The sequence below is a fragment of the Pholcus phalangioides genome, unplaced genomic scaffold, assembly GCF_987345545.1.
Source record: "Pholcus phalangioides strain wild (caught in Gottingen) unplaced genomic scaffold, Ppha-v1.0 ptg000001l_1, whole genome shotgun sequence".
Lineage (NCBI taxonomy): Eukaryota > Metazoa > Arthropoda > Arachnida > Araneae > Pholcidae > Pholcus > Pholcus phalangioides.
Window position 1 is genome coordinate 5898397 of NW_028301594.1, and position 288358 is coordinate 6186754.

Genomic DNA, 288358 nt, shown 5'->3' on the forward strand with positions numbered 1-288358 from the left:
TCCATTGTGCATTCCGACGGACTTGGGCAATTTCAGCAGGACAATGAGACACCCCACTCGCCCAGAATTGCTACAAAATGACCCCAGGAACACTCTTCTGACTTTAGACACTTCCGCTGGCCACCTAAATCCCCCGACATGAACATTGTTGAACATATCTGGGATGCCTTGCAACGTGCTGTTCAGAAGATATCTCCACCCCCTCTTACTCCTACGGATTTATGGACAGCCCTGCAGGATTCATGGTGTCAATTACTTCCAGCACTACTTCAGGCATTAGTCGAGTCCATGCCACGTCGTGTTGCGGCACTTCTGCGGGCTCGCAGGGGGCCCTACACGATAATAGGCAAGTGTACCAGTTTTTTTGGCTCTTCAGTGTAGGAACTATGTAATTGAAATTTTTGAGAATTTTACAGGAAGGGCCTCAGAAAAATCAATTGGCCAGCGGGCCCATGATGCGCTTAAGACGGCCCTGCCCCACATCCCCCGTATCTACTCCCATGACTGCAGTTGAAGAATGACCAATTTACTTTTGCTCGAGAGCTAACATAAGGGTCCGCGAAGAAGGTTGCACTATTTTAGAAGAGACGGAATTCAAATAATAATAAAATCGGCGTGTGAAGAGACATTTGTCGATAAAGCCTAGGCTGTGTAGGGCATGAAGTTAAACTTAAAGAGACTTTGCAAGGACGAAGCAGCAGTTTTGTCAACTGGTGTCAAGTTATCAACCCATAGTTGCAAAAAACACCGATTGACATTAAAATATGCTAGAACTAACGCACGAATATCAAGGTAGAGTGGAACCTCTCGATAACGGACGCGTGTGAAACCAAATATTTTGTCCGCTAACCGGTAGTGTCCGTTGATAGGTAGTAAAATACATTCAGGCCAGTTAACGGAATTTGAAAAGCATCCGTCAACGGGGATCCACTAACGTCATTATGAGAAGTTCCAATGTATTTGTAGGATGAATAAACGCTCGAGGAATTGAGAACTAGAGGAGTTCCTTTTAGGGCTGGAAAATGTGCTTAAAGCCAGTCGTGTCCGAACTATTACGGTAAATGTGATAAATCGGGTTAATATACATAATAATCGGTTATTATGCATAATCGCCGAACATTTTGGTACGTTTGATACATTTCCCTGGATTTATCGCTTTTACCGGTGATTATGCATAGTTTATTCTAGCGTCGTTGGTAAATTTGATAAATTCCCCTAACTCAATCACTTTTACCAGATACATACTCATGCACACAAGCGACATTTTTGTTGCAGCATGGGAATTTTCTTGGACAAGATCAGATTGAGATTTTTGCGCAATTTTTATGGTCTGGTCGCATTTAAGGGGGCATCGAATTCTTCAATTTTGATGAACAGAATCTCACAGTGTTTAGCAAAGGACTAAAGTTTGATAATCCTCTGATCGATTAATTGGCCCGATTAATCAGACCAGCCCTGATGAGGATTAATAGTAAATAAAGTATATAAACACATCCGAAATTTTCTGGTTTCAAGGTTAAAAATCTCGTTCTCGATAAATCCGTAAAATGAGGGTGGTTTGTTCACAATCGTCGATTAATGATTCTTCCAATTTGGTAAGAAACCCCGGCAATATAGGCACACAATCAATATCCTCGGTTTAGCACGACCCCGTGGACAAACTTGACATTTTTTGATTATTAACGCCCTGTACTTATTTTTCGATATGAAAACTTTTATCAACAGAACACTGTTCGAATCAACAGACACTATTCGCAGACAGAACACGGTAACAGTACCACGTATTGAACAATGGCAGTACGGAAACTCTCTCTGTTACTCCGATCGAAATCCCCGTCAACAATGAGGAATGCACCTTATAAATACGACGATGGCACCAGTGTAGAACATCAGATCACCTTCATTCGTCTGCAGAAACTCACCTTGGTAAGTCGTCTAGTTGAGTCTGGACTCTTCCTTACTGGGGGTCTTCCCGAGAAACTTGACTGGTTTCCGTTGGCTGACTATATTCAGTTGATCGGATAACGATGTCGTGGAGTGGACAGAGGATATATAGCAGTTGAACCAGACTGGGAAACGGTGTCGTCTAGGAAACTGGGCTTTTAAATGCCGAGTTCTAGGACTACCATTTTCTGGTCCACACACGGACAGGAACACATTCCCATTTCAAATGAAAGCCACACCGAAAAAAAAAAAATCATTCAAAGTGGGATCGTGGAAAAATTCTCATTAGCGAACACAGAGTGGATTCAAGCCAGGAGGTGTGTTATACTCCATGAGGCAGCTTCTCTGATGGGGCGAGATGCCAGCCCAACACTAATGAGACCTGACGGTTTCTGGTTCAGAGTGTCCTTTTTCGAGTTTTAACGAATGAGGTCGGTCTATAGTGGTGTGGCTATAACACAAAAAGCAGTCTCACCTGCTTCTTTTATTATACGAGAGAACCCTTGACTAAGGGCAGGGCCGCGATTACCAGACACGTGTCTCAACGATTTCGGGGGCACCAAGAAATGTTTAGGACCCCCCTTTGCTCCGATGTCATATATTTTATGGGGGAGGAAAATCGACACCCAATAGTTCAGCATACAGAGGAATGCTGAGAAATATCCATGTAAGAAATTTTAAAAGCACAATTAAATGTAGACCACCTTCATATTAAATGTATATATTTTTTATTTAAACCTTCATTAAATAATCAACACATTAAATGTAGATTAAGACAAAAAATTGCGAAACAATATTCCCGAGACTAATGAAAATTTTAGAATTGATGAATTAAGAATAATTTAAAGAAATGATTCCAGCACACCAATGAAAATTCATTATTTCTTTATTTAATTTATTCATTAATTATTGAAATAGAACGGGAGGAGGTTGGCAAAATGTGTGTGGCCTTTAGGTGGCATGATCCGCCTTTGCGTACGTACCTAATTCTTCCCTACAATATTAAAGCCCAGCTGGCACAATGTTACTAATCATTTGATTATTTTTATCGCACCATAGTCATTTTTTGCTCACGAGGGCTAATTTTTTAGACCGTGACCTACAATTTATTGCCGATTCCGATCGGCAGGCTTGTTTTTATACTCCTCGAGAGGTTGGTGCGCTAACCTTTCGATGGGGGACTCCCTGCGGTAGCGATTCTTTCAGCGGTCATGTCACCGTTTCTGTTGTACTCTTGTCAGGAACATTTTCTGTCAAGGACTAACCGGGTATCGAAATCACGATACCTCTAAACAACCTTTGGTACTTTAGGCGAGTATCTTATCGACCTGGGCTACCGCGACCAATGTTACTATACGAATAGGATCTGAAACGACCTAGAATAGGTTACCCTGGGATAGGTGTTATGAAGCGTCAGTATTCTTAGTAGACTCTCACACATTCTCTCTCTCTCTGTTTACCAAATTGAGTTTTTAGTAAATTTATGGGGGTAAAAAAATATGATTTATCATAAGCCATGACCAAAATCGAATTTCATCCTAACCTGGGCCTAATTCTTTCTTGGTAAGTGGAGCATTTGCAAGGCTGGCACCAGGCATGAGGCGACGAGGCGGCATGATTACAGGGGTGGCATTTTTTATGACAGATTCATTATGACGGTGCAAATTTTTACACTCGAAATTTTTTCCACATCGAAATAATTTTGAAGAGAAAGCGTGAGTGGGTATACATAGGCACAAGTAAATACCATACTTTTCAGTGTTGAAATGCTCAATTCATCTCTTTGCTATTCAATGCTTAATTCATCTCAACACACCTCCTTTCTTGCACTTCCACTCTTTATTAATATATTTATTGTCATAAATCGTTGTGCCAGATCTTATCGTGGAGGCTCCTATTCAACTGGGGTCCCTGCACGGCCCCCACAAAGAGAGTGGGTCCAGCACTGCTCCTCTCGGGAACCCCAGATAATTCTCATCAGATGTGATTCTATTTTTGTTTTTCACACTACAAATTCATATTGGGAGGGGGCGTGAATAGTCTGATCTGGGAGCCTACCAAAGATCTCGGCCTAGGAACCCTACTGCAGGATGTGAGCGCGTGCCTGATTGAACCCATGGCTGTGACTCACGAAGTTGGATCCTTGTCAGCCTAGTGGGAGGCACATTTACGAATCGAGAGCTTTGATTGTAAAACTGTTTTTAAATTGCACTCCTCTGTTGCCATGAATGTTTATTTTAATTTGAATAATTTTGATTTTTTTTTAGTTGACTATTCTGTTTTCCATACTAATTTTTACTAGCATTTACCAGAATAGGTAATTTCTTGATTGACTCCTTGGTATTTTTTTTTTTTTTTTGTGTGTACTGTTATATGATAACAATACATTTGATTTCATTTGAGAAGAAAAAAAAACCCATCACCAGAAGAAAAGCACCCACACAAGAAGTCTGATATATGACTTTAACTGAAATAATGATGATGCTAACCATTGAATCATAGGGTGTTCATCAAGCGAGCACTATGGCCCCCTTAAAATGGTAGGGCTGGCAGTGCTCTAGCACAGGGGCCCCGGGAGAAAAATCTCATTGTTTTTTTTTACATTATAAATTCACTATATAGGAGGAATTACCAAAGATCTCAGTCTTGAGGGGGCTTAGGTCCAGGATGGAGGGAAGGAGGGGTGGCATGATGAGCACCTTGTTAAAAGGGAAAAAAACTTATCCTTACATGAAATGTGTTCTTTAACTTTTTTCTAGATAAGGGGGCACATTGCCTTTTATTTCACCTACACAGACCGTCAAACCGAAAGATACCCAGGCCACATGGCAATATCGGGCATATCATGGCAATATATATATTCGCCATATGGCAATATCGGCTCATTGTCCTCACGGACTGGATACCTCTGGCAATTTATTCATAAAAAAGCATACATTACAAAATACACATTACAATCATAACAATAATCATCAACCTACACAGACCCATTTATTTGCTCACAGAACTTCGATATCTGTGCGGAATGATAAAATAACATGTTGCCTTATACAATATAGGAATTTTCCCCCCGTGCAGCATACACCGAAGCATTCTCAGACTCTAAACGTATATATTTTGTAAAATTATTCACCATGAAAAAAATGGTGCCTTTCTTAGGCACTTTTGTCCATAATCAAAATAAACGGTTAAAAATAAAATTTCATCAGTAAAAATATGCCTTTTAGAAAATATTGAAAACAATTATATAGTATAGTATCATATTACATATGAGAAAGACGTTTGTGAAGTAGAACCCCTTCCTTCCGTCACTTATCAAATAAGACTTACAATTCTTCGATTGAAATTAGCAACTGGATTTTGTGTTATGTGCCGCACAAGAAAAACAATATAATATGATATTAGTTTTTATTTTTATAAATAATAATATTAGTTGAACTATCAAATTTGCTTCAAAATTTTAACACTTGTTCTTTGTGTGTGGTAAATTCACATTAGTAAAACACGCATAGTATTATCACTCCGAGCCTTTATTTTGCTTTTGATTCTAGAAAGCAGTAGATGCACTTTTGCGAGTTTTACTGACGTTTTCTTACCACACACAAATAACGACTGTTGAAATTACAAAGCAAAATTAATAATTTATTTGATATTATTGCTTATAACATATCAGTTAATATCGTATTGTTCTTGTTTTATGCGTTATACCAATCAAAATCCGGTAGCTTATTCTAATCTCAGAATTGTAAAAATTTTATTTGATAGGAGGCGGTAGGTGATCTAGTTCAGTGTTTCGCAACCGCCGGGCCCTGACATCAGTCAAACCGGGCCGTGACTGGTTCACCGTTTCGTTTTTACCCATTTATTTCCCTTTAGTCGTGTGTATGACTGAGCCTTCCACTCGCAAGAATAGAAATCAACCGGGCCGTGGGTTTCCAAAGGTTGAGAACCACTGATCTAGTTCATCAGTGTTTCTCAAACTTTTTCAGCCCATGCCCCTCTCTGGACAATATTTTCTTCTGGTGGCCTCCCGTCCTATACAGGGCAACCTTTTATTCTCCTTCCGGAGCAAGAAACTTTGTACTTATTGAATAGATTTTTTAAAGTAAATGTATAATGAACAAAAATTAACGTCAGTCTCCGGATCCCTTGGTTGGAAATCTCTTTGTGGCGATTTGTGGTGTATGCTGAGCAGAAAAAAAAAAATTCATATATTGTATAAGGCAACATGTTATTTTATCGTTTCGCACAAATATATCGGAATTCTGTGAGCAAAGAAACGGGCAGGTCTGTGTAGGTGAAATAAAAGGCAATATGCCCCTTATCTCGCCCCCTCGAGCAGGGCCATCTCAACATCACTGGGATCACAGGTAACGTAATGCTCTGGAACTGGAAGTATTAGCTCATATATTTAAGCATTTATTCTTGAAAACCATAGAGAAGTAGATCTATCTCAGTACCAGATCTCATCATTCAGGCCCAGGGTGTTTTTAACATCATCATAGCAAAGTGATTTTTCTGGACTTCCCTACTCGGCTAGAAGTAGTTGCCAACACATTTACATACTTTCGAAAATTGTAACTAGATCTCACTGTCGCGAGCGATGCCTCCCCTCCGGAGCAGGGGCTGCTTCTCGTTCGGCAAACGAGGCACGTGCCCAAGACAAACAAATTTTCAGGGTCCCGAAATTAGCTGCTTTATGTATCATAGGCACGGACTTTTATTCTACCAACGCCTCTGCCTCAAAGAACACAAAATATAAGGGGATCCAAAAATTTATACTTGCTCATTGCCCGAACTTATAAGAAACAAACCCCATCCGCCTTGATTGATCCTATGAGTTAAGATGGTACTGAGTAGGCACCCTGTGGATATGAGGTCCCATGGAGAGTGACTGGATTGGTACATGCATTAAGATGACCCTGGTTCTAAGGGCAGTTTTGCAAAAAAAAAAAGTGAAGTTCTCTCATGGCATCTTAAATCATCAACGTTAGCCCCCCCCCTCCGAAGATGGTCGTGACCAACTGTTGGATTGGGTTGGGAACCATTGTATCAATGTAATAGAGGTGAAGATAGAAAACTCTTTCAGATAGTCATATATCTTAAGGGCAGCGAAATATTATTCTGGCAGAACCCGCCCTGCTGATAAGTGGTTGATCTTAAGTGATATCACCGCATGATTTCTTCCATTATTTATCATACTCACATAAACTTCATTTGAAAATTATGCATAATCACCGGTAAAATTGAAAAATGTAGGAAAATCTGTCAAACCGACAAAATTGATGATTATGGGATAATAAAAAATTTGTCACATTTACCATAATATGTTAATTTTTTACTGATATACAGATTTTTAAAATTTTGTCATGACTTTCAAATCGCGTTGTTGTAAAAGGAAATGAAAGAAGAAATAACTCTCTCTCACACACATATGATGTTGAGTAACAGAATATCTCATTTATTCCAACTGTACAGAAAGTTATACTCGTATTTACAAATTGATTCACACAATCTTTTACACATCACAGTTACGTACAAAAACTACGTATCAATAACTCCTTTCAGCTCAACACACCTTTTTACTAACAATGTTATTTTAGTATTAATTCTTATATCAATAACTTCTCTCAAGCTCCTTTCAGTTGGGGGAGGGGGAAATTAACAGATTAAAATAATATAACAGTAACCGCCGTCATTATTATCATTTCATTATTGCCTGCTAAATTATATAATTTCCATATGGTTTCTCACGGAAATTTGATTGTTCTAGTATTATGATAAAACATCATATATGCATGACGCGAAATTTGTCATTATATATATATATTGGAAAATTTAACGCTACGTAAATGTATATATATGTCGAGTATATACTGTAACTATTATATCATAAGCTTTCAAGGTACGGAATTAAAATAGTGAATAATTATAAGATGATGAATATATGTACGTTGTGTATTTAGGAAATATTTTTAAACATGGAATACACATGGTTAGAATGTATTTTTCTCCTAAAATCAAGTATAAAGTATTGTTATATCGATCTAAGTATTTCTTCGTGGCATTATTATCGATCTTTTTGAGCAAGGAAACATTCCATATATATATATTATATATATAACTCTTTTTTTCTCACATTCATTGAAATTATGAATAATTTATACATAAGTAAATAGCATTTTTCGAATTTTGAGATACATATATATTTACAGGTTGTCCCGTAAGTTCTATATAATACAGCCTTCATCTCATCAACTGTTCATCGTAGAGGTATGGATTCCAGTTTAAAATGTGTTCTAAATGTGTTTAAGAATCACTCTGTACCAGTTTCGAGAGTGAAAATACAGTGTGTCGTGAAATAATAAACCTAAATTTTTGTACGGTTCCCCTGTCCTCAAATTAAAAAAGTTGTCTTGTCTCTTCTGAGGGCAATAAAAAAAATTTCCTGTTTCCACGTCCAATATTTGCTGAGATATTTGAATTCAAATATGGCGAAAAGTGGAAAGAACAGCGCAAACTAACGGACAACGCTTCTTTCCCATCATTTAAAGCTGTTCTTTCTAAACTTTTTCTTCCTATTTTTAATTCGAAATCAAAGCGAATAACTTAAAAGCATGGAATTTTTTTGTTGGCCTCAAGAAAGACAGACCAACAACTTTCTAATTGAAAATTAGAAAACGGGGGGGGGGCGTATAAAAATGTAGATTTATTTTTATTTTATGACACACTATATATTATATTTTCATTCTCGAAACTGGCACACAATGATTCTTGACAGGACCGTCATTTCAACTTTTTCCGGAGTTGGGGGCAAAGAACATGTACTCAATATATTTATATATATGCACCATTTCTCTATTGTGCATTTTCTGAAGCCGCCCCCCCCCCCAAATGACGAGATTGATTTCTTGAACACATTTTGAGCATTTTTAAAATTAAAACCATGCCTCTACGATGAACGGTTAATGACATGAAGACCGAATCAGGACTTACAGGATACCCTGTATAGAGAGAGCACTTTTTGAACGAAAAAACACAACCCTATATCGATGAAAATTGAGATAGATTTTCTTCTGTTGCTTTCGTCAAAAACTTCCGAAAACTCGCTAGATTTCATCGCAAATATTAATTTTTTTTCCCGCCATCAAAAATGACAATGATACTGCGAATAAACTACATGACTCGAACGCGCAATACATTGCAGTATATCATTATGCATGCGCAATATAACTATGCGTATGCTTTAGTAACGTAAGTACGTTTGTATATATACTGTATATATGCATAAGTATATATTATATATATATATATATTTGAAAAAGTTTAAAGGCAAATATGTATCTGAATGAAAAGCAGCAGGAGTGTTTGGCTTCGATAAATGAGCTACAGGATTTCGCAAATAAGGAATATACCAAGCGGCCAAAAGGGACGGGTGGTCGATCCGAGTTTAATGGTCTCTTCAAAGACGTGGGTTAAATTAGTGGTTCAATCAATGAGTTTACACTTTGAGTAAAAGTTTATTTTAAATAAATTGTGTAAAATATCGAAATAGCAGAAAGAAAGTCTAGAAAACAACTTCAAATCCGTGACTGTCTTTGTCGAGCCATATAAGTTCAAAAAAAACCAAAAAACACCAGGCATCAAAATAGGTGCTGAACCAGTGATTCTTAAACTTATTACGAGGCCGCTCCTCAAGTGGATTTTAAAATTTTTATATCCCCAGGGCTCCAAAGATATTCTTGCATATCTTCAATAACGTGGTCTTCACGTATTTCCAAGAGATACGCAAGATCTTTGTTAGTGTTAGTAGACATATACGCCGAACCGGGATTTATTATTCAAATAATATGAGAGTGGGATAAATATTTCATATCCTGGAATATTTTCTATCTAGCTTCCATAAGACTGCTTTCTTTCATTCCTGGTTAAAACTAATTCCCTGTGGATTGAAGGCTTCAGTTAATGATAATAGGTTTTGGCAGCGAAAGGTTACCGCAGTGTTCCAGTCGCAAATGTGATATAAGTCGAAGCTAGGTGAAGCTAATGATGATGCTAATTCCATTTATATAGGTTTTTGACATGATAGATAAAAAAAATCTGGATTTACCATGATGGCACATGATGGCAGTCACAGAAAATGATCCAAGTTCGAGTTCTCACTACTCGTACGCGTCACTAAAAAGTACTATCTGCCGTGAAACATTGTGTGTGTGTGTGGATCAGGATTTTATTATTTTTTCCCAAAAAATTACACATACGCGGAAAATATTTCTTAGTACCATAATTTTAGTATGTTTTAGTACCATATATATAGTTTAGTACCATAGCATGTTTAATACCATACCAGGTGCATACCATAAAAAATTTCCTACGTTAGAAAAAAAAAATATCTGAAATTTTCAGCGCGGGTAAAACAGCACTGCGTACTTTCTGTTGCTTTTCTTTCTGAAAAGGAAGGGAAATAAATATTTAAAAAATTTATTTGTAAAAATTTGTTTTTTCTAAAAAAATGTAAAGAAATGAATTTTTTCCCCCTAAAAAACGTGATGAAAAAAAACTTTTGATTCCCTTAAAGCTTCATTATTAGTGTATGAAATTTGTATATGCGATGATAGGATGAAATTTCTTTCCTCAAAACAGAGAAATATGCATGTACGGAAAACCCAGGACATATTACGGTACACCGAATTCGTATTTTTCAACAGTAATCGGTAAGTAGGACAAGATTGAGGTTCAATATACGTGAGCTCACGTGATATCAGAGATACAAAAATCAATTCATACAAGTTTATGACCATTTGCAGTGGTTTCACGAGTGGCATTTGAAATAACGGAAGATTTAGCAAGAGGACTTTCTAAAGAAAAGGAAAAAGCATTCATCATAGAGATAGAGAAGAGAGCCCCGGCCAACATCATTCATCGGATTTGACTCGCGATGATAAAGGACAGGTATTTAGAAGGAACTGCCCTTCTGATATGTATACGTTCACCGTTTCCTTATGTGTGTCAAGTTCTTTTCTCTAATGTGTTTTTGATGTCTGAAATACTTTGGAAACTCGAGGATGTGTCTGGTCTCAACCTCAGCCATCGTTTTCCAACTTAAAAAAATATTTTATGGATAAAGGGACATTTTTCTCTCTGGGACTAACTGATATTTTTAAAGATTCTTAGAAATTCATACTCAATGGTAATGGCTTTTTTTTTTAATAAATAAAACAGAAATATATGAATATAGCGGGAGAGTTGATATTTTTATTTTCTATTGATTGAAAGGGACTGAGGCGAATTGTATCAAGATTATTTCAATTTCAACATTGAAAGTTAACGTATAAGATATACAGTAGCTGATTTCATCCTCAGGGTTGATACCAGCTTAATAAAAGAGGGCATTGTATGTCATCGACAAGTATGACACCAAGAAGTCAAAGTTTGAATGTAAAGGAAGACTATTTTTGTTGCTCATCATCAAGACCGTGTATGGCCTTCGGGCTTGAAGTTTAATTTGATAACTTTTTAAAGCTATTATGAGAATAAAAAATTAGATTGTGTGACGTTTGATAGTTTGAAGCAAATTTTTTTTCCTCTTAAACTTCCTTAAAATCATTTTTTGAACCACTATATTACGTCACAGACTAAATATACCATGTGTATCACCTTATGACATAATATATATAGGATGTCCATAAACGAAAACTCCGAAAGATAATAATGCAGAACAAGAATTACCACCAGGAGTAGATAAAAAGTATCTAAAGAATTAAATATGTCTATGAAACCATTTGAATTTGAAAAAAATGAAAATCAAAATTTATGGCGTCTCATTTGCATTGGGCGTGGATGCTCACTCCGCAGAGGACAATCAGAACAACAACATTTGAAATTTACGTGTAACACGTGTACACATTAGCGGACTTTTTGCTTCCGAATTCGGAAAACGAATGCCAGCAGTTCTCGAACAAATAACGGGCATTTTTGAACAATCGTCTTTACGTCGGGGGTGCACAACACATATATAGAAATTTCCGGCACGCAAAAATTCATTAGAAATTCTTCCATGGAATGTTTATGCTTGCTTATTTACTGCTTGACCGCTTGCTCAGAAGTAGTGGTTCGAATGTCAACCTGATCATCGGATGCGATTTCCTTGGATTAATTTTTATGGGGTGATCTGGAGAAAATAGTGTATCAGATGCATTAAATAAATAGACTTAAGTTGTTTTTTTTTTGAGCTACCTTCGCTTTTCACTTTTCAGCGCCATCTTATGTAAACGTGCGATATATATTCATGCGAAGAAATCATAAATGTCTAAAAAAGATAATTTTTCCGAGTTACTGGATGTGACCCTATGAATTATGCTTCTGGTTTTTCTTGAAAACTGTATCGTAAAGGTGTAGTTCGTCGAACACTTTTATCTACTTCCATAGAGAATTCTTGTTCGGCAGAAATTATGGAGTTTACAGCAAGATATTTTAGTCATACAATCGGAAGAAACTTTGATATCATAATATTTCTGTTCATGAGTTTAACTGCAATAAACGTGTATATTGTCGTATTTAAGCAAGGTGGCAAAATATGGTATAGAAATTAATTTATAGATTTGCACGTGTAGAAAAATTTAGCTCACATCACGAAATGTCATTGACAGTTTGTTGCATTTTTGTAAAAGTACGACAATCAGGGCTGGACAAATCTCAAAAAATTTACACGCCCGGTCCGGAATGTAATTTGAAATAATAGATGCCCGGATCAGAATGCCCGGTATCACTGGATTTACTTGAAAAAAAAAATAATTAAAAACTAATTGATTTATTTGTGTGCATAAAACTCATGCGACTGAGAAACTGGGTCAAATCCTGATAAAAGCCGGGTCATAACGCGAATTCACTGATGAAAAAACCGGAACATCTCAAATATTTCTTTCAGAGAGCATTACAGTGCAGTACAGGATAGAGAGGTAATATATATAATAATATCAGGTAATTCTCTGCATTCCTTCTGTATTAGTCAGAAACAATAATTTTCAAACGCCTGGGCCTTGTATAATTCTGTTCAATGTTCTTCAACCTTTTTCTCATTGTAAAGCGCCGAAATTAAGTGAAAATTTTTATGAAACAGCATAAATGACAGAAATAATTTGCGAACCAGTGAAAAAAAAAATTGGAGTAAAATTTCCTAATCTTCTGACTTATTATACATGTTAAATACATTATGTATTTCACATTTTTATACTTTGCAATAATAAATACGAGAAACCGCTTTAAGATAGGACTTCTACTGTCACTTACTGAATGAAACGATATGCTATAATTCTGAAAATGAAATGGTTGTTGATTTCAAACCAATTTCCAGAAAGAAAGTGAACAACATGAGGGGGTACGAAACTATAATACTGCTATTTTTGTGCTGCATTCTGGTGTAAGTTTTAAGCGCCAAACTACAAGTTGATATGTTTTTTTGCGTTTACAGAAAGTGATATAGAAGCAAACATAAAAATATACTAACCAGAATTTTGGAGCATAAAATTTAAACCGGTGTGCAGCATAAAAACAAATAATATATAGTATTATAATATGTTTGCTTAGTTTACATGCTACATACCGGTTTAAAACCTTGAAAGAAAAAAAACTTCACTTGAAAAATTATAGCAGATAGTTTAGTTATTATTTGATAGGTGGCAGCAGAAATCATATTTTTGTGATGAATATTTTTTTCGATATTTTTGTATAAGAAATTTGCTCTTCTACACAAAAGTTGAAAAGAAATTTCGTACAAGAAAAAAATCTGTTTTCTACAATTTTAGAATCAATCGCAGAATTTTTATCCCTTTCGGACACTTTTTATGTAATATATAATATGTCCATATAACGTTTTTGGAAATTTTTTTACGATTTTATGCAAATTAAGGAGTTTTTCCTCTGCTTCCAGAATACGATCAGGGTATAGTATTTCACTGGAAAAGTGAGGTTTTCAGTTTTCCAAAACAGCCTAGTTGCAGTATGAGGTCCAATGACCACACCGGGCTACTAAATATTAGAACCATGAAAATGGATAAAAATATTACGTTGAGTACGTATTCGTCGCTGCCGAAGAAAGTGTTTTTGTTGAATTCTACACATGTGTGGGAGAACACTTGCATCATCGTCCACGAAAAAAATTAAAAAAATGGAAGTTGTATTCGGTTTTTTGGTTTTTTTTGTATACGCACGTCGGGTATGTGGTCGAAAAAAAAAACGCATGCCCGGTCGAAATTTTCATAAAGAGCAGCCATATCGGGCAATAGATTTGTCCAGCCCTGACGACAGTGTCATCTCACTCAAAATTAGTTCAGTCTCAAGAGGGGTGGGGGGTGCGTCTATCGGTTCTCAAGAATGAATACCATTGTTTAGTACAATTACAAAATCTGCCATTTCTCGGAGTTTCTTCCGTTTTTATAGAAGAGACCTTATCGCACAATTTAAAATATACATAAGCATAATGACTAAGTAGAATAGAAAAGTTCGAAGTGGGCCGAGCAATGGACAATTATTTCAGTCGATTACTCACTAATCTCTACCAGTTACGGATGGTTTTATGGATGGATGCGGATGGATGTGAAAATAAATTACGCCACTGCCCATAAGCTGGGTAATGAATAAAAAGGGATATTCAAATCTAGAATTAATGGAGCTACTGCTAAGAATAGTTTGAATAGTTTTTGTTTTTTTTTGCAAAGATAAGGCTAATGAACGTTTCGTATGTAGTTTAAAAAAAAAGAAAATTTGTAGGAGAGAAGAATAAAAAAACAAAAGAAAAGAAAAAAAACCCCAGAAGAATTGAAATACAGGCGTTGCAAAAAAGTCTATCTCACTATAACAAGTTGTACTTCTATTACCGTGGGCTCAGCAGAGGTTCACTCTCCGGTATAGCGATCACAACGCTGTCCTCCCTACTCTGGGCGAACGGTATGTAAGAGCCGTCCTCGGCGTCTCTGACGTCTTTCAGACGGTTGGCCCTGTGTTCAGCGAAGGATTTCACCGTCCCCGGAGTAGATGGAGGTGACTTGCGATGAGCGGCTTCGGATCTGACGTCGGGGAAAACGAACCTCTGCTCTGCTCTGGTAGCTGCTGCTGCTGTCCACGACGTCGCAGTCGTCCACGACTCGTCTGACTGCTGCTGATGCCGCGGCTGGCACTGCTGCGGCAGGATCGGCAAGCAGTCGTGGCTGAAACTTCTGCAAGGGGAAGACGTTGTAGATGTCCCCAGGCAATGGTCATCTTCGGTTATGGTGGGAAGACAGGGGCTGGAGGGCCATTCCGGTATGTGTTGTTCCGGAACGATTGGGTCTTCCGGCCCCCAGAAACTATGGTCAGTTGGGAAGTTCGGTGACGAAGGGGATCTGGGCCAAGGGTGCCTCCTAATAGGGTTCATTCTACTAACATCTTCTAAAGAACCGAATTTCGGGTCTACGTTTCTGTGAACGTCTCTAGTCACTCGTTTAGGCTGCTGCTGATAAGGCTTGTTTGAAGAGTTTCTACTAACAGAAATTGAACTGCTACTTTGCGCACCCGACAACCTGCTGCTGAAAGCGATGCCGCTCAGCGAGTCCGCAGTCGGTAAACTAGATTTCCTCGGATGCTGATGGGGCTTCAACTCACCGAAACTGTTCTGCCTACGGTATCTGTATGGTTTTCTACGTGCCATTGTTTTGGTGTTGTCTTGCGGTGCACGGGGCCGGGCGTCAGCCGAGGCCTGGCCGAGTGCCGCAGGATCAGAGCTTTCCCCTGGCGAAAGTTTCGTTCTGGGACACGTTGCTGTTGCGATGACAACAGCGTTTTTGGCCGAGCTGGCCGCGAGATGAAGCATCGACCTATGCTTCGATTTTGAGTTCCATTGGATAGGCAGACTGCCTTCGACGAGGCTGAACTTTCTTCGCCCTCCTTTCCTGTCCTGGTAGGCTGCGGGTAAAGTGGATTCATTTTCAGCGCTATCTGTCCTCCTACTAGTCGGACTAATCGAAGCCGGAGGATTTTTACCGAACACTGCCTGCCAAGACAGGACTTCTCCACTCGAGTGCCTTCTTTTCTGCTGCCTAATGTTCTTCTCGAATTGTTGCACGAGCATCTGAACTTCCCAGTCATTACCACCGGCAGCGGAGACATTGTTCGAAGAGATTTCAAACTCATCAGCCGGTGGTTGAATGATGCGGTTAGCTTCATTGACATCGTCATTGTCAACATGCTCACCATCATCATCTTCGATTTCTGGTTCATCATCGTCCGTCAAAGTTTCTTGGTGTTGCAGTGAATTCACAAGTAAATGCGTGTAGGGACCGGGTCTTATTTCTTCTTCTTCCATTCTATCCTCTTCTTCCTCCTCCTCCTCTTCTTCTTCTTCAGGAACTTCATGGACAGGGATTTTCTCGAGGTTCGAAGGTATTAAATCAGAAACTGGGAACTCTAGCTTCCAAAGTTCATCGGATTTGTAACCAGCAACGGCAACCTGCAAGATGCGAGGTGGTTAATAGATAAAACTATACAATGAAGGACCGAACGCGCACCCAGCTTCACATCTCGCAAGGAAAGAGTCCCAAGGTGATGTCTTCAAAAAAGTTTTGAAAAAAATTACCACTGATTTTACTCATTTAAATATGCGCAAAAATATAAAATATCCAGTGGAATTATTATAGGTCTCTCAAAAGCATCTGTACTTCCCAGTCATTACCACCGGCAGCGGAGACATTGTTCGAAGACATTTCAAATTCATCTGCCAGTGGTCGAATGATTGGCCGGAGGCCAAGAATGAATTCAAAACCCCCGCAACCCTACAGTGTTAGAGTGACGCCATTCAAACAACACATGATCAGGTACATCACTGACAAAGAAAGAGAAATAACTAGTTTCTCTATAGAACAGAGAAGTTGAAGAAAAGAAAGTGAAAATAAGTTTTTTTATAGATATCGCCAAGAATAGCAAGAGGTGATGTTGCCACAGATTGTTTTTTGTTTTCAAGTGTTTTTGGGGTGAGATGAACGTACTAAAATTTTTCATAATTTTTTTGTGGACGACACCTTGGGGCCCATTCCTTGCCAGAGAGATATCGAAGCGGATAAAACTATATGAGAAGTGGTAATTAATCAATTTCAATGATTGGAATAGATATGAGTGCAACAGATGTTTTCCTAACATAACTTCGTGTTCAAGCTAATAGTGATGGAAGAAGTACGAAATGAGTGTCCATACCTGCGATTTTTCATCATCTAGGGAATACGACTGCCTGCTACATTGTAGTTGCTTTCTTCTGGCTTTCAATTTCGACAAGTCTCCTTCGCAGCCACCGTAAGTCCAAGATTTTCTCTGCGGTTGCGATTGATGCATTTTCCTCAGTTTTTCGTCCTCTTCGTCTTCCAGAACATCGTTTTCGTCATCCATTGCCGACGTTGAGACAACATTTCTTCGTTGTTGGATGTCGGCCTGAAAACACAATGAGGACATTTTCTTTTGTTATACCATTCATAAAATACTTGGGAAGAAAAAAAAATTTTTTTTTTCTCTTTCAGACACAGTCATTTCAAAAAGAAAGAATAGAGTGCAAATAAGACTAGATGAATGTATGATTCACAGGTGAGTGTCAGAAGATACATTGGTGACTCGTTGTTAGAGAACTGGCATTAACACATTAAATAAGATCGTACAAGAAATTCACTGATCAAGGAGAGATAAGAAAGAAAATGGTTTCAAACCTTATATGGTATGTCCGTATCTCCTTCTTCACTTTCCGTACTCGATAATGAACTTAAATCAAAACTGGAGACTTCATCGAATGTGCTCGAAGTCCTGGTTACAGTACTGCCGCGTCTCTGTATGGGTATTAAAGAAAACGGCAAAAATGAAATTATTGTAATGTAAATGTGTGTTTTGGTAGGTCATTCTAGTTGCAATTAAGGAATAAATTTTTTTAAATATAAAAATTAGTTCGTATATAATGGTAAACTAGTATTAACGTGGTACTTTTTAAAGTATTATCTCAGCCCTCAACGCATATAGTAAAAATAAGAAATACCAATTCAAATATGTGTCGAATAATACAGTTGCAGGAATATTAATTCATTAAATCACGAAGAAAACCATAACGTGTTTCATACATTTGTTAGGGATCACTTTGTGTGGTGTAGTATACAAAAGCGTAATACAGTGAAAATTTTTACAGGCGTGAAACATGTAACTGAATTTTATTACTTAATCTATTAGTTATTATTTTAGTAGCAAATAAATACCAACGGTGGTAATAGCAACTTGGATTTGGAAATTATAACAAGAACGGCGTAAATATGGTGGGTGAACTATGATGATAGTCTGCCTCCCGATACAACGCTAACCCATATGAAGATTTTTTTATGATTTTCGCTTAGTCCACAGACTATCGTTATATCGAGAGATTTAATTTATTAGCTCTATAAAACCGAAAAACCGCACGTTCAAATTATAATAGCACTGCAATTCATTGTTTACAAACAAACTGTTCCATATCCTATACAGGCGGCACTTAGAAGTACCAGTCACAAATGTGCTTGGTATTTGAAACATAAGTATTTTTTTACAGAAGTGCTGATATAAACCAAAATTTGGATCAATAATTGGTAAGGGGAAAATATTTTGCATTTATCTCAACTCATTATTTCTTTAGTATTACGCCTCTGTGAAGTTGCAACAAAAAACTGCTTTTAATGGCGACCATGGAAGTGGACTTAAATTCATAAACTTTCATGATATTTAAAAAAACTAGTTGTATCACTCTTGTGCTGATGTCTGGTGATCGTAAAGTAGTTACGTGGCCTTTATTCTTCGAAATACAGTGAAATCTCGAGATAACGATACTCTATGGACGAAGAAAAAATGTCGTTATAGAGAAATTATCGTTATATCGAGAGGTAGCATGGGGGGGAGGGCTATTAGTTTTTTTAAATATGTCAATTAATAAAATAAGTTAGATGTTTCGTCCCTGTAAAAGTGTTTAGTATATTATACTTCTGTTCGATGCTTTAAAACACTGCTCACATTACAAAATGTTCCCTAACAAATGTATAAAACAAATTGTGGCTTTCGTTTTGTGGTTAATGTTAAAATAAATAAACATTCATTATCATATATTATTTAACATATTTGAAAATATTTACTTTTATTGCAAGCTTTTATACTGACAAAACTTTCAAGTACCAGGTTAATTAAATCAGTGGTTCTTAGCCGGGGGCCATATGGCCCCCTTGTGGTACTGGGATACTTCGGGGGGGCCACGGAAAAAAATGGAGAAGGGGGTCATGACAGGTGGTTTGGAGAGCTGAGAAGAAAAATTAAGGTGTGAAGAAATAAAGATTTTATATTAGTGACTAACACTTACAGTGAGAGAGAGAATCCAACAAAACCACCCATAAAACCAGGGCCTTCTTTAGGGCATGGACCCACCCAGGCCTCACCGCCTACATTTTGCCACAAGTTCCCTAGGATGGGGCTTTTCTCAAGTCCCCGGCTAAATTTTTCAGACCCCCCCTTCCCTATATGAAATTTATTGTATGAAAAACAAAAACAAAAAAAGATGAAAACCATATTAGGCCCCGGGCCGTAGCTCTGTCAGTCCCACTCTTGTGAGGGGCCTCATGCCCATAAGTGACCCTACCTTATGATATTTTGTATAGTACAATTAATTTTCAAAATAAATAGGAAATATGTAGGCTGTTTATTTCCAGCTAAAGCATAGTTTCCCAACCTTTTTTCTCCCATCGCCCCCCCAACGCAATCCAAAGGATCCTATGTTATACCCGTAGCTTCTACTGCCCCCCTGGAACATTCCACCGCCCCCCAGGTGTTCGTTAACCCAACGTAGGCGTTAACGCCTACGTTGGGTTTCACTGAGCTAAAGTATGGGACTACCATAGATCACTTTGCCTAAAGGAGGGGAGCCCCATGATATTGAGACGGTCCTGATAGAACTCGGACTAGCGGGGAGATCAATAAATTCTAGGCTACTGGTCTGGAGGCCAATTTTCTTTGCAAAATTTTCATTCAGTATAAATTCACTGAAAAAAATCATTTCAATATGTATAAAGTGTCTTGCTTCTAGATGAGAGTTGAAAACTCTGGGTACGACAGGGGAGCCACGAGAAAAAAATATGGCTCAAAGGGGGCTACGGGCAAAAAAAGGCTTAAGAAACACTGAATTAAATCATTGCGTAATAAATAATATTTTGAGAAAAATTATCATTTTTTTATTTTCAGGCCTTAATTAGAATTAAAATGAGCTACCAAAATGTTTTCCATGATAATTATTTTATTTTTCCATAATGTGGTAAATAAAGGATTAATAATAAAAAAAGAGTAACTATTCTTCCTCAAACCAGGACTATTCCATTGAAAAACGAATTATAATAAATTTAGGTAATAGTATTGGAAACGGGAAGCTTTCGCTCCTATCATTTCTCTGATTTTCTGTGATATACAGTGAAACCTCGATACAACAATATTATGTGGACCAAGGAAAAATATCGTTGTACTGTGATTATCGTTATTTCGGGCGGTAACGTTATCATCACGTGACATAAAGTTTATGCTGCTGTTAGCATATTTTCTAAATCGGCATTGCTAGTACCCCCACTAGATGCGTTTATGAGTATTTATTTGCCGCAAAAACTTTCGACTTTTTAGTTGGGAAACAAAATTCAATTATAGATGTATTGTCCTTGTAAAGGGGCTCATCGCACTACACTTTGGTGCATCGCCAAAAAAAAAAAAAAAAAAAAAAAAAATAGAGGCAGTGAAAACTTTATTAATACATTATTCTTATATTCACTTACAGAGGTCTAACAGTACGCATTCATTTGTAGCTTAGCTTTGGATCTTCGATGAAATTATTTCACGAAACGAATCGGGAAAAACAATAACCACAGTGTTATTAAAACAATCGATTAGAAACACATTAATGCCGATAAAGTTTCCTGGAAACGATTCCCACGTGTCTGCGGAAGCATCTTGTCGATATCCGAAGGTGTACACGATTGTAATATAAACGTTGGAAAGAAATCGCAGTTCTCCAAGGAACAGTTCAATTGGATTTGTAGCCATCGAAGTTGCCGGAAACTCTCAATTGGGAAATCACTTAATTTGTACAGATGTTCCTCGAAATACGAAGAATCTATTTACGTTGCCAATGAGGGGTACTTAAATAAAACAGATATTTCGAGGCTTTTGGGGGGGGGGTATTTTATGACCACTTACGTTACTCCAAAGATGAATGGAGCCAAATAAAAACGAAAAGAGAAGGTTCACAGTGGCCACCTCAACTTATTTCCTAGAGATGCATTATGCATGACACAGGCATCTCATCTCTAGCTTCTTTCCAGAAAACGTTTTGATATATCACGAAATGAGGAAAAATCTGCTGACTGGATCAGGAAAAAGAGGAAAAACTAGAGCTCTAATAACATTTGTTGTTTTCTTCAAAAGATAACTGTTATTTCATGGCTGTTCAGAGAAACTTCGAATTTATAGAAACAACTTTTATTTTAAACTTTGATTTCAAGCCGTTGAAGTTTAATGAAATTTCAGATCGGATATTCGGAATGTTGTGCAGCCGCGAGACAAATAAAAAACCTGGAAATTCTTTGATCGGTAACTTCCTCATTCCTAACGGTGGTGGTTGTGCGGATATAACGCCGGCAACAATCAACGAGAAATTCAATTTCAATGGTGGGTTTGTATTAACCTATAAAAATTTGTATGCGTGGATATAAGAGAGTTCGGTATTAAAGAAATAAATTTTTGATATAGTTGAATTTCTTGAGATGTTTGAAATTATCATGAATATCATGAGTGTATATATACATTATTGACTGTGTTCGGTGATTTGTTTTGAAATGATGGACGAAGTGTTTTGATGGAGCTCGTTAGCAGCAATTACCCTGGTAGATACTTAAAAAAAGGCTAAAATTTATGTGTAAAATGAGAAAGTAATATTCAAAGTTAAATATAGATGACGCTAAAACCAAAAAAAAAAAAAAAAAAAAAAATTATTCAGGCACGCCAAAATCGAAACTCGAACTGACTTCAAATGAAACAAAATTTGTCTACTGACCAGAATAAAAAATTAAAATTATATTACATCAAAGTTTTCTATAATTAAGATCAACTGTAATCAGTTTTATCTAAAAAATAATTTAAAACATAAATTTCTCCAATAAAAGAGTTAAACATATTTTTATAACATTCATTGATTCAAAAATTAATGTTCTATGTCGACATCAGAGGACGCTACTGCGTGCAATTTTTAAATAACAGGTGAATCACATTTTTGATAGCTCTTTCAGTTTCTTTATCGAATTGCGCATGGTTTTTACACATGATTGATGATTGTTGGATAACATGTTTTAGAAGTTTTAACATCCCCCCCCCCCCATTCCATCACCTACAATGAAGGCAATCAGACTGGGGGCGGCGGCAATCAACTTGTTTCGAGAACACGTTAACACTTCCATCTAGAGGGAAGTCTACCGAGCCCCTTAATATTTTGGGTTGAAAATTAAAAAAAAAAAACTTTTGCAATTCTCAATGCTAAAAACATCTAAGTTCTACAGAATATGAGTAACTTCCTGGCTCAGCGAATATGATTCGCCATATGGGGGTACCCCGGAAGTTCTACAAAATATGGCTTCTAAAATTCGCGAACATATAACACCAGTAAAATAGGAATTTACGGCAGGAAAAATTCAAAAAAAAGCGCATTCTTACAAAAAAAGTTTGAAAAAAAGCATTTATGACATTTTACCTCAACACTTCCGAGATCTTTTTATTAGTACTACATTTTCCTATGGAATATAGCGAAGTGACTGAAAGGCTGCTGATATGGAATTTTAATGTGGTGCAGCGGGAGAGCTGTTGTGTGACTGTACAAGGACTAATAGGAAACCCGGAAAGACAAGATTCGCCTTTACACACACATTAATCGTGCTTCTGATATTATATTCTTATATTCTGAAATTCTTTTCATCATAGGGATAGTATAAAAAAAACAGCAACTACTAAAATTGTTGAAAACTTCTAGTGAGCAGCATCTCTGTAGCTGCTGAAAGGGAACAAGTAAAGCTATAGAGTCTTCAAAATGCATCTGATCCAATGCACCGACGCTGTGAAACGTGTCAGCTCACGTACAGCTCACGGACAAGTCTCATAGAATCTTTTGCAACCTCATGCATTTCGGATAATAGAAGCCGTTATTTTGTGTCCTTATCACATTTTTCGTCCTCTATGTAAACCAGCACCTGAAGACGACATTTGTGACCCTACATTCCTAAATATCCTGATTATTTTTTTTTGTGCGAATTATGGGGACCAATTTCAGAATTAATAAAAGAATAATCGATAGAGAAGAATCTGAATTTTTGGGAAAGAAGATATTTCAAAATAAATATAAATTAAAGAAATGATTTCAGAGTATATAAAAGAGTACAATAATTTGTGGAACTCTGCGTAATAACCGGGAATACCACGGTGTGACTTGGTGGCCCACGGGCTTCACGAAAATTTTTAATTTGGGCCGCAATATCTGAAAGGTTGACGAACCCTTCCTTAAACCTTCTAAAACTTCGGTGATTAATTTCTGAAACACTGTGTAGAGTTAAAAACGAAAAAATTGTGATGAAGAGAGAGAGAGGGAGCGCTCTAAAGTATTTCTTACAGCTATTCTCGTACGAGATATTTCGCTCTTGTACGGCAAGAGGCTGATGCACACTGTGTTGTCGGGCTGAATATTCATCCCGAAAGTGAACATGTTCTTTCTTGAGTACAAGGGTGGTGTGACAAATATCCACTTACACATAATATTGAGAGAGCTAATATAGAAAAAAATATCACCAACCTGTGCATAAATGTTGGTCTTGAGGTGACGTATTATAGCGTCTTTTTCTTTGACTTCTTTCTCCAATGCTATCACCCGGTTTTGAAGTTCTTGCTGTTGCTCGACCTTTAGAATTTTGACAATGAAAATATGGAACTTTAATACTACAATAAAAAATGTGCCGTACTATACGGGCATACTATTTTATAATGGCATGTTTCTTTGATCGGTTGTTCCTTGAAATTTTGTTGCTATAACCGAAGCTGACGTTTAAAGACAGTCATTATGAAAAATATAATAAAATTCAATAAAATAAAACATATGAAATGAAATTTCCTTTATGATTAGTGTGACTACTGCCACTACTACACCACACATGCACGTCATTCATATTTCTCCATGACATTTCTAACGAATGAGTGGAATTTGGAATGAATGTGTATGTGTTATGAACCTACCGCGGAGTTTGTTTCTGTGTAATACATGTTATAGTGCTGCCATGTACTTTTAGAACCACGAGTGAAGTGAAATGATTGAATATTTGCACCGTTGTTGGCCTGTTCCTCTCTGTGGTAAGATTTTTCATCGGGGCGGGGGGGAAAAAAAAGTCTTGCAACACAGAGTAACATGCCTACAACGTTACAAATATTCGATCATTGCACTCTTCACTCATAATTCGCAAAAACAGGCACGGTTAGGGTGACTAGTTGATCAAGAAAAATATGGGAAACACAACAAATCACACACATAAACGTGGAACATCATCGCCATTCCTTACCAATTGCCTGCGAAGTTTCCAGCAATTACTTATATACTACTCTTGGTGAAGAAATAAAGTGGTACACAGCAAATCTGCAGTGTATTAAAATAGTATTCACGAAACCAGGGTGGTTCTGAGAACTTCGGATCCATGAGACGCACTTATTAGGGTTGCCAAAGGTATGCCAATCTTCATCCCGGATTAAAGTGAAGATCATAAATTAAAATAATCTTCTTTGTAGAAACAGAAGCAAACGGGAGATTTTTTTAATATAAAATAACGTAGGGAAGAGTGAAATTATAGGAGAATACGGAAATGTAGGCTACGTCATTTTTTGAGGATTGTATCAATGTAAATAAAATTTTTTTCATCATTAAATGATGTGAGCAATTCCTGAATGCGGTCAGTAATAATTCTGGGAATTTTTTGAGAAAATGCCACAGAAACCCAAGCAAAAGCAACGAAACATTTGAGGTTTTATCCGAGTTCATTGCGTTTTTATCAACGATATAAGCAAGATTCTTCATGAGCTCCAACGACTCCTGGTTGAGAACCATGTGAATCAGCCGGGACTACCAATTATTGACGTTATAGCCAAACTGGCGTTACAAACCGGGTCGTTGTAACCGAGTTCGAATATATATATATCAATAAAATTTATTTTCTGAAGGAAAACCCTATTACTAGTAATAATAATACGTAACCGCACATGCACCTCGTATACATTCCTCCGAGGAATTTCTAACGTATCGGTACATTCCGGAACAAGTTGTCTGAGTGTAAGTGTGGGCCTAACGTATGTTACCATGAGTCATATGTATGTTATCATTATCATCTAACACAGGAGTGACCACTGGTCAGCCGTTTTCGAAGACGTGCGCAATCAAGATTATTTTCGATACGCGTACCTCTCTACAAATTTTTGCACGCAGACCACACGTCGCAATGCAGATTCTGTATGTACGTTTATCGGTAGAAGGTCATCTTATCTACACCATATCGGGCATAGTCACCGGAACCCAAAGCCTCACGGTGCTTGCCCTCTCCCCCGATGATAAACTGAGGGCTTAGCCCCCACCCCCGACAGTTCATGGGCATACAAAGTACAGTAATTGTATTATAAAATGCATGCCCCCCATGGGGATTATCCTGAACCATATGATATCCAGAAACTATGATCCAAACATGAAAAACCGAATAGAAATGCATGGAATAAAAAGGCATCACATAATTATTTTTTTTAAGAGTGCCTACCGTACTAAATGCAGGTTTGGCAGCCTACAAGACAATCATTCATAAGAAAAGGATTGCATAAAAGTTAGAGAGAAATTCTCTGATTTTTTGCAAAAATGGAATAGAATTTCTTTCCTTTTTGAAAAGCGTTCGCGTGCTACTCCTGATACCATGGCGTGGCACGCGTGCTGTTGGTTGGCCACCCCTGATCTACCATGTTATCAAAGTTATACTTGCTTCGTGTTCTTTCTCGTGCTGCCATCTGTGTCCGCGTGAAGGTGGTAAATGCTTGAATTTTCATAATATGCAAGTATCATGTTGTAGGTCTCCCGGGTCTTTTGGACTATTTCAAATGAGAAATCGGCTCGCATTCTGTCCTTGAGATGAAAAACCCCGCAGAAAACCAAATTCGATCGACCAACACTGTGCCGCCAACGGGGTTCGAACCTAGATGCTTAAGGTACTACGTTGAAAACGTCATTTTGGAAGAAAATATGGATTTTCATTTTTTTATTTTTTATAAAAGCCCTATTTGTTGCGATTCCAAAACGGGCCTTATTTTGTTTATATGATGCTTAGAATCAAAGTTACGTTCAGTTTAGTGTTGCGTTTTTACATACAAGTAATACGCGAATAAAGACTTTAAACGTGTTTTACGAAGAATGCTATTTTTAACATTTTACTTGACTTTGTGACATGATTTGTAAAAATCTATTCATTGCATCATTACGAAATTTTAATGTGATATTTTGCTATACATTGTTGAGGTTATGAACCAAAATCTAAAGTCTATCAAATATATTTTTTGAATTACAGTGTTTTATAGACAAAATGTAGGATGAAATTTCAAACAAAATTCACACGTACTTAAACATATTTTGGTGTAACTTATGAACATATCATGCAATCCTTTAAATTTTGGTTCATAACCTGCAACGTTACTAGCTAAATGCACTGTGAAAATTACAAAGCATTTCATTGATAAAAGTTTTTGCAATCGTGTTTCAAATATCATATGAATTTTGCCTAAAATTTGACATAAAAACGACTTTTTCATAAAAAATATAATAGATAGACCAAAATTCGTCATTATTTTCAACATTTCGAGACACTTTCCATCAAAAAATGTATTTAAAGTTCACTCCAGAACCATTTTAAAGAAAAGTGACAAGAAAGGTAGTCGGATACCTTAAGATGAAAGTCCAGCAAGATACCGAGATGACCGCTCAGCTGCTGGAAAAACCTTACAAATCAGGCATTTAATGACTTCGAATGATTCAAAGCGCATTAAGACATGGTTCTTCTCAACACGCCCCTAAGCAGCCCCGCCCTCCGTACCTTCACCAGTTATCGAGAATAAAATGAATCGAAGTTAGTTGCACGCTCTCCCACCGGCATTAATTGATTCCGGCCGTAATTGGGGAATTTCGGCCGGCCATTATTACAAGGACGTTAGAGGAATATCGGGTGATCGAGGGAAATGGCATTAACAGGCACAAGGTGGACAAGCCGAGGAATTTGCGTGCGTGCGTGGTGGGCGGCGGCTCGAACTTCGGTCGTCGAAGGAGAACATTTTCAAATCCCTGCCGACGCGAGAGAAAATCAGTTTCACGCATTTCAAACACAAGCTTTCACAAATTAATTAAATGCATCTGTTACATTGCGGCCCTTGAACAAATCTGTTAGATGGAGGGTCCAACACGCACGAAGGGTTTATTTAATCAAAATTGCCGTAAAGTGAAGTTTAATTATTTCAAAACACGCGGTGATTGGATCGCGCTAACGCGAAACGAAGTTATCTACGCGCCATGCGGTTTCGGTGTCAACTGATGATGATGGTGGCGAAGATGATGTAAGGATATCAAATCTCTCGATATCGCACGAGAGAACAGGAAACATTAATTTGTTTGAATTCATGCAGCTGCAGCAGATTTTTCCCAGCTATGACTTTTTTGAACTACTTATACATTTTATTTTTGTGCCCCCAACTTCTCATCCAGAGCCTTCCACCGAAATCCAGCAGTAAAACTCTTCGTACTTGAAAAATTGTTTTTTTTTTCTGTAAATTTATCATGAACAAGAGTTTTATAAACAAAGTCGACCTCTGGGCTTTCCAACCGAATGACAACCTAATCCATACTCTCATCAGGACCTCTGGGCTAGAATCCAGAAAACTTCCCACTTATGGAAGCATTATGTAGGGCTGTCGCAACATCATTGGCTGCGAAGCGATGTTCTTTGGCCCCGTAATTAGCTGGAAGTTCTTACACGTTTATTCCTCAAAAATCATTGTATCAGAACTTACAATTCAGGCTCCCTATAGACATGAGACCCCGGGGCCATGCCTAGAGGAAACTCAAGTGTCAAGATTGTCCAGGTTCTATGGATTCAGAAAGTTTTCTTCTGAAGTTCTTTTCCCACATCCATGTTCCGTTAATCATGTGTTTGACCGGGCTTCCAAAGGTTGAGAACCACTGCCCTACATGGTCTTATAGGTTAATAACGATAACTTACAGGGGGAAAAATCAGTTTGGTTAAACCTTAGCTCCAGAATGAAAAAAAACAAAAATTCGGCGGAAGAAAAAAAATATATCATTATCAGAAGTCACAATAACTATAAACGAATCCCCCCCCCCCATGTTATGATATTGGTTTGTTACGTTCTTTGAAAAAGTGATAACAATACCCGAAAGGTAACATTATCAGTGGTTTTAATAAGTGTCGCGTTGACTGTAACATAAAAATCAACGCAAACTACGCATTTTACCCTTAATTTGGTATTTTGGCTAGTTAAAAATCCAGAATGATATTTCTTCCGGGACCTAATAATTAATAATGAGATTTCATTTTGAACTAGCAGAAATCGATCAGTACCTTAAACTTTTTCTATGACTATGAAATTGAATATCAATATCAATTGAAATGCTTTAGATGCATCAAATGAATTTACTAAAGACTGCAAAGGAGTGGTATTGTTATCACTTTTTCAAAAGGATGTGAAAAAGTGATAACAATACCGAATGATAACATTATCCATGATTATAATAAGCGACGTTGAATACAACATAATAATCAACGCAAACTACATTTTATCCTCAATTAACCATTTCAACTTGTTAAAAATCCACCCCTATTAATTAAATTGCTATGTTGATGCATTGTTTCAATTAAAAATAGGCTAACAGCATCAATTCACATCCATTTTTGTAAAAAAAGAAAATCTAATTTCAATACGTTTTCATCGTGGGGGAGGGGTGAACGAACCATAGACAGTAAATGATATTTTTACCAGAGCAATAGTTTTGAGGCTTTTTGACCATGTTGAAAGGTATGGGTTGACCGTGGGTTTCTTGATAAAAAAAATGGCAAACATGTGGTATTCGTGATAAGGTAGGATTGATTCGACCTCAATACGGGATCCGTCAAAGTATTGGACGGATATAATCCCGCGTGGGTGATCAGTCAAAAGAAAGAGACACATATAAGAAAGAAAAAATCAAAAATAAAAGAGAGTTGGGATTCGAATCCGCCACGACATCCTATTGCGATATTCACCGCATAATCGATCGCGTGGAATGTGTAGACTTTTATACATATCCATGGATCAAATGTTCTTTCATACTTATTCCAGATTCGACGATCGTTTCACGAAACTACTTTTTTTTTTTATGTTCGCGAAAATTTTTTTCCTCTCGTATTTTTTTGTTCAAAAATGTGTTTTAAAAGCGGGAAATTTGCATCTTCTGATCGACGACAAACTCGGATAAGACATATGGGATCGATGCCAACTGATGATATTTCTTCTTTTTTTTTTCAGTGAAGCTGTCTCATATATGTGGGTGTTATACTTACTAACACCTGCACGAATGTATATGCTTCGTCATAAAGCTATCAAATATAGCGAGATTGTTATAACCATATCCGAGACGGCACAATTTTTTTTTGTCGTTCTAATGAGGTGTCGTTACAATCCAGGTTGATGTTTCTTTGATATTTTTTGAAATCAGAAGAAATATTGTATATTAACCGATATGCAGGGTGAATAGCAAACAGAGTGTATAGCATTTTACTGGTGAACCGTTTATTCTAGAGTCATACTTCCAATTAGAAAAAGTTTTCAAATAATGTTTAGTCATTCATGGTGAAAGAGCCTGTATAGTTATTAAAATAGAAAACAATCACCTTTTTATACTGTCCCCGTGTACCCCCAAAACCTGATTAGGAAACATTAGGAAGTTGTTTCCCTGTCTCTCCCGATGTCAAAAAAATTCCATGTTTCTAAGTGCAATATTCACTGAGTTATTTGATTCGAAAAACGGGAAATTTTTGAAAGAAAGGCGTTAAATGCGGTTAAAACGGTTTTTCCGTGTGTATTTAGAGCTTTTTTTTTTTCCAAAAATTTCTTCAGTTTTTTGAATTCGAATATCTCAGTAAATATTGCACTCAGAAACATAGATTTTTTTTTGGTTGGCATCAGGAGAGACAGGGCAATAGGTTTCTAATTGGGTTTTGGAACACGCACGGACTGTGTAAAAAAGTTAGTTTTTTTATTTAAATAACTATACAACTCCTTGCAACATGAATGACATATCTGAGTACTAAACGTTATTTGAAAACTTTTTCTAATTGGAAGTATACCTCTAGGATTAATAGTTCGCCAGTAAAATGCCATGTTTGCTATGCACCCTGTATATATATTTCACTGTATCCTTTTATTTTATAATTAGGCGCAACTTATCCAAATAATAAATTATTTCGGAAATTATCGAGAAATTGATCTCTCGGATAAAAAAAAACACAATAGAATCTGATAAAATAGGACCAAAATTAATATAGCAATAAATCTTTTTAAAAAACAACATAAAAATGTAAATTTCTCCCAAAGAAGAAATAAATATATTCCTATAAAATAATCGATTTAAAAATTAATGATCTACGTCGACAGCAGAGGACGCTAGTGAAACATTTTTTTTTCTTTTGGCAGGCGAATCAACACACCAGACTAACCATAGCCCCTGCTCTGTCCTCATAGGGCAGGCATCTTCAATCAGTTGCTTGCGAGCACTATGGTGCTCCCTGAAATACAGAGTGCTCCAAGCTCGTGTCCGATTTCGTGCTCACGAGTACTTGAACACCGTCCCAAGTAAAATTTTGATTTGTACAAATTGCATTGAAGGATTGAAATCATCCTGATTTCATGCAATTGGAATGATAAACTTATCGTTAGGGTGCTTTTCTTGTGATCATAGGTACAGGCAGAGTGCTCACGACTAGAAAAAGGTTGAAGACCTCTGTCATAGGGGATTTAAGATAGGTACCCCCGCGAAGGGTGTGGGCCATGGTGAAAGAAGAACCTGACGATGCCCAGAAGGAGAATCAACACATTTTTGATATGACTGATCAACAATTCATTCAAATGTAATGAAATACCTTGCATGAAGTTTTTATTTCATTATGGATTAGGGTTGACCGTATTTAATCGAGAAAAATACGGGAAATTTCGATTAAAATACGTGATACATAATAAATTTGTCAAAAATTGTGAGGGTGAAATTGCCATAACCCTTGGTAAGAAATTCAATGCCACAGGAACTTCTGTAATGATTTAAAATGTATTTCTCGCAAAATAAATAAAAAAATATCGAGCGTTGCTAATATGTGAGACTAAAATAACTATATTTATCGTCATATTCATTTTAACCCAATTTATAAATTATGCAAATTACTTTCATCCACCATTCTACTAAATATCATGAACTAAAGTAAGCTTTACGCGATAAGCCTTCTTCAAATATTGCTTCATCTGGTAGTTTTTGAAGAATTTTTAATGAAATCTTGGCGAAGTATATAGTTTCTTCAAATTTTTTTTCGAGGAAACTAAACAATAACAGTTTTTTGAAACGGCATCTCATAAAATTCAACGTGATTCTAGAACGTTTTAAAGAACAGTTATTGTGCCTAATGTAGGCGGGATTTTCATTGGAATTTGGAGAGAATTTTAATCAAAAAAAGCAAACTGATGAATTTTTTGTTTATTTTTGAAATTTTTTAAATAAGGTAAAAAGCAATACTTGAAAAATAAGGAGAGGATATGATAGGAATATTATGAAGTCATATTTTCTATGTTTTTCAAGTAATATAAAGTGTTTAGAACTTCTAAAATTTTTGTCATTAAAATCCGAACCATAATCACTATACTGGTAAATCAATCATGGAAAGATAAAAAAAAAGTGTAGCTTATTTCAATTTCTTGAATCTAATTTCATTTAAAATGATATACAGATTGGGTAAAAAGTCCTGAGCAAATTTCAAAAATTAAGAAAAGAATCCACATAAAATTTTCGGTTTGCACCAAAATATTGTATTCATCAGTGCGTTAGAAGTGTTTTTTTATTTTTTGATGAACAATGGAAAAGTTCAAAACTTTACTCACAGATGACGCTGTATCGGGAAAGACGACATAAAATGTACATAATGCGATACAAACGGAGCATAATTAATGTCAATTACGATTTATGATATATAAAACTACCATATTTCAATATGAGCAACTTTTCTGGCTCGAGCTACACCTAAATGGGTAAAAGAATGATTATATTTATTTGACCCTTTATTGGTCCTTGTTGCTATGAAGCAACACCAGTCCCGGCGGAGACCAGGTGACTTTTCTTTCTGATTTCGCTACGACATAAAATCCAGAAAATATGTTTCCTCAACACCTGTTTCCTATAATTTTCAAATAGAGCCATGTATTTTGAGATCGTTTCGGCATTGATGCTTCTAAGAAACTCCTAAACATTCGATTTTTACTTGCGAGCTGTTCACGAAGTTTCTATAATTACCTGAAGAATGGTTCGAAGGTGCACATGTTTTTCATTTTTTGAAAGATAAGAGAGAACAATTTTTTGACCTTTGCATTTTGGAGGGAAATAACACATGTGGATGAGCCCTAAATGACATTTTTATACTATTCAAATGAATGTAAATCATATAAATACAGTGTTTCCCTTGAGTACATCCCATATTTTCTAAAAATATTTTTTGTCATGTAATAACATTCAAGGTACCTCACGCACACACATTTGCTAAACCCATCAAAATTTTTTTCATCTGGCTATTTGAATGCTTGTAAAATAAAAAGTTAAATAAATCATAATAAAAGTAATCTTCATAATCATTAATTATGCACTGCTTTTGCCACATTTTATGTGTAAATTGAGTTTATTGTGATTCACCCCTTCTGTGAGTACAATTTAAGTTCAATTTTGAACTTTCTTTTACTACTGCATTAATAAAAAAATTTTCGAAGCCTTTTTAAAAATTTTGGTGCAAATCGTACTTTTTTTTGTGGTTAATTGGTTGATTTTTTCATGAATTTTTTAAAATGCATCCAGGAACTTTCACCCATCAAGGAATTTCAAATATACCACCCTGTACTTTACGTAGAAACGGGGAGATAAAAAAAAAATGTTTAAATGGATTAATACGAAGGCTACAACGTTTCTAGGATTACGGATATAGCAAATTGATCTCATCCCAATTCTAAATGACATTCGAGAATACCCTTTAGACCGGATTTAGATCCAACGAAGCTTCTTTACTTACCACGTAAGATTTGAGTATCTGCTTGACGTTCTTCATGATCTTGAGCAGATAATCCTGGATGCCGTCATCGGAGAATATTGAGTCTTCATTGGCTTCCACGCCATCAGTTTTACTCTTTATTTGCTCAGAGGAAGAACTCTTGGTGATCGTCGAAGACCTTCGGTTAAACCTTGAACTTTGATGGTTATCCAAGTTGAATCTTCTTTTACCGGACTGTCTGGGACTCCATGTGTCAGAAGAGGTTGAGGTTGAATGGTGCACCTGATACAAATTGAAGCAAATTTAATTAATGGACAAATTTAATTAATTAAATTCCTAAAAAAATTACGATATATTACGTGTTTAAAAGGGGGTTGGTGTACGTAAATTTTCCAAAAAACACATTTTCCAATTTTTCAGCATTTAAATACTATGAAATTTTCTGCGTCTAGCTATGTTCAAGTTTTTGTTTTACCTGTACTAAAAACATTTTTAAAATATTTTAATATAAACTGCTGGCAGGCATTACACATGCTAATGCTATTCACTAAAGTGCGTTTTTTTTTCAAAATTACGTTTTTTGTTAGATAAGGAATATTTTTCAAACTACGCTCATTCAAATGTCGTGAAACTTTGTGTGGCTCTCAAGGCTATGGTGTTACATACTTTAACACGAGCTTTTAGAATTTTAATTGTTGGTCATTGTTTTGTTCGAATTTTAACTCCAACAACATGGAACTTTTCAAAAATTACAAAAATTTAACCATATTTTATGCGATAAAAATTTTTTAAAATAATTTTAATAAAAACTTCTCGCGTTAAAGTACGTAATACCACAGTGCTGAGATACACAAAGTTTCAAGACATTTGAATCAGTGTAGTTTGAAAAAATGTTCCTTATCTAACAAAAAACTTGATTTAAAAAAAAACGCATTTTAGTGAAAAACATCTGCATGTGTAATGCGTGCGAGCAGTTTATATTAAAAATATTTTTAGTACAGGTAAAACAAAAACTTGAACACATTAGACGCAGAAAATTCCATAGTATTTAAATGTTTAAAAATTGGAGAAAATGTGTTTTTTGGAAAATTTTTACGTGTATTAACCCCCTTAAGATATATTTTCAAAATAAAACAAAAAAAACTTATAAAAATATTTAAGCCGGATTTTCCTAGGAGTAGAACTTTTGCGCCGTGTGCAGCGTGAAAACGCTGATTGGTTAAAAAAACCCGAATTTCAGGTTTTTAACTAATCAGCGTTTCCACGCGCTGTAGTAACCTGCTCCCAGGGAAACTTAGCTTTACTCAAGATACCGCGTAATGAGAAATTTAGTCAATTTCTTTCAGCTTCAATCTGACAAACAAAAATAATCAGAGCACTTTCACCAATAAAAAAAAGGCCACATTTAATGCTAATATCAGAGAACAAACAAGAAATTGGGGCTAATTGAATTATTAGAGAGGTGTCTTCCAACACAATTTTTTATCGATCGCCGACCATTAAGAACTAACTCGGTATCATAATTAATTAATTTTTTTTTCTTATGGGCATTGCTTTAACTAAACGCACAGCGCATGGAAGTTGAGTGTGCAAACACGGCAGCTTGCTGAGTCATTGTAATTTTCTTGAGGATCATCACGTGATGTCCCTCTAGTGACCCTGAGTTAGATGGAGTGTGACGGCACTAAAAGGAAGAGAGGAAATTCGCCGGAATCGATCAATTAGAAACTGGTGGCCCCCGCCGTGAACAGGGTAATCGAATAACCAAGGATGCTTGAGTGATTGCTAACAAATCACTTGAGCATTAACAATTATTTGATGAGAGGAAACTTTCCTCCTTCTTCTAAGAATAAGATCCAATTTCCATAAATTGATGTTGTTAATTGGAAGTGGCCATTTCCCCTTTTTATCCATCGTGTACTACTATACATCTTCAAGAAAAAGGGCATTTTCGAAAAAACGAAATAATAGCCAAACAATGGTTGCAACAAGAATCGTTTTGCATTGCTACAAATTTTGTATAGATAATTCTCGGTTTGAATCTGATGGTGAGATTTTACGGGAATTTTTTAATTAATTTTTAAACGAAAACGTTCTTGACGTGATTTAAGAGATATTATATGAGTGGTACATTTGGGTAGAATGGAGTGCCAGATTTTCTCGGCCTTTAGGTATGGCCTCCAAATACAACAGTGATAAACAAATTCAAAATGACTCCATGATGCTATAGTGCCAGTGTCGTCGGTTGTCATCACCACCACAGCTGTGTTCTGTAGAACATTTATTTTTTCACTTCCAGAAATTTAATTAGGCAAGTGTTCAAAAGTGTTTATCAATTATTGGAAATGTGCCCAATAATTTGAAACTAAGCACATCACGAATGCTATATTTTACTGTTCTGTGCTCGATTTCAACTAGTGATTCTCTCCGGTTAGACCAGTGTTTTACAAATGGGGCGATGGAAGGGTCCGGGGGAAAGCGGTAGAAGCTTAGGGTCTAGTACAGCATCCTATGAGTTGACTTGAGTTGTGGGTGATGAGAAGAAAAACATTTTGAAAAAGGGGGAGATGGAACGAAAAGTTTGGGAAACTATGGGTTAGATGAACGCTTTTTTTTCACAAATGGTGTGTCGGGTAATACGAAATACCATAAATATTATTTGACTTGGGCTAGAATATTTCTTTTCAAGATGGAAAGTTTAGTAAGATAGCAGAGGAAATATCTGGAAATAATGAGTGTCATGTTCTCTAATGGATCCACTATGACTGTTTTTGAGGCAGAATAGGAACATTGCATTTGTGACTTTTGTAAACAGACTACGACACCACCACATCATCAACTACAAGAAACAAACGATGAAACTGTCATAGACTCATTATATTATAAATATTGTTTCTTTATCAATTCGAATTGATTTTCTTCATTTTGATTGATTTTCTTCCCTATCCCATATTACCCAACGAAAATATTTTTTTAAATGCCTTTTTTTCTTAGTCATAATAATTTATTTTTAAATACAATACACTTGTCATTGCAAAGACAAGAAACAAATTTTTTTTTATAGAAATACAGGTTTCAGGTTTCTACCATGTTTCAAATTGGAATAGTTGAAAAAAATAAAAGTGGTATTCCATATTACATCCAAATGCACTCTACATTTCTGTTATATACACACAAAATTAAAAATAATTGGATTTTTTTAAATTACATCCAGAAATTTTCTTCAAACTCCATCTAGAAAGCAAAATACAAGGTTTGTTAAATCATATCGATTCATTATTTCAAAATTTACTGGCAAAACCCTTGCCCGTTTTCATGTTGCGACACTCATGAATCCACCTCTGATAGTTATCTTCTTCGACTTTGAGCTTTGGCCTGCACTTATCTTGTTAGCTTTGGCCCGAGTTAGGTCCGACCGTCCATGTACGGTAACGTTCAGTGCACACGAGCTCTAAAGAAAGATTGAGATGTTCGTTTCCTCTGTAGTCTAGGGCGTTCACCCGGAAAGTGAAAGGACGACAGTTCGATTCGCCGCAAAGGCAGTTGAATTTTTTCTCTTTCCTAAATATATCTTCGCATCAGCCAGCAGTTAAAAACCTTTGTATAGTTATCTTCTTAGCAACATAACTAATACTGCAGTGAATATGTAATTAGATTTCCCCGGATTGATTATAGTCGTTATCCTGAAGCTATGGTCCCTTACATTCTGAAGCCAAAAAAAAATACTGAACACTGAAAGAAAATAAGTTGAAGCATCGTAGATATTTGGTGCCGAGAAGTTAAAAAAAGTTATAAGAACGAATTAAAGGGTTCGTTGAATCATTTTTGATTGAATGTTTTTGAATTTACTAGCAAAAATCTTGCCAGTTTTCACGCTGCGACACTGGTGGATCTGCCCCCCCTGATAATGAGCTTCTTAGCAATATGAAATATATTGCAGTGAAATCACTATCTAAGGTTTTACAGGGACGCGAGTATCGTCGTTTATTTATGGAAGACAATGATACATCGCTGTATATTTGATGATCCTAGGGCGTTCGAATAACAACTACTCATGGACAATAATTAGTATTAGTCGAAAACGCTAATAAATAGGGCATCATCAGGAAAAACATTAATATCTGTTCGAAGTAAAAAAAGTATTGATATAATGGGATCATTCTAATTTTCGTTTCAATTAAACAACGGTTCCGTATTGGTAATGCAGCATCAAAATCCTTTTGAAAGCCAGATAACTAAATTTATGCTGATATGGCATCAAATTGATAGAGACATGGTTTGTCAGATTGATGATCACCTGATATATTAAATGTCCAATGAATTTGGAGACAGCTTGGTGCTGGTTAAAATCTTTCTTGATCAAAAATGACAGTTTCACTTGAAGAAGAGAGATGTTACCGAGATGGCTACAATGATTAAGTGAAACTACCTAGTGGTTACTGCAAACAGTTACCTTCGAGAAATTTCTCGAAGTCGTATGGGGTTATCAGTGATGTGAAAATGGTCAAATTTACTTATTGTCATCATTACAGATTGTGTTTAATAATTGTTTTTTTAATTGCTTCGAATTTTTAACATGACTCATAAAATGTCTTTTTAAACGTTGATTTTTGCCAATTATGATGCACATTACTTTGAGCAATGGTTCTTAAATCTTAACCTATGGTATGCTGACCAGAAGTGATCCGCAGGCAGACTTGCTAAAAATATTCACCCGTTGTAATTGGTATTAGTTATACCTTTAAGGGCTAAAAATAATTATACCTACGTATTTGGGTTAGCCATACATCATCGACGACAATGCAGGAAACTGTGATGCTAAATACGCTACTAAATTTTTCGAAAAATTGAAATTTATTGCTTTAAATGCAATTTGCAAATGAATACTAAAATTGATGAAGGGTGTGAGAATGAAAGGCTGCTACAAATCGCAATAAAAAAAAACGTATTTCACGAAAAATATTCAAATGATCTGAAAATGTGACTGATATCATATACCTCACTGAGAAAAATACGGTAAGCTGGGATCTTAAATAATAATCCGTAAAATACGGGACATCGTCAATTGTCATTAAAAACGTTGTCACAAGTAGGATCAATCACCAATCGTAATTAAAAATTTCACAAAATTGAGGACAGAACGTTAAAATTACCTGACAAATCAAAGTAACGAAAAAATGATATGGGATCTAGTAAATGTCAGATGAATATGTATATTTTTGTCATAATTATCATAATATAATTTATATTAAGAAAACGCTGTGTGTGTATCCACGACTTTCGTAAATATATTCAAATTCAAATAAGTATCGTTGATAAAACGGGACATGTGTGAAAAATATCGAACAACGAAAATCAAAGGAATGTCCCGTAATACGGGACAAAAGAAGTCCGTAAAATTGTTTTAGACATTTTACTGGTCCTTGTTTTCAGAAATGTCAAGAAACACTGACTTAGAGTTATCGCGGCGCCCGACTTATTAGAATTTGAAATTCTCTATGACTTACCTCTGTTTGACATTCTATATTCTTGACGAAAGGGTCATCACTGCTCTCATCCAAGTCACCATCATCGTCACCGGAAGAAGCAGAACCATGTTCGTCAGAGTCTTCCCTCAGAGCCATCATTCGACTCAGTTTGCTTTTTCTGGCCACGTAACCTTCTTTGGTCTTTGAGAGTAGGAGCTCGGCCGTTGTTGAATCCTTTCTGACTCGACTCTTTGGTTCCGGGGAACCCTCGTCCTCGGGATCTGAGGGTTCTTTCTGTGCGGGGAGAAAAAAAAATACAAGAATAATACACTAATAGGTTTTCCTTTCACCAGACACGAGCATTTTGGAGAACTATCACTTCAACTTTCACTCTTCTACTTAAAAATCGTTACAGATATTACAGGGCTAGACAAATATAAAAAATACGTACCCGGAAAAACATTGCTTAGTTTTACCTTTTTGAATAAATTTCCCCCCACACATTCAAAGCGGATGTGCAGCTATTTATTGATGAAAATATGCAGATAATATAAAAAGTTAATAGCATTGCATTACATTAAAAAAATAAAATTATTCCTTTGTTTGATCAAATCTCAAAATTTTTAACAACACTAGAGAATTTCCTATACGGACCGATTTTGAATAATTTTTTCCCTGAGTTTTGATGAGTGATGGCCACCTAGTCTAAGGCTGGTATTACACTAGCATTGACAAATGCAAATAATGAGATGTTGTATCAGTTACACTGGAGCGAATACAATCCATGAGCTCATTGGTCGCATTTACAAGTTTTGTAAGACTTGCATGAAACTTTTTTAGTGTGGCCACACATAATTATCCTTTTCTCATGATATTTTCCCCACAAAACAAATGTGTTGCCATCTATTGATGAAAATACTGAAAAATTTAAATAAAGAAAAAAATGAGTATTTTTTAAATATTTTTTGCATTTCACATCTGTTTGAATTCTCAAAATTTCCCATAAACCATAAAAAAAAGTTTCCCCAATTTTTTGGATGTTTTACGTCATCGTCGGGAATGTGGTCGAAATGAATTCATGCCCGAGCGAAATTTTTATGTGGCCCGGGCATTTCGGACAATATATTTGTCCAGCCCTAGTACATAACCATTGCATCAGCAGGCAAATGAATTAAAAAAACAGAATCATTCAAAACTTACGTGATTTACTTTTTCATTTGTTTCAGTCGATTTATTGACTGTATTGGTGACTTCCGAAGTGACATTACTGTTGGTGTTGCTCGACGTCACTGTCACTGATGCAGTAGAAGGAGCAAGTGATACGATGCCAGTTGAAGCACTCGAATTTATTTCGAACGGAGAGTTCGAAACTGGAGAAGTTGGAGTTTTAGGCACATTTTGAAAGTTGCTATAGCCGGGTTCTTGTTGGTTGAGCTGCACGTCACCACGGTTTCGATCCGGTTCTCGCGAAGGAGCCGGAACTGCCGTGGTTGACATCGTCGGTTTCACCTCGGCTGGAGGTTTCACCACTGCCACGCGAACTTCATCACCATCGGCGCGACCCCTGCCAAACGCAGTAGTAACTTTAGGTTTCCTCTCTTCACTGTTCTCGGGAAGCTTTGGAATAGTCCTCGAAGTTCCAACGGAATCCAGAGGACTGGAATTTGTAGCACGCAAGTGACCATCCTTATGTCGTCCGAGACTGTCGGAGGAAAGGCTCTTGCTGCTTCCAGCTGGAATCATTGCAGAAGAGCAGGAGGAGGATGGCCCTTCTACCACGGTGGCTTTCTTGTCTTCCATTATTTTCATGAGAAGCACTTTTTTCAACAGAGGCAATTCGGTCGGAATGTCTGTGGATCTAGTTCTTGGTTTATCCTCGATAACACCGTCACCGTTGTTGTTAATAATACGATTACTAACTTGAGGATCTCGGGAGCTCGTCGCTGATTGACTGCTTGCCTTGGCTGTGCCGATGACCGAAGCAATCCTCGACGTCAAGGAAGAAGCTTTTTTCGATATTGCAAACTGAGGATTCTAGAAAGCCGAACAACAACTTTGAAAATAATCATGGAAATACAGTATTTTTTTCAAATTCAATTTAAAATTTAACTACAAAAATAATAAAAATTGCTTTTTAAATCCATCACACCGGATTAAGTATGTTTTTAGCATTTCGAGATAAAAGTAAAGATATTCTATCTCTTATATGCGGTCATGATATTCAACAAAATATACTTTGTTAATAAATAAACCGATGTTCTTTAACGTTTTCACGACTGCGAACCTTTGACCTTTGAAGACCGGGCACACACTGCTTCCCATCTATCTGGGAGAGATATTGAAGCGTTCCCGAAGGATGGGTGTATGCGGAAAGTTTTATTTAAAATAACGAAACATAGTCACCTCACACGAAGGCGACAAATAATAAATTACAAAAAAAAAAATCATAAATCTGAAATCATATAACAGATAAGTAAAAGCTAAACAATCAACGCCAATGGGCAATCAAAATAATCTATAGCGATAGTCTTTCAAGTATACATGTATTCAGAACCCGATTACCATCCATGAAATGGTTAGGGATATTCGGCAGGTCCTCCACAAGAGGTGGGTTCGCATATCTCGGATCAAAGCACATGTGGGTGAGTGGGGGAACGAAGAAGTAGACACAATAGCCAAAGCAGCGACAATCAGTGGCACACAATTAATTAAAATATTATTACCACCATCTACAGCAAAACAAAAGGCAAGAAAAGAAATAATCTATAGCAAACCCTATGCAATGATGCGGAAACCGGAAGAAGTGTCCTCAAAATAGTGCCAAAAGTTTCATACAAAGCAAAAAATTGGAGCAGTGGGTTTGTATTTTTCACAATCAATCACGGACCCTTTCCAAATTATCTTCATCGCTTCATAAACGAGGAACAGATCAATGCTTTTGTGGTGAAATCTGCACTCCCATCCACTGTTTAACAACATGCAAATTATCAGCACATCTAAAGCGCATGGATGCGCATGGATGCACTGCTGGAAATGACACACTCTGGTCAAAGAAATTTTTTTAAAACAAAAGTAGAGTGAATGAAGTAAAGGAAAAATAATTAGATGGATACAGAAGATAATGAAGAGAAAACGATCCCAACACAGATGCAATTTCAACCAATAGTAAAAGTACAGACTGCACCACCTTCGCTGTTCACAAAGAGAAAAGAAAGTGATCGTAACCATAAAGACTGACGGATGGCGCAATAACAGTGCAATGCCGTGGAAATCGAATGATTTAAATTGAAGATGAAACCGATTATGTGATTTTATATCGGATTCGTGATTGATCTCAATATGCGATTTAAGATTTTATATTCGAATTAGGATTCAATATGCGATATAGGATTACATCCAAGGATGATGTCACTCTCCGCTCTCCGAAGGTTTTTAGCAGCTGGCTGATGTGCAGATGAATTTAGGAAACAAAACAAAATTCAACTGCCCTTGCGTGAAAAGTCACCTTGGATAAGTCGCCATCTGGTGGCAGCGTCAGCAGTTAGGTGAGCTGGGCTGGAGTAAGGTCCGACCACCCATGTGCGGTCCCGTTCAGCGTACACGAGCTCTAAGGAAATATTGAAATTCGCTGCTTTTGTAGCCCAGTAAGCTCACTGGCAAGCGAGAGGACGTGGGGATTCGATTCCCAGTAAGTACAGTTGAATTTCCTATCGTTCTCTTCGCATCACCCAGCTGTTAAAATCCTTCGCGCACACAGTATTGCATGTTTAATTTATGGTTGCATACGTAGATCATGATCTTGCAACTTATTGATACTTAGATTATGATTTTATACTTGTAATGATTATTAGATCATGATCTTGCAACTAATTGATACTTAGATTATGATTTTATACTTGTAAAGATTGTGATTTTATACTTGTTATGTGATTATGATTTTATACTTGTAATGATTATGATTTTATACTTGTAATGATTATGATTTTATACTTGTAGTGATTATGATTTTATACTTGTAGTGATTATGATTTTATACTTGTTATGTGATTATGATTTTATACTTGTACTGATTATGATTTTATACTTGTTATGTGATTATGATTTTATACTTGTAGTGATTATGATTTTATACTTGCATGTGATTATGATTTTATACTTGTTATGTGATTATGATTTTATACTTGTAGTGATTATGATTTTATACTTGTAGTGATTACGATTTTATACTTGTAGTGATTATGATTTTATACTTGCATGTGATTATGATTTTATGCTTGTGATGATTATTATTTTATACTTGTAATGACTATGATTTTATACTTGTAATGACTATGATTTTATACTTGTAATGACTATGATTTTATACTTGTAATGACTATGATTTTATACTTGTAATGACTATGATTTTATACTTCTAATGATTATGATGCATTTCGTTCGTTTTTTTATAAATGAATTGCCAGAGGTACCCAGTCCGTGTGTGAGGACAATGAGCCGATATTTCCATATGACGATGAGGCCAGGGTATCTCTCGGTTTGACGGTCGGTACTCATATTATTTCTATTGACTCGAGAGGAGAGCTATAAATTCTAATCTTCCGAAAAAGTAAAGGCTATTATTGAGGATTAATAATTGATAAAATCTGAAGTGAAATGTATTTTACCACAGGCTTCGCGGAATCTTTCAGCCCAGGAATTTGTTGCCGGTTCTTATTGGTTGCGATCGATGGCGGTGATTGTAGTTGCGGATCCGAGTTGCTGGAATTGGCAGACGTTGCGATGACAGCCTGAGTTTGTTGTTGATGTTGCTCGCGGGCTCGCAACAGTTTCAGACGTTCCAAAAGCGGAAGACCTTCTCCTATTACTTCACGAGGGGTATCGGCATCCGAAGGGGATACACCAGTCGGCAGAGGCTTAATCGAGTTCGCTGCACATGAAAGGTAAATTAGTGAATTGATCGATTCGGATAACTAAATGTAACATTTAATGCCGATTCTAATTAACGATTATAACGCATTTCTGTTGAACATCGACAAGTCGGTAAATTAGATGCGAAAACTTACACGTGACGGCGGTGCAAGAGGCGACGTCTCCAGAATTTTCTCTCATCGACTTCTCTTGTTCGCCGAGTAAACGTATCCGTTGCAAAAGTGGTAGGGCTTTATTTAGTGGCGTACTGTCCTCACTGCTGTCGATAGACGCCGGTGGAGAAGTTGTACTGTCCACCCTGGACGTTAAAAGCTCCGAGTTACGTAATTGTGACCTCATGTTTGATATACGGCTTGTAATGCCTTCACGGGGGAAAAAAGAAAGACATTTTGAAAAACGTTTTGTCAGAAAATGATCTATTTTCAGAAATTTGAGGGAGTAAACTAATTTCATAAATAGATACTATAATGGTGCGTGTGTACAGGGTTGTCCGAAAGACGATTACCAACTCATACATGCGCTTCGTAAACATTCGTCTCGGGAATTTTTAACGAATTGATACGACTTCCTTACGTGTCGAATTGAGTGTTCTGAGTGTGATGCTGATGTATTTATGTTGTCTGAGTTATATACATTTATATATATTTCGTGTTTTAGTAGTGTTGCCATTTTTTTCCCTTTCTACCGTGCATCAACACATCACAATTCCTGTAATATCACCGTTCTAAGAACATTAGAACTGATCGAGTTTCCTCGGAGACCTTTTTCTCTAGAAAGAGAGTCATGTTATAATTCCGTCGTCATTTTGAGTACGGAAAAGAAATTCGGTTATGGCACATTGAGCGATGGAGGTATCTGCCAGTGGTCAGCGGTCCTTAAGTCTCCACCGTCGCCTTAGTGGTGGTCGGCTGAACATGGTTTCCTGCGGTTCCCAACTTCGAGCCGATCTCCCCGTTAAAAAGTCTCGACGCAGAGAGCAACAGGCCCACTACGGTATAATTATTCATTCGTCACACTTCACTCACTATGAGTTGAGAAAAAACTCATAGCTTAATAAAAACATTGATTGCAGATGGCAGGACTACACATAACAAGCATTGCACTGAAACAAATTTCTCTGAAGGTTTACTATACGCACATACACATTCCAACATCTAACAATTCGTTAGAAGTTCCGCAGAGGAATATGGACGAGGTGCATGCCTGGTTTAGTAGTAATAGTATTAATCCTTAAGTCGGATAAGGAATTACTTTTTTGTTAATTTCCGGAATTTAACTAGCGGATCTTATGCTCGGCTCTCTCTCTGCGCCCGTGTGGCGTGGTGGTAAGAGGCTCGTCTACCACCGTGAAGATTGCCGTCAGGTCCCCGGTTCGAGTCGTGGGAAGAATACGGATAAAAAGATATTTTCATGTTTTCCCTAACGAGCTTGAGGCGAGCACCGATAGATGTCACCTTCAAATCCAACCCAACTCGTTAATGGCACTAAATTGCGATATGGCCAGAGTTGGTGAACTGGTGATGCGCTAGGCTTAATTTCAATGGACAAGCATCTTATCCCTACGCCAACGTTTTCCATATTTCGAAGCGATAGAGAAAATGACATCACCCACCGCTTTGAAGGTCAGCAATGGAAAAAGCGGAAGTGATAGAAACGCATGCTTGCTGCATTTATCTTGGCATGTGTATCAACCTGTAAACTTCAAACAAAACTGTATTTCCAAAATAGTAACTAAATTTTGCCTGTAGACGGCACTGCAAGTTTTCAAAAATATTGCATTTATTGCTCCTTCCTTCCCTGTATTACAGTGGGGGAAGGGGGGCATATCTATCACGGCGTACGCATTCCTATCCCTCCGTGTGTTTTCGTAATTTACTTTTAAAGTTGTGCAGTCATTTTCTAAATATCGAATGACTTTCTTCAAGTGAGAAAGAACATTGTGCAACATATAACTTCATCAAAAAATAGCAGACTACAATAATATATACATATATATTATCTGCATATGGCAGACATATATCACGCGTTAATGTTCGCAGGCACTAACCATTTGCAAGCGAAAACTCACTCTTTATTCTAAAAAAATGAACATCATTTTCAGTAATGAATATTTCTCTTGGAGAAGATAGCATGAGTACATTTTACACGAAGAAAATCCAATTATACGAATCTTTAAAGTCACGCTCTAACGTCCACGGTTCAGACAACACTTTTTAGTTTTAAGAATAAAGATCCGAATGTTTAAGGAATAAGGAGAAAGGCAAAATCGATATCCATTAATATGCACGACACGAGAAGTGTCCTTTAGAAACGTCTCAACGTTTTGACATTAACTATAAGGGCACCGTAATCGCTTCCTTTCACAAATGTGGAAATGTTTCTTTTACATTTCTTAGGGAAGAACAAGACTTCTCACATTCATATAAGAAAAGTTCATAAAACCCAATTCTTTAAATGCATGATGTTATAAAAGCATCGAAATATCGGTGATTAAATGAAATTGGTTGCTTCATGACAAATAGTCGAATGTTAGAGCTGTATAATGATTAAAAAAATTGATTCAATCGATGTGAAAACACGAACAGAAATGTAAATTTTACGAACCTTTTTTAGGAGAGGATGACTCTGAATCACCTTTCAAGTTTATTTTCCTAAAAAACAAAGTCCATTGTAAGTTGGAGAAAGATTGATGTTAGGTTATATTTGCATAATAAACAGGGTGATTACTTAATCCCGTTGATCCTAGAGGCATATTTACAATTAGAAAATGTATCCAAATAACGTGTTGTTGTATAGTTATTAAAATAAATACAGTAAAAACTCGATAAAACGTCATCTCATGTTATCGAAAAATTATGACGGCTTAAGCGGAGTGACAACGTAACCAAAGTGCCGTCAGTTTAATGAGCAATGCTGTGAAAATCGTATAAATTAAAAATAATATAAAATTTTTAAAAAATAGGAATTAAATTTACAATATATTAATAAAATTTATAGATTGCAAAAGAAAAGGCATTTTTGCCTTTTTTGAGCTCTTATTACTTAACTTATTATGGTAAAATAAACTGGTACATTTTGATTTATACTAGTCTTTTTCCACAAAGATATTTTGTTTAAATTTGGAGCCCTAAATTAGTTTGGCCCATGTAGAAATCAGGTCTAGCTCGAACAGTCCCCAAACGTATCAAAAATTTGAGTCGGCAAATGGACTTTCCCAGCTAACTTTCGTTACTTGAACTGTTTCCTTTTGGTACATAAGGCTTTTATGGTGACTTTTAAGCATATGGCAATGCTATTTGTGCAAACGACGACTTAACCGCAGTGACGACTTATTAGAGTATTACCACGTTATTTAAACTTAACGAGGTTTTACTGTAATCAACTTTTTATCTGGTCATCCTGTCCTCAAAAACCCAATAAGAAAGTTGTTGCACTGTCTCTTCTGAGGCCAGCCAAAAAAAAAAAAAAAGTTAACTTTTCGAAGCACAATATTCACTGAGATATTTGAATTCAAAAATTGTAGGACATTTGGGAAAGAACGAAATAAATAAGGGGAAACAAGTGTTGTTCGTTAGTTTTTTCCTGCTCTTTGTCGATTTTCCTCCAAATTTTTAATTCAAATATCGCAGGCAGTGATTATTGAACTCAGAAAGGTGGAACTAAACAACCCCTTGCAACATTTCAAGTATCAACATGATTTTACATGCTATATAGATACATTTTTTAAGTACTGTATGTCTCTAGAATCAAAGGTTCGGCAGTCGAATGGCTTTATGACCAATTTGTGTATCTGAACAGGTAGTATAGTAATAACCAGGGCCAGGATGTTGATGACATTTACATTTTTTTTCAACTTTTGCATTTTTCTGATTTTTTTTCACCCGTTAGGACATTTTTTGGCATTCTCAAGATAGTTTTTTCACTTTTTATTTTTCTATTACATTTTTTCACAATGAAAAGGATTAAAAAAAGTTGCATGAATATTGATTGTATGAAAAAATATGATAGAATTTCTTGTAAAATGAAATAATAGTTGCTTCTTTTTGGCGTCCTAAATATCGGCATACATGAGATTTTCTCCGGGGGGGGGGGATGTTATTTTTGTTTACTTCAAAATGCCCTACTCCCCACGAGTACGCGACCTACGGTCAAATTCCTTACGGGTTCTCAATAGTGCATTTTTTGTGAAAAAACAAAAACGATAAGAAAATTGTCTCAGGCCCTCAGTCCAGAGCACAATCAGCCCCACCGTTGCGGGTTCCTAACCGATTCATGAATTATAATTGGTTTATCAAAAATCTAAACATAAAAAAAAATTCATATGATTTTGATTGTGTCAATACTTCTTCTGACTTTCGAACATAAACCGTTTTTCAAGAGAACTTTGTTTTATTATTTCGATGGAATTTTTTCCCAATTTTTAGGGCATTTTTAAAGTCGGTTTTCAAGATTTTTTAGGGCAACAACATCCGGGCCTTGCTTATAACATAGTAAATTATTTTCGTCACTAATAATAAATAACTGCAAGTAGGTTTCCGCTGTTGGAACGAGAATAGCTCAAATAATGATCGTGAATTTGACTTAACATCTTGTGTATATTGTTAATTTTAATTTGATAACTTATTTTCATGTTGTCGGGGCGACACAAAATCACCCCGTGGGCCAGTTGTTTGCTACCCCTGATATATACAGGGTATAAAATTAGGTTTATACATAAAAATAGAGTATCATAGATTGTATTTTTTTTAAAGAAAAAATATTTGTTTCAAAAGTCAAGAGTAGATAGCACTGCCATGAAATATATGAAGCAGATTGGGCAAATCAGGCTGCCGGCATCGAATGAAGAATGCATGTGAATACATGAAATTTATTGACCGCTTGATTCGTGTAAATCTGCATGGAACTTTATGCAATAGCGTCATCTATCGTTGACTTTTGGAACTGTTTTTCCTATTAAAAAGTCGAAACTCCGACAATATTTGTGCAAATTGCAATACCTATATCACCATTGGCTTCTTTTTATTCAATGCAAATTATATTTTAGAGAAAGAACTTTTAGATTAGAAAAAACTGAGACTTAAATTTTTATTTTTAATTTTACAAAATATTAAACACTTGTGATTTCCTTCCTATCTGGAATCATGCGAAATTAAAGTCATTTCAGACATTTCAGAAACTGGAGATAAGTCTATCTGCAAATGATTTTCGGCAGGCGATCAACTTGCTCCGGGGATTGTCCAAGATTTTTGAACAAGCTTTAAGGTGGAGATTATACTTCTATCTCGAGGATAACAGCTTTATCCGAGATGAACAACGTCTTTCGTAGCAGGCATTTTTGTGTAACACAACTGTTCCGTGTTATAGAATATATACAAGATGCTTTCATCCACAAGGACAATGTATCATGTTTTAATTCAGACATACAGTTAAGCACTCAACGCTCATTGCCATCAAGTTTCCCTCCCACTTTATACATATGGTTCATAGCTACCTCAGGAATAGGACATTTCAGATCCGTATCAAAAACGCCCTCTCTACTCGACGTCCATTTAAGGCATCTATTTGTCAAGGGTCAGTGATTAACTCAATACTCTTCAATATTTTTACTAACGATTTTCCGGTTCAATAAAGAGGAATCTTAGCTTCTTATGCTAAAGACTCAAAAATCCTTATAGCATCCAGGGATCCTCAGCAAGCTCTGAGGAACTTCAAAAATTTTCCGAAGAGTCGAGATCTGGTGTCGGCTACATGCAGTGGTCTTAAATGAGAGCAAATGTAACTTTACATGGTTTGCAAGAAGGCAACCCCCGCCGAACATCACTATCACAGTGGGGCAGACCATATATTACAACCCAAGTCTCAGACAAAATATCTTGGTATCATTATGGATAAAAAGCCCAGTTTCAAAGATCACATTTATGAAGCGAAAGTTCGAGCCGCTGAAGATGCAGGACTTCTAAACAGAGTCTGTTACGTTTTGCACTTAGCCTCGAAAACAAAACCATTATGTAAAAGTCAGTCATTAGACCAATTGTGTACTATGTAGCACCACAGCGAAACCCTGTCATAAAACAATTACAAGTGTCAGAAAATAAAATACTTCCGCGATATACCGGGGCGCAATGGTATATCAGAAATCGTGACAAAATGAAGGATTTGAACTTTGAAATCATATACGACTATTTAGTCAAACTATGTAGAGGATATTTCGATAGGGCAGAAACATCAGAATATCAGCACATAAGAGACATCTTGCCTTATCCTGCGGGAGAAATGTTGAGGTTTCTTCAACCTAAGAACAACTGGCTTTATATGGGTCAGTGAATTGGTTTAGTTTTTTAAAAAGTGTAAATAGAGAGAGTTCTTATTCTCTCTTCATTGATTGAAGGCATAGTGTTGTATATATACTGAACGCTACTATCCATATTTATCACATTTAATCTTGTATCAACATGTAAGCTTATATAATTTAATCACGCAATTCATTAGAATGGACATATATATATATATATATATTTATTTATTTATATGTACTCTGTTGTAACCATTAGGTGCAGAATTCCACACTTATTTGTCAATTACTTCCTCAGTTAATTGACAGTTATATTTTGTAATTGCATATGTGAAATGCGTTCTTGAATTTTGGTACTTCACCTCCTTCAGACATAGCTCTACAAATTCCAAATTTCTGTGATAAGTAAGCCACAACTTATCGAATTCATATTTTCTAATATGACCTCAATTAATTTGATATATACTTACTCTCTGAGTACAGCATAGGCTCTAAATTTCATTATCTTTTATTGACACGCCTCTTATACACGTACACACACTCAACTATCACATACAAACAGTTTCTTAACTTCACCTAGCTCGTACGGAACAGCATCGAACAGGGAAGCTTATGGGAGTCTTAAAGACTCGGTACGCCCTGAGAAAATGTATCTACCTCAGTCAGTCAGTCAGTATATTTGCAGCATATTGTAGCATTTTGTGGTGTAGTAGTATAGTATGCGTAAACTCATGCTTTGCACATACATGTACAAACTTGTCTCCACAACGCCTCAGAAAGGCTATTTGTGTCATCAGACAGCCTCATTGGTCTGAGAAACGACGAAGTAAATAAAATTATGTTCTTCTGCGTATTTTGTTAGGATATTCTTCAGTGAAATTGCTGCATATATTAACCTGTGAAATAATTACAGTTAGATTTTAAAGTAAAGACCTTGTCCATCCCGAAGAGAGTTAAATGGATACCATATCTATACACCTCGTTAAGAGGAGTATAGATATGGTACAATATAGAATGATATAATTATTATAATGACAAATATTTGCCACCTCGCGGTCGAGTGGTTAGGGAGCTAGCCTCTCACTGTGCAGGTCTGGATTCGAATCCCGGTTCGGGCATGGATGTTTATTAACATTAACAAATTCCTTGAACGGATCATGCTGATCCCTTGGGAGTATGTGAAGCTCACATTATAATAAAAAAAAATACCACTGTGTTTGAGTGCCTGATATCTCGTATATTTCACGTTTAAGCATGAACAGTTTTCTTTATTAAACGCAAGACAAAAAGGTTCCTGATTTAAAAATATTGGTAAAGGAGGCCTTGTTACAAGAGATATAAAATTTCTATTGGAATACATATACACAGCCTTTCGTTAAATAACACAAATTGAATGTCCACAGCAGGGAAAATTTTCGAGGCTTAGAGGGGAAAGTGGAAAAATAGGGGAAAAACAATAATATGATAACAAAAAAAATGACACGATTAGTTTTTTCAATTCACTGAAACATACCTTCGAATTAGCATCGATAAATGATCCGATTTTTTACAGCTCTTCATGGACTTTATATAGACTAACAACGATAAGATTTTCAAACATGAAGATGCATTGAGCCCGAGTCATTTGATTGATCTCAAAAGCATTGTATAAAATGCCGAAGATATTCCAGCACAAACGGGTTGTTGTCACCACAAAATTTATACAGGGTGATTAAAAATTCGTTTGCAATGAGAAGTGATGGAGAATGCATTTAAACAATCCGTTTTCATCATTCAATGCTTGGTCGTGGCGCAAGCAATGATTCTCCGGAGTCTAGATGGTATCATTGAATGCATAAAGCGCTGGTTTTTTGTCATTTATCATATTTTTACTATCGTGGATTGCAGAAAGAATGACTGGTTTCACGAATCAAGTGGATATGCATTTCATATATGTTGCTGTGGACGGATATATAAGCACAAAGACCATACCGGGAGTGCTTTCGGGCAAGATGCGTGCCAGATCGAGCTATTGCACCGATGTCTGTGTGCAAATGGCTTCTTGTGGCCCTCACATTCCTGGCACGTCTTGCATACGACTGACAAAGGAGCACGGTGCAATCGGCCAAAGATTTTCCGATCTGGCACATGTCTCGTCTGAAAAATGGTAACACGTCTGAAAAATGAAACGACGTATGAATGACTGAACCTTTGCACGTGTTGTGACCTTTGTATATTTGTATAAAACACTTCCAGAACAGTATTTGGACTTTCAGGGCATTCCCATCCACTGCATCATACATAGAATGCATGTCCGCCTTTTCCTGGTTCGCAAAACCAGCCATCCCTTCTGCATAATATCTTCTGTGTTTTATCACTTATTTTTCCAATGAGTTCTTTATCATCGTCAATTTTTTTCCAGCATGACCCAGGTCTTCTTAGACCATCTGCCTTCCTTGAGACAGAGCGGTGGGCCATGATCTGGTTAGGAGGAGGAGGAGGATCACCCTGGAAAAATATGATCGAAATAAATCTTCATTAATGCGCACATACGAACAACTACGAATCACTATCCAGATGGCATAGCTCATCTTTAACAGAATTGTTGAATATCCGCCCTCGTAGGGTTCCTGCATTACAAGGAAGTTCCACCCACTACTAGGTTCCGTGACTACAGGAATCTTGGTGGTTGTAACTTCACTGGGTAAACGTGGTTCGTGCAGGTTCTGCTTTAATGACTCCGATTAAATCCCGATGCCATTCGATTATGAAATCCCTTTTTGTTATAATAAAAGCAGCCCCAATGATAAATACACCATCAGGGATTCATTAATGTAATTTTACCTCATGAGATTGCTTAGCGATGGCTTTCTCTTTCTCGGAGAGTTTCGAGAATCCTCTGGAAGATTTCTGTCGACTTCTCGTCGACGTTGCAAAGGCTTCATCTCGACTTGTTCTTCTGTCGACGTAGCAAGGCACGTTTTCCCACTATATAATCATTAATATGAAAGTTAATTAAAAATATAATGTAGAGGGTGATTATATAATTGAAGTTGCGGTTTCAAATAACTGTGAAATAGGAACCATAGGTCAGAGTGACTCGAAAATTGGAAAGAATATTTTGTTTGGTGAAGGAAAAACAACTTAAAAATGTACCGAGATAGACAGCTTCGCAGTAGTCAAATATGGAAATATTTGGAAGATATGGAAAAAAAAAATCCAGCTAGGATAAACATTTTATAGACAGACGAAGATTTCTGTCTGCAAGGTGTTGACAGTACTCAAAATTGCAGAATATGGGCTGACAAGAATCTGTTCACAGCACAGACATTAACTCTTAATTTTGCATCACTGCGTGGTGTGGGTTTAGGCAGCGCGTTTTAGAGCATTTTCTTCCGAGAAGATGAGCCTTGTAGGCCTGTTCACTGACCAGCGAAATAAATCTCTTTTGGGCAACCACATTATTTCGGCAGCTCAATCATGTCATTGTGCGAATTGCACAATTTTTATTAAGTTGGAACACCAGTGAAGCAGCTGCTGGAGAATCATTTCGGTAGTGACAGGATGACAGAACACCTGGTTATCACGTTCACTTGACTTTAAACGTTGCGACTTTTGGCTTTCGGGGTTGTAGCTCAAGAATATTGTGTACGGTGATCGGATTCCGAACTTAGCTGACTCAAAAGTATTCATTACGCATCACATTCATAGCACTACCATCGATCTGAGGTTCAACATGCAGTTTACGCTTCCATCTCGTAGCAGAACACGGTGGACAACATATTCATCACTTCTTGCTTAAGTCAGAGTTTGTTTTATGACTTCATTTTCGTAATAGCTTCCCAGCTATTCTTTCGATTCCGCGAGTAAATTTCCCAGTGTTGGATGAATACAGCGCAATCCATCTCCGCACATTTTTTTCTATTTGTCAAAACAAAATTTCGTTGTCTCAGTGGTGTTCATGCGAATTTCTGTCATTTTGACCAGTGCTTCTTACTTTACACAGCATTATGAGATCGCAACTTTAATTATAATCATCCTTTACATCAAATATACAGAGTGATTCATGGGACAAACTTTAAAAAGTGATACAAGACAAGTAAATGAGCATTTTTTATTCCGGAATGTGCGTTCGATTTGCAATAGCAAAGGTGATAGAGGGCGTTTTTAGAGAGTGCTCAACAGCACTTCATCGAAAACAAATACATTTTTCCGACAGATTTGTAACGATATCTGCTATCTAACCATTCGAGAGTGCATATGCACCTTCGGATTCGATTGGAGTTTGTTGTTTATTGGCGCAAAGACCCTCAATGCCAATGCTTCATCGAACAATGATCAAGTGGTATAATGACTTAAGGTAGAATTGGTGTCACCCAAGATGCGTAATGGGAAGACCTACCACATTAAAATAACCTGTACCCTCGAGTTTTTGATTGTACTTATTGCAGCAAATCCGTCAGAAAAATATGATATTTGCTTTTGGTGAAGTGCTATTATGCAATTTTCTAAAAACACCCTCTACTTCCTTTGCTATTGCGATTTGACTGTACATTCTGTGACCAAAAATGCTTGATTAGGAGTCATATCACCTCTTAAAGTTTTCTCATGAATTTAGAATCACCCCGTATTGTAATAATATATCTTGATGAGATCTTGGGGATTCGGTATGTGACTTACGTTGGAGTTGATCTGCTCCTCAAGAGTTTTTTAATGTTTCTGACGTCGTACTTGAATTTACCGACGGCAGTCCTTGGCTTCTGAGCTCCAAGAACCCTTTTACCGAGTTCAGCGGTCACGCTAGCGGCTCCTCTTTTACTGCTACTGCTCAGGTTCTCTTCTTTAGGATTTTTGCTCATGTTAGCCGCTAATCGGGCTTCCATGAGTCGTTTTCTTCCCATTGTCTGCAGGATTTCCTAGAAAAAAATTTCATATCCATATCAAAAGGATAGAAGTAACGGTGATCGAAATTCCCATACGTTTCAATTCTAAGTTATTCGATTCACATACATGTTAGTCGGAAAGTGAATTTACCTCATATGGTTAAACGATGGGGAAACATTGAAATTCCGTTTTATATACCTGAGCTTCCGGGTAATCTTTCATCGCTGCCAGAATATCCTCTCTTGATAAGCTGAATAACTCGGAATATCCAACGGATCTAACATCAGCTGTGCGCCTGTGGATTCCAACATTTTTTGCTTATGATCAGGAAAATATCAAAAATAGGGGGTAGACACATAATAACTGTAGATGAGAGTAAAATAAATAAATATTATGTACATAGAATATTATATTTACCTATTGAAACCATCGAGATTCAAGATCCCGATTTCACCGAAAAAATCACCCGCTTTCATTTGCGTAAGAACTTTCCCACTTTCACTAAGGAGACATAAACATGCAATTTTCAAAGGGCACTGGTATGCATTTTACAATTGAAATCTTCATTGGCAATCATTCACTTTAGAAAAAAAAGTTATTACTTGTTGTTTTTATCATGAATTCATTCATCAAATGCGTGTTCTGTGTATATTTATCATAAAACAATTTCTGGGGGGGGGGGGGATCGTGCAAGCTTTCATTGTTTTCATTATTGTTTTATTATTTATATTAAGGTGATATCATTTGATAGAATCTTATTGCACGCAGTGAAGTCAAATTAATGTGAACACTTCGTATTTTTGACATCAACAACATGTAGCATTATAATAAGACAAGAGACACGAGCTAATTCGACGTAAATATATGATGAGATTTAAGAATTCTCAAAATGTATTAGTCGTTACTGTCACAGAGGTTAAAAACGGCATTTATCAGCTAAAAAAAGGAAGATGTTTTCCGCATTTCAGCAAATTATTACAGTATTGCCATTACGAACTCATGTGGCTCTGATATGTCGAAAATTGTAGGATGGAAAAAAATTCCGAGCATTTTTTCGGCTCCATTTCTTCAGATTTGAACTGAATCGAACATATTTTGATAAAATCGATTACCATCGTTTTCGGATGGACCTTCCAACACACACACCTATCAATACCTATTGCATGAAATTTAGACTGCTTAATTGGGAAGGGGTACCATAAATTCATAAAAATGCATTAATTTATTTGAATACAGTTCGCGAAAAAGTTATTCTCACGCAGGGGGAATTTTTTTTGTACATAAAAAAAATTTAGTTCAAACTTTCATCGATAGCATTGATTTCCATCGCATAAATTCTTTTCAATCTCTTCTGTGTGCGAAACGTTCGTAATGCTTTGGCCGGTGATTTGCGGCTGAGGTAAAACAACTTCATCATAGCACTTTATGAATCAACACCACAATAAAAACACTACATGTAAGCGCCAGTTACAAGGTAATTCAAAAATGAGCCGTTAATCGTATATACTGCATTTCATAGGATTCCGATTTGTATATTTCCTGTTTTTTGCTTCCGTGCAGCACCTTCTATCGACAAAAATTTGAAGGAAAACTTTCTGATAAAAAAAAAAATCGCTCCTTCGAGAGAATAAATTTTTTGTAAACCGTATTCAAACATACTAATGCCTTCATACATTTTGAAACCAATTATGAATTTATGGGACACCCTAGAATGTTACAACATTAATGTGATTCGATATTGCACATATCATTAGTATCTTAGAAATCTCAATTAGAAATCAACATCAATCAATATTTTTTTTATTAATACGTTACAACTGCGCAGTTCCATATGGTCCCTTCATTTATTATAATCACGTTTGACTGCGTATGAATTTTCTCATAACCAATGTTGCCATTTGGACTTCTTACCAATAAAAACAGTTGGGGCTCGGATTTCTATGACAATTCATATTTTTGGCATTTTTGAGCAATCAGTCACGTATGAGGAATTTAAAAAAAAGTATTTTTTTCATTTCTCACCAAAAAAAGATTGATCTGCAGGCATTTTCAGAAGAAAATACTGACAGATCAAATGACAAGATAAAAAAAGAAAAGAATTCTTCAAAACTAATATTCTGTAACGAATGTATTCCAATGAATTCCAGCATTTTTTGAAAAAAAAATTGTTTCACCGATAGTTTTAGATATAAATTTTTTTAAATTTTTATCTCTGAAATTTTCCACCTCCTCAAGTCTTCCCTCGTCCAAGTTCTAGCCCTGCCCAAATTTGAGTGCTCAGAGAGAAGCAAGTTAAGGAGGAAGTTATATATACTCCGGGAGTTCATTAAGAATATTTCCAGTACTGGTAATATTAATTTTTTAAAGAAAAATGTGTTAGAAATTTTAGCTCAAAAATGATTTAACGTGAAACAACATTGCCATGCAACTAAAGTGGGAGAGTTAATCCAGATTGCAGAAATAAAACCTCAACTTAATAACAATGTTTCTTCAGATATTGCTCTATTTGTTCCTGATTTTCAAAAGACACGTGTGCTGTGGTTTCTTCAAATACTTCTTAGAAAAAAAACTAATTACAGTAAAATTTTCTCTTTTCTTTCATTGAACATTTCAAAAATCCTTTCGTAATCTAATGAAAAATTCTTGAACGCTCTAAAAGAACAGTAATTGTGCATAAGATAAGTGTGGCTTTCATTTGAATCAGGTACTTTGTCAAATAAAAATCATTTGAATTTTTTTAAATACGTAAAATTGATCCATTTACTGTGTTTCGTTATACCGATAGGTCGCTGAAATAGTTATCAGCCACCTCGTTAGGCATTTTGCCTGTTGTGGCGTTGTATTTGTATTTGTATTTTTAATAATATAAGAAACATTAAATGGAAAAAGAATATATCAAAATAACGCGTAAAATTATAAGTTCGTATTTTCGTATTTTAAGGTCATATTATTTGGTTTTTCAGATCAATGATATTCAGGTCATAAAAATCCGAGTCCCAGTTATAATTAACTCAGTTGACGAATCTTTAATTCACTCAGGCAATAAAATGCAGGGGATACATTTTGAGAATACTTACATCTCGTCATTTCTAATAATTAGGCAACAAATGTAATCTAATTTTAAAATATTCTAAAATATTTATTTTATACGCTTAAACCACCCCGCACCACAGTGGTGGTCGGCTGAAGTTGGTTTTCTGTGGTTCCCAACTTCAAGGCGCAAATGCGAGCCGATCTCCCCGTTAAAAAGTCTCGCCACAGAGAGCAACAGTCCTACAACGGTAAATCATTCAACCATAACACTTCACTCATAGTTAGTAAAACTGGGGGCAGATGACAGCACTACACATAACAAGCATTACACAGAAACAAACTTTACGTCAGGTTGCACTACACGTACACGCACATTCCCGCATGTACCGATTCGTTGGGGGGTTCCGCGGGGGGGGGGGGTTCATGTGTGGTGTAGCAGTAGTAGGTAGGGGCTCGGGGATCCATGGTGTTCTTAAGTCAGCCACCTCGTTGGGCAATTTGCCTGTTGTGGCGTTGTATTTGTATTTGTATTTGTATTTGTAAACATCTAATTTTTTCCCTCTTGTTCAGTTAATGATGTTTAATGTGTTCAAAAGTGCTTGAAAATAGAAGTAAACTACTGAATTCGATTGATTAATGAAAATCTTTCCTTGAAATTTTTTTTCCCGATAAATTATTCTTTGATAGACTCCAATACTTTAATTTTTGTTCTTCCAGGTGTTTTTTTTTGTGCTATAATTTAGCAAATGAATATTATGGTGAAGAAGAAATATATATTATTATTTTCAGTTCAAATTTTGTAATTAAAGTTTATTGAATTTTTTAAATTTAGATAAATAATGCTAAGGGGGGAAGAAGGAAAATACCTGATAACCTCTAACACTCCATCAGCGATGATGAACATTTCTCTGGCGACTTCCCCTTTCCGACAGATCAGGTCCCCAGGCGTGAAAATATAGGCTTTCATTTTGAGCACCAGGTCATGTAGGAATTCGGGCTGACACTCTTGGAATATACTAACCTAAAATACAAATACAGAATTAAAGAGTAGAAATATTAATAATAAATCGTATCGTAAGTCACATATTTCTTCCACGTTTGTTAACCCTTTCCACGGTTTTATAAATTTTACCAATCCACATTATAACTGGCACAGTGCGGTAATAACTGGGGTGGCCATATGCACCATCTTTGCCGGGACAGTCTCGGTTTTTTCTGTTTCTTTGACAGTCCCGTTTTATTTTTGCAAAAATGTCACAGTTTTTCACGTATTTTCAACGAAGCCAACTTGACTGTTATTCTTTAAATCAACGATAAAATTACCTTCCCAATTCAGAAATCACATTACGACTAGTCACGACTACAACTAAGAATATTTATTTCACATATTTGTCGTATTATTTTTAATTCACTGCAAATTGAAAAGGCGCTTTATTTTTCTCAATTGGCGACTTTTCTGTGATTTTAGCACGATTTAGCAACTTTGCTTACTTTTGGCATCATTTTTGGCAATAATTGGCAATGTCCCGTATTTTATCGTATTTCGAAGCCCAATTTCACGTATTTTTCTCGATGAAATATGGTCAGTCTATTAATAACCAAACCCTCGGAAAAATGACATACCTTATGTGGTGGAGTTTCGCCAACGCTTGGCGTAAAAACGATTGCGTTCCGATCTCCCCGTTAAAAAGTCTCGCCACAGAGAGCAACAGGCCTACAAACAGTACAATCATTACACTTCACTCATTTCACTTCTGAAATATAGATGGTAGCACTGAAAAATCAGGCACAACACTAGATACGCACTCAGACTATTAGTTACGCACACTCACACTTCCGGCACAACTCACTAGGCATGACGATAGATCTGAGTTGTGTTCGGTTTGAAAGAAAGAAAAGAAAGTGGACATGAGAGACAGGTTGGGGGAGGAGGGGGATTAGAAAAAAAATATTCTTAGGAGAACAAGTTACACAAGGTATTTTTAGCTCATTATTGCCAAAAAAAGAGGGTTTCAGAAGGCAAGATATCTCCTTATTGCCGAAATAAAAAGCATGAGTTTAGGCGTGATATCTCGTAAATGCCATTGAGAAGGTTCAGTAGTAAAAAAACCATATGCAAAACAATCTCGCATACACACCTTTTTCAAAGTTTTCAAGTTGACGTGTAATGCCAGCTCAGTTTTCAACTTATCGGGTAAAATTCCCAAGGCCGAATTGATATCACCTCCACCTTGCATTCTCCCCCTGCAAAAAATAGAATTAACAAATATAAATTGTATTGATGTTTTTGCAGATAATTTCATTAAATTCTCCAACTCTAAACTAAATTATAATGGTGGACGATATCAGTGCGGTAGGAGCATAAAATAACGGCAGCTATTTGAGCCATCTCGTGACAGCTGTGTGAATCCACCTTTATATATCTTCATACTCTCATGTATCACATTGATGGAAGATAAGCATTCTGTAGAAGTAGAAGGCCCCCCTCACCAAGTGGCCATTAAAAAGAGAATTCACCGAACACATTCAGTTATTTCTTTCCTATAAAATGTGTGCGAGTTTTTATTGGCTTTAATAAATCTTCGCGGTGGGGTGAAGTTTCTATATATATACGTTAACTCTTAAATATACGTAATTTAAAGAGAAGGATAACTGTAAGCCATCTAAGGGCATTTTATCGGTTACTGAAAACGTTTGTTTTTAAGAGAAAGAATAAAAAAAAAATCGTTATTTTTATCGAAGTGAAAAATTGAGCTACATTGATACCGTAATTTTGCCCTTTCAAACATATTTTAATATGAAAATGCCCCGTTTTTTCTGTTCTTTCAACGAAGCTAAATTTAATTTATAATCTTTACTAAAATTGAGAACGAGGATACAATAACTTGCATAATTTAAAAATTATATTATAGTGCACAGGGGAATGTATAGATATAAATATTCATCGCACAAGTGCGCCATGATGTAATCTTATTTTCCGTGAGACTTGTAGCAATTTATTTACTGCCTAGGGCTCATTTATGAGCGATAATGGACAGTTTTGCTGACAAAAATTTTTGGTGAGAATCGGGGATTTCACGGGCTCATGAATCCGATATTTTTTAAGCATAAACATTTTTTTTATGGGCATTGTACAATATTTTATCATTTATACGTAGTTTTTATAGTTGCATTTTAATTAGTTTGCTGTATTTTAGAAGTATATGACATCCATATTTGTTATGGGCATTTTTTTTCTCAGCCGCCTCGTTGGGCATTTTACCTATTGTGACTTTGTATTTGTATTTCCCACATTTTTCTTAGTAAAATATAATCACCCCTATTCGTAATGAAATTTCAACTTCGGACATAGTACTTGATTGTATCTAATTATATTTTTTACTTTTGGAACGGCTTGAATACTTTATCCTCGATTTCAATGACACCTCGGCTTTTACGAAAAAAAAAATCTGCAGAATTTTCACTGCCATTATAACCGAGTTTGAGTGCACTGCTTTAAATAATACGTACCTCGACCAAGAGTAATCATACCATCTTTGTACTCTTCTTTGCATATTTCTTGGCACTTTGTGATGACGCATATAAAGCTTAGCTCCATCCTACCGATATAAATCGATATTTAATGTAGCATTTACACTCTCAAAACTAGCTATTTCACATTGATCTCAAACAGATAAGCAAATGTTCTTCAGAGATTCAACTCGGTATTAATGGATTCATTTTCGATGAAAGTGGTTTCAGTGAAATATAATTGACTTCATTAAAAATTCAAGTTCGCGTCAGTGCTTTCGTTGTTTTCGTACAACGCCATATTTATCAGAGAAATTATACAGATCCTATACATTAGTCTATAAATTGATAAAACAAAATGATCTTACCAATAATCTCTCGAATTCTAAGCGACTGGCATTTCTATTGGTGATCACATTCCCAACTTGACCTGTGATTTTCATAAAAATTACGATTCGTCTATTATTCAACTCACACATACATTTTCACGTTTCAATTAATTAAAGATACTTCCTGTACAACATTTTCATGTTTATAAACGTTCAAAAATGCTTATGAATGCAGTGAGGTTATCTTAGTTTCAAGTTTTACATGTTTGGGATACAATTCAAACGTCATACTTTACAGGTACCAAAACCAAATAAAACTCATTTTCAAAATTTTTCTTGCATTAGCTTCAAAAATATTCAATTTACGTTCACAATTAATAATTGAACAATCTTTATGCATATTTTAGCAAGTTTAAAATCATGGTATTAAATCATGATTCAAGACACAATTCATCAATACAAGAAAATTGCAAACTACATATTTGCTTGATATCATAATGAATTTGTTAGGCCTATTATATATAAAATTGTATCACAATGTTTCTTTCATCTTATATACGTCGCTAAATAATAATATTTTTAAATCATTAACTCCATTCCTGTTGTGACTCATTGCAGTAGTATCCCGGAGTTATACTTTGTAGGTACGGAACTAAGCACGTAAGTCGAATTCACTTAAGTCGGGTTTAATTTTGCATATAAATACATTGAATAGCAGTTGATTGGAACCAATATTTCTGAAAAAACATGTCTTTCGAAAAAAATCACTATCAAAATGAAAGGTTTTCATTCATATGTAACTAAAAATTCTCATCAATATTTTTGACTTAGTCCAAATAATTTACAAAGGGTAGTCATATGTAGTGCAGTATTTGGTGATAGTTCATACCCCACCGTCGCCACTGTGGTGGTCGGCTGAATTTGGTTCTCTGTGGTTCCCGACTTCAAATGCGATCCGTCTCACCGTTAAAAAGTTTCGCCACAGAGAGTAACAGGCCTTCGCGGCGTAATTATTCAGTCATTACACTCCACTCATAATTGGAAAAATTGATGGCAGCACTACGCATAACAAACATTACACAGAAACAAACTTCATGTCAGATTCACAACACGTACACGCACATTCCGGCATGTACCAATTCGTTAGAAATTCCGAAGAGGAATGCGTACGAGGTGCATATAGTAGTAGTATTTGGGATACTTTCTTCTAGCGAAAGAAATGAGCCTCTAAACTAAATAAAGCAGAGTGATTTTGATATTAGTTTTTTGTTTCTTTGTAAAGTCAAACTTCTGAGTCAAGTAAAATGTCGAAAATAATTCGAGTGGCAGCTCAGCAACCTGTGAATAAATTTTAAACATTTCGAAATGCGACAATTCTATAAAAATGTAAGGTATGTTTCCAAATGATTCTAAGATCCAAATTGATCTTAAAAAATCGCTGGCAAAGTTTATATCTTAAGCTGCTTTCCCGGTTCCTACTTTTAGCAGCATCGAAAATTAGCTCAGCTCCGCTACATCTGATTGAATCTCCCGACAATACATTTTTACTTAAAATGTCATCATAACAAAAATATTATAATCATGCATCGTAATAAAACATCATAATTAAAATATTGTTTCCATCTCAGCTATAATCCCATAACGCTTACAAAACGTAGCATTTTTTTTGCAGAAAATCACGTAACTTCGAAATAGCGTCAAACGGGGTATGACTATATTTTCAATATGTGGACGTATTATTTTTTTTCCCCTTTCTTTCTTTCACTATATTATTTTTAATAACCTATTTATGAGGAGAATTATGGTGTTTTTGGGGCAAACAAGCCAGCTTAGCTGCAAAATATTCCGTATCTGTATTTGATTAAACGAATACATTATCTTAGAAAATAATGCACGTATACTGATTTATACTGAAATAACTACGAATGTCTAACATGCGCAACATGAAATGAAGTGATTTTCACATTTGTATACTTCACCAAATTCGTTAATCTCACGTTGAATTGTTCAAAGGCAACACACCAAGAGCATTGGAAAATAAGAATGAACATGGCCAAAGAGATGAATGAAATCTTTTAACAGCATCAATAACGCCTGAATACAAATATATGAATGCGTCACATTCTATGTCGACGCCGAGACTTCCCGTGATAAGAAAGTTCGAGGAAATCAGTGAGAGTAAATAATTAATCAATTCCCAATCGAAGCGGAAAATCTTCCCAATCGAATAGGGAACTTCGCGCGGTAAGGTAGTACAGAGATTCGAAATCTATTTCGGTTTTGTCAAGATACACACAACATGTTGTCCACCAAATCATTATTTCGAAATGATAAGAGAATACGACGTGGCGAAAATTCATTCCTCCTTTTATGTGCGATTCGTCTCCTTTGGGAACAAATGGGATTTTCTCGGAAGTCAGACACATGCATTCATAGTATTCAGGTCTGTCTCAAAATGTTTACACAGTCTCCACAACCGTAGACTACAAAAACATACTTTCAATTACAAAAATTTTTTCAAATGGTTAGCAAACACTTAGAATCTTAAAATTTTTTCGAGAGGTCGTATAGATGAAAAATGAAGAGGATAATTTTTTATACAGTTTTTGTGTGTTAATACTTCCAATTGTTGGAATGTAGATCCTGCTCTGAAAAGTCATGTGTGCAAAAATCTTTCATATTTTTACATGCAATATTTATCGAGATATTGAATATACAGGGAGGATACTGTCGGCTCAATAATTACACACGTGATTGTTTGAGAAAACTAATGCAGTAAAGTTTTCCGTTTTTTAAGATATGATTAATATTTAATGAGTTATATAACGTTTTCAATTTTTGTGATGTGTCATTTTTGTAACGGACCGTTACGCGCCGAACACCGAAAGAAAGTAAATCTCTTCCCGAGTTATGGGGTTGCCGCGTTTAGAAAATGAACTGAAATATTCAATCCCGTTATAGAAGCCCAGTTGGATTATTTTCCTTCACGATTGAAGCATTTTCTCTTCATGAAGAGTAATGTTATGATCTTGTTATTATGTAACAAGTTCGCCAACCCTATTGGCAAATTTATCACCAGAACTGTAAAGTGTTAGCCGAATGCTATCAATTTGGAAAATTGTTTTCCCAAAACCAAGACATTTCTTGCCAAAAAATGTGGTAATTTTTTCTCCTTCACTATCAAGTCAAACTTTTTGAGGGAAGGTGCATACAGCGTACGCGTTTAGTGCGCGATCGTTTTTTTACGCTGTAGTTTCGTTCAGATTGCATTGTAATTAATGAAACAGGGCAATATTTTTCGAGTACAGTGAAACTTCTCTACAACGATATTCGATATAACGATAAATATATTTATAACAATATTTTTTGCACGTGTTGTTTAGAAATGTCTCTATTCTAATGTTAAAGTTCTGCCTCTCGATGTAACGATAATCGCTCTACAACGAAATTTTTTCTTCGTTATATTGAGGTTTCGCTGCAATTTTAAACTTTCATCGAAACTGTTACTCGTGAAATGCTTCAATGAAGAATTTGAAGATGGCAACACGACGAAGATGACTGGTGGAAACAGAATAATAACGCGATTAAAATCAAACCGAAAATTCAAATTACTTTATGAAGTGACATATTCAAAATAATTCGTGATTTCAGATTTTTTCTATTGATTATTCATCGAGTTACATTTGCATACCGATTTCTATTTGGTGTAACAAAGATTTTTCATTTCCTTGTGACTGCAATTGATTTTTATCGCGCTGAAATGTAAATAAATTTACGTTCCCTTTTTACAAGAAAGATTCTGTGTGCGACGTTCGAAAATTTTTTCAGCCTACATAATTCGCGGGCCATGTTCTGGTTAGGAGGAGGAGGAGGAGCCTACATGATTCGCGCAGAACCCTTAGTCCTCTTTTTTAGATAAAATTTCACTCGGCTGTGCGCAGGGGCGTAGCCAGAAATTTCGTTCGGGGGGGGGGACCACTTTCATTTCGGGGGGGGGGGGACCAAAGTGACAGAACAATGGATTTGGCCATCTTTTTCCCTTTTTTCGGTCATTTTCTCACATTTCGGAGGGGGGGACCAGACCCCCAAGTCCCCCCCCCTCGCTACGCCCCTGGCTGTGCGTATTTATAAGGGGGCGATCGCACAGGGCCCCTCTTAAGGACGGACCTCTTAGTATAGGCGCTTTAGGCTCTCACCGTTCTAGGGTCTACTAATTTTGCCGCCCCTTTGAGATGCTATTGCATTTCGTTTTTCAGTTTTTTCCAGAAAAACTATGCCCCCTCCTCCTCTATATAAAGTTCTCAATTTTCAAAATGAAAGACATATCTTTTACGGTTATATCTCTAAATAATGTTTTGAGCATTGTTTCATGCACTCACTTATAACATAAATGAGATGCCAGTAAAAATTTTTAACTGTATTTTTTAGACTTCATTAAGACATGTTGCAACTGTGATCAATTTCATTCATCAAGGTTATTATGTCAATCAGGTTAATTTTTTGCCGCAGAATTACAATCAACAGCCGTGACGGAACCATGGCCCCCTCACCCACATCTATGACAGGGCCCCTAGACTAGGATATTTATCGGGCATCCAAGCCAGAGTTTTCGCGGGCCCTTCTATAGTGAATTTATAGCATGAAAAAACAAAAGATGATAATTCTCTGGGGCCCCAGGGTACCCTGTAAACCCACCCTTATGGGGGGCATGGATGCATCATTTTTATTTTTGGGCATAGCGAGCACGTAAACATTTCAAAAGTGCACAAAAAGAGGAGGAAAAAAACTGGTTTTTGCTTTCTTTTGATTTCTCTCTAGTGTAGCAGGTTATTTTCATTTTCAAAAACACCCAAGTTATACAATTTATAACTTGGCAGGGTTATGAAGTGACGTTATCGATTTTTAAAGCGTTATAACTCCTTAATCATGGTGAGGTGTCAAAGTTAGGTAAAAAAAAACAAAAAAAAAACCGCGAAACTTTTCCCTATTAGTTTTTCATGAGGAATCGCGCGAGTAATTATTGGGCAGTCGATAGTATCCACTCTGTATAAAACTATTATGTTTTGGCAATTTATCATTGTGTTGGCAAGCTTTCATTTGCTCAAAAGTTGCCACTTTTAAGGACTGTACACGAATAGAACTCAACCATTTTATTTTTTCATTCATAATAAATAGCAATAACATTTTTTTACAACTAGTTTCACAATTATATTTCTCTACAACTATTTTGACAATTATAGAATTTTTACAACTTTGAATTTAATTGACGTTTCGTAGTATGTGAACCTACATCCCCAATCATTGGCGATAAATTCTGAAAAATTCGGTCAAATGACTTCGTCAATACTGCGTTTAAAAATATCAATTTTTTTAAATGACTTCTCATAGCCGCATTTATATTTCACTGGCTGGAAGTCTTATTGCACAGGGACTACATAAAGAGTTAATTTTTTCTATATTCTTATGTACACAACACCTTGGAAAAATTTAAGACATTTTGAGTAACAGCGTTTCATTTGAAAACTTTTTATAATTGAAAGTATGTTTCTATAGTCAACGGTTGCAGAAATATCTGCTCTGGAAAAAATTTGGGACAGCCTGTATACACGCAATCTGTCAAACAGTTACAAAGGCGGAAAAGACGTTCAAACCAAATGTCTAACAGCGACAAGACAAAACCCAGTCGCGTAACATTTGCGGAGACTGCGATTCTTTGAAGCAGAATCAACCGAGAAAAAAAAGCTATAAACTCAGTGTCTACGAAGAAATCTCAAGTGAACGAAGAACACACCAAAAAGTTCTCCATTTTAAACATTTTGAAAGTTTTTTTTTCCAATTCTCACAACACCGTTAACATTAGCTTTTAAGCCATTAACTGACGGCAATTAGTGTGTATAGTGGATCTAATTAGCTTTGATTAATTGACTCGCACATACGATCCCGAAACCTACGCAAATCTTTTAGAAGCGGTAGGTAAAAAAACAGCTTATATCCGTAATTTTTGTTCAACTAAGAACTTTGTTGTGTTAATGGATTATTTCATGTTAATGAGTATGGGATTTTATGGACTGGGGTGTCTCTCTTGGGAGTCCTTATCTCTCTCACTTTCCCTCTCTACTTTTTCAAATTCTGATAATGCCTAGGCTTACTGGTTACTGAAATGTGCACTGATTTCTCTCTCTATCCATGCCAATAGTGTTTTGTTTTTGTTTAAAAACAAAAAAGAATTCTGAAATACTTAATTTCTCTCATTGGGTTAGCAGCGAAAAACCATGAGAAAAAGACTATATTATTTATATTCCTTTTAGACCCCGAGTGTTTATTTTTTGAATTTTTAAGATTTTTCTTTAGCGTTGACATTAAAAAATGCTATAAAAACAAAATTTTAGCGAATATTTATTTATTTTTAATCGAATTTTATCGAAAATACAGACCTACGCAAACGTGTGGTGGTCTGGGTTTCAGCTTGTGAAATGTGACATGGTGATATAAGATATAATTATTCATAAGATAGGAGATCTGGGCGATTTCCTTCGCGGAAGATATATCTTCTCACACTGAAGTAAATAAAAATGCTTAAACAAATGTCACATTGACAGTTGATTGAACATTCGCCGTCAACGTGTAACGGAGAAATGTTTTTTTGGGTCGAAAGGCCATCTTGAGGTTGAGCTCTTTCACAACATTGCTGTCGGTGTGGTTCTCACCATCATCTCAGTTTTAATTTCTTGAGGTGATAGAAGACAATTTTCCTGCAATTTAATCATTCTGTAAAAATTCGATTTTATTCGAAATTCATTTCAAAAACTGATTTTTTTAATAAATTTAAAAATCTGTTTTGTCTATAATTTCAAAAATTGGGTTTTCAATCATTTAAAAATAAATTTTATCAATTATTTTAAAAATTGATTTTATCAAAACGTTGTCTACAACAGGGGTCTTCAACGACAAATAGGAACCCCCCCCCCGAAGCTATAGTTACAGTATTTATAGTAATTTCTGAAAAAAAAAGCTTGTGTGATGAAAAAACATGTTCCCGAATTCATGTGGAAGTATAATTTTTAAATTATTTTTCCAAAACATTTTGGAATCGATGAGAAAAATAATTTCAGAAATAATGAGAAATGAACTAACACTCAACTTCATAATTGGTGAAGAATAATTTCACACATAATTTATGAGAAATAATTTCACACATAATTTATGAGAAATAATTTCACACATAATTTATGAGAAATAATTTCAAACATAATTTAGGAGAAATAATTTCACACATAATTTATGAGAAATAATTTCAAACATAATTTAGGAGAAATAATTTCACACATAATCGATAAGAAAAATTTTTATAATTATTGAAAGTAACAATTTTTAATTATTGAGCTAAGTAATTTCAGAATTAGTGGAAAAAAAGATTATTTCACTGTTTATAAAAATTCATAACTAATGAAAAATATTTCCAGAATTAATGAAAAAAATAATTTCACAATTAATGAAAAAATAATAATTTCACAATTAATGAAAAAATAATAATTTCACAATTAATGAAAAAATAATAATTTCACAATTAATGAAAAAAAATATTTTCAGATTCAATAAAAACTCAGCTCTTAAGAGAGCTTTGAATCGATTAAAATATTTTATTGATTAACCAAAATTTAAATCGATATAATTCTATAATATTAATTGATGCTATGAAAAAAAATAGATTTATTTAATTTCATGAATTTTTCTGCCTGATGTAAATGAAAATATAGGAATAGATTTATTAGATGCCTGCTTTTGAATCTTGAGTTAATTAATCACTAATTCAAAATGGTATACAAAGCATCCTGTAAGTGCTAATGCGGCCTTTATCTCATCACACGTTCATCGTAGAGTATTGGTTTTAGTTAAAGCAATATGCTCAAAATGTGTTCGAGAATCACTCTGTACCAGTTTCGAGAGTGAAAATACAGTGTTTCAAAAAGAATCATCCGATTTCAAAAACTCATAACTATTCAGCTTTTAATCCGTTTTGATCGAATAATGTATGGGTAGAAAGAGGAAAATCTCGAGGTTTCACGCAGTTGCCGACAGGTAGCGCTAATGCTCTTTCTTCGGCCGCCACTTCAGTGTTTGTCAAGATGGCGACTGCACAACAGAAATCGTTTTGTGTTCTCAGCTTCGTGAAGTGCGAGTCCGTAAAAATTGTTCATCTTGCTTTTCGTTGACAATACCTTGGTGTTGAACTTTCTACCGCTCAGAGCATTAGGCATAAACAATTCCAAGACACGGGTTGTCTGGGTATAGGGAAATCCCCCGGCCGTCCCCTCATGTCAGACGAAAATGTGGAACGCATCCGACAGTTTCGCACGTAGTCCACAGAAATCCACTCGCAGTGGACGCAAACATGCTCGCAAAAGTTTGGGATGAATTTGACTACCGTATAGACATATGCCGTGCATTCCAAGGTGGACATATTGATCACCTTTAATTTCGGTTTATAAAAAAACTTTGATTAGCCATGTAATATAAAATTAGTCTTAAAGCGTCCGTGTTCAATATTTTCCGTAATATACGCATTTCAAATTGGGTGATTCTTTTTGAAACACCCTGTACAGTGTATCACAAAAAAAAAATAAATCTAAATTTTTGTATACGGTCTTCCTGTCCTCCAACTTCAAATCAGAAAGTTGTTACCCTGTCTCTGCAGACGACAACAAAAGCATTATGAATTTATTAATATGACTTAAGAACGTAAGAATTTAAGAACTTAATGACGTAAGCGGAGTGACTTGTTAAACGGAGTAAGCCATAGCTGTGCAAATTGGGACTTTCAAAAAGTGCCCCGGTAAGCGGAGTGACGCGTTAACCTGAGTGACGCGTTAACCGGATGACGCACTAACGAGGTTTGACTGTATTTACTTTGGTTACCGTGGTTCCCTATCAACGTGCTTTAGATATGCATTTGCCTTTATGGTTTGTCACTTATTTAATGCTGCCAGTATTATGTATAATAGTTCATTCCTTCGTAATGGTTTGTCCCTTTTTGTATTCTCCCGGTAATTGAAGAAAACCCGGACAGCGCCGGGTATTATAGCTAGTTATAGATAAATCGTCAATCTCTAAAACTTGAAAAAAAATCACCAGAAGGTGTTAACTCTTTCACTGGAGAAACGTCGAGAAGAATTTCAGTCCACTATAGTTTTTTAACAATAAAAAACAAATGCTATTTATATTTGCTATGGGCATTTATAAAGCAGGTATCAGTTCAGAGACTCAAGTGATTGGGATTCTTCAAAAAATCATGTCTAACAACATTCATTAGGCATCAATATCAAATTATCGAGAGATAGGACAGCTAACGAACAATTACGCTAACAACAACAACAACGATTCATCATGACACTGCAAACAAATGCGCCGTTCGCGTTCGAAGCCCGTTGTTTTAATTTATTTTATTCATTTATTTTGTTTGTCGCGATTCCAACATTCGGAACATCGAGAACCAATAAAAATCAAAAGAAAAAAAAAAACGAATTGTAATGGTGTCTGTATTGGAATTCGATGCTTCCTCTTAAACGAAGTGAAGTATGTGGACACCAGGTGGCTCTGGTTCTCGAGTGGGTTACTTGAATCAACAGGAAACCATCTAACAAGCTAGATGATGATAGAGAAGTAAAAAAAAAAGCTTCCGTGGGACAATTGTAAAGGGAGTGCTGTATCGAAAAAGGAGATTCCGGAAAAAAAAAAGGCTGGCATTATATCAAAGATTTTCAGGAAACGCTTCCAAGAGGAACCAATGAACGCACTCGCAACCAAAATTTGGTTGTGTGTACCTTTACTCAACTCTTACCTATACACAGTACAAAACTGATTGTGCGTCTGTTATTGTTACTGAACTACAAATAAACAGTGGGTGCAGTTACAGAGTAATTCAGAAAGGTCTCCTCAACTTTGAAATGATCACAATTTGGAAAAAGTAATAGAAAGATGAAACAAGTACACAGTTCAATGGGGAAGCTTGCGATTTCAAAACCGGTTTGTGAAATTGGTCACAACTTTGGCTAATAGATAGCGCCACAATTTTTTACACCAGAGGGGGTTCTCCAACGCTTGGCCCTCGAAGCTTCTTACAGTGACTCGCCGACTGCAGGCTTACATAACTGCACAATTCATAGAAATGCAGAAAAAAAAATGAGGGGTATTAATACGCCGTGAGACAACTGCTTCGACAAGGGGCTTCCAGCATCGTTTGGTAAGGGACAATTCCAGGTTTTGGTGTCGCAGGCAGGTTTTTCTAATAGGGTTGTTATCAATAAATATGGAATAGCTTAGCTTTGGGGGGTCGTGAATTCTTACACAGTTGACGCGTTAGAAAAGAAGTACGATAAACATATTGGAATAATTTGAGAAGCTTTAAACATGCTTAGATATGGTATTCCGGAATTGGTGACAAACAATATTTTTTTAAATTACTCTTCCAAAACATTTCAGAACTAACGAGGAAAAAAAATGGTTTTTATAGTTATTAAAAAAATATGTCAGAATTAATCAGAAAATAACCAGAATAATTCAAAGAAATAGTCTCAGAATTGATGAAATATTTTCCAGAATTTTATCGAACGAAATATTTTTCAGAATTAATGAAAAATATTTCCAGAATTATTTAAAGAAATAATTTCAGACTTGCAGAGGACTTTCATATGTAATGAAAAAGGGATTGAAAAAGTGAACTCTGATGGAAATTCAATGAAAAAATTCCAGAATTAATGAAAATTAATATCCGATGAAAAAATTCCAGAATTAATGAAAATTAATATCCGATGAAAAAATTCTAGAATTAATGAAAAGTAATATTCGATGAAAAAATTTCAGAATTAATGAAAATTAATATTCAATGAAAAAATTCTAGAATTAATGAAAATCAATATTCGATGAAAAAATTCCAGAATGAATGAAAATTAATATCCAATGAAAAAAATTCTAGAATTAATGAAAATTAATATTCGATGAAAAAATTCCAGAATGAATGAAAATTAATATCCAATGAAAAAAATTCTAGAATTAATGAAAATTAATATCCGATGAAAAAATTCCAGAATTAATGAAAATTATTATCCGATGAAAAAATTCCAGAATTAATGAAAATTAATATTCGATGAAAAAATTCCAGAATTAATGAAAATTAATATTCGATGAAAAAATTCCAGAATTAATGAAAATTAATATTCGATGAAAAAATTCCAGAATTAATGAAAATTAATATTCGATGAAAAAATTCCAGAATTAATGAAAATTAATATTCGATGAAAAAACAATTTCAGAATCAACGAAAATTCATATGTGATGATCAAGAATTCTGAAACAATTTCAGAATTTTTGTTTACGATAATTCATATTTTATGGAAAAATTTATTTCAGAATGCACAAAATTCTCTAATAATGTGCCCCCCATTTTACTCGGAGAGCTCTGACCCTCTTGATGCCGCTACCCGTCAAAAGATGCCTCTGTGTGATTCTAGATACTGCAGTATGACATTTATGGCCCTCGGGAGAAATTATCAAGAACCCTGCTTTTTAAAAAGAAAGTTATATTTTGTACTTCACAAACATGGGGGAAATCCCATTGCGATTGATTTGAAATGGTCGCATTGCCTAGCTAGAACATGAAAAAAAAAAGTGGAGTTTGCCCCTTTCAGACCCTGCATGCACAAATGTGATAGTTGTCTTTTCTCGCTGTAGACTTTTTTTGAATATGAAGAAGTTAAGCAATGACTTGAGCAAGTTTTTAGTTAGAAATATGGTGAATATGAACTTTGTGGGAGGTAAGCTTTCATCAGAGGGCAGCACTTTAGGGGGGGTTTCAAGATGACTTCCAAGAGAAAGTGCTTCCGGGAAAAGATGATTTATTCATAAAATTTGGAGATGAAATTCTGGAAAAAAAATTTCTATTTTCTATGTGAATAAGAATATACCCTGCATTATTGATTGAAAATTTTTTTTAACGAAATGAATTATTTTTTCGCAAAAAAAATTAAAAATTGGAAAAAAATAAAGATTTGCTTACATTTACGTTTTTAATGTATTTTTTGGGTATCAAAAATGCAAAAACATCTTGAAAATTCCAAAAACAAAAAAAAAATGAATGGTCGGGTCTGAAAGGGTTAAAGCCACTCTTCTCTGCAATGGATGCGTATGCCTCGCAGATGAAGCATTCAAGCTCATACAGTGCTCGAGGAATCTTGCGGCAAACGGTGAAATTCCAATGGTCCCACAGAAAATAAATATTGAAATGAAATGACTGGCACACCACCTGATAGTTAAATACAGATACAAAAAGGCCGCAACAGACAAAGTGCCCAACAAGGTGGCTGAAAAAAATATGCCCATGAAAAAATATGTTTGCCGAATACATATCTCTAAACTACATAAAAAATACAGCAACCCAATAATTATGATGAAATGAAAATACACTGCCTATATAAAAATTACGGTTGCCTCATTATATATGGATAGCTTCTCGATTTATCCCAATTTGTTTATCGTATTTCTTTTTAAACGTGTCAATTGTATTAGAATTGAAGACCCCTAAATACACCACCGGTGTGTAAAAAATTGTAATTAATTTTACACACACCGGTGTATTCCAAATTCCAAACCTGCCCATTAAACGTACTACTTGTTTCATCTTTCTAATCATCACCGTTTCGAAGTTATGCGATTTCAGAGTTAGGGAGTCCTTTCTGAAACACCGCGTACTTTTAAAAGATTGAATACCTATCAATATATTATGCTAAAGCAAGAAGAGACCACGAAGCAATGGTGAATAAACTGGATAAACGTGCATCAGATACGGTCGGAAAAAAGCTCAAATTGACTATAGACAAAAAAAAGGAAGCAATGAATCGTCGCGGTCAGACATGTAACTTGATCGATGTGACATGTTTTAAAAGGAGCAACCACATTATTGTAATTTCCAGGACATTCTCGACCAAGCTTCCGCAAACCGTTACCTTCAGCGAAATCGTACACGTTTTTTGCATACATTTGCAATTACAAGTATGTAAACATCTAACTTTTTTGGAAGAAATGGGCCCTAATCCACAGATCCGTGAATTCAATGCAGTAGATTTGAATTAGGATAGAATATAACTCTTCATTTCTCACTATCTGGCGATTTTTTTGTGATGGTTGTTAGCATATTTTCCCACTTTGAACGAAAAATTTTCGATCGCTTTTGCCAATACCCGATGTCCCGTATTTTTCCGTATTGAATATACGAATTACTTGGCTTTAATTTTGATAAAATATTTTCTCACATAATATATATTAATTTATTAGAAAATTGACTTTTGAAAATAATGAAATGTTCTTGAGACTCACCCACTATCGTTGCAAAAATGAAGACTCCTATTAAATAGCTGATGATTGTGAAAAGGTACCTGGAAAAAAAAGAAGAAATACATTTTCAAAAAAAGTTTCGAAATTTAGACCCCGACAGGAATACCTGATAAAAGAGAAATACATAAAAATGAAATTTGTTACAGCTAATGTACTACGAAAAGAAGTTTTCCTTGTGGAATCAAAGGTTTTCAAACTTTTTAAATCAGCGGTATCCTTGAGAAAAGATCACTACTTCGTAAAATCCATAGGCGTCCCTCTCAGAACATCCTGGGGTGTCGTTTCAAACCATTTGTGAATTGTGATTTTGTTCGATGATGGTATTTTCTCAAATATCGCAAACAAATTTTAAAAGCGTTTAACAATAAAGGTACCAACGCAACGAAATCACACAAGCAACTCATACCCATTCCTGAGAGAAATTTCTGTTGGATTGGTGCTTGCAGGAATGTGTTGTGATCCGAACTCAAAAGTGATTGTTGAGGGGAATGAGTATCATGATTTCGAGAAGTGCTGCCACCTGTCTTCCGAATTCGGAAGCAATGTTTTCTGCTTTCGTCGAAGAAATTTTAGTAAGTTTTTGCGACACTTCAATTTTTCACTTCACCGATCTCTCAGAGCTTGTAGCTTGCCATTAAATACGTATATCGTGTAGGTGTCACCTTATGGGTTTGTTTGTGCCAAAATCAAAGTGTCGCCAAAATCTGCAACCGCCAATTCCGAATTTTCGTCAACAGAATATTATTAGGGCAATTTTTAAACATATATATAATTCGAAAAAAAGTATTTCAGAGGTTAAACACTCAATTTAATCCCCAATAACAAAATACAAGGTTCCCCTTAAAAAGTCGCAAGTAGTCAAAAATTCATAAAAACGGAAGGAAATGGTACGTTTGATAGCAGCATGCGAAAAAGTTATTCTCACAAAGAGAGATTTTTTACGATACAGAAAAAAATGAGTTCAAATTGTTCTTAACAGGGAGAGCGGCAACAATTGTAAGTACTAAAAAATATCACTTTTTGCGGCGATTAAACACAATACCAAAGCGTTGGTAAACATGATAAATCGTACTAGATGATGTACAACACATGATAATTCATACATGTACTACGTATATTCGGGTACGATCGTAAAATTTGTTTTCATTATGTCGGGGTACGATCGTAAAATTTGTTTTCATTATATCAGGGTACGATCGTAAAATTTGTTTTCATTATGTCGGGGTACGATCGTAAAATTTGTTTTCATTATATCGGGCTCCGACTATATTCATCATACTTACTATATCCATTTGTAAATTTTTTTTCATATTCATGAAATTCACCATTTATACACTAGAATATTAAGCATAATCACAGAAAAAGGCGATAAATTTCAAGTATTTATCAAATTTACCAACAACACTTCTGGGTATTATGCGTATTCGCCGGTAAAAAGTGATAAATTTATTAAACTTACCAAGATGATTGGTGAGTACGCATAATAACCGGTTATTATGCATAACAACCGCAATTTATCTCATTAACCGCATGTTAGGTATTTATGGTGATGAAATATATTTCAAATTTTCCTAAAAATTTGATTTTTTGTTTTTCCTTAAAAACAAAATTTAATTAAAAATAATTCAATGCATAAATATCGATTTCTAGAACATTTATTCAAAACTCGAGCCAATATTTTTCTTAATAAATAGCTACAGTATAGTCTTATATAATTAAAATAAATAAATAAAATAAAACAGGGAATATACACGGAACCAAGTTGTTGTTTTAAAGATAAAAAAGCAAACTTTATTATATCTATATTTGTAAAAAAAATCAAATTAAGTTTCAAAACTAGATGATAACCAGGGAGTTCTCCCCTAATTTACTCCACGAAACGACTCGGTTACCTTAATTAAGAATGTTTGCTTAGGCGTGAGACTTAATTTTATTGGAAAACAATTTTTAACAGGGTTAAAGATATATATATGTATTAGAGGTATCGCGTAAATACTTCTCCAACACATCCTTTCGAGAAGACTGATTAATTAAAGCATCGGAAAAATTTATACGTCGTCCACTTTTTCTTGTTATTTCGAAAAAGTGATAGTGGGAAAGTGTAATAAATAAATAAAATGATTATCACCAAAAAAAGAGGTTCTTCTTTAAACTGAAATATCCTCATAAATATCGTTCCTACGTGTGAGGAATTTCAATTTTGTTTTGAAAATATCTAAGAAATTTAGTTTTTTTTAATTCAAAATATCACAACAACCCTGGGATAAAATTGCAAAGCATGGCTGTCTATCTGTCGCAGGAACTAGTTCTGGCTTGTAGCTTGGCTGGTGTATTTTTTGATCTTTGGCGACTTTCTTTCTGAATCTCACTTTGGCTGTTTCGGTGGGATGTGATTATTTACTCTTTTAACTTTTTGGATGCTACACAGTTTTTAATCTGGGATAAGATTGCAATGCTTAACTGTCTATCTGTCGCAGGAATTGGTTCCGGCTCGAGTCTTGGTTGGTGTATTTTTTTTGTACTTTGGCGACTTTTTCTCAGAATCTCATTTTAGGTGTTTTGGTGGGATGTGGTTTTTTGTTTCTTTTAACATTTTGGATGCAAAGCAGTTTTCAATCTGAACTGATAAATTTTATTCATTCTCATTTTTAACAACACTGAGATAAGATTGCAATGCTTGGCTGTTTCTCTGTCACAGGAATTAGTACTGTCTTGTAGCTTGGTTGGTGTATTTTTTGATCTTTGGCGACATTTTTTTCTGAATCACCCTTTGGGTGTTTCGGTGGGATGTGGTTTTTTTCCCCCCTTTTAAATTTTTGGATGCTACACAGTTTCCAATCTGAACTGATAAATTTTATTCAATCTCATTTCTAACCATTTGCTGCACAAATAGTCAGAGACATGCTTCTCTCTCGGTTCAAGTGAAAGTAATTTTCCCTTTTGTCAGTTTCAGTTTATGTAAGATAGATGGCAATAAAACCCAGACGTTGTTTTGATTCATAAAGTTGAGGAAACGGGATGAATACAGTGCAAGAGATCCAGTCAGATAGTAGGGAAATAATGGAAACAGAAACAAATTATACACGCCATTTAAAGAATTTCAACTGACAAAAGAACAGCAATAAATTGAAATCATTATAGGATGATGGAGCAGGCTACTAAGCTCATCATCTATGAATTATGGGAGCGGTTTAAGGGTTGAATGTAGATTCGCTATCTCTAGTACGGTTTTATACCCTCTGGACTAACTTGCTCCTCTTTCTTATGCTGTAAGAAATTCGTTCAAAAAAAAAATCTGACATTCGTATCTCACTTATAAATTGATAGGTCCTATGGTCCGGGGAGAATTGTTCTATCGCCAATACTAATAGAAGAAAGTAATGTGTATGCAAATCAAAATTTTAATTTTTGATGACTTTTCATTGCCAGCGAATTTTTATTCGTTCTCCATTTTGCACTCCAGAAAATTCAAGCATGGGTTTCAAAAGGTTAAATTATTTCGCGCTGAGGTTACGCAATTTTGTGAAAAAAATCTATCAAAACATAATAGAACACCGATATTAGTACTGAATGCGAGCCAATCCAGGGCCGCAACTAGGGGGGGGGGGTGAGCAGGTGGGTCTCGTGGCCCGGGCGCTGGACCAGAGGGAGCGCAAATTTTATTCTCAAACCTCTCCTTCAACATTACAAGGAGGCGCCAAAATGTGCACTTGCCCCGGGTGACCAAGCATCTAGTTGCGGCCTTAAGCCGATCTCCCCGTTAAAAAATCTCGCCGAAGAGAGCAACCGGCCTACAACATTGCAATTATTTATTCTTTACACTTCACTCACTATGAGTTGAGAAAAAAACTCATAGTTTAAAAAATTGATTGCAGATAGCAGCACTACACATAACAAGCATTACACAGAAACAAACTTCACGGAAGGTTCACTATACATACACACATATTCCAACATGTTCGTTAGAAGTTTTGCAGAGGAATAGAGACGAGGTGCATGTCTGGTTCAGTAGTAGTAGTATATTTACCTGGTTGAATTTTCTGTCCAGCGAACTGTGTGGTGATGAATTGCTGTTGGTGATCTTTCGGAAAAATCATTCCATACAATGCCAAACTCATTATAAATCTTCTTATTATTACATTGTTTCTAGCATTATATCTACAATGTTGAAATCATATTTTCCCTGGATCCCCGATCTCATAGAAAATACAATAACTGTGCTGATAATTCTTTACTATTAAACTTCTTAGGAACAACATATTGATATCTTCAATGCAGCATTTCCATAGTACACATATGACATAGTAACATCTCCCAATCTATTCAAATTAATGATTAATGTTAGAATCGAAATTAATGATCCATATCCCCAAGATGGTTAAGATACTTAGATGCTGGGCACGTCGATACGGAACGAGGAGGGAAGATAGAAAAAATTACCTCGAAAGAGAGGTAAAAAAAAAGAGGAGAGATAAGGCACCGAAGAAAAAACAAGGTAAAGGTATGCGGTCGACTATTACCGAGAAACTGAGAGTAATGATCCCTGATTCGATCCCCTATCGAAGAAACAGCAAAAAGAATATATGAGAGAGAATTTGCCACTGGGGAAAAAAAAGAGACGACGAATGATTTGATCAGAAAGAGGAGGATCACCGAATGCGCTCAAGTTTGTTCTAGTACTACCTGGATTGAGTATATTTCTACTTGATGGTTGGTATTACTGTGACACAGATATACTCAAGACGAAAACGGGTAAAGGTTACTGTCATATTTATCAAACTTTTTCTCCTCACCAAAATTATTTTACATTGAACAAATACTTTTTTTTTCCTGAATATATTATGCGCGTATTTCAGTTCTAATGTTGAGAGATCATGGGACTATAACAATTTTTGATCAAGGATTACGGATTACTGTTTTCCCTTCAGATCAACACAGTTACGCAATTAAAAGATGCAAACGTGAACTTATGATAATTTATATCATTTACTTTTCTTTTGGTTATATAGACACGTTGAGTCAAGATGAAATTTTTGAATTTCGCACACGGATTCACAGATAAAAAAAAAACTAGGATAGCGTGATTCACAGACTCTCCAAATTAGGGTAGCGTGATACGCAGATTCAAAATTAAGACTGTGATTCACACATTCAGAAGTAGGACAGCGTCAGTCACAGATCCAAAATAAGAAAATACGGTTGGCAGATTCAAAATAAGAAAATACGGTTGGCAGATCCAAAATAAGAAAATACGGTCGGCAGATCCAAAATAAGAAAATACGATTGGCAGATTCAAAATTAAGACATAGCGTTGCAAAATTACCCAAATAACTCAATATACACGAAAAAACTGAATAACGCTCCCCCCTCCCTTTTTCCTCCGGTTCGTAAATTATTCTTTCCATTTATGACTGTTCACGAAAATGTTCACTTTTACATGTTTTTTCCCCTACGCATTTTTTTATTTAATGTTTTGTTTATGGCACATTTCTCGTCGTACATTAAAATTTTTATTTTTTTATGTTGTATGTTTCTTTTTTTGATGTTTTTGATCGTGTCGTATTTTTCATAAGAATCTCTTCAACACAATCTTAACATTTTTTTCCGAATGGTGCTCAACCTTGGAATTGCCCCTCAACTCTTCAAAAACAGTTTTTATGAAAGTTATACACGTAAAAGAATTCCACTCGATTTCCATTATTCGATCAACAATTCTTTTTTTCTCTGAGGTATCCCATAATAAATACATTCACGTTATATTTCCCTGTCTATCTGAGCTGGAATCTTCACGTTGATCATATTTCTCGCAAATGTCTCCAAAAACTCTTCTTCCATCGTCGTAACCTGGAAACTCCAACCCGTCATGTCTGTCACCTGTGCTTCCGCACATTTATCCTTCCTGTTCTCTCCTATGCCTGTTAAACTTGGGATCGACCCCCCCAAACCAACATAGACAAATTAGAATCTATCCGAAATAAGTCCACACGCTTCATTTGTGACTGCTGGTTTTCCTCTGTTTTCATTTTGGAGCTGAAGCGTCAACTCAATATCCAACCGCTTATCTCTCTTTTAGACTTATCTCTCGATTATAACTTTTCTTTTCAAAATCCTCCATTGGTTTTTTAATATCGACACTTCCAACATTCTACTTAAACCCTCACATTTTTCTGTTGGACCGTCCGCAGCCAATCTCTGCTTCATCAGATTGTCATAAATTTAGTTTACCGACAATTTACCGACTGGGACAAATTCCCACCAAATATTGTAGATTGTACTACGATTGCCGAATTTTCTTGTAGCATCTATCATCATTTTTGCCATATTTAACCACCGCATCATTTTGTATAGGCTTCGGTCAAGCAATATTGATTGAATGAATGAATGAGTACAATAAATAAATAAATAAATTTTGTTTTACAATGTAAGTTTTCGATCATTAGTACAGACATCATAGACTCTGGATGGTAAATATGTTTTGCAAAAATTATTTTTAATTCTTTCTGTATGTGTAAAATATAAATTGTGTGAAAATGAATAAATTTGATTTGATAATTTGTCCAGGAACACTGGACTAAACCGTACAATGCCCGGGCTTTATAGCCAATAGGTAATTTTACCCATTGCCTTGCACAATTCGACATTATAATCTCCTCTGAATTTTATTATCCTGAATCATCTGGTTTTTCTAAGTGAAATTGTGCTGCGTCCCCCTGTTTTTATGATGATTTGTCCCGGTTTCTCAATCGCATGATCTGGTCACCCTATCCTAGGCCTGCGTCCGTTCAAGTATGGCCTCGCACCGTGAATTGGCTATGAATCTCTTGGTGAGGTTAATTGTAACTTGGTGACATCTTTACCTACGCCAACCGCGCGGGAAATCATAATTAGCGGTGTGACTAATTTTAGATTTTTAATTGGTGATCATATTCCTTTTGAATTTCCGTATTTCTCTCAAAATTTCATTTCGAATATTAAAAAAAATTGATATTGATATTACTTTTGATATTTTTTATGCAAATAATCAATTTGTTGTTTAATTTTTAAAATAAGCAAGTCTAGCAAGACTGTTGAGATATTTACTGTAATGTTTTCTTCACTGCTTATCTCCTCTGCAGTTTTTTTGTGGCGGCGCTGCTGTAGCAGCAGAGAAAGAGGTCATGGTGTTTTCCCCGCCAAAATAGTGAGTAGCAAAGCTGCATTAAGAAATAATACAGCTCAAAACTCTTTAATACAGCTTTGGTGAGTAGCTTGTGAGTTGCTGTAGCGGGATGGTTGTTTTTTCTGTATGATCATCTTAATCTCTGTTTTATAATAAATTAGTTATTTCGTTCATGGTTTAAAACGAAATCTCTGCTAAACCCCCAACAAAGATAATACTTTTCGGGAATGTAAAATATTGATTCTGGCGTATATTATTTCAAGTTAATGCCTGACCAGGAATGAAAATTTGTGAAGATTTGTCCAGCCCAGAAAGCAACCATTGCAATCTCATCATTGGCTTTTCTACGGGGACATCACATGGAAATCCACATCATCAGGATGAATAAGCAACAAATTTCATTCTTCTTATTAGAAACAATAGATTTTCCCAGCTGGTAGCAAAAACCCCACAATAGAATTATTACTGCTCTCTACCTAGTAAATTCTGAACAGCCACTGCATTCTAAACAAACAACTCGAAGTACATTTACTCTGGGATGAAGATACATCGTATCATTTTACTCAATTAAATTTGAATTAAATGGGAAAAGAAATAAAATAATATAATAATATAATCGGAGATCGAATAAGAAAAGAAGAAAGATGATTCCAATTAAATTTTCAGGAATTCTATTACAATAGAATGAATTGAAATTACAAAAAGCATTTCTTTCGGGGCCATAGTTTAATAAAAAGAATTGCTCGATGTCTTCGTATTCAAAAGAAAGAGAGGAAAACAATGAAAGTACATATTAAGAAGAGAATGAGATTCGAAGAAAATGACACGGTATAGTGATAACATCCGACGAAACAAATCGAAATGAGAATGGAAATCGATTCAATAGCAATGAGCCGTTTCATTTGAATTCGTTCAACTCAGCCGGAACAAAATAAGGATACATATATATATTTACATGCACGTATAATCGAGAATACCGTAAAAATTAATCGATTCATCGATTTTTCTCGAGGAATAACTATCAAATAAAAGTTGTCCATTTAAATCTGACTAAAAAGTGAATTTCTCATGACTTTTTTTTCTCATGGTAGATGAATATTTTGAAAGGTATTATTGTGGTAATCTGTTTTTTGTAGCAACTATTTCGTTAAGAATAGCCATAAATTGGTAAAATATTTACGAACGACTCAAGTTTAATTGTGATAAGTGCATTATCGTTTTTCTACGGTGAAATTTCCAATTTTTTTATTTTTGATTGGAAGAATAATTAATGAAAAACTATACTTTATATCAGAAAATGCCAATGCATTACGCGTGCATAATAAAATTATTTATTTAATATACAAACCCGTGCACGGCCAGAAGGCTGCAACTTTATGGGTGCACAATTCAAACAATTAATGAAATTGGAAGGAAACAGCAAGGAAGCAAAGAATATCAGTAAAAAATAATAAAGTTTTTCACACACACGAACATATGCAAAGGGGAAAATGCACAAAAGACGACACTAATAAATAGGTTAAAAGAATCCCCGTACACATAACAAACAATAAAATAAACATGCATGCACAAATAAAATTCAATATATGAATGTATATAAATTAAAATTATCATAAGAAAAAATATATAAATGTACTTTAGTTAGTAACACACCTTACTATAGCAATTTCTTGCATATAATCTGTAGATGCGAATTTCAATACTTTGAGAAAAAATTGCATCGTATAATTCGGTATATAATCACCAATAGTATAATCTTAAGGAAAGGAATGGTTTGTTCACGTACGTTGGGAAAAAGTGTCGATTTTTCTACTCTCTCTATACGTCATCTATGAGTGAAACTTTAATTTTTTTTTAAATTTAGTTTTTAAAAGCATTTATCTCTGTCCTAACTGCTCAGTAAAGATCTGCAGATAATATGGACCGTTATATAATACACACTAACAAATTCAAGTGTCTTTTTACGCATACGTGGATTATAAGTAAGAAAATATAGCACTATAAATCAAATTTTTTTCCATAAGTGAGTAGAATAGCTGTGCCGTCTTTTTTTTCAGTTTTATGTACCTTCAACGCTACACGTTCTGTAATGCTACATTTTGATAAGCATCGTGATTATTTTCTACGTATTTATCATAAGCCTTGCAAAAACACTTATTCTTTAGTACACTTCACTACATAAGATAGACAGTATATTTTCTGAGTGTGTTTCACAGATTTTCAGTACAGATGGACATTCAAAAATCCAGCCTTCAGATTTCAATATTTTGGTTTGATTTTCTTTTTATTTAGTTTTAATTTACTTTTTTAAAAATAAACTGTACAAGTAATGACTTTATGTTAAATAAATACAGCACATATAAGTATCCCAAATTCAGCAGTCCTCAAGTCAACGGACTTCGTACTGTCAACCTGCACAGTATTTCCATTCATTTGTTACTAGACACGTGAAGATTGATTGCGAATTCCAAATAGCCTCATCCCCATTTTTCATTGAGTTGAACACTGCGCCTAATTAATAAGCCTGAGTATCAGCAACTTTTTCTTGCCCCTAGTAATACCGATTGAATCATCAGCACCTGCAGATATAGCTTCTCAACATGAGAGAAATCCGCGATAAATAATTGGATATTTCTACTGCACGCCTGTGTTTCATTCATATTTTGCAGAAACACAAGAAATGTGTCATATTCGAGAAATCAAAACTAATTTTTTCTCGAATTTCCCCGCATTTTTTCCCCCTACACAAAGAAAGAAAATTCAAGAGTATAAAAATATGTACAAAATAGGAAAAACTTCTTCGACGTAAGAACAAGATCATTGAAAACATTCGAAATTGATATCCTATAGAAAGTAAAAAGAAACCCTCAAGACTGGAAATTTTTTTGAAAAAATTATTCTATATCTTAACGGTTGGAAATGTTCCAAGACGATACGAAAAATCTGTGACAACCGAACAAATTCGAGATCTTCTCTCGTATCTGTGATAAATGTAACCAAATAGTGTTTGAGTCTAGATACTTGAACGTGACTTTGATTCATGTACATCGTCGTGCTCTAGCGGATTTGTAAATAAATATACGTAGGGATTAATGGATGATGATGTAAGTACGTTTGGAAACGTGATAGATCTTTTTTGTTTTGGCTCTGTATGGATTTACAACAAGAAGAGGAATTCAATGAAAGCAAACATGATTCTTTTTCCGTGAACAGCAAAATAAATTGAACATTTTCATCAATAATTTCAGTTTTATGTTGTTTTGACTTAGTTTGAAAACAGATAAAAATGTTCAAATTTATCGATTTTCAGTTGAAAATAATGTTACTGTTTTAGACTTTTATTGAGAATAATGACTACAAATTTGAATGTTAGTATAAAAAATTTATGTACCGTTACGTATCTGGTGAATAAGCCGCACTAACAAAATGATTGAAAGAAATTTTTTTTCGCAGAAATACTACAGTTTTTTACATGTCACCGATTCGTTTCGTATAAATTGGATATAATTTCCGTTGATAACAGAAAAAAACATTCATCGAAATAATTGCATGGTGTGCGTTTAGCTTACACTTCGAATTTTCTTTGAGAATTTTATATCACCTGACGTTGGACATTATCCGTGAGTAATATCTCAAGCTTTTAACTGGATTAGAAATGAAATAAACGCAAGGAATTCTCATAAAAATTAATTAGAAGTCCGAATGTCGGAGAAAGAAATTATTGTCTAGGACGTGGCTTTGAATTAGTCGCAAGAGCTACAAACTAAAATCTGAAGTTGTGTAAGTCGCGAATTTATTATGAGAAATTACGGTAATTGGGATTTGTGTGTCAATCAAAAATTACCAGAGATCAGTTCAATTTGAAATGAAATGTTTCCAGATTATGTCAAGGGGGAAAAGAAACTGTTACTTTGATTATTGTTGAGAATTGATAAATAAAAACCGATAGCCAGCCACAATGCATATGCACTTTTTATCAACATCATAGACATATCATACGTATTTTTGACCGCTAATTTCATGATTATTTTTTATTTCATTTTTTTGTTGTACTAATTCAACTCCAATTTATATTGTGATAATTTTGTGTTTTGATTTTTTTTTAAATTTTTCTTTCACCAAATGTATGTAATAGTTTTTTAAGTTCTTATAATTATAATCTCCAATATGGGCTACTCATTGCCTCTTGAGAAATTATATGTATTATGTATATGAAATTAAGATCTAATAAATGAAATTGAAATTGTTTGTAACCACCGGTTTTACTGGGTCTTATTAAATTCTTTAGGGGTTTCAACCTGAAAACTGCACCATGCTTCCTTGGTAGAGTTATTTGTCATCAACAGTCGAATACTGTATTTCACTTGCATACACATTTATTGTAAATGTAGCCCCATACATTTCTAATTGGATTTAAGTCAGGACTAATCCCATTATCCACCTTGCTGTCCGGCGAACAAAAACGCTACTTCAAGCCAGTAGGAAGCATATCCATCTGGGACTAAAGTTCCATTTTTTTTACTACTAGATATGATACTGAGCTATTTGTCCCCGTAACACATATTATTTCATGCCCATTTCAGTTCTTCATCTCCACCTCCATTTTGTGCTTCCTTGTTTGAGGCAGATTTCTGACTATTCTTTGACGAATCAAATGTCAAGCTTCTTTGATTGGTCTATGGACTGTATCTATTGGCATTTTCAACTCAGGATCTCTTACAATTCCACGCAAAGTCATTTTTGTGCGTTGAAGCCAACCTTCGAATGGTTTTGCCTTCACGTAAACTTATGCCGCGCTGCTTATCACGATGAAGTTTCGGCTTTTGGGACACACGTTGATTCAATACATAATGAACACTGCATTTCGAACTGCTTACAGCAATTGCAATATCTTTTACAGCTTTTCTTTTGCTGTCATATAAAATACTAGAATGATTTCATCGTAAACAATATGCAATGACTTCAGCAATTTTTCTTTAAATGAAAATCATTCCAATAGCTTTCTATTTTTATGAGATCACGTCCTTGATACGCCATACATAAGCAATATTGGAAATTTGTATATAATCGGAAGTTTTTCTAAACTTTTGAAACAGCCATTTTTGTATTTTCGATATTAAAAATGTTCTAAATGCGCTTTTGTAGAATTTTTATTTCCACGCATGCAAGAATGCTTCAGGTATTGTCTATTGAAAAATGATAATTTTACTCTCCGTATTTTTCTTGTTATTTTAAGAAAAGTGCATTATCTAAACTTTTGAAACGGAAAATTGAAACTCAATTTGTCGGAAGGAATAAAAGGGGTGGGGATCTTCTACATGTATAGGCTATCTATATAATTAAAATTAGCTTTCTCTCGGCTATTTACGGCCTTATTTATTCATTAGTCAATTATGAAAGTTAGGGAACACATCTTAACCTTTAAATTTCAATTGTTCCTAATTGGGAACATTGGTTTTATTGATTAGCATTTTTTTTGTTCATGAATGCACTTTAATTTTTTTTTCACTGCAGGTCTGAGATTCCAAACCTCATTCCCAAAACAAAAATTTCATTCATTCCAGCACGTGTCATAAAAATTTTATTTTTTTAAATCACCTATTTTAAAGGAAGAATAAAATTAAATTTTCTTCTTGTTTTTAATTTCAATGTTGTTACAATGGACATGGGTGAGTCCAAAAAACATTAGGAAAATTTTGCTTCATGATTCGATTGATATCTAAAATAAAAGATCAGAAGGGAAAATAAAAGGAAAAAATCATGAAAAATGATTTCAATGTGAAATTGACATGTAAAAGCTTAATGATTGGGGAACCTTGAGGGAAGGAGAGGGATAGGGACCTTTTCATCACTCTTCGCAAATTGTAATTCACATGCAAACTCAACCTAACCTTTATGGACGTGCGTCTGAAGATCTGTATCAGAATAATTTCTATTCCCATTTCTTCACTTAAGAATATGAATGTGAGTATACAAAAACGTATTGTGCTGTTGAAATAGCTTTTATAAATATGGTGATTCCACACCAAAAACAAATTCAAGAGCTACAACTGGTGAAATGCCCAACGAAAAATGTACTCTGAAAAAAAAATGCTTACAAAAAATATGGATGCCAAATATAACTGAGAAATACAGCAACCCAAAATAAAAGCAATTCCCACGAATGAAACTAGAAACCATGTGGCAAAAGCTATGCTGATAATTTCAATATTTACAAAGACTTTGAAGAAATTATCCTCTTTTCTTCGTTAAGACATTCCTAAAATTTCACAATTTTATAACGTGTAGTTAAAGCTGTTGACAGTTTGGGAGGAGCCACTTTCAATCTTAGACACCCTGTATACTATCGGTAACAAAGCTACGAAAAAAAAACTAAAATAAAATGAAAAATCTGCACAAAAGCCGTTTCCTAAAGCTAAAAAACTCCAATTTTCAAAACATACAAATAATCATCCTAGAAAAATTTCTGTCCATCGCAAACTAAACAACATGAAAAAAAAAAGCCGAATCAAGATCTAAAATCTAATCGTCTTTTTTTCTTTCTTACCTTAGAGAGAGAAATCTATCCAGTTATTTGTAACTTACGATGCTGAAATACTCGAAATATTCTTCCAGTTTCTTCAGAAATAAAAAAAATGAACAAATGTCTTTTTCCCCCCATAGCCAGCGACTCGAAAAAGTGTAAGTGAGACGTGAATTTTAATATCTCGTAAGAGATATAGAGATAGAATAAAAGAGACGAAAACAGCGCATTTCTAAGGAGACCATTTTTATCGGTTGAGAAGTGCTTCTTGAGATAAAAAAAAACATTCGGAAATAGATGCAGAATTCGATATTGCCGAAGAGAAATACGTGCTTTAACATCACATCCATAGACATATATATTTTTCACAGACATGATGTGAGCAAAACTACGTTTAACAGTTACGGTTCAAAAACACCTCGTGATGGCACGATAAATTCTCTCCGAAAATTCTTTATAAAAAAAGTATGTACGGAGAGTATACATTTCTCGAAAAATCTCGAGGCTTATCTCGAGTTATTCGGGAAGTGTCTACTCTGGTGGGAATACGAATAAAAAAAATATCTATGTATTCCAAACATACGTCTTGTATGAGGGGAAACATTCCTACCCATTTAAATATTCAAAAATCGTAGGAATGTTCATCCGAAACAAGAAATTTCAACGAAGAATTGTAGAAATATACGAAAAAAAATTAATTCATGCCGTTTTGAAATCTCTACTTTTGTTAGAGTTTACTACACTGGTGTAAGAAATTAAGAGAATTCGCAGGCCTGGTCGATTATCTCTAGAACTACTGTACCGATTTTAATGAAATTCGATATGTACATACATTGGTACAATACAAAACAAATAACTATTCAATAATTGTAATACACACGCATGATCGTGCGTAACAATCGTTGGAGTCGGAAGGTATGAAACAGCGGTTGCAGAATAAACAAAAAAATGGGTTAATAGCGGGTATGGTCCCCTCTTACAGATATACAGGTCTCGAAGCGTGATTTCATACTCGAAATAAGGCAGTTTATCATTTCTTGTGGTCCCACTCGTTCAGCAACGCTGTTTTCATTTCCTGGATGGTTCCTGGAGGGGGTTGCGAGTTGCAATTGCCCTCCCCAGAGCGTCCCAGACATGCTCTATAGGGTTAAGGTCTGGAGATCTGGCTGGCCAATCCATCCGGCGAATATCCCCACTCTCTAGAAAATCGTCGAGCAGAAGAGCTCTATGTGGCCTCGCGTTATCGTCCATTAAAATGAACTCAGGGCCAACTGCACCCCTAAAAAGGCGAACATAGGGCTCCAAGACCTCATCCCTATACCTCACACCAGTCACAGTGCCTCTTTCAAAGACATGGAGAGGTGTGCGGCCATCCAACATGATGCCTGCCCAGACCATTAAACCTCCTCCGCCATAATGGTAGATTTCGCGGACATTGGAGGGTAGGTAGCGGGTCCCTGGTTCTCTCCATATGAACGTATGGCGAGAATCGGTGAATAGGCTGAACCGGGACTCATCAGTGAAGAGAACGGTCGCCCATTGATGCATACTCCAATCTCTATGCTCTCTGCACCATGATAAATGGATTCTCCTGTCCGTAGAAATGAGCGGGACGCAAATAGCCGGTCTTCTTGCAAACAACCCTCTCTCATGAAGTCTTTTGGAAACAGTCACCTTTGATACACGGGTTCCTGTGGCTGCATACAAGTCACGAGAGAGCTGAGAAGCTGTAGCACTCCTGTTACGCCTCGCTATAATCGACAAATGGCGATCTTCTCTGGCCGTCGGGGCTCTTGGACGACCTTGTCCAGGCTTTCTCCCGATGGATCCGGTATCCTGGAACTGCTTCCATAAGTTACTCACGACGATGGGCGTTAAATTGAACTCTCTACAAATCTGGATTTGAGATTGGCCTGCTTCTAGCCTCCCCACAATTCGCCACTTCATTCCATCATCCAAATGTTGGTGGTTACTCATTTTTACTGTTACAATTTGAAATTAACCGATTGCTGCAAAATAACACCAAGAAATTCGTCGAGGTGTGCTAGCGAACGAAATGCGTCTTAACTTACGCGCGCTTATAAAGCCTGTTTCTCTACTGGCTCCGCCTAGACACACGTGTACGCTTACGTATTTGACGTACAAGATTTGCATTTTTGTCTAGAAGCAGTGGTTTTACATTCAGTTCAGTTCTTTTCATGAAATTCGATAAAATATGCAAATTCTCTTAATTTATTTCATCAGTGTATTATTATAGATATTATTATTTATAGTATGTATGGATGAGGAAAAAAATAATTACCAGAAATATACAATTAGTTCAATGTGACAAATACATAATATAAAATATTTCTTGCAAATGAGAGAAATAATAGTAGTTTTCTTCTTACTCAATAATTGTCTTCTGTGTTTTAAATATTAATTAATTTTCCTCTCAAGTGCTGCTTATCATTTTAATTTGAAAATAAAATACGTATTGTGTGTATTTTTCTAAGAATTTTTCAAGAACTCGGATAATAATCGTTGTATTCGTTGAAATGGATGAGTGTTTTTGTGGAAGAGATAGTTATTAAGACTGCCTGTCTTGATGATGTAATAGAAAATAGTGAAGTGTGTATTATGAAGTGTATGATGGTTAAATATGGCCAATTTTCTAATTTTTTTTAAAATTTCGAAAGGAACTGGAAATTTGGTGCTCTTACGCTATGTAGCTATTTGTTTGGACCAACGACCTGGTTTTTTTTTGCTTAGATCAGGCATCTTCAACCCGTTGCTCGCGAGCACCGCGGTGCTCTCTGAAGCACCCAGAGTGCTCGATGTTCGTGTCCAATTTCGTACGCCTGAGCACTTGAATGATCAACGTCTTAATTAAACGCTTTGTACAAATTGTATTGGAGGATTGAAATCATCCTGATATCATGCATAAACTTGCCTTAAGTGTGCTCTTCTTTTGGTGATGGGTACAAACAGTGCTCGCGACTGGAAAAAGGTTGTAGGCCTCTGGCTTAGATGATGCATAGTTTTGCTCTAGTTCGCCCATATAATGCCGAAAGTGCCATTCGGAAAGTTGTTATTTTTTTTTTGCAATTCATTCAACTTCTTTTCAGGTTCAATTATTCCACGAATTTAGTTTGTTAACCCCGACTGCAGTTTTTAATGCTTTTTCTCAACTGCATTCATTTAAACTCTAACCTGTATAAAATTTGGTCGTGTAGGTTTTTTTAGAATATTTGACAGGGGTAGGTTTTATGGTTAATGAGCGCCGCTGTGGCGGTCGAACGGTCATCGTGACAGACTCGCATCGCGAGGATCCGGGTTCATACCCCACACGCCAAAGTGGTGGTCAGCTGAAGTTGGTTTCCCGTGGTTCCCAACTGCGAGGAGCGAATGAGATCCGATCTTCCCGTTGAAAAGTTTCGCCACAGAGACAAACAGGCCTACAACGGTACAATAATTGCACTTTACTAATAGTTTGAAAATTGACAGCAGATGGCAGCACTCCACTTAACAAGCATTACACAGAAATAAATTTGACGTTAGGTTCACAGCACATATACATGCACAGCTTCCAGCATAGCCTACGTCTTCTTCGACTACCAGCTAAAATCTCTTCATTGAGGCAGAGTGGCGGGCCATAATCTGGTTAGGGGGGAGGGGGTTGGTTTTATGGCCAGGTATATGGTATATTCATAGCGCATGCGCGAATATCAAATATTTTCGTCAGAAATTTCATATGACGAGGTGTCTATATGGCACAATTCCCCAATTTCTATTCACTAAGAAGGGAGAAAATGGATTTATTTGTATTTATCTGTCCAAAATGTGTCCCTGAAATGACTGGGATCCATTAATTCATTTCATAACTAATCTAATTTAGTTAAAGCTTATGAAATTTATTTTCTGGACAAATTATATTTCTTTCAGCATTTAATTTTCAATTGAAAGTTTGCTAAGTAGAATTTCTTTTTCAAATCAATCAAGTTCTCGTAAAAACCTGAATGTTAATTTTTTCAGATATGTAAGTTGATCACTTCACTGGCCATATTATTTCCATCTATTGGGAATACGGCCAATAGGTAGACTCTGAAAAAAACCTATTTTTTATATTTTCCGTCCAGATATAACGTGGGTCTTCATTAGGGATCGGATTTTTATGACAAGTCATATTTAAGCCATTTTCAAGTTATCTTATATATAAATGTGAAAGTATGTATGTATGTATGTATGTATGTATGTATGCTCTTTATACAAATCTACAGTTTTAGACCGATCGTCGCCAGATTTTGCATATATACCAAACAGGACCGGGATTGAGCCGTAGGCTACTTTAAAAGTTCGTCAGAGCTGGGCAAATGCCCGAAATGGGCGAAAAACTGTCGGGCAACAATGGTTTTGGGGGCCTCAACAATCACTTTCGGAACGTTTACTTTGGTTACCGTGGTTCCCAACAATGCGTTTCAGACGTGTATATGTCTTTACAATGGTTTGTCACATCTTTAACACTGCCATCATTACAGTTTATTCCTTTATAATGGTTTGGCTCTTTTCCAATACTCCCAGTAATTAAAAAAAAACCCTGGAAGCGCCAGATATTTTTGCTTGCATGTATACAGGGTGTCCTGTAAGTGCTAATGTGGCCTTTATCTCATCAACCACCCATCGTTGAGGTATAGTTTCAATTTAAAAAGTGCTTAAAAGGAGTTTGAATAATATTCGCTGTAGAAGCTGGACATATGGCGTCACTAACAACAGAAAACAACAACTACGGCGATAAAACTGGGAATAAAAATGTTAAACGCCAGCTGATGAACTCAATGCTTGCCTCAAATCATCAGCACTCTACTTCACCAAACACCAACTCTAGCCATATCGCTACATTGCAATTTACTGCCATTAGTGAGATGGGTTGGAAGTGAAGGTTCTGTCTATCGGTGGTCGCCTCGAGTTTGTTAGGACATCAACACTCTGGCATGAAGCTAAAAAATTATCATTATCCACCAACATGCGAGCTCAACTGCAAAATGACTCAGCACTGCTATCATTTTCACATCAGTTGATCAAACTTGGCAATGGAAGAATTCCCGTAGACCCAAGCACTAGACTGATAACGTTCCCAACTGGATTTTGCCAGTTATTATATATATAAACTCAGTTCAAGAACTTGCAGACCACGTTTTCCCAAACATTCAACAAAATCACCGAAACCATGAGTGGCTTTGTGAGAGTGCGATTCTGGCACCGAAAAATGGCAGTGTGAACAAGATCAACGGAAAAATCCTAAAAATTATTTCGGGAGACTCCACATCTTACAAATCGGTTGACACTGTCACAGACACAGCGCAGACAGTTCTGTATCCTGCAGAATTTCTGAACTCTTTGGATATTCCGGGTGTGCCACCACACAACTTGACCCTCAAAGTCGGAGCACCTATAATGATTTTGAGAAATTTGGAAACACCAATGCTCTGCAATAGCAACAACTACGACGATAAAACCGGGAATAAAAATGTTCTACGCCAGCTGATGAACTCAATGCTTGCCTCAAATCATCAGCACTCTACTTCACCAAACACCAACTCTGGCCATATCGCTACATTGCAATTTACTGCCATTAGTGAGATGGGTTGGAAGTGAAGGTGCTGTCTATCGGTGGTCACCTCGAGTTTGTTAGGACATCAACACTCTGGCACGAAGCTAAAAAATTATCATTATCCACCAACATGCGAGTTCAACTGCAAAATCACTGCTATCATTTTCACATCAGTTGATCAAACTTGGCAATGGAAGAATTCCCGTAGACCCAAGCACTGGACTGATAACGTTCCCAAATGGATTTTGCCAGTTATTATATATATAAACTCAGTTCAAGAACTTGCAGCCCGTAAATTTTTTACGGGGCGGGCAACGTCGCCGGGTATCAGCTAGTCTATCTATATATATAAAATTGATTTTCTGTCTGTCTGTGTGTGTGTATGTATGTTCTCTATACAAATCTACAATTTTGGATCGATCGTCGCCATATTTTGCATATATACCAAATGGGACCCGACTTGAACGATAGGCTACTTTAAAATTTCTCCAGAGCAGGGAAAATGCCCCAAACGGGCAAAAAAACTGTTGGGCAACAATGGTTTTTGGGCCTCAACAATCACTTTCGGAACGTTTACTTTGGTTACCGTGGTTTCCTAGCAGTACGTTTCAGACATGTATATGCTTTTACAATGCAATGGTTTGTCACTTCTTTAATGTTGCAAATGTATGCATAATAGTTTGTGCCTTTATAATGGTTTGCCATTTTTTTCAATCCTCCCAGTAATGAGAGCTTTTTGAATAGACGCCATTATCAGCATCACTTTGAGGGTAAGGCAAAGGATGATCCCCATAGAAATCAGTGTTAAAATTGCCGATTTTACTGTAGAAATGCGGAAATTTAGTGTGGTTTCCGCCACATCAATAATTTTAAAAATTGTATTGAATTCTCGATTTTTGAAATATATTGAGTTCGCTTAGGCATACGAAGCCCAGGAGATTAAATATGAAGTAATTATCCGGACCTTTTTTCTTTTAAGTGGGATATCCAGGTAATAACATTGATTTCAACCGTTTATTGATTATATCTTCTCAAGCATGAAAATTAATGTCTCCGTATTGTCTTTTAATATTCAACTGCATAAATTCATATAGTTTAGGATGTTTTAAAATTACGAGCCCGTAAAAAAGTACATCGAAAAAACTCCACAGCTTTAATTAAGCATTTTTGGAAGCAGAAACAGGCAGAAATAGATAATTTACACAAAAATTGTCACGTTTTTAAGACAAATAAATCACACTGGTCGAATGGTCGACGCGTTTCGGCTCTTCAATGGAGAGCCGTCATCAGGACCTCGTGGTCAGAACTGGTTCAAAAGAAAAAAAGAGTGTGAGTTCTGACCACGAGGTCCTGATGACGGCTCTCCATTGAAGAGCCGAAACGCGTCGACCATTCGACCAGTGTGATTTATTTGTCTTAAAAACGTGACAATTTTTGTGTAAATTAAAACCAGGCAAAGTTACTCATTTTTTTGTGATAAGAAATAGATAACTTGAAGTTCGGGGGGGGGGGGAATCGAAATACCTAGCGCCCCTTAAAAAAGGAAAAAAAATATTATTTTCTATTTTTCTTTAAATCTAGATTTGTTTATTTCATGAAGTCGCCATATTGGTTAACTTAGACAGGGTTTGCATGTCCCTCGAAGAAAGAGGGAGATATCACGTGATCCAAAAAGCCTCATTGAGGAAAACCCGGGCAGCGCCGGGTATTATAGCTAGTTGGTCATATTTTGGGAATTTTCAAGCAGTAGAATATTTTTTTGGTCATCCTACCACGGAAAATTTTAATCTGTAGGCATTTTCTCAAGAGATGTAATATTTCATTTACATTGAATTCTTGGAATTTTCGCCAAGTAGATTCTTCAAATATTTCTTAGAATAAACCGAACACTGGCAGTTTTTTTTAAACATTTGGAATTGCATCTCGTAAAATTCAGAGCAGTTCTAGAACGGTTATTGTGCATTAGGTAGGTGTGGTTTTCATTTGTCATTGGTAAGAGAATTTTAATTGAAAAGGTGAACCGATGAATTTTTTTGTTAATTTTTTAATTTATAAAATAAGAAAAAAACACCGTAAAGGAAGAGAGCAAATAACGGGAAAATTATCAGGTCATATTTTTAAATTTTATGGTCATATTTTCATGATTTTTTAGGTCATAAAAATCCGAGCTCTATTTAAAAGTAAGAGTCCAGTGATAATATTTTTTGTGCATGTAAAATATTGTGGGTATGATTCGAGAATCTATTATTTTAATTTGCTGGGGATGTTTGCTAGGGTTTCGTTTCTCCTCTCATTCTTGAGTAAATACTCTGAAACACCTATATCCCGATTTTCATTCGCATTCGTTGTTTTTGCGGCCACTAGAGGCTTGTATATCGGCAGTTATTTTATGGCCACCCTGTAGATGAATACCCTTCTAGCAGCACCAATCATTTTTTACTTTCGGCTTCCCCGAAACATCTTCTCGAAATTGGGGGTTCCACGGGAACCAAACATTATAAAACCTCTGCCCTAAAGTAATGCACGATTTAACAATTTTTGTACAGACGTTTCGTGACGATAATTGGCTGGATATCTCCAGATTTGTTTCAATCAAATATGACTTGTCAACTAATAGCTGTAATAGAAGTGGCATATCGAAGATCAGTAGCATTTGAGTAAGAGTTGAATGTGACATATATAATAAAACGACATATATAATAAAACGACATGTAAAAAAATAACCTCCTTTGCGCTTGAAAAAGTAAATTATCACATAGAAATACTCACTGTAGGTTTGTCGCAGGCGTTGCCAGATCGCCTATAGTGGTTAACGTAAGTGTGGACCAGTAGACGGAACCCAGATACTTTCTCGCTAGCGTGCTGTACTCACCAACGGGCCTACGGTAGGCCCAGTCCCCGACAAAGTCTTCCAACTCAGACAGCATGTAGTAGAAACATCCGAACCAATGGGCGAGTAGCAAGAGTATATGGATCAGGTTCATTACCCGCCAAAGATTCGGATAGATGGTACGAGATTCCACCATATAATAAAAGCGGAATGACCTATACACTTTGAGGAACCTTCGAGGAACAGAATAACGTGTGTTAGAAATAGATCCGACCTAGAAATCGATTATATCAAAGCAATAATTTCATTGGCAGAGTAAAGGGGTGCTATTCATCGTCATATACTTAACGATACTCACCTAGGAAATCTTAATAAAGGCAGAACACCGACCCGTAGCTGCACTAGATCCAGTGGAGTCACAGCAACTATGTCCATGAGGAACGATTTCGATCTGAAGTAATGCCTTGCGAGTTTTCTACTCTCGTAAACCATCAAGCCTTGCTCTAAGTAACCAGTCCTAAACTGAAAAGCAATGTCCAGCACGAACACGACGTCCGAAAACGCATCCGCAGCGTACCATAGGGGAGCCAGTCTTTCCTGGAATTCCGGGAAAGCTTGCCTCACTATGATAGTCCACGCGTTGTACAGGAGGCACGCCGTCAGCAGCGACAGCCAGTAGAACAGGATGTTTTCGTCGGGATTGACCACTGACCGCCACGATCCGAAGAAGTTCCCCTTGAAGTTCTCGCCTCTCCTGGACGAACCATCGATAGAGCAGGGGTCCGTGATATGCCTCGTCGAGAACCTAGGTGGAATAATCCGACAGCAATTAGCACTGTTTGTATGCAGAAAAAAAAGTAGTGCGATGAAATATGACAGATTTTGGTATTCAGTTTTCACCTCTTCAAGAAGGAGTCCTCCCTCTTCAGCGGAGGCTTTTTGTGAACCTGAGTTATGGCCCCTGATAACTGGACGGTTGTACGCAACTTCAACCAGCGCGACCGGCTACTTCGATTCGCTTCGCCTCCTTGGCTGCTGTTGGACGGTGCACCACCGGACGTCGCCCCATCACCTTTGCAACCGTCGCTGGGATAGTTGCCGACTCCTGGAATAAGAAGAACTGCCAAACCGGCGATCGTCCAATGAGTTTCTTTCAATCACATACATCAGAAATTAAAGTGAATAGCATGAAAAAAAAAGTTCATTTAATTTTTTCAAATTGGTTTCTCAAACCGTTGCTTTATTCAATTTAGATCAGTGACTCCCATTCTGTGGTACGCGTATCTCTGGGGGTAAGTGACGAACCATTCAGGGTACGCGAAAAATTATCAGCACTGGCGAATGAAAAACGGAACAATATAAAAATGCAAGACATTCAACGAAACAAGACATTACTACAACATACAATGGAGGTCCGTAAGCTTTCTATGCATTTCCAAGTAAATATTCACACAGCTAGCACTCATTTCTTGAGGTACACAAGCCTTCTGTGATACGATTATCATTTCCAGGGATACGCAAGTGTTGTCTGGAGATAGCAGGCTTTCTACTTATTAATTGTTCTTTGCAAGCTTCATATTGGGGGGGGGGGTATTCGCATACCTCCTATGCACTTTTCAAGAGTTACATGTAGCATTAAGGATTGGGAACCCCTGAATTAGATCAAGGATCGTTTTGTAAAAATCATATTAGACAGAATTCGAACCCAACTTCGAGGTGCGAATGCAAGCCGATCTGCCCACTAAAAAGTCTCGGCGCAGAGACCAACAGGCCTACAACGGTAAAATCTTCAAACATTACACTTCATTCATAGTTCGAAAAATATGTGGTAGATGGCAGCACTATAACAAGCATTGCGCAGAAACAAGCTTCCCGTTATGTTCACAACACGGGAACGCACATTCCAACATGTACCAATTTGTTAGAAGTTCCGCAGAGGAATATGGACGAAGTGCATGTCTGGTTTAGTAGTAGTAGTAGACAGAATAAGTATAGTATTACAACCATTCAGTTTATTTCATTGCTAGCTTCAAATCGGGCCAATGAATAATTATATAGGTATATACAGTATGAGCGGTGTGAAGGTATTTTGATTGTTTTGCGTTTTGTGGTATTTCATCGTCTGTGTCGCGTATGCCATGTGACCGTATTAAATTTCAATGGTGAAGGGGATTGTGTCTCAGAACTCTACCGTAAAAATGAGTGTTGCGACAGTACATATCAATATTCTCCATTGTGGTGGTAGACATCTGAGACATCTATTGTGGTTAAAGTCACGCTGATAGATTGTGCATTGTTTTATTCTACGTGAAGTTTCATAGCATTAAGGTTGAATTGTTGTTTTCAAGTTGAATTTAAGATTGTTGAATTGAAGAATTCTTGATTTATAAGTTCATTCATTGTCTGTCTTGCAAACGTATCACAGAGCAGTACCCTGGTAGTCAAATTGCTTTCAATCGGATTGAAAACACCTCGACGATCAGCCGAAACACCTAAGTAGGTTAAAAAATTCTTGGATCACAAGGCTTTCCAGGTCCGGAGCTAGGTAATTTGTAAAGTCAACAAGAACATGTAGCCAAGAAAAGATAGTCGGGCAAGCACGCTACCTCAAAGTCTAGTGTAGTTCGTCCCTTTCACCGCACCGGTAAAAGGGAAAGTTACTAAAATATCGCAAAATCTGATTCATCCTAGTGTCCAGTGAAAAATGTACAAAAAAGTATTGTTAAAGCCTTACAATATCAAGGCCCCCGAAGAAAAATATTCATTTTTTTTGTTGTGACATAAGAGTGACAGGCACCCTACGTCTATGAGACAAATTAGACAATCAGTTGAGAAACACGCTATTCCCAGCCCATCGGAGCTAGAAAACGTTGCTTAAAATTACTTAATCTAACCCATATCGAGAAATTAGGACGGTAAAAAAATCTTCAAAACAGAATTGGGAATCTCATTAAAAAATCATCACTTTTACTTTCCCTAAATGTATTTTCATGAGGAAAAAAAAAATGAGAGGAATGCTGTTAATCCCCTTATAAATCGAACTGAAACACGTGAATATTCAAACTCCATTCGATCTTATTTACCGGAAAAAAAATCCTATTATAAGAAATTCCGAATCTCGTCGGCATTTTTTCGACGCAACGACTGTTTTTCGCAAATAAATACCCTTATGTAAAATACGCATGAATACGTACTAAGAAAAGTGTTTTTCGTCTCAAAAATGTCTACTTTTTCTCACTTTGCATCAGCATAAACAGCGTGATTCCTCGAGAGATATACGAAGTACGAAAAACAAGAAACTGACAGAATACAGATGTCTCGAATTCCGGAAAAACTTAGCTTTACTTTCTCCTTGTGGAAAAAAAATAGATGTATTCTTAGTTTCACAGGTACGTCCTTGAATTTCGCTGCTTAAAAAAAAAATTGTAAGAAAAGATAATAAAAGAACATTTTCACGAAGATCGACGCTTCTTTTTTGTTATATTATTATAAAAGTAAATTCACACGATCGATAAAAGGAATATATCTCCTGTTTATACATTTCGGAGAAATAAATTTCAAATTTTCTCAAACTTTTCCGGTTTTTTTTTTGCGTGTCTAGAAACTAGAATTTATTCACTTTGTCATTCGGTAAGTATTCGACTCGTATTTCGAGCAAATCCGTCACAAGGCAAATGTTTTGAACAACGAGTCGTGTATTCGAGTTCTAACTAAGTTAGGGATTGAGTCTCGCGATGTTAATTAGGTTTCATATGATAATACATGAATGATGTCACAAAATAATGCAAAAAAATTATAAAGCCCGAGATCGTAAATTCAAACGCAGAAAACAAAGAACTATACACCGTTTTTTGAAAATGTGAACTTCTAAAGTTTGTCCGTTTTTGAAAAGTACGGAATGTGTGCGTGTGAATTATTTTGAAACGCTCCCTTTGTGGGTAAATATAATGCATACTAAAGAAAATATAGATCGTACATCTCACAGCTAATATCATACGAGTAGCATGTGAAGGGAATTATCACTGTTTTACCCTTACAGCGGCAATCTCAAGATATCTCGTCATATTAAAACCCTCTCATGTCGACAATCCCGAGCCCAGCTAGCTCTGTACAATGTGTCTAATAACATGTTTTCCTCTCCCTCCCGTCCTGTCAATCAAGTGTTAATGGGCGGATTAAGCTTTTATTCAAGGTCTGATAATAAAAGACGGAGGAAGAGGATGTTTTCCTTTCCCTTCGAAATCGTGTGCGATTACGCGCACAACATAAATAACAGAAAAGCGATAGAATTTTTCTCTTCCTTGTTTTTTTTAATTATTTTAAACTTACTGTCGCATCTCGGACGTCACGACAAAGAATGCTACACATATTTTATGCTACGTCGAATTTCTGTTACCAGCAGTGGTATTGAATGGTACACGGTCTTTTATCGAGAAGGTTACTTATTATTCCTTCACAAGCGTTACTTATTATTCCTTGATTTTCTCCATAAATTGCTCAAGCTCCCATGCAACAACTTGCATAATTACCAGAAAATATGTTTCAGTGCATAGGTTATGTAATGACCCCAGTTTTAAATGGTCGAGCTTGGACTAGTGATATGAAATGTGGATACGATTCCATAATAGCCGCTAACTTGGCGACTGTAGAAATTGAAGAGTCTTGTGAATTTGGATTTTTCGGTTTTCTTTGTTAACAATTTAAACCTCACACACAGGGGGTGTTTTACAAAAACATTTCCGAAAAAATGGAAATTTTTCAGTCAATTTCGGAATTAAAATGAAATATGAAAAATAACCACATAATCAAAGAATTTCAATCACTGTGTGATATTTCGTAACATTAAGCACGGTAAATTTCTTTCAGCGAAATAAAACGAAGCGCGTAAATTTTAGTGATTGTAGAACAATTCACATTACTTTGGAGATTCAATTCATTGCTTAAAATGATGACAGTGAAACCATTGTTTATTTCATTTGCTAGTTGATATGTAGTGGTCATATAAAAATTTAGATTTTTATATTTTTCCGCAATTATAATTTTACAGAGGTATCACCTGATCATCCGTTTTTTGACGACCCTTTTCATATATAATTTCGATTTTAAAAAGAAACATATATTTTCCCCTCTTTTCGGACAATCTTCATGGAACAACTAGGATTTGCGTTGTCGTCCGCACTGTCAATGTTTATAGTTACGTTCACAAGAGCATACTCAACCAAATATTGATCACTCATCCCGGTCCAACAGAGTTGCGCCCGCATCCTTCGAGATGGTCATGAGAGCGAGCCATTCAAGCTACTTCAACTCAGGCTAGAAGCTACCAAGACCAATTTAGTGATGATTCCATCTATGGAATCTGCCGGGAACTTTCAAGCACATAGGATGTATCGATCGAGGGTTTTTCAAGTTATTGGATTTATGTCATGTGATATAAAATACGCATAGGGAGTCACACACACATTATAGTTATGGGGCAAATATTCTCCTCCTGTAACATTCTCATTCGTTTAATCCTCTCATTTTTTTCATTTGTAGTAGGCTTGGTTTTTTTATTTATTGTTCTACATACAGTTTGTACATCAACTCACATGACTTTTTAGTTGCGAAGGGATGGCCAATTGTCCAAAGACACCGCTCGTATGTATAACTCACTTTTTTAACATTCTGCGTGGTAATATCTCCGACAAAAAGAAGACCAATAGACTTTTTTTTTCATGGCAATACCAAAAGCAGGCAAAATCATTCAGAATCATGTTTTCGTCTCGAACGCTTATACTGTTTTCCACAGATACAGCTCGTAAAGCACTTTTTTTTTTCAAATTGACATGGTAATATGTCAAAAACAAAAGCCGTTAAAACTTTTAAATGGTGATATTCGTGTTCAGCAAGTCAAAAATCAGTCGGAATTGTATATTTTCATGTCGGTCAAAATTTTATTGCTGTCCAGGGTTTCATCGTGGTCACCAGTTCGAGACTTTTGTTTAGATGCCAATTCATGCAAATTATTATTAGAAACTGGTAAATTTAAATCTGTGAATTTGCAAAGGACTTTCTCACAAGACTTGCGAGAATTGAAGTTGAAAAGAAAGACGTTTTACTCATATCTTTTCAAAGTCTTAGAAATTACTGTCTCATCTCGGACCTCGTGACAAAGAATGTCGTACATATTTTATACCACGTCAAATTTCTGTTACCGGCACAGTGGCATTTATTTCATTGAATGGTACACGACCTTTCATCGAGAATGTTATTTAATATGCCTTTACAAGCACGATTTCCTTAAGTTACTCCATAAATTGCTCAAGCTTCCATGCAACAACTTCCATAATTACCAGGAAATGTGTTTCAGCAGCATAGGTTATGTCATTACCCAAGTTTTAAATGGTCGAGCTTGGACTAGTGATATGAAATGTGGATACGATTCCATAATAGCCGCCAACCTGGCGACTGCAGAAATTGAAGAGTCTTGTGAATTTGGATTTTTCGGTTTTCTTTGCTAACAATTTAACCTCACACACAGGGGGTGTTTTACAAAAAAATTTCCTAAAAAATGGAAATTTTTCGGTCAATGTCGGAATGAAAATGAAATATGAAAAATAATCACATAATCAAAGAATTTCAATTATTGTGTGATATTTTGTCACATTATGCGCAGTAAATTTCTTTCAGCGAAATAAAAAGAAGCGCGAAAATTTTAGTGGTTGGAGAACAATTCAAATTACTTTAGGGATTCAAACGCTACTTCAAATGATGACAGTAAAAACATTGTTTATTTCATTTGCTTGTTGACATGTAGTAGTCATATAAACATTTAGATCTTTATATTTTCCCCAATTATCATTTTACAGAGATATCATGACAAAATCATCCGTTTTTGACTACCTTTTACACATCTAATTTCGATTTTAAAAAGAAACATATATTTTCCCATCTTTTCGGACAATCTTCATGGAACAACCAGCATTTGCGTTGTCGTCCGCACTGTCAATGTTTACAGTTATCTTGTACGTTCACAAGAGCATACTGAACCGAATATTGATCACTCATCCCGGCCCAACAGAGTTGCGCCCGCATCCTTCGGAATGGTCATGAGAGTGAGCCATTCAAGTTGAATCAACTTAGGCTAGAAGCCACCAAGAACTAATATTCGGTGACAGTGAAATCTGTGCCGGAAATTTTCAAGGACATAGAAATTACATTGGTCATATCAAACATCGTGGTTTAGATGCGAATAGAAAATCCATGATTTTATTTAGAGAATTTATCGATTGAGAATTTTGCAAGTTATTGGACTTATATGATATAAAATACGCATAGGAAGTTGTTAATGTAAGATGACACGCATATTCTTCTCCATAACGTTTTCATTTATCCAATCCTCTGATTTTTTTTAACTGTGGGAGACTTATTTGTAATTTAACTACAGTTTTTGTAGATCTACTCACATGGCTTTCCAATTCGGAAGGAACAGTCAGGGCCTTGTCTTGATACTAAAAAAAAAGCAAAAGCAGCCATTAAAGATGCTTTGTTTGTTAGTCAATTGACATTGCTTAAACTTTTCGAGCGCTCCACTTATAAGGGCCTGTGTCAAATTCTCCGGTTATCCATGAAAAAAATCATGCACAAGGAGTAGTGTACATTCTATGTGTGTGAATATATTTTTGTTTGAGACTTTTGTAAGTCTATTTTTATACTAATAGTAAGTTGACTATTTTTTTAAAGACTGAAGGTTGAGAATTCGAGAGTGGCATGAGAACTGATGTTGCCTTGAAACCTTATTTCAATCACTTATACTAATGTGATATGGTTATACAGATTAGTTAAGGCTTTTCAAGATGTATAGGGAAAGAAACAAAGCAAATCTGAATATATACGTATGCAGGGTATCCCGTTAGTGCTAATGTGGCCTCTATGTAAGCAACCGTTAGTCGTAGAGGTATGATTCCAGTTCAGAAAATACTCAAAAGGCGTTCAAAAATAACCCTGTAGGTTTTGAGAGTGAAAATACAGAGTATAATACACAAAATAAGAAATCTATGTTTTTAAACGGTTCGCTTGTCCTATTACTTCCAATTAGAGAGTTGTTGCCTTGTATCTCCTGAAGGAAAACGGGAAAAATTCCATGTTTCTGAGCGGAACTAGATACTTAAAATACGGAGAAAAGTTATGAAAGAACAACAAAAACTAACTGACAACGCTCTTTTCCCTCATTCATGGGGGCGGTCACAAGCAGACCGTCTAAAAATTTAGACTTTTCATTTTGTTACACGCTCTTTCTCAAAACAGGTACAGGGTAATTTTTTAACGCCTGTTGCGCATATTTTACATTGAAATTTTACCTCCACGACAGACGGTTGATGAGATAAAGGCCGCATTAGCACTTTCAGGACACCCTGTATACGACGACATTTAGTTACCTGTTCCCAACGCGTTCCCAGACACGGCCGGATTCGAAGAGGAATTCGGATCTCCGGGACTCTTTTCGTCTCCAGGACCTTGTGGACTAGTACTATTATGGTTGCTATTACTGTTGTTGTTGCTGCTGTTGTTGGCGTTCTGCTGCTGTTGCTGGTGGTCTGGTGCGGCGATCCTACGAGGACTTCCGTCGACCATCATGACTCCCGGACAATAACCCGGACGGAAGCTCACCTTGGACGAGGTCGAGGGCTCGACACCTGCTGCGCTGCTACTTCCTCGTCCGGGGTACCATGGGTGGGAATCAGGCCCGGACCCGCCGTATGCTCCTCCTCGATCTCGTAGAGATGGCTCGTAGTCCTTCAAAGAAAAAGCAAAATTAATTAACCATTATCATTCTTGTTTGAAACTAGCTAAAAATTCAAAAAACAGCTCAAATTACATTTCTATGATGTAAATTTAATAATTTTCACTCATCATACATAAGTAAAAATGTCACAGACACTAGGCTTTAACTATTCTAGTTTTCTAGGCTTCTCAAACTTATCAATAATTTTTTTTTTTTTTAATTGAGCTTATAAAGAAATTTTTTCTCTTAAAGTGTTTTCTTCACTTTCTCCTCTACATCATCAACTCTGGTCACTTCGCTGTATTGCACAATTAACTGCTATTAATGAGATAGGTTGGGAATGAAAGTGCTATCTATCGGCGGTCACCTCAAGTTCGTTAAAGAAAATATCTTATCTGTATCCTCCCTCGGGTTTGAACCTGGGACCGTGACAGTGACCTTCATGGAGCATCTTATCACCACGCCACTCGGGCGTCTACGCACTTTCTCCACTGGCGATACAATCTCGTAAGTCCTAAAATTAGTGACTTGATCACAGAAAATTTCTTTATCATTTAATTCATCGTTGTCATCAAGAATTTCTTTAGCTGTACCATTTACGTAACAATCACATTTTGTGATTATGAGAACCAGTCTGGATTCCTGAGGAGAATCTTTGAGGCATGTTGAAAACGAGCGTAGAGCTTACTATAACCCAATACGTTTTTCCTAGTAAAATGTGAATTTATAATCACTGATTTATAAAAGAATCACCACGGTACTATGAAGATTATGAACGTGAACGCAGCTATTGCAGCAATGAAAAAAAGTAGACAAAAATATATGAACCTTATTTTACGTTCGTGCTGGGCATAGACTGCACGTAGACTCAATCCAGAAATGACTCATAACTTACAATCTCGTTTCTTATGCTCGTGTTTTTTAAGTATTTAGACTTATAGACTTATTACCCATTGCCGTCTTAACGCATGAGCCCCCACCCGGATACGGCCAAGATGGAAGAAGGCCTTGAAAATATAGGAAGATCTCATGAATAGAAGATCTGGAGTCAATTTTTTCGAGAGTACGCATGTGAATTAGTAGGCAGGCATTTCTAGCCAAGTAGGAACCTCAGAAAAATAACTTCGTCCAAGGGTCTCACGATGGCATTGATGGCCCTGTTATAACCACGTTGCTTATACCCGAGATTTTAAGGACTCGGAGTTCATGATCATGTTGCCTTCCCCAGAGATTTTAAGGGCTAGTGGCTTACAATCTCTGGCATAGGTACCGGCAGTACTGTGCACCTAAATGTGAGAGCATGTGTCGCACCATCTATAGATCAGTATTTTTCAGCCTTTTTTTCAGCTTATGGCCTTCTTCGAGCCATACATTCTTCCCGTGGCTCCCAAAGAGCGAGATGCTCTATACTTATGGAATTGAATTTATTAAAAAATAAATTTATAATGAACAAAAACTTTATTAATAAGATAGATCGCTGGAACCCTGGGCCAAACACGCATCCATAGGGTGATCATCCATCTCAAGAGCCCATTTATATGCGGAAAATAGGTCTATGTAAACTATAGTACGATCCAGCGATCCTACACATTAAATCCAACCTTCTGGCGCATCACCGCAGTTCCCCGCCTACCCTTAAGCTAAAGTTCAGCGAGATCCCTTCTTGTGGGGATTTTATGCATTTCCTTCTCAACATCACAAATCCTCGGGTAAAGTAATGTTCTGGGGCCCCCATATTTAGTTGGAAGTAACAGCTTACAAAATTTACATACTCACACTTGAAAATCATAGCACTAAACCTCATCATGTTAGCCCTCTATAGATTTGAGAGAACCAGGTCATGCCACATCAGCCCATGGCTCACTTGATTTTACGGACAATCTGCTGGGTTCTAGAAGTAGTCATATTTCTTCCCACCAAATTTTTTAACTCGAAAGCTTTATTCCTTCACAGCTCGCTGTGGCCCTGTTCACTACTTTTCGTGGTTCTCTTTACATCAGATTTTCACCCGTGGCGCTCGGAATATCCCAGGACTAAAAGGGAGCCATATGGGTCCCAGCCCAGATTGAGAACCACTGAACATATCACTCAGTCCTTAAGACCACCATCAATCCCACTTGGTTTGCACCCAGAAACTTTCCCCAAAAAACTTCCCTCAACGGGATTTTTGGGGGAATGTATCTGGGTTAAAATAAACCTCATTCCTAGACCGAAAATTTTTTTGTTACCCACCCATATATCACGAATCGAAAATATTATTGTTGGCTATTCATAAAAAAGTATCGGTTGCGAAGAAAGTTTCGTTGAAAGATGAATAACTCGATATGCAATGAAATACGAGTAAAAATCGTTGGGGGAAAAAAAGGAAAGAGTTTTCCATCTCAAAACCACCTGCTCTTCATTATTCAACTGAAAAAGAATATTCTTTCATTTTTTCACTTATAAAAGATAAAAAAACTCAAGAGAAAACGATGTTAGGACGGGAATCAATCCTGAAGAGATGCAAGACGGTTTTTTTCCCGAGCTAAAAACCATTTTCCTGACTAACAACCACGGTTGTGTTTTTTCTATTTCCCCCCGGTTTCCCCTTTCATCATCATCATCATCGTCATGTTAGGGATGAAACAAAATAGAAAAGGGACTTTTTCCCCTCTTCTTGATTGATGATTTAGGAAATTCCAAAGGGAATGTAAAAAGTCGGAATCTCCACTCCCTGACAATTACATGAAAAGATTCTCCTCTTTTCTATAAGAACATTTTTTTGGAATTTGAAGGTTTTTACTTTCTCTCCTAGGGGTATCACACGTAAGTTTTCAACAGAGAGATATCTCGTTGTTAGAACTGGAGAAGAACGAGATCAAGTATGAAACTGGAGATAAATGTAGAGGTGGTGATTGTCTGTGAAGTGTGCCTTTTATAATGAGTGTCCTGTAAGTGTGCCTAATGCGGCCTTTATCTCATCAATTTATGACTTGTATCTCATCGTTCGTTGCAGAGTTGCGGTTCTGATTTAAAAAAAAAAAGATCAAAATGTGTTCAGGAATCACTCCGTACAGTTCTGAGAGTGAAATTATAGTTTTCCCTGAAAGTAAAACATCTAATTTTTTATACGGTACGTTGTCCTCTAACTTTCGATTAGAAAGTTGTTGCCCCGTTTTTCTTGAGGCCAACAAAAAAAAGTTCCACATTTCTAAGTGCAATATCCACTGAAATATTCGAATTCGAAAAACGGAGAGAAGTTGCGAAAAAATAGTGTTCACGGACAACACTTTTCTCCCTTATTTAAGCTGTTCTTTCCCAACTTTTCTCAAATTTTGAATTAAAACATCTCAGCGAATACTGCACTTAGGAACTTGTAATTTTTTTGTTGGCTTCAGGAAAGAGAGGGCAACAACTTTCTAAGTTAGAGAAGGGGGGGGGGACAATGTGACTAACACGGGGTGTCAAGAAAACTGCAACGGCAACAAAAATAACACGAAGCAATGCAATGAAATTTCATTTTTAAGACATAACTTAATCATGATCCTTCCTTGGAGCGGGTCTACGAAACATTACGACAAATTAGAAAGTACTCGTTGAAAAAGTTGAAATTGAGTAAATTATATACAACAAAAAATTAAATTAATATCACAAGGATGTAAGCTTTCTGGAAATGATGAATTTCAAATTTGAATTTCGAAGGAAACGAAGAGATCCATCAAACCCATGGTTTCACACCCTACAATATAAGACAATTATATGTAATATAAATCTGATTTTTATTTTATTTTATGACACGGTGTATTTTCATTTTCAAAATTGGCACAGAGTAATTCTTGAGCACATTATTCAGCATTTTTAAATTAAAACCCCACTCTAGGATGAATGGTTGATGTTATGTCATCATTAGGCCCAATTAGGACTTACAGGACAACTTGTATATCCTTCAGGACAGCTACAGTTTTAACCTCCATTAGCCACGACCCGAAGTTCATCAACACAATCAACTTTACGACCAGTGACTCAAATCGTAATTTAATTTCCAATTTGAGAATTTAAAAATGCTTGATAAGAACCCCAAGAACCCATGGTTTTTTTAAGTACTTTGAAGTACAAAAAAAAAAAATAATAATAATGTCGCCATAAATCTATTTAATTTCAAATAAATTTCACAATTTTTTTCAATTCCATTTAACGCTAACACAAGATAAAAATGATTAAATACGCATATTTAAAATGTGACAAATAAAAATTTAAATGTGGAATTACATTAATTGACATAAGTTTAAAGACATTACTTTCTCTTTCTGAAATTTACCACTTAAACGGGAATACATCACGAAGAAAATTATTAGCTTACAGAAGTAATTGCGCGATGAACTTTGGAATATTTCAAAGTCAAAGTGCCGCTTAAGAGTGTGTCAGAACCTCAGTTAAACCTCTTCAATTTAAACAATTGGATACTTTGATTTAAAGGGCTTTACAACAGAAATCGATAATTCCCCGTAACGCAATGACTTTCACCGATAAAATTCCATAGAAATCGGATGACACGTAAAGAGAGAAGACTTTTCCGGTTGCCCGAGCGCATAATTCGACAACGTTGGAAATCTCCAAGAAGTACCCGCCGGTACCCTTAATAGTAAAGGGGCTTGGAGAAAGGGAGTGTCTCGATTCACATACAGAAGCTCTCTGACTCGTGTCCCTTTTCAAATTAATGGCATCTTCGATCCGACCACCAACTAAGTAGGCTAATGGCCTCGGCAGAACATTTGCTTCGCCAGCAAAGCAGCACCACCACCACCTTCAAGAATCAGCTTTCCTGAAACATCCTCGAAGAGTGTGAGAGAGAGAGAGTAAACATCTAATAAAATTATTTTACTTGTCTCTTTACCTCCTTCTGCTAGAATTCTTCGAGTAATATCTCAGGTGAGCTTCTCAGAAAGTGAAAGTTATTAATAGAAACAACCACCACATATTATTATACATAAAAAAAGGGAATGGCCGGATTAAGAAATCTCTTTTCCGAATAACAAAACATTTTATAATTTTGCAATTCGGAGAAAATAATGAGAAGTTTGCGAAATGCGAAAATTTCCTAACTAATAAGTTTCATAATTTTTCTTTTCAGAATGAGCGTCTACAGTTGCGTTCGTTATAACGACCTTCATCGCTCCACGGGAAACAGACGTTGTATAAGAGGATCGTTATGTAGAAATCATGGTGTCCTATAAATTCACGAGAATTTAAGGAACCTCGCTACAACGCAATACTCGAAAAAAATACGATTTATAGCTCTATATAATGATTTTTTTAAAATAATTTTTTATTGTTTGGAATTGTCCCCTATACTCTGATATTAAGCTGCGTTGCTGAATCTCGATAAAACAATAATCACCTCTACAACGATATTTTTTCCTTGGTCCACAGAATATCGTAATATCTAGATTATCTAGTATTATTTTTTTCACAAATATGGATGTGTGTAAATTAGTGCTGTTGGTATATGTTTAATTGAATCGATACATCAGAACAGAATTTAATTAAATAGAGTAGATTTTTTAATTAGCTAAAAAACGGTTAATTGAAGGCAAAATATACAGTTTTCCTTTAGTGGTATGAGAGGATAAAATCTTGCGCAGCAAAGTTGAATAGTTGTTACCTTGAATTTTATTTGAAATTCTTCCAATTTGGTACGATTTCATGCCCCTCTGAACAAGTGAAATTTCAGTAGCTCTCAAAAAATTACACCAACAAAAGATCAACTCTTTCTACATAGATAAAAAAAAAGTATTGTAGTTATATAGCTGTATTTGTGTGTACTGAAGTGACACCGCGCGAAACGTGTAATCTATAAAAGACCGAAAAAATTTAGAAAATAAATTGGTAGAATGGGTTTTTACCATGTATTTTCCATGTATATTCAAATTGTATAAGGGACCATAGAGTGTTAAAATTCAGAATGTACGATTAACAGCTCATTTCTGAATTCTCCTGTTACTGGCGCTTACAAAAGTTTTACATTATGATTTTTTGACATTGGTGGATAAAACACTGTTGGTGAAGTTGTTTTTTTTTATGAGCCGCGAATTGCCGGCTGAAGCTTTGTGAACGTTTCGGATACAGGAGAGATTGAAGAAAGGTTCAGGCGCAGGAAGTCTGTAATTTGCTTTCGTGCAGTGCCCTTTATTGACAAAAAATTTGAACTAAATTTTCTTATCTATGCCAATTATTTAACTTATTTTCTCAAAACAAAGTTATAAGGGGCCAAGTGTACCGTAAGCAGATTTTCAGCCATTTTTGACCCCCCCTCCCCACTTGTCAGCAAAACACTGACCCCCCTCCCCCGTCAGCAAAATTTCGTCAGCAGCTTAGAATAGTTCATATGTTCAAAAAGGGGTGGTTGATGACGTAAACCTTCAACCCCCCACCCGTCATCAAAAGTCAGCAAACCCGATACCCCCTCCCCCCTCGATGCTGACGTAATATATGAATGACCCCTAAGCGGTAAGGATATTTTCACAGACGTATCCGTTCATTTTTCACATGCATCGTGAACTGGGGAGACTACTTCACCAAACACCAACTCTGGCTATATCGCTATATTGCAATTTACTGCCGTTAAAGAGATGGGTTTGAAGTGAAGGCGCTGTCTATCGGTGTTCGCCTCGAGTTCGTTAGGGAAAATATCTTATCTATATCCTCCCTTGGGTTCGAACCCGGGACCCAGACAACAACCTTCACGATGGTAGACGAGTGTCTTACCACCATGCCACTCGGGCACAACTGGGGAGACTGGCAATTTTTGAAAAAAAAAGTCTGCTGGTGGTGTAAAACTTATATATACTTAGTTGATCATTTGTAGCGTCACGGCATTCGGTTTACATGCAAATGAGACGACGTGAGATTTGGGGGGCGTTTCCTGATAAGTGATATTGCCAATGAGCCGGTTTTTTTCAACGAAATCCGACATCAAGAAACATTTGAAGCCCTAAAACTTTCATTTGTGCAGCTTTTTTGATTACCAGGTGAGTCCCATCAGCTATTGTTATTATTAGTAGATATAATGAAGATATTGAAGCAATTGCGAAGAGTTTTGGTTTTGCACCTTATCTGAAAATTTTTATTTTAGTGGCCAATATCTCACCGGTTCCGAGGCGATTTGGGGTTTATTTGTCCATTTTCAAATTGTCATGTTGTCTCAGAATACCAAATGGATAAAATCTTATAACGTAAAAAAGTATTCAACAGCTTTAAATTTTTTTAAATTTTAAATACGAGATTCACTCTGATAAGAATCAATATGGACAGCAAATAGCTTGATTTTATTCATGATTTGTTCCAATGCAGACTTCTGAAATCTCTGTGGGAACCAGGCAACCTGCAACTTTTATAACTTTTACTGTCTTAACTCGTATGTTTTCCTTTCGATATATATTTTCCAAGTCTTTCAATATTGAATTTACGGTATTTTTTCCCAAAGATAATACGTCCTAGGAAGTCTGGACTATGTGAAGTTGTTTTCTGTGCAGGTTATCTTGTACAACAGATACGGAAACTGGCTGACTGAAGAGATATCGGTGTTTCAGGGAAGGAAAAAATGTATATTATATATATAATTGTGTGTCTTATATTGTAGTGTGTGAAACCATGGGTTTGATGGATCTCTTCATTTTCTTCGAAATTCAAATTTGAAATTCATCATTTCCAGAAAGCTTACATCCTTAGTAGTATACGCAGCGCTTGAGGTACTTTAACGCACATTTCCGCCGCTAGATGGCGCCACCGGAAATGTTTTCTATTTTTCGCGCGTTTTTGACCGACTTCCTTTTTTAGCCGAATTTATAGCACCAGATTACCTGTCGGATATATTTCGAACCAGAATACCTGTCGACCGTATTTATTTTCAAAATGGCGGTTGGTCTTATTTATTTGGAAAAAAACTTTTTCAATGCCCTATCGGGAATCGAACCCATGACAACCGATAAACTATTTCGTTCTCCAGGATAGTGTGCTAACCACTGAACCAAATAGACTTGCTAGACAAAAGCCTTATGAAATAAGTATATAAAAATAATAAAACGTAGAACATTTAATGAAGTGTATTAAAGAACGTCGCTCCTAATTTTGATGTGCCTATGATCGACGATCGTCCACGGAGTTATTGGTGAAAAGGGCGAATATTGTGAACCGTATCTACTGTTTTTCAATTATTTTCCACGAACAATTTTTATTTAAATAAATTTTTAAAAATTTTCTCAAGATGGTCGATCACGTGACCCACGTTGATGACGATACTAGATGGCAGCACTACCGATATTTAACTTCCGTGAAAATTATTCACTATGTCGTTATATAAAAAAATTTATGAAATGTCGTCCCGATTTTCTCTTTGGACATGAAGCTGTATTAGAAATGAATTTAAAAGAGAAAAAATTAAGTCGCCAAATTACGGCGAAAATGTCAATTTTGGCACCAAACTCTCTAGCTGTTTTCAAATCTCAAGTTTGAAAAGATATAGTTCGTTTGTGATGATGCTAATTAACCACCAGTGTTCAAATTATGCTGCTTCGAGAAGAGCCTTTTTATTAAAAAAATATCCAAGTTAATCAAACATGATTAAAAAAAAAACCGCTCACTTTCCAAGCGTTATTATTTTTACCCATCGTCTTTGGATCTTTAAGAGATTAGATACCAAAAATATGCACAAAAAAAAACCACACACAAGTTTTCATTGTCAACATTTCTATATTTCCTTCCATAACGAAACGAGATTTGTAACCCTTAAAAAGCTTATTCTTTAGACATCACTTCTTATATCACATAAATAAGAAAGATATTGTGTCTTTGGTTGCTACAATATCTGAGTACTATTGTCAATGACAATAGCAACCGATGCCCCTTCTTCCATTGTCTGGGGATCCTTTGTTGGGAATAGTACAAGTTTTTGTTCCAGACCTCTCAGTGTTTCATCCTCTTTAAAATTTGTAATATTTTTTTTCTAAATTTTTTTTTTATTATTATCATTTTCAATGTTTTTTTAAATCATTTTTATCATTTTCAATGGTTTCTATTATTTTAAAGTATAATTGTTTTACTGAATAAACGCCTTTCTATAATATTTGTGCTTGATGTAATTTCTCTTCCACTATATTGATGATATATGCCGTCTTTTCACCTAAATTTGTACCCGTTCTGAACGACATTCTTGGATTACAAACCCATCGATTGGTCAAGATTGTGTCGTAATATAGGACATCAAAGTTCTCGAAGTTAAGAGTGAACGCCCAAATTTTGTTGACCTAATCGTCTTTTTCAACAGTCTGGTATGGGTAATAAATTTTTTTTTATCAGGCGTATACGTTCAAAGTGAATTTAAAGTGATAAATTTTGTCTAAATCAAAGTATTACTCTCAGCATTAACGCTCATATGGGTGAGAAATATTGAGTATTTAATGTGGTATGGGGGTTTCGTGATCTCGTTGATGTTCAACAATTAGATGTGAGAGTTATCAAGTACCGATGTAGTTTTGCTGAGACTCGTAAAATTCATGAACACGTAAAAACTCGTAAAAACACGTAAAATTCGTAAAAACACGAAGAAATATACAGAGATAATATTTTATAACATTAAAGCTGGAGTATCTTCGCGGCAATATGTTAATAAACAATAGAAAGCTAGCAGGAAGAAACCTCGACGAAAAATCTTTTCATCGAAAATGCAAGTTTTATCGGAAAGTAATTCTTTGAAACGTCGCGAATGATGAGTCCAAGGAAAAGTTTGAATGAGCATACGAAGAGTAAAATAATCGAATTCATATTTCATTAGCTCACGGTAATTAAAGAATTTTCTGTTAAAAAAAGTTGGTGAAAATGATACACCTGTGTCTTTTTTATCAAAAATCGGTAATTTGAAAAGGGAAAAAATCACGAAATCAAAGAAATTATGTCAGAAGGAATTAATGCATTGAAATAATAAAAGAGGTTTATCAAGTCTCATCATATTGAACATCATTCGAAAATTACGTGAATACTTTACCATTTGAACAATTCAGTTTTGAAAAACCATCATTCATCTCATCCATACACCATAAACCAAACATATCTGTATTTGTTTCGTCTATCCATCTTTGATATTGCAATCATCTGTATCCATACTACCTTCTCTATTGCCGCTCTTGTTTGGGGGGGGGGGGTGGGAGAACAAATCAACTAGTTGACTAGCTCAAAGTTTAGGTTGAATCCTTTGAAAGCACTGTGAAAATCTATGAAAAACTAAAAGAACGACATGTATCCCATTTTGTTGAATTTGTGAAAATAATCTAAGAAGAATAACTTATATATATAAAAAACCCAGTTCGTTTTATAGTGTGATATCCGGAGTACTTTACGACAACAGCTGAAAAAATCATTTCATTTCGTTAAATCTTGGAATTTTATGTGAACGTAAAATTGTCGTGTTTCACTTGCATTTTTCATCATAGATTAAGAATTTTCTCTTATATATTGTGTTTGTATGTGTTTTTTCTGTGTTTATTTTTTATTTGACATCAGTATTTTTTTTTTTTTTTTTTGTTAATTTTGTAAATATTTTATTTATCCCTTAATAACAATGTAATTTTTTTTAATCGTCGGTACAGGCATTTTTCTCTAGGTGGTATATATGTTTCTCATAATTCAATTTTTTTCTGTATATATAAAAATAATAAATTTAATTTCATTTGAAATAGAATATGTTAAAATTAGTAAAAGATAGTAAATTGAATGGGAGAAAACAGCTGAGAATTCGTTCATCTCGAGAAATTGAATATGTCGGAATTAAAGATTGGAAACCAAAAACTGTTTTTGGAAAGCATTCACTGTGAGAACTTTTATGAAAGAAACAATGGATTCACACTGAATAGTTAGGGAGGAATAATGTTCAGTTGGTCATTCTAAGTGTCACTCACGTAGGTCACGTTCTAAGTCACGATATAACATGCGATTTAGAAACAGTAAAAAAGGATTTTCATTTTGAAGTCTTGCTGGCTAAAAATTCCTTGTGGATTTTTTTTGGAATCATTTTTATAAGTTTTAACATTTCTATCATTTTTATGAGTTTTAACATTTCTATCATTTTTATGAGTTTTAACATTTCTATCATTTTTATGAGTTTTAACATTTCTATCATTTTTATGAGTTTTAACATTTCTATCATTTTTAACATTTCTATCATTTTTATGAGTTTTAACATTTTTTCGTGTTATTTACCCCCTTTTTTTATGAAAGTATTATTATTTTATTGAATACACACATGCTTCTGAGAAAAATGGTGCGAGAAAGAATAAAAGTTAAAATGTCGTGTCCACTCTTTAGTTGACACCCATCATATCGGATACCGTAGTTTATTTTTAGCCTTTTGTTATTCTCATCACTATTCGAAAAAACATGCCTCTCGTTATAACAATGTCTGCTAAGGAACATAAAATTCATGAAAAAAAAAAACTCGAATAAACATATAGATATAATATTTCATAGTACGTAAGCCGAAGTAACCTTCCGGATTGATAAACATTAGAAATATTTTCAGCAGAAATGTAAGAAACATTCATATTTCATAAAACGCCAGGAAATGAATATTTTCTTAAGTTATGAAAATTTTATTCATTGAGACATGTCAGAGACACGGTTTTCACACCCTATTCAGCGTAAATATAATTTAACACTAGAAAGACCACGTCGATTTTTCATACTGAAGCATATTAATTGCTGAAATCCCGCTAGCATTTGTCACTTCCAGTGGAGTACAGAGTTATAAGACGTGCCAAAGGATAGCGCTGTGACGGCCCAGAGAAAATTTTTTAGCCGTGAAGAGACCGGGAAAGCCTTGATCGGGATCATCGTTGTGTCCGTGATTATCACGTTATCTAGCCTTGCGTTGAATGTGTACGACGACCCCAGCTTCAAATTTAGAGGAAACTGTTCTCGTTCCCAACCTCTTGGTGATGGTGTTTTTTTCACGAAATGTAATACAATTTATGACATTCGTGTTTTTGTCAATAACACACCGACGATAAAAGGAATTAATTTAAATTCCAGACATATGTATAAACTTATCGAGCATGCGATCGATATCTTGATATGAATAAATATTTGAACTGTATAAACTTGTAGTCTGTCTCATTTTTTGAACTACGCGTGAAATTTATTCACATGACATTTTAATTTGAAAAATATATTATTTAAGAAATGAAAATAATATGATGACACTAAGATAATAAAAAATCAAATAGATAAAATAAATAAAAATTAAAATTTTTGAATAATTAAATATAGAATAAGTTGGAAAGGCTTGAATTAAAAAAAATATATATATATATATATCAATGGAAATAAAGTGAACTAAAACAAGTGAAATAAATAATTTTTAAGTGGTTGTGAATGTAATATAAAAATAAACTAAAAATGAAAAAATAAGCTAGCACTGAAAATAAAATTATGACACTAAGATAATAAAATCAAATAGATAAAATAAAGAAAAAATTAAATTTTCGAATATAAGTTTGAATAATTAAATAGAGAATAATTGGATAAAGTGAAATAAATAAATTTTTAAGTGTTTGAAGTGAATAAAAAATAAAATAAAAGCCATGAATAAAGTGACATAATGAAAAACTAAAAGTAGGTTTAAATTTAAAAAATAATATCAATGAAAATAAAATGTTCACACAAAGATAATAAAATCAAATAGATAAACGATGAAACATTAAAAAATAAAATTTTGAATGATTAAAAATAAACGAAATGAAAAAGATAATAAAATAAAGAAAATATTAAAAATTTTTGAATAAAAGTTTGAATAATTAAATATAGAATACGTTTGATAAAGTGAAATAAATAAATTTTTAAGTGTTTGAAGTGAATAAAATAAAAGCCATGAATAAAGTGACATAATGAAAAACTAAAATAGAAATAAAATAATAAAGTGCGGGAAGACACAATATCTTTCTTATTTATGTGATATAAGAAGTGATGTCTAAAGAATAAGCTTTTTAAGGGTGTAGTTACAAATCTCGTTTCGTTATGGAAGGAAATATAGAAATGTTGACAATGAAAACTTGTGTGTGGTTTTTTTTTGTGCATATTTTTGGTATCTAATCTCTTAAAGATCCAAAGACGATGGGTAAAAATAATAACGCTTGGAAAGTGAGCGGTTTTTTTTTTAATCATGTTTGATTAACTTGGATATTTTTTTAATAAAAAGGCTCTTCTCGAAGCAGCATAATTTGAACACTGGTGGTTAATTAGCATCATCACAAACGAACTATATCTTTTCAAACTTGAGATTTGAAAACAGCTAGAGAGTTTGGTGCCAAAATTGACATTTTCGCCGTAATTTGGCGACTTAATTTTTTCTCTTTTAAATTCATTTCTAATACAGCTTCATGTCCAAAGAGAAAATCGGGACGACATTTCATAAATTTTTTTATATAACGACATAGTGAATAATTTTCACGGAAGTTAAATATCGGTAGTGCTGCCATCTAGTATCGTCATCAACGTGGGTCACGTGATCGACCATCTTGAGAAAATTTTTAAAAATTTATTTAAATAAAAATTGTTCGTGGAAAATAATTGAAAAACAGTAGATACGGTTCACAATATTCGCCCTTTTCACCAATAACTCCGTGGACGATCGTCGATCATAGGCACATCAAAATTAGGAGCGACGTTCTTTAATACACTTCATTAAATGTTCTACGTTTTATTATTTTTATATACTTATTTCATAAGGCTTTTGTCTAGCAAGTCTATTTGGTTCAGTGGTTAGCACACTATCCTGGAGAACGAAATAGTTTATCGGTTGTCATGGGTTCGATTCCCGATAGGGCATTGAAAAAGTTTTTTTCCAAATAAATAAGACCAACCGCCATTTTGAAAATAAATACGGTCGACAGGTATTCTGGTTCGAAATATATCCGACAGGTAATCTGGTGCTATAAATTCGGCTAAAAAAGGAAGTCGGTCAAAAACGCGCGAAAAATAGAAAACATTTCCGGTGGCGCCATCTAGCGGCGGAAATGTGCGTTAAAGTACCTCAAGCGCTGCGTATACTACTATCCTTGTGATATTAATTTAATTTTTTGTTGTATATAATTTACTCAATTTCAACTTTTTCAACGAGTACTTTCTAATTTGTCGTAATGTTTCGTAGACCCGCTCCAAGGAAGGATCATGATTAAGTTATATGTCTTAAAAATGAAATTTCATTGCATTGCTTCGTGTTATTTTTGTTGCCGTTGCAGTTTTCTTGACACCCCGTGTTAGTCACATTGCCGTAAATCCAGTCACAGCCTTGTTATATACACAAATCCGATGGTGGGCAAAATCACCCCATTAAGTAGGGCGTCACCACCTCTGCGGCTTCAAAAAGTCAATCAGTTCGAAGTGACTTTCGAAAATACTTCATTCAATTGAAAATTAAATTGAAAATATTTCGTGTCAATAGAATAATTGGTTGATAAATAGTCAAAATGACTGAAAAAAAAAAATAACACATTAAAAACGTATCGAAGAAACAAACTTTGAACTTGGTTTTCTCAGTTCAGTTTCTTTGTTCCTCATCCGTACGATTAAAGAAGATTGATTCAGCAGGAATTCCGTGATGCCTTTGAGTGATCACTTTGAATGAATTTGAAAAGCAAAACTTTTTACTAATCCCAGAGCATAAAATGATCTCGGTGGACCGAAATGGAAAATGCCTGAAACAAATGAATAACTTGTCTTTTGTGAGAACGATAGTCATTCTTTTAACATCGCATACATTGACTAGTCAAAATTATTGGCATGATTCATAATCATCAGCATTCATTACAATGAATGAGGATGACTATATATGAACCATGCCAACAAATTCTAAAAATAATTTAGCTCATTTTGATTTTTAGAATTGGCAGTGGTACACCGAATATTATCGATTATTCTCACAAACGAAAGAGGTTATAGGCCTAATTTTCTAGTAGTGAGCATACTAGAATTTTTTTTAGAGAGCCCAGTTTTGAATCCAAGCTGTGACGCAAACCTTTGCCCCACTATTCTAAATCAGCTTTAAATCAGGAGTTCTTAACCGTTTTTGTCCCGTGGACTCCTTTGCTAATAAGACGAGGCAACGGAACCCTTGTGGCAAATAATATGAAGGAAACGGAACCCCTGTACCGATTGGATGATAGTCACGGAGGCATTTACAGAAAAATATTCAATACGTTTTGTATATTGACGAAAAAAATTCTATAAAGGAATGTTTACGACGGGCATGTGCTGTTGATCAGAAGTACTGTACCATATGGGATAAGATACAAACAATAAGTAAAATGTTATCTCGTCTAATCTCACGGACCCATGGAACATCTCCCGAGTGAAGAAAAACCCTTGCTCCAAACAATTAAATCACTGACTGATTCAGGTAAAATAGCCCTGGCTGCGAAATATGACGAAGGCATTTCTCCCTAAAGAAGAATATGCGAAAAACAGGATGTACGTCGCAGAACAATTCTGTGGTGTTTGGTCAGAACATGATATCTCCAAAAAATGGCTTTTCGACCTAAAAGAAATATAACTAATTAGAAGTGAGATAAATGCACAAATATGTGTGTACGGCTAAACAACATGCTGATGTGTGATATTTTCATTTGTATTTTCGTGTATGCTTTATTTTTTAATTTTTAAATGGCAATGAAAATGCTCATGTCTCAAAAATGTGATTTTGGGGTTATCATGTTCTGAACAAACACCACAGAATTAGTGCTGCTGCTGCAGAACAATCTGTAAGAATTTTAAGAAAAGAGTTGAACTCTCTGGTCCACATAGCGTTAATACGCGAGTCCATCTAAAACAATAACTCTTTTATAGCGATGCGCTTCCCCGGTCCCTTGATTATCGTTATGTGGGCGTTCCATTGTATTAAAACTATTAACAAATGCCGACTGGATAAAACATTTTTCATGTCAGTGAAACTTACTGAAATTGTCCGCGGGGTGAAACGTTAATAAATCATATAAATGATAACAATCATTTTCAATATATCGAATAAGCATAAAATAAATCTAATTACGTGATACGTAAAAAATAATTTATTAAAAGTCACCAATTTGGCACGTTATTCGCTTTCATATGAATAAAGATGAATTTTCCGATTGCGCTAGAAGTAAAATCCATTTTGCAGTTTATTTGAGAATTATAATAATTATGATAAAAATTTCTACTCTTTCATTTCAAGTTTCAAGGAGATACATCTGTATATGATATTCGAAGATTTTTATTGAATTTGAAACAAAGAGACATTGAAATCATTCTCGACGACGATTTTCGGGGGATTATAATCGTCGAATAGATAATTTATTCGATGCAACGAAAACAAATATTTCACGTCGAATTTTCCGGCAGTTTAACATGATCCAAAGGATTTTGATGTTATACGCAAATAAGTGACGATAAATATTTCTGGAGTAAATAATTTATCTAAGTATTTATTTAGTTTGAGAAGTATTATTCTCTTTATTTTTTCATATAAGACTACCCATATATATGCATATATAAATATTTTTATCATGTTTCAAAAATCCAGCATGAACAAAAATATTATAAAATGTATTCAGTGAATAATGTGAATAGAGCGAACCCCTTTTATACGACTTTCACATTTATACAACGTGTGGTTTTGATCGCAATTCATTACTACATATCTTAATGTACAAATGAGTTACTGACCCGGAGGAAGCATTAATTTTCCCAATGTAAAGAAAACAATTTACATCTTACCCTAGGGCTTACGATAAGTATTGTAATGTAGAAATATTTCATTTATTTGACTCACGACCTGAATTAAACTATGTTGTGATTTCGACTTGATCCTCGCAATACCATAAAAATATCATTTCTGTCAATAAAATTAAAAATATTTTTCTGTAGGTGCCATAAACACGTCACGGAAAATAGTCTGCGATGAATATTGTCACAGGAAAGTCCATAAATTTAAGTATGATTGTTAACGGTTGAGATACATAAGCATTCAGCAGGCTGATGACCACATTCAAGTGGTCTAGAATGATTATTTTATTGGCGGTGACCCTTGAACAAAATAATTTAAATGTTTTGTGAAAAGTTTCACAACAATTAATGTAAAACCATGAATAAAATCTATTGCTTGCGGAAAAAAGTGTTTAATTTTTTCAAAATATTTAACGTTTACAGCGGCAATCCCGAGATATCTCGTCAAACTGTGAACTTCTTTATTTCAGTCACCCCGAAATATCTCGTCAAACGTTGAACTTCTTTATTCGTGCTGTACCGCAGATGGGAGTCGGAGGATGGAAAGACGTTCCGGTGGCAACTCGTCCTGCCAAGGAGCCGTGTGAAAGAAGTGCTGAAAGAATTGCACGAAAGCCCGACCGGTGGACATTTCGGCGTGATTAAGACTCTCCAGAAGGTCCGTGAACGATTCTGTTGGGACAATTCCAGGACCGATGTGCACGAGTGGTGCAAGAATTGCGATGCCTGCGCCGCCCGCGAAGGAATCGCCCCGAACATCTTACGACCGCTACCGAGGACCGCCCACGTGAGCACCGGATACTCGCCATCGCTGATGGGACAGGACCTTCGCAAGCAAGGTGACCTGATGTCCCGGAGACCGATAGATGCTGCTCTTTCACCGGAAGAACACGTCCAGGGACTCCAGGAGCACCTCGAGGACATGCATCGAATCGCCAGACACAGCATCAACATCAGCTCCGAAAAGATGAAGAACCGCTATGATGTGAGGGCCACGACTCATGACTTCAAGGAAGGGGACCTCGTCTGGGTGTGGAACCCGAAGCGCCGGAAAGGACTCTGCCCGAAACTTCAGATGTCATGGGAAGGACCCTACAGAGTCTTGAAGAGACTGAACGATGTCGTAGCTCGGATTCAGAAGACGCCATCCTCGAAGTGCAAGGTGGCCCACTTCAACAGACTGGCCTCTTACCACAGTGAAAACCCGCCGAACTGAATTGCCGGGACGAACAATCCTAAGAGAGGGGCAATGTTACGATCTATAGGTGATAGATGACGCGATTTGATCGATTGCTCTCAGAAATATCGAAATCGGTTGATGCCGGTTTCGGTTCATCGGAAGAAGATGCTGTTGGTGAGAACATTCCAGAAAGTCCCGCCCCTCCAGGCATTGGTTCAACCCCTCCGTACGTTGGCACCGCCAACTAGTTTACTGTAAAATAGAATTTTGTGGAATGTTCTTTTTCTCGAAGTTTCTTCGGGGTTATAAATAGTGCGGCGCTCACAAGATGGCAGGCTAGACAGGCTCAGAGACGCACAAGGAGATTCAGTCAGTCGTGTTCAAACTTTGTGAGAAAGTTGTTAGCTCTCTGATTAGGCTGTAAATACGTGTAAATTGCTGTTCTGTAAATAAATCTGTGTTTGTCCGTCGGAACGCTTCTTGTTTTGCAACCTCGAAGTCTTGTGGAAAATTATCCGGAACAGTATTTTATTCTAGATCATTTTTTAAGCAGAATCTGAAAACGAGATAAAACATTTAATTTCCGAGAATTCAGACATGTTTGCTCCAATTTAATACATACAGCCCACGTCACTTAATGTGGCCACACCAGGACCCATGGCTTCTGATAACAAATACCGTATGATAACTATATCCGAAAAAGCCCCGTTGGCAAGCAGAGTGACCATACGACGCGTTTGCTGTAACGGGACGTATGATGAACTGCTATTGGTAAAACGGGACAACTGCTCTTTTCCACATAGTTGCAAAATGTTGAACTCGTTCTTTTTTTTCTTATTCTATTCTAAAACGAGACTTTGTTTTTTCTTTAAGCTAAAATTACGTGTTTTTTGTATTCAGCTATTGTGAGGCGTTAGAATGGAACTGTATATTACGAATTACGATATCTTTTTATAATGTACAATACATTTTATAGATTCTCTTGAGACAGTCTCTCGGAAAAAGAAATTTTTTTTGAATCTGGTCAAGAGAAAGAAACTGATCAAGAACTGAAGGGAAGGGCTTTTATTTTTTTCCCCGTCATGCATTTGCCCTCGTTATGCGAAGAAGGCCATTGCAAAAACATTTCCATACGTACAAGGATGGATCATAGCAAATACTAGGATTGATTACGACATTGATCATTGACCGTTTTTGTCGCATCGCGGTGATTTTCTGCACACGAGGGCAAATTAGACCGGCGTCCACAATTTATTGCCGATTCCGAATGGCAGCTTTTTTTTATACTCACCGAGAGGTTGGTGATAACAGAAAAAGATTGCTACCGCAGGGAGTCCCACACCGAGGGGTTAATATGGTACAGTACACAGTCTTGCAGCCTGATAACTATAAGTTTCAGGGAAAAAAATAAATTTGGTTAACTCTTGGTTTCAGAATGCGAAAAAAAAAAAAAAATTGCAAGAAAAAAGATAACATTATCAGAAGTCCCTACAACTATGACGAATTTTTCCCTGTTACGATATCGGCCTGTTTCATCTAGTGCAAAAGTGATAACAATACCCAAATGATGACATCGGTGATTCTAATAAACGGCGTGAAATGTAATAGCTTTCAGTTATGAATTTTGAGCATTATTACGACGTTTCGACGTGGTCTTTTCGAACGTCGTATAAACGGGGTTTCACTGTGACAAAAATCTTTTCAATTCATGATAAATTTGATGAATTCCCCCATCGTGTCTAGGATTCATTTATAGGAAAAAAGTAATAGATGACATATTAAATCAGTGCAGATATGGTGATTGCTGACCATCAACTAAGTATGAGTGTGGGAGAGAGATATGTTCAGGGGAAGAGAGAGAGAGAGAGATTGATGGCGAAACTAATTAAAGCACGTCCGTTTCTGTGACATTTTCAAGGAAATCATAAATCGTTGGCTCCAGCTGACAGCACTTATTTGCCGCGTGAGATGAGTTGCTTGGTTTTGGAGAATATATATATATATATACACACAGTATATGCTGGACTCTTGGAGATTAGGAAAGAGAGTTTTGGATGGTGTATGCGTGGGATACTCGTTCCCGGATTTGAAAACGAACTCATTCATCTTCAAAAATGAAAACTTTTTGGAGTGAATGAGAAAGGAACTTCTCCACGGACGTTTCCTGCAACCTCAGCTTCGAGAAACCTCAACTGTGCTACATTCAGCGTAAATACCGTATAAATGTAATTTGGGAGATATATTGTATATCAAAGAAGTAAATTATGGATTTTACGTGACACGAATAGCTATAAAATCACATTATCGGTGAATCACTCTAAGAGAAAAGTTACGAAAAATAAGCTCCGAACGATTTCTTCAACCCTTTAAATGAATCATTTTTTTTCGTTGTTAATGACACGTATAGAAAGCCGAAAAAATCATTTAAAAAATCTATTTCGAATTGTTCTGTTTATACATACAGAGCACTTTTGAATTCAAATATCTCAGCGAATATCTAACTTCAAATGTCGTGGTCTCACTACGACATTTGAAGTGACTTGACGTTCTTTTTTTTTCGCTGAGCAACCGAGAGTTTAGATTCGGTGTCCAACCCAAGTGGGATCCTCGGTCCACGTGATTGGTGGTTAAATATTTTTTTTTTTACTCTGAAGACCACACCCACCGTGTGTCGAAATGCATTAATAGTTTTTGTATTTTTCGTGTATTTGTCTTATATTCGTTGGTGACTTCTTAATAAGTTGGAATTTCAAATTCAAACGGAAGGTACAAGATCCCATTGAAAAAAGACTAGACTTTCTCTCGAATTTTCAAGATGTGGATGCAGCTTTCTTTAAAGGGTATTTATCACGACACTTTCCAGAAACATGCATGGCTTCAGGACATTCATTTTGGAAATGTGTCAGTTACCAGTCCACTCATGTGAGAAAAGACTTTGGAAATGGCATGTGCTTTTTGGATGCGAAATCTTTAAGCATTCGTTTTAAGTATTGCATGCGTCGTTTTTTTCCGGCTTCCGCAATACTTGAACGAAAAAAAGAAATCGCGGATTATTTACCTCAGATACATGCTAAGTAAGTAAAACTTGAAAAAGAAATTCAATGCAATTGATTTGAGTTATTCTTGAAATTTACGCACGCACGCACACGCAAACTTACTAATTTACTTAATTCTTTTTATTATCTAGAACGTAACTAGGCAATTCTTTCCTCAGAATCAAATTCCATTTCAACGAAATTTTTTCAACGAGAATGTTAAATTCTTTCCTAACGAAATTTTGTTATAACGAAGTGAATTTTCCAGTCCCTTGGAGTTCGTTATAAAGAAATTCGATTGTGGTATATAAAAGAAAAAAAAAATTGTTATATGGCATCGATAAATAATTTTAATCGCATTCCGACACCGAAACCTCAACAATGAGAAATTGCCGCTTCAAATATGAAAGGCACATAGCAGCATTATTCTAACACGAACAACGCATAGCTTTGATATAAATAATACGTAAGGTCATGCATATACACATTTCAGCATGCATCAATGCGTTAGAAATTCCTCGGAGGAATGTTCACGAGGTGCATGTACAGTTAATTAGTAGCAGTACATGCTTCATATGAACAACCATCGCACTATAAATTCGTAATTTCCAAACGATGGATTTTTCTTTTTCGTATTATGATCGAATACCTCGGATAACAACAGCATGGTATGGCAAGTTGTCATAAAGCGAAAGAAATACCATGATTGATCAATCCAATATAACATTTCAACAATATTCAGCTGTCTAACATGGATCAAACAAAAAAATAATGAAAATAACATTACTCAAGTTTTTCTTTCTTTGTGGGGTAATTCTTTTCCCGATCACGATTCCCGGGTCATTGTCGACGGCCGTTTCTTCTCACAATGGGAAAACTGCACCCGTGACCGAAAGTGGTTTTTCGCGCACATCTCTTCCTTTCTTTTTTAACCGATGAATTCCTACGGTTATGTTTTCGATCTATTTTTCTAGCCCTAAAAGAGAAAATTGAGATCCGGGCCCTCACTTTTATTTCAGCCAAGAATCACCAGAGCAATAAGACGATATGACGAGAGAAGAGAAACAAAGATATGATACCATAAAACCTTGGCCATCCCAAGGAATCTTCTTCGCCCCCGTTCTATGGGATGCGGGATATTCAACGTCGAATCATTTTATATATATATTATCTATGGTCTTTTTGAATCGATGGAAACGGATGACCGCTGTCAGATGCGGTCAAAGTCAATTGCACGGCTAAACAAGACCAATATGTATTCATCGATTCGTGAAAAAAAAACGTTTTTCTTACGATTATGTTAGTCATATTGTCTCCATGTTTGATCTATTATTTCACGTGTGATGCATGTTATAGGATTTTATGTAATCTTATTCGCAATATTTTTCGGAAATGTTAGCTTTTTGTTTGAACGAATCCTTGAGTTGAAATGATTCTTGAACCGATTTTACTTAAACGTACTACAGTCGAAATATATTAGGTAGTTTTTTGTCTTCTCCGTATTTGATTGCGAGGTCTGGGCAACTTGCTAATTGAGAAACACCTGTTGTGCTGTATTTGAATTTAACAAATGCCAGTTTTTTTCAATTCTGCATACATAATTATATCGTAACATTCATTATTCATTAACATATTCGATAACAGTGAGTTTCTTTGATTGCAACTGCTGTGTATGTGTACTTATGTTGTTAGAGTTGTGCTTGTTTCGTGTTCTTGTTGGTACTGCCATCCAGCGGCCGGATTTCGAAGTGAAGATAGTAAATGCTTGATTTTTGATGTTAGGCACAGGAATTCCCATAAATTCGGATGAATAAAATTAAACTTTTGCCAGAAGAAGAAATTATATGCCAATATAATTACAGTAGAAATAGTTTTTCTCTCGTCGTATATAGGAGCTAATCTAATACAGCTACTATATATCTAGCCATGTATCATACGTTGGCGATAAAAAAAATAGATTTGATACCGGACCGTCTTACATCACCTATTGAAAAAAATTGAACTATTTTTTTTCTGTACCAAAAAAAATCTTTTCCTGAGAATAAGTTTTCCGCAAAAAAGCATTCAAATATACCAATTCCTTCAATTTTTATGAATTTATAATTTATTTACGAATTCATAGGACATCCTGTAAGTATCATATTGAAGATCTGTCTGCTCCGAGACTTTTATTCTATGATAAAATGCATTTTGGATCAAATAACCTTTCATGAACACCCGGTAACGAACCTGTGAAACACAGCTCGAAGAATCTTTTTGGTGGATAAGCTAGATTCTATAGATCAAGACCGAGGCAGAGCGTTGCAGATACACGGAGGAATACGATTCAGGTCTTCGAGAAAAGAATGAGTATTTTTCCAATAACGTGGAATCACATGACGTGAAGCAAAAGCCTCTAAATATCAATCGATCAACAACCAATAAATCAAAAAACTTCAGTCACAGAACAACAAATCATCATTATTATCCATTAATAATTTTATTGTTGTTGTTGCGTAACCAATAGAGTCTAATTTTAGATGCGTTTCCTATCGGCATCTTTGTAATGTTTAAAAATCCGATGGAATTTCTCAACGAATTCTTGTTGTATGCGAAATATTTGAAGGCTCTTCCACCAATTCTCTTAAACCGAAAAAAAAACAGACCGGGTGCTACGTGATAAATGATACGGGGAAAGCCCCAAATTTATATATATATATATATATATATATATATATATATATTTTTTTTTTTTCTTATCTTTTCCTCTAAAAACTACGGTAATAGGAATTTCCGCGAATGAAAAATTGTTTTTCCATTTTTTTCCCCTTGGCTTTTGGGTATTTGGGTGCTTTTCATTCCCCTCCATTTCGCGGCATGAACCAATCTCACAGATTCTTCCGACCGAAGGAATCCAAGAAATTCGGTAATTCGGTCGATCGAGGTACGGAAGAGAGATAGAGAGAGAAAAAATAAAACCCGTCATATATTATTTTAAAGAAATATGGAAAAGCGACCATATAATATGTACATCGTAGAATTGCGGAAATTCTCGAATATTTGGTAATACATAATGTAAAAATTCTGTGAGTTTTGAATTTTAAGGTTGGAGAAGTTCATTTCGTTCTGGCGAGAAAAGTAATATTTGTACGAATAGGTTTTTCCGAATAAGGATATAGGTTATTCGATTTAAGTCTCTATACCAGGGGTGCACGACCCTATCCACAGGGCCGACATTTCAACTTTTTCCTGGGGGGGGGGAAAGAACATGTACATGTATGTGTGTGTATACAAGCTTATATATACATACCATTTATAGTGTATTTTCAAAAGCCAGGGGTGTGTGTAACGGCCCCCCCGACCCCCCACCCAAATGACGGGCCTGCATATCCAATTCGCAGGCTAGGAACTGATGTGGACGAGAGGTTCTGGACACATTTAAAAAATTAATAACAAATCAACCAAGCAACATGGAAGTTTGTAGTTTTTGTAACATATGACATCCATATTTTTATGGGCATCTTTTTATCAGCCACCTCGTTGGGCATTTTGCCTGTTGTGGCGTTGTATTTGTATTTGTATTTGTATACAATAAAATACACATCAAAGTTGTTTTATTTTTGATGAATTTTAAGAAAAGTACAAATTTTACTCGCTGGTCACACTGTAAAACTTGATATAGCACATGAAATGAAACATTAGACTGCATAATTAATGTTTCGATAAGTAGCGTTACATAAAATTGTAACCTTTCACTATGAGCGCCCATATTAGCTCGGCTACACTAAACGGGTGAAAGGGTGCTCATGCCTAGAATTATGTAGCGCGAATTGTCATAAACATTGATTATACACTATTTGTATTGCATTCCATGTGTTATATCGAGTTTTTTCGTTTTTACAGCACCACCTATGAGTAAATTCCAACTTTTTGATTTAACGAAAAAAGTAGTCTAGGTCTAGACCAGTAATTCCCAACGTGGGCGTTAACGCACTCTTGGGGGCGATGGAAAGTTCCAGGGGGGCGGTAGAAGCAACGGGCATAACAAAGGATCCTATGGGTTAGATCGCGTCGGGGGGCGCGATGGGAGAAAAAAATCTCTGAAGAAGGGGGCGATGGGAAAAAAAGGTTGGAAAGTTATGATCTAGACCATAGCTTTCTTTGTCCCGACCCCTTCGCCCCCTTCCTCAGAAATTTTTTTCTCCCATCGCCCCCTCCCAACGCAATATAACCCATAGGATCCCATGTTATAGTAATTTCTTAATTTATAAGTTATAGATGGTAAAACTATTACCATAATTAATTATAATCATCTGCGTAAATATGCTCATATTTGTCAAACTAAATACGTTTGAATTGATTGAAACGTAATCCGAAACGTAATGCACGAAAACTACGTATGCTTTCGTGAATTACATTTTAATCCACTGTGATTTGAAGTTGGAGGGGATTTATTTCCTACCATTAGTGGCTTTCAGAGATAAATGGCAATTTTTCTGGTGATATTTGGGGATGCCATGTATTTTCCCGAATTTTCTAGAGGGAATATGGTAAACCCACGTATATATCAAGTTGTGTTTATTTGTAATTTTCCTCCGAAACACCTTTCCAGACCATCCCTTCTCAAAGCCCAAATGAACGGAACGGATTTTTTATTACGGACATTGTCCGAGGCGTCTTGTTTATGTTTATACATAGGCGAAATGCGAGTGAATATTTTCAGTATAAAAGCCAATGTGTGTGACGCAAAGTTTTAGTTCGATATAATATTTTTTTTGAAAATTGAAATGACAACAACTCCAGATGAACTGAAGATTACAAGGAATAGTTTCAATACGCGTCACCATTCAGTAAGCACTGAGCATGCTGGTATTTAATGTATCTGACCATATTCCTAAGTTAAGAATTTTTTTGATAGCCTGTCTCAGAAAAGATACACACATTGGAATGACCTTATGGTTTTAAATACAAGCACAGGAAGCACACAAATTCAAGTTAGTATATTCTGAGATGCATGTCAACCATTTTCAGAAGACTGACTACCTCCGAGGCACTTTTTTGCGATGGTGTATAAAACATGTGTGGTTTTAAACATCATTCAGCATTAAATAAAGAAATCCAGAAAAAAATTCTGGAATATTTGGATAACTTTTTCAGGTAAACCAATCTTTTTCTCCGTCACCCATTGTATGCGGGAAAACTACCGAGTATATTCAAATAATTTTTATATTGAATGTACAGTAAAACCTCGTCTTTTGTGGACACTAACGGGACAAAAATATTCGACCGTGAAAGACAGGTGACCGTATCAGAGGGGGTTTCCTGTATAAATTGCATTATATAGTATTAACAGTAACTGAAATGGTTTTCTTTATTTGAATATGAATGAAATTCTGACAGTATGAGATGCGTTTAGTCATGAAAATACATAATTATTGTATAGATACGAAATTGAAATTACAAATGAAATATTGTGCGAAGTTTACGTACTGAAGTAACAACTTTTGGAAAAACTGGTCAGTCGCAGTGTGGTGTCTTTTGCTGAGTATTTCAATTCCTTTAAAATGTATTTTAAGCTGAAAGACTAAACCTAATGACCTTCCGTCATTGCGTTTTCAGAATCAATGCATTGAATTCATTTCCAAGGGCACAATTTTACGTTTCTTATAATCTCTGCATAGCTTTTGGTGAAGTTTGTAAAAGATTTTCACAGCAAAGCATAAAGTGAGCGTCATTGTCTTTGGGGAATAAAGAAGAATGGAAATGGTTCTGGAGGTGTTTAGAAAAAAAAAAACGACCTATAGCAATGAACGTTAAAAACAAAAACAACCAAAAAGAACTTATTTTTCTTAATCTAATTTCTTTCCGTCCCGCCAATGAGATGTTTCAAAGGTTTCGTAACTCTCTCATGAATAGTTTTACGGCTGAGTTATGTATACCCTGCAATAGCTACAACAAGGAAAGCGAAGATAAAAAAAAATGATATGGCTGACAAGAAATGCTCATGATCGTAACAAATATGAAAGTCAACTATTTCTGAATAAAACAACTCAAAATTGAAGAAGTAAGATAAATTAGAGAAACAAACTTTGTGAAAATATGAAAGAATTGTCAAAAATGAATATTCGTAATTTATTTTAAAAGTTTACTTAAATCAAGATAATATTGAAAACTACAAAAATAACTTTAATATGATGATTAGCCGCCATTTTGCATTAGAATACTGGCAAATAAATACTGGAATTCAAGTTTCTGTATAGGTAGGTATATGTTTGTAAAAAATATACCTTTCTTAAAAAATCGATTCCAAAACAGTGAAGGAAAAACGGAAAAAAAAAAACTTTGGAATTTCTGGCGTTTGTCTTTCGGTACATTCTTCCATTGACCAACACAAAGAAACGGTGTCTTTTTCTTTGGCTTCTTTATTTTGCTGTCGCAGATAGAGAAAGACACGAGAGAAATGCCTTACTCAGCTTCAAAGCGGATAGACAACGGATATTTAACAGACAAGGCAATTCCTTCTAAGTACATCAAAGATAAAAATACGACAAAAATAAAGAATTGTTTCTTGAGTCTTTGATACGTCACAGCAAAAACCAAAAAGATAGAGGAAAGAGAGGAGATATACACGCAAACGCTCGTACAACAGGAATGATTTCTACACTAATTAGCCATATCAGTTAATGAACTTCTCTGATTAGGAATAGTTCCAACGTGGAGGCTGTACGAAGATAAGTCGAGCCGCTGTAAAAGAGAGAGAGAGAGAGAGAGATAGCGCGGGAATTCTCTCCTTTGTGACCATTTCTTCCGTATCAACTCGGAATTCCTGTTGCTAATTAAGCATTTAAGAGATGCAAATATGAAGTTGAACAGTAGTGTTTCGGGAAGTGGAAAGTTTGATGTTGATGAGCAACTTGAAGTGGATTTCGACCCGATTTATTGAAGAGGGTGGATTTCGAGTTAGTTCGCATCTACTGAATCGTGTGTTTGATCGCTCTTCTTTTAGAATCTCAAGTTGATTATGTATCTGCTCTTGACAACATGGCAATATATACATTGACGATACAATATATATATTGACAATTATTGTCCAAAAAACACAGCCGTTTTACACACGCAAGTGCTTTACTCTTCTATTTCGAATCTCTTACAGCGGTGTTCTTCAACCGTTTTTTATTGTAGACCAGTAAAATGATGTAAATAATTTCGAGGACCAGCCAAAATTGAAGAAATAATTTGTGAACAGGGCGGAAAAAAAACTATGGAAGAAAAAGTTTCAACTTTCTGACTTGTTATATCTTCATATCTATACTCTATTATTATACGTGTGAAAAAGAGCTTTTTAGTTTGATCATTACTGTGATCTATCCAATCGAAACTATCTTGAAGTCATTGGTTTAAAACCGGTGTACAGCATTGAATGAAGGATATATAGAATGATGCTATGTATTGTTTATTTACATGCTGCATACTTGTGTTAATTTTATACATCATAATACCGGTCGTTATGTTTTTATGTTTGCCGAAGAACTTCAGATATTACTTTCTTATTATATTACTTTATACAGTATTGAATATAAGAATATTTTTTACTTTTTAGTTTGTCGAATATAAATATATTTGAAACTGACGGGAAATATAATATTTTGTAATTTTTTTTATTATTTCTTGTAGATGGCAGTGGTGCTCCCAGTGCAACAATAACATGCTCCATTGATATACATGCGTGAAATCCCCGTTGCCACCTACTGCCACTTAACAAATAACAACAAAACCAATCTGTTATAGTTCTGAAGTAAAATTTAGTTGTCGTTTGAAACCGGTGTACAGCATTGAACGAACAATATATGGAATGATATATATATATATTTATTTTTATGCTTCATGCCGGTGAAACTTTTATGCACTGGTTAATGTCTTTTATGTTTACGCCAAATTCCCACACAGTAATTACTATTTACTTAATTTAGTGCCAACAGAATATAAATACAATTGAAACTGCTGATGGGTAATAGTATAGTTGCTATGCAAATTTTATTTTTTTCCTTGTAGATGGCAGCAGTGAATCCATTGTAACAATATCATGACTTTTTTTAAAGAGAAAAAAAAAACCCGTTACACACACACACATAATAAAACGCTTTGTTATTATTATATGCATTATATGCGAGAGAAAAAGCGTATCGATAGCATATAAAGCAGATAATATATAAAGATATTTTTTATATGCTATCTCAGTCTATTTCTGTTGATCTAAAATGACTAGTAATTAGAAAAAATTGTGGATGAGATTCGTTGCCCCCCCTCAACAATGGTGTGATCACCCCAAAGATCGGCATCGATCCTGCGTACGCCTCTGTCATATACAATAAAAATTGTAAATCGCGTACACTTCCTAGAATTAATTTCAGACAACCATAATGAAAAATTATATAAATTTGTTGAATTAAAAAAAAATCCTTTACTAAAGGTAATTTTCAGTCATCCTAAAAATCATCCAATTTCATAAAAGCAAATGAAACGAAATAATCTCGACAACGTAGAGTGAAACAGACTGAATATCTAGAGATACATTTTCGAGATTGAACTTTTTTTCTACTTTTAGATTTGGAGGTTTCCATTCAATTCTTCACAAAGTAAATGATCTGATATCGACTTCGGTAAAAGCTTTACTTCGACGGTCTTCTAAAAAGAAGAGAGTTCTTCCAAAGAATATATATAAAGTCTCAATTTGGCCGTACCTAGTAACAGTTCCAAGATGTCCATTTTCCTTCTTCCTACTTATTTTTTGGAAAGAAGAAGAAATAAGAAGAGTAAAACTATTTCTCCCAAAACCTCGTTTTATTGTTTCCACTGTAATGGAAAGCCTGGAAACATTTTTTAGTGTTTAATTTCCTTTCCGGCAATGGAGTATCGTCAGCTGCAAGTAATTCGAACACAGAAATAATAACCAAAAAGTACCGGGAATTTCTATAAGGGACGTAAAAGCAGCTTCCATTCAGGGGTATTTATCAGAAGTTGATAATGTACTGTGACATTCTTATCACGTCGTTTCAGTTACGTTACGCTTTACACTGTGTGTAAAATATTGATGAGTTGAATGGATACGCGTTGTACTAATTTTTCATGAATGTGTGGAATGGATATTGGCCATGAAGAATTTATTCCGAGTTTGTTGGTATGTCAGTAAGTAATAAGAACGATGGAAGTATTTAGGTATTTTTTAATATTGAGATAGAGGAATGCTGAAGTATGAGGAAATGAAAATTACGTATGATTATATATATATGAATGTACGAATATTTCGACAAGATTAAGAACATCCATTAGGGAGGCTAAACGAGGTGTTACGGGACATCAAAGCAATGCTACAAATTGTAGAAATGGCAAAAGAATGTTGAAAGAAATCAATAATTAATCTTATATGTAAATGTGAAAGTATTGTATGTATGTATATTTGTCCTTTATACAAAGCCGATTCCAATTAGACCAGTCGTCACCAAATTTTGCACATATGCCAAACAAGACCGGGATTGAATCATAGGCTACTTTAAAAGTTAGAGCAGGGCAAATGCTCGAAATTGGCAAAAAAACATTCGTGTAACAATGGTTCCTGGGCCCCAACAATCACTGTCGGAATATTTACTTTGGCTGCCGTGGTTCTCAAACAATGCGTTTCAGACATGCACATAGCTTTACAATGGTTTGCCTCTTCTTTAATGCTTGTGCCAGTATTATAGTTTATTCCTCTATAGTGGTTTGTCACTTTTCAATCCTCCCAGCAATCTATGAAAGACTGGGAATTGCCGGGTATTGTGGCTAGTTGCGAATAAAGGTCTGAATTCCATTTAATTTAACTTCAAACTTGCAACAATTAATCACATTTCAATCATCAACAATCAAGTGAGTAAATCAGTTAAAAAAATTAAAAAAATCGGTCATAAAAATTTAATTGGCATGCATAGTCAATTAAATGTCTACATAGTCTCATGTCAATAAAATTTTTATGTAATCTACCCTTTAATTTATTCATTTTTGGTACTCTTTTATATTCATCGTCAGTGATGTAGATCTGTTCTTTTAATCCTTATATTTGATTTTTACTTGCTCTATTTCATTTTTTTAGGAACTTTATATAGTTTTTCTTAATTATTTTTCTCAAACTGTAACGAGTTTGTTTCTATATTTTGAATGATGATATTTTAAATGAATAAAATAAAATAACGCTATGTATCACCTATATCTAAGCTTTTCAGTGAAGATAACGATTCCAAATGCATTTGTTGAAAATTTGTGAAAACAACACGAATTGTTTTTTATTTATCAAAAAAAATTATGTAAATTTTGTAAAACATACGAAATTTTTGAAAAAAAGTTTTACAGTCACCGAACTAATAATGTTAAAAAATGATGATACCTTCAACCCTCCCATTTGCTACGATTTTTTTTTTTTCACTAATTTAGATTTTCACTGTTCAACAACAAAAAAAAACATCTTTTCAAATTTTTAAGGAAATTTTAATGGTTTTATGGTATACATATTGGAGTTGCAGATTCCGAATCTGGCATTAGTTTCATCAAATTCGCTCCAGTTTTTGCGATAAAGTGAAAATTGAATTCCAATAGCAATGGAAGTGAGCAGCATACAAATCACATTATTGACAGTGTGCATTATCGCACAAACTAGAGCCAATCCGGCAAAACCAATGCCAGATTCAGCCCCCAAAATTACTCTAAAATCACTGAAATATCTTTGCCAATGATTCTATGTATTAATTCATAATACACAGTTTCAATGTAGTTTGCATGCTGCTTATTGTATTACCACTGAAATTCAATTTCCACTATATAAAAGTCAAATAAGCAATAAAAGCGGAAAAAAAACCAACCACATAATTTTTAGCTTCAAACCAATAATTATTCAAATAATTATGCACCCTGAACCCCAAGATTCCAATTGATGATTCTAAATATACCTCAGCGGTCAGAAAAGAAGGGCCCTTAACCCCAAAGTCAACCAACTTTACTAAAACGGCATAAATTTCGTGTAACATATTTTAAATAGGAATCGAAAAACTAAAGCTGAACTAAAAGAATGGATCGAGAACAAAAGAATTAAAATGGGGGAAAAAAGATGAGAGTTGACTCGGAAGATCTAGTGTTTTATGGGTGTTCGCAACCCAGTAAACCTCGTAGTAAACACGACCATAAAAAGAACAATTTAAGCCACCAGCATGAAGAAGTCTCTCGCTATGAATTATTATCAATTTTTTTTTTTAGGCTCGGAGGAATATAAAATATCTCTGGGACGTTGGATGATGCGAATTTTTTTTTTTTTGCTTCCTTATCTACCGGCGGTATTCGTTTAATTTAGTTTCGCCAAGGATCGAAGTCCTTCATATAATAGTAAAGTTTTCTTTTCCTCGATATCCACAGAGAAGACGCCACAGAGACTGGGAATCTTTTCTCACAGATATATAGAAAAATTTTTACGTCTTGCAATTCGGTTCTTCTATTCCAGAGGTTTCCCCTGAACCCATAAAATTTCGAGGCATTCCCGCCCCATTCGCCCCTCACATCCAAAGATGTCATATGAAGTCCGTTGTTTCACATAAAGAAGAAGATATTGAAGAATGCTCAATACTCTATAATTCTAGAGCACTTAAAACCGAAGAATTTTATTGCAATATGGCGATGATCTAATCATAATGGGGTTGAAGCTGAATGAGTCATACATCGGGCGTCGTGAAACAGAAGCTGAGAGATAGAAACAAATTGTTCATGGTAAGTCAAGTTCGAGCTAATGTATTCGCCGGTAGCGATATCGAGCAAATCTTCAGCTCGTGAGCACCACGGTGCTCATTGAGGAGCTCAAATTATGAATAAATTAAATACAAGATATACGGAAGAATGAGTATTTTCCTTCCTTAAAAAAAAAAATTAACATCTCAAATAATAAATATCTTCACAAAACCCGTCTTCTGTATATCTTGTATTAACAAGTGGAGAGCGACATTCACGTCATACAATAAATTAAATAATTATCATTTCAATTTTTTTGGTAGGGGATTTTAGTTGTAATTAAAGTCTAAAAAGAATAAAAAATGAAAGTAATATTTAATACACAACGAATTAATTTATCTGGTACTTTTTAATCCTTAGCGGTTCAGAGGTTTTTTGGCCCTTGTTGGTACAGTTCGTACTTTATAGTACCTTTATACTTTACGTACTATACGTACTTTATACAAACCACGAATTCGGTTGTTATTTGAGACATGAGAAAGAGTATTATTCTACAAAAATGCTGACATAAATCAAAATTTGGACCAATAATGAGTAAGAAAAAAAATTATGCTTTCAACCTTAACTATTTCCTTAACACTACGTCTCTGTTGACTTACAATAATTACTGCTTATAGAATGGCGACCATGAAAGTAAGTTAAGGCCTGATGCAGAAATCATCATCATATTCAAAAAACTAGCTGTCCCACACTGTGATTTGGTAGTAAAGCTGTTAAGCAGCCTTATTATACATCGAAGTGCCAACGCCAAGCAACGTGTCTAAGGAATGTTACGAGGTCAAAAAGAAAGACTTACTTTGAAGTTCTCTGCCTGTTTAGCTTATTTCTATGAAGGAAGAGGCACTAGATGTATCCTAGGTCTGTACTTAATTACACAAATCATTTTATTAGTATAGGACTCGGTGTTAATCTCTGATTTCATGTTCACAACATCAAGAACTCGCATTATTTTAGCTTTAGTTGAAGATTATGTCAGATTTGCCATACAGACGATCTTCTTGTGAAGCTGGGTGTAAACGGCACTTATAGTTAGAAAAAAAAGTTGATGAAATTAACTTATGGGGGGGGGGGGATCTGCTAATTATACATTGAATTTGCAAATTGCAAATTTATGTCAAAGAATTGATAAAAGAAAGGCTGTAACAAATTTATGGCTACTACACTATAGTAGAATAGCAATGAATGAATTTATACTACTTTTTCAACGACTTTTTAAGCAACTATTACCGCACAAACACCTCATTTACACTCTCTATGAACATGGTTCATTTCAGGAAGTGTTGTGATGATGATCCCTAATGTACGAGGTTGTGCCTGTTTTGTGTTTAACTAGTGTTGCCATCCTTCTTGCGAATTTCACGTGAAAAATACGCAAATGAGTGAATTTTCATTATTGCCGTGAAATGCCACGAAATTGTAAAATATTCATTGAACATTGAAGGACCGGACACACCCCGTTTCGCATCTCAGAAAGATATACTTTTTCGCGAGATAACAAAATTCTATTCAGCAGACATCCACTGCATGAGTATGAAAATCGAACCCGTCTTTTCGCGATTGAAAGCTATCACGATCCCCACTCCTCCTGCTCCTAACCAGAACATGGCACATGACTCGCCGCTCTGTATCAACGAAGCAGGTGAAATGGAGCCCCACTCCAAAACCCAAACTGAGAAACTGATGCACCTACGTTCCAGTCCTCACCCAGGTGTCACCAAGTTATACAGCGATACTTTGAAACCAGAGAAGTAGCTTAACTCTAAAACAACCAAATTAAAAAATAAAATAAATTAAAAATCGGAATTTTTCAAAACAATTAGTTTTAAAACAATTAGTTTCAAAACAAACATGAGTTCAAATCAAACGGAAGCGAATGAATAAACTCGTAATTTATTGAATTCCAAGGCATAAGAATTTGCTATAAAACTTGACAAAGATCTAGAATTTTCGAAAACGTTCTCAAAGCGGCAGAAAAATAATATAATTCATTAATTCTGGAATTTTCTTTCTCAATAATTCTGGAATTATTTTCGTTCAATAATTCTGGAATTAATGAAAGAAATGAATTAAATTAAGAAAATAATTAAATTTTTCTTTTATTAATTATTTTTGAAAACATTCTCAAATCGGCAGAAAAATAACCGCTGGGATATCTAATAGAGAGCAGAGGGAAAAACTCCAGAGAGAGACAAGTTATATAAATTTTATCTTGACGTCTTAAGTGCACAAAAGTTGGGAAAAGTTCATAACTGACGACAACAATTAGCTTCTTAGAATTTGAAACAACGCATTCTAAAGCACAAAACTCACGCTCCCAAGGGACCTGAAACAACGTTAGTGAATTCCAAAAATGAATCCAAATTCGAGAATACTTCTTCCTGCCTCGCTTTAACTGCAAATGGGATTAAGAAAAAGCTATATACATACAGTACATAAAAACAACGTTGGAACGTTTAGTACTGTTTCCCCCTTTTGCAGTTAATTTCGTTTTCTTGATGTTAACGTTATTACAGAAACGGAAACGAAGACATTAAATAATAAAAAAAGGAACTATGAAATTCATGACATTTTTTTGTTTCAAAAACTATCGACTTTTACAGGAAAGAAAACACACAGCAAAAATCGCGTCGGAGTAAATTTTGAACTATTCCACGAAAATGAAATTGATCGATGATGTTGAGATTTCCGGGAATTCTATTTTGATTTATTGAATAAAAATGTAAAAGAATCGTGACGTTTGCATTTTTGTAACACATAAACTTAAATAAGAAATATTATTAATGTTAAAATAAGAATGGAAAGAAATAGAATCGGAAATTTAAATGAATATACATACATGGCCGAAATTTTAAACATTTGAAGTTATAAATTCAAACACTGTGTTCATAAATTTTACAAAATGAGTACAATGGATGGAAATGTGTGTGTGTTTTTCAGAAAGACGTCGCTGCTCACCGTTCAACACCCACAATTTTGAACAGTAAGTTAGAGTAGTTTTCAGAATATTATTAAATTGAAAAATGGAGCTCTTTGTGCCAAGATGTGATGGATTCAAAGTATATTAAATACCCTGTCTTTAACAGTTTTGTAACATTTAACTAGCACAACATCGAAAGAAAAGCACCAGTATATGCAACTCTAACACATATAACACACTAATCAGTAGTTTTGAAAAATGGTCTGCGGAATACAAAGGACCACTATGGTGTCCGCTTGATGTCTTTCAGAATGATCGAGGCGGGGCTTAGGTGGTTATTTGTAGACACGGTGTTCAATCAAAAAGTCTTAGGGTAAGGTGCTTACCAGCACCTGGTTAAAAATGCCGGTTCTTTGCCATAATTAAGACTTTTTTTCGGCTATAATAACTTTTTCCCAGTTTTTGATACCTATATATATAAAATGACATGTCCTGACTGACCGACTGATTCAGCATCGCCGAGCCTTAACCGCTGAAGTTATAAATATGAAATTCGATCAGTAGTTTTATTTTATGACATAAAGACTCGCTAAGAAGGGTTTTTTTTTTCGAAATTCGACCACTAAGGGGGTCATGACGGGGGGGGGGGTCAAAGGTTAAATAGAGAAATCACGCCGAGCCGAAAAAATCACTGCGGCTACAAACATGAAATATGAAATTTAGTCAGTAGTTTTATTTTACGATCTGAGCCTCACTAAGTAGGAATTTTCCAAATTTCAACCTCTAAGGAGGGTTATAAAGTGGTCCAAAGTTTATATGGGGTAATCATGACAGAGCCGAAACCGCTGAAGCTATAAATATGAAATTTGGCCAGTATTTTATGATGTAGATACCCCCGAGACTGGGGGATTCCTGAAAATCAACCACCAAGGAGGGTGATGAGGCGTTGAAATGTTGTATGGGGGGAATAAACGGCAAGTAATTTTTAGATCACCAAATCCACGCAAGTGAGTTCTATTATAAATTAATTTCTTTTTGCTACGCATTCTACATGAATGAATTTTGCGTGTATTCAAAAGAAAATTGTCTGTTAGTGTCAATGCTCATCTTTACATACTTAATACTGGTATATAGTAATCCTTTTTTCCCTGGGAAAAATAAAATTCGTACATGAATGCAAATTCTAGCGTAAATTATCGTGTATAAAAAAAATTAAGTTGTAGGATTGTGCGAATGAGAACCGGTATCACATTTGAAAATTTCTCTTCGCAGAAAGCAGCTACACCTTCTGCACGATACTTATGCTATGTAACAGGAAAATTCCGACATTTGTAATTGTCACTTCAAAATATAGAGTTTAGATGGCAGCACCAATATGACACGAAACAAGCATAACTGCAACAACATAAAAACGTTAGGGATTTACATACTCTCACAGCACGTTCCGGCATGAATCAGTTCATTAGAAATTCTTCACAGGCATGCTTACTTTGTGCCTGCACGGTTAAGTTGCTGCATTTGTATGAAGGGATATACATATTTTTTGAATTAATTCCTTAAAATTAATTTTTATTGAGATTTTTGAACCATTTTTGCATCATTTTTGGAAAAATTTGCTCGTTTGAAAAGGATTATAAAGAAAGTATTAGGTTTTTCATATTGATATCGTCCGATAGGTCACTACATTCATTGATCCGTAGTTGAATAAACATATGTGTTATCTGTAAAAAAGTTGTTTTTCTTCAAATCTTTGACATTTATTTTTCAGAAGTCGATGGCAGAAAATTAAAAAAGAAAGAAAAACATATATAAAGCAGTGAAATGATGGGAAATTTGAAATTCTAGCTTCAAGACAACAAAATTCGATGTAAAAAATGCCTATTGCGAACACAATTTTTAGATTTTAATTAATAAATTTTCGAATACGGTCAGAGTCAGATTCGGTTATAACGACATCGGAGAGATTCCACGAAATTTCGGTGTAAAAACCAAGGTGTTGTTACAACCGACGTTGACGTTTTCAAGTATTTTGAAGCGTGACAAATACAATCAGATGCAACCAAATACTGTCCACCAAGTTGTTATTTCATTGTGATTAGAATGACCATATTTTTAGGGAGAAAAATACAGGAAATTGGACTCATAAAAATGCAGGCTAATTGTCGGCAAATTATCAGGGCCCTTTCACACGGAGCGAATGCGGACGCGGGTCCGGAAGAAGTTTTAACTATTGGTACATACGGAGATTTTCAGACGATGCGGAATGCGCCCTCAACTTGGAAGTGTTCGTGCGGATCTGGATGGCGTCCGCATGTGTCAAAACTCAAGTGCGGGCTTCGCATCCGCACATACAGGTTTTGTACATTAGGTTATAAGAAGCTATACACGCGACGCGGGTCAGGATGAAATTCGTCCGGATCATTTGCTGCTTTTAAAGATGATTTTGCATGGAATTTTTTCAATTATTTGCTATAAATACCCTTAAAACACCATACGATGGTCCCTGTTCATCAATAGGATGTACCCACATACGTCTATCCATCCGTTTCCTTCGGAGATAAAGGAGATATAGCAACTTTAATTGCCTACGTGTTACATATTTTAACACGAAGGATTTTTTTTAAAAATTAAAATTATTTAAAAACATTTATGGCACAAAATATTGGTAAACGTTTTGGTGATTTTTGAAGTTGCATGTGCTGCTTAAATTTAATAAAAAAATATAACCATCAGTTGAAATCCTAAAAGCTCGTGTTAAAGTACTGTAAACTGGGATGACTTTGTGCCACTTTTTGAGGCTTTTACTTGATATCTTCCCTTATGCTTTGCCTAGGCTGCTGGGTATTTTGCTAAAGGTAGTCTCATATCTGAGCTTTCGATTTGTGGTTTAAAAAAAAAATTGTGATGACAAGGAAGAAAGGACAGCGAAATTTTTTCACTGATAGCTACCTCCTGGGGGAGGTGACTATGCGCCATCGCTTTCTCTCGCCTGTCACACCCATTTTTATTGAATTCCGGTTGTTAACTTTACTTGGAACCCTTTGGAAAAAAATATTTCTGCCCAAAATAAGGTCATTTTTGAATTTTTAAATAAAATAATCTCTGAAACCTGAAAAACTGCTTATTGACATTTTTAAGTAAAGAAAAATGTATTATAACTTTTTTTTGGAAAATTTTAATTCCCTGAAACATTAACAAAATGAAGAAGACTTAACACTCGAAAATATAAGGCTCTTCCTAAAAAATAACACACTGTAAATATAACACATTCATTTCTTTTCGTGAATCCACTACATTTCTTTGGAAAATACCACGAAAATGAAAGCAAAAGCGTCGAAAAAGAGTCGTTATAATTCCGAGATAGAACATTTTAAAGATGTTATAAGTGTTTATAAGGGTTTTCATAGCTTACTCTTATAACCACAAATTACTGGTGAACCATTGATCTCAGAAGCTGATTTCCAATTAGAAAAAATGTTCAAATAACGTGGAGAACTCGGAAAAGAATTCATATTGCAAGGGAATGTAGTTTTTAAAATAACTTTTTATATGGACACCTTGTGCTCAAACACCCAATAAGAAAGTTGTTCCCTTTGTTTTCTGAGGTCAACAGAAGAAATTTCGCGTTTGTAAGTGCAAAATTTGCCTAGATATTCGAATTAAAAAAAAAAGGAGGAAAATTGGGCAAAACTGTATTAATGAGGGGAAATAAGCATTTTGAGTTAGTCTATGTTTTCTTCTCGAAATTTTTCTCAATTTTTTGACTTAAAATATCTCAGCAAATATTGCATATACAAATGTGGAATTTTTTTTTGTTCGCCGCAGTAACGACATGGCAACAACTTTCCCATTGGGTGTTTGAGCACAGGGTTTTCATATTTAAAAAGTTATTTTTCATTTAATTTTATACAAATACAAATACAAATACGACACCACAACAGGCAAATTGCCCAACGAGGTGGCTGACTTAAGAACATCATGGATCCCCGAGCCATTTTTTGGAGGCCCTACCTACTACTGCTACACCACACGTGCACCCCCATCCCCCCGCGGAACCCCCAACGAATCGGTACATGCGGGAATGTGCGTGTACGTGTAGTGCAACCTGACGTAAAGTTTGTTTATGTGTAATGCTTGTTATGTGTAGTGCTGTCATCTGCCCCCAGTTTTTCTAACTATGAGTGAAGTGTTATGGTTGAATGATTTACCGTTGTAGGACTGTTGCTCTCTATGGCGAGACTTTTTAACGGGGAGATCGGCTCGCATTTGCGCCTTGAAATTGGGAACCACAGAAAACCAACTTCAGCCGACCACCACTGTGGGGTTCGAACCCGGATCCTCGCATCACGAGTCCGGCACTATAACCACTCGACCACCATTTTAATAACTATACCATATTTGATAACAAACTAGTGAGCAATTTGCCTGTTGTTGCCCTTGTATTTGTATACAACCCCCTTGAAACATGAATGACAAATCTAAGGTCCATACGTTATTTGGATAATACTTGTATATATGTTGGATAAGCATGCCTCTAGGATGAACGGTTCGACAGTAATTTGCGGTTGGAGGAATCAACTATGCACCTAGTATAGTGAATAATTATCAATTATCTCTATTAGGATCAGTCGAAATCGCCAGTTTTTGACGTTTTAGGTGTCGTTACAACCGAGGTCTTTATAACCGAGTTTAATGTTAATTGTGTTGAAGAAGAAATTTACACACCTTTGGTGCTTTTTAAAAAAAGTTAAAATTATGTATAGTGAATGTTTAAGCTGTTCTTAAATAGAAGGAAAATAACAAGGGCTGTACCAGCAATACCTCTGGTAACTTTTCCTCCGCAATTCGGCCGTTCATCTTCGCGGAAGTATTGATACAATCTTGTAAAGTACCGTCGGAAACGTTATTTAGTGTTTGTCGGAGTGTGTGTGACTGTGTGAGTGTCCCACTAAGCATGTAATTCGCCAAGTCAGATTTATGTGAGGTTGTGACAGCAGATACATCACGACGCTCCGTGCTCCGACGGAACGCGAATCCCGCCTTCTTTGGTATCAATCAAAACTTGAGCGACAAGTTCGCAATGAGGTTGGTTATCTTCTGTGCAGCAGTTGGCTTTACACGGCCAAACGAAACTTGTCTTGGCGCTGACCACAGTTGGATGGCTTGTCGGTGAGCAAGATTGAAATGATACGGGAAAATGGTGCCCAATGATTGATATTATTGATTCATGCATTTACATCATGAGGGATATAAGTTACGGTAAATGTGATAAATTGGTTATTATACGCAGTAACCGGTTATTATGCAGACATACCAATCTTCTTGGTAAGTTTGATGAATTTATCATTTTTACCGGCGAATATGAATAATATTCGAGTGTCATTGGTAAATTTGATAAATATTTGAAATTTATCGCCTTCATTTGTGATTATGCATAATACCCTAGGGAAATTGGTGCGTTTGATAAACATGAAAAAGTGTGATGAGTATAGTCGGACCCTGATATGATATCATGATATTATTTATGATATATTATAACCTCATTATAATGATACAACACATATATGAATTATGATGTATAGTATATCATATAGTACGATTCACCATGCCTACCAATTACGCAATTCTTGATTATTATGCATAATCGCCGGTAAAAGTAATAATTTTTTCAGTACTTATTAAATTTACCAACGACGCTTGGGGTACTACGCATTATCACCGCCATATATGAGACGACGATGCATACCTAACCTGCAAAAGTGATTAATTTAGAGAAATTTATCGAATTTACCAACGACGCTTGGGGTACTACGCATTATCACCGCCATATATGAGACGACGATGCATACCTAACCTGCAAAAGTGATTAATTTAGAGAAATTTATCGAATTTACCAACGACGCTTAATCGCCGGTAAAAGTGATTAATTTAGGGAAACTCATCAAACTTACAAAAATGTCTTGGGATTATGCATATAAACCGAACTTATCACATTTACCGTAACACACATATACCTCAAAATAGTCGAGAGGGTCCACGACAGCAGTTTTACTTGAAGTATTAAGCCGTTTGTCGCTTGCAGATTGGTATTTAAGTATGTTGTTGAGTTACTGTGTGGTCCTGTGGGCATCGTGCCAGACTCTCCTCGTGAGGATACAGGTGACACCCCCGTTGGGGACACAGCGGTAGTCAGCTAAAGTAGGTTTTCTGCGGTAATTTACAACTTTGAGGGTATTGGTCTTCAATTTCAGAAATTATCTCCGCAGAAAGCATGCAACTCTTCAACACGATACTTACATAACACGAAAATTTAGGCATTTCCCATCTTCTTTTCAATGAAAGACAGATGGCAGCACCCCATGTAACACGAAACAACCCTAACACTCGTAATATAAATATAGGGCCACGCTTATACATCCACATAACACGTTTCTGCACCCACCAATTTATTTATTTTCTGTAATAAATAAATAATTCTATAATTTAGTTATTTTCTGTGTTTACGAATTATTCCATTGAACATATTCCGGAATCAGTTCCATATTATTAACAGCATCAGATTATTCCAGCCGTTCACCTTCCGATCGTTATTCATAAGGATTCACAACCTTACACGGTGATGCCAAAGAGTTTTTGTGAACCATAACGTGTCCGTTGTTGATTTTTTGTTAGGGTTACCAGGTTTGAAAACTGAGAAAGGAGGACGCCTGCGCGGAACCTCAGTGACGTCACCTATCCCTATTTTCACAACAGATGGCACCACTATTCCGAGCAATAAAACTGGCCACAACGATATTTTTCCAAACTCTAAAACAGAACTGCTAAAAAAAACAGAAACAGAAAAATTTCTGTGAATTTCGGGGCTATTGAAGAATGCGCATGGGAAAAAAACACAAAAAACACTCATATCAATGAAGAACTAGATGTTCCAAAGTGGGGGAAAATTTTTCCCCAGATAAAAAAGAAAAATAACTCCGGGGACCTGAAAAGAAGGACAAAAGGGCGAATTTTCTGAAACGTAGGAAGACGCTTGAAATTACATCAAAAAGGAGGACGGGTCGCAACCCCATCTTTTGTGCTTGTTTGATTATAGAGGTGCTGTCTCCTATCTTGAAGGGAAACAAAAATGAACTGTAAAATGGCGAATGCGTAATGAATGTAATTTTCTACGGGTGTGCATACTCTTCTTCTTTTATTTTTGAATGGCTTGCTCCTTGTCTGCACCAAATCAGTTTTACTTGTGAAACAAAATTTTAAGAAAGCTCTATTCCCCTGAACATTGGGCCTCTGAGCAGGGTCGTCATTTCAACTTTTTCCGGCGGGGGGGGGGGGTGTCAAAGCACATGTACTGAATGTATGTATATATATATACACCATTTTTAGTGTATTTTAAAAAGCCGGGGGTGCCCCCCTAAATGACGGGCCTGCCTCTGAGGGCCATTCCCGGGGGTGCTTAGCGTCTTTGATGACAAAAGTTCTAATATTGTCATCAATAAGATAAACTGATGACTCAAAAATTCAAAAATATTGAATAAAAAATTGGCTAAAAAAATTACAAATATTGAGTAGAAAATTGATGATTGATAAAATTGAAAATATTAAAGAAAAATTTGATGAAAAAAAATTGAATCAAAATATGAAAAATTCTGCGATAAATAACAAAAGCATTTTCTCCACATGTCCCTTAATATTGCAATGATTTTGCATTGAGTCATCAGTTTGTCTTATTGATGACGCTTTGCATGTTCATTATGTATTTATAATTTATCTGTTCATTGTGTTTTTTAGTTAATCTTAATTTAATTAGTATTTACCAGCATAATTAATTTTTCGCACACACACACACACACACACACACTTTTAGGCCTTTTTTTTTCTTTTGTCATATTTGTGTATAAAATTTATTAATATTCTTTCATAATTAGATAAATAAATAATGTATTCTTTTATCACATTCGCCATATCTTCCCGTAGATAATTCGCATGTGTAATGATGAGGGAATCGCATGACTTCATTCATCAATAATGAAATAAATCATAAGGGATATAAGGAGTTGTTTTTGTAGAAAACATCTATACGCCATCTATAACATTTGAAAATGTATATTTCTGTTCCAAAATCTCAGCAAAAAAAAAAAAAAAAAAAAAAAAAAATCCGCACATCGCTACGAAATTCTGATGTTTTTAACGTATAATCAGAGGATTATACGAAAATATGATTCTCATAATTTCACGTTATATTCTATTTTCTTACTGGATATTGACAAAATATTTTCAAAACATTCATACAAAAAAAACAAGTTTAGATTGAACTAACTGCACATAACATTCAACGTAATGAATTCATAGTGTCTGTAGTGGATACAGAGAAATATCATGCACTGTATTACGGTATTAAAATATTGTGTTTTATCATTTTACTTCACAAAATTTTTTCTTGTTCTAAGTAAAATCATTACCGAACTTCAGATGAAATATGTCGAGATGGAAATTTCATACACGGATATCATTCATAATCCGATTTGAAATGATTATAATAGTAATCCCCCGATGAGACCGTTGAAGAGCTTCTGGCACTGTTCGTGATTTAGATGTCGAGTTTATTACTGACATCTAGCGATTTAATCCTTAGTGTATCACATATTCGACTAATGTATATCACATTCCCATTATATACCGTAATGCATATCAAGTAGATAGCACGTAATATCAAGATTAACTTGATCTATACGGTGACTTTGAATTCCTTAATTACTTGGTTTCGGCAAATACCTTATACCAATAATTAAATCTAAATTAATTGGAATAAATTTCTTGTTAGCAACATCATAGTCCATTTCCAAACTATTCCGTTTAATACAACATTTTACTAAGAAAGTATAATTATTGAATAGAAAAGTCTTCCAGGGTTTAAAAGTAAATGTAAAATTACATCATGGAATTGAAATTGAATGGGTGTGTGTGGAAATACTTCTTTTTCGGTAAAAAAAATACACGAGTGTGTGTAAGGTACCGAGGAATCTCATTAAGATGTGTTAATTTGACTAGAGTTTCTTATAAAAGGAGAGTCTCGTTTTTTTTCCTGTTTATCCGACGTAAAAGAATGTCATTAACTGGAAAATATTTTCTCCATAAAAAAAAGGCGAAGTATAATATAATAATAGGACCATGGAAAAAAATGAATAAATTTAATAGAAGCATAAAATAGAAGACATTTTCTTTTTTCCTTAAAGAGAGAAATTAAATGATGGGGAAAAAATCATAAATATTTATTCTGTTTAATTTGAGACATTTTATAGAAAAAATTGATTGTATCTTTATAAAATTGTATCTCATGCAAAATTAATTCCAATTATTTTGAACTAATATTTTCATTTTGAATATGAAATTTTTTTTATCAATTCTTAATATGGCTTAAAAACATTGTTTTTTCGGAAAATTTTTCTGAAATTCATAATGTTGAAATTAATTCGAAATATTTTTTCTATCTCGAAGACCAGTTTCCTCTTCGAGTATAATTTTAATATGTTGTTAAGCAATTAAAAGAGTATATTGTTTTGAAATATTGTTTTTTTGTTATTTTTAAAAAAAATGATATTGTTCTTAGATTGCAGTAGCATATCACGTTGTATGTTTTCCACCACGGTATAATGTAAGTTTTAGTTTTGAGGATTGCTCTTACCTACATTATTTCTTCTTTCTTGAAAATGTGTATTTACAACTCTTTCCAAAATTGGCGCTCGAAAACAAATTTCCGTTTCATATGAAAGTAAATAATATACGAAAGTAAATATTTGCTATGACAGTGCCAGTAACGTCTGACGCGTACAAACAAATGTACATTGCTTACCATCGCTTTTGCATACAGGGTGAGAAACATGGCCTTCACGAAGTATGCACTTATGTAAGATTACTGTATTTTTCTGCGTATTATCCGCTGCGTCATATTATTCGAAATGCGAATTTCACTACTTTGAGAAAAAAATGTCATATGTTTAATATGTTGTCTGAAGCGACGTATAACACGCAAGTGAAAATTTAATCCATCAATGTTAGTATACAAAGGAATGGAAGAGGGGGTTGTTGGTCATGGTTTTGCATGAAAAATTTTGAGTTCTTTTTAGCCACCTATTCACCATATATATTTTTAAAGAAATTAATTTTTAAAATTAAATTTTGAAGAAAAAAAATCCCTATTCTAGTCTCTTGCAAAAAAGTGTTTGCAGATAAGACGCAGTGGAATATAACTCGCATTAAGAGAGAGAAATTCCGATATTTTTTAACGTATAACCCGCAGATAATACATGGGAAAAATACGGTAATATAGCAGAGCTGTGTGAAAAAAATACAGCTTTCAAGTGAATTATGGGTGGAAAAATGTGATTATGTTCAGAATCAAACAGAGCTGTCAATATAATCAGGGCCATCTCAACTATGAGCCTATTCGGGAATAGCCCGGGGCAATGTACGGAACTTAGAGAAGATCTGGTCATGATTGTAAACATCTTTACTATGATTTTCGCGTGTAAGTATACATACAGTATGTGTAAGCTGTTGCTTTCAGCTAAGTATGGGGGCTCCAGAACATACCTTTGCTCGAAGACCCATGATGTGGAGATGGCTATGCATTGAAGTCCCTCTTAAGAAGGAAGCTCACAGAGCTTCGCGAGCTTTTTAACTTTGAAGAAGTACCCATGGTAAACACTTACCCAAGGTTATCAGTCGGAAGTGGCCACTTTTTTTAACTTCCTTCCTGAGGTTCGTTGGATTCTCCCGTATTGTACACAGACCCCATATAATTTGGCTCTCGGGAGGGATGATCATCTGGATACGTGCCTGGCCCAGGTTTCCAGATACCGAGCTTATTTATACAATTTTTGTTCATATAAATTTAGTTATGGCTAAATTTAATTCAATAAGTAGAAAGGACTTAACCCTCGTGGATGAGAGTGGGGAGCCCTCAATAAGACAATATGGTCCAAAGAGCGCCATGGGGGTAAGAAAAGAAAACAAGGTTGCGAAACACTGCAGTACTGTAAATATATGACATCCATATTTTTATGGGCATCTTCTTCTCAGCCATCTCGTTGGGCATTTTGCCTGTTGTGGCGTTGTATTTGCATTTGTATTTGCACAGGACTGGTAAGAAAGAGGCGTACTTCAATAATTAAATCATGCTATTTATGACATATGCTATCATTTTTCAATAAATACTTTCTGAACTCTTGTAGAGTTATGGGTACTAGACACGGAAGTATTACATTTTGATGAACATCCAATACATAATGATGATTTTTTTACTGTATGTGAATGCCTTTTTATATCACGAAAGCTGACATTTTTTACGTATTCAGATTAATATTGAATGCTGAAAATTAACTTTTTCGCATTCCCTTCAAAATGACGAAGAATGACAAAAAAATTCAGTTTTTGATGATTCTTTGATTATTAAGTTTATGTTTCGGTGTTTTGGATGTCAAAGTAGTCAAGGACTTGATTTGAATACAACATATTTCTTTTATTTCGGTTATTGCAGAATTTCTTTGAAAGTGAAATTTATATAAATAAAATGTAGATAAACGGTATCTTTTTTTTCACAATTCGGATATACTAATTGGAATGTATTTAAACTATGCGAAAATCATCTTTTCCAAGAAATGAACGTCTTACTAATTTCCAAGAAATGATTTGGAATTTTTATGGCATTCTTCTCTTTGAAACGAAATTAAAATATTTTCAGATAGAATTTTTTTGTCTAATAATAAAGAAGTAAAAATATTTTCAAAGAATATTCCATAGTAATGGGACTGTGATTTCTAATGAAATTTTCCGAAAAACCAATGAGTTTAATAAACTTCTGTTAAAATATGATTTATAAAACGAAACAAATAATTCTAAAAATAAGAGTCAGAGTCAGCTTTCATAGTCATTAAAGGGTACGATGTTTCCATGGTCAAACTCCATTCATCAAGGTCAACATTGCAAAATACATCAAAAACCAGAGTTTCGAGCGAATTTTGGAGACAACCGTTATGGGATAAGTGTTGAGCACACGTGTCTCGTCTAATAAAAAAAAAAGGAAATCGATTTATCAGGAAAAAACTTCTTTCTCAAAAAATGTATTCAGTACAAGTTCTGCACAACTGAACCTTTCAAAAGTTCAAATTTTGTTTGAATTTAAACCATCTGGATCAGTGTTCTTTTTTACTTGTGGACTGGCATAAACGTGGAAAATGATTTTCGAACAAGAGAAAAAATAATAGGAAAGGAAATTTCTTAATCTCCTAATTTCGATTTCACATGTAAGAAACATAATTGAGCTGTAACCCATGCTTCCACCTATCAAATAAAAACTATTTGCAATTCTTCGAGTAAAAGTTTTGAGCAAATCGGTGTGCGGTACGACAATAAACAAAGATAAATACAAGGCCACAACAGGCAAAATATCCAACGAGGTGGCAGAGAAAAAGGTGCCCATAACAAATATGGATATCATATATTTCTAAAATACAGCAACCCGATTAAAAATGCAATTATAAAAACTAAAAACTATACACACAATGACAAAATATTACACAATAACCATAAAAATATTTATATTCTAAGTTTGGAAAGCTTCTCGATTTTCCCCACCATGTTTATCGTATTTCTTTTTAAACGTGCCAATTCTACTTAATTCTACTTTTATTTACTACCCCCGGGGGGCAACCTATTAACAACCCTATTATTACCTTACCAATCAACACTGATGTCCATTGTAAAAGCAGTCTATTGACGGTGTACTAATAATTCATGGTCCATCCGGTTGAAAATGTCGAACACTTCGATCATACCCCCGAAATTTTTCCATTCAATTTCTTTGTTTGGTTTTTATTACTAGCACGGCTGAATTTTTTTTTCTTTACATGAATAGAAATTTCAAAAGAGCACCCTTCTCACCCCTGAATAACGCAGCTACCCAATCATGTAGCTGCTTCTCAAGAATTTCGCGAAATGTTTCGCGAACCGGCACGAAATTCTTACGGATAAGCGGCTGAAAAACACATATCTATTTATCATCATGAGTAAGATATAACTGCAGAGCGATCAATGCTTCCCCAATAGAGAGGATTCCCAAAAAGAATTTCAAGGTACTAGTCTCCTCAACTTATGTTCGATATGAAATTACAGAAAAAATATATTAAGTAGTAGTTTCCAAAACGTGTTCATGGCTTACGTGGTAACGAATGAAGAATGACAAACTCCGGAAATTTCATAGCCATTAAACAATGTTTTTTCAAGATCAAACACTATTCTTCAAGTTCAATATTATGGAATGCATCGAGGAGACAGTATTTCATGCTGTAGTATGTATGAGAATCAGCAGGATGTCTCAGAATCTCGCAAAAGTGCCGCAAGTTATTGAAAATTCCAATTTATCTCTCGAGGATGGTACATTGGTCTTATAACAGGGGTTCTTAACGACGAGTCCGCAGACCAGTGGGGCCCTTTGAGAAATTTCAGATTCGTGATGTTGAATGAGAAAATAATTAATTTTTGTTCTTCACATTGTTAAATACTGAATAATATTATGGAGTCCGTGGTTATTAATTTTATTGGCATAAGAGGTCCGTGGCCAACATTTGATTTTCACAAGGAGTCCGTGGGACCCAAAAGGTTCACAGCCCCCAGCAGTGGAATGATATCTAAGCTCTCTATGGTGTTCAACGTAAAATACATGTTTCAGACGTACGCTACAAGTTCGCCTTGGTGCAGGTACGGCGAAAAGCGTTTCATACACTTCGTACGTATTCCTGAGAGAATTTCTAATGAATCCAGTGGGTAATGGAATGTGTGGTCCTAACGTATTTATGTTGTCAGAATTGTGATTGTTTCGTGTTCTTGCTGGTGCCATGAAGATGGCAAATGCTTAAATATTCATGTCGAAATTCTGTCTGCTCTCGGGGGAAAGACATTTTCAAATGCTAGACTGACTCGCATTCACTCGTTGGAAGGCTGCAAAAACCATTAAATACCGTTGCTCACAAGAAAGAAAAATATTGAAACAACAACAAATGAGAAAAATTACAACAGTTAAGAAACAATATAATACGAAATTTGAGCAGAAACACTTAGAGAGCCTATTCACCCGATATATTATTATAGCTTGCTCTTCAACCCATTGACATGAAGCAACCTATGTGTTGCTTAATTTCACACGCTTAAAACACTCAACATTCACTGAAAACTTTAGCCGATTACCACCAGGCCGCCAACGGAGTTCAAACTTGGATCCTCCCGATTCATTTCTAACTGCGAAACATTATCGATGTATCTTCGAAGATCGGGTTGCTTTTCAGCACGGAAGCATAAGTATCGAGTCAAATCACAGTCAGAAGTCTGCGATACGTTATGGCTATACTCTTGAAATTCAACGTCTGTCTGTCTAGAGCACATTATTAGTGTAATCTTACAGTGGTGTCGTATGCAAATAAATAGAAAGGTCAGCCGTAGGCCATCGCAATGATCACGTATGAAAGAAAGTCGATCCATAGCCTGTCATCAGATTCCAGGTATCAATTGATTTGTTTGAAAATATGGTAATAATACCGTCTTTAGAACGAATTGTGATGGATATGGAAACGCTGTTAGCAGAGGGTGGAAATGTATCGTTAACGAACGCATCGTACGTACGGCGTTTGCTTAGACGAAACAATTTTGAGAATAAAAAACAACTGTGTTTATCCGTTTTGAACAAAAAAAAAATTTTCTTTCGTAATATCAAATCTAAAATCCGTTATGAAACGAAAACTTGAATATAAGAAAACTACTAAAAATTATATGATGATAGAATTTCTATGTAAATGGTTCATCCGATCAACATGTTGGGATAAATCGAGAAGCTATCCATACTTAGAATAAGACAACCATAAGTATTCTTTATGGGCATTGTATAATATTTTATCATGTGTATATATTGTTTACAATTTGTATTAATTGCATTTTTAATTGGGTTGCTATATTTTTGAAATATATGATATCCATATTTTTATGGGCATCTTTTTCTCAGCCACCTCGTTGGGCATTTTGCCTGTTGTGGCGTTGTATTTGTATTTGTTGTTAGAAACATGATAAAAACCTGAATTCCTCAAATGAAAATGCCAATATAAATTCCTTTTAACGGATTTCTTGTTTTTTTAGCATTATATTATAAATATGCGTAATTATCTTCCTAAAAAATTTGTTTCAGTTTTAAGATATTGTTTTTTTACGAATTTTTACTGATGGATGGATTTTATTATTGTCTCGGGAAAGAAACCAGCTTCTAAAAAATATTATTTCTATGTTTTTCTTTGACAAACGACACATTATTAGTAAAAAAAATTATTATTTGCTTTTATAATTTTGAATTATTTCACATTTATGCTGATGCCATATTTTTATTACAGCAATTTTTTACATATTAATGGAATATTCATAACTGTTGATCTTCAGTGCTCAGGATCTACATAATACAACGTAAAATGTCACACTGATGTCGTAGATATTTCCAATCAAATCTAATTTATTCATTTTCACACAGAAAGATTTAAAACTATTTTATGTAAAAAATGTTTGTGATCCAGAGGCTATGATGCCTGTACAGGTGATTGTAAACTTACATGATAATTAAGGAATAAAAAAAATACGGCATGAATAAAAACATTAAAAAAGGCGCATACAAATACAAATACAACATAAACAAGACAAAAATATGAATGTAAAATTAAAAAAAAACACAATGAACAATAGTTGATGGAACCCTAAGGATTGAGGCCATTTGAATCCTCAAGGACTTCTATGAAGCGTGCCCCCTCTCAATAATTCATGAACATACAAAGCAATGCCAGTGCCTTTCTCCGCATGATTTATTCAATCCCTTATATATCACACATCGAGCATCCCTATTAACCTTTCATTGTTTTGCTTCATCGGAATCCCTGAGAATGTGTCACTCGGTTGTCGGTGAGAACTTCCATTCTAAAATTTTGAAATCAATGAATAAAACCCATCATGAATATGAATTCAAAACCCCGGAAGGGAGGGGGCGTCTCTCCTAAAACCCCTATATGACGATATTTTGAAACAGGAAACCCTAGTTGTTATGATGCTTGTTTTAATCCAAAACACAAAATAAATTCACATTTACAGCTGTATCATGTATTTTGCAATACCAGATCACTCCGGTTGTTTCTAGGTCAAAAGGCTAGTTCTTATGTAGTTTGTTGTAGAGGTTCCAGTTTGCTCTTGTGCCTAAAGTTGTTAATTTACAGCTCTTGTGGCAAATTCAGAGCCGTGGCCCAACGGTTTAAAATTTTTTCCTGACGTTCTGAAGTTAAAGGATTCTATTTAATTCTTGTGAGGTTTTTTAAATATAAATTCTTTTATAATCCAGTTAAAAAATAACATTTTCTCTCAAGAATAATGACTTATGAGATGCGTAATACAAAATTATCGAAACTTGAACGGTAAGTCTGATGCACAAATTTTAACTTTATTTCAATGATAGTGTTTTTCTAGTTCTCGGATGGAAGTAGCTAGCAACTTAGAAGAAGCCGCAGTGTTTCCACACAAACTTTGTTATTTCTTTCGGTAAATTTTCGCATTGCGGCTTTGAAACCCCAGTGGCTCATTTACAGGGAGCTACAGCAGTAATATTTGAAGAAATACCCAATAAAATAGAGCCACATTTCAAATTGAAATTATGGGGTAAAATGATATGTTTTTTTTTTCCAACGTCGCGAGTGAATAAACACATTAACTCAACTGAATACAGTGAGTGTTCTTCCGGAGTCGATGGTAAAAAATTATCACAGGAACACTTTTAATTGATTTTTCGATATTTTGCACATCGAAGTAAGTAATAAAGTAATCAATTGCCGCCTGGCAGATCAGTGGTTAGGGAGCTAGCTTCTGACTGTGCGGGTCTGGGTTCGAATCCCGGTTCGGGCATGGATGTTTACTACCACACTAACAAATTCCCTGGACAGATCGTAAAGATCTGTTAGGAATACGTGATGATCATATTATTATAAAAAAAAATCTTATTTTGGCATTGTATATTTCGTTAAATTTTCACACGAGAATACGAATGCATTCGGCATAGGCTTTAGCCTATTGGTAACGATGTAAACAGCAGAGAAAAAAAAGAGGATGCGTCAGTCATAAGAAGTGACAAAATCAAACAAAAAACAATTTATGACGTTAACCTTCTATGGTCCAGTGTATATTTGAATAAGCATGGCACATACATGGCCAAGAAGCCCAATATAATAATTTCTTAGTTAAAACTTTTCTTTTTCAGATACCATAAGCCATTTGTCTCTATCTTCAAAATCATTTTTAAATTTCTTTTTTCGAAACAGATCAGGACTTCTGAAACACCCTGTATTCAATACTGAATGGAAAAAAAATAGCTACATATAAACAAAATTGGGATCAGAATGGAAAGAGCAAACGTGAAATATCGTTTTTATTCATTCGACATCAAAGCGAGGTTAAGCAGGAGAAAAAGCAAGTGAGATATGGATCCCTAATTCGCTTCCTGTACATAGTATATAAGAGGCCTCTTCTATTATTCCCATAATATATACACGTTCAACATCTTTCGAAAGAGTAAACATTTCCAATAGAGGAACATGAAACTGTGAGTGGAAAAGCCGAGAGTGAAAATAAATAAGTATACATAGAGAGAGAGGAATCCTCAAGCTCATGTCTCAACCTCCCATGTATATGTCAGGAGCAAGGACGTTCAGAAATGGATCTGGACACCGTCTTCTTGTAAGATGCTCACGAAAATGGTTTTCCTTTTTTTTTTTTCGATTTCTTAGATGGCAGGCTCTGAAACTCTATCCTTCTTTTCGCCTTTTGAGTATCGCATCCAGTGTCAAGTTCCGACGCTGTTCTTTTATTATTCTTTTATATTCTCACGAAAGATGCCGATATGACAAAGATTAATATCAGGTCAACGTTACTTACGTGTTGAAAGAAAAAAAACACCATAAAAAAAGGGCATTTTTCAAAAGACTTCTTCCTTTTCTGAAGATTTTGTTTGCTCTTTTTGTTATCAGATAGTTTTATGTTTCTGCCATATGATATCGAAACAAAAATAGACTGGTTTTTTATGTTTGTTAACCGGTCCAGAAATTGTAGTGTGTAATTTTTAAAGAAGTGTTTAATGTTAGTAAGTGTTAATGGCGAATGAGAATATTTGTATTTCAGTCATATTTATGCTTTTTTTTTTTTTTTTAAATTTATGTAAGTTAACCTTTATCCCTTTCAGAACCGAGCATTCATTTTTTGGAATTTTCAAATGTTTTTTGAATTTTTCATACAAAAAAAATTCATTGAAAACATATATGTTAGCATATCTTCATTTTTATTTCCAATTTTCAACTTTTTTATTTACCTTTTTGTGAAGAAATAATTCACTTCGTTCGAATTTTCTCATCCAAGATGATGCAGGGTATACTCATCTTCACATACAATTTTTTCAAGAATTTCACTGCCGAATTTTATGTAATAAAACACACTTTTTCTGGAGCTACTTTCCCCTGGAAGCTATCTTAAAACCCCTTCCCCCGTCTGCAAGTTCAACTTTAAGTGCTGTCCTCTGATGAAAGCTCCCAAAGTTCATATTTACCAAATTCTAACTCAAAACTTACACAATCCTTTAAGTCACGGCTTAACTCCCTGAGGTTAAAAAAAATTCTACAGAGAGAAAAAGGCAACCTACACATTTATAGCACCAGGTCTGAAAGGGTTAAATGTGTAGCGTAGCATAAAAGAATTCAGAATCGCCTTTGCATATAAGGTGAGGTCATACATTTTCCATTTGATATTTTGGAATTACTGGTAGATGCCACATTTAACGACAACAGCTTTGCTTGTTGCAAAGAGTGTGTGGCTGTGTGATTGCGCTAATTTGTTAAAATGTTTTGTTTGCTTTTTTTTTTACCTTGAAGTTTGCAATCGAAATTTTTTCTTATTATAGTTTGAGTCCCACATAGAAGCATATACAGGGTGCATAGGTAACAGGGCGTATGACATTTCACTGGCGTACCGTTAATCGTAGAGGCATACTTCCAATTAGAAAACGTATCCGATTCACGTGTATTACTCAGATATGACATTCATGTTGCAAGGGGTTGTATAGTCATTAAAAGAAAAAACTAACTTTTCATATTGTCCCCGCGTGTGTCCACACACCCAATTAAAAAGTTATTGCCCTGTCTCTCTTAACTCCGAAAAAAATTACAAGTTTCTGAGTGCAATATTTGCAAAAATATTTGAATTCAAAAAACAAAAGAAAGTTGGGGAAAAACTTCATTAAATGTGGGTGAAATGGTTTTCTCCCGTATTTAATGTTTTTTCCTAAATTTTCTCTATTTTTCGAATTCTCATATGTTTGCAATTATTGCAGTTAGAAACGTGGAATTTTTTTTTGTCGGCATCAGAAGAGACAAGGCAGCAACTTTGTAACTGGGTTTTTGAGCACAGGGCGTCCGTATAAAAAGTTCATTTCTATGGCTTCCATTACGTGTCGTTAACTACGAAAAAAAATTATCAGCTTGGAAAAAAAAATCGAGCATTTAACAGTCATCATGTAACTGAACGATAATACCCTTTATAATCTTGCAAAAGCCAAGAAAAATATTTTGTTGGATTACCTTTGGCATGGATGAATTGACATTGGCACGAACTGTCATAACATTAATTTTATCAGGCCATGAAGTATCTGAACACCAATTTTTAACGAACATGTGTACCCAAGATCCTAGATGGATCTAAAAATACTCGAAGGACTGGTCAGAATCCTATGTATCAAGTTCCATATAGGCTCTAATTTGGATATAAGTCAGAACCAAATAGTTCACCATCAGAGTATTCTAATGACGACTCGTGGTTTTTTCAACCAATTTGTAACGGTTTGAGACAAAATTGTAATTTACCATCGTGATTCTAAAATTTGCCACCACTTTCAAAGAAGAAAACGCCTATTGATGGTAAATATGGTCATTAATCGTGCTGAAATACTCAGTTGACTTAGTTTTAATGCCGAACCTAGTCTAGAAAAAAAACAAGAATAAACTCAGACCATAACACTTGCTCATGAAGACAATATATTAAATTTTTTTGGCCAGGCAGAGTATATATTAATACTGTATTTCATCGCAAAATGTTACATCATCATTAGAAGAAGCAAAAAAAATAGTAATGAAAATTATTTTAAAATTCTAAATTTGAGTTTATCATCAGTATATAATGCTTTGGTTATGATCAAAAATAAATATTCTAGACAATTTTAGGTCTTTTTCCCCCTTGGTAAGAAAAGCAGAATTTTATTATTGTTATTATTTAACATTCTTAAAAAAAATATAATAATATATTTCAATGCCTGAAATTATGATTATTCATGCTTTTGTTAGAATGTTTTATGCATGAATTAACGAATAATGAATATCTAATTTTTAAGAATTTCTTAAGATATATTTAAAACATTTAAACATGAATATATGAAATGAAGGGAATTTACTGGAATGTATGAAAGTTTTTTTTTTTTTTAGATATTTTGAAAAGCTCTTATATCTAAAGGCTATTGATTAAATGTTGAATATATATTATAAAAGATTATTAATGTAGATTATGCTGAAATAAATAATATACGTATGGGAGATCGAGAGGGTTCGTGTGGATATTTGTATAAATGTATTGGGAATCCAATAATTACCATGAAACGAATATTGGAAGTTAATGTCAGTGAGGGGAGAAAATGTGTAACACATTTCACAGAAAAAAATACATGACAAAAAACATTATAATGAAAACTATTTTTTTAACATGCATTTATCTGGTTTATACTTAATTCTATCTCAATATTGTAATCAGATATTTTCATTTCTTAAAGTGGTAATAACATTTTTAGAATGATCCAAAACAAGAAACAATAGAAATGGTTATTAAAATAAAAACTTTGAAATCACATTTTTACGAACGATCACAACGTCAAAAAAAATTTCAAAATGCTAAATGATGCCAATAAAATTGACGAAAAGTTAAGAATCCTACCTTTTTCTTATCCACTTGTGACAGTAGTTGAATGTTCCAAATTTCGAGAAATTATTTATAAGGATATGTAACCTTATCACTTCTGAGAGCATATCTTCCACAAGAAATATCTATTGTTTTTTCACCTCACAGTTACGAATAATACCGTAAGTACATACTCCCTCATAGGTGCGCTTTGATGCAATGACAATTATTTCGATCTGTCACTAAAACTTCATAGAATTCAATAACGTTGGAAAATTTTGAAAACATTATAAATATTCACTTCTACGTGCATTTCGATTAACATAATATTCCTATTAAACTAAGACTTCAGTTTGAAACTAACATTTGCCAAACTTTATAAGTGATATTACAATAATATCATATTGAATAATGATAGAAATATATTCATCTATAGTGTAGAAGATGAACGTCTATTGACTATCACTGAGAGAATAATCTCACATAACTTTTTATAATCTTATATAGTTTTAAGGCATTAAAAACCTCTACTATTTAAGCAATTTGCGAAAAAAAACTCTCGATACTTTAAAATTTTGAGTATTTTTAGTTAAAATAAAAAAAAATGGTATCGTGGTTAGTAATTATTAAACAATTCATAGACAATCTACTGTCAAATGTTCAAATGTTCTCAGACAAGTTTAGCTATATAATAAAAAAAAACAATTACGAGTTGTGAATAAATTTATGAATAATATTTTTGAGGGCATATGTTTGGATAGTTTTAGCATTTTAAATTATGTAATCACAATGGATATAATTGAAAGTTGAAATATCAAGGATGTTTTAGTCATCGACAATTTATAATATATTTTCTGATCTTTAACTATGAATAACCCCTACGTTCAACAGGTTTCAAACATAGCAGAACATTTTTTTTTCTGTTTCTCAACATGATATATCTTACTGAAGTAAACACGTCGGTTATCCGAATAATTCCAAATATCCATCTATCGTTTATTCACAAACGTCCTGTATAAGTTTTAAGAATATATAAGTATGTAAAACTTGAAAAACAATCATTTTTCTTCGAAACTTCTGTCCGTATCCTTGGTTTACACTTCAAGAATTTTTTGTTTTGACGAACTCGTTTCTTCAACACTTTTACGCAGTCTTTTCAAGTGAATAAAAATAATTTTTTTCCTTTATCTCCAGTGTTTAATTCGTCCTGGAGAGAGCGTGAGGAACGAAATTCCCGGATTTCATCTGAAGAGAGAGAGAGAGAGAGAGAGAGAGAGTGAGTGAGAACAGCAGCAGCAGTAACAACACACTACGAAACCGCCATCTCGACGGATATCAAGATGCCTTTTGTCGTTTGCATTGGCTCTGCGTGGGACAGTGGGACTCGGGAAAAAATCCTGATCCCATTGCGTCATCTGCGCATGCGTGTCTCAATCCTAACCTCCCTTTTCTCCAGAAAATGAAAAAAGAAATAAAAATAAATTTATAATAAAAACAACGAAGGAATTTTTCCTCTCGATTTTTTCTAGTTGAAAAATCTCGTAGTAGGACAAATACTGTACATAAATGATAATTAAAAATCACACACATGCGTATCGACCAGTAATTTGCATATTCCAAAGAAAATTAGCTTTTCTAGGATGTGAATAGTTTATTTATTTGTTTCGAAAGATAATGAATTGAAGCAATTGTTTTAAATTTAACTTTCAAGTTGTTTTTTGTGCAAAATGAGATTTTTCTAATTAAGAGTTTGCTAAGCGGTCATTTTTATACAAATACAAAATACCCAACGAGATGGCTGGAAAAAGATTCCCATAAAAAAAATATGGATGTCGAATATACAGGGTGTCCTGTAAGTGCTAGCGGGGCCTTTATCTCATCAACCGTTCGTCGTAGAGGACATAGAAAAGCATTTTTTTGTATAGGTGCAATGTGGGGAAGTGCTCAAATGTGCCACCACCAATGTCGATAAAGGTCTGCCAGCGTCTACCAAGTAATTGGTTTACCTTGTCGAAGATGTAATATTCTTAGCAAGACTTCCATGCAATGATGTAAATAAGAATTTTTTTTTTATTTCCTTAGGAAATTCGCGTTTTTCTGTCAACACTTTTCATTTCCGACTCTTTCGGTACTCGACTATTTCCGACGAAAAATTCTTCTTTATGCGTATTTTAAATTCCCTAAATGTTTGGCCCATGAGTTCCGGGACATCCTATATATTAAAAATACAGCAACCCAATAAGAGCAATGAAAACAACCTGTATAATTATGATAAAATATAAATATACTACCCAAATTATATATATTCTATAAAATGTACCCAGATATTCTGTCATGAATTTATAATACCTATAAAATTTATTTATTTTGGTATCTATCCAAAAATTTATATAAAATTATAATAAAAATAACGAGGGACTTTCTCTCTCCGATCTTTCCCAGTTGAAAATCTCGTGTTTGGACCAGTACATAAATAATAATTAAAAGACACACACATACGCATCAACTAGTGATTTGCATATTTGCGATCAGTTTTCTTAATCAAAAATACTTCTCTAGAATTATTTGAATATTTTATTTTTTTTGTTTCGAGATGATAATGAATTTCAGCAATCGAAGACCATTTTTCATGGTAAAGAGTCAAATGAGCAATGATCTATAACGTGAAAATGTGAAATGTGTCTGGCAGTCCTGTATATAAGTACAGTACAACCTCGATTATCCAAACACATTGGGACTGAAGGGTGTTCGGTAAAGCGATTTCAAAATTAAGTCGATAACACTACGGAATAAATAAATTGAAATTCGGCAACACATGATCCCCCCTGGCAAAAGCGCGATAAGAACTTTTTGTTGTCAAGAAAACGCACTCCTCCCTCTCATTAAGGCACACCCATAGGATTAAGATGAATTCATGAGGCGAAAAAAAGATGGCAGCTAATTCTGCTCCTATTCAAGTGTTTTTTTCTTGTCAATCATTATAACTACATAAACTATACCGCCCTTACTTTCATCTATAGCTCACAGGTACAGTATGTACAATTGTTTGGAAGTGGATTATTGTATATTAGAAGGAAGCTATCCAGTTGGGAGATAAGAGGACTCAAGTTCCAAGAAAATGCCAACTGTTAGTCTCAAATCGTAAATTTAACTTTTGAAATTTTAATTATTAAATTATAAAAATAACATTTCCTAATTGAAAGTTTCTTAAGTGTTCGTTTTTTGTTGATGCTTAGGTCCACGAAATAAATTTATAAAACCTCAAAAAATTTATTTATTTTGGTAGCTATCTAAATTGATATAAACTATAATAAAAACAACGAAGGAATTTTTCTCTCGATTTTTCCTACTTGAAACATCTCGTGGTTGCACAAATGCATAAATGATAATTAAAACGCAGACACACATAGTTTTTTTTAAAGAAAATTAGCTAGAATGTGGATATTTTAATTACTTGTTTCGAGATTATGAATTGAAGCAATTGTTGTTAATTTAACTTTCAAAAATTTAAGTTGTTTTCTAAAAAGGTAATTTTCCAATTAAGGTAATTTTCCAATTAAGGTAATTTTCCAATTAAGGTAATTTTCCAATTAAGTGATTTGCATATTTGAAATCAAATTTTTGAACAAAAATTCTTGTCTAGAATTTGAATATTTTATTATTTTGTTTGGAGATGATAATCAATTTAAGCAATCGAAGACTGAAGTGGCAAACGTGTAAGCACCAAAAACCGGATTATCTTTCACAGCACTTTTCTATGAAATGGTGCTAGAGTGAACTTGAATAATATTTTTTGATAGAAAGTGTGTAAAAACGGGGAAAAAATTAATAAATTTGAGACTCTTTTCTCTAAAAAGCCATTTTTTTGTCGAATTTTAAGCAAAATTCACGTAATATTCGAAACAGGTTGTACGATTCCATGAATAAAAAATTTTATTTTGACAATGCAGTGGCCCCCTTCATCGGATATCAACGATTCCACAGCACATTATCCGATTGAAGCGGGGAGCAATTCAATTCCCACTTCACAACGTTAATACAGTTTGATATTAAAAATTGATGAATAATCAATATTAATGAAGTTTCTCGAACACATCAGATATCATAAATGAAATGAAAATTATATTTAATTACAATGATCGCAATACCAAAGATTTACACTTTTCATTAGGAAAGTTAGCGTGCTCTATTGGCTCAACAGAGAACAAAAATAAAATAATCGAATGTACGTATTTTGAAAAGAACTTGAACACTTCGAGACCAATTCCTACTCTCGAACGTTTTTTTTTAAATCTTAAGCTCAGTAACACATTTTCCATCCCATTCCAAATGTGTTTTCATTCAATAAAAACACTATGAAATTTATGGGTGTAGTGATTCAACAGTTGACGTGTGGAGCGGAATATTCCATTAAGCGAGGAAAATCCGTTGAAATTATCATGTTAATTTAATTTTAATTCGACATTCTGCCAAACATTTTTAAGGTTATGAACCAGAACCTGAGGTGTATCACACGTATTTGTGTGGTTACACTGTTTTACGCACTATGTGTTAAACAGATATATAATATATAATTAATTATATATTATATAAATTTCGTTAACACATTACGTAAAACAGTGTAACCAAACAAATACATGTGATACACCTCAGATTCTGGTTCATAACCTTAAAAATGTTTGGCAAAATGTCGAATTAAAATTTTGTAATGACACAATGATTATATTCATAAAAATATTGCTTATAAAACTCAAGTAAAATGTGATAAAAAAAACCATTCTTCGCAAACCGCGTTTGAAGTTTTTATTCACAGATCACTTGATATAAAAACACAATAGTGAAGTGAGCGTAACTTCGGTTCTAAGCTTCATATCAACAAAACAATGCCGGTTTCAAAAGAAATGTGGCTTTTATAAAAAATGGAAAAAAAAATTTTCTTTCAAAATGATGTTTTGAACTTAGTCGGATACATTAAAAGTTTGTTAAGTGTTAGTTTTCCTTTGTGTTTACGTGAACGAAATAACTTTATGAAACGTACAAAAAATTGATTCATTTTGGAAATTCAATTCATTCTTGTTGAAATGATTGCTATCGCGTTATCCACACATATACACATATGTATATTGACCAGTGATTTTCATACTTCCAATTAGTTTTTAAGAAAATCAGCTTCTCTAGAATGTGACTACTGTACTTCGTTTATTTGTTTCGAGGTTAATGAATTGAAACAATTGTTGTTAATTTAACTTCAAGTGTATTAATTTTTTTTGATAAATGGGAATTTTCTTATTAAGTGTTTAGTAAGTGTTTGTTTTTGTTGGTGTTTAAGTCTAAGAAATAAATTTATATAACCTGCAAAAATTAATTTATTTTAGGATCATCGAAATTTATATAAAATCATGATAAAAACAAAGAGAAAATTTTTCTCTTGATTTTTTCTATTTGAAAACTCACGTAGTAAGACACATACATAAATGGTGATTGAAAGACACGCGTGTATCCATTAGTGATTTGCATATTTGCAATTAGTTCTCATTTGTTTTGAGATAATAAATTGACGAAGTTGTTGTACATTTAAATTTTAGTACTTCAAGTTATTTATTGAACAATGTTAATTTTCTAATTAAAACTTTGTTAAATTTTATTCACTTCTTATTGGTGTTAATGTGAAAGAAATGTACATATTCGTAAAATCTACAAAAAATGTTCATTTTAGAAAATCAATTTATTCTAGGTAAAAATGGTTATCAATGTCTTATCCAGCAAGTGTGTCTGATAAATATGATTACGTGAATATTTTACGTGATAATTTAATTAAAAGATGTTGACCAAATAAAGGAATTTCAATAAAATAAAGTTATATTACAGTGTATTTGCGAAATATTTTGTAGATGCAAATTCATTTTAGTTCACTTTTTTTAAATTTTAATTTATTGGATCATTCACAAAAACTGATTTTGAATGTTTAATATTGTTATTAAAATATTTGTGTTTTAATCTTTACCGAAAAAGTATGACATCGAGAAAGATGGTTATTTTATCAGTTGTTTTTTTAGATATAAATATATATCTGCAAATACAGATGTATATTGATTTCCTCTGTCTGTGTGTATGTTTCCAACAACAGTGTATAGTTTTGGTCAACCTCTGTCGAATTTTGTGTCTACAGTGAAAGCCCCTTACAATGATACTATGCGGATTTCGAAAAAATAATACGCATTATCGTTGTAAATGGTTTATCGTGATATCGAGAGGCACCATTATCATTTACCACGACCAAACCCAACGTTGAATATCTTATCTAAATCTCGTCGATTGTTCTTTCCGTTGTTTAAAATAGTATTTATACAAAAATTGACGTTTTCAAGACAAATAAATTCAATTGGTCGAATGGTCGACGCGTTTCGGCTCTTCAATGGAGAGCCGTCATCAGGACCTCGTGGTCAGAATTCAGTCGTGGAGGGGTGATATTTGCGTCTGGTCGTCCGAAGAGTTCACCTTTGTATTTGCTTTCAACACTTTGCAACAGATGGCTCCCTAATTCGCATCCAAAGACCACTCGGACGCAGCAAATACAAAGGCGAACTCTTCGGACGACCAGACGTAAACATCACCCCTCCACGAGTCATTCGTGTGAATTCTGACCACGAGGTCCTGATGACGGCTCTCCATTGAAGAGCCGAAACGCGTCGACCATTCGACCGATTGAATTTATTTGTCTTGAAAACGTGTCAATTTTTGTATAAATTAAAACCAGGCAAAGTTTCTAATTTTTGTGATAATAAAATAGTATTCTTAGTCACACGGTACAATACTAAGTCAAATGAATTATTTCATATAGCTCACTCATATGATTGATTATCTCGATTGATCTTGTGCGATGAACAGATTTTGTATTTTATACAATAGTTACCTGAGGAATTTGATATACAGTATTTACAACATTTTGTAAATATAAAAAACACTTATTAGTAAATTCAAAGAGCTTCTTCTACAATTCCATGTATTTTTATTTCTCTCCGATCGATGAGCTATTTTTTCTTCTATAAATGATTTGTATGTGATTGCTAAACTATTTTTCTTTTTGTTTATTTATTTTATTTTAATGGTCTCATGTGCTGTTATTTACTTGTTTTTATTTTTATTTTCAGTTGATCCGGTGATTTTATACACATAGGTCTTCATTTTACTTATTTTGTATTGACTTTTGTTTGTTTTCATTTCTTGTATTTTATATATGTGCATTTCATTTTATCCTGTTTGGTTTTATTGTATTTACATTTCTGTGTCTTATCTTGCTGTAAATGGATTGCTGTATGTAGCTTGGTGTATAAATAAATAAATCACCTGAAAATTATATCCATATTATATTCATTATATTATATTTACCACAAAAGGATGTAATTCATAACTTGATTAAAAACGTTAAGTTAGATGATTTCTGTAGAAAATAAAATTTTCTGTCAAGTTGTGTATTAAATATGCTAAACAGGACACAGTTTGAACGATAGACTATTTTAAAAGTTGTCAGAGCTAGAAAAATGTCCGAAATGGTAAGAAAACGTGAGCAAAAATGGTTCAACGAAGACTTTTAGAACGTTTACTTTTAATGCCATGGTTCCCAAACACTGAGTTTCAAAATATGTTTATATGTTTCTTTACACTGATTTGTCACTTTTTTAATGGTCAAATAAAAAAAATTACGGACTGCAACGTGTACCTTTGCTAATCATTTTTGGAATTATAAATGCAAAATCACATAATACAGTTCTATCCCAACTTGCACAATATTAATCCGTTCCTGAAAAAAAAAAAGCAAGCTGTTTGTATATTTTTCGCTACACTTTTAAATATACTAGTATATAATTAGAGAGTGTGTGATTCTTTTGATTCATATCATGTCGTAATATTTTTTATCATCGTGCAAAAATAAATGATTATGGTACAATTTATTCGATGTACAATGGGAAAATACATTTTTCTTGAAAAAGTTTATTCAACCATGATAAAATCTTACATGATAACTTAAAAAACAAATTCATCAAGAGGCCACCGTAGATCGGTGCTAATGAATACGGAGTATTTTACTAAAAGAAAAAAAAAGAAGCGACTATTGTTGACTTCGACGTCTCCAGAACTTTGCTTTTATGAGTTGAATGAGTTTATTCTTGAATATATTTTACTTTCGTTAGTCAAATATTTGCTCACAAGTTGGAAAATTTCTAACAAATATCTCATCATATCTAGTGGAACAATTCGCAAGGCAGTACATATTAAAGTGAGTTGAAGTATCACCGAAGTTCTACGGGACCTCACTCATAATTTTCATTATTTTCAGTTATTTTTTAATATTCGCTGCAGTTAGCTTTTAGTTTCCTATCATTGACGTAAAACTGGGTAATCTTGGAAGCATCACCTATTACTTGATGAAATTTTTAACATAAGGCATGATGATTAACATTGTCAAATGCTATTCAAACATCAAGAAATACTGTTATTGTTTCTTCCTGGATCGATCAGAGTTTGTTAGAAATATTCAACATTCTGAGTAAAAATAGACTCACGCATACATTTTCATTTTTCCATTATTAAAGCTACTCCCTCTACAACATTTGTACGTTTATAAAAGTTTAAAAATGTTACATAAAAGACGTGGCCATCTCAATCTGAAATTACATACGTCTGGAATGCAATTTAGACGTCATACTATACAGGTACCAAGGCCAAATAAAACTCGTTTCCAAAAATTTTTCCTTTATTTAGCTCCCAAAATATTTAATTTACTTCCTCAGTTAATAAAAGAACAATCTTCATGTACATCTTTTTTTATCAATTTAGAATCTTGGTTGTTAACTCAAGAAGATTTAAATTATCTGTTTGATATTGTAATGTAATCTTTTATCTTGTATCTTACATAAGCCGCTAAATGTCAAATTTTTTTGTTTATCAATTCCATTCCTGTTGCCACTTATTTCTTGGTGTTATATATATGTGTGATTTCGTTTTCTTTCTTTTTATCTTTCGTTATTATTTATGCCGACAGACATCGGACATTGTTTTGTGGGTTCACATGCTTGCTTAGCCCCTAAATGTTTTGTAACTGTGTTTAAAAATCGTAAACAAAGGAAACTTATTCACTTAATTTCACGGGGCATATTCTGTGCTTCCAAACTTGTGAGGAAAAACCATGCTTAATAAAACAATATCAAGAGTAGATAGTTCATATAAAGTTCATATCAAGGCTCATTCATTCATTTCATTCTCAACAAAGTCTCTTTCCGTTCTTCCAAAGTGATCCTTCCACTTTTCCGGTGTTTAGTTCGTCCTGGATTAGAGTATGCTGTAAAGAGAGACATGATTTCTTGAATATGTTTACATTGGAAGAACGCAGTTATCGAAGGGGCATGATCGAAATGTTTAAAATTTTCATCGGGATGGATAGCATGGACCATGAATTAATAATACGCTGTCAATCGACTGCTTCGACAAGGGCACGTCAGTATCGAGTGGTAATGGACAACTCAAGGTTGTAGTGTCGCAGGGAATATTTCTCTAATAGGATTGTGAAAAAATGTAATAGCTTACCCGCCGGAGGTCGTGAATTTTAGAACAATTGGCAGGTTTAAAAAGAAATACGATAAACGTATTGGGAGTAAATGGAGAAGCTATTCATTCTTAGATAAGACTACCATAAATATCGTTTATGGGCAGTGTATCATATTTTATCATGTATATTTGGTTTTTAGCTTTTATAATTGCACTTTCAACTGAAATGATGTATTTTAGAAATATATGCCATCCATATTTGTTATGGGCATCTTTCTTTTAAGCCAGCTCGTTGGGCATTTTGCCTGTTGCGGCCTTGTATTTGTATTTTTATAGATAAGAACAAGTAAATTGAAACATCAATAATCTCCCAGAGTGATACATTTTTTCCGGTTTATGATGAAATATCGAAATTTGCCCATAGTTATCAGTATTTAGTAGATCAGTATTTTCCAAGGTCGACCAGCTAAATAAAAAACCTCAAGAGGAAATAATTTGCGGCCCGGGAAAATTTCGTAATTGAAAGAAAGAATTAGAGGTACGGCAAAAATAAACACCTTAAAAATAATTTACGGACCGGAAAAAGACACCGCAAAGAAGTGAAACAATTTTCAGACCGGCAAAAAAACAAATTAATGGGAGAGATCCGAAATGCAAATAAAAATACTAATACAAAGGCCACGACAGGCAAAATGTCCAACGAGGTGGCTGAAAAAAAATCCCATAAAAAATATGAATGTCAAACTAAAATGCAGCAACAAAAGATAAAAGCAATTATCACGTAAAAACTAATAAACACTAAAATAGACCTGATAAAAAGTAATGATTATGATAAAATAAAATGAACTTAATGAAATGAACTAAAAATAAATGAACAACTTCGTGATTCATCACATTATAAATATCGTATTTCTTTTTAAACCTGTCAGTTGTGAAATAATTTACGACTCCCGGTGGTAACGTATCCCATTTATTCACAAACCTCGGAGAGAAAAATTCCCAGCGACACCACAATCTGGAGAGTGGTGTTTTACTAATGAATACTAGTGTCTCCTTATTGAAACACTCGATTGATGGTGTATCCATAAGACAAGTTCCATCCTATCCATCCCGTTGAAAATTAAAAAAAAAAAATCTCATTCTTCGACACTCTTTGTATGTAAGCATACAGAAGAATCTCAAGTATGCGGCCTAATATGGCGGAAGGATAGGCCGGATAAAAAAGAAGGCGGATAGGTCAGAGTCCCATAAATGCTCACTTTCCATCCCAACCCCACAATTAAAAAACACCCTCCATAAATCAAAACCCGCTCTTATTCATGTTTTCTGACCTGTTATACGGGCCAGTACTCTACAAATGTTTTTGTTACAATGTACTATACGCTTAAAAAATTTATTACAGAAAAGAAGTCTAAAAATAAAATTATTGTCCACATGTTAAGGTAAATTTTATGTCTACCTTATTAGTAGGAAATACGAAGATCTCTATATATTATACAGCAGTGGATCCCAAAGTGTGGTCGCGTCAATGAACTAGAGGGGTCGAGAGAGATTCTCCAAAACAAAAACGTCCAAATAAGTAATTTATTTTTATTTTAAAAATATGCCAAAACTGAAATAAAACGCCTTTAATCATTGAGCTACTTACCATACATCATATAATGCAGTGTTTCTCAACCTGTGGTCCGCGACGATGGTATTGGTGATTCGCAGGCCGACTTGATAAAATTATTCATCCGTTGTAATTTATATTACTAATATCTGTATAAGTTCAAATAAAATTATACCTACAAACTTAGATTCACCATACAACATGGAGGAAAACGCAGGGCAATACGATCTTAAACACGGGATATCACTGAGTTTTACCAAAAATGACAATTTATTGCTTTAAAAGAAATTCGTTAATTACTGCTAAAATTGCTGAAGGATGTGGAAATGAAGGACTGCGACAAATCGCCGTGGTCTACATATATGATCATCAACAAAAATGTACAGTACCTCACGGAAAAAATATTCAAATGATCTAATGACCATATTTCGTTGCGGAAAATACGGTAAACTAGGATTCTAACTAATAATCCGTAAAACATGGGACATCGCCAATTGCCATTAAAAACATTATCAAAAGTAGGCATAATCTCCGATGTAATCAAAATTGCTGAAAAAAACGTTAAACCTGACAAACATGTGAGATGAATATTTATAATTTTTTCTATAATTATCGTAATATAATTTATATTATGGAAACGCTGTGTGTATGTGTGTGTACTGTGACTTCAGTACGAATTGCAAATTCAAATAAGTGTTGTTTAAAAACGGCGCAAAAATGTACAGTATAAATTGAATCGGAACAACCGAAATTAATTGCTGGTATGTTCCGTCATACGGGACACAAGTGGCCCATAAATTTGTTTCAGACATTTTACTGGTCCTTGTTTTCAGAAAGTTTGGGAAACACTGATATAATGTAATTTTATCGAATTCTCCTTGCACAATAATCAATCTTCCACAGTGTGATTCAGAAGAAATATCCGATTCTAAAAGTGTATATTTATTTTAAATTGAGAATATAAGTAAGTCATATGTGAACATAAGGTGAGGGGAGGGATGTCTATGTTTTATTTAGAATAATGTTATTAGTGGTCAAGTGTAGGATCATTTTGAAATTGGCTGGCTCTTTCTAAATCACCCTGTAGACAAGGAGAGTAGACGTAGCTACACTTTCATCTCCCATAAGAAACATCAAAATACATCAAAAAACAAAATAAATAACTATATATCAAAAAATAATAATGTATATCGTTAAAAGTCAATATCGGCCACAACAAGCGTCCCAGACATTACTGGCAAAAAAATCGCATGTCCCGGGAGGGCGTGCGGTCGAGGATGAATTTCTTTTCAAAAGGGAGGTCGTGCTTCAAAAGGTTTTGGAACCACTGCTGTACAGTATTAATGCATACAATTTTAACCCTCTCAGTGCCATTGACGAGATATCTCGTCTCCTTTAAAGCCTCTTACTTTAGCATTGAAAATCACAGATATTTCGTATGGGTGATTTTTCAATGACTACTTTTCCTTATATCCTTTACTTTGGACCTGCTAGAAAATCGACAGAAAGCCCAACTTCATTAAGAAAAATATATGACATTTGTTACAGGGGATTTCGTGATTTTTAAAATGCTACAGACATGACATTGCTCTCTTAGTGACAATTAGTAGACCTGGCAATATTACACAGTGTGAAATAATGTAAAATATACGAACAAAACCAGTAACACGTGATTTCAGATTATAAACGGACATCACAGTTTTCAAACATTTTTTAACAAACTCAGTCCAAAATTTTATTCAAAAAAACGTATATTACAAAGTTGATCGAATATCAAAAGTTTTGCTGCCATCTAGTGAGCATAACTCGAACCAAATTTGTAATTATAAGTGTCCGTACAGGGCTTATAGTCCAGCGGAACGAATGATGAAAATGGTATCCGTGACCGTATCTGAGAATGCTCCTAAAACAGGGGGTTCGAAGTTATTACATTATTTAAATAAGCTTTTGTCGGGAAATTTTTATTTGGCCGTAAAATAAGGGTGACTGCATCTGAGGGGTGACCGTTATGAGGGGTTTCACAATACGCCAGTCTTTCCTTCGTATTGCGAATCAGAAAGCGATTGAGCAGGCTACTATGCTCACCATCTATAAAGCAAGAGGGTGGGGCAGTTTAAGGGAGTGAGTTAGATAATCATCTTCTAAATTTTTAATTTTGAAATTGGAAACAAGTAAACAGAACATCAAAAAACCCAATTACACACTTTATATTCAAGAAAGATACCTTAATTCACAGTTTAATTGCGGATGTAATGTGATAGGCTAATTATGGTTCCTTATTGATAAGGTGGCAGACTTTGAAAGTACAAATTTTGTGAAAATGATCCACATTTTTGTATTAGCTCATTTGAAATGATTTCATTCACACAAGATAAAAAATTCTCTTTTTAATCTTCACTAATCAGAATCAAAAGTATATCTTAATTAGCTTATCTGAATTAATCGTTTAAAATACAGTACATCATAAAATTCTCAAACGTATTTTTTGAAGGCTCTTTGTTTCTTCATTGCATGCAAAAACTTGAATTTCGCAACAAATATGTGAGAAATATACCACATGAAAACGTTTCGTCGTGACTCACGTGATATTAGCTGTGGAATAAACTAAAAACTGTTCAGAATTTATTACTTTACAGCTGTGTCAACGTAAAATATTGCAATTCTTTGTAAAAACAATAAGGTTTTTCGATGAAAATTGACCTATTTCGAAAAAAAAAAAAAAAGTTCTTGAACAAAGGTTTTAAAATGTGATTGAGTTCATTGCACAGAAAATTGTCGCAGCAGCATATAGTATCGGAGGCAGTTGCAGTAAATTTCAGTATACAAAGTCTGCCGCTGCGGTGGTCGAGTGGTCATAGTGACAGACCTTTGGTTCGAACCTCGCTGGCACCATAGTGGAGGTTAGTTGAAGTTGGTTTTATGTAAGTACTTTGAGGTTCCGACTTTGAAGTACGAATGCGAGCGGATTTCTCTGTTGAGAGAAGTCTCACCACACAGAGCAACAGGCATACAACGTTACACATATTCAATTATTACACTTCACCCGCAGTTCGGAATTTAACCAATCCGTGTTGATCAAAAAATTGTGATTATACTTTAAACCGACCGTGTCGGTGAATACCGCCCTTAGTAAGACACTATCTGCTGGGACTAAGCGCCGACGGCTCCACGTGAAGGGACTGTATGAGCGAGTACCACGTATTTGCGTTCCACTAACCGTGCAATCTAAAGGGGCAAAATTAAAGTGGTGTCGTAATGTTAAATAAGCCGTCACGTGCTTAACGTTTTGGAAGCGAGTGTATATAAGATGTAACATATAATAAATCATTTTCGAACATGTCACATTAATGAGTCTATTACTTTCCAAAAAACATAGAAACAGTAGTTGAATCGATTACCAAAATGGTTGACCAAAACGAGATACCGAAAATATAGCTCAAGCTATTTATATTTAGTATTCAAGAGAAATAGGTTCACATCATTTAATATATGCAAGTATTTTTTCCCCACCGTTTTAGACCGAATTCATAAAAAAGGTTAAAAAAAATTGTTTTTCTAGTCATGAATTATTTGGAAAGAAGAAATTTTGAATTTTTTATCGTTATTTTAATAAGTTGTGTTCCGTCTGTTTATTTAATTAGGAATTCCCGAAGAGAAAAAACCGGTTTTATGACTTTTCTTTTCGCAAATTTTAACAATTTTTCTTCGTAAGTTATAAGAATCACAAATGAGAACACGGACAAAAAAAGTCGCAAAAATAAATGTCTCGATACTAATAAAATTCACTGGTAAGTTTATGTTATTTTTCTCAAACTTGTTCATATAACAAAGTGTTTTTATTCTGTTTAACGAAAACGTGTGTGTGTGTTTTTTACATTTTTAACTTGAATACCTCAAGTTATAAATTTAAAAATGAAAAAAAAATTGTAATCGGGAAGAATGAAAATATGTTTATTGCATCTATTTATAGATATTTCTTGTTTATTCAAAGCAATGAGAATAAGTTGTTTGTCAAATATGCTGTCTAAGAAACAGTTTTATCTACTTACGCACGTTCCTCAGGTTAAATATCATTGTGCTAGGGAACTGATGACTAATAACGTAAAATTTTCTCAAATAACTGAAATCTGCTGTTTTACCAATGTAAAATTGAGAATTTAATTTCTAAATTGAAAAAAAATATATTGTTTAGAATAAAGATTCGTATATATGAATATAATTTCTTTCCGCTTTCTAAAAGGGGTTACAAAAAGGGGAGCATCCCACAAAAAACTCTCATAATGTTTACTATTAGAATGCATTGTTGAATATTTTCCGCTTTGTGAATCCAGATTGTATTAGAAGATGAAAAGGAAGCCGCACAGTTTCAAGGACAATCATAAAATTCGAAGCCGTTTCAATCAATAGTTTGCGGTATCTTGTAAACATCATGCACATCATGTATTATGGTAATAAAATATTAATTAACACATTCCATACCTAATAATACCCATCTCAAGCTCCTACGTCTCATTGTCGAAAGCACAATCCTCTAGTTGATTAATTTTAATGTGAATTTTTTGAGTTCTAACAAAACGTAATCAATTCCATTCGAGAATTATAGATAATTTAATTATTGCCAGTCACAAGATTAATTAACAACCCACAGATTAAAAAAAATTAATCAACTATTCATTCCATTTTCTAAATAAATCCGTTTATCACTAGCAATAATTCAATATGAGGATTTTTAATTTACAGTTTTGAAATAAAATGATTAATTTTTTTATATATAATAAGAGTATATAGACTATAATGGAAAACAATTGGAATAAAAGTATTGCTTATTAAAGAGATTTATCATTACTGATATTGAACATATCTAAGACTTCAAATTAATCTGGTGTTAAATATTTTCCAACTATGATCATTCAAAATATCTAGTCTACCCAATTTGCGATAGATGGCGCTACTGCATTTCCATCAAACTTTGGCTACACAATCTAACGATCGTGAGAGTAAGCGATAACTTGAATTTTGCGATTGAGGGGATTTATTGACACCATCTTATGTAAAATTAAATTTGAAAATTAAAAAAAAATTTAAATTCAATTGCAAATAAGACTGAATTAATGAAATCTCAATCTTTCGCTTAATTTCAGAGTGTGTTGTCCTTTTTATGAACCTATTTTCATTCAATTACATTGGTGTCTGACTATTTCATCATGCCCAAAAGCTGTTTTTCATGCCTATTTTGGAAAATTTTTAAAATAAATCAAGTGTTAGAAATGTGGGATACATTCTACAGACACAATTAAAAATTTGTATGAAAATTATTCAACGATTAAATAATAATTTTGATAATATTTCTAATAGAGGTTTTTACCATGTTAAAAGGTACAGGGTGGGCAAAAATTCCGTAAAAACTTTAAAAATGAATAAAACCGGAAAAATTACCGAAATTAAAAAAACCTTTTTGCAGGGTTAAAAAAGCATCACTAGGTCACGGGAATTTTTTTGACAGGAAAAAAACTTAAAATAGCCGATAGGTGACGCTGACGTACACAAGTCAAAGCAGGTGGAGTTTTACCAATTCTTCGTTAACTTCATTAGATTGATTGATTGATTGATGACCGCTCACTCCCGAACTTCATTAGAACCTGCCAATATCAGATACGAATGCTACTACTCAGAACGATACGAAAATGTATGTGTGTGTGTGTGGTAATCAACTTCACAGACGAAAAGTTTTAAACCTGGATTACTGTAATAAATCTCAGTGTATCATCTGGTAATGTGTTGGAGTTTCATGTCTTTCCAGCATTATTGTTTGTGATGGGCTGATTGGATTTAAGGGGGTCTCATACCTTTTAACATGTTAAAAAAACTATGCTCTCATAGAAATATCATCAAAAATACTATTTAAACATTGATTTATTCCAAAATTTTTACACATATACCAGGTTATATGTGCAATGTCGGGGTAATAACCAATCATTAGACCTATCATGACCTACGCCGCCCCAGTATGGGCTCATGTTTCAAAAACCAACGTGCAGCGTCTGCAAAGTCAACAGAATAAAATACTGAGAACTCTTGTGCGCCCCCCAAAGTACATCAGAGGGGCTGATATTAGAAAAGACCTGAAGATTCCAACCATCCTCAGCTACATCCAACAAATCTCAGAGGATCACTTTGAAAGGATGAGGAACTCAGAATACGAGCATCTGAGAGAGCTGGTCGATTATAACCCCTACGTGAAAGACTAAAATTTCTCAGGCCTCAAAACGTGCTGCACGTGCCATGGTCGGTGCGTTAGAGTCTGAATTACTAAGCTGTATAATCTTTGTCTATCAATCATAATATTTTTGTACTTTTATCTTGCTATTGAAATATTATCGATCAACTCTATTGTATAGAGTAACATTGTGGTTAAATGTACATGACTGATCTTGCACTGCACCAATTTGTATAATTTCGGCTAACACATTTGTTTTTCTATTACTTCTTTTGTATGTTAGACTTATTTTTTATTATTATTTTCTCATTAGTGTATTATGTAGCATTTTGGTGAATTATACATAAGGGATTTACATATCTTTGATACTTTTACTATACCACAGGAATTTTCTTACTTTTTGACGTTACCGTTTATATGTGGGAATTATAATTCCTTTTCATTACAAATATACTAAACATTTTGGACGTGAATGAAAAAGCAATTAAACGAAACCTAGAATACATTTTCCAGGAGTTTTTCTTTTGCTTTAACACGTTTTCAGTAACAAAAAATTGTCATTTAAAAAATGGAATTGCGTTACCATTTATGAATTAACCAAATATTTGTTCATTTTTACCATATATTTAGTAAAAAATACCTATAAAAAAATTGACCCACAATTGCCATCAGTAAAACAAAAAAATCATAATTTATCTTGGTAATAAGTAACAATTTATGAAAATCTGAAGTTCTCACAATGTAGCAGAAAAACTATAAGAATAAATCTATTCTTACAACTAAGATATTAAAGAGATTGATCTTGTGAATAATCTACATTTGATCATTTTTGTCGCACCACGGTCATTTTCTGAACACGAGGGCTAATTAGACCGGCACCTACAAAATATTGCCGGTTCCGAACGGTCGGCTTGTTCTTTTTATACTCATCGGGAGGTTTTGGTGCACTAACCTATCGATGGGGGACTCCCCGCGGTTTTTTCAATTGCAATTTTTTTCTGCGGTCATGTCGCCGTTTCTGTTGTACTCCGGTATTAAGAATGTTTTCTGACAGGGACGAACCGGGTATCGAACTCGCGACACCTCAAAACATCCTTCGGTATTTTAGGCACGGAGCAAGTATCTTATCGATTTAGCGAAATAAACTACTACGTGACCGTTGAACATTACACAGAGCTCCGAGCACAAAAAGAGGCAATGGGGCTGTTGTCTTTACTTAAAAAAAGTTTATAACACATATCATTTTAATTAAAATTTATTATAAAAGATAATTTTTAAGAAAAATTGAAATTATTAAAAATTGAGTAATTTACTATTCACTTCTATGAAAAAATAATAATAGATATTTTTTAGAACAAAAACATAAAACAGTATGCTAATTAAGACGGATCATAAACTAGTTCTGAAAACGTTTATCGATCAGAATATAATATATGAAGCTTAACTACAGCGACAGATGGCGCTGCAATCCGCTTTCCTAAAATAGCTCTAGACTAGAAATTCGCGAGAACTTATTTGAAACTTTTGAGCAGGAAAAATATGTGAGGGGTCATACCAATATTTTTAGACGCAATTGGTAGCAACAACGGACCCAAAACTCAAATTTTTATGATTTGACTTGAATTTAAATAGTTTCATACCTCTTAACATCGTGCAAACTATGCTCTAGTAGAAATATCTCATTAAAACTGCTACTTAACCAATGAGTTATTTCAAATCTTTTTACACATATTTTTGATTGCGTACGCTATACTTATGTTTTTGTAAAGTTTTACATATCTCTAATACTAAATTTTTTACGAGTTTTCAAAATAACGCATATTAAAAACAGCTTGCACCTATGATAAAATAGTATTACTTCAATGTAATTGAATAAAAATTTATTCAAAATAAAGGAAACTGTTCAGTTCATGAAATGAAGTAAAATATTAAGATTCCATTGACTAAATATTATTTAAAATTAAATTTCAAATTTTATATTTTGAAATTCTACAAAATTAAATTAGAATTTTAATTGAAGATTGAATAAATGAAATCTTAATCTTTTGCTTCATTTTACGAACTGAACAGTGTTATTCATATAATATTTTGAATCAATTTTTATTCAATTACATTGATGTCATGGTATTTTATCATGAGCACAATCTGTTTTTAATGTATTTTTTTTGAAAATTTGTCAACAATTAAGTATTAGAGATACATAAGAGTTTATACTGACATAAGGTAGTATAAAGTTTATACTATTTTCAGTATAATCAAAAAAGTTGAAAAAAAATTAAATCAATAGTTGAGAAAGTATATTTAATGGCATTTTTTTTTCTACTAGAGCATAGTTTTTAGGTTTTTAGTTATGTTAAAAAATATGAAACTAGGGGAAATCGGAAAATATGAATGCATTGAGATGGTTAGGTTGAATTTTTAATCTTTCAAAACATAAGTCAATTTCCAATAGATTAAAAATGCGAGTACATTTTAAACTTTGCATTGAGAAAACTCTTTAAGTTGAATATTTTCAAATTAATTTGACGAAGTATTTCAAGGATTAAAAATTCAACCCAACATCAATAAACATAGTATGGCTTACGGTACTACGTGCACCAGTCTATTATACGCACCACGTTTTTATTGGTCTACCCGGTAATGGCTAATCGAACTGAGTTATAGTTAATGAAGTAGTCGTTTCCGACGAAAAATCACGGCATTTTCACCTTCCGCTCGTATAAAATAGTCACAAATCAGCCAATAGGCAAAGACAAAAGACCTCCGCAATAAAAGACGGGGAAACAATGGAGAAATGAAAAAAAATTCAATATCAATTTTATTATACCATGTGGTTGGGCATGGAAATTTATAACACTTCATTAGAAATCAATTTTGAAATAAACATGATTTTTACATGCAAGTTAATTAAAAATTCAAAACAAATATAATCATCACATGCAATTAAAATTATATAGAATTTCGAAAATGTCAGCCATACACTTATATATTATTAGTTTCAATGATAGTTAAATATACACAACTATTCAAAAATAATTCAATATAATTTATTTTAAAGAAAATAAATATATTTTTGATATCATTTTAACAAACCGATATAATTTTCTTGGATTTTTCTAAAACCTAATATAAAGTTCCTCACGATAGACTTCTCCTTAAAATTTTAAATCTTGGTCCGAATGTACAATTGCTCAAATGGTTAGCTTTTTTAAAAAAACCATAAACAATTTTTACATTTTAACTCATGACTCTCATTTGCTACTGTAAATTCAGGTACTCCTCATGGAGCGGTCCTTTCGCCTTTATTGTATACATAATATATATAAAAACGATCTCTTCTTGGAAACCCTCCATTGCACCATTAGATATTTTGCTGATGACTGCGTAATTTACCGCATAATTAATCACAAGTCTGAGTCCGATCAAGAAATTCTACAACGTAATCACGTTTCCATCTCAGACTAGTGCTGATTTTGGCATATGCCTATCAACATCTCTAAAATAGTTTCCATGAGAGCTTCTTGTAAATCTCTCCCCCTCAAATTTTCATACTCGATCAATAACGTAACCATATCCCAAGTTTCTCAATTTAAATACCTGGGCGCCATAATCTCGGCAGACCTACGTTGGAATAATCATATTGATTATAGCTACCAGAAATGTCCCGATAAACTTTTCTTCCTTCGCCGCAACATCAGACACTCTACTCGAGACGTCCTGACTTCTCTACTACCAAACTTATATATATCTCCCGCTCTTTTATATGCATCTGAGGTCTGGGACAAACTTGAATCCATACAAAATAAATCCTTTCGCTTTATTCACGACTGCTGGTCCTCTTTTAGTTCCGTTTGCGATCTTAAACTCGAACTTAATCTCTCCATCCACTCACTACTATTCATGGTCAACTAAATTTCGATACGTTCGGTGTTCTGATTAAGCCTTCCTACGTCTACCTAATACCATAGTTTGAATGGAACAAACTCCCTTCCACTATTGTTGACTCTCCCCCACGATCACTGATTTCTTGTTCAATGTTACAAAATATCTATGTCTAAATCAGCCGCATCCTACTGTATAGGCAACACTATTGCATAAATAAATAAATATAATCATTTGATAAGAACATCAATTACAATATATCTTCAGCTCTCATCAAAAAATTTCACAAAAATATGCTGAGTAAACTTTATTGATGTGACATATTGTCATTGAATAATGTACAAGCTGCGATACCTGCAAGATGAAATCAAACACAGCGCGCGTAGGACGTCCCTCTATTATTCTACTGACACGTACGATTTGTATGATTCTCTTATTACTATGACACAAATCGCTCTTTCGTAGTCATCGTTGATGACACGGCAGTCACAAAGCCGATTCCAATAGATATTTCACGTATAACGCTACCCACGTGTTTGTATCGTAGTTTGTATAAATATTAACACTGTTCCAAAATGTCATGAAACCAGGATGAAACGTCATTCCGTCCGAAAGCCCACTGATACGTGGAAATTTGGTGTTTACGACAAACAAGACCGTATGGTCGTATACGTGTTATCACAGAAAATCGCCACAATCGATAGGGAGGGATTTAATGCCAAGGAGATTACAATATATTACAATCGAACCAAAGCCGTGATCGTTAAATACGAGTTGCGATCCCTCCTAGTATATTTGGCAGTATGAAAATCAAAGAGTAATCAGTTCATGTGGATATTACGCGTATGAAATGGAGAGAATTGATTAATGTTTATGTGTATGCCTTCTGGTAGTAGAGATTTTAATCCTAAAATGCTCAATTTTTTTCGACCTGATATTTTTTTCATACTTAATGATACGTATTGAAAGCCAGAAAAATTCATTTCGAAATGTATTGTCTATACAGGTCGTTATTGTGGTATTGAAGACGTGCAAAGCCTCAAAAATCGCATATCAAATAAATGTACTGAAGTAATATTAAATTTTTAATATATATACACATAACTACCTTTTTTGCAGTTCAAACTATTGTAGGAAAAAAAATCGGATTGCAAACTTCAAGAGGGGAAAAAAAGAAAGCAATGCAAACAAAATATTTTAACAAATTAGCAAAATCCCAGACACACATACTCTGCAACAAACAAAGAGTTGCCTTCAATTTGAACATCTACCAGCAAATTCAAAATATAAAATGGAAAAAATACCGCACACACACATCTTATGTGCAAAAGCGATTCTAAATCTTTATCTTCAAACTGGCTGCAGTAATGAACGTTTAAAGGACCCTTTGCACATTATGGAAAGCTACGCATTTACAGGGTAAATCTCCCTCCCCCACTCCTAAATAATGAAAACTCCTCAATAGCAATCTGTTTTATTATTTTTTTCTGCGATTTATACAGACTTTGATTTCATTCGTTGGTATTCCCAGATGGGATAAAATCTCACGAACATACCAATAACTAACCTTCAAACGTTAAACCGAGCAGTTTGAAGACCCCAGAATGATAACCATTAAAGAGGCTGCGGGGTTCTGTGTGTAGCAGATGCCAAACTGCTTATTTATAACGCACACTTTCAATTTAATTTGTACGCTGTTTATGGTGTATTACCTCTGAAATTTCATTTTCACTTTATATCGATCCACAGTGCCCCAAAACCCACCCTAAAATTACTAAAATACATTAGCCAGTGCTTTACTGTATTTATTCCAAGCGCACACTTTCAATGTGATTTGTACGCCGCTTATGGTAGTACTGTTACGGTAAATATGCAGTTATTATACATACTTACCAAGCATTTTGGTGAGTTTGATTAATTTACCTAAGTATATAATTTTTACCGGCGATTATGCATAGTTTACCCAAGCGTCGCATCGTAGGTAAATATGATACATCGTACTATATGATATCGTATTATTACGTATAATTATCCTATCGTACTACATACCCTGTATAAATTATGAATGTTTTTGTATATGCAATTTCATAGTATGATGGTGGTTTAGTAACCTTGAATATTTGTATGAGCTCATTATGGTATTTTTTCCAATATATGTGTCGTGCATAGTAATGTTTATGTGCATCAACAATTATATAAAAATGGAAATTTATATTATGCAAATAGTGTATATTATATAAATATATTATGTAAATATATGTACGGGAAATTCAAATGTGATCGCTGCCACCCAGCACTGTGAACGGGGGCTGTGTTTGATTGTTCCAGCCGCACTTTTATAGTATGATAGTAATTTTGTAACCTTGAATATTTGTATGAGCTCAGGGTGATATTTGTACCCAATACTACCTTCATAGTAATGTTTATGTGCATTCCCAATAGTATAAAAAAGGGAAATTTCTGTAAAGTAAATAATGTATGCATGTAATTAAAATGTGAATGCCCAGCACTGTCAACGGAGGCTCTGATTGATTGTTCCCGTCGCAATGCGGGCTATGTGTGTATTCTGTGTATGTATATATATTGCATGTTTTGTAAGGGGAAGAGCGAGCAGAACACACTGTTCAGCGCTGTGGACGGAGGCTTTGTTTCTTCGTTTCCCGTCACAGTCGAGGTGCTGTATATATGTTATTTGTATGCATTGTGTATTTAGACCATTCTCAAATCTCTCCCACTTCAACATGCCAGCTTCTTTTTCTTCTTTCTTGTCCACCCTTCTTTTGAAATCCCAGGCTGCAGTCTCCGGCCCTTATGTGCCACTAGGCGCACGTGCAATTTTTCTCCCTAGTCATTGGATTCAGTCGCCCATTTTTGTCAAATGGCTTGTATGTTGCATTGAGTTGATGGCTGTCTTCATGGGGAGAACGACGCGAGTAATTCGAAACTTGCGAGCACGGGGAGCCACCACTATAAATCTTTGCTAACTTTTCCGACACAACTCTGCCTCTTTTGAGGTAACGGAAGTAAGGTGCTTTGCATCAGTCTGGGGCTGTGAGCGGTTCTATCTATCTATCTATCTATCGTACTACATGGTAATTTATGCATGCATCGCATCATTATATGAGGGTCTGACTACATTCATCACACATTGTTATGATATGACTTATTTGGAATTATTTTCATATTTATATAAAATTCACCAATTACACTTGGTTATTATACATTATCTCCGGTAAAAGTGATAATTTTTTTTTTAGTATTTATCAAACTTATCAATGACTCTTGAGTATTATGCATATTCGCCGGTAAAAGTGTTAGTAAGTTTTATCAAACTTACCAAGACGATTGGTAAGTATGCATAATAACCGGTTATTACGTATATAAACTATATTAACCGATTTAGCAGTAACATTACCATTGGAATTAAATTTTCACTTTATCTCAAATACTAGAGCCAAAATCTAACAAAACCAATGCCAGTTTCGGAATTAGCAGCCTTAATATAATCTAAAACCATTGTAATTTCCTTAAGAACATGGAATGCTTTTGTCTTTGTTTAGCATTGTAATGGAAAATAAGTGCGAATTAATATTTCAGCGCATTATTTGATCGATCCCTCTACCAAGATACCCTACGAAAAGATAATCTACGGGGCGTTATCTCGCATCCCATAATCTTTGTCGCGTAAGCAATTTCGTTCTCGGTCCGTTTAATAATAATCGTTTGAGGAGAACGTGAGGAATTCTCCAGAGGTATTAAGTCCAAGAAGAAGTTAAGACTTCGGATTTGGCCTGCTGGAGAAAACTACTCAGAAAGATACAGTTTGACACTCAGCTATTGCTTTACACTCTCGTGAATACGTCACTTGACACAAGTTTGTAAATTTCGAATGCCTACACATTCACCGAGGATCGATTGTTAGGTGCATGTTCTTCTCAGAAAATAGTCGTTGATGTGAAATTTATTTCTTGGGAACAAAACAATTATTGTTTTAATGAGTTAGAAATGAGTCAAATAAATGCTGAAAAATTAATGGTGCCTAGAACGTGTCAACTTTCCGGCTTGCGGCCCTACTTGAGCCAGGGCTACTTTCGCGGGCAGTATAAGAGCTAAGTTACTTCTTCGAGAAATAAATATGGATGAAACATACAGAGAAAAACAGTTTAATGTGGCCCTCCAGAGCCTTTTTCTCGCTAGTCATTTTGAAAAAAAAAATAGCCATTTAGACCATAGGAAAAAAAATTCTGTAAAGTCCGCAAGGGCAACTTGCAGGTATACCATAATATAAAACAATGTTTTCCAACTTTTTTCATATCGCGGAACTCCTGTAGTGAACGTCAAAGGACCGCGAACTCACTGTATGTCAGTTTCAACGCTGAATGAAGAAATAAATCAAAATTTTACAGCTGAATTTACTATTCGTGCAAGGCCTGTTTCTCGCATGGGCAAACGGGATACGTGCCCAAAAATGAGCTCACAAGTTTTCGTGGCCCTGAAATTGGTTACCTTTTGTAAATTTTTTAAGAACGGCCCACATGCCCCCTTCCCTTGCGTACAGCTTTGTCTCCAAGACGACTGCAAATATTTGAAGAGGCTTCAAAAATTTACATTTGTCCACGGCCCTAACTTATAAGGAACTGGCTCTACAGTAATGTAATGATATAAATTGCAAATGATCCCGCGGACCTCTTATAAAGTAATCACGGAGCCTGGGGGGTCCTCAGACCACAGGTTGAGAGACACTGCTTTAGAACAGTAAGATGCCTTAGCCGCTGTGGTGGTCGAGTGGTTATAGTGACGGACTCGCGATGCGAGGATCCGGGTTCGAACCCCCCGGGTTCGGCTGAAGTTGGTTTTCTGTGGTTCCCAACTTCAAGGCGCGAATACGAGCCGATCTCCCAGTTAAAAAGTCTCGCCACAGAGAGCAACAGGCCTAAAACGTTACAAATATTCAATCATTACACTTCACTCACAATTTGAGGTATAGATGGCAGCACTGAAATATCATACACAACACTAGCTACACACTCAGACTGTTAGGTGTACACACTCACTTTGTTCCAGACTCTGCCACGAAGCCGGACTGGAAGAGATCTCGGCAACGGGATAAGTTCGGTGGCAGAGCCCCTGGCGTTCATTCATTCAGTAAGATGCCTTACAGATTCACCACTAACGCTGTTCATTCCATACATTGATAGGGTAGTTTTAACAGGTTTGGGAGTACCAAAAACCCACAGAAATTATAGAAATTTCTTGAATATTTTCAAGAACTGTAAAAGATAATTACTTCGCGTAATCAATATAAAAAACCATTTCAGAATTATTGAAAGTGATTTGAGAATTAATAAAAGAAATAATATTGAATTTTTTTTTTTTCAATTTGTGAAAGAGATTATTTTTTAGAGATTCAGAAAAAATGTTATATATTTAATGAAAAAGAAATAATTTCAGAATAAATAAAATTCTTAAATAATTCTGGGCCCCGTTTTTACTCGCGCTCTGTTGGCTAAGAGACTAGCATTTTTTTAAATACGTTAACTGATGGTGTTTTTGGTCCACTAGCCTTTCTATTCGGTCCAGCAGAATAAAGTAAAAATGCTCATTCGTGGGCTATGACCTTTTCTATTTTACTGTCAATGAGTATCACTCCCGCAACACTGCTGATTGCCCTTTTTTCAAAGTGGCCCAGCAGTTCGAATTCCCTTTAAAATGATCTGGACTCCACTATACATTATATACAAGACCACAAGTCCTTGTGAATCTTGGATATACATTGCTTGACAATTGCTAAGGAACTAAGTATTTTTCGTCATAACTAATGACTGACACTCTTCAAAGAAATGAAACTTAGCACATTTTTAATAGACATCCTAAAGTATCTTTATAATGCAAAATGAAACAGATATTGTCCAATGGTGAAAAAAAAGCAAATAAAGAAAAGATGCTCCTTAAAGCAATTGTGAAGTTAAACAGTAAACAGTTACGAAAAGTGTTCGTTCTGCTGGAAATAAGGTCAGATAGGAGTTCTTCAGTGTGAAGTGTGACTTCTGAGGACACTGATGAATATTTGACATCTGTTGTTCATGCTGTCCACTAAATTGTTGTGGAGAGTTTGAGGGATTTTATCACATTCGTCTTTGAAGGCAGTTTTGAGTTCCTGTATGGTTCGAGGAGGGTAATGTCCAGCAATACGTCTTCAGAGTGCATTCCAGGGGTGCTCTATGGCCGGGAAATATCCCATTAAGTCGGGCAATATGTGGGCCATAGTATGCGCTCAATATCTTCACTTGCTAATGGGCACTTCATCTGTCCATGACCCAGGAGAATCTCGGTGCAATTCCGCTGTGATTTTACGGTACTTCCATCAAAGACATGGAGTGGAGTTCCGTCATCGTGCATGATACCCCGATGGTAATGAGTTACTTGCTCTCTCCATTGTAGCTGGTATCCAGAATCACTGTAGATGCTGAAGCGTGATTCGTCAGGCAACATGACTCTGGACTATTGCCGATCCCAACAAATAGGCTCATTACACCACCGTAAATCTTTCTCGACTATGATGTGCCCGTAGCGGAATGCATTTTACAGGCTTCCGTGCATATATACAAGCCAAAATTATTTAATCACCTCGAAACCGTTCTCGCTCATACGCGAGCACCAGTATCATCAGCAAAGTCTGTAACTACCTAGCCAGAAGTAGCATTTGTTTCTTTTCGCCACCAGGCTGACATATGTACCCTCTTGACGTGTGGTGATTCTCCCACGGCCTCCAGCAGTCGTCAGACGTATTGTTGAAAGACAAAACCGTTCACGAACCATGCAAGAACTGAAAATCGCTTTAATAATGAATGCGATAAAATCCCTCAAATTCTCCCCAACAATTTAAGGACAGCATGCATAACAGATGCCGAATGTGCATCAGTGTCCGCGGAAGTCACACGTCATACTGAAGAACTCGTATCTGTCTTTATTTCCAGTAGAAAGATCACTTTTCGTAGCTTTTCAAAATTGCTGTATGTACATCTTTTTTGCCTTTTGCTTATCTTTTTTGCCATGTGGCCAAAATTTCTTTCATTTTACTTAAAAATACTTCAGGATGTCTATTAAACATGTGCCAAGTTTCTTTTCTTTGAAGGATGTTTATCGTTATTTATGACGAATAATACCTTTGACGACCGGACTTACCCCGCTTCCCATCTCGTAGAGATATCGAAGCGTTCCCGAAGGATAGGTGTATCCGGAAAGTTTTATTAAAAACAACGTAACATGAACTCCTCAGACGAAGGCAGCAAAAAATAAAATAAATTACATAAAAATTGATCGTCAACCCCTGAAGTCATATAACAAATAAATACAATCTAGACGAATAACACCACGGTTCCTTAGCATTTGTCAAGCAGCATACTATAACACCATATTCGATTCTAAACTCTAAACCATGGTTTCCTAACCTTCCTTGTCCCATCTCGCCCCTTCTTCAGAAATTTTTTTCTCTCATCGCCCCCAACGCCCATAGGATGCTATGCTATACCCGTAGCTTCTACCGCCCCTGGAATATTCCATCGCCCCCAAGGGGGCGTTAATGACCACGTTGGGAATAACTGCTCTAATCTATGACTTGATGGCCCGCGGGCTTCATGGACTAAATTTTATTCACTTGGTATGCTACGCCAAGGACATCATTTGGTCGGCTATGTCTAAAAGGTTGAAGAGTGAAGACCTCTGGTATGAAGATTGCAACAGTGTTAGAGGTTCTTTCCATAGGACGATTCTCAATGAGGAAAGTATTGAATCATAACAATTAAGTGGTGTTTAGTTTCTTTATGTAAAGAGGATGATTCTACACGACCGTCCTCGTCTACAAAAAGCACACACATATCAAAACAGACAGAGTAAAAGGGGATAAGAACGGAAACTAAAACTAAAGAGCGTGGGTGGAACGTCGTCGGGGGAGAGAGACCCCTTCTGGGTGGTTTATCCTTCAAACAGTGTGGAAAATAATTGTCTGTACATATGAGATATACGCACAAAACGAAAACTAATATTGGCTGATAAAGAGTAAAAAATTATTAGACCGACAACCCGTTAGAAATCCATGTAAACATTTCATTTCATTTCATTCCGTGCACCGCCCAGGCTCTATCGACCATTGTCAATTTTAGCCATTGCCCGGATGAGGGGCTGGGCGATGTCGGGTGCTTTATTATACATATAAAATATAAAATACATGAACATTGAATATAAAAAACACATTAAAAAAAAGAAAAAAAAAGTATATACAGATTTAAATATTTCTATTATACAATATACAATTTATTCCGATGAGCTCTTCTGATGTCCTTTCCAGCTTTATTGAGCCCGAGCCCCCGTTCCTCTCTGTGGCCAAGCGCCAGGTCCTGAACCATGTTTTCCCTCATTGGCTTGTTGGCTCGGGTGAGCCCTCCGCCGTGTCCAGGCCAGGTCCTGGACCACGTCTTCCCTCGTTGGCTTGTTGGCTAGTGTGAGCCCTTCGTGTCACATTGGTCCGACCAGGTGCCAGGTCCTTCAGCATGAGGGGAGGGGGTTGTTCGATTATTCAAAAGCTCCTCAGCTTTTGGTTGGGTGCTTCACAGTTTAAACACTGATCATTGGGACTTTGTTTCTTGATTACTCTTTCACTGGATCATCCTATTTGAAGTCAGAGTCAGAGTCTTCCCATATTTCGACCGCTTCTTCTCTCTCCGATTGCTCTCCCTCTGTGTCGTATTCTTCGTCTTCTAATTCTTCTATTTCCTGGGAGAGTACCCTATCGACGCTGTCTTCGGCTTCTGCCCTTGCTCTCAGTCTTTCGCTCCTCCTCAGTTGTTGCGTTTCATGTGGAGTCTGGATGGTCTCATCCCTCTTGGTGTGGAGATGTTCCTGGTTGGCCTCTAGGAAATCCATGTAAACAATACATGCTCAACACATGGTCCACTGGACTGAGCAAATGTGGTCTTCGCTGTCATCTGATGTGGTCTTCGCAGTCATCTGATGTAGCCCGCGATGTCAGACCAAATTTTGTAAAAAATTAATTAAGTGGCACATATGCAGATCATTTAAGTGACGAGCGGTACATTTCCAGATAATTTGAGTGACTCACGACACAATTTCAGATTACTTAAATGACTCACGACTCGTTTACAGATCATAAATTGTTTCGCGGAAAATTCCCAGATCACAAAAGTAATTTACGGCGTATTCCCAGATCACTTGAATGACTCGCGGCATATTTACAGATCATTGAGTGACCGGCAACACAGTGTCAGATCACCTAAGCGACCCGCGGCACACTTACATATCACTTAATCTCTTCATTTTCAACGGTTTTAAATTGTTTTAATGATTATTTTTTCAAGACCTGAGGTACGCATATGTGTAACTATCTCAAACGGTCTTAGTAAAGATATAGACACTAATTAATTTTAATTTTTTTTCTTATTAAAGGACATTTTGACATACAATAAACACAAGTCAAACAAAAAAAAAATTAATAGTCAGTTTTGGCTCAGGTGTCACAAGGTTAGATATATATATATATAGCCTGCTGTAAAAATACAGATCACTAAATTAAGTAGCCCATCCATGACTCGTTTAAAATCAATGAAGTGTGTGTGGCCCGCGCTCTACTAAAGGTTGAACACCGTTGATTTAGATCAACCTATTCCTGCACCTTTCGGATTTTATTCGCAGCGTCATGCCACGCCAAAAACCTTAATTTTTATCGCCCGAAATAATTCCAGTTTAATGAACTGTTAGCGAAGATGAATTCTCATTAGGAATTTCCGTAATTGAAAATTAATATGAGGATTAGAAGGAAACACACTGAGAAACGCAAAAGAAAGGATTATTTTTCGGGATGTATATAGCGGCAAACGTACCGTAAAGACCGAGATAGAAAACTACAACGGCAGCTCTAGAATTTACTTATCAAAAAAGAAAACCATTTTGGGATCCACTTTCCGGATCCAAGCATTCTGTTACACTGGAATTGATTGATCTGGAAAAGATCCCACGAGAAAATAGGAAAAAAAAATTATTTTCTCCCATGAACCGTTAAAATCCAGAAACAGTGAAGTCCTGAGAAAGCTCAGGACTAAAGGTTAGTGAAATATTCAGTTCTTGACTATTTTCCTGACTTGTTCGTCCGGAAAAAAACTTTCTCCAAAAGAATATATATATATATATAAAGGGTTCTATATACATAAACATGGCACCCCATTTTATACACTTTTACTAGTAGTGAGTGCCACCTGGTGTATTGAACTGCGAACAACGGAGTTTATGGAAACAAAACATGCTACATCGGAACGAAAGAAAAATTGAAAAGGAATATTCTCTCGGTTTCAATATTCAGACTGAGCTCTATACTAAGTGAATAAAGGCTTAGCTCGTTGAAATGGAAGATGGTATCGATTTCGCAGTCGCCGATACTTGATTCTGAAAGTCGAGCCTTTGTTAGCGTTTGGAAGAAGATAAACACTTTCCTATACGCATCTTCAAGTACGAATAGAATTTCTGTTTCTGTAACTTCAAAGGAAGTTCGATATTTTCCAGGGAATTACATTCATTTGCGAAGTCTTGAGAATTTCTTACGGCTTCATATATATAGAAGTTAAGTCATTCAACGTATAAGCTGTTGTTATAACAAACACTATGAAACAAAACCTTTTCTTTGTTCCTGGGAGAGGTTGTTATTTCTGAGTCGGAATCTGTGCTTTGAATTTCCCGGCATGCCGGAAATTTCGGGTTTCCCCGGAATACTAGTCTCCCTCGGTGTTTCTCGGCATGCTGGCTAATGCGTTGAAATATAATACAGTAGCTTGGTACCAGTGTATGGTCCGCGGACCAGAGGTGGTCCTCGTAGCGCCCGAGTGGCACACACAGTGTAAGTTGCTCGTCTTCCACTATGAAGTTTACCACCAAGGTCCAAGGGTTTGAATCCAATCCGGGCAAGAACATTAGGTCCCGTTCCCATGTCCAATAACACATCCCGGGAAGTTCCTGGTAACGGGGATTTTCGCTACAAACCATTCACATGACGTTTAGTTTATGCTGGTAATCCGCCTCTTCTCTCCGGAAGTCATCACTGGTTACAATACAATACAATACAAATACAACGCCACAACAGGCAGATTGCCCAACGAGATGGCTGACTTAAGAACATCATGGATCCCCGAGCCCTACCTACTACTGCTACACCACACATGCACCCAGCCCACATCCCCCCCCCGCGGAACCCCCAACGGATCGGTACATGCGAGAATGTGCGTGTACGTGTAGTGAAACCTGACGTGAAGTTTATTGTTTCTCTGTAATGCTTGTTATGTGCAGTGCTGCCATCTGCCACCAGTTTTTCTAACTATGAGTGAAGTGTTATGATTGAATGATTTATCGTTGTAGGACTGTTGCTCTCTGTGGCGAGACTTTTTAACGGGGAGATCGGCTCGCATTTGCGCCTTGAAGTTGGGAACCACAGAAGACCAACTTCAGCCGACCACCACTGTGGGGTTCGAATCCGGATCCTCGCATCGCGAGTCCGTCACTGTAATCACTCGACCACCACAGCGGCCAAATCTGGAGGTTGGTGAGTTTGAACCCATGTACCCTGAACTCTTCCCATCTCTAACTCTGTATCTTCACCAATCCACCACTACAGTACTAAACCACCACTACTTACGTGGATTGAACGGAAGTGGTGGATTCAATATGGCTGACGATAGAATATAGACGATCTTAAATATATGATATCACTTAATTTTGACAAAAATTTCAATTTATTGTTTTAGCGTTTAAATGCAATGTGCTAATTACTGCTAAAGTTGCTGAAGGGGTGTAGAAATAAAGAGCGGCTACAAACCGCAGTTTTCAAAAATGTACAGAATTTCGAGAAAAATATTCAAATGGTTTTATTATCATATTCTATTGAGAAAAGTACAGTAGACTATTTTTAGCACTCGATAAAAAAAAAAATTCGTATTTTTATTAAAATTTCTTATTTAAAATAGTATTTTTATCACTTCTTAAATAATACTCAGTAAAATACTGGATATCACCAATTGTCATCAAAAAAGATTGAGGAAAGTAGACAAAATCACAGGTCGTAATTATAATTGCTGAAAAATAGCGGAAAGATGGTTAAATGACGGATATGCCAGATAAATATTTAGAGTTTTTTGACATAATCATCATAATTTATATTACGAAAACGCTGTGTGCATTGTATTGCGACTTCAGAAAATATTTCAAATTCAAATAATTTTCGTTGAAAAAACGAGACAAATTTATAAAAAAATTTTGAAAAAAGAGAATTATATATACATATACACATACAGGTATATATATATATACAGGTATGTCGTAGTACTGGGCAAAAGTGGTCCGCTAAATTGTTTTAGACATTTTACTGGCCCTTGTTTTTAAATAGGTTGAGAAACACTGCAGTACAGTTATAATTCGGGTAACTAAGACAATTCGTTCCGGTGTTTTCCTTAACCACACTTTTGTTAGCCAAAATATTCGTGCCGTGTATAAAAAATATACCATTCAAATATGTGTGAAAATTATGAAACTAATTCATAGTCAAACACATTGACTGGGCGCAGGGAATCCCGTAATATAAGTTTAATTGTGTAGAGAGATAGACAGATACAACCGTACAGCATGGCCGCGTAAACAAGACTGATAGTTGCCACTCAGATCAAAAGTAAATTGTACAAGATAAACAAAACAGAGGAGTTGCCATTCTGTAAACCAGCAGAATATAAAACTTCAACACTCCCACCAATTCTATGGTTTACAGGTAACATATATATAAAACAAACATTGTCAAAAATATATATATATAATCATGAAATTTTCACATTGAGCATATTTCGCAATTTTTCAAACCTCTCTTTTGGAAGGCGTTTGGTGAAAATATCGGCTATTTGATCAACTGATTTAACATATTTCACACAGATGGATTTATCCTCATATTTTTCTCTTATGAAATGGTACCTAACATCTATGTGTTTGGTTCGCTTATGGAATACCGGGTTTTTGATGAGTTTTATGGCACTTTGGTTATCAATGCACAAGGGTACTCCAACGGCACTAATAATTTCACCAAAATCCTTGAGAAGTTGAGTTAACCACAGAGTTTCTTTCACAGCTGTCGAAGCAGAGATGTATTCCGCTTCTGTGGTTGATGTAGACACAACTGACTGTTTTAGGGTAGCCCATGTCACAGCTGCATCGCTAATCTTGAACACATATCCTGATGTCGATTTTCGAGTGTCCACATCATTCGCAAAGTCAGCGTCAGAATAACCAACCAAGGTTGATTCATCACAGCTCTGTTGTGTATACTCGATTCCGTACGATGATGTACCTTTCAGGTATCTAAAAATTCTTTTGACGGCATTCCAATGACAAAGTCTAGGATTTTCTTGGTACCTGCTCACGATATTAACGGCAAACATTATGTCGGGACGAGTAGTGATAGCTAGAAACATTAATGTTCCGACTGCTTCACGGTAAGGTACTGAACCTTTTTCAAGTGGTGTTGAGTCTGCAGATATTATAGCATTGGGATCCGCAGGAACACTGACAGGATTTGCATTCTCAAGAGAGAATCGTTTCAGCATTCTATGAATATAACTTTTCGAATGGATGAAGATGGAATTTTTCTTCTCAATGAACTCTATACCAACGAAAAGTCCCTTTTCACACACCGCAGCTTCAAAAGTGTTCTTCAGATTATTGACGATTTCTTTGAGGATGTCTTCATTTTCACAAAATAGTAAACCGTCATCTACGTAAAGGGCTAGTAACACAGTCTTTAATTTGAATGTCCCAAAATAAACTGAAGAATCTGCAACTGATTGTACGAAACCATAACTTTTTAAAAAGTCTGAGAATTTCTTGTTCCAACATCTTGAAGCTTGTTTCAGACCGTACAAAGATTTCTTTAGTTTGCACACCTTGTTGTCATCGCTTGTTAATCCCGGAGGTGACTCAAGATATATTTCTTCCTCTATTTCACCATGGAGAAAAGCGGTTTCTATGTCAAATTGCATTATTTTGAGATTGCGTTGGACAGCAATAGCAAACAGAACCCTTATCGTGGCGTATCTTGAAGTTGGTGAATAGGTTTCTGAGTAATCAATTCCTTCAATCTGCGAAAAGCCTTTTGCACACAGCCTTGCTTTAAACTTCTTAATTTTTCCATCTGGGAAATATTTAATTTTGAATACCCATTTTAAACCTACAGTCCTTTTGCCATCTGGTAGATTGACAAAGTCAAAAACTTCATTCTTCTCAAGAGCATCGATTTCTTCTTTAATCACTTTCTTCCATTCCTGTGACTGAGGAGAACACATCGCCTCTTCATATGAAACAGGTGTTTCGATTTCCGTCACATTCGCTTCGAAGTAAGAAGGAGACTTTATTGCAGATCGATCTCGTAGATTGAACCTATGGGTTTTTCTTCCAGGATCAGGATTCTTAGATTCGCGATCAGACATATCATCTTGCATATCTTCATCACAGTTCGGGCTTATATCATTGTTTTCATCCGGAATGACATGTACCTTGGATGTTGAGGGAAGCATCTTCACATCATGGACTTCATCGAACTTGACTTTTCTCGACACTTTCACAGTTCTTTTATTCGGATCGAATAATCGATAGTTGTTCGAGTCTCTATCATATCCCACGAAAATCATCCTCTTACTTTTGGGTTCCAGTTTTTTTCTTTGAGAGTCCGGAACGTGCATAAACGCTTCGCTTCCAAAAATCTTGAGATGATTCAGGCAATTTTTCTTTCCAGTCCAAAGTTCATATGGGGTAGAATTTGGAGCTTGACTTGTTGGTGTTCTGTTCAGAATATATACTGCAGTATTCACTGCTTCTGCCCACAAGTATTTAGGTAGCTGTTTTGCGTACAGCATTGATCTGGCACTTTCAACAATTGTTCTCATGTCTCTTTCTGCATGACCGTTTTGTTCGGGTGTGTATGGTGCCGTTGTTTCCATCAAGATGCCTTTACGACCAAGGAAATTGTTGAACTCGTTATTGATAAATTCAGTTCCATTGTCAGTTCTGACTGCTTTGACAACATGTTGAAATTTGTTTTCACAGAGATGAACAAATTTTCTGAACTGTTCAAACGCATCACTTTTGTGTTTTATGAAAGCAACTGAACGATAGCCTGTGAAATCATCCTTAAAAAGAATGAAATAATTTGATCCTCCCACCGATTGAACAGACATCGGTCCACAAAGATCACAATGAATTAGTTCACCTGGGATAGTCGATTTATGTTCCCTTCTTGTGAAAGATAGCTTATGTTGCTTTCCATACTGACAAGCCTCACAAAAGAATTTTTCGGCATCAGAAAAATTAATATTTTCTTTCAAAATATTTCGTTCACATAGCTCTTTAAGAGACTTCATATTTATGTGACCAGTTCTTTCATGCCATAATTGCAAGTCGTTGTTACTTGTAATATTTACCTCATCACTAAATATGACTTTGAAAAGCATTTTATACAAATTATTTGCAGTGCGAATACCTTCAGCAATTAATCTATTGTCATTATAAATTTTCACATAGTGATTTTTTTTAATTATCTTCATGTTCCTGGCAGCCAGTACACCTTCCGACAGTAAATTTCTTTTTAGACCAGGGACATATAATACTTCATGGATCTCCCCATTATTCCATGTACCATTCACGAATTTCTTAATCAAAACCTTACCTTTACCAAGAACGGGTAATTCAGTGTTGTTGCCGAGCTTAATTTGACCATCTGCTTCTTGATAATCACTAAGACACTTTTTAATACACGTCATGTGAGCAGATGCGCCCCTGTCAAGAATCCATTCATTTTCACTTGATTGAAGAGCGCTGGAGACACTTTCAGCACTGAGCAAATCATGACTCACGTCGGTAAAATTGGACGCACCATCATTTTCGGACGAACGACGATTGAAGTCGTACTTTCGTTGTTTACATTCGGAGGCATAGTGCCCTTTCCTTCGGCAAGAATAACAGATCACTTTCGACTTGTCAAGACGCTTTTCAGATTTTTCATGACTCTGAAAGTTCTTGTTTTTCGACGAATAGTACTTCTTCGGCTTAGAAACTGAGACACACGCAGTTTCACTCTGTTCGTTGCGCGAAATCGAAAGCTCTTCATCGATGAGACGTGCCGTTAGATTGGCGACCGTTTGCTTACTTGAATCCATAGACAACCAGGCTTGACGAAAGTTTCTGTATTTTGTCGGCAAAGTACTTAGAATTTTCGTTGTGATTGTAACATCACTCACCTCTTCACCGGCGTCCGTGATTTGACGAGCGAGGTTTTCAACTTTCGCTATATACTCCACAGCTGACTCGCTGCTTTCCATTTTCAGCTGATGAAATCTGTCCAGCAATAACATTTTGTTGAAGGCGGACTTTTGCTGATAAATCGAGTCTAGTTTGTCAATCATTTCTTTCGAGGAACGACAGTTCTGCACCAAGGATATCTGGGTCATCTCCATCGCCGAGGTGATAACGAACATCGCTGTTGCGTCAGCTTTCTCCCATCGTGCGAGGGCAGGACCTGCATCCGGTTTAGCATTCTCGCCTACAACCACGTCGTAGACTCCTTTAGCTTTCAACGCACAGTTCACCAAGAACTTCCATTGGGAATAATTCGAGCCGTCGAATTTGTTGATTGACGAAATCTCAACTGCAGCCATCGTGGTAATCGAAACGTAAACTAACGGATTCGGAAACTATAACTTGTTCACAAAGAACATAAATCCCTCAAAACTTACAATTAACTTGTCAACAGGGGCTGGGCCCATAACCTGTGAAAATTATGAAACTAATTCATAGTCAAACACATTGACTGGGCGCAGGGAATCCCGTAATATAAGTTTAATTGTGTAGAGAGATAGACAGATACAACCGTACAGCATGGCCGCGTAAACAAGACTGATAGTTGCCACTCATATCAAAAGTAAATTGTACAAGATAAACAAAACAGAGGAGTTGCCATTCTGTAAACCAGCAGAATATAAAACTTCAACAATATGGCCGTATATCCAAAATATACGCCGAAACGTACTTTTCTATAGGTTTCTATGGAAAATCGTTTAATTCGTTCCAGTTATGGCCCAAAATTTAAGGATATGCTTTTTGCACTAAAGAGCGCTATAAAAAGAAGGAGAAATTGTTCGAAGGCTGAAATAAACAGGTTCAAAATTGGACAAAACCTTAAAAACTCCACCCTTCACCTCAGACACCTCTGCTTCCAAATCTATTTCCTTCCTGTTCTCTCACATGCCTGTGAAATTCGGGGAACCCCCCCATATCTCCATTATAGACAAATTAAAATTTATTGAAAATAAATTCGCCCGCTTTATTTTAAACGTTTGATCATCCTCCGTCTCTGTTACTGTATAATATATTCTCAATATCCAACCGTAGACATATCTCTCAATTACTTTTCTTTTCAAAATCCTTCTTGGCCTTTTTCATATCGACACTTCCAATTTTCTAACTCCAGAGAGAGCTTCGTACTTTACCAATGGAATTAACCACTTCCAAAAACTGAAACCCATCTTGGCATAAATATATGTTTGTTACAATATTGTTACAATTACACAGATTGTTTCAAATTTAGTTTCTTTCCTCGAACAATAAACGACTGGAATAACCCCTCATCAAACATTATTGATTGTGCAACAGTTTCCGATTTCTTTTGTAACATCAACCGTCTCCTTTGTCAAACTTCACCACCGCATTTCATTGTATAAGCCTCGGCCAAGAAATATCGAATAAATAAAAATGAGAAAATTTACAGGAAGATTGATATATTAAAGATTATTATTTTACACTTTGTACACAACCAACACCCAGTTGTTGACACACCAAATGTTGAAAAAACACAGTCGAGTTCGTAGGTGTCCTCATTTATTTTCATTTGTTCAATTCATTTATTTCAAACATGCAAATGGAAAAAGAGTTAGCTCCTAGAATGCTGTTTAATGCTAAGATTCTTGCACTGAAACAACGCTTTCACTGAAAACCTAGGTTCCTTTTTTGCAAGTAATTTTCTATTGGCTGAATATTTCGTTTTAGATGAAATGTTTAAAAAGCTTTCAGAAACAGAAGTAGATCTGGAAAAACGATTCTGTAATGTACACGAATTAAACGGACTCAAGTGACAGTAATTCTGACGATGATTGGTGCGAAAATTCAGCTCACAACATGGCTGTTAGCCTACTTCACCAAACACCAACTCTGGCCATATCGCTATATTGCAATTTACTGCCATTAGTGAGATGGGCTGGAAGTGAAGGTGCTGTCTATCGGTGGTCGCCTCGAGTTCGTATTGGGAAAATATCTTATCTATATCCTCCGTTGGGCTCGAACCCGGGACGCTGACAACAACCTTCACGACGGTAGACGAGCATCTTACCACCATGCCACTCGGGCACCGGCTGTTAGGCTAGCACGTACGTCATTATCAATGAAAACGTGAAAAGCCCGAACCCGTATTTGTTAGACGAGGCAGAAAGGTCACGAGAAAAATGTTCGTCATCCGAAAAAATTCGTAAGCCGAGGAGTTCATTTACGATATTTTACCATTGTCATATTTTTTTTTACCATGATATTTTACCATTGTCATATTTTTTTATTATCTAGGACTGTATAAGAACTTTACTTTGCGCTCTGGACGGAATCTTTAAGACTGAATATGCATAACACAGAAGTATTCCGATGAAGTCATTCACACGGTAATGTCATGTAATAAGTATCTGTTCAGAGAATGCAGTCTGAAGAATGGAGTTACATCTAACACCGCAACACAATTGATATCGCTAACGGCTGTTGATGATGGGTGTTGGTAGCCGTGACCGATTCCGAGAATTCCCATTTGGACACCTATTGTGCAAGACGTTATGCAATGTCAAGCGACCGGTGTCTTATAGTCTTACATCGCTAATGGATTGGATTCCAAGGAAACGCTGACACCGTTTTGCATAGCTTTGCTACTCCTGTGGTCGTTACGGGGTCTTATTAGGAAGATACGGGGTTATTATAGTTCTATGCAGGTGCCGTAATCTCAATTCGAATGGATAGCAACACGTAATTTTACTTCTGTCAATTAAATCGGTGATTAGCCGAGACAGTCAACAGCCGTTCTTCACTGTACCACCCAGAACTAGTGTTAGCAGATCGTGTAATGGTAAGTATCAACATGTAAGGATGGAATTCAGAACTTGAAAGATGCATAGTCCAGCTCCGAAACCACCGAATTTTTCTGAATTATAAAGTATTATACTGTAAATATTTATTGTTCTGGACCTACTTGATTTGAACAAAATACAGGGTGAACTGATCAGGCCTGGACAAATCTCCAAAAACTCACATTCCCGGCCGGGCATGCAACTTGATATAATAGATGAAAGAATCAATATTTTACATGCACAAAAAAATATCATCAATGGATCTATTCATTAAAAGAAAAATTAAAAGCAAATCGATTTTACTCGCTTTTACTAAATAATGTAGAAAGTATTATTTTTTTAATGGAAATTTTGAAAGAAAAATTCAAAGGAATGCGGTCGAAGAAATAATTCACGAACCCATGAAGCAAAATTATGGGAAGGAAAATTTCCTAATTTTCTGTATTAATATTTTTAATGACTATTATTTATACAAAAATTGCCACGTTTTCAAGACAAATAAATTCAATTGGTCGAATGGTCGACGCGTTTCGGCTCTTCAATGGAGAGCCGTCATCAGGACCTCGTGGTCAGAATTCACACGAATGAGTCGTGGAGGGGTGATGTTTACGTCTGGTCGTCCGAAGAGTTCGCCTTTGTATTTGCTGCGTCCGAGTGGTCTTTGGATGCGAATTGGGGAGCCATCTGATGCAAAGTGTTGAAAGTTTTGTCACGACTGAGGTTAATAAAGCCTGTCCAAGCTGACGAAATGGGTGGCGTGTTTCTTTCATCATTAACGAGGAAATTCTGGCATGTTCTGATGAAGTATCCCTCGAGAAAATTCAATTCGGAATTGTGCGTTTCTTTTTTAAAAACAAACGCTTTATCAAATCAAAAATAATGTGAGCGTTGCCAACAGTGTTCGGCAATAGCCGAACTATCCGTCTGTCCATTCTCAACATGCTTTCGGTGTTCGAGAACTCGAATATTTAGATTTCTCCTAGTTTGGCCAATATATCCATTTTCGCAATTCTTGCATGGGATGAAGTAGATACCAGATTCTTTGGAGGGTGAGATAGGATCTTTCAGATGGGAAAAGGTGAGTATATTTTTGTTGGCTGGAATATTGTATGGAAGTCAAATTTCTTTAAGACAGAAGAGATCATGAAACTTGAAGAATCGAATGGAAGAACAACGGTATTAGAAAACTGTTTTGAGTCAGCTGGGAGTAGGTTCGTGGTGCATGTCTGGGTCATTTTTGTGAGGATCTTGTCGATGATAAAAGGTGAAAAACCACGATTAGAAGCGATGTCACGAAGGATATTGAGTTCATTCTGGAGGGAGGCTGAATCACTGCACCACACTTAAATTGGATTTTATTAACCCGAAAATAAACTTGAAGAGTTGCACTCTTTAATGCAACTAAAATGTGTATAACAAATCAGGTGTCGTTCTTTCACATTAAAGGTGCGTCTAATGTGTGTCGTGCGTGGTCATTTTGCGTTCTTCCGAAATTTCCTATCAATATGTACGGTTGTCACGAAATATTTCACTGCAGGCCAAGCAACGCTCACTAGACGAAAGCCAGATTTGAGACGATTCTCTGTCTTCATAATTGCATCTAGTTTAGTTCGAGAATAAATGATACCATATCGTTATGTATTGACTACAGATAGGATCTGTCAAGGAAAACACGGTACGCATGCCAAATTGGTACATATCTTCATGATTATTCACATTTTATTTACTGTATATGTGTCAAGAATATGCACCCACAACGCTTTTCTGGCATGTAACCAATTAGGTGCATGTATGGTTTAGAAATAGTAGCATTTCTGGTAGAATATTCGTCCACGTAAATATAGGTTGAAGTGCACTACTAAATGCGCAAGTGGAAGATTTTGTTCGCCGAGTCTGAGTTATTACAGTCCTCCAGCAGCTGTCGTTAGACATTAGTGGATAAATGGTCCGTTTCGTAATAAAATTTAATGGTATTATTCACGAGCAAAATGGATCATTTCCATGGAAAAGAGCATTTTCCTTTGACTCGAGGTCGTTACAGAGGGTCAAGTCACTTCAGGTTTACATATCGGGAGTAACGATCGCGATAATGAGCAAGACCCTGGAAGACATATTATGTACCATTACACTCACTGAGAGAGTTCAGTGTACTTTACGGTTTGCGATTTTTTCCCCTGTTTTCTTGCGATAAAATATGGTATAGACACCAACCAAATGTAGATCGCAGATATGATTTGTCATTTTTATGAAAAAAAATATTTCAGGAGTTCATCTCTTCCGTATGCATTACTATTTCCGTAGGGTAACGTTATCCAAAGAATTTCAACAGAGAATCCAAATAAAAATTAACGAGACAGGTTGTGAAAGTAAATGCTTAGATTTTATTTTCATCTGTTATCACAGTCAAATCCCGCTATAACGAATTCCAAGAGACCGAAGAAACCACTTCGTTACAACGAAATTTCGTTATAAAGAAATTCCAGGTATTTGCATTGCTCCTGTGTAAACATATCTGCGAGATTTTAAAAGTGCTCGTGTTGAAACGAGATCTTCGCTATACCGGTGTTCGTTAAAACTGGATTCGACTGTATATCACTTAATCCTTTAACTTCGCAAATGGTTGGAGACTAATTTTTTTGCACGCGAAAATAGAATGCCTCTTCTATTGTTTAACCAGCGCTTCTACTTCCCTTTTAAGAACAGCAGACGCATAAAAATAAAGCTTTGCTGAGCCTTTTACCTACTAAAAACCAGTTTTTATGGACCTAACTTAAAAATAAAATATCAGACGGTACCAGAAGAAATCCACACACCATCTATACGTAATTTTAAGAACTTCAAAGCATTTAGATTAGGGGGGTTCTTTTCAAGTTTCAAGGACCCTTGTGTCATTAGAGTGAAGACCACAGACCCCCTCTCTCTGAAAAGCACTTTTAAACAAATATAAAACATAATGAAGTATAAAAACTTCTTAAAAGTCATGTAACGAATCTGAGTATCTTCTCCGCCACCTTTAAAATACGCAGTAAAACTTATTTGAGGCCAGCATTACACTATAAAACTGTGATAAAAGATCTTTTACAAAACTTTTATAGCTGACCTAAAATGCAGAATCTCAAGGGACTGGGCATATTTTCAAAGTTGGACATGTTTTCGCATTATCAAAATTCGTTTTTTATCAATGAAAATCAGTTGCGACAGTTCTTGGATTAAAATTCGTGGAGACATAAAAATGTGAACTAAAATGCGATAAAAATGGTGACAACAAAAAATGTGTGCGTGCAAGTGATAAATAAAATTAAATCCACGTTATACATGTATTTTAAACGCTATTTTCCGCTATACATACCCCTTTTTTTTACATAAACAAAATCTTTCAAAAATTCGATGAATCAAAGACCTGCTTCTGATAAAGTTAGCAATTTTTATGGCTATTGGCAAAATTTCTTTCAGAGTTGGTAGAAGAGTCGACTTGAGAAACTTTTTTCACAAAATTAACGAAACCAGATTTATTATCGAGCATCGCAAGAGCAATGCAAATTGAATGAAGTTTCTCTTACCAATAAAAGCTTTGTGTGTGAGAAAATGTTTTTGACATTTCGAAAATATCGATAGCCTTTGTAGTTTCCGAAAGATGCTCGCAAAATAAGAATTCTTTTTTTGATGGCCCCAACGTGCACACGCAGCGGACAAAAACAAGATTCCGCAACATTGAGAGATGTCTGTAGCTTCATCGAATTGCATAGTGAAATGGAAATGGCGAAGCTGCCAATTCTTCAATGAAATTATGAATATACCCAATTTCGTTCAGTGTATGAAAAAATATACTTAGTTGAATTTTCTCTCAATCAAGCTTATGGATCCTCCAAATGAAAATGGGGAAATGCTCTCACGGAACCCCGGTTAATAAACCATGATCAAGAAAAATTTAAATCGTCAATGAAATAGTAATTAGAAAGCGTACCACAATAAGTGGATCAAAAAAGAAAACCCTGTCGCAGTCATTTTTGAAAATAAGCCACTATTTTAAGGTTTTAGAAGTTTACACTATTAAGGCTTTAGAAGTAAAACTGTTTCCCGCAGCTATTACTAATGCATTTTATTTAAATTCAGCTTTTTCAATATTTTTTTATTCACTCGCAAAGCACCCAACCGTTATAAATGACCAGAAAACTGAAAATGATCAAAATCAATGAAATTGGGTGTGAGAGAGACAGTCAACGACTGAAAGGATCTCTCAGAGTAACCAATATCAAAACTTGGGCATCCTTCCCATAAAAAAAAGAATCTATTAGCCTAAATGATGAACAGTTGACATACAAATAGCACCATACCTCGGATTATTACTTGCAAAGGAATACTGAGCAGCAAAGCAGTCTCAAGGGCGTTATGGACCCCGAGGTATGAGATGTTTGGGAGTCTTTTCATTGTCTGGAATTTCCAGCCCTTCAGTTTCAATAGTTTCAGAAATCACGGAATAAATGTAATAAATAAAGGGACCCTCCTACGCAACTGCGGCCTCCAAAGGCATTGCCATGGTGGTCCCGTGCCTTGAGAAGGAGTATGAAAAGCTCGAAACTAACAATATTATAACACAAAATTAAACAATGAAGAATTACTAGGAATTTCGGGATCACGTGACAGATATAATTAGAAATCTTTGTTATCAAACTAATAATTTCTAATAAAGTATATCTGATGCTTTATTTATGCCTAGCGATGTATAAAGCTTAGTTTATAAAGGAAACCTACTTTACTGAAAATCATTCAACGTTTTAATTTTTGAATGAAGAGTTTGGTGCTAATTATAAATAGGTATGGAACAGAACGGACCGAGCACGACCAGACTCTATTGCTTATGCGATATGAGCTCTTGTTTCCTGGAGGCTCGTCGTGCCGGAGAAAATTTTGAATTATGAGAAAAGTTAATTGGAGTCCCTATCCTGGACCTGAAACACTCTTAGTTATGTATGTGCATTCATATACACTTACAAAAAAAAAACATATGCGAGGTCAGACATATGCGCAGGGAATCAGGTTGTATGATGAGTTCGGGGCCCACTACTTTTGATACCTGGAGAATACTTTGACAATATTAATTGCAGGTTCAAAAAGGATATGCGAGGGCAGGCAGACGGAAAAGATCAGGTTATACAAGGAGTTCTGGGCATCCCTATTTTAGGGACGTAAAGGATCTTTTGACATATGCATTCAAATGGAAGATTATAGAAGTATACAAAGATGAACAAAAGGGCGAAACCGTACAATAAAATCTAGGGGGGGGGGGGTTGATGACGTTGGATCTAAAGGGCCCAGAGATTCATGTTCATTCAGATACAATTTAAAACACGACGGGGCGAAGTCAAACATAAGTAGGTACAGTTAAGTATTTATTATGTTTTACTTGATAGCATTTTTAGGGTGTGTCTAATCTTCAAGAATCACGATGTAATAGAAACTACAGATGTCTGGGTCCAGATGTCTGGACGTGTTTTAAACAAAACTAATTAAACATGGCAAGAAATGGTTTCTCGGCTTGACATCCTCCGCGTCACAAAAGGTGCGCATTTAGAATTTCTTTAGTAAGTAAAAAAAAGAAGTTGAAGCCTTTTATTGCCGCCGTGTCTATATCTTCAACAGATTTTTTTTTCAAAACAGTTCTAAATTTCTGGACCACCCTGTATATAAAGCTATAACAATAGTCGCTGATAAAGTCAGAGATCAGATAACATAATGGTGGATCGATTTCTAAAATACAAAATTCAAATAAGAAAGAGAGTCCTAAAGACAATTCCTTTTTTATTATCTGAGGAAATAAATGTAGATGCGCAATTTTTTTTGACACTTTGATACAATTTATGTGTTTCAAAAAAAAAAAAAGTGGAATTTGAAATTTTATCAGATATTCAGAAATTTCTTTCTGAAAAACTGTAAATGAAGTGGTCTTTTTATAAAAGAAAAATAGAACCATTTTTTTTTTTTACATCTCCGCCATGGTTTTTGCTTCTTTCTCATTTACTTATCGATGGGGAAGCTTGTTGCAATGAAAAAAAAGAGAAGCTCTCTAGCATATCTGATGACACCAATTTACTCTTGGGAATTCGATTTTTAGTACTTGTTTGAGAGTCGAATTTGAGTTTTTATCTTTCGACAATAAAATGTGTTCTATTTTATTCTGTAAAAATACTTTCTATGAAAAATGAAATGACACTGCCAGACACACGAACGATATGAAATGATGGTAAGGATTCTAAGGGGTGTTGCAAAAAAAAAAAAATTTAAATTTGAAGAAATCCGAAAATATAATGATTTATTTGAATTATATTGTAACAAAAAATACAGGGTGATTCAGAAAAAATGGGTAAAAAATTTAAGAGGTGTTAATCTATCCATCTATATATATAAAATTGATTTTCTGTGTGTGTGTGTGTGTGTGTGTGTGTATGTATGTTCTCTATGCAAATCTACAATGTTAGACCGATCGTCGCCAAATTTTGCATATATACCAAATGGGGCCCGACTTGAACGATAGGCTACCTTAAAATTTCGTCAGAGAAGGACAAATGCCCCAAATGGGCAAAAAACTGTCGCGCAATAATGGTTTTTGGGCCTCAACAATCACTTTCCGAACGTTTACTTTGGTTGCTGTGGTTCCCTAGCAATGAGTTTCAGACGTGTATATGCCTTTACAATGGTTTGTCATTTCTTCAAAACTGTCAGTGTATGTATAATACTTATACCTTTTTATAATGGTTTGCCACATTTTCAATACTCCCAGTAATGAGGTTTTTCGAATGACGTCATAATCATCATCAGCATCGCTTTGAGGGTCAGGAAGAGGGTGATCCTCATAGAAATCTAAAATTGCCGATTTTAATGCAGAAATGTGGAAATTTGGTGGGGTTTCACATCAATAATTTTAAAAAATTGTATTCATTGCTCGATTTTTGAAATATTGAGTTCGCTTAGATATATGAAGCCCAGAAAATTAAATATGAAGTAATTATACGGACCTACTTTCGAGTTGGATATCCATGCATATAGTTTAGGTTGCTTTAAAATTAATTATGGGCCCGTAAAAAGTACGTCGAAAAAATTCCACAGCTTTAATTAATCATTTTTTGAAGCAGAAATATGCAGAGATAGATAACTTGAAGTTCAAAGGGGGGGGGGGGAAGATTCTTCTTCTTCCCCGGGTTACATTTGCATGCATGGTGTTCGTTTTCTCTCGATAAATTTCAACAGGAATGCCGTTTTAACGTTTGCGGAGCGGCCGTTTAGAAACGCGCTAGCCCGTTTGCGTTTGCAATTGTTGGCATTGGTGTGTACTATAACCTCTAAAAGTTTTTCCCATCTTTTCCGAATCACCCTGTATACGAAGAAAATTATCTAAAAATGTATATCAAATGAATGTGAAAGTTCCATGAGTTGAATGTGGAAACAAAATTCAGGTTTTTTTTCAAATACAGTCGAGACGTTACTTACTAGAATCACGGATAATGTTATAATGTTATCATTTTCTCAAAGCAAGGAAAGTACCAATATCATAACATGAATAAAAATTACTTTTTTGTTATCGGGACTTCGGATAACGTTATCAATTTTTTTTATAGTCTTCTTTATTGAAGAACATTTTCAAACCCATTCGTTATCCAGAGGCTTCACTGCAACAGACAAACATAATTATGCATTAAAAATTTAATGACCTGCACCTAACTTTTTTGACATTCAAGTATACGATTCATTACTCTACTGAAATAGGAATTTCGATAATTCATAATTTGTACCATAGAAAATTGGTATATACAAGGTGCGTTCCATAAGAACTCATAAAAAATCAAGAAATATCCCTTTCACACCTTGGTTTCACAAATTTGCAGGTTGGTATTTCTCACTGTAATTTTTTTTAGGGAGTGAAGCCCTGACTTGAAGGATTACGTAAGTTTTGAGCTACAGAATATGATGAATATGAACTTTGGAGGCTAATAAATAATGCCCCTACTTACGTCACCCTGCATTTACGTCATCCCGCCATGAAAGTCTTATGCTATTACCTGTGGATAAACGAAATAAGAACTTAAAAATATAGTTTTCCTTTTTCGACCTCTAAAATCATACCTCGTCTTATATGCGAGATCGTCCTATAAACGATTAAATACGGTAGTTCTCGGCTGTAATCCTCTGTATACAACAAATAAAGATTGAGAGAAATCGTTTATAAGAGATGCAAACGTTATTGGGTTACGTGAGAGGGTGGATGATGGGATACGTGTTCCGATTTCAAAGAGGGCTTCAAGTTCAATTTCAACCGGGAATTTCTGTCAGCGACTTGAATAAAACGAATTCCAGATCAACCCTTTTCTTAACATTTTCTAGAAATTTTAGTCTCGAGTCCTACATTGGATACGTTCAGAGGAATCTAGCCTAGATTCAAGGTCTAACTCCAAAGGTTCCGAATAACACTCGCGGATGGGTGTGAGATGATTACATACGTCTTCGAACATCTTGAAGTTCACACATGTTCACACACATACATATGTAGAAAGAAAAAAGCATAAAGAGGAAAGCTTTAAGTTTTTCTCCAAGACACGAAAGAAACCCGTAAAGAAGTGAAATTGCGCCATTTATATCCTTTTTCGCTCCAGACACGAGCCATTTCTTATTTATTTGCTCACGTTTCTTCTTGTGTGTGTGTGTTGTACGGTCTCATTCTCTTTTATTCTGAGAAGTTTCTCTAGGATCTTATATTATATGCGATAAAATTCTTTTCTCTCCCTTCACAAAAGAGTAATATTAGTAATAAGGGGGGGGGGATAAATAAATAAAATACGTCTCGAAAAGATGGGCAACAGCCGGTAATTTCATGGAACTGGTTGCAGACAGCGGATCCAATGTAGTACATGCGTAATGTATTTGCCTTGTTAGGGAGTTTTGTCTGAAGATTTTTGTTTTGTGATTCACAAGTGGATGAATTTGCGTTTTTTATTCGGCATTGTCATTATTATTGCGGTTGCGGATGTCTGTGGGGCTTTCAAACTTCAGTAGAGATAGTCAATAGTTGTGATTTATTATGGTCTACTATGAATGAGTTGAATCTTCGCACCGTCAAAAAATGATTATAAATAATGATGAACTATCATATATATTTTATACAAAACTTGTGAAAACTTTTCTGAGAAGTACCATACACATCGAAGATGAATTTTATATTAAAAAAAAAAAGTGTTATTTTCAATAAGATGACATGAAGAGCAATACTATACATTTTTAAAATAATGTGTGATTCATTCTTATCGATTTCATCATCTGATTGTGATTCAAGGATGGATATTTTGGTTGTTTATTACGGTGAATGTTCGTGGGCAAATATTGCATCTTTGGATTTTTAGTGCTTGCTTCAGTTTCTTTTAAAATTTTTTCATATATACTTCTCGAATTCATTCAGCTGAACACCCACATCTGACAAACAGCTTTTACTCGTATGCGATAATAGTTGGGAAAATTAGAATATACAATCAAGGATAAACCACCATTGATCTGACACTTTTGATAAAATGTGAATAGGTCTATGGTTTGTGAATAAGTTTCATTTATGTCAATTACGCGCCATTAAAATGAATTGAATATTTATTGTTTGAGCTCTAGCTCATTACAATAATACCATGCATCGATCAGAGACGATAACATTAATTTGTATCAGTGACAAAACACAGCTATCTAATACAAAAACATTTTTGCGTGAAGAGGGGGGGGGGAATAACAAAATTGGGGAAAAATAAATAAATAATAAAGAATAAAGAATTCTCAAACCCCGATCAAGATATGTGGGGGGGGGGAAGGGGGGTTAACATGCATATATTTACATATATACGCACATATATTTTTTCACATTTATATCGTTTTACAAGATGAACGATTTATTGATCAAAAGATCCCTTATTCATAGATAAAAGGATGAGATTAGATCGAATTTCCTCATGCAGCTCTTCCAGTCAGTTTCAGATCGTACAAAACTTAAAATTGGAAGTTACAAAATAAATAAATATATAAAAATAAAATAAATAAATAAATAATAATAATAAATAAATAAATAATAATAATAAATAAATATATATAAGATCACTGGTCTTCGTAGAGGGAGCGCAAACCATGAACAGCTCTTAAAAATTAAAAAATATGTTTTATTTAAATATTATTCAGTGTCGTGATATCTTTTATGTTTAAGGTCATGTTGTTGAAGTATCGCCTTCTATAAGATACGTAGGTTGGACACTCCAAAAATAAATGTTTCCATGTTTCCAATTGATTAAGGTTGCAGACATTACAATTTTTTAATGGGTCAATACAAATAGTTTGATTTGGATTCAGGCTGACTCTTAGGCTGCCAAAACGCAAATGAACCAAGACTGTTTTAAAACAAATTTTGCAGTTATTTATTAAATAATCTTCCAAACCAAAAGAGTTTTTTATTGTTCTATAAAAAGATTATCCATAGCAGGATTATACATATTGTGTGTCAAGCTGGATACTTTGTGAGATTAGAATGTTTACAATAAGGGGTATATGTTGTTTAATTGTTGTGGGATCTTGAGCAAGTTTAAAACTGAAGCCAGTTTCATCAAAGATTTTCCAAACGTTGAGGAGCCAGTTATTTACATTATTAAGGTTATTCAAAGCTTTACGTCTAAGTTCCAACAAGCATATTTTTGTAAATCTAGTATCATTCATTGTTAGGATACGAAGATAAAACTTTAACGCCATTAAAATGCAACCAAATAAAGTTGAACCTCTCATAACGGACACTCCCCATTTATAACTAACCTTTTTTAAGGCCGAGGGAAGTATTTCCGACCAAATTCATCAGTTTTTAAATGTCCGCGGTAATTTATTTTACCACCTCTACTAATAACTTCAGAGAGAAAGTGAAACATTAATTCATCTAAATAATCTGAAAATTAATTAATTAATTAATTAACACACACACGCATGTACGCACGCACACGTTTCTCTTATATTTATGTAGAGCACAACATATATAACTTGCTTTACTCATGCTCCAGTATCATAAACCTGAGAAAAACCCAAAAACAGAAAAATCCCGGGCTTTTGCCAACCCTGACCTTGGGACTTCTTCCTTGTATCGAAGCTAACTGTCACCTGAGTAAAATCAAAACACAAATCTTGAATAATAATTGTCACGTAATCGCATTCCGAGAACCTCACCCTGTTTTAATTATGAATATTTAAAATCTCGCTGAAAATCAAGGATTAAACCACACAAAACTTGACAGTTCTAAATTATTACTGACTTCAAAATTTCTCAGGAATACAATAATCGCTTCACCATCACTCATAATTCCTTTCTCTGATGATGGAAATGAATCGATTTCCTTTCGATCCATTGTAAAACAGTAAAGTCACGCAAATATTTCTGCTATTAATAACATCAAAACGACGCCCAATCGTGAAAAAATAGGAACAAAAAAAAAAACGGCGATGTACAGTAGAGTGATCTGGAGGCCCACGTGCGAACTAATAGATCACGTGATGATTTAATAAAGACCATGGAAGCCTTTGAAATGCCGTTTCGTTATCTAATATTTTCCTACGAGGATGATCGAACAAAGGATGAAAGGCTTCCTCGAGTCAAAATGATCAGATGATAGATTGGTTGGTTATTATTCAGCTGTAGGTTATTATCTCATCAGATCGATCGATATCTAGGGAGAAGCGATACATGATTGAAGTATTTTGGAAATAAACATATATATAGCGTATAATGGAAAGTTCTTCCATCTGTAAAGGAAAGCCTTTGAAGAGGAAATAATATCAGAGAGTATTTTTTCTGAGATTTTTTTTTTTTTTTGCTTTTACAGCCACTCTCCTCCGACTTACGAACACGTTTCATTGTAGAAAATATTTTATTGAGGCATTAGCGATGATATCATGCCACTTTTCGTCAATAATTGTCCTTTATATCTCTTAATTAGCAGGCTCTTGCGTCTGAGATTATAATTGCATTGAATATTAATCTTCATTATTTCCGAAATTATTTTTTTATATTAAAAAAACATAAATTTTCAAAAATATTATGAAACTATTTCTTCATTGAATATGAATTTTCAAAAAATAATTCTGAATTGTTTTTCATTGAATATAAATTTTTATTAATTCTGAAAATAGGTATTTCTTTCAATAACTCTGAACTTTTTTTCCTCATTAATCATGAATTTTCATAAATTGCGAAATAATTTTTTTCACACACACGCAACTAATCTGAAATTATTTCTTTGAATAATTCTGAAGTCATTAATTTCTTCTAATACAAAATATAAATTAAATTATAAAATTATTTTTTTCTAATGACTCCAAAGTCATTCCATCTAATATATCTAAGATAGATTACATGTTTTTCCTATATTTAAACAATCCTAGAAAATTTTATAGGTCTCTGTTATCGTTCATTTGTATTTTGACCCATCAACGATGAAGGACGAGATATCTCGTCCTAACGCAAATGGAAAAAATGAATTCCAGTGCTTGACTTCTTTTCTCATCATTGCGAAGCGTCATTGCAATCCTGTGGACGGAAGTTGCTTTTTAAGGTTGAGTAGGTTTCTATTACTATACAGATGCGTATAGAAAATACAAAAAATAAAAGACAAATATACAGTAGGACCTCGTTTATCCGAACATCAATTTTCCTAACAACTCGGTCGACCGAACACCTTTTCAACCTCTAATTTTCAGTTTCCTAGAGTCAGTGATGCTTAACAGTTGGTATTTTCTTGGAACTTGAATCCTCTTATTTCCCAACTCGACAGCTTCCTTCTAATATGCAATAATCCACTTCCAAACAATTGTACATACTGTACCTGTGAGCTATAGATGAAAGTAGGGCGGTATGGTTTATGTAGTTATAATGATTAACAAGCAAAAAAAAAAATGAGTGAATAGGAGCAGATTTACCTGCCATCTTTTTTTGTAATTATTTTTTCGAATCATGAATTCATCTTAATCCTATAAGTGTGCCTTAATGAGAGGGAGGAGTGCGCGTCTTCCGTAGTGTTATCGAATTGGTTTTGTGTGTGTGTGAGATTGCTTTACTGAACTTTTCCCTTTTCCGAACCCCTTCAGTCCCGATGTGTTAGGAGAATGGAGGTTCTACTGTACATCACGTGGGGCAGTGAGAGCGAAAGAGAAACACACACACACACACACACACACACACACACACACACACACACACACACACACACACACACACACACACACACACACACACACACACACTGTACTCTTTCTCCCCCGTTCTATTTTTGTAACATGCGACCAAGGAAACCAATTTTTTTTTTACAATTTTTCACATTTTTCACAAACAATTACAAATTAGCACTTTCAGAAGTTGTTAAAATATTTTCTCACACTGGGGTACAAAACCACTCACAGAAGACAGATGGTGCTACGATGATTGCACAGGCACGTGGCTATCACAAATAGTTCCCTCACCGAGTGGTTAGAGCTTCAAATTAACTGCCAGAGATATCAGGAAAAACAATTGGAAAACAGCTCTAAACTCATTGTTGGTCTCTGTCTAACTATTTCTCATGCACACAAAATGATCGTGGACGATTACTAAATCCTCTAAAATATTTGTACCTCTTAAATATTTCTCTGAGGAACTTCTAACGAATTTAGCTGTGTCGGAATATGCCGTGTATGTGTTCTGTAAGTGAGATTTGTTTCTGAGGAATGTCTGTTATATTATGTTTTAAGAAGTTTTGCCATCTCTATTTTCCGATTTCGGGAACGAACAACTCGGCAGGTTATTTTGCCTGTAGCGTGAATTTTTTAAAATGTTGTAGGCCTGATTGCTCTCTGAGGAGAGAGAGAGTTTTTAAACTCGATCACATGCCTAATGAATGTTATCAATGTCAAATATAAATCTCACGAAATCTAGTCAAATTAGATCTTTCCATTGACCTGAGCTCTACTCAAGAACGGGAGTGAACACAAAATCCCCAATTTTCAATAAACGTACATGAAAAAAATGGCAATATCATACACCCATAGCAAACGCAGGGCCTGGTTCGAAAATAATAGCGGGGCCTGAAGTGTTTTAATAATTCCGGGCCCTTAACGCCAATTTCATATATTCTGTAGAAAAAAAAACCATTCAAAAATCTATACCGATTAAAAATTACACAGGAATGCCGAAAATATCTGTACGAAAAAATATATATACAATTAAAATGATAAAAATTTCAAACCAAAGAAAACTTCAAATTGATGAAAGAAACAAAACCACAGTTAAAACTACGACCTAATGAAAGGAATTTACGTCAGAACTAATGAGAAATCAGAATCTTCCCATGACAATTCTGAATAAATGAAAGAAATAATTCCAGAATGGTTTCTCTCTGTATGAAAATGCCGAATTCCAGAATTATTTTTCTCCAGATAAATATACAGATTTCCAGAATCTGATAAAAATTCAGAATTTCAGAATGGATGAAAATTAGGAATTTCAGAATGGATGAAAATTAGGAATTTCAAAATTCATGAAAATTCAGAATTTAGGAAAGAAAGTATTACCGTATAAGTACGGTCCACCACCTCTGATTGACCTCAACTTATACGTAACTATATTTCTTTCGGCAAACGAGACGTTAGACTGAATCAACAAAACGAAATATGATAATGGATTCTTGCAGTAGTAACACCATATTTGTGAACTTCAAGAAGAAGAGCGAGTGCAAAGAGAGATTTTCATCCTATTTCGCATGTCGGCTCTTTATTCCCAAATATTCAAAATAACACGAAATATATATTTTTTTACCGCGTAACATACGCAAAGTATTTTTTCATCAGCTACTACCGAGTTGTATAAAAAACGCAAATGTTTTATTTCATCCCAGAGATGATACAATATCATTCAAAAATTCCTATCAAACTAAAATTTTCAAAGATCCTTGAATCTAACTTTTTCCTGAATTATAGAAATATTATCATATCTAGAACCATATGAAAGAAAGTTACGTATAAAAAAAATACTCAAAAATCCATCAAGTAGGTTAATACACCCCCATGGAGATACATTAAAATTGAAAATAAATTACTCTTATATATGTATGATATTTTGTGATATAATATTTTTATGGTATTTCCATCTCTTGATCCGGAAGTAAATAATAAATAAGTAAACAGTAAATAAAAAAACAGATGTAATTTCTTCAATTTTCTAAATAGTATACCCTGTACATATACAGATGATGACGTCCGGAAAATCCAATTTTATCTGCATTTTTCAAAACATGTATCCGTCGTTTCCTTATGCATCATACACAAGGGTAGTATTTACATCTTCGACTCCATTACCTTTGATTAGTTCTCCTGATTTATGATTATTAAAGGAATTTAATTGATAAAACGGAATGAGAGAGAAGGAAATTCTAAAGTTCATCCTTTGAAAAAAATATTATTTTATCTCGGATCAAAAAATTTAATTAAATTTGCTTTATAAGTTTTTAATAAGAAATAACTTATTATATATAAGTTATAATATTATATAATTTTATTATCAAAATACATACTTTCTTAGCATATAACCAATTGTACTTCAACATTCACTCTGCAAAGAACCATCGATGAATAGGGTAATAAAATTACTGTAACTAAATTAAGAAATTCAAAAATGAGGATGCGTTTACGTGGAGGCAGATGGCAGCAGTATGTAAACAAAGAATTTTTTTTCAGGGTGGTGCTTTTTAAAGGAGATTACTTATTAAGAAATCAGGTATCGAGTGTTGTTTCACCAATTTTGTTTATTGCTGAATGAAAGAGGTAACGGCAGGGGGGCCCATATTAACGCATGAACCCGACCACCGAGCGTGGTCTTGGGTGCATAAGGAAATTCTACGGTAACGAGATGCAGTGTTACAATTTATAGGACTACGTAAGTAGAAATCTACATAATACAAGTAATCTATGTAACTTTGTAGATTGGTATTTCCATCAGTTAGAAGGGGGCCCTCAGAATATTTCTTTGCCTGGGTGGGGCATGATGCTGTTGTGATTACCTGTTTCCTTCATACTAGTATAATATGCAGTGGCATAGCCATCTGCCCTGCTCCGAAGCAACTTGGGTTTCGGCGGATTTCAACAGTGACTGTGGAAAGCGCGTAAATAAATGTATTAAAAAGCAAAAAACACACTAATGTACAGATTTTTGTATCGCAGTGCGATTTTTCTCCCTACAGGAAAAAAGGGAAAAATATTCCGGAAAAAGAGGATAAAAGGGAGAAATATTCCAAAACGTATGAGGAGTTTAATTGAGAAAACAGAATGAAATTTCCAAGTTCAGCAACCAAATTAAATCCCACGAAAAAGTTATTTTATTTCAAATCGAAAAATTTCGTGAAATTTGCTTTATTTGTTTTTAACAAGCAATAATTATTTCCAAATCAGAGTTATTAGAAGAAGTAAGGGTTTTATCAACACCATCTATACCAGAAGGTCCGCGCGACGCTCGTAACGTCACTGAAGAAGATCATATCATCTATAGCCTTAATATAATTTATAGCCATTGGATATACTACAAAAAAGGTTAAAGATGGCGCATGCGTCGCCCTGCTATATTCAATCCTGCTATATCAGTGACCCGCGGTATGTGTAACCTGCAGCGCTGTTCCAGTTCACCCCGATGAATTTTCAAACCACTGAAATGGCCTGCACTGTCCAATAGGGGTTCACTACCCTTGCTGTACATAAAACCTACCAACTTAATTTAGGAATTATGCATAACTGTCGTTAAAAATTTATCAATGTAGTAAAATTTATTGAAATTATCGACACGGTTGGGAATAATGCAAAATTACAAGTTTCTCACTTTTGCCTTAACACATATACAGGGTGTCCTGTAAGTGCTAAAGCGGCCTTTATCTCATCAACCGTCCGTCGTAGAGGATTGAGTGCAAAAATATTGCACTTGGAAACATGGAATTTTTACTGTTGGCATCAGGAGATACAGGGCCACAATTTACTAACTTGAAGTTAGAGGACAAGAGGGCCGTATAAGAATTTATATATTTTTTATTTTGTGACATACTGGTTTAACTCTTTCAAAACTGCTACATGGTAGATTTTGAACGCCATTTGATCATTTTTAATATTGAAAATATACTTCTACGACGCACGGTTGATAAAATAAAGGTTGTATTAGCACTTTCAGGACACCCAGTATAAATTATAGAATAATAATTAATATCCGTACTTATCAACGAATTAAAAAAATATAATATTAAACTTTTTGTACATATATAATCCATCATATGTGAATAATTGTGAATTTTTGTTTCAGTTCTGAAATGAATCTACCGAGTAATCCATGCGTTACTGTTTATACAATTATAGACAATACAATTTATAAGAACGGTTAATAATAAGTCAGAGTACTTTGGTAAATCCACTAATTATTTTAAATCCACGCACCAACGAGAAAAAAAAATTTATTTCATTAAAAGAGTTATTAACTTCACTTATCATAGGATTATTTGTTCGAGAAAATGTAAATTTTGAGCGGATAAATTTCTCTTTTCTTTTCGCAATAAATCAAAAAAAATAATAATGCTGTGATTCTTTTTAAAAGGAACACACCACGATTATTAATTAAAAAGATATTGATTTATAAAAAAAATGTATGATGGAAATTGAATTAAAAAATATTTTTCTGTGCTAAGATTTGGTAGCAATTGATTATCCACGCTAGTTTTGAATTTCGGAGATTGTTATTCGGATCATCAAATTGAAGAAAAACTCAAAAATTTATGTAAATTGACAATATAATTATTCTCTATTCCTTCGCGGACAATTCGGGACACACTGAGATTTTCAATTCGAGACAATACGAAGCTAACTCGTGAATAATTCTTGCGATTCTGCTTACCAAACCATATTAAAAAACGATATTAAAAACTAAAATAACCAAATTGTTGGTTCAAAATTTTGTGTAATTGTCAGAATATTCTAAATAATTGCATTGCAGCTGCTGTTACCAGCATTAAACTTGATGCTTACAGGATATGAAAATTCAGGCATCTGCCATTTTCGCATCAAAATAAGAGACACAGATGGCAGCACTAGTATAACACGGGGGGAAAAAAGTGGCGCAGTGTTAAGATTCCCGTCTTCTAGTTTGAAGGTTACCGTCAAGATCCACCGGTCCGAATCCGGCTAAAACAACATCAGAAACAAGTCCTTCACCTACAGAGCCTGGGGTGACCAACGATAGATGGTGCCTTTATTTCCCACCCAACTCCACTTGTTGGAATTTGTCATATGGCGATATATGGCCGGAATTGTTTTGCTGTAAAGTAGTATAACATGAAACAAATATATTTCTGACAACGTAAATATTATAAGATCACACATACACTCAAGGACACACTTTCCGGCATCTACCATCCTTGAGCCACAGTGCGCAAATAAGGTAGGATTGGTCGCGTTTCCCGTGGTATATATGTATAGCGTGCTTGCCCGGCTTGCAAGATTACTGGGTTCTATTCTCATCGTAGAAAAGTTGGCTTTTCTTTCAGAGTTCATCATGAGGACATGTTCCTCAGTTCCGAGGTATAATGTCCATAAAAATTGCATTTCTTTCATTTATTGGACTATTCTTTAAAATTAAGAAGGCTTCTGTGCCTCAACTTCAGTGCCTTACGTCATAGTGCGTAAATAAGGAAGGATTGGTCACGTCTCCTGTGCTGTATTGTACATGGATAGTGTGCTTGTGTGTCAGGTTTGCTGAGTTAAATTCCCGGCGGAGACAAGTTTACTTTTCTTTCCGACTTCACTTCGGCATAATATCCAGAGAAATTGACGTTCCTTCATGTACCAATTCATTAGAAATTCCCCAGGGGAATATTTACGAGATGCATGTACGGCTAATTAGTATGTATTCAGTGAAAACAAAAGTATCACTTCTTGAAACTTCGTAAAATAACTTAAAAATTGCGTTAATATGCGGTTTGCACCGAAATTGATGTCATAAAATCGGGTTGTGATTGATAACAACGGAACATTTTTTTGAAATGTCACCGATTTGCTCTAGCTTTCTTGTCCTCTAATCGTAAAAAAAATCGCATTCTGAACGAGAACTAATCTTGAAACTGCGTGAACAGAAAATAAACAACCTGATCAATGAAATTTATTAGTAATATAGAAATGGGTGATCTCGTGTTCTGTTTTTACGAATTTAAATAATTTTTGATCAATTTATTAATCAAAATGATTAAATTTATGAAAATTAAAAATCTGTCAAAAATTAAGATAATAATATATTTAAATCAAATCAAAACCCATCAATATTTTGGTGCAAACATCAAAGAAAATTCTGTAAACAGACGCTAACATCACGTAATGAATTATGTACAGAAATGCATGCATATATTTATTATTTTGATAACAGTATATGAAGAACATTGCCGGAAGAAAAATATTTCTCCTCATACTTCAAACGAAAATCTCCATACATTTACACTGATTATTGTTTTAAACTCATCATCCGGTAAAACTGCACTAATTAAAAATAAGAATCTCCTGGAGCAAAAGTGCATAATATTCAAATAACAGTAAACTATCGAAGACCGTAAACATGAAACGACGCAAGCTTTTATTAATCAAAAGAAGAACTGAAAACATAACATTCGGAAAAACATTAAAAATATTATGAGAGAGAGAGAGATAAATACCTTAAGGGTTCCCCTATCTTTTAACATGGTAAAAACTCTTTCTTATGTAGAAATATTATTCAAAATATCATTTTCCATGCATTTATTTCAAATTTTTACCTCATATATTTGATTTGTGTGTGCTATTCTATGACAGTGCAAAATTTAGCATATCTCTAATTCTTCATCAAATTTTCAAATGAACGCATTAAACACAGCTTCGGTGCATGATAAAATACCATGACATCAATGAAATTGAATAAAAATTGATTCAAAGTAAAGGAAACAGTTCAGTTCATAAAATGACGAAAAAGATTGAGATCCATTCATAAATACTTGGGTTATATATATATATATATAAAATTTTTGAAAATTGTTAAATTTAATTTTGGATAAAAAATTGATATTATAAAATATCAATTTTTTTTCACCCTTCCATGAACTGAACAGTGTTCTTTATTTTGAATCAATTTTAAGTCAATTACATTGATATCATGTACTATTAAAAGCTGTTAAATATGCATTTTTTTGAAAATTTGCAAAATACAACCAAAAAAACCAAGTATTGGAGATACGTAAAACTTCGTACTGGCATATAGTACAATCAAATATGAGTACAATCAAAAAATCTGAAACAAATCAATGGCTAAATAACAGTTTTACTGATATTTCTACAAGGAAAAGTTTTTTAACATGTTGGAAAATTGAGTAGACCAAAAAAGAAATATTCTAAATTCATTTAATTTATTGAAAAAAATAATTTTATTTAAAAGAAAATCTCATATATACGAACTTTTAAAGTATTTTTCATCTGAATAGAAAAAAAAAATCTTGAAAATGAAATGATTTTGTTAAAAAATGTTCGAAACAAAATTCCTTTTGAAAGATGCTACAAGAAGTTACGGAACTAAATCATATTCTGAGATGGAAAAGTAAAAAAGAGAAACCTCTTCTTATAAAATATCTCTTCTTTATTCGAAATTTTTAAGACAAGCAATTGGAAACATTTTTCCACAAGATTTTCATTTCATTTTATTGGAAAAATGTTTCTTTCCGTTATCGATTTCTTTTTCCTTCCAGAAGTTGGAAGAAGCTATTCCCGGAAGAAGTTATACAGACGTAGAAAATCATTTCCCCTCCGAGATATCATTTGCAAAAAAAGAGCTTATCGGGACTTTTATGTGAGAGAAATTTTGTATTTATTTAATAAAACTTATTTCTAATTTTTTATTCATTGAATTTATCTCTGAATAGCTTCTTTCTTTTCGATTAAAACACTGCCGTATTTGATGGCGTTATCATAATTGAATGAGAAAAAAATCGTTCTGCACTCGTCGTCACAGTAATCCTCATACCTAAGTTGATGGGAATTCGGTTATCTTTTATAAGAAAATTCTGCAGTAGTTTATTTTTCTCTTAATTCCTTCAGGTGCGGTCCAGAATTCATTCAGAATATTTCTCAGTCCGCAGAGTGATCGGGAATATATTGTGATATTTTTAAATGCAGTAGAACTTGGTTAATTCGAATTTTAGATGATTTGAACTTTCACGAACTCCCCTAGAGAGTTTTTGTTAAAGTTTCTCGATTAATTCTCACTTTTTTTCGATTTTTTTTTTTGGATAATTCCAAGTTGGAGGAAAAAAAAAATCATGATTTTGAATGAGCAAATTTATTTTTTGGAAAAATTCTACAAGAAGTCAGAACTTGCTCCTTTTCGATCAAGTTGATAAACAACAAATTTTTAAAGACGAATTAAAGTTGGAAAATTCTGTTTTTGTCTACTCTTTTTTTTCTTGGTAATTTAATGCCCGTTTTAACGTTGTTCAGCTGGAGTGTATCGAGAATGTGTATTAGTTAAAAACGATTATATTTTTCAACCTATAGCGGAATTAAGGTGTAACATTCAAAATCTGAATCTTTTTATTGTCATTAAGATTATGGAAAGTATCGGAAAGTTCAGATTTTTAATACGTTAATGAAAGTATATTTCCTTGATAGCATAAGAATGGTAAGCAAAATTTGGGGAACATTTTCATAACGGATGATCATGAACTGTTTCTATAAATAAGGCTTTGAACAAGGTTTTTTTTATACATAATATGTATAAAATATATGTAATAAATAATATGTATAAGATAAATGTATAAATATTATGCATAAATATATGTATAGCCTATACATAATTAGAAATATATTATGCTAAAATTTGGGAAACTGTTTTGTATTTAATGATAAAATTTTAAAAATTGATAATTACTTTCGTGCGTAAATGCTGATGATTAAGTTACAATTTGTAGTCACTTTATGGATTCAGGACAAATTAATTGGAATATTGTAACAAAAATTCAAACTTTTTTCCAAAGGTATGAAGTTGAATGCCAAAAAAAAATATAATTAATATTAACTACTGAAGTATGAAAATGCATACGATGCAGATAATATATCTTCTCAATTTAGACAATTATGTTTTAACTGATTTCATCAATGTTTTTTATCTGTATTCCGCCCTCATAGGAATAATTTCAGCTCTTTTGAAGACCGACGAAGTGATCCTGCGTAACGTACGGCCTGTTATATTAACGCTGAGTGAAATAGTAGTGAAATAGTGAAATGTTTGGGCACCCAATACTATACAGCAGTATTTCTTAACATTTTTTCGCCAACGGCCCGCTTAGATCCCATTATTTTCTCGTGATGCCACCCCGTTTTATTCAGGTCTTTACCCAAGAGCTGGGACCTTTCTACTTACCGAATTAATTTTTGAATGAATTTAAAGTAAGTAAACATTTTGAAGTGCGATCTCCAGACAACTTTTCTACAGTTTAGCGAGCTTTCCTATTGTGGAAGTCCTATGTAGGGCCGTCTCAGCATCATGGGTGTCCTGGCAAAGTGACGTTTTGTGGCCTCGAGCAAAGCTGGGGGAAAAATATCTTGTACAGTCGAATACCGTTTTAGCAAATAATAATAACATAGCGAAAATCTCGTTTTAACGAACACTTTTATAATCCACCAGATAAGTTTACATAGCAACAAAGCAAAAACTTGGAATTCCTTTATAACGAAATTTTTCGTTTTAAGCGAAGTGATTTTTCCGGTCTCTTGGAGTTCGTTATAACGAGATTCGACTGTATAATAGTGAAAAAAAAAACTGGTATCGAATCTAACCATGTAGTTCACCAGATGGACACAAGAGTGCTCCGGACATTCTTGAATGGACCCATATGGTGATATGACCCTGATTATCTGGAAAGTTCTGCTGAACGCTGGAAGTAGTCAAAAATTCCCCACCGTATTTCACTTAATGGTCCTATACCTTTTTACAAAGACAAAAAGCCCCAAAAACTATGCTCTAGAACAGTTTCCCAACCTTTTTTGTCCCATCGTCCCCATCTTCAGAAATTTTATTTTCCCATTGTTCCCCAACGCAATCCAACCCATAGGATCCTATGTTATACCCGTAGCTTCTACCGCCCCCTTGGAACATTCCAGCGCCCACGTTAGGAATCACTACTCTTGAAGAAGGGGGTTAACAATACATTTTCCCCCTTAATGTTTGAGAATTTGCAGAAAAATACTTATATATTATAGATATTTAAAATATTGTATTGGCATAATCAGGGCCGTAACTAAGCAACAATTGCACCCGCATAGGACACCCATTTTGAAAGGGGCCCAAAATGGGCTAGAAGGGGGCCAAAATTTAAATTCTTGCACAGGGCACAGAAATGACTAGCTGCGGCCTTGGTCATAAGCATATACATTGAAAAAAATGTGTACCAAATTTGAAATAAATCAATGATTATGTAATATTTTAATCCTATTTTTAATAGAGCGTAGTTTCTAAGTCTTTCTACCTAATTAAAAGGTATGGGATATTCCCTAAAAAGCTTCATTTTTTCACATCTAATTTTTTTGCAGCTCTCTAGGATCCCCTCAGAACATACAAGATACAAGCTCAACACATGACCCGCGGTGGAAATGTGGCCTCCCTGAAGACATCTGATGTGGCCCACGCCCTCAAACTTAATTTCGTAAAAAAACTAAGCTGTCTATTTCCAGATCAATAAAGTGACGCACGGCATATTTATAGTCACTTGAGTGACCTGCCACGCGACACATTTCCAAATCATTTAATTGATGCGCAAAATAGTTACAGATCACTTGAGTGACTTGCGGTATAGTTCCAGAGCACTTAACGACCCGCCTCATTTTTACATATCACTTGAGTGATTAGTGCCATATTCATTGATCAAATGAGTGAACCGCGGCACGTACGCAGAACACTTAAGTTACCAACGTCATCGCGCTTGAGTGACCTGTGGAGCATTTCTAAATCATTTAAGTTATGCGCGGCATATTTACATATCATTTGAGCGGCCTGAGGCACATTCCCAAATCACTTAAGTGACGTGCGGCATATTTACAGATAATTTTAGTGACCCATGAGACACATTCCCAGACCTCTCTCACTACGGCATATTTAAAGATCACTTGGGTGAACTACGCTACGTATACAGATCACTTGAGTTACTCGTGGCACAAATTAGAGCACTTAAGCATCACGCAGCACATTCACAGATCGCTTAAGTAACCAGCGGGACTGTTGCAGACCACTCAATTAAATGGCCCGCGATACGTCTTCATGTCAAAGAAGTACCCACTCTCTCCTAAAATCTGAGGAAACTTGTATTAGAACATTCCCGTACCGCAAGGGCCACATGGCTCTGGGATGGGAAAACACTGCTATATGGCAATGATTTTTCAAAAATGGGGTCCGTCAGCGAATTCACACGAGGCTTTGAATAAATAAGAAAAGAATTCGATACTGTAGTTAGTATATCATGTGGCATGGATGTCGCATATACTCTTTCAGAGGATTCGAGTCAGAGGAAATAGTAACAAATGCTCCGTAACAATCAGCGTCTAAAAAAATGTTCTCGCAATGCCAAGAGCTTGCGTTTCACGACTTGCCAACATGAAATACGTTATAAAAAGACCAAATCGAGTGTATGACAAAAGATCTATGTCTACCAAACTTTGAAATAAAAAAGATTCGTTCAAGTTTCCCAGGATTCAAGTTGATTGATGAGCTTCTTAGGAATAGCCGTTTACTTTACTGCGAATTCCCTTAAGGAATAAATAAATCACGCAGAAAACCAGAGCGATATAGTTAAGTGCTTTTTGTGAAAGATAGACTCTATGTGCTGAATGCGTATATAATTTTGAAATTGAATATAAAAAAAGATTAAAGAGTCATGTTTATAGTCGCAGCATCATTTCAGAGCGAATTCTCCGGGAAATTATTTGAATTGCGAGGGGAAAAAATGCTTCTTCAGAATATGCATATTTGCCATAACACGGGACAACCGTGAAATCGTGTCCGACAGGAAAATATACAATTCTGAATTCTTTTGACATGCTGAACACGAATATCACCATGAAAGAAAGTTCCGTAAGCTTTTGTTTTTGAGGTTTTAGCCTATTAACAGTTGAAAAGTGCTTTACGGGCGTTCTTGTGTGGTGAATCAAGTGGTGATTAGCCGCCCTCGTGTGCAGAAATTGGTGAGTATGGGCGGAGATACGGGGGTGGGGTATGGGGGGCATTTCCCCAGGGTCAAAAGTGGAGTCGACTGATCTAATCTAATGCATATGTGTATATACGAATTGACATCATCATTATCGTGGTTTCCCAGCAATAATGACCATGCCCTCCCCCTAGACTTTCAAATCTATCTCCGCCTATGGTGTTGCGTCAAAAATGATCAAATGAAAAAGAGGTGAGGATCATACAACAACGTTATCAGGAAAAATGGTCAACTTCAACACTTGCAAAGACAATTGCAAGAGGTGCTCCGTATGTCTAGTTCAAATGCAATGCAAAAACAAAGTACGTGCCAGACGCTGATAAATGAACCATTATGCTGTAATTATATTTGCGCTTCTATGTATTTTTGTTGAGTTTCTATGTATTTTTTGTTGAGTTTCTATGTATTTTTTGTTGAGTTTCTATGTATTTTTGTTGAGTTTCTATGTATTTTTGTTGAGTTTCTATGTTTTGCTTCTATGCATTTGTGTTGAGTTCCTATGTATTTGTGTTGAGTTTCTATGTATTTGTGTTTTGCTTTTATGTATTTGTGTTTTGCTTTTATGTATTTGTGTTTTGCTTTTATGTATTTGTGTTTTGCTTTTATGTATTTGTGTTTTGCTTTTATGTATTTGTGTTTTGCTTCTATGTATATTAATGCTGTGCTACTATATATTGGTGAAGTTTCTATATGGGGGGTAAAAGTCAGAGGAGTGTGAATCAATTTCTGACAATTTTGATTTAAGTCTGGAAATGATAAACCGTCGAAACAACAAATGAGTTGAGTATGAGCTTCAATAGTTTGCGCGTCTAGATTGTGAAATTGTAAAATTTTTAACATGGGACTCTATGACAATAATTTCAGTGAAACCTTTTTTTTTTCAAAATGAGGATGACTAAAGCACTCTGTGACTTTAACCCCTTCCCCTTCCCATATATTTATGTTGTTTTTCGGTATATTTGTCTTTTGTTTTCTCCATACATATAAGTTGTGTTTCAATATATTGTATTCATATATCGTATGCGTAATCAACGTGCAATTTCAGAGAAAACCATAGCGGATCCAGATTTTTTTTACGCAAATCCGTGTCCGGCACACCGAATTACATAAGAAATACCTATTTTGTTTCGGACACAGAAACTCAGTGTGTAATTAATGTGTTCCGAGTAACCAAAACGTGTAAAAAAAAAAAAAGAAACGAGAACTCGGACGAAATCCAAAATGCCTCAGAATCATTTATCAAAAGTCCATTATCATAGTCCTTGAATAAAAGTATATTTCACATCTAAATATAGAGGGCATTTGAACAGAAATACAGATTCCCAAAACGATGAGAGAGAGTTTCAGTAACATATAATTACAACACGAACAACAAGTAATAGGAGATGTCCATGATAGACCTTCAGCACGGAAGAAAGACCATCTGCCCGCTGTCCGATTCCACATTTACTTTGAAACAGTAAGTATTAACGTCGTCGTTGAATTACAGACATGAATTGGACAAGGGTCTTGTTACGGAAATAGAAATAACTAACAGGACAGTGATGCACTTTTATAAGTCGAGACCAACTAAAAACTTGTCTTGTATTAAAAAATAAGAAAAGTTTGCCCCCAGAACGAGAACTCTCATTATGTGGACTTATTTTTCTAACGCGGAGAGGTTTCACTGCTTTTTTCCTTTTTTCGTTCCGGTTGTTCTTTTGGGGAAGTGAAGAAAGTTTTCCAGAAGTTCCCTTCCCGGAACATTCCAGTGTTGGATGGATAATATTAACGAAGGCCGCACGAAAACTAGTTACGAGCCAAAGAGGTTTACGAGTGCCGCCTCGATGCACCGAAGTGGAAGATTAAAGCTGCATTAATTAGCCGGCTCTAACTAAAAGAAAGAAATAGGTGGAACCGGTGAACCATGATTATATTACTTTCTACTGGATTAGTCGGAACCCCTTTTACCATGTTGATTGTTTGATTACGAGGTGTACGGTCCGCGAGAGAGAGAAGAGTTCCGTTATATCGCAAATGTGACTTTGGTAGAAATAAACAGTCACTCATGACAAAATGGTGGATCCTCCAAAGTTGATTAGTAATTCGAAACTTTAGCAAGAGGTGTAATAAGGCTGGGATTTCTATGAATATATATATATAAAACTATTTATATATTTACCCATTTTTACACGATAGAGCATTGTCATGATTTCCAGTAATTTTAAGGTACTTTTCATGATTTTCAGTAAGTTTACGATACTTTTCATGATTTTCAGTACTTTTAAGGTATTTTTCATGATTTTCAGTAATTTTAAGGTACTTTTCATGATTTTCAGTAAGTTTACGATACTTTTCATGATTTTCAGTACTTTTAAGGTATTTTTTCGTGATTTTCAGTAATTTTAAGGTACTTTTCATGATTTTCAGTAAGTTTACGATACTTTTCATGATTTTCAGTAAGTTTACGATACTTTTCATGATTTTCAGTAAGTTTACGATACTTTTCATGATTTTCAGTAAGTTTACGATACTTTTCATGATTTTCAGTACTTTTAAGGTATTATTCGTGATTTTCAGTAATTTTAAGGTACTTTTCATGATTTTCAGTAAGTTTACGATACTTTTCATGATTTTCAGTACTTTTAAGGTATTTTTCGTGATTTTCAGTAATTTTAAGGTACTTTTCATGATTTTCAGTAAGTTTACGATACTTTTCATGATTTTCAGTAAGTTTACGATACTTTTCATGATTTTCAGTAAGTTTACGATACTTTTCATGATTTTCAGTAAGTTTACGATACTTTTCATGATTTTCAGTACTTTTAAGGTATTTTTCGTAATTTTCAGTAATTACGAGATATTTTTTCATGATTTTCAGTAATGAGATATTTTTCATGATTTTCAGTAATGAGATATTTTTCATGATTTTCAGTAATGAGATATTTTTCATGATTTTCAGTAATGAGATATTTTTCATGATTTTCAGTAATTTTAAGGTATTTTTCATGATTTTCAGTAATTTTAAGGTTTTTTCATGATTTTCAGTAATTTTAAGGTATTTTTCATGATTTTCAGTAATTTTAAGGTATTTTCCGCGATTTTCAGTAATTTTAAAGTATTTTCCGCGATTTTCAGTAATTTTAAAGTATTTTCCGCGATTTTCAGTAATTTTAAAGTATTTTCCGCGATTTTCAGTAATTTTAAAGTATTTTCCGCGATATTCAGTAATTTAAAGTATTTTCCGCGATTTTCAGTAATTTTAAAGTATTTTCCGCGATTTTCAGTAATTTTAAGTTATTTTCATGATTTTCAGAATTAAAGACATATGTTTTAGTCTTAAAAGCATTTTCTCTACATCTTAAGGCATTATTTTTCACATTTCAGGACAAAAATGAAGACGGAATTTTCCTTAAGATCTAGCTTCGCGAGCTTTATTTCCCGCAATTGCTGATTTTTCGGAGACATTGGTAATATAATTAGCAATTTTACTTAATTCTGGCTTCGTTTTGTCAATGATTGGTGATTTTTCTGTGACATTAGCAACAATTTGGTAATGCTGTTCGTGTACCGCTGGCATAATTTCTGAGAATGATTGGCGAGATTTCCCGTATTTTTCTCGAAGAAATATGGGTTAACATATTTATAAAGGCACGTTGAAAGTAATGCATTCTTGAAAAATGGTCTAAAAACAACTCCGGTCTCTATGCAGGAACAGAGCAGGCCTCAACGTAAAAAAAGAATAAAATAAAAAAATCAGACTCGGTGATTCATCACTTCCATATCTGGAAGACAGATGGAAGCACCTACTTTGAGCATACCACGCGTGGAATTCGACACACGCACAACATTTATAGCTTTGTGTAGGTGCTCGTACAGCATTTTACTGCTTAAATCTGTTACAGTTTGTCGTCCATTAAGGCGGGGGGGGGGGGGGTTAGCTTTTTCTGTCGCAAGGAACCCTGTGCCAAGAAGATGAAAGTCAACAATCATGTGATCATTTTTGTCCCACCACGGTCATTTTCTGCACACGAGGGCTAATTACACGGGGACCTACAATTTATTACCAAACGGCAGCTTTTTTTAATACTCACAGAAAGGGTAATGCGCTAATCCCTCGGTGTACGACTTCCTGCGGTAGCAGTCTTTCTTGTGGTCATGTCGTCGTTTCTGTTGCACTTTCGGAGAAGTGACCTCTTAATAAAGGGGAGAACTAACGTTACGAAGGTTTCGATAGCTGGTTGATGCGAAGATAAATCCAAGAAAGAAAATTCAACTGGCCTTGAGGGGGAATCAAACCCACGTCCTCTCACTTCTCGGGCGAGCGCCTTAGACTTACTGGACTACAAAGGCCACAAATCCACTTTCCTTAGAGCTCGAGTGCGCTGAGCAGGGCAGTACATAGACAGCCAGACCTAAAGCTCACATTGCTGACACTGCCATCAGATGGCAACTTATCCGAAGATTATAATCATTCGACATCCTCTTCGATCTAATGCTAATTGATAATTGGACAGAAAAAAATTCCCCCAAAAATAGATATGGCTTTACAGAGAGGTTTCAGTGGAGAGATTATAATAACAATATTTTTTCCTGCGTACATCCGCGAATTATATATAAGGGGCCGTTAAAGTATTACGTTATCATCGATGGGGGGGAGGGGGTTTCCGATTTGCTGACTTTTGATGACAAGGGGGGAGGGGGGGGGTTTGGATTATGCTTACGTCATCAACCACCCTTTATGAAAATATGAGTTAGGATTCGGAGGGGCAGAGCTGATGACGAAATTTTGCTGACATGGGGGGAGGGGGTCAGCTTTTTGCTGACATTTGCTGACGGAGGGGGGTCAAAAATGGCTAAAAATTTGCTTACGTAATACTTGAACGGCCCCTAAGCTGCTTCGTTTTATCCGCATATTTTTTCTTAAAGGTTGTTCGAACAGAAATAATTATTTCAGAAATTAATTGTGGATGAACATTTTTTTCTTAAATTTGTAGATGTCAAAATGTACAAAAATAGATATTTTTTCCACAAAAACATGACAGTTCCGTTTATATTTTTAAGATCCCGTTATTGATGCGTTGAATTTCAACCTACAGATTATAAGCCGCCACGGTTAATACGGCTATATTTTTGCTCAAAGTAAGTGAAACTTACATCTGCGTATAATACGCCACCATGTAGATCACGAAGCAAATTAAGGTATACTGATATGAAATATCTAATAGAGGTAATTTATAATGAGGATAATAACCTTGTAGGGTGTAGGTAGGCAATGGACATAAAAGATGTAAAATTTGAAACTAAACAGATCCACACTATAATCTGAATATAAAACATGCTGAACCGGAAGAAAACCCGACAGATGTTTCAGTCGGTTCCAATAAAATTCACAACCGAATGTTCCAACAGACATATTCCATCGATATTCACCGAGTACGTACGTGCCAAAAAAAGATATTTCCCGAAACATGTCATGGTCACTTTCTGCAACGAAGCGAGAAGTAAACGTCTTTAAAAATAGTTATAGAAATAAAAACAATTTCGACCATTTCCAAGGCATTTCCAGCATTTCTATTATAAAATAAGAACATACTCGTTTCTGTACATACATTTTTTAAGCTGATCGACCATTACTAAAAATAGGTTTTCCATTCAATAGAGTAATAATCTTTTATAGCAACAAAATAATTTCTCGTTTGGGATATTCAAGAAATGAAGACTGGCTCATATAATATTGGAATTTGAATTTGAAACTTCCATGTGCAATCAAAATACATTTATCAGGAATACATTGAATAGTCGGTATTTCTTGATATTTTAGGAAATCATTTCCAGGCCGAATATACATTTCGGGTCTTAAATAATTCAGTCGTTCTTATTCGTATCCTTGATGTATGTCCAAAGGGAAGACATTCAATGAGGATGAGTATTTTTTATTACTACAGAGTCCGACGTTAGTATATAAAGATACTTTGGTATGCCGACATTTCTTATTTACTAGAAATGAATGAAAAAAGAAAAGCGTAGAGAGGAAGGATCTCCGTATGGGCACTGGGAATACATAGAGCGCATTCATATTAATGACTATGAAATATTAATTCCTATGCTTTCCTTTTTCTCTCCGGCTTTGGAAGGGAATGGATTCGACCTCTTGGGAATGGAATCGCTCTTTTCTTATTGCTTCCTGCAGCGTGTGATGACACGATGACCAACCATCCCGGAAACTTATTTTATTTTCACTGTCTATTTCTGGTATTGAAGTCTTTTGTGTACATGTGGTGATGGATCTCATGTACGGAAGAAACTTTCCGTCTCGCCCATCTTGTGGGATTGTTTCGTTGATGACCCTCCAGGCTGAAATTGTATGTATTGTAAATATTGGTTCCTCCCTTCCGTAATGTCGGTTTTTTTTCGTATAGTCGTGAAAGGTATGTTATCTGAAGGAGGAATTACGAAATACTTCAAGGTCGTAAGACTAATGATATGTAGAGAAATCCGTTATATGTATCTCAATACGGAGATATGCCAGATTTAAAAATGTGTGACATTAACAGGTGTTTGTATATGAGTGTCTTATGTCCCGGTTTTCGAAATTTTTGAGACAGTGGCCCACTGCGTTAAATTTCTGTGATATTAGGCTCCAGTCTCACGTAAAAATTTACTTGATAATAAACAATTAAAAATTAATAATTGTATTAATCACACGCTGTATTATAATTAACAGCATCCTAATTATTTTTTTTTAGGGGTTTCTGTATTTTTTTTAATTGCTCTTATTGGGTTGCTGTATTTTTGATATATTTGACATCCATATTTTTTTACGGGCATCTTTTTTCAGATGCCCGTATTTTCACCACATCTTTTTTCACCTCGTTGGGCATTTTGCTTTATATACCCTGGTATTTGAAAGGGCATATATTTTACTTGTATTTGTATTTGTACGATATTTGTTATTAAGTCTCCAGTAATTTTCCCACATTTTTCTTCTTTCCCCTTTCGAAAAACTGCATATGACCGGAAAAAAACTTAATTTAAAGTGAAATTTTTTTTAAAGCAAACTTTAAGCAAGAGCGTTCATGATTCCTCATTTGCTTAATACAATCCAAATACAATACAATGAAAATTTTTCTCCTCTGGATATTTCAATGCTTACCAATTAAAGGGTGAATACGGTGTAGTCTTAAAATGTTCTCAGATTGAAATCGAAGTTTTCATTTGCAAAAACAAAAGTTATTTCCATTTACAAATAGAAAGATTAAAATATTTTTTTCACCATTTGTTATTTAAATTTTTGTGACAAACCTGCTCGTGCTCCTTCTAGCACCATGGGAGTGACAAGCACGGCATAAATTTTGTTATGCCGAGTTAAGTAATATTTCCCTTATTTAACCGATCAATGCAGCTTTAAGATCGTGGATATATGTAAAAACTAGAAAAATGGGTACCTCATGAATCTAGAAAACGGCAGAAAAAGCAGTGTGTCAACACTTATCGATTATGAGTGAAGGTAGAAACAGTCTTCAGAAGATTTCAATCTCTTTTGCTGTTTAACAAAGTCCTTCAAAACGATACTTACACAACATGGAATTTGATGCATTTGTCATTTCACTTCAAAATATGAAAGCCAGATGGCAGCCTCCCCAGTAAAACTTAAACAAGCATAACTCTGACAGCATAAATCCGTTGGAACAAAACATATAAAGGGTGTCCCATAAATTCGTAAATAATTAAAAAAATTATAAAAAATTGAAGGAATTTCGGATGTTGGGATTGAATGATCTTTTTAGGTCATATATTGGAGGAAAACTAATATGGGATAAATGGAAAAAAAAATTTACGATTCATTGTCGTTATAATGGAACAATCGTAATAACGCGTGGTCGTTATAAAAAAGAGTTGGCGGTATAACGATGACCGAAGTTTGGGGCGAAAGACGTGTCTTCCTGTTTGTTGCATGAAAAACATTATGGAACATCGTCAATTATTACAACAAAAGAGTTTCAGGAATGTTTTCGATCCAACCAGAAATACTTTTATTTTTTAATTAAAGCAACAACAATAATTAAAAAGAATTAAAGTTGGTGCTTCCGCCATTTTTTTTTTTTGCCGATCTTCATACGTGTGTCATTAGCTGGTCGTGATTAAATTGGAAAAGAAAGAAAGAAAGAGCTAAAAATTATCGGAAATTGCTCCTCTGTCCACTTTCAATTAAAGCCTTGTTAGGGCACTTCAGAATCGATTGGTGCGTTTTAACGTCAAAATTTACTTCGCGTGGAAAATATCGATAGACAACATTATTTTTTTTTCCGCACTTGGAACTTTTCAGGGAAGTTTAAAGCATATCTATCAGTGCTCCTCCTCCTTGAGGTGAAAGACGCAAAAGATATTCCATTATGTGTGCGCCGCATACTTTTCCTGAAAGTATCCGTCGATCCAGATGTTTGGAAATTACGTTTGACGTTTTTTGACGTTAATTGTTCCCAACGCAGTGACGCGTTGCAAAACTTTATCGAAAGCAGAGGAAAAGCGTGCCGTTATAATTTCTAACAACTTTTAAGGAATCGTGTCTGGTTATTATGAGACGTGGGAAATTTTTCCCTATAAACAAGGGCTCTCCGCAATTGTTGGGGACAATTTTATAGTCCTATGACTTGATCCTATATCGGTCAGTAACGCTGCCATTGTCGGGAAAATGATTGCGATAGGGCTTGCGATGCTTATATTTCTATAAGGTATGAATAAAAAATAAATTATACACAGGAATTTTTAGAACTCATGGCTCGGATTTCAGGAGTGATTGGGGTATACTATAAAGCAATCTTTATTGCAGCAATACATGGACGGAAGTGACTCGTCTGGAATGCAACGATATATTTAAGCCTCTTAAATTAGATTGCGAAAGGTGAAAAAAAGACAAGAATAGCAAACAGTTATTCATTCTTAAAATACACACACATCTTTGAAATTCCTCATTCTTGATACATTTTTTCATTAGTATAGACCACTTTTTGCATCAGTGTGCTTTGAAATGCAGATCTGTCTTGTCAGATCCGTGAATGCTGCGTGTTCATCATGAGCAAAATCAGTCACAAATAATCACTCTGGGACGAATGTTTTATCAGAGTAACAACTTCAACATACCAAGTAATACTTGGTTATACTCGCATTATAAAGGATATTATTAACCTTGAGCGAATACTTTTTTTTAATTTTTTTATTTGACATTTTTACATGCAGTTTTTTTTCAAGCTAATAATACCTATTTCATAGCACTTTCTGAGACTAACGTGCAACTTGCACAAATTCAAAAAAAAAAAAAAAAAAATCGTATCTTCATCTTTTAATGTCTGAGTCATGAATTTCATAATCCCTCTGTACATACGGGTTGTTTCAGGGGGGATTCCCAACTTTGGAACGATATAACTTGTGCACAGTGATAGATGGAAAGATGAAAGAAATGGTTCATTTATAGTTGGCAGCCTGCAATTTTAAATGCTACATTTGCAAAACTAATTATAATTTAAACTAATGGATATATAGCATCAGAGTTATTCTGTTTCACTAATTCTTTCCATGGAGGCCATAGGAAGGGCATTTATAGCTGATTCCTTAAACACTGTATCAGCTCGAACAGCTCATCTGTGAGACATAAGCATCCATTGAGAGTTGCTTTTAAGTCTGCTCTTCACTTTTATCATGCCCTTACTAAGCAAAGCGACAATTTATGTTTGTGAAGGACAATATCACTCATTGCAAAGTTGTAAAGTTGCCCATGAGCCGGTATATTTTAAATTCTAGGCCTTCCTGTGAAACGGCCTATTTGTTTCGTTTTTCTATTTATCACTGTTGCTAAATTATGTTACTTCTAAGTTTGAGACTCCTTTTTGAAACATCTTGTATATACAGGTATTATTCGTATACCGGTGATTGATGCTGACTCGCATTCATGTCTAAATATAATACCGTGCACATGAATCAAAGTAACTTTATTTGACAATCGCCCATATTATACAGCAAGGGGTTCATACACACGCAATCTTTTCAGTCTGCGGGACACCAGACAGGCGAGATGGTTACCGCTCGTTAGCCAGAAGCAGGTGTACGTTTGGTGTTGCAAAGATTGATGATTTTTTTAGGAACACCTTTCGGGCTATGGACACACTGATGTTATAGATTTTCAAAACATGAAGGCCATGATGAATTTTTATGTTTTTACTTGGAAAGAAAGGTTTTCTTTCCAAGTAATTTCTCTGAATTAAAGAATTTATTTCTCTTTAGACAACACATAATTAGAGAATTTCAATTAACCAGAGTCAATGTGTAAGCACTCAATGCAAACGTAAACTGATAGAAGTCATTTTTCTCAGTACTAATGATCCGAAAGCATGACATGAAGAAATTTAATGCTCGGCCAAAAGATGCCGAGTATGAAGAAAACTGAACTAAAACATAACAAGCAATTAAACAAGCTCTTCAAACGAGACAAAAAGAAAGTCCACAGCATTTGTTTCCAGTGGTTATCTAACGAACCAACTATTCGAGGAAAATACTTCAGCATTTTGTGCCAGCGGCTGGAAGACAAGAAGGTAAATCGGACGTCGAGACATTCATCGTAATTCATTCCGGAACGAAGAAAGCCCCCCCCCCCCATTTATTTTGAAAAGTAAGCGCCCCCGAGTCTGTTGTCCAACTCCCAAATCATTAGTCGGCAGATGTTCACCGCTCCAAACAGTGCGATGCAAACACAAGGCTCTTCTGCAAACCCCAAAAGTGTTAATTACCAAAGTTTTCCCTTAACTCGTCGACAACGAAACGCTGAAATTTAAAAGGTCTCCCGCTGTTCGGGTTTGTTTATCTAAAAGGTATACCTCAGGGTTTAGCCATGTTAACATTCAATGTTTGAGTACGGTTAACGCTCAACAAAACCGCTATTAAAGCCACGGTGTAATTTTATGAGGGCGAATAATGGTCTACAAACATAATAATTACGGCTTCAGTGTTGTTCAAATGAAGGAACATGAATTCAGGGTCTACTCCAATAAACAACATCAAACCACTTTATCCACCTACAATTGTTATATTATGTTTTCAAAATTAGAGCATTGAGCAAATGGAATTAATTCAAATATTTAATTTGAATAAATACAGGGTGTACTGTAGGTGCTACTGCGGCCTTTAACTCATCAACCGCATGTCGTATCGAGTTATGATTCTAATTTTTAAAGAAATGCTCAAAAGGATTTCAAAAATCACCCTCCAACAGTTTTAAAAGTGAGAGAACAGTGTATCATATTAAAAAAAGTTGCTGGCCGGTCTTTTCTGAAACCGAAAAAAAAAAAGAAACCATGTGTTAACAACAATATTCGCTGAGGTATTTTAATTTAAAAATCGGTGAGAAAAGTTGCGAAATGGCTGAAAACTAACGGACAACGCTCGTTTTTCTCATTTATGCTGTTTTTTTCCCAACTTCCCTCCGAGTTTTGAATTCATGTGGTCATTTACTCAAACATATACTGTCACTCACTCATTCATGCGGTTACTCATTTGGTCGCTCACTCATAAGGTCACTCACCCACTTATATAATTAACAATCCCTTGGTCATTCATTCGGTTACACATACCGTCGAAATGTGCCGGGGACGAAACGCAGGTAGTGAAATGTTGGGGCGAAATTTCCGGATGCCAGTTTGAACAGGGTGTCTCAAAATGAACGGGGCCATTTGAAAAATGAATAACAAAACGAACGGGGCCATTTGAAAAATGAATAACAAAACGAACGAGAAGAGAGTAAATTTTTGTTTTAGCTTTTACACTGCAGTTCCATCTGTTGCGAAAAATTGTAACTTGTTTCGAAATATTGTGCGACCGAAAATTTACTATTTACTGTTTTCTCAAACCCAATGCGCTAAACGATGAATTTCTAGCGTTTTCTCTCTATTTATTTACTTTTCAAAGTGACATATCGATTTTGGTGCGCTTTATATTACAAATTGCATTCGAAGATAAAACTTTACTTTTAGTTTCGATCCTTTAATCATCTACATCCAGGTGACGGGATTCGTCAGTCCAAGAGAAAGCAAATAGACGACGACTCGGCTCTCAAGCACCCAAGCTCTACCAGGTGATTTCAGCATATTGTCCCGTAGGGGACCCGGATGCCCTAGAGATTTATTCAAATATGAAATGACAGCGACACCCATCTCGTTGATCAAGAAATGACATGTTGCCAAAACCTCCGCCTCTCGTGAAGTTTTGCTATCTTCACTCGTAGCAACCAATCACTGCGAGCTAATTCCTCTAGTAGAACTAAGAATGTAAGCTTTGTAATTACGCGTTCCGTACCCCTCCGAATGAAATTTCTGGCCTTGACCCTAGTAGTTTGTCAAAGAGATTTACATATTGATGCAGTGAGCAGCGACGCCACAAAGTTCGAAGTGTTGGATAGATCGGCCTTGTGATGTTTCAGTTTTAATATGGCGTGGCGGCTGTTGATTGGTTTTGTGAAGGTTAGAGGCATCTTTTCTACATGAGGGACCTAAAGTTGGATTTCGAGAAGTTAGTTTTGTCATTACCTTGAACAGAGTTTTTTATGTTTAGAGCTTGGTGCCACAGATAGCTTATGGGTAAACATTCTTCTTTCTCACTAAAATTTCTCTCTAGTTACTTCTAATGCTTTGTAATTAAGGTATACAGGGTGGATACTATCAACCGCCCAATAATTACACAAGTGATTCTTTGTGAAAAACTAATACGGAAAAATGTTTACAGTTTTTTGATTTTACCAATAATTATGGAGTTATAACATATTGAAAACTGATAGCGTCACTTCGAGTGAACCAGTTTTTTCTATGCATTCAAAAAATTTGCCTTAAAAGTGAAAGGAAAGAAAATTACCGCATTTTGGCAAAAAAGTGTTGATTTTGTGGAAAACAATTTTTCCAATAGATCTCTTTTGGCTAAATACTCAACATACCTAATGATAAAGCTGCCAATATAGTTGGGCAAAGGTAATACGTATTAACAAGGTCAGCATCACTCTACACGAAGACGAAAAAGCGCCAATCATGATTTAAAGTAACTGAACTTGCTTCTAACTGGTGCGAATATTTCAGTTCATTTTTAACCAGCGGCAACCAGCTGAACGGGGATTTTTTTTTCCGTTCGATGCTTGGCGTTCCGTCTTATCTCAAAACGGAAAACATACTTTTTCATATTAGTTTTTCACAGGGAATCACGCGTGTAATTAATGGCAGGTGAATAGTATCCACCTTTGTAAACTCAAATAGACTTATAAATGTGGCACTGATGATGTGAGACAGTAATGAACGAAATATCTGCCTTCAGATCGATTCGACCATGACATAACGGCCCAAAAAACTAATGGTTGCAGATGTTATCGGGTTTTTCGGAATTGTCATAACTTGTTTGATAACTCTAATTCCATGTCTATCTTTTGAAGTTGGAATTTAGAGGAAATTAAACAAAATTAGTAGCGAATAATATTCCTACACAATATACAGGTCCTTTTCCTTCAAATATTTTACTGACAAAACCAGTTCCTAATTAGCACACTTGATTGTTTGGATCGAAAGCCCCAGTAGCCTCTGGCAACAACTCACTCGAATATAACTTTTGACAAAATCAATTCCGTAACCCTTGCATCGATCCCTGCATATCTGTACGTGTTACAACTGACACAGCATGGTTTTGACAGGAGACAAATTCCCCGTTGAAACGGTGATTCCCATTAAGATAGAATTCCCTCAGTCATACGTTTTATGTATGTTAATTAAAAGCATCACAATAACAAATGATTCAGTTGACAAGCACAAACAACTTTCTTGAAAAATATCAAGTAAAAATAATGACAAACTAAATAATAGGTGTCACATAAATTTGCAAATAGTTTGAAAATTCATAAAATCGGAGGAATTGATATATTTTGAATACGGTTTACGAAAAAGTGTGGCACTCGTGAAGCGAAAATTAGTTGAATTTTTTGTCGATAAATGACGCTGCACGAAACCAAAAACAGGATTACTGGTGCTTACACAGATCTTTCAGACCCTAAAATTTATTTTTTTTTTGGATTTTTCAAAGTGATTTTGCATTTTGGATGTTAAAAAATGCATTAAAACATAAATGCCAGCAAATGTTTTTTCAAAGTTTCAATTTTTTTGGTGAAGAAATATTTTACTTCGAAAACAAAATTCATAGAGATGATACGAGATATATTCATCGCCACATATAATTTTTTTCCCAGAACTTTATCGCTAATTTTTATGTAATAAATCACACTTTTACACTTTTCCTGGAGGCACTTTCTCCTGGAAACTATTTTACAAACCTCGGAAAGTTCAACTTTGAGTGCTGCCCTCTGAGGAGAGCCTTCCCACCTTTTAAATTCCATATTCATGTTCACCATAACGCAAAACTTACACAATCCTTTAAACCAAAACTTAACTCTCTGAGGTAAAAAGAAAAAATTCTATAGTGAGAAAGCCTTAAAATCATGTTGTCAATGTCGACAACATAAATACAGGTTGATCTGTTAATAGACAATAAATTTCCTTAAACCCATTATAATAAGAGAAAACCCCTTGTTCAAATTATAATAAGAGAAAACATAATTGAGTTCGAACCCAAAAATATTGAAATTGAAGAAGTGAGTGGAATCCCGAATTCGCGGTATGCAACATGTTTCTGAATGCTTTCCGTATTTGTCTCGTTCAAAGAAAGAAGCGCGTCTGGAAACATGTACTTCGGCACGAATTCGGTCTACTAGAAATATTTTCAGCTTTACAAAAGAATCTTCAAGTCGAATGGCTTCTTTTATTATGGGTCTTGAATAAAAAAAACTTTCGAATACTAACATATATTTATTTCTGCTACTATTTCGTGCGCCATTGAAATAAACCAGACTCTGCGATCTTTGATCGAGAAAAGTCCCGAAAACTTTAGACTGGAAATTGTGAGGGAATAGACGCCTCATCTGCTTCGCTCTGATAAAGACTGAAAGAAATCGAACGCATATAGCTTCTTGTGGGGGGCCATTCAAGTATTACGTTAGCATCGATAGGGTAGGGAGTTCGAGTTTGCTGACTCTTGTTGATGACAAGGGGTGGGGGGGGGTTGGTTTGAATGATGCTTACGTACGTCATCAACCACCTTTTACAAAATATGAAATATATTCGTAAATGACATCTTTACTGAGTGGGCCAGAAAAACGAGGAAACCTTCCCCTAGTTTTTGGGCACCTGAACTAACATTCTACCTAGTGATGTGTTCTATTGAGCCATTTTAGTGATCTCTATACGTTTCGCGGATCTTTTAAGGGATGTAGAAATGCGTCCTGGCCAATTAGGTGCTCTAAAGATGTGTTGCGGGCGACTTACGTGCGCTAGGAATGCGTCGGGGATAACTTAAGTGCTCTAGGAATGTGCCACGAGTAACTCAAACGGTCCGTAAATATGCTGCGGATCACTTAAGTGACCTGGGAATGTGCCGCGGGTAACTTGAGTGATGTGAAACCGCACTGTGAGCCGCTTCGGTGCTCTAAAAATGTGCCGCATGTGACTTAAAAGGATCTCTAAATGTGCCAAAGTATTATGGAGCCGTGCCGCGGGTTATTTAAGTGATATGTGAATGTGCCACGGGTGACGTAAGCATTCTGTAACTGTGCGCTTAAATCTTCATTTTTACAAAATTAGGTTTGAGGTGGCTGGCCACATTTTGCCCACGGGCGATGAGATCAGCATTGGCAGGATGTTCTGTTAATAGACCGACAAACTCAGAGGGTTGTTAGTAGGCGTCAAGAGGAACAGAAATTGCAATGGAACATGGTGTCGCAAACCACGTTGAGAGGGTGAAAATCGCGGAAAACGCATGCAGGTTTCGACGTCACGCTGGAACGACAAAAAGTACAATAATAACTATAAAACATTTATTTGACTAATTATTACAAGAGTTGTTGGAAGTGGCGGCCGCGCTGACGTCATTTCAGTCTACAACGACGTAAAACGATTCCCGGACGCGATCGAAGATACAAGGTATGTCCCAGCGCATGCGTCTCGCTTACGCCAGATAGAGTGAGCGAACCCACGAATGCATTCAGCGATCAACTGACATCCACCTCTCGTCTCTTCTGGACTCAGAACCTGCATGCGTTTTTCCCGATTTTCACCCTCTCAACGTGGTTTGCGAAGCCATGTTCCATTGCAATTTTTGTTCCTCTTGACGCCTACTAACAACCCTCTGAGTTTGTCGGTCCATTAACAGAACACCCTGTAGAGCTTAGAGGGTGGGAAGCAACGAATTTATTGAAGAGAAATTTTGAGTTCTTAGCCTTCAAAATAGCATTGAAATTAACAGAAATTTCTTAAAACAATATATGTATTTTCTTGGAATATTTTAATTTGTGTTTAGTATATTTTGCATAAAAAAATAAGTTTTTGGTCGTCTGGGTGGGCATAGAAGGGCTCGTGTCTTCCCTCCACATACGCCTCTGATCCCAATGTGAGTTAGGAAGTAGGGGCAGAGCTGACGAAGGAGGGGATCGAAAATGGCTAAAAAATCTGCTAACGTAATACTTGAATGGCCCCCTTGCTTCCTCTTCGCTTGAAACTGATATTTCTAGAGACTATATTCGTAAATAATTTTTATAATATTTTTAGGAGAGTGTTCGGTAATATACACATTATATTGTTTCACATCAATCATTGTGTTTTTTTTTTGCTTTATTATATTTGAGGAACTTATTTTCGAAAGGGAACATTACACTTTTGCTAAATTTATAGTTAGAAGTAAAGAACCATTTTTCTTCAGAATGAACTGCTTTACAAAAGTATAAAATACCCCAACAAGTAGAAAGAGGAAGTGCTATAAGAATATTTAAATATTATGTTTCTTGATCAATATTCAAGGGAGTTATCTACGTTCAAGTTATGGAAAAGTTCTGCTTTGAAAGAAATTTAGTGGAGATGTTAATTAGAGCTGGTCACGTCTGAAATCTCTGAAATTTCTACCTGTTGATTTCAGAAGGTTTTATCTAATCCAGGAAGAAACCCTTACTGCCCTCTCGTCATTAACATAAGAAATACGATCGTTCTACTGTCGAAGCTCCCATAACGGACGGACACATTTTGAATTACGTCGACGGGACTGATTGTATTTTACTATCCATTAACGGACACTTTTCGTTAGAGGAAAAAAAAAACAACTTAGGTCTCATGGGTATCCGTTATCGAGAGGTTGTACTGTAGAATGCGACTTTGAAAGTGCTTCTGAAAAATATACCGTTTTGAAAAAAATCCCTTAATGACAATAGGACAACCTCCCCCTTTACACTGAAAAACACCAACCTGAGTGAACAATTTGGATATGCGTGTAGAAATGTCCTTTATCTATACAAGGAGATAAAGGACATTACGAGTGCATTAAAATGCATTACGAGTTGAATGGTGTCACTATCCCGGATGCAACTAGAGTCACCGATTTGGGAATTCTCATTGACGAGCGACTTAAGTTTTCTGAACATTGTTCAGCGGTTGTCAAAAAATCGAATAGAATGCTTGGTCTCATTTTCAAAAAGGTCTCTTCGCGTTCTCCTAAAGTCATTCTTCCGCGTTTTCGAGGCTTAGTTCGTCCTGGACTGGAGTATGCTGTAAGGTTTTGGAGACCATACCTACAGAGGGACATAGACTTGATTGAAGGGGTGCAGAGAAGAGCTACGCGTGTCCTTATTGGCACACAGGGCTTGAGTTATGAAGAGAGACTTCATTTTTTGAATATGTTTACATTGGATGAACGCAGGTGTCGAGGAGATATGATCGAAGTGTTCAAAATTTTCAATGGGATGGATAGGATGGACCATGAACTTTTAGTACACCGCCAATCAACTGCTTTTACAAGGGGACACCAGTATCGATTGGTGAGGGACAATGCAAGGTTATGGTGTCGCAGGGAATTTTTCTCTAATAGGGTTGTTAATAAATGGAATAGCTTACTCCCGGAGGTAGTAAATTGTAACACAATTGACACGTTTAAAAAGAAATACGATAAACATGTTGGGGTAAATCGAGAAGCTATCCATACTTAGAATAAGACAACCATAAGTATTCTTTATGGGCATTGTATAATATTTTATCATGTGTATATATTGTTTATAATTTGTGTTAATTGCATTTTTAATGGGGTTGCTGTATTTTTGAAACATATGACATCCATATTTTTATGGGCATCTTTTTATCAGCCACCTCGTTGGGCATTTTGCCTGTTGTGGCGTTGTATTTGTATATTTGTAAGTAGATAATAAAATGTTATATCTGCTTCCATAGCTTAGATGGTAGAGCATTCGTCCGGTAAGCAAGAGACCGGGGCTCGTGTCCCCGTGGGGTCAGTGATGAATTTTCCTCCTTTTAATCTTCATCTCCACAAGTAACCAGTCTTTCAATGGATCTTGGATATGTTTCCTTTTGGTAGAAACGACCCACTTTACATTATAATTCCGACCAAAATTGTTCCAGTTTGAATGAACCCCGTTACGTAATCCGACAAAGCACATCCTAAAAATTCAGAAGCGAATAAAAAATAATATATGCATTTGAAAAGTTGAAAAGTGCATTTCAAAAAACAATGTGGAAATGTTCCCCTTTCCAAATAAGCTCCTCATTTATTCCATAAGTAACTCATCAGATTCATACGGCATTCGGAGAATTTTTCGGGATAATGGAAGCCAAAGTAAAAGACTCGTTGGTATTTTTTGTTTACTTGATTCTCAACGTTTCACCACCGCTGCAGTCGGCATCATCGGGAGATAGTCTTGCGAGTCTTTCGTTGCGTAGTGTGTAATAGGAAGAGTTTTATGAATCAAGGCGCTAGAGCTCTCTGAAATGCCGAGCTGACTCATCCGATATCTTTTGAGGAAGAATATCATGTCAGTATCATCGCTATAACCTATAACCTATCGTTGCTCCCTATTATGCTTTTTAAGGGCCTCTGAGACATCTTTTGGACACTTGGAGCGGTGAACATGCTCTCTGAATAAAAAATTATTTTCTAATAGGTCTTTGTTCAGGTCTTTTTGAAAAAAATGAATAAAAAAGGAACGGGAAGCGGTAGAAATGCAACGTTTGGTACATTGTGCTTGGGAAAACAATATAATTTCAGTCAGACAGAATTCCAAAGCTAGTACTAATTTCCTTTCATCAAATAACAACTCTCTTGTCTTAAAAAAGTAAAACACGATGTTATCAAAATATCTACCATTTGCAGCCATAAGGGGCCGTTCAAATATTACGTAAGCCAAATTTTTAGCCATTTTTGACCCCTCCCCCTTCTCAGCAAAAGTCAGCAAAAGTCAGCAAAACTCTGACCCCCCTCTCCCCCCCCCCGTCAGCAAAACTTCGTCATCAGCTCTGCGCCCCTGAATCCTAACGTATTGGTAGGATCAGGGGCATGAGGGAACCTCGTGCTCCCCCCCCCCCCCTGACGATCAAAAATTTATTTGTTTAGTCCAAAAAAATATTTTTTTAATTGAAATTTCGGAAGAAAATATCTTTATATGTTATTATAATCAATTTCTGTTAATTTCAATGTCATTTGAAGGCTATCAGCTCAAAATTTATCTTTAATGAATTCATTGCGACTCACCTTCTAAGCCATATAATGATAAATCGCATGAACGCCCTTGGCCCGTGACACATTTTCAGATCACTTAAATGACCTGGGACACAGTTCCAGAACACTTAAGCGATCCGTGACACATTTAGAGATCCCTTGAGTGACAAATGACGTAGTTTTAGAGCACTTAAGTGGCCCCCGGTGCAGTTCTACATCACTCATGTCACCAGCGGCACATTCTCAGATTATTTAAGTGATCCGCGGCAAAAAATTACGGATCACTTGAGTGATGCGTGGCACAGATCCAGAGCACTTAAGCGGCCCGGACGCATTTCCCGATCACATAAATCCGCGAAACATTTAGAGATCACTAGAGTGGCTCTTTAGGGCACTTGTCAATAGGGGGGGGGGGAGAGTGTTACTTCAAGTGCCCACAAACTATCGAAAGGTTTTTCTCGTTTTTGGGGCACCGAGTAAGATGCTATATTTTATATTTTCTTAAAGGGCGGTTGATGACGTAAGCATTATACAAACCCCACTCGCCCCTTGTCATCAAAAGTCAGCAAATCGGAAACCCCCTCCCCCATCGATGATGACGTAATACTTGAAAGGCCCCTAACATGGTGTAGTCTCAGAAGAACTCCTTTAAAACGTATATCTTGGATGTTGAAAACAACGTGGTTTTGGTTTTTTAGATTGAAACGTTATCTGGTAACAAACTTTGTAACTTTTTTTAAAATTCTGTCTGAATTTAATTCAAGTTGTCCCTGATGAGAAGTTTGAGCAAGCTTCTTCGCATTTTGTTTCCAGACTAGCAAATGGTGAACATTTCGAAAATATAATATTTCAGTTTTTTTCCAGACTCTAGCAGTGTCATCTTTTGCAAAAACTTGTTACTAATTTTGAAATAGTCGAATCGACTGAAAATTCACTGGTTTTTTCCAAAGCAAAACGCAACAAACAAACAACTTCTATCGCTTCCCGTTCTTTTTTAAATTCATTTTTCAAATGGATCCGTCAGTTTTGGGACACCCAATTAACAAATGTATAACTGAAACCAAATGCATTACCGAAAACAAAACGTATAACTTAATCATTTATTTGGAAAACTGATTTTGTTTTACATTATTCGAAACCTGGTGAATTTACATTAAATTTTTATAATAACTTTAAAGAAAAATTTAAAAGGTTAATTACTAACTGTATGAGTGCTATCTGTTGTTAACAAGCTCAGTTTTGAATATGAGAACACTATATTTTTTTGGTTATAGGAATTGAATGTTTCCAAAGCAAGATTTTAAGAGCAAAATTTTACATAATATTTATTTACGAAATAAAGAAAAGGATGATTAAGCATTTCGCTGACGAGTCATTGATGCTAAAAGCATTTTTAACCAAAAATCACGTTTTTTTTGTAATAAGTCTTTCTTTAGTGAGCGAAGCTGTAATATCTTAAGAAGTGACTCGCACGCAGTCACATTTCCAGAAGATGGTTAATCTATAGAATTAATGAAAGAAATATTTTCTGAACAAATTGGTGAAAGCTCAGAATTAATGAAAGAAATAATCCCAGAATTTAGGAAAATTCAGAATCACCGAAAGAACTAATTTCAGAATTTTTATAACAAACAATTTCAGAATTAGTGAGAAAAAAAGTTATAAATCAATGACAGAAATAACTTCGCAATTTCTGACGGAAATCACTTCACAATAAGAGTAATTGCATAATTATTTGGAAGAAATGATTTTAAGTTACTGTATATTGACAAAGAAAATAATTTCAGAATTACCGCAATAAATAATTAAGGAATCAATCAAAGTGATTTCAAATTAAAATTAATCAATTTAATCAGCAATTAGAAACTTTTTCAGAATTAGTGGAAAAAAATATGTAAGAACTAATCGAAGAACCGATTAAATAAAGAAATAATGCCAGAATAAATAAAAGTCTAATTATTTTTGTCTCTATTTAACTCGGAGCTTCCTTGTATACTAAGATACTAAAGATATTAACTACAGGAGTTGATGACCCACGGGCTTCTTGGGAAATTATTCAATTTGGCCCGCCGTGTCTGAAAGGTTGGAGAACCTTTGGCAAACCTTATTAGGAAAGAGAAACGCTGAATTTCTCTCTCTCTGAAGAAAAAAATTACTTCAATCTCGTTACATATATTCCTTTTGCCAATCAGAGCTTGGGATTCATCTTAAACTCAAACTCGTAGTGAACAGGGAATCAGGGACTTTCATATTGATCATTTTTCAGGGTAATTCCATAATTTCCCCTCGGCCGCATTTTACTGGTGAGCCGTAGATCCTAAAGGTGTATTCCCAGTTAGAATAAAGTATCGAAATAACGCGCGTGCACTTGCGTCATTAATTTCGCAAGGGGTTGTACAGTTATATAACAATTTAAAAAAGAAAGCTAATTAGAAAGTTGTTGCCGTGTATCTCCCGGGGCCAACAAAAATATCCCACTTGTCTAAGAACAATATTCGCTGAACTATTTGAATGGAAAAATTGAAGAAAAGTTGCTAAAGAACAGCATACATCAATGGGTGATTTTTTTTCCCTCGCTTATGTTGTTTTTCCGCAAAACATTTGTTCGGTTTTTGAATTCAAATAGCTCAGGGAATCAACGATAACTGCATACGATAAGGAAATGATGTATTCAATAAAATAAGGAAATTCAGTAAAGTTTCTGAAATATTTATAATACTTTTCGAGATATTTAATATTATGCTCTCAAAATAAGATTATTTTCAGTTCTTACGTCAGGCACTGTACACAACTACTTAATAGTACATGCACCTCGTACACATTTCTCTGCATTTCTCGGAATGTCTAACGAATCGGTACATGCCGGAATGTGTATTCTGAGCGTATATGTGGCCCTAATGTATTTATATTGGCAGAGTTGTGAACTATCTGATGTGCTTGCTGGTGCTGCCATCTTTTCCCCATATTTTGAATTGATGACGGTTGACTTTTCATGTTATTTTAATATGTTGTAGGTCTGCCTGTACTCTGCGAAGAGGCTTTTCAGAACGGTAGACCGGCTCGCATTCATGCCTCGAAGTTCTAAAACCACAGAAAACCAAGTTCAGCCGACCTACACTGTGATGCTAACTGGGTTCGAACCCAGATCCTCATGATTTGCTGGAGGATGTTCAACGCGATGCCCACACGACCGCAAAGTGACAGATATTGTACACTGCACAATGCATATTCGAATAGTTCTGGTAATGTATGTTGCTGTGACTGTTACCCGTGGAATAAACTAAGATTTTTAAGGTACACAATATATTCTCTGCGATATGGCAGTTTTCGTGAAACAGTACGCGAATTTCTTGACGAAATATTCAGTGTTTAATTTTTGAGAACAGCTGTAAAATACTAAATTCTGAAAATACAGTAAAACCCTTCTTTAGCGGACACCGGTGGGACAAAAAAAAAAAATTCGTGCGTGAAAGAGGGTTGATCGTTAATCAGAGGTTTGAAAAACATACTTTTATTATAAACGAGGGAATTATTATTTAGCCGTAAAAAAAGGGGGGGGGACCGCATCTGATAGGGGATTTACCGTACTGTGTATAGCCAAGGTCCGAATTTGTTGCACAACCAATATTGTCTGGAACTTTGCTGCAAAAATTTCATGAGACCATCTTGCATAGTTTTTGAGAAATTTAGTTTCACATCGAATAAAGTAATGAAAAAAAATGAATCTTCAAAAAATGCGTTTGAAAATTGTCTGCTACCTTTGAAACCATTTTTTCGGACGATTTAAATCAGCCGTAACGTTGTCTCTATTAATTGCATGTATAAGAATCAAGTATTTTTTTTGAATCTGTGTAAAAATACTCAACTTTCGAGTAATTATATAAACCATCATCGAAAATTCACAAAAAATCCATGATTTGAAGGCAGTCAGTTTCCTTAATGAAGCCTTCCGTGAAACCAGATCGAATGTTGAACGTATTCTCTTGTGGTCCACTTAGTATACAAGAAATGCTGTCTATGAACGATGCTGAAAAGCACAAGCAACTGTCGTAAAAGACACGTGTTATTCGAGATCGAAGACATTTCCATAAGCCTGAGAGAGAAAAATGGGAAAAGAAATTGTCTTTTGTGTTCGGTTGGTTCTTTTCTCGTATTTTTTAAGCATGTTGTTCTGTGCCTGGAAGAAAAAGTGAAATCCATATCTCTTCGAAAACAAATGAGTTTTCTTATTCGAATCACATACATGACGTAATCTGCAAATAAACTAATTTCACGCTTCGTTTAGGTTGAAATTTCAATATAGTTCTGAATGGGGTAGCCATTTCTCTTCACTCGCGTCCTTCAGTTTTACCCTCAAAATTGAAGAAATTCCAAAAAATACTCCTCTAGTATTTTCAATACGTTGAGCTGCTCTATTTGCTTTTCACTGATTTGTATTTCTTGGCCATTAGGAATGTAAGAAAATAAAATAAGTATTAAGTTTTTATGAACATTTTTATTTTATTTCCTAGTTGTTTTGTTCGAATCTCAAGGAGGGGGGAACAGCAAAAAAATTAATTATTAATAAAATTAATAATTAATAAATTAATATCGATTCATCTGTACTAGATCCGTAAAATGACTACAAATCGCTATATTTGATCATCAAAATTCATATGCGACTAATAATTGACCTCAATTAATAATTACTGTTACATTTTTTTCTGGATTCAGCATCACTGTAGAATTTCTTGATCATGTTCAAAGCGTGACCGAAGCTGGGCCACAATCGTGTCTAGCCTGACCCAATCGTTACTCGGAAATTTTGCTTGCAATGTTTTGTCTCCCCTTGCTGCGCTGCAATGATGCATCAGCGGCTGGCTAAACACTTGCCCAATATTCCTTGGCGAATGCAGTCTACCCCGCTTAATCGGATATCAACGATACCAGCACACAATATCTGATTAAGCGGAGAACAATTCAATTGTCATTTTACAACGTTAGTACAGTTTGTTTATTGAAACTGATGAAGGATCAATAAAATAAGATTCTTGAATAAATTACACATGAAAAATGAAATGAAATTCATATTTAAATGTAATTATTATGAAATCTAAGATTTTAATTTTGATTAGGAACGTTAGCGTCCTCTATTGAATCAACAGAGAACAAAAATAAAATGATTAAGTACGCGTATTGAAGACAACTTGAATACGTGGGGGCCAGTACCTACTCTTAGATGTATTCATCTTGACCTAATAACGTAGTTTATATCAATTCCAAATATTTCACTAAATAAAAAAAAATTTACGTATGTAGTGGTTGATGTGTATTAACAGTAGAAGTGTTGATCATAATATTCCATAAAATGAAGTAATCCATATTGGTAAAATCGAAATGATTAGATCAACTGCAAAATATCAAATTTTGTAGATAATATATATTTAATCAAATAATCATAATTACCGGCATATAATAACATATAATCGCATTTATTAATATGATATATAGTTGACGCTGAACATAAAAATGAGAGTAGGTAATATATGCATTATGATGAATGATTAATGTTAAAAGAATAGCATTAATTATAACTTAATGACGTCCTAACAGGCTGATGAAGTGACACATTCTGCTTTCTATTTCCCCTCCAGCCTACTTAAGCTTTCTTTTCCCCCTAGATTAATAACCCAATATGGGTAATATTGAACTCTAAGTAGTTTAAAAATAAAACATATACAACCATGGCGAAAACCGCACTATTAGTCCAGGATGGCGAAGAAATGACTCAGGGGTATGCACTGTTTGCCAATTTCAGTCGGAACCCACAGGCCACTATGTCAGATTTAGGATTTAGATGAAATCGTAGATAAATATCCTATGGAGCCAAAAGGGCTTCCTGGGTTTATACGCTGAGATGTTATATTAATTTCAACCAACAAGAAGCCCTTGAAGGCGCTGTTATCTCTAGGAGCTGATCACAAATATCGAAAGATGGAGCGCATTCAACAATGTCAAGTTGAATGTGAACAAATATGTGATGATATGGTTCGCAAACCGAGATATCCCATCATGCACGAAGGCCATCATACAGCGACAAAGTTTTGATGTACGAACAAATCATTCACCCAGTGTTAACAGATTGTGGCCCAGCTTGGGCTTTTCGCAAGTAAGAGCAACATGTACAAACTACAACGATTCCAGAATCGCGTCCTCCGGCACGCTTCACTAGAGCACCAAAATTTTTCCGCCGCGTCGATCTGTACAAAGATTTGAAGATGTCGTCCATGTTCCCACATCAAAGAACTAGTTCGAAGCTACTTCGAAAAACAAGAAATGTCGTGTCACCAACATCTGAAAGAGAACTCCAATTATGATGCTCGCGAGTTTCTGAAACTTCCAAGGCATAAAAACATCCCCCATACAAAATATGTATGCGAATCCTTTTGAAAAATGTTTGTGAGGTTGTGCATGCATGTATATAAATATTTTTAAATACTCAAACATTCAATAGTTCATCTTTTAAGGAAATGTTTAAGACAGTCTCATGAACGAAGACATCAAATATGTGACAAACTGGTGGATAAAACAATTTTCCGCAACAAAAATGTTTTTTTTTATTTTCCCCCAAATATTATCATATATATAATATACTAATCATACGCTAACCCCCGCGCAGTGACTGTTGGCGTTGTTCGTTCAATGTGTTTGGCCAGACGGATCGGGAAGGAAGTCGGCCTCTTTGACTTGGGGCTGGATTGCCTTGGTCGTTCTCTTTGGCCAGCATCCCTATACCTTCCAGCCTCCAACATTTGACGATCGTTGGAGCGGCCAGGCTACTCGCCCATGACCAACCTTCGAACGTATCGGGCCAGGGTGGACACTAGTGGGACCATGACTTTACAGACACAGCTACTGATCACCAGTTACGAAACTGTTTCCCAAATTTTGCTTATCATTTGTGTGTAATTAGTGAAATATATTTTCATTAGGGTTTGTTAGAAGAAACCATTCTGAAGAAATCTATTTCCAGAGACACAAGTAATATCAAATGTACACAATTTTAATGCATTCCGGCTGCTTGAACAATGTTAAATTAGACATTAAATTATCAACGAAACGAAAAGCACTAGAAATTTTCAAATTAGCATTTAAGAATTCTTTCTATGCAGACAGTCATCCAAATTCTTCCGGCGGATTTATTCAGTTCGGATTTTTTTTTCACGAATTCAGATCATCAAACGGGAGATTTTTCTTCGAACAGTGTTGCTAAGCAATGAGTCGAACGCTATATATACAGTATGTTCGGTAATGCGGTCGTTATCTCATCAGCTGTCCATCGTACAGGTATGATTCCATTTTAAACAAAATGCTGAAATGGCGTTAAAAAAATTAACCTGTACCAGTTTTGAGAATGAAAATACAATGTGTGTAACAAAATAAAAAAATCTAGATCTTTATAAGGTCTTCCTGTCCTCTAACTTCCAATTAGAATTATGTTGCTCTGTCAACAACAACAAAAAAATTCCAAAAAGTGCAATATTCGCTGAGAAATACGAATTTAAAAATTCGGAGAAAAGTTGCAAATGAGGGGAAAGGAGCGCTGTCCGTTAGTTTTTGGTGTTCTTTCATAACTTTTCTCCGATTGTTGAATTCCGATAACTAAGCGAATATTGCACTTGGAAACATGGAATTTTTTTCTTTTTGCCGTGGGCGACACAGGGCAACAACTTTCTGATTGGAAATTAGAATACAAGGGGACCGTATAAAAATTTATATATATATTTTTTATGACACACATCGTATTTTCCCCCTTAAAACTCGTACAGGGTAATTTTTGAATGCGTTTTGAGCATTTTATAAAATCGAAATCATACCTGTACGACCGGCGGTTGATGAGATAAAAGCCGCATTGGCACTTACAGGACACCCTGTATATAGTCTCCTAACTTTTATATTGTTAAAAAACTTTGTTATGTAGAAACATTTCTCATCATCTAAGCGTCGTGTTGAGGGTCTGCTTGTTTCCTGCGTAGAGACTTTTTAACCGGCTCACACATCGGTGCCTCGAAGTTAGAAAACAAACTTCAGCCAACTACCACTCTGCCGTCAACAGGATTCGAACCTGGATCCTAACGGTGAGAGTCTAGCATGAAGCTCACACGATAAGCAGCTCTTTGAAGGCTTACTGTCAGCATAAGAACTAGCTCGGCTAAGAAATGAAAAAGACTGCGTATGACGTTTTTGAGGGTACGGACCAGACCAGACCAGACCAGAATTGAATTTTAAGCCGATTCCCAGCCCGTGAGGGTCAACTGCCGGCATAAAAACTGGCCAGGAAGGCCTGTGAAGAAGAAAATGTGTCCATGTTTGTAGATAGATATGTGTTTGCATGAATGTGTAGTGTATGCAAAAAGAACTGGTCAAATTACTTAAAAGTCATGATCTGGCTATAAGCAGGCAAATGCCACCACAGTTCACAGAAGCAGGTCACGCAATCTGCAGCTACCAACATCTATTCGAAATGGAATGGGGGAAAAAACATCACATGGGAGTCGTGACGCAAAAAACCCCAGCTGTAACATGAAAAATGCAATACAGGTGATAAAGTTCTGTTTCAACTCAGTGCATCAGAAATTAATGGGGATTTACTATTGACAAATTTTATGTAAGTTCAAAAAGAGGCTTCTCGCTCTTTTTTTTTTACACCTTTTCATATGTACATAATATGCAGGTCAAAGTTCAATTGGGAAATATATGTGTATATACAAAATTCAATAATGAGAAGATGCAAATCGAATAGATGCGAATAAATGTCAAAGGTGGATAGATACAGAGTATGCAAGTAATGTGAGTATATACAATTGAATAAGAGAATTTATGTATTAAAATAGAATGTATACAATGAGATTTTTAGAAGAAAACACCTTTACAAATTTTCCCTTGCGAATGTACGTGCAGTATCAGAGAACTCACGAGTTTCGAACCCACTGCAGTCTTTGACCAATCTTTAATTGAAACAAATCTTTCCTGGCACATAGTCGCATTACTACTTCCACTTGCGGCGGGTAGATGGCGCAGTGATAAACTGAAAAATCTTTGATGACAAAAGGAGAGGATAAAATACACGCCAATGACCAGAAGAATATGTGCCAGAGAAAATGAATTGCAAATCCTCCATATGGCTCATTCACACACATCCGGGTATTCTTTGGTTTTTAAATCCGCCATCAAAACTTTTTTTTTTCATTTTCCACATCCCATCCTTTTTGAAAGGATTCAATTTCAAACAAAATCTTCTGTAAGGAAAAAAGAAAACGGGAAGAAGTGGAAGGGGGAGGAAAAAAAGAAGCAAAAGACGAGAGAAATGGAGAAAATGTTGGGCAAGAAATCTTTGTCCATTAGCCCATGACAGGTTCTCAGACCCTCCTTGAGTTCAATGTATTGGTGAGGAAAGAGGAAAAGAGATAATGGAACTCCCGCAGCTCGTAAAACAATGACTCGTCGAGAGAGAGAAGCGTCACCCCCTCTTTTGTTCTGTTTTTTGTTCTTACGGTGAGAAATAACGGTGAGAACTTTGATCTCTAGACAGAAAAAAAAAAGCTTACGGTGGTGAGCTTACCTGATGTATACCACCCGACAGCGTTCCACCCTAAAAGGGACTAGATTTTTAGAAATATTGCACGTAAAGTACAACTTTGATTCATATTGATAATTATTACTCCCCAAATATACTACTAATACTTAATAATACATGCACTTCGTGAGCAAGGGGGATTTCTTACGCATTGTGCTGCATGCCGGAACCTGTGTTCTGAGCGTATGGCCATTACGCATTTATGCAGTCAAAGTTATGCGTGTCTAGTGCGTGTGCCACCTGTGTTCTATATTTCGCAGTGAAAATGGTAGATGGCTGAATTTTCGTTCCCAAAGATACTGGATATCACTAACTGCCCAGTTGGATATTGTCTATGCATAAAAGTCGAAGTCCATGCTGTTTAGTGCAGAATAGGTTGCAAAAAGACAGACCGGAATCACATACAGCAATGCTGAACCGCATACGCCAAATGTGCTCGATACCGTTCTCCGGGAAACAACGAGATTGCTCATCAGTACAAGCTATTTCAGGGAACAGTAATTTTCAAACCTCTACTCGAAGCAGTGCCGTTAACCCAGAGATCTCCGATAACAGCCGGTAATGGGGGGGGGGGCGCTCTGGTGCACACCGAGGCCATATGATCATGACATGTGGTGCTATGATTTTCGAGAGTAAACATGTAAATTACCGGGCTGGTGATTTTATCTGAGGTCGGGGAACCTGATCATCATTAGGGGGGGGGGGGGGGCTCATGATGCTCTTGAAAAGGCCCTGAGATGATTGAGCTTTAGAAGGCACTCACTTATGAGATCTGTGCGACTGCATAAGGAACGATATTTGTTGAGACCTGCGTTGAATCTGCTCAAAGTACATTCATTACATCTCCTGGGGGTTACGTAAAAGGATAGGCTACTAAATCGTACATGCACATTCATACACATACATGAACGACGTTCCTATAGATAATTTCTAACGAATTGGTGGATGCCGAAAGTGTTGTGTGTGTTTCAGGGACATATTTAAGGGGTGCCTTACTTTGTTTTGGTCAGGCATTTAAAGACGGTTTCCCATCTGCAGCGCTAAGCCGTACGGAGACGCTCAAACACTTGCTTGTGAGGATTGGCTGAAGTGATTTTGACTGATTTTGCTGCCAAAAACCGGTTTTGCGGGATTTGCCATCACGTAGCGTGGGTGACTTGAACCCGGCTTTACCTTAGAGGTGATGGATGTCCTGGCCTCCCGTTCCTCTGGTTAGGGGCTGGGTTGCTGTCGCTGTGTCAAATCTTCAAGGGTACCGAATGTCTTATGAGGCGGGACGGCATAAACCTAATTTGAAATTACTTTTTACCACCCTCCTTCAAAAATTATTTTAATGGACTAGTTTCGTTGAACAGACAGCTGCACATAAATAAATTTGGCCATTTTTTGGTCCTGTCTATACACAAGCACATCAAAACGACATTTTACGTTCCGACATACGATTCAAATTTGCACTTCGTGTACCCCGTTATAGAAGGTTGTACGTGCATGTACTTCTGAAACATCCCGTGTGCCCTACCAGATACAAAACTGGTGAAAGACAAGACGGGAAAATGTATTTTTATCCGTTTGCCTTCTTTTTTTTTAGCAGTAGAAAAAGAAACTTTCTCAGTATAAAATTGAAGGAATACTACCAATCGATGGAATATCGATCAACAGCAATGTCATCGTTATTCGATTCTACTTATTGATGTAACCTAGTCACGAGTTCACAGTAGAGTTTCCAGTTGTAGCGGCTACCCAGGAATTTCGTATGGGACTTATATATATATATATATTGAATGTTATACGTTTTTTCCGTCTTTCCGATTATGGGCACTACGTGTCTTGAATGCTCAAAGCCTTTTTTTTTTTTGCAAGTACTTACTTCTATTCGTAAAAGATCCCTCGATCTTTTTTCTTAAGGTCGAAGTATCTTTTACCGAGTAGCTTTCGGTTCCTGAAACATCAATCAGGATAGAACATTCATTTAGATTTAACCTGTTCGTGATGTTATCAGAGGAGTAATGGTGAGCACCAAAGAGATATAAGCCTCTGCAAAAACTGAAAAATAATGCTCAAATCATGCGAATCGTGGTTATGTGATTTAAAACACTTCATATTCTACCATGGGGGAAGAATGACACAAAGAAACCCTAATCTCCTACAGATTATTGACGTACAACTAATCAGAAGTTTCAGAGCTCGGATAATCATGGTATCATACACTTCCGAGTCAGATCATGTAGTATAAATTATCAGGGTGATATCGCAAATGTTAAATATTATAAATGAAAGCTCTTGCACTGAGTCCGATGAGAAAAGTAAGCAGACCATCAACACCGTTCTTTCAAAAACGCGGTAATTCAGACATTTTCCACTTTCACGTATAATTCGGAAGACAAATGGCAGCATGTCTCCAACACACGCATTAATCAGACAACCGAAATACGTTAGAACCACGTGCGTGTACGATTTAGTAGTGGTAATACCTGTGATGAATATTAAAATCTTAAACCTTTAAATGTTTAAATTTTTTTTCGAGCTAATAAATGTTTTCATAATTAATGATGAGTATTGAGATCCGGAAAAAATCATTTGAAAAAATCCATTTCGAATTGTGCTACTTTTCCGGTTTTACAGGGCCCCTATTTAACACGTGCAAACTCTGAAAAATCGTATAGAAAATAAATGCATTGAAGTAATTTTACTTTCCAATATAACTGCTTTCTTTGGGAAAGAAAAAGAATATAATAATAAATAAGAGAAGTGGTGTGCGATGGTTGTATTATATTGAGCTTCACGGAAAAACAACTTAATTGTGAACATTATTCAGATATATACAGACAAGCGAAAATACATTCGTGAACACATATCTAATAAATATAATAATGCTGTGAAAAAATATTCTATAGCTTATTCCTTTAGGCCTGCTGGAAGGACTTTTCAGTCCCTTAAAGCTACAAAGTGTTTGTTTGTAATATGTTTGCATAATTTTTTTTTTGTGTATTATATGTTTGTATTTGTGTAACACATGTTTGTATTCGTATAACACGTTTGTATTCGGGTAACACATGTCTGAATTTGTGTATTACATGTCTGAATTTGTGTATTACATGTTTGTATTTGTGAAATTAAAAAAAAAAGAAGAGAAATTCAAACGTTTTTAAAAACTAAATAAATGCAAAGATCTATGCACATAAAACAAACGTATATACAAACACGTATAGGCACAAAGATTCAAACTATTGAAAGAAAAACATTCGGAATGCAGACTTTAAGGTTAAAAAGGGACAAACAATTTCACCAAATTAGTGAAATCACAGCCAAAAATTCTCTGCTGCAGATAAAGAGTTGTCGCATTTTTGACTGACAACCCTTCGTTTAAGATTTTTTTTTTCAAATATTTTTCATTCAAATATTTGTATGAAATCAACATTTTTGGGAAACGGAAAATCTAATGAGTATCATAGTATTATTAAATAATTAAATAAATAATATTAATAAATAATTAAATAATTAAATTAATTAAATTTTATGATTTTTTTTTAAAATTAAATTTTCAGAAATTCAATTCCGATTTTCTACCTGAATTTTTTTTTCTCCTGACCATGAACAAAAATAAATTTTTTAAAAATACAAAAAAATAATTTTTACACAAATGTTTTTTACATAAATAATAATTATTATTTATCATAATTATTAATTATTTTGATTAAACTTGGATAATAAATTTACATTAACTAGAAATTTAATTAATTATAAATTTACATCAATTACAAAGAAAAACATGCTAAATTGATGTCCATTTTTTGAAACTTCAAAAATATGTTACTTAATTAGCCAGCCATCATATATAACAAAATTGTGCGATTTGGTCACGAATTGTGATAGTGGTCAAAAATGGGTCAATTAATTGGGACATCTACAAGCTAGTTTAAAATATGAAATGGTAAGAATATGACCTCACTTAATGTGCAGACAATTCTGAATTTTTACCTTCAAATTGGCTGCAATAATGAACGTATGTAGAACATTCTGCTCTTTAGCAAAGCCACATATTTAAGGGTAAAATAAGCGCTCCACAATGTTGCAACTTAATTTTGCATACAATGTTGTAATTCAACCAGTATTAAAGTCAAATTTCTCTGTTGAAAAAAAATGATGGTTTTCGACATGAAATGAGTGACCATGCAATAACTCCGATACATAACATTTTGTCCGCCCTCACCAGTTCCGTAAAATCTCGCAACTTCTGCAGACAATAAATTAAGCCAGAACCGACCTGACATGGCGAAACTAGGTAAAGGTTTTGACTAATGAACTCATTAAAAGACTGAACCAACTTCCAGTCTTTTAATTAAAGTGGTAATCGAATACTTTTTCCTAAACTTTCGTAGTACGAGAAAAAAGAAACAATAGCTAATTGGAGTGAATTTTTTTTGTGCTGTTTTTCAAGGTAGTTGAACGCTGATTGCGCGAACGAAGCCTCTTTTCTCACGAGAGACCACCAATCGGGAGCAATCCAGAATTTTGTTCTTTAGTCTGTTGTGCAGAATACGTTTATTTCGATGCAAAGCTCGAGCACACTGTAACCTTCGAGTCTGGGTGTGAATCTCACACCCAGACTTTGCAATTAACATCGCCTCGCACCCAGCTGGAATTAATTAAATATATAAGCTCTAAATGCGTATGATCATAGTTGTTTTCGATAAAATTAATGAAACAATCATTCGAATTTATTTTATATTATGTTACAAGTCGACTGGTAGTCAAGTTGCAATGTTGCTTCGGGGTTGTGTGCGTATCATGTCGCGATGTTAGAACTATCATCGCCGGGATCCAGTTGCTCACACCATATTTGATTCGGTAGAAATTCCACACAAGAATGTGTACGAGTTGCACGTAGGGTTGACTAGTAGTAGTAGTAACGAAGTTGTAATGGTTTTTGACTAGGTCGACCTGGATATAAATCTCAGTTAAGGCATGTTTGTGATTATTTCCAACAATCAACTTGATAGATTTTGCACAAAAACACTATGGAAATGCAGTTTAGACCCCTTAAACTTCCTGCAGTTAAAAATCCAAGTTCTGGTCGTCGGCTGAAGTTGGTTTTCCAGCTTCACGGAGGGAATACGAGCCGGCCTCCCATTTGAAAAAGTCTCTCTGCAGAGAGAGAGAGAGAGAGAGAGAGAGAGAGAGAGAGAAGACTACTTTTGTATTATAGGCAGACGTAACATGAATACGATACTGACTTAACATGAATACGATACTGACTTAACATGAATACGATACTGACGTAACATGAATATTCAAGCACTTCCCTCTTTACTTCAGAAAATGATAAACAGGTAGCAGCACGAACACGGAACAAGCGCATCTCGACAACATAAATACGTTAGGGCCACACATACACTTAGAACACGCATTTCTGTATGAGCCGATTCGTTAGAAATTCCGTAGAGGAATGTGTACGAGGTGCATGTGCAGTTAAGTAGAAGTAGTTTATACCCCTTTACGATATATAATCCATCCCGATCGCAGTAGAAATATTTCATCAAACGCCAGTGTAATAAATTAAAGCAAGTTTTCAAAGAAAAAAAACAAGTGTTTTCTTTCCTCTCTTTTCACCATCGCGAAGCTTTATAGTAACCCAATACGCATCAATTGTGTTAGAATTCACTACCTCCGGAGGTAAGCTATTCCATTTATTAGCAACCCTGTTAGGAAAAAACTCCCTGCTGCACCGCAACCTAGAATTGCTCCTTACGAAAAGATACAGATATCACCCTTGTACAATACACTTTAAACAGTAAATAATCGAAAATATTTTCAGAACTAGCATAAAAAGTATTTAAGAACTAATTTAAATTGATAACTAATAAAATATATCTTTTCAGAATAAATAAGTTTTGAATTATTTTTCTCCCTGTTTAACTCGGAACCTCATCGGCCACTTCTATTAAGATGTTAAATCATACTAGTTGGTGGCCCGCGGACGTCGTGGGAACGTGTCAATTTGGCCAGCAGTGTCTGAAAAACTGAAGATACTATATTGGAATATGCATACTATACTGGAACGCAGGTCTTGTGTGTGCGTGCGAAAGTCTCAGACAATGTTTCAAGGTATTCGAGTATTTTGTGACCGGTTCAAAACGGTTAAACTCATTTGAAAGTAAAGTCAACTCTAAAACTTGGCTTCTGAAACGCTAGACTTTCACATAAATGGAAAAAAAACAACATTTTAGTTGTTGTCGACTGGGATGAGCGGGGGGGGGGGGAGAAAGAAAACATCCATGATTGTTTCCTTTGGTTCAAATCTCAACTTACAAGCGTAAATTGGCAACAGCGATGATTGAAATATCAAACTTCGCTAGTGAAAGAAAGTACGAAAGAAAAGAACGAGCTGCACGTGCTGTTGAGTAGTAGTAGTCAAAAAAAAAGAAAGAAATCATTTATGCTCTAAACATCAATAAAAAAAAGTTGCAAATTTCTCAAAGTAGAACTCAAGAACGCTATAAATTTTTCGATGAATTTTCTTGAAACATTTTAAGACTCGAAGATTACTTTGTTCTAAAAAAACACATACGGAATGTTGGGAAGAGAGAAGCATTTTTCCACTAGACTGTATACTAATGAAGCGTACCATAAATTCATCCTCGCAGTAATAATGACAAAAAAACAAGGAAAAAAAAAACTAATTTCCTGGATATAAAGGGGAGGAAAACGTTTCCTTCATTTTGCATGTATTGATTTTGTTCTCTTCAACGAATAAAAAACATATTTATCCCTAAAAAAAACGGGAATAAAGAATATGAAAAAAAAAATGAAAAATAAAAGATGTGTCGGCTTTTGCCCTTGAGAAAATATTGCGCTTATGTCAGCGTCGGGGTTTAGAAATTACTTTGCGGAACTTTTCTCAAATGTCAACGAATGAATATCTTAATTGGAGAGAAATGAGTTTTGGTGATAAAAATTGATAAAGATGTATCAAGGAATTTTCCTTTCAAAGAATTTTTTTTTGGAACAAAATTTCCTCGGGTATCAGAAAGTTAAGACCTTGATTGAGAGTCTGGAGCAGAGAAAATTGTTCGGAATTATCAAATGTTATGACACAGCTAATTAATATCGAAAGTAATTTACGTATTTAAAAGTAAGAATTCAATTCGGAATGGAATCGCTGAATGTAAGTGGATTCTCGTTTCCAACTTTAATTAGAAAGAACTGGGAAAATTTAGATGGCGCTAACATTGAAACGTAGTGATTAAGTTATTTCGTTTTAATGGTCATTTTGTAGCAATTTTTCGATGAAGTGGAAAGAGTTTAGAAAAAAGAAATTTAATTCTGTAATGATTTAGTACATGAGGATTTTGAGACTGAGTGGAATGTAACTATAACATGAATGAGAAAAATTTGTTGTTGATTGAGTTTGATTGTGTGTGTGTGCTGAATAATTTCAGAAAACTTATCAGTAGAGCAATTATATGCAAATGCATATGTGCATACACATTTGCAAATTTTAGCTTTTTTTTTAGCATTAATGCATATAAATGCATGAAATCTAAGGAATTTTCAGAATATGCATATTTTTTGATTTTCGTTTAACTTCACACAATCACTTTTTTTTTACAATTTTGCAAACAAATATTGCTCATAATATTCTCATAACATCGGGTTTTTGTTTTCAGCTGATGGAACTTAGGGGAATTATTAGAAAATGTAATACCGTATTTTCCAAATATCAACCGTTTTATTGTAACGCTATTTTTAGATTGAAAGTGTTTATTATTGAAAGTGTTATATTATATTGAAGTGTATATTTTTTATATAAATTAGTATCGAAAAAAATTTTTTTTACTGGTATTTTGTTAGTGAGTAGCTACAACGGACTAGAAATTAAAAGCGCCTAAATAAAAAAATATGTCGAGCTATTTGCATATGCAATACAGACAAGTGGATTTTTTTGTAAATGAATACGTACTATATATTTGCATAGTCATTTTATTATGAATATTCTCTCATTTTGGTACAGTCATATTTCGAAACTTTTAAGTTTTTAATGCATATTTTGGGACTTTTTAAGCTCATATTCGCGTGTTTTAGAGCACTTTTTTAGTGCAATAATCCAATATTTGAATCGTTCACAAGAATGTTTAGTCAAAAACTTATATGTAGTTTCAAATACTCGAGGCTTTCCGCCAAAGTAGAAATGACTTATGAATGTCTTAAAAATAACTTGCATGCATAAAAATTTTTGCTGTTTATAAAATTCATTGCTATTGGTAGGATTGCTTCAAAACAGTTATTATCAATGGGATGTTGCTACACGATTTCTGCTCAACCCGTTCCCACCCAGCATCCTTATTTGAGGACAGCGAGGATTTGCCATTATATAATATTTTAGCCTTGCAGCTAGATGGATATTTTAGCTCGTGTAGACGACATTCCTACTCAGAGATTGGCATCGAAAAATTTTCAAGAAGCCATTTTTGGTTTGGAATGAACTCTTGAAGTTGGTGGATTTTTCTCGTGAGAAATGATAAAATAACTTTCATCGTTTCGGTTTCATATATTGTTTTGTCTTATATTATCGACATTTATATTGTTATTGTTATGCAAGTGATTCGTTTATAATAGATTATTTTTAAACTACAGTTTAACACGTGAACAACTGACACCATTCAATTCTGTTTCAATTCAACTTTTTGCTCCAAATATGTCGTCATATATTGCTGTCCCCAATTATGGACAGCAACTTGTCGTTCAGTTCATACTTTTCCTGTTGATATATTTGAAAAATCTCTTGGAATGTTCTTAATTGGTGCAATTTTAACAAAATGTCTGAACATCGAAATGGAATTGCCACCTGACAGTCCAGTTGTTAGGAATCTAGCCTTTCACTGCGCAGGTCTGGGATCGGACATGGATGTCTACTAACAAATTCCCTGGGCAGATCGTAATGATCTCTTGGGAACAGAATTTAACACACATGAAAAAATAATAATGATTCTCTAAGCACACAAATGCGTGGGCATTAACGGGTTCAAATCACAGTTTTAATGTTACTATTTGTCTTCCAAAATATGAAAAGGTATTTCGAAGCCCTGCTGTTTTGTAACCATATCGTTACCAGCGGTCCTCATACTACGATTATGTACGATGTTGTTACCGTCAACTGACTGCTTCGGCAAAAGCGCACCAGTATCGATTAGTAAGGTTGTGGTGTCACAAAATGTTTTATCTAATAGGGTTGTGAATAAATGGAATAGCGTATCCCCGGGAGCCATGAACTCGACCATGTTTGACACGTTTAGAAAGAAATACGATGTTTATAATGTGATGAATCGAGAAGCTATTCATACTTAGAAAAAAACAACCGTATTTTTTATGGGCAATTTATCATATTTTATCGTAATTAGAGTCCAGATTATATGGATTAAAAATGGCAAAATATGCTGTAAAAATATCGAAATATGCACTTAAAAATGCTAAAATATTAAAAAATCATCAAGCAAAAAAAAAAAAAAATGTGTTTTTGAAATGCCTATTTTATATTTCTTAGTGTCTATTCATTTACAAATAAATATGCACGCACACATATATATTGGCATAACATTATATAAACATACATATATTACTAACATGTGTGAGCAGACATTTCCAAAAGTGAAACCTTCACCAATTCAAAACCTCGCATGGTGGAATGATGAACTAACGTTAGAAGGGAGGTGTCAAAGAGAAAAGGATTCTGACCGTCAAATAAGGTTGAAGAAATTACATCGAAAAGAAATTGCATTATACAAAAAAAAAAAATCAACAACGCATAAAAAGAAGGCTGGATCAGATTTTGTGAAAAAATCGACTGAGCATTTTGGGAAAGCATACAAGACCGTCACAAATACAAGTTCATTTCCACCACAAAAATATTCTGCCCAAAAACATTTTAGAAGAAATTTTACCCAAAAATAATGAAGGGGGAAAAACGAAAATACTGTAAATCAGCCAAGAAATACACAGTATACTGTTACCAGAAACGATCCACCTTTCTCGATTCAAGAAACTAATAGGGTAATAGATAAACTAGATGTGAAAAAAGAGCTCCCGGTCCTGATGGAATAACAAACGCATTGATGAAAAGTATCCATGCTTTCCACAAATTCTTTTTCCTGACTCTTTTCAATAAATGTCTCAGGTTAAACACTTGCCCTACAGCAAGGGGAGCCACCACTATGAATCTCTGTATAACTTTTCTGACACAACTCTGCCTCTTTTGTGGTAACGGAAGTAAGGTGCTTTGCATCAGTCCGGGGTTGTGAGCGGTTCTATCTTTACTACACACAAATAACTTTTACATATTTCTATTTCCTGTAGCTGCTCAGTAACAAAACTCTAGTAAAAAAAAATTTTCGACAACATTTCTTAAAAAAGAGTTTAACACTTTTGACATACCCCTAGATATAGCCATACAATTAAACGGTTGATATTTGGAAAATGTTTTTACTGTATTAAAAACATTTCTATTAATTCACTAAATAAAAAAAAAGAACCTCCGGAAAACGAATGTTGAAATGTTTCATAAAACCAATGATATGAAAATATTATGAGCGACATTTATTTGAAAAATTATTAAAAAAAAAAAAAGATTTATCTTATATAAACCTTCAAAATTATGCATTTATTCGGAAAACTGTTTGGTTTTATGCGTTTACATGATTTAATGCTAAAAAAAGACCAAAATATGCAAATGCATATGCACATATGAATTCACACATTCTCTGGATTCTAATCATAATTATTATTTTTTTTTTAGTTTTTTTTTAGTGTGTATTAGTTTTTCATGAAAATTGCTCTTATTGGTTATGGACATTTTTTTTCAGTCCCGTCGTTGTATATTTTGCATGTTGTGGCCTATCTTTGGAAACGAATTAGTGAAACATTTTCGAAAATTATTTCATCTACTGTACTTCTCTGCGTATAATCATGTTAGAAAAAACATCGAATCTCCCCTGCGCTGCGCATTTTCTGCAGCTTTTTCGTAAAAAGATGTAATAAATATAACTATTTGAAAAATGACAATAATTTTCAAAAATAATATTTTGTTTAAGGCAGCAGATGGTGAATACTTGTAAATAGAAAAGTAGATAGATTTTTCTATAAAAACGTGGCAAACTGCACATTTTATTCATCATGATTTCATTATTTATGAATGAAATTTGCGCAAGTGGATTACATGGCAATGTGGAATATACGATAAAAAATTTTCGTCTAAGTAAAAAAATTGCATCTGCAGAATATGCGCAGGAAATTAGAGAAAATAAACCATAAAAGTACCAACCGTGAACTAAAAACGTTGAACTAGTTTCTGTTGTTTGTAATGCGTCTCGAAGTGAAATTTAGCTGTGTAGAGCGAGATGATAATTCTGTATATTACCGTTTTTCATTACATATTCATAGAAAACAGTTTTGGGTATTGTCAAGAAAATATTTTCTACTTAGAACGGTAATTCCCTTACAATGAGAATTTGAAAGTCCACGGAAGGCACCATGTCATGTATGAATCCCATCCATAAAACAAATTGAACCATTAACCATTCCTATTTTTTTTCCAGTATCTTATAAAACAGTGAAAATTCCGAGACTTCAGAAATTGGGGGATGATTACAATTACGGTACAGGAAAGAATATATATTTATATTTCATATAAAACTTGGTTTACTACAAACTTCTAATAAGAATCATCAATCATGCCCAAGAGGTATTACAGCAGAGCCAACGGGAGGGAAAAAAAGACTCAAAGAGATTGTGAACGAATTTCACAGTAAAGCCTGAAGAGCTGCAGAAGAGAATCTACAGTTTTTCTTTTCTATTTCATTTCGGAGGCGAAGAAAAGTATATGAAGATTTAGAAAAGAGAGCGGAAGATGAAGATGGCTGCCGGGAATTCAGTCTCGCTCTAGACCAAAAGAGAGCTTAACTTTGGCTTAAACGATTGTTGGAAGAAACAGAATCAAACACGCTCCTTATTCTTCCTCCATTTTATCCGGCTTCTATCTCACGCAACCAGATGAAGTGGGAACCCCTCTTCTTCTATTCTATTTTGTATTTCCTATTCATTCTCCCGTTCAGAGATTCTTTATTGTATTACAACGAACACCAAAACAAACGATACCGGGATTTCAGACCATTACGTAAGGAATTCATAGCAACTTCCAAATTCGCGATGCCTACAGCATAAAAGATTTGTCTTTCCTTATATGGAATAGTCTCAGTGAATTCCGAAATAATTAATGATAATAAAAGAAAAGATCGTGGTATAACAATAATTCTTCAATCCATGATCCACTTCAAGAGGCATCGACAAGCGTGATTTTCTGAATATTCAAAGGATTATGAACCCGTCACGTTTGTCAATGGCATCAAACCATCACCATTCGAAGCATTTTTACATCGGAAACCGATTTGAAAGTACATATAGTTGCACTTGAATGACGAGATCACGGTTGACACGAACACGATAAGTTTAATAGAAATGTCAGCTTCTGACCCGGCTCCTGCAGCCATTCGACAGAATCTAAAAATTTGACGCCGCGACAGCAGCCTCGACCAGAACCAGGTGCCGAACACTCACTCCTCCTTCTTCTAGTTGAAGGTCTCACGCGCACAACGTGACTTTTAATAAAAAGCCTACATAAAATATAAAACGAACAAAAATAGCGTTTCAGATTATTTATCTCAGCCCATCTTCAAGGAAAGATACTTTCTGGGTATTATGCAGAGACGTGTCTCCACCGGGAATCAAACCTCAGTCTTCTTGAGGTCCAGGTAAGCTTACTAACCCATACACTACAGAGACACGACAATAAAAACTTCTCTGATAACCTGTGACTTTTTTCCCCTTAGTGCGTTTTATCACATCGCGATATGGTCGGGGGTTCGAATCCGAGTCGATTCTGCAAACTCTGCCAATAGACCAATCTAATTAATTGTATTCTTGAAATGGTCTTGGCATCGATAATCAGAAAGTGTTTTCCTTGATGTTGTCGCTGAGGGAAAAACGCGTCTTTCTACCGTCACCATCTCGAGGCACAATGACGAATTTAAGGGATATTGCGATGCCATTACGCAGCGCATTACACAACTTTGCGTATCGCATGAAATCTTCTCGATATATTATTATTTGGTGTATTTACCCGGATTATACAACCGTTACCGAGTTTCAATTTCCAGGCATTTTTTAAATGACCATGTTTTTTTCTTGTTCCGAAGTTCGTCTAGACATTAGTATCCGCAATTTTCTTTCCTTGAAATGTTTGGTTCGATATTTGTGGAATTAGAAATTTCTGCTAATTTACAACTGCGATGTTTATTTTTGGACGAACAAGCGACTTCTTTGAAATTCATATGAGCATATTTTGTTTTGCGCTGTTTTACAGAAAGTAGCATAAATGTGGCAAAATACCTTCACCCTTTACTCGATGTCGTAATAAAGGGAACTGGTCAAGGAATTTATCATACGCTTTATGAATTCTAGGGTCTTAAGTGTTATTAAAGCATCGGGTCTTTGATATTCGTCCTTCCTCCTGCAAGACGGGAAGTAGCGCAACGTTGGTTATTTGCCCTTGATAACGCAAATCCAATTTGTCATTGAAAGCAAAAGAAAATAATCCCTGTACAGACAGAGATTGATTTTTCTTTTATGGGAGTCCCACGATTGAAAATAAATAAGCGTAGTTAGTGGAGAATAAATGCCATTAGTATTTGAGGCAGAAATCAGGCACATTCACTTAGCATGTATGCGGTTCAACGGATCTCAAGTATGAGCGTCTTCTCAATCCACTCATGTTAGCTTCTTAACCCCTTTACGATCACGATCACGGACGAAATATTTCGTTCAAAAACTGTGTAATAAACTGTGTTTTCCTTCCTCTCCTCATCATCGCGAAGCTTATTTTGTAACCCTATAAGTCAAATTTTTTTTGATTTTGATTGTTGGGGATTTTCCCCCATAAATACATGTAAGAGAAAAATAGGACACGTAGGGTGAGGGTGAAAGAGAAATCTACTGTATTCTCTCTTTTGTCTATTTATCTGTTAAACTTTAGTGATACGTTTGGGTTTGATAAGTGAAAGAAAGTATCGCGTGATTTTCAAAATGCCTCAATGGGGGTTGGCGCAGCATCTATTACTGCTCCCTGCGAAGAAGAAATGTGTTGGAAGTGGAAGGCTATTTTGCGTATTAAAAAATGGTTGGGATGAAGAAATTTTCTCGCACCCATCGACAAAGTGAGCGAAGAAGTATTTATCAGTGGCCATGACGCTGGCTCACAGTTTTCAGTGACAGAGAAGCTGAAGAGAACGAGGAACGCGCGTGAAGAACGAGGTTTTGGGGTACACGGGGCTGTATAAAAAGTTGATTTTTTTAATTTTAATAGCTATACATCATCATCATCATATAATCCTTATTGATTTAGGCAAAAAAAGCTCTGTAATATAGGTGGCAATAATGAGAAATACAGTACGACAAGAATAGCACAGTAGAACGTCTCGACAACGGACACCCATGGGACCAAAACTTTTGCCCGCTAACGGGGAGTGTCCGCTAATGGAGGACATAAATATAAATTATAAATCAACTTTTGAATGAATTCTAAATGAGTGCTAGAGAGCTTTCCATTTTTTATCAACCCAGTGTTCAACTACATCCCAATTACAATAAATCTACATCTACATCGCAAATAGATTAGATCTCGTCTCGAATATTGGCACGATCAACTCCTGCCAATTTTCTCGATTGCCATAATATTTCCCACGAAGTCATAAATATTGTGAAAATTTCTCATTAAAGGAGAAAGCTTCAACCAATATAATTAGACTGCGAATATAGTGCTTAGACAGCGACGACATCCGAACTTAAATGGGTAATTATGGATCATGTTCCCGGTCGACATTGAGAGCTCGGTTGAATCCCAGCAACTAGAGACATCCGAGATGTCTCCGTGAAGTCACGAGCAGCCAGTCAATTGCCGAAGATCATCGTCTAATGATGCAAACAGAACGCGTGCTATCATCCCAGTCGATACATACCCTCTTATAGCGATCCATTTTCTAATCGGCATATTTCTCGGAGAAAGAGTACGGCCATGTAAACGTATAATGGAATTTTCGAGCTCCTCGAAATTTTGATAAATCATTAGCGTGGTGATACTTCAGGTCAAAATCGAATCGGAACTGCAACCAGTGGTATAAGGATGTCAAAACTCGATGATGTCAGATGATTTATCCTAACCTTCTTGATAGGGTTCCGGGAATTTCGCCTCCTGGTACATTTCACCTCCGGAAATATTTCGCACCTGACATTTCACCTGTTTTTACCATGAGTGACCGTGTGGGTGACCAAGTGAGTGTGCGATCGACCGTATGAGTGAGTGAATGACTGTATGAATGACTAAGTGAGTGACCGTATGAGTACGTGAGTGAGAGTGGCCGTATGAGTGGATGAGTATATGGAGGTGAGTGCATAAATTACATAATGTTTATACATGGTGCGAAATGTGTGTGAAATATCCAGGGCTGAATGTCCAGCTCAGTCGGTCACTCGGTTACTCACTTGATCATTCATACAATCATGCGATCATGTGCTTGGTCACTCACTCGGCCGCTCATACCAACACTCAGGTATTTATGAGCTTGGTCAATCACTTGGTCCTTCATACTGTCATGTGCTTGATCACTCGTACAGTCACTTACTTGGTCACTCACACAGTCACTTACTTGGTCACTCACACAGTCACTTACTTGGTCACTCACACAGTCACTTGCTTGGTCACTCCCACAGTCACTCATACTGTCGGGGCGGGTGAAATGTCCAACTCACTTGAACACTCATAGGGTCATTCACGTGGTCGCTCATACGATCAGGGCAGGCGAAACGTCCAAGATGAAATGTCGGGAACAAAGTTTCCGTCATCAAATATAACAGGGTGTTCTGTTAATGGACCGACAAACTTAGAGGGTCGTTAATGGACATCAAGAGGAACAAAAATTGCAATGGAAAATGGTGTCGCAAACCACGTTGAGAGAGTGAAAAGAGCGAAAAACGCATGCAGGCTCTGAGTCCAGAAGAGACGAAAGGTGTATGTCAGTGTCAACGCGTTTCAGACATGCACATGCCTTTACAATGGATTGTCACTTCTTTGATGCTGCCAGCATTACGCGTAGCAGTTTATTTTAATAGGTTGTCACTTTTTTCAATCCTCTCAGTACTTGAAGAAAACCCGGGCATTGCATTGCCTGGTATTTTGACTAGTATAATATTGATTTCAAATATAACCATTCGAAAAAAAACTTTAATTTGTTAGCCATTAGATTTATCCTTTGCTGTTGCCGTGCTATGAGAAGGAAACGTTTTGAAGAATCCTGCTAAATCTAGTTTATAGCAGGACGGGACGAATCTCGAAAAATTCACATTCTCAATCCGGCATGTCACTTAAAATAATAGATACCCAAATTAAATTTTGCATGCTCGAAAAAAATATTACTAAATAATATTATGGGTTTAATTAGTTCAAAAATTAAAAATTTTAACTCATTTGCATGTAAAAGAAATCGAATTTTGAAAGAGACACACAAAAATTCCAAAGCAAAGTCATGAAATAAAATTCTAAAATCAGTCGAACCACCACCTAGTTTAAATTTGTGCCCTATTGGCGTTTTATAAAAGACATTGTCAAGTTTCTCTTCATAAAAGTCCGTCTAAGTCCCGGACAAAGAAATTTTTCTGAGGGACCTCTCCTTCCCATCCCTGAATATAATTATCTACTAACTAGTACGCATACTGTTGAAATTGTAACTTGATTTAACTAGCATGAATCCAGAGGCATCGACAGGAAGAAAATATTGGGGAGGGGGGGATGAAAGTTGCTGGTCGTCCCGTATATACGGGATTCAAGCGCGTACGCAGGAAAGGGAACGTGTATTGCATTGTGTTTTTTCAGAAATTATTGGCGGTTCCCTGCAAAAATTGATTGGGGAGCTCGAATGGCTTCAGCCCCTAGATTCCGGTGCCTATGCATGCATCAAAAATTACTTATAATAGCATAAATCATAACAGATTTATAATACAGGACTGGACGGGGGCAGGTGCATAGGCGCACTCACGACTTTCCGATAGAGTGGAACTGCCAGAACTTCGACCTTGGGGAACGGGTTATAACGCTTGTCCTCATCAGGCTCACTTGGTCAACGATTATCTGGAAAAAGGGAATATTTGGCGTATGGATTGGCCGGCCAGATCTCCTGACCTAAACCCTGTAGAACATGTCGGACGCTCTTGGGAGGGCAATGCCATCTAGACGCATCCCTCCGAAAACCATCCCGGAGCTAAAAGCTGAGTGGGACCGATTGCTCGTGACCAGTATTCCGTCGCGCTGTGTGAAGGGAACCATATCCCATATTAGATTCATTTTCGGTTCGATCTCGCAACGTGGATTTTGGAGATTCCTGGAGTAATCAGCTTTACTGACAATCATGCGTGCTTACTATGACTTTTGAATGATAATATTTATATCTCTTTCTCTGTTATATAACGATGTATTCGTACCAAATTTCATCGAAATCTGTTCATTGGCTTTTCAGAAATTCGACTTATTGTGCTAATTCTATTAATTTTGCAGAATGGGTGTAGATTTGTTCTGCTCATTTTTATAGTGTGGTATAAATAAAAAACAAGCAAGATAACCATAGTATCAGAATACATCAGAAGTTATTGCAGAACATAATATAGACTTTTGTTCGGATCTCGATGGATAGAAAGAAAGACCAGTCTCATATACAATTGATAACCGTAATAGGCAGTGAAGAGACAGTGTGAGGATCATTACTTGTACCTTTTTTCCTCTTCTATTATATTACTGTGTGTGTGTTATTTTTGTTACATAAGAAGAAAATGACTACGAAGTCTCGTCTTGCGTAGTATACAAAAAAGAAATGTAGACATTAGAGAAGAGAATCAATCAGAAATGATATAGATGTCCGCCAACACCGGTGACACAGATAACGTAATGGTGGGGCCATTTCTTATCGAGAAATATTGGGCGATTACCTGAACGACAAAAATTTGTGTTTTTGAGTGGATCATGGGAATTTCTCTCTATTCGATATTCATGACAGCAAGAGTTTTGAGAGTTGAAAAAACATTTCCTGAAATTTCAACGTGAAGGGAATTATGGACTTGAGCTGAACTGCCACAGACAAGTTGATTTTTTTACTGAAGATAAAGTAATGGTGTCACGACCTGTTACGAAGGTATCTTTAAAACTATGATTTTTATTCTTTTATTGCAAGAATTAGCCTCATACGGAGTACAGATGACTGGTTACCAAGCAAAGGAAATTGGAAAGAAAAGTCACATTCCTCTGTTAGGAATCGAACCACCGACCCTGCACTTTCCGAGTGCGTGCTCTTAAACGACAGAAAACAGGTATTTTCTATCCTAAGGAAACTGCGTTCCTTTGGTCTGAATGGGACAGCGCAATAGACAGCCTCAAGCTATGACTCTACATGTAAAGCAAATTGTAAAGGAAAGTCACATATATTCTCCTCTGTGGAATGTGATTCTCTCGGTATCCAGTCATCTGTACGTCTCATAATTAGCGGAGAGGTTCGTTTCGTTTTATGTCGCCATCTGGGTTAATTTCGTTACGATCTGTTTCTGAGTTAGGAGGTGGTCTATTGTGCTGTCCCATTCAGGCCAAAGGAATACAGTTTTCTTAGGAAAGATAATGTCTGTGTCTGTTCTCTGTAGCTTGAGGGTAGAGCACGTGTTCGTAAAGTACGAGGTTGGTGGTTCGATTTCCCACAGAGGAACGTGAATTTTCTTTCGAATTTTATTTGCTTACTCAGTCATATGTACTTCGTATAATTAGCGGAGAGGTTCATCGTTTCGTTGCAACAAGTCTTACATTTGAGACTTAGTTCTGGTTCTACAATTAATTTTTCATTTTTTTTTTAATTTTTTTAATTAGTAAAACTTTGGCTTCAGCATTTAGCATTAGTCAATTGATACATTTACGTCTTTTACACAAGTAATCAACGGAAAATAAGAAATTATCTAGTAAAAGAAATCACTAATACAATTCATGACCTAAATAAGCGAAATGCTTGATATCAGAAGTTTCTGAATTCAATTTTCATGTCCTGTTTTTTGAGACATCTATTAAATATCGAAGCTACTAAATATTATTTAATGGCATTTTAACATCATTTAAGGCTTTTCCGCAATATCAACGTTTGCATTCAGTATTGCATCATTTTGCCATTTTTTTTGTTCTCTTAAATCTTATTTGTTTCGTCACATTTTCGATATTGATACGAACAAAGAGAGAGAAGACCGATATAAAATTTCATGTTATGAAACGCTTATTTCTGGAATGAAAACTTGAGTTAATGAAAGGCATACATATATACGGGAGGGACGAATAAAGGCTAATTTTATCAACTCCTATCGGGGCCTTCGTGATTTTTCCCTCCTTACGAAGGGAAAAATCACGAAGGCCCCGCTCCTATGGAGCAAAACCCCTGCATTGGGGCACCGGCGGTAAAGAAAATGCACCGCAAAACAGGGGTGACCGTAAAAAATTGAGTATTATCTGAAAAGCGTCAATAATCTTCCACTTTTAAGTATAATTTGGCAGTAAGAGCATGACGATCGCATTAGCAGGATGACCATTGGGAAGTGCTTCATTCTACCAGGTGATTACAGAAAAAGCAAAAAATTAATAGTTCCAAAAGTATAGACCAGGGTTCACAAGCTTTTCAGTTCGCGGGCCATATATGAGTTATTTCTGACTCTCGCGGGGGAGAAACTAGTATATGAAGTGACCATATGGCCCGTACTTTACCAGATTTTCCTGTAATTTTTGCTGTCCCAACTTTTATTATAAAATGTCCTATTCTTTCCCTCTCTTTTTAGCATGGCTAAATTGAAATTTTGAATTCTAGATTTATGAATTATATTATGGTAATTATGACTCTCTTATAATTAGTTACACTCTTATCACACACACACAGTTTAACCCCCCATAACGGACACTTTTTTTTTTTTGAATTACATACACGGAACTCAATGTATTTTACCTTCCATTTCCGGACATTTCTCGTTAGCGGATACAAATTCCTTTCCCATGAGTGTCCCTTATCGAGAGGTTCTACTCTGAAATTCGCCTTTGAAAGCGTTTCTGAATGTGCCATTTTGAAAAAAGGAAAAAAAAAATCCCTCCACATCAATATGACAACCCCTTTGTTATGTTCCCTTTTAATGAAAAATACCGAATTGAATGAACAAGGTGGACATGTGTGTTCTCTCTTGGCAGAAACGACCAACTTTACATTGTAATTTGTACCAAAAAAATAATCCCGTTCGCATAAACCCTGTTGCATAATCCAAGAGAGAGCAAGTTTGTCTCGTCGATTCAGAAACCGTCGAAAACTGAATTTCGAAAGAGATGGAAATGCTCTCTTTTGAAAATCAGCTCCTCTCAAATGGCATCGTTCACACTCAAAAGTCCATTATTCGGAAATTTGCACAAGTCACTTTAAAGTCACGTTTTACACTAGAATCTTTCGTTGGGGACAGAATCTCTAACGCACAAATTATTGAATTGAATCAGAAAACGTAGTGTTTCCGTAACGTTGAGTAAATATTTAACAAGGAGAATAAAACATTGTTTTTTTTTTCTCTCGCCTTCGTTTTATACGTCAAACAAAAGGAGTATGAGATCAAGTACAGGCATTGTGTACTCATCCCTCCTCTCAGTACTCGTTCGTTTGATGATCTGGATTTGAATACTAGCTCCAGCATTAACAGACAAGAAATAATAATGAAAGAAAGAATGTCGTCATTAATGAGTTGTATTTCTTCAGCAAACAGACCTAGAGCATGAATTTTGCACTTGATCACGATTTCAATATTCAAGAGGAGATTGATTCCGTTTGAAAAGGGGAAAAAATCTCGTATGAAGTGAATTTTAACAAGATTTTCAAGTTTTCAATCAGTAGCAGCACCAAAAAAAAACAGATGTTTTTCAAGAACTTTCTTGATGATTATCAAGAATTGCTTCGAGATAATGATTCACAAAATATTTCATTTTCTTATATTTTCGTATGAGTTTCAATCAAAATTGAACATCGGAAAATTTTTCAGTTATTATGTATGTATATATCCGCTGTGGGGTGGTCGAAGGGTCATAGTGACGGACTCGCATTATCAAACTTCACTCATAAATTAGCAAACTTAACGGCAGATGGCAGCATTAAACATACTCTTGCTACACACGTTTGCTTTATTTAACAATTAGTGACATTTAATCATGGCCCCCACAAGGGCGGGGCTTACAGGGCTGTAGCCTTGGGGCCAGGGACAATTCTAATCATTTTTTGCTTTTTCATGCTATAAATTAACTATAGAAGGGCCCGTGAAAAGTCTGACGGGGGCCCCGCAGAAGATCCCATCCTGGGGACCTTGCTCCAGGATGTGGGACCATGCACCTAATCGTTAAAAAAACGAACATTGGTAACTGCGATTCGTTGTAGCAATAATACTGATGTCGCCCTTTGTACAAAGATGGCGGATAAGTCTGCCAGGAACCCTATTTCTGAGGGAGCCTCAACGCAGCAAGGGATCTAAAACTCGGCTGAAGTTGCAAAAATCGAATTTCATGAAGGTATGCAGACGAACATATGCTCAGACGCAAACATGATACGACATGGAGTTAAGTCAAAACTAAAAACACAGGAATAAACTCAATAATAAACAATGAGTCGCCCGGCATGTCAAACAGGTGTCAAAATAACTCAATATGGATAACGAAAGGTGGGACATCTAGAGATATAACCCTGTTGGATTTAACCCTTTAGGCTGTTTTTAAAATTTTCCTGATCAGCATCATAATTGCCAGAGTGGATATCCTCAAACCTTCTAGGAACTGCCACCTATTTTCAAGAAGAGTATAATTTTTCGGATCACATGAACTGGTAAATGCTTTCCCCCGACACCTAAGGAAAAAAACCCAGGAACAGAGCTCTGGGTTTTCTGTTATTTAATGCTGTACGCGTAATCGCATACTTCTTGAACGGAAAAGATCCTCTCTCACGCCTTATGTTATCAAACTTTGAACGAAAGTCGACTCCTTCCACTGACTCCTCCGACAGGTTGAAGGAAGGATGGGAAACAATTCTGACTGTAAAAAAAAAGAACAACTTCAATGTGTGAGGTATTTGGGCTCGGGATTGCCGAAATAAGAGTTTTAAGGCGACTGCATGCCTTCAAGTGACAAATTTCGCGTGCTTTTAGCCTGACAATGAAATCTTTGAATGCGTTTTCTGAAGATTTGTGTTCGTGTGTTGCTTTTTTTCACTTCACGAAAAATCTCTCGAACATTTTCCAAAATATTTCTATGAAACTTTTCCACTGTATTTTAAACAACTCCGGTTGTGCAATGAACTATGCGATATGTTCGAAACTTTTTGATCTAAATGATTTTGTGTTGAGAATATCAACCATATTTAACGAAAAATATGTATTTTTTCTCGTAATCAATCATAACTCAACAATTTTTCATAACATTCTAAAATTTTTAGTTCATTGCGCAGAACAATATCGTTGCAATAATATGTGTGAATAACATACTAATATAAACACACGTGTACAATGGCTAGTAGAAGTACTGAAAATATGCTAATTTTACATTTATAAATGTTAGTTTTTTTACTAGTAGTAAACGTATAAATTTATTACGAATTTCACTCTCAAGGTACTTTCGGTATATCTTTATGCATATCAATATAAAAGAAGTTGGCCTCTTGTGAAAGGTCGATTTTAGAATATGGAATTAATTTAGAAGTTCCAAATTGTTTCTTTCACTTGAGAAAGTTCGAAAACATGGAAAAAAAACAACAAAATTTAGAAATGCAATTCTGCTTTTTGAATTCAAATTATAAAAATAAACTATAAAAATATATCATATTAGACACAATTGTTTAGGTAATTGATAATTTTGTTGTAATTGCATTCCATTATTGATATTAAGAGTTTTCCATCCCTAATTGCTAAGATAAAATGATTTCTCCATTATTCACCTCCGTAAAAATTCTCCCAGTATCACCCAGAAAATAAAAACAAATAACTTACATATCAATTGTACAAATTGATGCACTTATATTTTTTGCGGATGACGAGAAGAGAATGAATGAGGCATTAACGAATCAAAATAAGTAATTGGGTATATAAAAAATATCCAATTACTGTGATTACTGAAGTGAAATACTTAGAATCATGGAAAAAAGTAGGATTTTGAACAAGTAACACAAATTTGCAATGAGATGTTTTTTTGTCAATTCCAGGCGTAATGAACACAGTCGCAACTATTTTTTAAATATCAGATGAGTCACTAATGAGTTAGTTAATGAAAAACAATCAAAGTCGCTCGACCGAGAAGAAAAAAAAAATGTCCGATATTCTTGATAATGTTTCGCTATGGAAGTTTAAATAATGAGGCTCGGTCTCGTTTCTCATGGTTACGTTAAAGGATACGCATATTTCAATTGGAGAACAAAATTTAGGAAAATGAATAGTTTATAATGATGTTTAGAGAGATTTCTAATGTCTTGGTGAAAATGGTAATACTAGTAATAGATACTATTGAAACCCTTAATATTTTTCTTCCTCAAAGAAGAATTTATTGAATGTTTTCGAAAATAATTATCAACGAATTCGATTTCTTACTGAAGATAATTTGGCTCCTTGTGTGTTGAATTTTTCTGATTCCTGTGTATGGGTAAGCGTATGGTGTAGTAACATAATTAGACTTTTTAATTGAGGAATGTTTTTGAAAGTTTTTAATATAAGTGGGATACTTTACAACAAATAGAATGATATTCCTTGCTGAAAAATGGGAAGAATTTTCTAAGTACCTCAAAATTATAGACCTATTCGTGTATTACAGGCTTGGAGAAGTCTTTTATAAAGTAAGTGTATACAGCTGGAGGGCCTTCAATGCATGGCCTCGGGTCATATATGTCCTTGAAGCTTTCTGTCATGGACAGCGGGAATTTTTTAGAAGATAATCAAAAATGGTGTGTGCGTGGAGATATTGTAGCCTCCTTTATCTACAGCAATGGTCGCTCCAAGGGAGCAAAATACAGAGAAGGGGTGGCCAATCTCTCACTGCTCAAGTGCCAACATAATGGTCAGCGGAAGCATCGCGGGCCACACACCAGGGATAATACTTCGGTGTATAAGCCGCACCAGTAAAATGACTTATATCGCATTCGCGTTCGCCATAAGTAATATAGTGAAAAGCGGACAATTTAGTCATTAAAATTTTACCCTGGCACCATTCTTCATAAACTGATACATATCATTGTTTTTCTGTTTCCCAGCTAGTAGATTCAATGCATCAAAAATGACTGTTTCTCATGCAAATCAGTCCATTCAACTAACACATAGTTTGAAACTTTACAAATGATTTTTTCTACATCTTTCTGCAATTATTTCATCCCTTACTTTTTATTTGGCAACAGGTGGGGACGCACGGGTCGAATTCCGCCGAATGCAGACGCTCAAGTAATTGATTCCCACACAGGTAGAGTTCAAGAGTTCTATTGTTGGGATGCAAAGCGTGCCAAAAGCCAGTCCTGTGGATGCTTTTAGAATATAATGGAAAAAACCGGTGATGGTACGAAGATATAATAAACTAGCTTCGCATGGACCGCGGGCAAGCTACCTGTAGATGTAAAAGGATGCGCATACGCACCATTTCTTGGTGTTTGTATTCGTTTTAAACAAAAAAAAAACTTTTTCTCCAAAGATTCATTTCGACAGAATATCCAGAAAATAATATTTCTCAATTTTTGTTTTTTTTAGTTCGTGGTATATACTGACGGACAGGCTCACAAAAGAGCTAATTATACTGGAGCCTACAGTTTAAAGTTGAGTGTAATGTAATTACAAACACTTGATTCGATCTGAACATTGGAAAAAAAGTATACAGTACGACATCGGAATAGATAGGAAAAATGCATTTATATAGCCGAGAACAACGAATATATTCGTATAAGAGTAATCTTCAAACAGTTCAGTTCTGAATTTGTTTTATATGCAAAGTAGATGGAAAGCAGTTAATAATAATAATAATAAATAATTTTGTTAAAAAGTGTGAAGAATTTCCCTTAAAAAATGGCAATGGGAGCCTCTACATGTATGAAATCAGCTTCATATTCACGATACATTCCAAGCCTTTCAGCGATGGTTCCTTGGTTAAGGAATGGATGATTAAATGCTGCAGAAAATGTCTGTATTGACCCTTTATTTGGTCTTGGTGCTTTCAAGTAACATGATTGTAATGATTTTTTTTTTCATCATTTCAACAACAGAATATATCCAGTTACAGTTCCAGTTGCAATGCAAGTTTGCATTGGTATGTCAAACTTGCCGTAAGGGTGCTCTTCTCTTGATGATGGGTACAGGCAGTGCTCATGACTAAAAAAAGGTTGAAGACCTCTGAGCTACGTTATAACACAGGAATTTATTGGTTGTCTCGTCATAAAGTTTATCTAACAGTAAGAACAAAAAAAAAAGCAATTACGTAAAACTGTTCTTAGAAATGAAAGATTAAAATGTTTCATTTCATAAGACACGGTTGCTATATTTCGCAGTCTTAATTGATAATAGAGGAGATTTGAATGACTTAAATATCCACCTTTAAGGGAAAGATCAGCTAACAACACGTATTTTTCCATACACTGGCAAGTTTATGAGGAAATTGTATTTGTTCAAATGCCGTTTAGAAGGGAATATTCTCAATTTTTGTATGGTAGGTAGAATTAATTTTATGGTTTATTTATAAATCTTCTTTCACTTCCCTTAGATTCCAATTGAACAATTTTTCAAACATTTATAATTAGTTTTTAATTGTTAATTAACCAATTTTTAATCACTGATTACCAAATTTTTCTTACAAATTAACAAACTTTAATTGCTATTTTTTTATAATTTGTGGTTCACTTGACAGATTTGAAGCTAATGGCCCAATGTCAAATTGAGTCCGACACCCCTGTTTTTCGTGTTTGACTGATAAAACTCTTAAACTCTTTCATTTCTATTTATTACCTTCGATATATAAGTAACAACATTACAATAAACAAACTCGATCAAATATATTCTGCAGTGTTGTCAATAATACCACAACATATGAAATGATACATAAAGAAAACTTTCTGCAATATCTAGAAGGGAGAAAAATAAGTGGATGAATTGAGATGGACGGTAAACATGAGACATTTCATATCTCCCGAGAACATTCCTTTATTCTTTACACATGTCAAAAGCGTTACTTGACACGATTCTGATCCTACCTCTTTGTTCTTGTTGCTTTTTTTTTATGTCTCTGTACATGACTGTATATTGTATATATTCGTCTTCTCTTTATGCATTTTTTTTTACTTCCTTCTCTCTTTCAGAATAACGATGAGAGGGTTTCTTTCGCGTGAGGAGATGATCATGTCCCCAAATCGAGTCAATTCTTCACTGCTTATCTTCAGATGAGAAACACTTAACGAGCATCTCGCGTGAGTTTATACTTTTCCAGAAGCTTTTTGTTGTTTCTCTAGAACTTTCTCTCCTTTTATATATATATATACACTGTTTTTTATAATATATTTCACTGTTTATTTTCTTTGGGAACCCAACTTGGAAATATTGCGATCCCATTCATCTTAGGAACAAGTATTTGTTATTTGTTTGCATACATTGGGAACAACGTGTTTTCTTTTAGTACCGTAGAGAAGAATATAATTTTGTTTTTAATTCGTTTTGCTACTGCGTGGAGATGAACATTTTAACGCAAAGTGAAAAACACCATGAATCGATTAATTGTAATTTTGGATTTTAGTACTAGAAAGCCTGTGAGGTCATGGGGCTACACGTGATATGAGCAAGAGTTTGGTATGTTTTGGAGCAGGAGTGTAAAAAGGGGCCATTCAAGTATTATGTAAGCAGATTTTCAGCCATTTTTGACCCCCTCCCCCGTCAGAAACTTTCGTCAGCAGCTTAGAATATTTCATATCTTCAAAAAGGGGGGGTTGATGACGTAAGCAACCTTCAAACCCCCCTCCCCCTTGTCATCACAAGTCAGCAAATCCGAAATCCCCTTCCCCCCTTTGATGCTGACGTAATACTTGAGAATGACCCCAAAGACTACTTCGTCAAGTAATTCCGCCAGAAAAAGAAAAAGCAATGTCAGAGATGAATCGATTGTTAAAAGAATCAATTCCGGTCACACATTTGTGCAACAGACCACAAACAATATTTAGAAAGCTGCTGTTAATATTACAAAATCTTGTCGACAGATGGCGCGAACGTTTTGTGCAGCATTGACGACCCTCTTTAAAATCTTCTTATTTTATCACCGAAAAGTCCAGATATTTATGTAAAGTTGATTTCTCTACGAATTTTTTTCCCCTGTACGTCCATGAATTTGCATCTGCTGAAAATTGGAAGAAAGACTATTTCACTGAAAAAGGAATGGCATTTTATAAAGAGGGGAGGGGGTTTGGTGATTTCTGCTTTGCCGCTTAAAGAATTAAGCGAATCACACGCGAGACGTCCTGATTTATTCAAGATGGTGCAAAGTCCCACCAAATTGCTAAACGGTCCAATTTATTTCAAATGTCTTCGGATAAGCCATTCACGACGATCTGAACCTGATTTCTCGATGTGTGATTGATGGTCCGCTAGAGTATTTTGATGGGGCTTAAGATTTAAGGATGGAAATAAAATAAACTGTCGACAATGGCTAATAGCTTATAGGGGAGGCATAAAGACCTGTAAAAATTTCTTTTAAGAAGGAATGAAAAGTATGAGGAGAAATATGCAGATGCTGCCACTTTTTTTTTAAAACCCAGTTAAAAAGAAGGCTGACAGCACTGGGGGGGGGGGGGGCTGACGACAAATAAGAAACAAAGGTTTTTAACAGCTGGCTGATGTGAAGATATATTTGTGGAAAGAGAGAAAATTCAACTGCGCTGCGGGGAATCAAACCCACGTCCTTTCAGTTTCCGGATAAACGCCTTAGACCACTAGATTACAGAGGCAACGAATATCTCAATCTTTCCTTGGAGCTCGTGTGCAATTAACGGGACCGTACATGGACGGTCGGACAATTCAGCCCAAAGTTCACAATTGCTGACGATGCCACCTACCTTTCCAAAAATATATCTTCGCATCAGCCAGCTGTTAAAAACCTTTGCATGGATAGAGGAGAGTGACGTGATCCTCCAATAAGAAACACTCAGTGAATCTACTCATACATTAAATTATTTGGTAGCGAGCTCTCACTTCTGGATGTGGTTGGTGGTTAAGATGGTAAAGGCACAAAGGGAAAAATATGGTCGAAGGAGGAGGGGGGTGGACAAGAAAAGGTTAGGAAAAACTGCCAGAAAACTCCGAAGCGTTCTCGAGGAACCAGATAAAATAATCACATTTCTCAATTTGTATTTCTGTATCCATTCCAGGAGTTGTCAGTCTCTTTAGGAGCTCACATAGATAAGCACATTAAAGAATCAATTCCGGCCGCAGATTTGTGGCGCAGACCACAAGCCTTATTTAGAAAGCTGCTTACACAGTCATTGTTACAAAATCTTGTCGCCAGGTGGCGTTAACTCTTTAAGCGGCATGGACGAAATAACTCGCCTTTCTGGCCTCTTATTTTATCATTAACAATCCCAGATATTTGGTAAGGTTGATTTCTCAATGAGAATTTTTTTCTCTACGTCCCTGACTTTGCACCTGCTGAAAATCTGTAGGCATCTACGAAGAACGTCACGGTTTAGAAAAAAGATATACCAAATCCTTTATCAGAAAATACGCTAAAATATACGGCACCAGTATATGTTGGAACCGTAACCTTTTCAAGAATAAGGTACGAGTGAGTGCATTATCAGTCTATGTAGAAGCTCACATGGATAAACGCCTGATGCTTTCACGACCATTAAAGATCCAAGACGTGACTCTATTCTCCCATCCACTGGGAAGACAGAAAGAACATTTCTTAATATTTTTACGAGACATAGAATCAGATATTTCGCCCTATTTCGAGAGCGGAAATTACCCTTTCTACCAATTTCATGTCAAATTTACGAGGGAGCATATCCATCACGAAAACAAATGTTGCCGTAAAATAAGAAAATAAATAACTAAAAACGCCTTTAAATCATCTCACACAAGACAGCAATTCAATTTAAAATCGCATTTTTATACGACGAAACCAAATCCTTGGATCAGCATCCGGATTTTTCGGTGAAAACCGGAAGAAAAATATATATTTATTTGTGGGAATTTAATGGTACATCAATGCGGTATATTGCAATCCGGTGGATCTTTTAGACTTTAGATCAGAGGAGTGTTTAACGCATGTTTTTTGCGGGCCTCATGTTTGCCCGCGAAGCTTCCTGCAATGGTCTGCTAACAAAAAAGCTTATATGGTTACAGAATTCATAGAAATGAATAATAATAAAAAAAAACCACAATGAAAAACTTCATTCCAAAAATTGGTGAAAGAAATAATTTTAAAATTATTTTTAAACAAAATTTCAGAACCGATGACAAAAATGATTTCAGAACTAATGAAAGAAAAAAACTGCAAACTATTGAGCGAAATAATTTCAAATTAATGAGTGAAATAATTTCAAATTAATGAGTGAAACAATTTCAAATTAATGAGAGCAATATTTTCAAATTAATGAGAGCAATATTTTCAAATTAATGAGAGCAATATTTTCAAATTAATGAGAGCAATATTTTCAAATTAATGAGAGCAATATTTTCAAATTAATGAGAGTTAATGAGAGCAATAATTTCAGATGTAATGAGAATGTATTTCACACAATTCTGGAAAAAACTACTTTCAGAAAGACTGAAAGAAATAATTTCAGAATTAATGAGTATTTATCTCAAAATCATTAAAAATATAATTTCAGAATTGGTATATAAAAACCCTTTATTTTCGCATGTGATGAGAATTTATAATTAATGAAAACTATTTTCAGAATTCATTAATATTTAACAAGAAAATATTTCAGACCTCATTAATATTTAACAAGAAAATATTTCAGAATTCATGGATATTAATATTTTATGAGCAAATATTTCAGAATCAATGAAAATTCACATTGAATAAGAAATAATTTCAGAATCACGAGAACTCATATTTCATGGAAAAAGTTTCTTCAGAATTATGAAAATTCATATTTAGGAGAGAGTGAGGCATGACGGGATGCCTAGTGATTTTGGGTTTGTAAAATTAACAATTATTCTTGGAAATTTTTCAAAAAAAAATTATTATACAATGCTAATGTTTACAGTGATATGCAAAAGAACTTATTTCGTATTTTTAATTATTTAAAAAAAAAACATTTTTTCGGTTGAAAAGTAAAACATCACGAGCATCATGAGGCTAATCTTGGTCCAATGCTTCAACGTGGAACTGA

At 35.3% G+C, this 288358-nt stretch overlaps 1 protein-coding gene across 1 annotated transcript; it reads right to left on the bottom strand.

The window, feature by feature from the left end:
* Nucleotides 1-13728: 13728 nt before the first annotated feature.
* Nucleotides 13729-162934, bottom strand: Cngl (Cyclic nucleotide-gated ion channel-like). The gene is made up of 24 exons (XM_089244422.1): nucleotides 162848-162934; nucleotides 105716-106073; nucleotides 98196-98415; nucleotides 97654-98100; nucleotides 97235-97528; nucleotides 75176-75234; nucleotides 61847-61908; nucleotides 61479-61567; nucleotides 60107-60212; nucleotides 58835-58989; nucleotides 55353-55436; nucleotides 55134-55230; nucleotides 54732-54967; nucleotides 52896-53039; nucleotides 46385-46431; nucleotides 43915-44142; nucleotides 43516-43778; nucleotides 40052-40885; nucleotides 38891-39145; nucleotides 33405-33665; nucleotides 23828-23932; nucleotides 17667-17783; nucleotides 17167-17397; nucleotides 13729-16426 (listed from the first exon to the last, which is right to left on the bottom strand). Exons 2-24 carry the CDS (start codon nucleotides 105912-105914, stop codon nucleotides 14816-14818), a joined length of 6144 nt encoding a protein of 2047 aa, XP_089100548.1. The 5' UTR covers nucleotides 105915-106073; nucleotides 162848-162934; the 3' UTR covers nucleotides 13729-14815.
* Between the last annotated feature and the right edge of the window lie 125424 nt (nucleotides 162935-288358).

Coding starts and splice junctions, on each gene's coding strand:
- Cngl (XM_089244422.1), bottom strand. CDS start 105,914: ATGATGGTCGACGGAAGTCCTCGTAGGATCGCCGCACCAGACCACCAG. Junction 55,231..55,352: donor AATCTCGATGGTTTCAATAG/GTAAATATAATA, acceptor TGGAATCCACAG/GCGCACAGCTGATGTTAGAT. Junction 23,933..33,404: donor AGATACTCAAATCTTACGTG/GTAAGTAAAGAA, acceptor AAAATTCTAAAG/GTCGAGCAACAGCAAGAACT.